The sequence below is a fragment of the Engystomops pustulosus genome, chromosome 3 (assembly GCF_040894005.1).
Source record: "Engystomops pustulosus chromosome 3, aEngPut4.maternal, whole genome shotgun sequence".
Classification (NCBI taxonomy): Eukaryota; Metazoa; Chordata; class Amphibia; order Anura; family Leptodactylidae; genus Engystomops; species Engystomops pustulosus.
In genome coordinates this window covers 162,637,614-162,925,971 of record NC_092413.1, presented here as the reverse complement: position 1 = coordinate 162,925,971, position 288,358 = coordinate 162,637,614, and the positions used below count along the sequence as shown (strand labels likewise).

Below are 288,358 nucleotides of genomic sequence, written 5' to 3'. Positions count from 1 at the left end.
AGGCAACTGCCTAGTCACACAGCAGATGCTAATGAAAGGTACCATATAACATATCTTTTTTTCTGTAAAACCTATTTTTTTTTTTTTATACAAAAACACTTTGGCAGTGTATGTACTATGCTCTGTGGGGACTGGGGGATTGCTAAAAATGTGTCTCCTGGTGACAGGTTCCCTTTAAGAAGTGTTTCTTATTGTGTAATTATGCAGCATATTATGTGTATGGATCTTACATAAAATTTGGATAGACTAAAGATCTTTTTTTTAAATTTATTTTTGTCTTTTTCAGTTACTATCTCTACATGTACGATAAAGTGGTGGCACCAAATGTGTCCCTTTCTGCTGCTTTATCGCAGTGTAAGGACTCCAAACCCATAAGAAGGGAAGCAGAAACCAATAAGCAGTCAGCAGCGGAGTCTGAAAACCAGGCCCGGAGCACAAAGCATAAATCTGCTACCTCATACCCTGACCTCTCCATGGAGGAGCAGGAGAGCGTAGATCTGAAAACCGATAAAGAGTCCAGTAATAAACAACGTAAGTACCAGAGCCTATGCTCCTCCAAGGAATATTGTGAGATGCCCTGATTAACAGCTTAGCTTTCTGGTGATACGTGGAATTATCTCCTTGATTGTTCTGCTGTCCCTGAGGATGTGACATAATATGATAAGACATGAAAACTGCCGCTCAGCTGTACTGGAGACACCGTAGCAGAGAGATGCTGAATGATGGATTTGTCATCTGTCAGTAAAGCTATAGCGAAGATGATTTATACTACTAAAATCCCTTTTTTTTATTTTTGAGTGCTAAAAATGCACTTACTGTAAGTTAATGTGCCAGATGCTATAAAATAAGGATTGAATGCTAAATAAATGGGCATTTCTATTATTTCTATAAACAAATGCTGCTCTATTATGAACACCTACATGTCTGATTTTATCTTTTTCAATTCTCATTTTTTGTTTCTAGCATATAAAGCTTAATTTTCTGATACAAAGGTGCAGATTTCCTCCATATTGTGTTGTTATTTATTTAAAGGGATTGTTTGTGATATTTTACTTTTATTTAATGGGCCCCAGGGGGCATAAAAGTAATGCCTAGTGCCATCTGTCACCGCCGGCCTCTCATCAACAGCGATACCTGTATGAATTTGTAGTGCTCTCCTCTAGCTGCGTTAAAGAAAATCTAACATCAAAATTGAGCAGGATAAACCAGGGACACTTCCTCATAGATCCGGGTACCATGACTTTGATAATCTCCTTACATTTTTATATCCATGGCCAAATTTTAAAAAAAATGCTAATGAGTCAGAATGGTGGGAGTTGCCAGAGCCCCTGCATGCCATAGCTTCACAGGCTGTTACACTGTGTAGGACCTCTTCCCCCTCCCAGCAAAGGGGTAAATCCCTAAAATAATTAACTGCAGAGAAATATCATTTCTCCACCTCTGTGCATGCATTACTGTAAGGGAACCTATTGCAATAGAGAAGAAGAAGGCGAGGAACCGACATCACATAAGCTATACTGAGTCCCTAAAGTAGGGACTAGGGGACAAATGTGCCTCTAGTCTATAACCTGCTGTTCTTAGATTGGAGTCTGGCAAACCAAAGTCATAATAATGCCAAATGTAGTCTGCATTAATGGGAACCTGTCACAAGATTTTACTTAATGAAACTGCTACCAGCCTCAGGTAGGATATCAAATGTTCTTTCTAGAATTCCCTCTTTTATATGATCTTGGCCGTTTACCGATAGAAAATTTCCTCCAAAGTCTAAAAAAAGCACAATCAGTCATCAGTCAAGTTAAGAGACTGCATGGGGTCGGGTGGGCAGTCAATTCAGACACCCCGATCTTTGGTTGTATAGTAGCTAGAACCATAGTTATGTCATATTAAAAATAAGTTCTTCAGAACTGGAGATACAGATGGTTAAAGAGGACCTGTCACCCTTAAACGCACTAGGAGCTGCTTACTAATGTAAGAGAAGCCAACCTTTTTTCTGAAGTTCTTATTTACCACTTATGTTTGGGATAGGACTAGTTACTTCCAAACTACTTAATATTTTTATACATGACGGATCCTAAAAACAGCATTTATACACTGCCCCTGTTGGGACAGCTTAAACTAGACAAACTTTGCCACCCCCCCCCCCCCTCCCTAATTTTGAATTCTGTTCCTAAAACCTAGGATAATCCTGTGGTTGGCGGTATGTTGGTTTATGACTTTTGAGGGCCATTAATATTATATCATTTTTGGAATGTAGAATGCAGCGTAAGAAATCACAGGACAAATGGATGATAAACACAATGAAGGATATTCTTTTCCTACATTAATCCTTGATGTCTGAGTAGTTTGCAGAGAAGACTTGAGATGGCTGCATAGAGGAGATCTATTTATAGGCTTGCCTTGTGAATCTCATGACACCACTCACATTATTTCTACCCTGTTGTATACCCAGCTATAGCAAAGGGTAAACCACATGAATCGAACTATTTGCTTCTTTACGCTTCTCTTTATGGACAGAGACATGTAGCTGAAAAGATTTATTAAACAATCACAGGCTATAAAAGATGCAGAGAATCTAATGCTCCCAATGTTCTCCCTTTACAGCCTTCCCAATATCTCTGTGCCGGACAGGACTGCCATTTAATTTTCCTTCACAAATGCTGCAAAATCAATAGACAATAGTATAAAAATATTGGTTTGCTTAGGGCTCAGTGCATGCTTATAAGATGGCAAGGAGATAGCAGAGAATCTGGCTAGCTGTATACTCATTGGGTGCTTTCACACTTTCAGTTTTTAAGATGCATTGTGACCGAGTGCCATAAATTTCTATGTGGCCGTGATATAATCGTATCAAATTGTGCCCGGTTCACCAGCCCACATACAGTTGTGTGAATGGGGCGATAATACATGTTATGTAAGGGGATATTCGGAAAGCTGTAAGGTGGCTCAGTACCTAGCACAGGGAGCCTGGATTGTAATGTGACTAAGGGCAATATATGCATATAATTTTTTTCATACTGTTAAACAATATATGTTTTGAAATTACAGCTAAAAGCTGGGATCGGCTATTAGTGGCATTAATTTGTATTTTTACATAATGCATACATCAAAAAAAGTCATAAAAACCCTTTAGGGGGCATTCTATTTGTTTCTTTTGGATATATCAAATTTGCAACGTGGTGAACAATAAATAACCCTTAATTTTTTAGTCATAAAATGACAAATGAGTGCCCAGAGATGTAACAACTTTTAATTCGGGTATGTGCACACAATGTTGAGCTAATCAATAAAGTAAATGGCATTCAATACAAAATTACATCATCATAGAAATTGCCATACAGAAGCCGGTGCACTAGAAAGTATCTCAAAGTAATACCCTTTTAACAGCAGGTTATTCCCTATCTCCCCACCCGATTGTGGGGTTTCAGCACCAATCAAGAGAAGGGGATCCTGCTGCACTCGCAAATGAATAGAGCAGCTGCCCTGCTGCCCCATTCATCTCTATGGTACTTGACTTTCCAATCTGTTTTTTTTAATTTGGTGAATGGAGCAGTGTGCATGCTCAACCTGTCATTTAGGGATACAATAACGCCCGTTCTCATATTCATTGTGACATTGTGAGACTACTGAACAATAAAGACTGCTGTTTGCAGCTAAGGTGCCAAGCATACATACATTCGTAAAGGGTATTCAATGTATATTTATCATCACAACCTATTCTATTGTAGACGCCAGCTCTGGGGATAGTGAAAAAGACAGTCCAGTCTGTAATAAGGACGACATATGTGAGGATGACAAGGGTCACATTATGGAAGAAGTTGTGAAGACATTCCTGAAACAGCAAGAAAAACTAAATTATATTCTACAGAAGAAGCACCAAATCCAGATGGTAATTACAAAACCAACATAGCACATGTAGACACTTGCAATTGCTCATGTTATTAATCTGTATATACATGTCTTTTTATTGGTGTATAGAAGGTTTCATCTTTTCATATGGTCTGGTGTTATACTTTTTGGAAAGTGTAGTTTTTATACCAGGCAGTATGCAGGCATGAGTGCTTGAAACAAGTTGGCGTTTACTGCATTCATACTGTCATTCTTAAACTTTTCCTGTTCCCAGAATAAATCATTTAATAATTAGTGTACAGTCATGTGGTATAGAAAACGGAGATTTTCTGCATTATGCAACTGTTCTATTAAGTGCCTGACAAAAATATTGTTGGCTTCTATTAGTTGTAAAACTATGTATCCAGTTCTGGGTAATAAGCCTGCTCAAAGCTGGCCAGTATAAGTCACATAATTTTATTTCAGTTCTGTGACTTGGACAATATATAAAAAGAAAGATTAGCAGGACTCAACCATACCACTACCTATTGTTTTATTGCAATATTGAAAATCTAGTGTTAAAGACAGATAGCAACGTTTGCGTGTTTATCCTCTTTCACTCTTGATTTCTCCTTTTAAAGGAGGTTGAAATGCTAAGCAGCTCGAAAGCCATGAAAGAACTGACGGTGGAGCAGCAGAACTTGCAGAAAGAGTTTGAATGTTTGCAAACAGAGCACATGCAGAAGATGGAGGAGTTGTATGATGAGCAACGAGACCTGGAGGAGAAGCTCAAACAAGTAAAGAAGCAGAAGTGTTCCTGTGATTCCAATACAGAGCGGGATAAGGAGACTCAGTATGCAAACCAGGTGAGAAGACTATGCATGTACTTTATAGGTTTTTTGGGAGGGCTTTGTAATTTTCGGCTCGATATAGTACAAATTATTCCTGTATAATTCACTTTAAATGGCTATTCCCTGCTTAGTCATGGATTATTTCTAGGATAGGATCACTATATGATTGGTTTGGTTATGGCTGTACTATCCTGACTTTGAAGACTCTGTGGATTTCCTATCACATTATTGCTGCACAAGGAATCCCACCCAACTTACTATCAGGGACAATGATCCAGAGGTTGGACCTGTATTAACCATAAAGATATGGCTTAGTGATACAACATGACTATATGATGAGAAGTTTCATCGAACATTTTAGTTTTATGTGTATAGTATGCCATTGGTAGTGTGCGCTAAAAGTAAGAACTCATACTTTTATTATGGGCTGTAAGCACAAACATAGAATACATTGTACATATCCCTTTACTGCTGATCCTGCTGCTCCATAAACCTGGCTTTACACTTCTTAAACAATTGACAATGTGTGAAAATGATATTTATGGGGGTGTTGATATATAGATTGACTTAATGGAACTACTAGATATGTAAATTTTTATAAAATTGCATTTCTAGTCATGAAAATATTTATTTCTGGTGATGTCTATAAAACAGACAGACAAAACATTACACTGCTTGTGTTGGTGGATGTATCTTAAGGCAGACTTTGTTTGGAAACATTCTACATTGAGGATAGGACTAGAAAGGGTTTTCCTCAAAAACCCTCTGTGTATGCCTAGAAATATCTACATGTGAACTTGTTTGCAGTGATACAGACACCTTGTGCACCTCATGACAGTCTGTCAGCAGAATATTGACATATTGCCTGTAATGACACCTCAGTGCTTTTGGTTATCCTGTACATAATACATAATTCCAGCATGTAAGAGAGTGACTCCAATTATACTGTATTAACTACATTTTTCCATATTTGCCCCTTTTCGAAAAATGTTTAGTCTTAAGATGCAGCCTTAGACATATAAAAATATATTATGCCCAATACTTCAGTAGTGCACAATTTTCCACTGGGGGAAGTAAAGAGGTCCACATATACAGTAAATCAATGAAAAATCCATATAAAACAGTCTGCTTGATTGACATTGATCTAATGTTTCTCATTTAACACGTGTGTCCAGCCTAAGTTATGTCTCGTGGAGACAAGTGCCTTCACACAAAGAAGGTGAAGAACAAGAAGTTCTTGCAAGTATACGTAATTGAAAAACCAAAACAAACAAAAATAAACCCTGCCCCCCCCCCCCCAGAAGTAGAAAAATAGGAATCTCTTACTCTTTATTGAATTTGAATTGTTGAGTGATTGCACAAAGAAACCAAAAGGTTTTTGTATATGTAATGTCCGGGATTTACTGCAGGTCCCACAGCCGTCCTATGGTAATGATCGCAGAATCCAGATGGTCAGATGGGGCTCAATAGCGCATGTCTGGCCAAAATGTGAGGTTGTCGTATCCGAGGAAGCTATCTCGTTTCTAAGGGACAACATGGCGACATTTATGAGAAATTATCTTCACACAGGAACATTTTTTTTTTTTTTTTAAAGACATCCAATTAAATGTTTACACATGGAAAATGAACTTAATTAAATGTGAATGGCTGGATGGTAATACCCCTTTAAGTGGTAGCAAAACTTCAATTAAAATATATTACATGGAAATGCAACAATTTAGTGAAACCAGTGATGTGGCCTTACATGATATATGCATATCCCAGGCTTGAACACTCACTTATAAGTGTAATCACTTTTTTCCTCCCTCAATAGATGTCATGGGAGAGAAAAAAGTATGATGCCTTGGTGCGCGAGAACTTTGTTATAGCTAATCAGTTATTTATTTGGTCAGTTTATTTATTCATGATAATGATAGAATGGTTCCATTTAATAGAAATGTTATATAATCGATGTGTTTTTTCTGCAGTTGACAGAACTGCGGCAGAGGCTGGACCAGGCGGAAGCAGACCGGAGAGAGCTGCAGGATGAGCTCAGGAGAGAGCGGGAAGCCAGGGAAAAATTGGAGCTGATGATAAAAGAGCTGAAGCTTCAGATACTGAAGTCCGCTAAGGGTGGTAATGACGACTAGAAGATGCAACTCACTGACAAGTCATGATACTTAACAGGGTTTATATGGTGGCTTGGACTTAATTGTGAGCAGAATATAATGCTACATATATGGGTTGGGTCTGGTTCTGCTGGGAAGTATGGAGGGCTGCATTGAATCACATCACTACTGGGATATCTGTCAGTACTTGTCCCACTAACTATGGAAGTTTCCCTATGGTTTTGACCTTTGCAGTACTGTAAACTTCACATCAACCTGTGTCCCTTCCTTGTTGCTATATGGCTCGTAAGACTCTAAAGAGCCCATATGTGTCCAAGGCTCTGAGAGATTTATGATCTCACTATACTCCAGCATTACATCATAACTGCACTTTCTGTCTCCATATGTGTGGCAGCTGCTGGACATTTACTTTGTCTACTACTAGATTAACCATACTACAATGCTGCTACTTGTTTTATCTTGGACTTTGTTACTGGGTGTTATCATAAATGTTCTCTGTTATTGAGCCCCTCATAACAATGATTCAGCTCTATGAGGGTCTAGTTAACGATAACCTGTGTTTTACCATTAGTAAAATTCTTCTATGCATTCATCAACATTGTGCAATCATCTTCCAGCATTCATACTGTTTGAATTTTCCATCTTTAATAGGCTACAAATGCAACCACTTGTGCACAGAGTTTATTTGAGATTTCAGCCTCCATGTAATAGACTAGAATTTCCTCATGTTGTACTTACACTTTAACAGTTTTTCTTTCCTTTTGACAAATATTATTTATAATAAGAAATTACATATTCTGTTTGAGGATTATTGACCGTCTGTGTGATGCTCTCAGAACGTTTCAGTTTTTACACCCAAGAAGTGTATAAGAAACGTACCCTTAGAATTTGCTCATTATTTTTGCTCCCTCGGAATAAGCAATATTATTTCTAACCCTTTCTCACTTTCCTTGACTCTTCTGGGTGCTTTTCAGAGACTCCTCAAATAATAAGGTGGAGAAGAAAATGCATTTCATGACATGAGTATTTCGCCATGGTAGTTGGCCTCATATATCAAAACCTGTACAGATGCATTTATAAATCATGTGAGCTATTGTGATAACATGGAAGGAAAAACCAAGTTCAGATCTATTTCTGTGTGTACTACTAGTTTTCTAGGGTATAACCCATGCGTGGCTTCCATTGGAGTGCAAGTTCTGACCAAACATTGATATTGGGGCTTCAGAAAAGTGCCCGGATATCTTTATTTGGCCATTTACACTCCTGTTTATCAGTGCTATGGACAGTGGTCACTTGTCTGATAGATTCTTGACATAAATTACTATTTTGCACAGCCAAGATTTACAGGCCACATAGTATAACATATATCAGTCTTATGAATGATGTAGAATGTGGGCACAATGAAATATCTTGGAATCCATCACTAAAAGTAAATACCTATATATGTAGCAACATCACCTACCATTGCAGCCATTATATAGCCAAAGCATTGTTATTAACTATTACAACTTGGGAGACAACAGTTGGGTCTGGTGATAAAGAAGTGTGAAACATCAAGGTGCCATGCCACTACTAAATATAGCTTTTTTGTATTAAGACTTCTTTATTAAAATTTGTTTCCTGGCATATTCTAATACAGGAATTGCATGTTGTGACGTCTGCTGGGCTGTGGTACCTCTCCTCTGCTTGTAGAATATTACCAACCAAAATCACGTGAAATGAAATGGTTTATATGTCTAATTCAGACAACCATGCCGTGGCCCCATTTTATAGCCACAAATGCAGCCCCTTTAATTCGACTATACAGGATTATATAAGACATTGCTCCCAGTTTGGGTGATAAGACCAGCAGCGGGGCCAAGGAGTGCGACAATACTACAGATGTTATAATTGCCTGAACTATTCCTCAGCACTCATGCATGTTACTATATTATGGTTCTGTCTTGTCCAGAGCTGTAATAATGCTGCAATACAACATACTATTCAATGATTTGAAATCTAAAAAGAAAAGAAAACCCTTCAAGATTTGATTTACAAAGACGTTAGTAGTCCATGCTTAATTCTTTTTGATATCCCAACGTCTCATTCTATTTATTGCTCTTCTGTAAAAAAAAAAATACATTATGTAGTCTATGTTGTTTTTTTCAAATAGGATTTTTATTTTGTGTTTTTCTATTTATTGCTGTTATGCCTGTTGTGTAAATATACAGCTATTTAAAGTGGAATATTTTTTTGGCATATAAAAAATAAATTATATAAATTCATGATCTTCTTTTCTACACATTATGATCCTGAATAATAGAGGTGCCATTTTATTTTGTGTTCAGTGATCTTTTTTTTTTTTTTTTCTTTTTTTTGTACATATTGTAAAGTTTTTGCTGAATCAACATCACCTTGCTCTGAAAGCTTCACTGAACATACATTGATTGCTTATGTATGTAGTCCTCTAAGCCACCTGTAAAGACGATATATTCTGTATTTTCACGTGGTGTATTTGATACAGCATGCTTTTTGTATATTTGTGTAAAGTGTTTTGCTTTTGATACTGATGCACAATTCTTAACACATTGACTTTTCTTTGAAAAAGACAAAATAATTGATAAAAAATTTTTGATTTGCCAAGCCCAGCTTATAAAGAGGCTTTAAATATCATTTTTTTTTTACTTTCAAGTAGGTGTCAGAGCTGGAAAAGGATACATCATTTACATTTTGATATTGGCAATTCATATGAGAATTTATATAGTTTTAACATACACTATAAATTCTGCTACGATGCCAAGTTTTGTGAATACTTGTGATTTGTTTTCTATAATTAGGTAGCAATCATCATTTTGTTAATCTTTCTTTTGGAGCACAGATCTCTGTGTCTCCATATTTTAGCTTTAATTTAAAGTCATAGCAATAGAGAAATACATATTTATAACACTGGCATAAATAATCCCCTTACCCAGGCCTCTATCGGAAGCCCTTACACAAAATATGATATTTACAGCCAGGGTATCTAGACAGTGCAATGAGTACAGTAAAAGACTGACTTATGACTCAGGGAAGCAGTAGCTAAACTTTTACGGCTTGAACTATTCTTATATTGCTTGCCTGCTGCACATTGAGACTTTTTTTTCCCCCTATAAGAAGATTTGATATGTATCTGTGTATGCATTTGGTTAACCTATATTCTAGCCATATTAGACTTTCTAGTAAAAAAAAAAAAATAGTAAAAAAAAAATACTACCCAAAAGAATAGGGCTACACATTTGAAGCATGTAAACTACACACATTGAAATTTATTTGCTATGATTATGATACAACACAAAATAGCTTCAGGTACCTAGGCTGAAATTTTAAGGGGTTATGAGAATGTCCTGCAGCTCCCCATCAAATACCTATAGACTGATTTATCTCCGTCTATAACCTACATCCCATATTTGTAAAATGTAACTAGAGTAATAAAATATTAAGGGATATACGCACACGCAGATTTACATATCTCCAATGTGGCCAATATTTGTGTATCCAGGTAAATCTACCTGTTTGTAAACAATATATTACCAGTGGGCAGGGTTGGCTCCAGGTTTCAGTAGGCCCCTGGGCGACAGAGCCTCAGAAGGCCCTTTTACAGTCAACTTACATGGCAACATCAGAAAAAAAATGGAACCTGTGCCACAAAATCTTCAGATTTGTACCGAATTCACAAATGGATTTGTTTCTTATAGTGGTGTATGGGGGAAAATTGTAGTGTCTGAGTGTATACTAGGAATTATGTGGTGTGAATGGGTTTAAGAAACAGATAGCTGCTGCTAATGGAAATAATGTCTGTTTGAAACTAGAACCTTACAGCATTGATAGAGCGCAAGTATCTTCGTATTTGTGCCCATTGAAGTAAAAATGTGGGGCATCCCTTGTCTTTCAGTTCTTGTGACACTTGTATTCCTTATACACAAGGACTTTTAGTATCAGGAGACTGAAGATCCACAAATTGCCTATGCCTACCTTGTGGAAATTCTAAAACTATTTCCATATTACAATTAAATGAATTTCGTAAAACAGGAAATAATGTGAATGTTTTATACAATGTCACTGCCTCAAATCAAACTTGCAGAGAAGCAGAATGGCTTCTACCCCCTGACATGAGAATCGTTTGGTAACAAATATTACAAGGTAGCATCTATGCACGCTTTAATGAATGGGGGCAATAGAACGAAATATTTTTGTATAGACCGTATTCCTCTTGTAAGGAAACAAGTTAGTTCAAAATGAAGTAAAGGCCACAGCTGTACTTCAATATATATATGAAAAGTCTTTGTGTTGTTTGTTTGAATATTCCATTTAACCGTGAGAGATCCCAATAGCAATTTAATTTATTTTATATGACCTTTTGTAATATATCATTATCAATATATCCCTATATTCAAATGTACATGATTTGGGCTCCTTCACATTCATACCATGTCGTCTTCTGGGTGTCTAAACTTAATGGGTTTGCTCCCACTGCTCCTGCCATGCTTCTGGGCTTTGTTATGAGACTGCTGCAGTCAGTCAGTAAATGAGTGGTGCTGCCCCGTAGCCACTGGATTGATGGTTTCCATTGCAGAGACGTCATCCCCGTGACCACCGAATGTGATCAAGCTGCCTATGATTTGCTTTAGAAGTCAGGTGGTCAATAACAAAAGACCAAAGCACTGCTGGATCGCTTGGGGAAAAAGCCAATAAGCTTTATTATTTTATCACAGATCAAAGCGATAGTCCAGCACTCAACAGTACAGATCACTGTTAAAACTTCACGTTTATTTTCAGCTTGTTAAAGTAGCATCTTGGTAATGGGTTATGTACAGCAGAGATGGACTGACATGCTCAAGTTTCCGCGTAATGCCTTCCTTACAGTACACTATAAGGAAGGCATAAAGCCGAAAGGTAAGTCCTATTTTAACATTCGGAATTCAAAGATCATGACTTCATCGATCCAGCTATATTACTGAGTCATCCAGACAGTAGTGGGACAATTAAAAAGACTTCTCAATTATCCCACTTATGTCTGGACAACTCCATGATATAGCTGGATCGAATCTTTGAATCGTATGTGTAGGATCCGTGCTCCGGTGGAATATACAGTCCACGTGGGTGAGCCGGCTATAACCATTTCTGTTGTACTATTTTAACAAACTGAAATAAACATCTTTAGTTTTAACAGTGATGTAATACTGTCAAGTGCTACCTCTACCACTTTCCTCTACACGCTGAGCGCTTGGCGTCTCCGTCTGGACTATACATAGCCGGTGAGCTGTATTGTCTCTTATTTAATTTTTTTGTTTTATTTTGGGACATTTTGGAACCCTTCGATATACATCAGAAACCCTGACAACTCCTTCAATGTTGTGCCAGTGTGGGTTCAACATGGCACTTTATAATCGCTACTATTCAGAATTAAAAAAAAGCAGTGGGATAGGAGAATGTAAGAAATGAATTGCACAGAAATCCACAGCTCATTTTGCACATCTAGATTATTTGCTTATATCAGTAAAGAGAACATCATAAGTATCACCTGCAAAATATTATTAACTAATTCATCACCTTGGGCTACATCGATATGTGTGTGGTTAAGTTATGACTTTCATGTGACTATTGTGTGACTGATATATGGATAAATTTAAACTATAGGAAAGTTGCATGAAAGTTTTTTATTTTTTTTTTATTGAAGCATTTAGTCCCCATCCTATGATCAAATCCTTTTAGTCTGAAGTTTTTTTTAGCTACTAGTCACCCCTAAAATGTGTTTTAAGCCATGTGTATATGCAGGGAGGCTGTCTTCATGCCTTTGCCCCATTCCTTTCCCTTTATACTATAATGATAGACTTTTTTCTGTTCTTGATTAGTTTAATGCTTTTTCCTGCACTGCCAAATAGTCCAAGTATAAGAAATATTGTGGGAATCCCTGACTTATGGATAAATTCATGCTGCTAAGAGAGTGTACAAGAGTATATGTAGCTTGCATAGATTTCTTTCCTTCCTTGTGTATTGTTAATACAAAGCTATTCTTGTGTATTGCTATATTAAGAAACTATTTAATTTGTTTGTGTTTTTTTTTGTTTTCTCTCCTTAAATTGCAATTTCCATCTAGTTATGCAATTTATACTTGGTGAAAGTAAATATTCAGTGCAATATAAGCCTTGGTCATTAGACCAGCTGCATCTAAATTATTCAGGCAATAATTGGCATTTTTATAGAGGCCATAAAGCTAATTCTAGTTCCTTAAGATTTCTTATAAGTTACAAGGCAATGAAAGGGGAATGTTTCCTGCATTAAAAAGGACTTGTCTGCTTTTCTCATATGTCAATTTTAATAGTACTTGTATTCTCAATAAAATTACAGAGAATTTTAAGTCTGCATGGCGCTATTCTTCCCAGAAATGTGACAGTGTGGCGGCTTTAGCATTGATTGGGCAGAGCATGGTGGGAACCAACCTAGTGTCGCACATTGCTTTTTTGTATAGAAGGAACCAGCAGAATACAGGTTTAGTTTTAATGGGTATTTTGTATCTTTTATGTATTCAAAAATTCATGGTTTAATATGAATCTGTAGCTATTAAATCCAAAGAAGGACTGCAGTTATCCCAGATTTTTTTTATTGTTTTATCAGATCTTTATCTTGTGAAGCAGAGTCATAGTGGGAGATGTAGCAGAGTTACTATGCCAGTTTTCGGACGTAGGAGCACTGAAACAATCACAATTTCTTGCGCACAGCAAGAAGTTATGATTATTCTGGTGACTACGCCACCTTCACACCATGGCCACCGGTGAGTGGGCCGGCATGGGGCTTTCCTGACCGTGCACTTTCTAACAATCTGCGAACATTCACTGCTGAATGATTGCAGATTTTTACTCAAATCTATGCCAGGTCCGACCCGGTGTAATTTTGTCTACCAGCTAGCACGGCCAGCAGATACATCATAAGGTCTACGCCTATTGATGTATCGCCATGGGGGGATGGCAGGTCTTTATCATATGCTAGAGCACTAAAAATCTCCCCCATAGAGTCCATTGCTGAGAGGCCAAATGTATAATTGCTTTGGCATCAGATATGCAAAGTTTGCTTGGAACTTTCCATGGTCCTTTTTATAGGGCCTTGTGGGTTGTTTCTGATATCAAGGCTGCCAATCTAATCTTGGGCTGCATTCACACGAACGATGGCCGTATATGCCGCCGTATATACAGATAACATATGATCACAGTCATTTCAATGGGCATTACGCCCTCCATTTACATGGCCATATTGTCCACAGTACCTTACCGTAAGCAAGCCATATAAAAATATCAGAATTACCTATTTTCTCATGTATTTCCGTTCTGTATGCCCCATGGAAGGATATGGGAACGTGTAAAATACAGGCTGCATACCTGCTGCATACAGTTGTGCACCGTATATACATGCAGTGTCCAGAACCAGTGGGAAGTGCATTCTGTCATCCATCCATCATTTTCCAGCCCACAGTATTTCATACGGATATATACGTGCACGTATGGAGGAAAATCGTCACCTATATATTTATGGATTCATACAGCACGGAAATACAGGACAAGAGAAATCACGCATTTGTGTGAGTGCAACCTTAGTGCAATTCTTCCTCTAAGTACCTGCAGTGTTCACTATTCAAAAGATTGGAGAGAATATTCACATTTTTTTATCTTTGTTTTATTGTAAATATTGAGGTGCAAAAAGTATCCTCGAGGTAAAGCCATAATACAAAATGCATCATCATTTTCCTTCTTTTTTCTAATAGATGACATGTTTTTGTGTTTAGCTCCTGCGCTAGACTTTGGTAAATTTCTCCTTTTTCCATAAAAAAAAAATTGAATAGAAGTATATAGATAGGGTTTCCTGTGCACCACCTGAAATATGCAATCTGCATAGAAATACATATTTTCTCCTCGCCCTGTCACTTTTAAGTAGAGATTCTTATTCTGCTGCTTCCTTACATTGAAGCTCCCACTGAACTTGCAATTTGATGCACATTTGCACAAGTCAGCACTCCTGCATTCGATAACGCACACACATGGGAACTCATCATGTATTATTTTAATGTGTATGCCTTTTAGGAAAAAGAGATCTATTTGAGGATGAAGAAAGATGTTATTTTTCAGTAAAGCTATATTATGTTCTCATGCATAATCTTCAGAAGCTGTTTATGTTGCATGATAACCTATGTAAAATGTGAATTATTGAATAAAGAGCATGTATAATACATTGCTTTGTTATAAGTGATACCTGTAAAATGCCTAAAGCGAAGAAAGTGGTTGTCAGACAGCACAAACCTCCGCTTTAGGATATTTGCCAATGATGTATATACAGATCATGCTTTAAGTAACTGTGATTGTGAATTACATGAATCAAAACTGTCCTCTACCTCACAAGAAACTAACAGGTGTTTTATATGGTTAGAAACAATACAAAATGCATTTATCTGGTCAATCAGTTTACAAAGTGTGGGAATATCTATATTGCAACATTGCATACTGTGCTTTCTGCTTATACCTCAAAATGTATTTTTGTGCTGTTCTCCATTGTCATTCCTTGTAAATATGAATTACCACTGGTGGATTCAGATCTTAATAAAACATGATGTGGTGACTTTCTATTGTTGTACTTGTTTCACTGCTAAATGCCATATTTCCATACTTATTAGCTTGGTATTCATGAAAATTGGGGGACACTCATTTTGCGCTGGTGTATAATGCAAGCCCTGCCCCTCCACCGGATACATCAGGACGCTCTGAGCCTCTTGATGCCTGCTAATCAACCTACCAGTATGTTTTGGGAGGAAACCAGAGGACCTGGAGGAAACCAAGGCATACACTGAGAGAACATGCAAACTCTCTTTACAGATGTTGACCTGGATGGGACTCGAACCCAGGACCCCAGCGCTGCAAGGCAGAAGTGTTACCCACTGAGCCACTGTGCCACCCAGTTGTAGAAATGTGTTATTGCCAGCAAACGCTCAGTGCCGATAGTTCACAGGCTACATTAAGTGCAAAGGCATGTGGTCCACTCTGCCACTGGACACGCCTCTCCATGCCTACCTAACATGGTGACATAAAGCTGTAAATAATAGCAATTCTGAATGGTTCGCAAAGAACTGCGATAATTTCAAGGCTTCTATGCCTGAAAACTGGTATAATTATTTATTTATATAGTGCACACAGATTACACAGCGCTGCACAGTTTGCCAAATCGGTCCCTGTCCACAATGGGGCTCACAATCTAATCAACCTAGCAGTATGTTTTTTGGAGTGTGGGAGGAAACCCACGCAAACAAATAGCGAACATACAAACGTTTTGCAGATTTTGACCCTGGGACCACTAAGCCACCGTGCTCCCCATGCCCTGACAAACCTCCCCCATTTTCTGCTTTACTAAAGCTGGTCTCACAGTGAGTCTGATTAGTCGGTCTCGTTGCGTGTGCTGCCTGGAATAATCAGCCCAGACGATGAGCATGTCAGTTCAGTTCCGGCCGCTCTCTCCGGGTAGCAGACACAGCGAGTTTGATCAGACTTGCTCTTGTGAAACCAACTTACGGCTAATAACATGCGGACATAGCTGATTTTCATCTTTACTGAGAATTGGCCACAGAATAATCTGTTTATCTCTTATCTTAGGCCCATTCACTTCAATGGGGGAATTCATCTACAACAGTAGGCCTGCATGTCCGATCCCAGTCATGGACTTAACTACAGTGGTAGCAGCCATAGAAATTGCTATGGGACCCACAATACCAGGCGGTCCCGTCATCCAACACTGACACTAAAGAATGGAGGATGTGTACCATTATATAAAGATTATACTGCACATTGTACAGCATAACTTGTATAAAACATATTTGATGTATATATGCTGTGTATGTATGTGTGTATATAAGATGTATGTCTATATATGGCATTGTATGTATATGTAAAGTGTATATGCTCTGTGTGCAAGAGTGTGTAAATGTGTGTATGAGTGAAGAACTGTATGTTTATGTATATATACGTATATTAATGTGTGTGTGTGTGTATATATTTTCACAACTGGATTTGGGGAATCTCTCCCATTCTCCCTTGCAGATCCTCTCCAGTTCCCTCTGGTTGCATACATTGGTGGAAAGCAGGGGCACGGCTACAATGGTAGTGGCTGCTACAGGGCCCGCTGGTCCAAGGTACCATGGCACACGGACGAATCATAATTCATCATGCACTGCGGACAGTGAAATCTCAATACAGGGGTCCACCGCCCGGTGGAGAGGTGGTGGCAGTGTTGTTTATTAAATTTATGATGCCCAGTTTGGGAAGGGAACAGCACGAAAAGACTAACAAACCTAAAACACAAAAGAGTAGTAAACTACCCGGAGTCACAACGAGAGGGTACGTAAAGAGCAAAATCAGGAAGCAAAAGGGGTCAACGCCAAAAACTAGATCACAACAATACAGAACACAGAGCGGGTTTTGAAGCAGAGAGCTAGTGATGAAGGGATTTCAAACACTGGCACAGGGGACTAGGGAAGCTGCAAATTATGCAGCCAGAACCCCACCTCCAGAACCTGATTGCAGCTGGACAACTGGGAATTAACCCCTCATGGTGCCGAACAACAAGCACAATTACAGACACCATGCAGAGTTACCATTTCTCCCAGCAGTGCAGAACACAACCTCTAAACAGCGCAAGGTCTTAGCAGCTGCTGTCCAGAGCACGCGCCAGAGACCGCTGGTAGCATATGAGAGGTGGAGTCTGCGTGGAGACGTGGAGTTCGGAGAACGCTGCTAGCACCATCAGAGGAAGGACCATAAGTCCCAGCGTTCTCCCCTGTGAACCTCCCATGTCTGACTCTGTCCTTAAAAAAACACTAACTGAATCTCTTAAAAAACAAGCAAGCTTTACTGTCAGGACTGGCTAGACATATACACAGGATTACGTTTTACAAACAACATCATTAATTTGTTTGTGATGTAGAGATGGATCTGTCCCTAAATGGACACCAAAAAAATAAAGTAAATCATACAGCAAAAGTTTTAAGTGGTACATAAAATTACACAATACTTTATTAGAAAAATATATTAAAACCTTAATTGATCCACACTAAGTGCACCAGGTGGTCTTAGTGTAATAAAAGGTACCCAGGCGGGGCAGTGTCCAAGTGTCCTGGCGCTACCTTAATCTACATACCGAATAAATATTATAATACAGTCACACAGAATGTTTAGGGTTAATGAATAGTGATCTTACCCGATGTTGAATGACTCAGGCTGTAAGCCTAGTGAGATCGAGAGTGTCTTACTCACCTAAGGACGCCAGAAAATTGGGCGTGTCTTAGATACTAGTGAAGGACTCTAACCTGCCCTTAATTTGTCCCCATGACTCCCCCCTTACAAGGGAAGTACAAGCTGTCCCTTTAATATGGTTCCCATCAACACTTCCCTTATGCATTTCGTCTATACAAAGACTCCTCGGAGGGATATAATGAAGGAGCAACACCCTCACAATGGTGACTGTGCATTTGGATGTGGAAATAAATAGAGATGAGCGAGCACTAAAATGCTCGGGTACTCGTTATTCGAGACAAACTTTTCCCGATGCTCGAGTGCTCGTCTCGAATAACGAGCCCCATTGAAGTCAATGGGAGACTCGAGCATTTTTCAAGGAGACCAAGGCTCTGCACAGGGAAGCTTGGCCAAACACCTGGGAACCTCAGAAAAGGATGGAAACACCACGGAAATGGACAGGAAACAGCAGGGGCAGCATGCATGGATGCCTCTGAGGCTGCTTAATCGCACCATTATGCCAAAATTATGGGCAACAGCATGGCCATGACAGAGTGACAGAATGAAGCTAGATAGCATCTAAAACATCCAATAATTGACCCTGACACTATAGGGGACTTCATGCAGAGGCAGCGGCAGCAGCGGCAGGCTAGAGAGTGGCATGGCGACATACCCTAAATGGACTCAGGCTTCAAACCAATGGGTGGCAGAGAGGAACCAAAGGAGGTGAGCAAGAAGCGCTCAAATAATATCGGTACATGATAAAAGTTTGCCAGTATATTTTGTGGATTACACAGCAGGGTGGCGACAAAGTTAACATGGAAGCCATGAAAACAACCCAAAATTCTGCCTGACACAGCTCGTTTGATAAGGGGACCATGTATGGAGGCAGTGAACTAGTAGTAGATTAAAGGTGCTGCAGTTAAAACTATGTTAGTTGGATCTTGGCATGGAGCTGGCGCTCCGCTGCCAGGCGAGCTTTCGCCAATCCAAGCCCCTGTCTCTAGGCTACTCCCCAAACAGCACTTCTAAGAACCTTTTGTATAAGATCAAGTGTAATAGCGTTCTTATAAGTTTAGGATATGGCGGGTGAGGGGAATGGAAACAGATGCGCAAGAAGCGCTGAAATAATATTGGTAAATGATAAAAGTTTGCCAGTATCTTTTCTGGATTACACAGCAGGGTGGCGAGAAAGTTAACAAGTTTGATGTGGAATGCCCTGTAATAGCTCTTGGGCGGTGTGCCTTTTATCGGCTAGGCTCAGCAGTTTGAGCACCGCCTGCTGTCGCTTAGCGACGGCACTGCTGCTGTGCTTAGAGCTACCGACTGATGGCGCCATGGCCACGGATGGTAATTCGGAGGAGGAGGAGGTGGAGGAGGGGTGGGAGGAGGAGGAGGTATAGTAGGCCTTTGAGACCTGGACCGAGGTAGGCCCCGCAATCCTCTGCGTCGGCAGTATATCACCAGCCCCAGGGTCAGACTCGGTCCCAGCGTGCACCAAGTTAAGTGTAGTAGCGTTCTTATAAGTTTGGGATATGGCGGGTGAGGGGAATGTAAACAGATGTGCAAGAAGCGCTGAAATAATATTGGTAAATGATAAAAGTTTGCCAGTATATTTTGTGGATAACACAGCAGGGTGGCGACAAAGTTAACAAGATTGTTGTGGAAGCCATGAAAACAACCCAAAATTCTGCCTGACAAAGCTCGTTTGATAAGGGGACCATGTATGGAGGCAGTGAACTAGTAGTAGATTAAAGGTGCTGCAGTTAAAACTATGTTAGTTGCATCTTGGCATGGAGCTGGCGCTCTGCTGCCAGGCGAGCTTTCGCCAATCCAAGCCCGTGTCTCTAGGCTACTCCCCAAACAGCACTTCTAAGAACCTTTTGTATAAGATCAAGTGTAGTAGCGTTCTTATAAGTTTAGGATATGGCGGGTGAGGGGAATGTAAACAGAAGCGCAAGAAGCGCTGAAATAATATTGGTAAATGATAAAAGTTTGCCAGTATATTTTGTGGATAACACAGCAGGGTGGCGACAAAGTTAACAACTTTGATGTGGAATCCATGAAAACAACCCAAATTTCTGCCTGACACACCTCGTTTGATAAAGGGACGATGTATGGAGGCAGCTATATGGACGACTTTTGGAGGAAGCAATGGAGACAACGTGTGGAGGCTGCTATGGAGACAATTCAATTTGGATAGTGCCTGTATGTGGCAGTCCAAAAAAGTTTTCAAACCAGAGGAGCAGGTAGGTGGCCCTCCAGAAAAATGGAATAGATTGAGTGCCTGTATGTGGCAGTCCAAAAAAGTTTTCAAACCAGAGGAGCAGGTAGGTGGCCCTCCAGAAAAATGGAATAGATTGAGTGCCTGTATGTGGCAGTCCAAAAAAGTTTTCAAACCAGAGGAGCAGGTAGGTGGCCCTCCAGAAAAATGGAATAGATTGAGTGCCTGTATGTGGCAGTCCAAAAAAGTTTTCAAACCAGAGGAGCAGGTAGGTGGCCCTCCAGAAAAATGGAATAGATTGAGTGCCTGTATGTGGCAGTCCAAAAAAGTTTTCAAACCAGAGGAGCAGGTAGGTGGCCCTCCAGAAAAATGGAATAGATTGAGTGCCTGTATGTGGCAGTCCAAAAAAGTTTTCAAACCAGAGGAGCAGGTAGGTGGCCCTCCAGAAAAATGGAATAGATTGAGTGCCTGTATGTGGCAGTCCAAAAAAGTTTTCAAACCAGAGGAGCAGGTAGGTGGCCCTCCAGAAAAATGGAATAGATTGAGTGCCTGTATGTGGCAGTGCAAAAAAGTTTTCAAACCAGAGGAGCAGGTAGGTGGCCCTCCAGAAAAATGGAATAGATTGAGTGCCTGTATGTGGCAGTCCAAAAAAGTTTTCAAACCAGAGGAGCAGGTAGGTGGCCCTCCAGAAAAATGGAATAGATTGAGTGCCTGTATGTGGCAGTCCAAAAAAGTTTTCAAACCAGAGGAGCAGGTAGGTGGCCCTCCAGAAAAATTGAATAGATTGAGTGCCTGTATGTGGCACTCCCAAAAATTGTTTAAAACAGAGGACCGGGTCGGTGGCCCTCCAGAAAAATTAAATGCATAAAGTACTATAGGTAGAGCCAGTGGGCCCTGTCAAAAAATAGCCAGTTTCCTCTGCTTTACTGTACAAAGAGCAGGAGAAGGAGGAAAATGAGGAGGAGGAGGAGGAGTGGATAAATTATTCAGGTTGAGCTTCCTTCACCTGCTGGAGATTGGAAATTAGGAGAAATCCATGCTTTATTCATCTTGATAAGCGTCAGCCTGTCAGCGCTGTCAGTCGACAGGCGTGTACGCTTATCGGTGATGATGCCACCAGCTGCACTGAAAACCCGCTCGGACAAGACGCTAGCGGCAGGGCAGGCAAGAACCTCCAAGGCGTACAGCGCCAGTTCGTGCCACATGTCCAGCTTTGAAACCCAGTAGTTGTAGGGAGCTGTGTGATCATTTAGGACGATGGTATGGTCAGCTACGTACTCCCTCACCATCTTTCTGTAAAGATCAGCCCTACTCTGCCGAGACTGGGGACAGGTGACAGTGTCTTGCTGGGGTGACATAAAGCTGGCAAAAGCCTTGTAAAGCGTACCCTTGCCAGTGCTGGACAAGCTGCCTGCTCGCCTACTCTCCCTCGCTACTTGTCCCGCAGAACTACGCACTCTGCCGCTAGCGCTGTCAGAAGGGAAATACTGTTTCAGCTTGTGCACCAGGGCCTGCTGGTATTCATGCATTCTCACACTCCTTTCCTCTCCAGGGATGAGAGTGGAAAGATTTTGCTTGTACCGTTGGTCCAGGAGAGTGAACACCCAGTAATCGGTGCTGGAATAAATTCTTTGAACGCGAGGGTCACGGGATAGGCAGCCTAGCATGAAATCTGCCATATGCGCCAGAGTACCAACGCGTAAGAATTCGCTCCCCTCACTGGCCTGACTGTCCATTTCCTCCTCCTCCAACTCCTCCAATTCCTCTTCTTCTGCCCATACACGCTCAACAGTGGAGGACTCAACAATGGTCCCCTCTTGTGTCTCGCCAACATTCTCCTCCTCTTCCTCCTCCACCTCCACCTCCTCCGATATGCGCTGAGAAACAGACCTAAGGGTGCTTTGGCTATCAACAAGGGAATCTTCTTCCCCTGTCTCTTGTGAGGAGCGCAAAGCTTCCGACTTCATGCTGACCAGAGAGTTTTTCAACAGGCCAAGCAGCGGGATGGTGAGGCTGATGATGGCGGCATCGCCACTGACCATCTGTGTTGACTCCTCAAAGTTACTCAGCACCTGACAGATATCAGACATCCACGTCCACTCCTCATTGTAGACTTGAGGAAGCTGACTGACCTGACTACCAGTTCTGGTGGAAGTTGACATCTGGCAGTCTACAATCGCTCGGCGCTGCTGGTAAACTCTGGATAACATGGTCAGTGTTGAATTCCACTTCGTGGGCACGTCGCACAACAGTCGGTGAGCGGGCAGTTGGAGGCGGCGCTGCGCTGCCCTGAGAGTGGCAGCATCTGTGCTGGACTTCCTGAAATGCGCACAGATGCGGCGCACCTTCGTGAGCAAATCAGACAGATTGGGGTATGTCTTGAGGAAACGCTGAACTATCAGATTTAACACATGGGCCAGGCATGGCACATGTGTCAGTCTGCCGAGTTGCAGAGCCGCCACCAGGTTACGGCCGTTGTCACACACAACCATGCCTGGCTTCAGGTTCAGCGGTGCCAGCCACAGATCAGTCTGCGCCGTGATGCCCTGTAATAGTTCTTGGGCGGTGTGCCTTTTATCGCCTAGGCTCAGCAGTTTGAGCACCGCCTGCTGTCGCTTAGCGACGGCACTGCTGCTGTGCCTAGAGCTACCGACTGATGGCGCCATGCCCACGGATGGTCGTTCGGAGGAGGAGGTGGAGGAGGGGTGGGAGGAGGAGGAGGCATAGTAGGCCTCAAACACCTGGACCGAGGTAGGCCCCGCAATCCTCGGCGTCGGCAGTATATGACCAGCCGCAGGGTCACACTCGGTCCCAGCCTCCACCAAGTTAACCCAATGTGCCGTCAGAGATATATAGTGGCCCTGCCCGGCAGCACTCGTCCACGTGTCCGTGGTCAGGTGGACCTTGTCAGAAACGGCGTTGGTCAGGGCACGGATTATGTTGTCTGACACGTGCTGGTGCAGGGCTGGGACGGCACATCGGGAAAAGTAGTGGCGGCTGGGGACCGAATACCGAGGGGCGGCCGCCGCCATGAGGCTGCGAAAGGCCTCGGTCTCTACTAGCCTATAGGGCAGCATCTCCAGGCTTAGCAATCTGGAGATATGCACATTAAGGGCTTGGGCGTGCGGGTGGGTTGCACTATATTTGCGTTTCCGCTCCAGCGTCTGGGGTATGGAGAGCTGAACTCTGGTGGATGCTGTGGAGGATCGTGGAGGCGACGATGGGGTTTTTGTGGCAGGGTCCTGGGCAGGGGGCTGACTATCAGCTGACACAGGGGAAGGAGCAGTGGTGTGCACGGCCGGAGGTGAACGCGCTTGTTGCCACTGAGTGGGGTGTTTAGCATTCATATGCCTGCGCATACTGGTGGTAGTTAAGCTAGTAGTGGTGGAACCCCTGCTGATCCTGGTTTGGCAAATGTGGCACACCACAGTCCGTCGGTCATCCGGTGTTTCCTTAAAGAACCTCCAGACTTCTGAAAATCTAGCCCTCGCCGCAGGAGCCCTCGCCACGGGAGCTTCACTAGTTGACACATTTGGCGCTGATGCACCAGCTCTGGCCCTGCCTCTCCGTCTGGCCCCACCACTGCCTCTTCCAACCTGTTCTGGTCGAGGACTCTCCTCCGTCTCAGAAGCACTGTGTTCACCCGGCCTCTCAACCCAGCTTGGGTATGTCACCTCATCATCCTCCGATCCCTCAGTCTGCTCCCCCCTCGGACTTCCTGCCCTGACAACAACTTCCCCACTGTCTGACAACCGTGTCTCCTCATCGTCGGACACCTCTTTACACACTTCTTCCAGTACGTCAACAAGGTCATCATCACCCACAGACTGCGACTGGTGGAAAACCTGGGCATCGGAAAATTGCTCATCAGCAACCGGACAAGTGGTTTGTGACTGTGGGAAGGGTCCAGAAAACAGTTCCTCAGAGTATGCCGGTTCAAATGGCAAATTTTGCTGGGAGGGGGCAGACTGGGGGGGAGGAGGCTGAGGTGCAGGAGCTGGAGGAGTGCCGATTTCGGTGACATGGGTGGACTGCGTGGAAGACTGACTGGTGGACAAATTGCTCGAAGCATTGTCGGCAATCCACGACATCACCTGTTCGCACTGTTCTGGCCTCAACAGTGCTCTACCACGAGTCCCAGTAACTTCAGACATGAACCTAGGGAGTGTAGCTCTGCGGCGTTCCCCTGCTCCCTCATAAGCAGGTGGTGTCTCACCCCGCCCAGGACCACGGCCTCTGACCCCTGCAGTAGTTGGACGCCCACGTCCCCGCCCTCGTCCTCTACCCCTAGCCCTCGGGTTAAACATTTTGAAAATGAGAGTTATAACTTGAATTTTTTTTTTAACTTTTTTTTTGTTTTTTTGTTTTTTTTTTGTGTTTTTTAGTTTTTAAAACCAAACGATGCTATCCTATTGCTATGGCTATTTTATAGCCAAGTATGAAAGCACACTGCTATGCCAGATGAGATGACGCTGAGTTATGAAAAAAATAAACGTAAAATAAAAAAGGAAATGGCAGACTGTGCCTAATTGAAATACAACCCCGGGCCCTAATAAATTTTCCCACTTCGGTCTTTGCGATGGATATGTGCGTCACTAAAACACAGTGGTCGCAAGTCTGACTCCAAATTGCTCACAATTTGCTAGTAGATGCACTGCAACAACTACAGCCACCAGCAGATCAACCAGAAATCAAATATATATAACGCTACTGTAGGCGTAATTAAGCCGTTTGTATTCTCCTATGGCTATTTTCTAGCCAAGTATTACAGCACACTACTATGCCAGATGAGATGACGCTGAGTTATGAAAAAAATAAACGTAAAATAAAAAAGGAAATGGCAGACTGTGCCTAATTGAAATACAACCCCGGGCCCTAATAAATTTTCCCACTTCGGTCTTTGCGATGGATATGTGCGTCACTAAAACACAGTGGTCGCAAGTCTGACTCCAAATTGCTCACAATTTGCTAGTAGATGCACTGCAACAACTACAGCCACCAGCAGATCAACCAGAAATCAAATATATATAACGCTACTGTAGGCGTAATTAAGCCGTTTGTATTCTCCTATGGCTATTTTCTAGCCAAGTATTACAGCACACTACTATGCCAGATGAGATGACGCTGAGTTATGAAAAAAATAAACGTAAAATAAAAAAGGAAATGGCAGACTGTGCCTAATTGAAATACAACCCCGGGCCCTAATAAATTTTCCCACTTCGGTCTTTGCGATGGATATGTGCGTCACTAAAACACAGTGGTCGCAAGTCTGACTCCAAATTGCTCACAATTTGCTAGTAGATGCACTGCAACAACTACAGCCACCAGCAGATCAACCAGAAATCAAATATATATAACGCTACTGTAGGCGTAATTAAGCCGTTTGTATTCTCCTATGGCTATTTTCTAGCCAAGTATTACAGCACACTACTATGCCAGATGAGATGACGCTGAGTTATAAAAAAAATAAACGTAAAATAAAAAAGGAAATGGCAGACTGTGCCTAATTGAAATACAACCCCGGGCCCTAATAAATTTTCCCACTTCGGTCTTTGCGATGGATATGTGCGTCACTAAAACACAGTGGTCGCAAGTCTGACTCCAAATTGCTCACAATTTGCTAGTAGATGCACTGCAACAACTACAGCCACCAGCAGATCAACCAGAAATCAAATATATATAACGCTACTGTAGGCGTAATTAAGCCGTTTGTATTCTCCTATGGCTATTTTCTAGCCAAGTATTACAGCACACTACTATGCCAGATGAGATGACGCTGAGTTATGAAAAAAATAAACGTAAAATAAAAAAGGAAATGGCAGACTGTGCCTAATTGAAATACAACCCCGGGCCCTAATAAATTTTCCCACTTCGGTCTTTGCGATGGATATGTGCGTCACTAAAACACAGTGGTCGCAAGTCTGACTCCAAATTGCTCACAATTTGCTAGTAGATGCACTGCAACAACTACAGCCACCAGCAGATCAACCAGAAATCAAATATATATAACGCTACTGTAGGCGTAATTAAGCCGTTTGTATTCTCCTATGGCTATTTTCTAGCCAAGTATTACAGCACACTACTATGCCAGATGAGATGACGCTGAGTTATGAAAAAAATAAACGTAAAATAAAAAAGGAAATGGCAGACTGTGCCTAATTGAAATACAACCCCGGGCCCTAATAAATTTTCCCACTTCGGTCTTTGCGATGGATATGTGCGTCACTAAAACACAGTGGTCGCAAGTCTGACTCCAAATTGCTCACAATTTGCTAGTAGATGCACTGCAACAACTACAGCCACCAGCAGATCAACCAGAAATCAAATATATATAACGCTACTGTAGGCGTAATTAAGCCGTTTGTATTCTCCTATGGCTATTTTCTAGCCAAGTATTACAGCACACTACTATGCCAGATGAGATGACGCTGAGTTATGAAAAAAATAAACGTAAAATAAAAAAGGAAATGGCAGACTGTGCCTAATTGAAATACAACCCCGGGCCCTAATAAATTTTCCCACTTCGGTCTTTGCGATGGATATGTGCGTCACTAAAACACAGTGGTCGCAAGTCTGACTCCAAATTGCTCACAATTTACTAGTAGATGCACTGCAACAACTACAGCCACCAGCAGATCAACCAGAAATCAAATATATATAACGCTACTGTAGGCGTAATTAAGCCGTTTGTATTCTCCTATGGCTATTTTCTAGCCAAGTATTACAGCACACTACTATGCCAGATGAGATGACACTGAGTTATTAAAACAATAAACGTAAAATAAAAAGAAACTGGCAGACTGTGCCTAATTCTACTCAAACCCCTAATAAATTTTCCCACTTTGGTGTTTGAGGTGGATATGTGTGTCACTAAGAGCTAAACACAACGGTAGCAAGTCCCCCTGCAAATTCCTCACAATATGGTACTAGCTGCAAATAAAAAAAAATAAAAATTATAACGTTATTGTAGCCCTAAGAAGGGCTGTTGGGTTCTTTTAGAATCACTCCTGCCTAACAGTAAGCTAATAGAACACCCTAACGCTTTCCCTGACCAGCAGCAGCTCTCTCCCTAGCGGCATCCAGACAGAGAATGATCCGAGCAGCGCGGGCAGCGGCTAGTCTATCCCAGGGTCACCTGATCTGGCCAGCCAACCACTGCTATCTACGTGTAAGGGTACCACGTCATGCTGGGTGGAGTGCAGAGTCTCCTGGCTTGTGATTGGCTCTGTTTCTGGCCGCCAAAAAGCAAAACGGCGGGAGCTGCCATTTTCTCGAGCGGGCGAAATACTCGTCCGAGCAACGAGCAGTTACGAGTACGCTAATGCTCGATCGAGCATCAAGCTCGGACGAGTATGTTCGCTCATCTCTAGAAATAAACTAAAATAATTCTCTACCCCCTTTAGCATTCCTTACTACCAAAAACACAAAGTGTTACAGAAATCATTTAATACTGCAGCCTAATCTTGTGCGTGTCTGGAAAAGTGGATTTTACAAACGCAACTAAATGTCTTGCTGCAGCAATGCCATGGTAATAAACATTTTATGTATTTATACTTTAAAGAAAAATTTAGAATACAGAGCACTGCTCTTTCTATGGGTAACCGTTGCTCACTTGTGCCCACAAAGTAGAGACTGCAACTTCAGGAACAGCGGTCTGACCACACCAGTGATCACCTGTAGCCACACTGAGCATGTGCGTCCACCTCAGCATATTTCATATTTACTGAAGTGGAAACAGTAAAGGTGGTTGTTCACAGAAAGAACAGATTAGTTTATTTTTACATTATTCCTGCCATATATATAAGCATTTTATAAAATATCATCCTAATGCATTTCCACATAGTGACAATATAACCCTATCATATTGTAATACCACCACATATATCTAGTACTCCAAGAATGAATAATATAACCATGCTGTTTTCACTACATGTTAGGAATGGACAAATTAATATGAATATACTTAAATGTAATTTGAGGAAATAACGTGAAAAAGTGAATGAGTTTACACCATGGAATGCAGCTCATAACACTATTGGTCTAAATGAAGGTGTGTCTAGGAAGAAAGATTTTGATTGGTGAGAGATTTATAATGACTTTTTACAATATGATTATCCTAGATTTGAGTTTGTTGAGATGATGTTTGTCGAGTTATCGATAAAATTAATGAGATTCCCCATAGGGAAGAGCTTATAATATGTTTAAGTGATGTGTATAAGGGAAGAAAAACTATGATAGTAAATTATCAATTATGTAATTTGCCTGACGCAATTTGATGTAGCACAATTTGATTAGTGGTTAAGAAATTTGAACTTAATATGGTGATGATTTTTACCAGGAAATTTCAAAATGTGTAAGAAAGAAGATGATAGGCCAAAAACGTGATTGTTTCATGAAATAACTGTGATTTGTTTGTATACTGGGAATATAAAAACTTTGCAATGAAAAGATATTATCAAGCATAAAAAACGTGATGCCTTTAATATTCAGTATTTTTATGAGAAAATTAACTTTGCTCTTAAAGATATAAAAAGGAACTGTGTTGTAGCCAGAGACATGCCCCTAAATAGTTTTCTTCATGTTTGTGATTATAATAAATACTTGTTAACCATGACTTTTAGACTCTTTGACTCTATTGATTCGCACTACAGATCTGTACCTTTCTATTTAGTAGTTGCAAGACACGTTTTTTCTACTGCGGTGTGAATGGCTCTCTAAAAATATGTAAAAAAAAAGTAAGGAAAATGGTTCAAAGCGCTTTTATTATCTACTTTCAGCACATAAAATTGCAGTGGACTACTTACGTTGACTGAAGAACTGGATCACTGTGACACTGTGGAGGTAGTAGCTTGACGATTTGTAAGGAATTTGGACTTGCACAGGAACCATAGCTCTCTCCAATGACCACATACAATAAGAAAGTGCACTCTACCTGGAGAGGGCCTTCTGTCTTCTTAGAGGACTTCATAAACTTTTTACATTGCTTAGGTGCTTTTATTTACATACACCTTCAGTTTGCCAACTCTGTTTGCCTTACACCACTTGGCATGGGTGTCTGTTTAGGTCCCACGGGCAAAGCAGCACTGTTTTGGCTCAGATTGTCACCCAAGTGGTCATCAACCACAGACCTGTCGTAGAGTGATCTGAATAAGACTCTTCATCCCAGCAGGGTCTAATTCAAATAGGGCAAATTTCCACTGTACTTCAATCCTGTAGTATTGCAGTGCATTGAATGTGCGGGGAGCTAAAGAATAAATAAAAGAGAAAGAAGTGAAAAAAACCCACAGAAAACATAAACGTACAAATAAGCCGAGTTTTTCAGCACAAAAAATGTGCTGAAAAACACAAACTTGGCTTTTACTCGAGTCAAACAAAAGTCGACACAAAAAAAAAAGAAAAAAAATCAAAACTCACCTTTTCGACGCCCCCCTTGGGTCTTCTACGTGATCCGGCAGTCAGCGGCAGGTCCGTGCAATGTCACAAGCACTGACAGCCGCCGCTGCTGCAATAGCATTGTGTGTGCCGGCTGACACACACAGCGGCTGACGTCAGCGCTGTGCATGGCACGGACCTGACGCTGACTGCCGGATCACAAAGAAGACCCGAGGGGGCCGCCGGAAAGGTGAGTTTTGATTATTTTTTTTTACATCAATGGGGCGGGGGTCCAGCTCCGTAACGGGGCACAGGGGCTGGCAGGCTATATTTCCCGGGGCACAGGGGCTGGCAGGCTATATTTCCCGGGGCACAGGGGCTGGCAGGCTGTATTTCCCGGGGCACAGGGGCTGGCAGGCTATATTTCCCGGGGCACAGGGGCTGGCAGGCTGTATCCCGGGGCACAGGGGCTGGCAGGCTATATTTCCCGGGGCACAGGGGCTGGCAGGCTATATTTCCCGGGGCACAGGGGCTGGCAGGCTGTATACTGGGGCACAGGGGCTGGCAGGCTGTATACTGGGGCACAGGGGCTGGCAGGGTATATACTGGGGGGCAGGGCAGGCTGGCTATATGCTGGGGGGCTGGCTATATACTGGTGGGCTGCTGGCTATATACTTCTGGGGGCTTGCTGGCTATATACTTGGGGGAAGGGGCTGTGACCAATGCATTTCCCACCCTCGGCTTATACTTGAGTCAATAGGTTTTACCAGGTTTTTGTGGTAAAATTAGGGGTCTCGGCTTATACTCGGGTCGGCTTATACTCGAGTGTATACGGTAAAATGTTTGTCATCTCATACTGTAAAAGATGGCACATTACCCAGCTCTGTACACTCAAGTATGAAAAAGTTGTTGGTATCAGTATAAAAAAAAAAATAATTTGGACAAAAGATTAAACATGTTTTAAGTGTACTGAAACCTATAGAAATACGGGGTTAGATTTATCATTAGGCAGGATTTTGAGCAGTTGTCTTAGACCGTGTTAGACCGGTGTATGTGCAGTGTTAAATGCCTTCTGATGTTACAATTAGCTCATTGCCAAGGAGGAGAGGACATGCTCATTGTCTAGGAGCACATAATCGTTATATAGGTAATGTTTGCGGCAGGTAAGGGGCACTGTTGTGCCTCAATGTGCCTCAATGTCTCCAGACTTGTCCTACACATCCCTACACATCCCCCATAACACACAGCCCTATCCAAATAAAAAATTTGCTGGTCTAGGACAGTCAGCCTGTGCACTGTAAGCTGCTTAGAGTAGGTGTATTTTAGCGCAAATTTAACCCCTTACCGACATGTGACGTAATACTACGTCACATGCCGGCTGGCGGTGCATGGAGAGGGCTCACGTGCTCAGCCCTCTCCATAGCCGCTAAGTCTTTGCTGCATATTGCCAGCACCGATCGCGGGTGTTTTCCCTGTTTTCTGATCGCCGCCGGCCTCAAAAAGGGGCGCCGCCATCATGCCACAAATCATCGCTCCCCGTGACTTCAAATGTCGAATACAGGGAAAAAACAACAGACGGGGAGATTGGATGCAGCGCAATGGCAGAAAAATTGCTCAATACAGTGTTTTGAGGTATCTGAGCATTTCCTGTGCAAAAACATCTCAAAAAGGCAGAAATTGAGCAGATGTTACACATTTGTGTGACTGAAGCAGTCTATTCCCACACAGCACACACAGCTGATACTCACATCAGAAGGCATTTAACAATACACTTGTAGACTCAGAGATGAGCGAAGAGTACAGGAAGAAGATTTCATGGAGGACGGGTGAGGGGACAGGAAGAAGATGACAGAGACAGGCGATGAAAAACACAGAAGCACTTTACAACAACATGGCCAGCCAGCCGCCCCAAGGTTCATGCAGGACGTGTGCCAGAAATCCTTAATCTGATGCCCCCTGCACTGTTCTTAGTAAATATGCCCCAATGTGTGCACAGGTCTCCAGATTTGTCCTACACATCCCCTGCAACACACATCATTATCCAAACAAAACAACGTGCAGGTAGCATTGCTGGCCTCAGACAGCCGGCCTGTGCTCTGCTTAGAGTAGGTGTATTTTCAGCACCAGCATAAAATATACAGAGGCAAGAGGTGCTAAGAAGCAACCTGGCCACACCGAGCCTCCAGGCTTTATGAGGTGTATGATGGCGCTTCAGGCAAGTGACCGGCGAAACAGGGAGCATTATGCTCGGGCTACCTATATACAGGGGTGGCGGCAGTGTTCTGGTGTTACCAATATACTGGGAGATGGCTGCTTTGTGCTGGGGCTACCTATATACTGGGGGAGGCTGCATTGGGCTATAGCTACCTAAATACTGTGGGGGGAGGCTGCATTGTTCTGGGGCTATCTATATACTCGGGGGTGGCTGCATTGTGCATTAGCAGGAGAGAAGCTGGGAGGATCTCATGTGTCAGTGATGGCAGGTAGGTACATACCGCAACTAAAGTTATTAACTCCTGCAAGACAAGAAAGCTGTACAGGCTCTTCCAGGACAAGCACTATCATGTGCAATGGTATACAGCCCAGGTAGGTGCTCGACCTTACACCTGCACCAAACAGGTCTCCAGATTTGTGCTACACATCTCCTGCAACAAACAGCATTATCCAATCAAAACAACGTGCAGGTATTTCTGGTCTCGGACAGCTGACCCATGCTCTGTAAACCTGCTTACAGTAGGTATATTTTAGTGCCAGCATAAGCGCAAGATTGAAAATAAAGAGTGTGAACAAAAGGGAAAATAACAACAGACGGGAAGATAAATGCAGTGCAAAGGAGAAAACCAAGCTTGCGGCGGAAAAACAACAGCACCAAAAAAAACCCCACAAAAATATGAGCAAGTAAAAAAATGTGCAAAAAAATATGCAACCCCCCCCCCCATGACAACCCACCTAAAATATATTAAGATAAATCTCCCCTCTGTAGTAGCAATGGACCCACATACACCACCTCCTATGTGGTGTAGATTTGTGATTAAATTTGCGTTCTTTTGAAAACTCTCAGTTGATAAATCTGGTGTTGCACACTCAAGTAAGTTGATATATGCCTCTGTGGTGTATATTTTACGCCATTGTGTGACTTTAGAGTTGTGTTTTTTTCTTGCTAAAAAAACAGCAAAAACGATGTTTACGCAAAAATTTGTGACAATTATACCCCAAGAAGCTACATAGGACTAATGATAAATCTCCCCCATAGTGTCTCTGTGATTGTACTGACCCAAAAAATAGAGGGGGTGTGTCATTTGTAGTGCACAATGAAGTCTGTAAAAACAATGCACACAAAAAAATGGAGTAAATGTGTTTTTTGTATGAATTTCACTGCATTTTGGATTTTTTTTTCCAGCTTCCCAATATATTGCATGGAATAGTAATACTGACACTAGGAAGTACGTAAATGTAAAGCGCAAGAAACAAAAAAGGACATTGGTGGCAATGGTTCAAAGGTTTCAAAGACATGTCGGCCACACATTTTTTGTATACTGTCCTGCAATCATAATTCATTTTTATTGGGGCTGTGCATTGATGACACTGCAGCTTCTTCTTTATATTAGTCCCATTAGGAAACTTCTAAACATGCTTTCAACTGTATCATCCTTATTATATCATAAGTCTGTATCACTGGACATGCATGTACAGGCCTCTATGTGATGCTACTGTCATTGATCATTTTTATATGATCTCTTGATTTGTCATTTTTTTAAAACCAGGTATCTTTTTCTTACTGAATAGAATCATTTTGTTTACTAGTCAACTTCATAGGAAACCAGAAGGGAAGGTGCTAATTTAAGTAGATAAAGTATTTAAGTGATGTAAATGGGAACAGAACTGATAACAAATAACACACTTCCTACTTTAATTCCTTCCTACTTAATTTTTCTTAAAAACCTACGCTTTATTCAACTGTTTGTGTCTAGGGGTGCATTACCAACAATGTCCACTAGTGGTCTCTACATGAACGTTCTTTGGGATGGAAGGAATCTATAGCCTCTGCTGAGGATTGTGTCAGTCCTGAGGAACCACAACTCGGCAGCAATGCAAGGAAAGTGTCTTTATGCTGATGTGAGAAATTAAGATAACATCATCTTCTGCTTAATGACTAGATATATTTGGTAAGTTTTTATTATTTCATAATTATGATGTACCAGTTTTTACAGTGTTTCCAGGATTAATATAGTAAATCTTTTTTCCCCAGAAAATAACAAATCAGTTTGAAGTAGAAGATTTTCTGTAACAATTTGTTATATATAGTTTGGGAGATTTTGCTCATGGCTGATGTAATGGGACCCCCACTATGCCATCCCACAGACTCCTTCCATGTCATTGGTGTGCCTATAACTCTCATCCCTAGCTGGCCCCATGCTCCTGTTGTCATTGGCTGGAAGTGCTTTTTGGTCCCTGGCTTATAATAGTGGGAGTGGGCAGAGGAGGTTACTGCAGCTGTCTGAGATAACTCTTCTATAGGACACATCCTCCTCCAGAGTCTCAGCACCAGGAGCACTCTACCTCTGCTCTAGGACAACATCTGGCATGGCTGGTCTACAATTTTTTGGGTTTATTTCAAGTTTCGTAGGATGGATTGGGGTCCTAGTTGCCACTGCCACCAACGACTGGGTGCTGACCTGCGACTACAGCATCAACACCTGCCGAAAACTGGATGAACTGGGCTCCAGGGGGCTATGGGCAGATTGTGTCATCTCTATAGGACTGTATCACTGCAAACCTCTGGCTGACATCCTCACACTGCCTGGTAAGTGCCTCCTGTCTCTACAGGGTCTTCAGAAACCTCTTACAAGTTGCTTTATATGTATGCTAAAACTTGGTTAGATTTTAGATATAAAAAGTACAAAAAAGTAATAATAAATGCATATATATATATATATATATATATATATATATATATATATATTATATGTCATTAAATATATATATATATACTTTATATTAAAAACTGATAAAAACTGATACATGGCAGATAGATGATAAAAATATAATTGGATTTAGACATAAAGTAATTTGCTAAACAAATAGGTATTGAGCATTTAGTGTCCTGGTACAGAGATCTTTCCATATACAAAGAAAAGAGTTACCAGGACTCAATATATGTATTTTGTTTGTTTATTTGGAGACAGTACAGGCGGTCCCCTACTTAAGGACACCCGACTTACAGACAACCCATAGTTACAGACAGACCCCTCTGACCTCTGCTGAAGTCTCTGAATGCTTTACTATAGTCCCAGATTGCAATAATCAGCTGTAAGGTGTCTGTAATGAAGCTTTATTGATAATCCTTGGTCCCATTACAGCAAAAATTTTGAAACTCCAATTGTCAATGGGGCCAAAATTTCTTTTGTCTGGATCTACAATTATAAAATATACAGTTTCGACTTACACACAAATTCAACTTAAGAACAAACCTCCGGACCCTATCTTGTACGTAACCTGGGGACTGCCTGTATGTCTCCCTTTTTAAATGGATTCAATAAAAGCTATCTTTTAGATGTTTCTATTTTTCTGTGACTCTCTAAATAAATAGCTAGACGTAGCTATTAAAGACATAGAAAAAGATTACCCTAGAGAGATACAGATGGATACATAGATAAGATAACCATATAAGATAGACACAGGTGGATACATAGATAACTCCTGTATATATGATGGATACAGATGGATACATAGATAACTATATATGATAGATACAAATAAATTGACATTGATGGATAAATATAAACTGTATGTTTTCTTTTCTACTATATTATGTGCTGCTTAGAAACATAATCTGCTCTTGCACAAAGGGCTTTGGATAAAGTGAAAGGTCACTAGATATATATATATATATATCACTTTGAAGTTGGCTCGCACTATTATTTTGCAAAATATAAAGGGGATAATGATGCATCCTATGAACTTATATATTGTGGATATATATTTGTCCATATACTATATTTATGCCAATAATATTATTCACAGTAAAAATATATTATAATAAAGAATTATATTATTAGCGGCTTAAATACAGCAAAAAAAAGCGCAAAGCTTCTATTTAGTAACATTTGGAGTTTTCCAGATCCAAGTGATAACAGTTGTAAACCCGATACAGTTTCACTAATGTATTCTTCAACTCAAATAATTGGTAAATCTAATAATTAGTGCATCCCTGTCTGAATATGGTGTAGACCCCTGATACTTCATTGGAGCAACATTGCAACTTGGTGTGAAGTTTGTTGTCACTGTGTATCATCTGATTTTCATTGTAGCATTTTGTAAAGACCTTCAGAAGTTTAGGTCGCAAATTACAACTGTAGTATCACCATAGACCTCAGTAGACGTTGCCAGCTACTACAGTTCATATCTGCAAAGTACAGCTCTAGGAAAGTCTTTGCAATCATTTTCTGTTGTTAGTTGCATGCAGTTGTACAGCCCTGGCCTTGAAATGTTTGTATACATTAGCTAAAAATCCTGCTGCCTTGTGCATAGGATGTTTTTTACACTGTTCCCCAAATGGCAGATATTAGAGAAATAAATGATCTGGCATGATGGATGCCTTCAGTGCTTTTGGTATTGGCTGGAGGTGAATTTCATTTTTAAAACTTTAATGAACTGCGATAGTCACAAATTTGGCAAATTTTAGAGTTCATTTTTTATTATGTGTGGTTTCAGCCAAAACCAGTTGTGAACTGAATAATAAATCTAGGTTATTCTTGTGCACCAAATTGAGTAGGGTTATTAGAGTATCAAAAAATCTCAATTTATATCCTTCTCAATATTATTATACTAAAACTCCACTAGTACAGAAATGATTGCAGTCAACACCTGTCCCCGTCGTCACAGCTTCCAACATTCTCCACATGGTCTAGTAATCAGTGTTTTTCTAAAACTACATCCAGTCTTACTGTGTGAAAGATGAGCCCCTTCAAAGAAAGGCACTATGAAAGAGGTTGCAAAGTCACCACCGGATTGATTAAAAAACACCAACAACCAAAATCTACACATATCGTTTTAAGTGGTTGTCTTTGCAAAAAAGTTATGAAAATACTCATGCCATCCTGCTAACAATCTCCACATTGACTCTGCTGATATGCAGTCTATGCTGGTTGCCATTTCTTTGTATATAGAAATAACTGGAGATTCCTGTCCAACCATAGGCATCCGCTCTACATGCTGTGAAAAAAATCCTGCAGCGGAGATTGATTTCTACTGCGGTCTTCCTCATAAATAAGCTCTTGCGATCCAAGCCCTCGTTCCTTTTGTTTCATCTGACTCTTGTATTACTGTGTAACGTAGTGTTTCTCTATGTACCCTATAACTTGGAATATGCACTTGTAATATCCATATAGAGCATATTCTAAGTATTGGCATTCTGGGTGTATATCTACCATAGGAGGGAGGACACTGGATATTGGCAACACATGCTGGAATCACTGGCATAATTGGACGATTGTTCAGTTAATTGTTTCAATGGGATTCAGTTGACTTGAATAAAACGAAAAGAAAGCAAAAAAGCTGTAAAAGGGATAAGAAGTAAAAAATAAAATAAAATAAATACACTAACTAGTTGTTGCCTGATAAATGAACAGTGGATGTACAGCAGGTCATCACTGCAGGAAAGTATTAGGGCAGTGGTGCCAGAGGTGGCACTCAGTGCCCTTTCTGTGGGCACCCAGGCCTTCACCCCAGCACAAAATTTGCTAGACATGACTCAAGGTTTCCTACTGTGGTCCAAAGCTATTTTAAAGAAACTCCTTCTTGGCTGCCAGGACTACACAAGAAGCAAGAAGGTATGGACAGAGATGGATTATGCTTGGAGCTCCTGCTCTGGGTCCCCTGATTCTTCCTCTTCAAGGGACCCTGGAAGGAAGCTACAATCCAAATTTTCTTTCTAATGTATTGGTGTCCACAGAACGCCAATACAATTAGGACTTATGATACAGTTGGGATCAATAGGTTATTGCTTAAATTGTCATCTTGGCAATTTGCGACATAAAAGTAGGTTTTGGTTGTAGTTTGGGCACTCTGTGTCATATTCCTTTTCCCTCTTTACAACACCCCTTAACCGTTTACTCCTTTCCTCTATGTAATCCCACAGTGCTTCATACCATTCTTCAGGTTTCTCTGCAGAGCTGTGCCACATAGATTCAGTAAATAAAGATAACAGCTGGCGGCGAATACAGCAATACATATTTTTTATGTATTTTATTGCTGAATGAAAAATGGCTCTGGCTGTTTACAAGCACTCTCACCGCCTGTGTTAATCCATAGATTGTAAGCTCTTGCGAGCAGGCCCTAACCTAACGCCTTTTGTTTTGGACTCTTTATTTTTCCATAAAGTCTTATATTGTTTGTGTATGTATCCAATGAGCTGTGAAGCGCTGCTGGCTATGTTGGTGATATATAAATAAAGATTTATTGGGGCAGATTTATAAAAAGTGTCCTAAGGTTAGACAGTGCAGAATTAGACTAGACAGTCTTATTCTGCACCAGATTTATATAAGAGTCTGGTCCTGGGTGATAAATCTGGTGCCGTATAAGACTGTCTACTTTTACTCTGCACCTCCTACTAGTTGGTTTACTTTACGCCAGAAACTATGACAAAATTCTGTTGGGTTGGCGGCATTTTGGGTATGCAGACCTTCTTGGCATGTGACCACGCCCCTTTTTCTTAGGGGGCTCGTTTTATCAAGCTTGTCGTAGGGGAGACAGAAAACGGTCTAAAACTCTTTATAAATGTGGTGCAGATACAAAGTATGGCACAATTCTGTCATGGACAAATCTCCCCCATTATATTTATAATTATTAAAAGAATTATACAATTTTGTTGCTGTATTATTGAGTGCTACACATAGATACTACTTAAAAAGTTTGGGATATTTGGCTTGTGGGCGAAATTTCAGGAAAAACCTAAAGTTCATTTTCAAAGTGAACTTTTGAATACACGTGTACAAATGTTTAGTGTTGCTTTTAGCACAACTTGCTGTGGGCAAAAATCACAAATAAATTTCATGGTTCAATTAAATTGGTATCTGAAACGTTCTCCTCATCTTGCTGACCACAACGAAACCTAAGAATTGATCAACAGTACCTCGCTATTGCGAGGCTTCAAGCTGGATGTACTCAGATGGAAGCGGTCACTTTGCTTAGAGTGTCATCAACTTGTTGTAGCAGAGATAGAGAGACTTGAATAATCTCATAAAGCCTTAGAAGTGGACTTTTTTTGGGACCAGATCCCATTCTGAAGACCTCTTTATTGTGAACAATGTCCTGCGTAATCACTTGATGAGTGCCACACACTCTTGGGAAATTTAAGTTAGGTGAGAGACACCCATTAGGCCATTCAAAATTGTTTATATCAAATTTCTCTACTTGCTAGACAACCTGCAGAGGAACCTGGCCACTACCATTGTCTTTCATGAGCCAGGGAGCATCTATGGTGGACAAGGGCCCAGTGGGAAAGGTGAGGAAAGTTGATTCATGTGGAGCAGAATTGTTGAGAAAAGCGGTATGCATCATATTGTCACCAAATGAGCCTTTAGTGTTGGTGGCATTACAGTGTAGGCAGGTAAGTATCGTATGTAAAAAAATGCCATAAACTTTGTGAACAGTACAGTGAAAAGCCCATACAATTGAATAACATCATTAATCCAGTCATTGTGCCCCTGCATAAAAAAATCCTCAGGCCAGCTCATCAAGGTTGCATCATTAAAGTTGCTGGAGTTCGTGGTACCTCAAATGGAGTGACCTGTATTTTCTTCAGACCTGAATCCCATTGAAAACCTATGGGATCAGCAGAGTTCCATTGCATAGGCTTTATCCCAGAACCTCATAGACCCGAGGGCCACTTTTAAAGAAGAGTGGGAGGTCAAGCTTTAGCAGATAATTAGTTGACTTTTGAACAACAGGAGATGTTGTTGTCAAGCTGCTCTTGAGGCTTAAGGCCACATGACAACTAATTGAGACATTTTATGTAGAATACATGTCACTCCTAGAGGTTAAGAGGTGCCCAAGTGGGATATCACTCTAGATAAACAATTTAACAAGCAGCTTGGCACTCAAGTGGAATTCAATGTGATGATCGGTTTATCGAAAAATGGTGAAATCTACAGTAAATGATGTGGTGTTTCTATCAACGCTGTGACCTTCTTCAGACACGGATTGCCGAGCCAAGTAGTTGAATGAGACTAGAGTATGGAAGTATAGAATCAGCTTAGTGCTGAGTGGCTCAATAACTTATTGAGACATTGGGGCAGATTTACTTACCCAGTCCAGTCGCAATCCCGGGGTGCATTGTCCGACAAGGATTCGAGTCGGAGTTCACCTTTTTCTTCCCGGTGTATGTGAGTGCTTGAACTTGCGACACAATTCCGTTTTTTAAATTCCGCGGTTTGTCCAAGGCTGACAGCCATGGTCCCCGATTTCTGTCGCATGCAAGCCAGCGCCGATGAGCCACATTCCGATCGCGTGCTGCAAAAACCCGGGGCAATTCGGCGCAAAACTGAAATAATCACGAAACCTGACGAAAATGCGGCATTTGGACCCTTAGTAAATGATCCCCATTGACTTTTTTGTCAGGTTATACCCACCAATGTTGTTGGCTTTTATTTCAATAAATTGAGGGACTCACCATTGCATGCTTCCAATTAAATGTCCTACTTTCATGATATAATTTCCCGGCACCATGAACTGTTTATGTTACCCATAAAGTTCAAATGAAAACATGTATCCCTATTTTTTGTGAGTAGTATTTAAGTACCTGTAGAATCATATTTATTTTTATACCAGAAATACTGAGAATTGTATGACTTGTGTAGTCATTAATCTACCTCTATTTAGTGTATGATTTAGTTCTACTACATGTATTAGACTCTTGCATCCCCAGAATCTTCTGGGAGATGTACCAGCGCAGCAGCTGGAGCACAGAACAGACATTAGTTCACGCTTGTATCATGTTTTCTTTTATTTCTGTTGGTTACAAACACTGTTTATCAGGGTTGAGTATTTTCTGAATATAACAATGGAGTCATTAGCTGAAGCCAGGGCTGACGTTATCAGCTTGCATCTCGCAGTGGCACTATTAATACTGAGATCCATCTTGGGAGCAGGAATACAAATGAAGACTTTCTTCTGTGTTTTTTTTTTGAGACAAGGTTTTTTCTCTTTAGTGAAACATTACTACCTGCCTGCTGTGTGTAGCGAATGAACAAGATTACAAAACCAATACGCCTTATGATTTGTGCAGAATGTTAAGCTTGTGTACTTAATTTACTGTATCATTACTGATATTGATAACATCAAAGAATCAGCTTATTCCTCTGTAGTAAACAAAATCTCATCCCGGCGGCGAAGAATAAACATTCTGTCATGTATAACAATTTCTATGTGCACAGAATATTAAAGAGCCTCTCCAGGCAAAATTATTACACTGAGGAAGAATAGTAAGGTTTACAGTGAAACTAGCACTAATTTTACAGCAACGTTTAGGCTGTTTACACATTTGTTATTGGATGAAAAGGGGGATACAACTGAGAACCACATTAATAACTAAATAATTTCCAAGAGCCACCATAGAAATTAAAGGGATATTGTTCACATGGGATACCAAGAGCTTAACTGCCTATATAACTTTTATAACTGTGGCTTGTTTGGCTATGAGCTATTCACCAGGAAATCCCTGTACATATACACACTTGGTTAAGTTGCGTATGTATGTATTTTAAGTCTGCTGCAGAGAATGTTTATATTGAGCTTGTCTGATCCTTCTTTCCCTGTCATCAGGAAAAGATGGGAGGCCTTAATACAGATCAGATATTGCAGTCAAAATCATCAGTTTTCCGACGCCCCCGATTTGCATCACATGAAAGTCACAGTGATTGCGCCAAAATCTGATCGTGTGCACCAAAAACCCCTGTTAAATGCGGCGCAACACGGAAATTGTCTGGAAACCCAACGGAAATGCAGTGTGCGAACCCTTAGTAAATGAGCCCCAATATGTATAACAAATTTTAAGGCTGTCCTACACATCAGATTTCAGTGGATTCTGCTGCAAATCTAATGTTTACAAGACCTCCCAACTTTACTCCAACTCTCCTCCAAAGGCTGCTATCAATAATCATTCCAAATTCTTTATATACAGGGGAATCTTCTACCAGAGATTCCCCATTCATTACCAGGGCAGTTTCTAGGTCTAGGTCATTTGAACAACAGTTAGGCTACATTAACATTGACGTGTGCCCGCCGTACTGTAGCATGGTGGGCACACGCCAGCTCCGGGGAGAGGAATACATATATATATGTGTTAACATCACTAGGGGATTGAAATTTGAGAATTTTCTTTCATGAGAAAACCCCTTTAAGAGAGCATGCATCCACTACAGAGGGGGAGGACACAGCAGAGGCAGGTACTCGCAGCTCTCTTCTCCCCTCCCGCTCTCTCCTACGGACAGCTCCATCACATGTTAGGAGACATAGGAGGTAACTGCCTAACAATAGTAAAGACAGGTAGTAAGAGATGCAACATCCCCCACCGGGGCCTAGCCTTTTCCTAGGGCCTGGAGGCAGCCGGGCCCAGAATACCGGAGTGGCTGGTGGTTGCGGCCTAGGCGTGCTGATGTCACGGTGCTTGGTATAGGGGACTTGAGGGCTGTCCTACACCCTGGTAGGTCTCCAGCAAGTGGGGTGTGCAAGAAATATGGAGGGAGAGGCTGATATACTAGTTCTCCCTGGGGCAACCCCTTAGTGTCTGTAATATATGTTCCTGGGTGATGGATGGGGAGCTTGTGGTCGTGACAGCCGTATCCAGGGACCAGACGGAGGCAACTTTGTGCAAAATAACTCATGGTTCTTTATTAGAACAACTGCAGGCAACAGGCCAGAACGATCTCGGTACAGATGCTGGATTACTAAAGATTCCGGATTACTGGAGTGGTCATGGAGAGTGGTCCTCAGGAATTTGTTCACCAGCCTGGTAGCAGATGCAGGCTGGGATGGAGCTGTGTCCAGTTGTGGATGCTGCAGCTCTTGAGCTGGGTTTAGCTGAGTGTTAGCCCTGATGGTGGACTAACACTGTTTCTCTCTTTACTCTGTCTGTGTGACAGGATATGCTCTCCAGTGAGAGCTGGGGTCTAAGAGCTGAGAACTGACCGACTTGGAAAGAGGACTGACCTAGCCCCTCCCTCTCCAGGTTTTTTTAATTAACCTGGTCAGGTGGTGGCTAACTCTCTAATCACACTCCAGTGTATATAGCGGAGTACAATTGGTTAGAATTCTCACACCATTAACCATTGCCTGTTCAGGCAGGATCTACAGCTGCTAATACCTAGTGTTGATTTTCTGGAACCTTCCTGGAGGGTTCGCGACTCCCTCTAACAGCTCCTATCCTGGAGAGGGCGCGGTTCGCAACTATTTCATTGACAATGTATTGGGAGGGGTGTTGCAAAGAGTTTCCCAATTAAGACTGCCTTGCGCTTCTTCAACACTGAGCAGTCCTCTGCCATTCCCTTAAGTGCCACGCGCCTGCACAGCAGCTATGTATGCCCTGCCATATTGCAAACTGTGTGTGCTGAAAGTCAGAGATTGACCGAAATGTCACACCATTGTTTTGTTTGCAAAATAAACTAATATTCACTTTAAAAACAATAAATCAGTGTGACTGGATTCCATATTTTACTTGCTAATGGGATTGGGACCCTATCCAGAGCACCTGAAAAGACAATCCATCGGTGTGCGGCACGACTCCTATACATAATTTGCAGGCATGTGAAGACTTATAGCCATTGATGCTCCACTAGGGGATTCTGGGAAATATATAAATAAGTTTTTCTAGATGGGACAAGGAAACCATGCCTCCTTTGCTACCTTGTCAGATACCCCCCTTAGCATCAGGCATGACTTTCAGGAAGCATAATGACGGGGATTAAATCCAAACCAGTATATCTATTCCAGAAGGAACTGATTCCCAACTGTAGACAGCACTGTTTTGACCTGGTTGCATCTCAGACTCGAGCTGTGATCCACACTCAGAGCTGTAGAGCCACAGACAGCCATATCTTTTTGTGGATCATTAGAGAAGAAACAGAAAAAGGCACAGGCGCTCCCTTGTGCAAAGTAAAAGTGGTTACAGACGTGATCGTATAGTGTGCATGAAATCTACTCACCTTGTGTGGTTGTGCGGTCAGGCACAACCCTGTTAGAATCGCATATGGAATACTGCCTTGTCCTTGCCGGTGAATTTATTTCCCGTTGTAGAGAATGTAGAAGAATGGACTCAGATGGAGGAGTGGCATTTCCGCAGTGGATGCCCAGGAAGAAACAAAAGGACTTACCACGGCGCAAACTGAAGGTCGAAAAAATGATCGCTTTAATATTATAACGAAAGGTAAAAAGATAAAAAAGGTCAAATAGAGCAACGCTTCGTCAGGTTCATACACAGAATTAGAATTGGCATTATCTTATAGTCAATACCCGGAAATGACATCGTGAAAAAAAATTTTTTTTTCCTTCCATAAATTGATTGATAAGATTGATTGTTTAATAGATATAATAGCCCCGACTTATTACGGATATGTATAGTGGACTAATAAATGTTTATATGGACCTTTGCTATGATGTTTTCACATTGGAGATGGCACGTAAATGGGACACAGATGGAACGCATCGTTGCTGCAACGCATTAGAAAACGGGAGTGTGACATGAAGAAACTACGGTGGCTGAGATGGTACAAACGGTAGTACTTGGTGAAGTGTCTGATTGAGTGACTACTCGCTGGACCACGATCGAAACTAAGGGATTACATCACTGGTTCCGAAGCTTCATTAAGACCTTCCGAGCTCAAGGTATGTAATTTATAGATCCAGTAAACCTCTCTCCTACAGAGGGTCTGTTATCTATTGGTGGTGGTTTCACTAATCCTATCTATTGGGCAGATTGTCATAAGTTTATCATTTTTCTGGTGTTTAAAAGAAAAATGTTTTGAAAGTCACCAGTAGGAACCTGACGAATCGCCTAGTAACGGGTGCGATGTTCTATTTTACCTTTTTTAAAATCTTTTTGCCTTTTATTATAATATTAAAAAAGATCATTTTTGAGCTATATAGCCTTTGGCTTCGGTTTGCGCTGTGGTATTCCACTCCATCTTGGTCCACCCTTCTACATTCTTTGTGGATCGTGACTGGTTTTGAAAGCGTATGGAGAGAGCAGCGCCCCTTATCATCCCAGCGTCCAGGGCAATAAAATAAAAGCTTTAGTTACTCATACTATGATTGCACTTGTATTTCTGTATGTGATAAAAACATCTGACAAACACACATAAAAACCAGAGGGCAACAGATCATGTGAAAATATAATATTTGTGTCATTCTCAAAACTTATGGCCATGACTGTAATTTTGGCCAAGTCAATCATCATATGCCTGAGTGAGTTGGAGAAGATATCATTCAGGTTGTTTGACTAACACCTATCTAGTGTAATAAGAGCCAATAGCAAGTTGAAATGTTTCTAATGTGAGAAAACAACATTGAATGCAAAAAGTATGAGCAGCCTATTTTCAGGTTATTTTTCATGTTCTATGTATGAGGGGCGGCACGGTGGAGTGAGTAACACTTCTGCCTTCCAGCGCTGGGGTCCTGGGTTCCAGTCCCACCCAGGTCAACATCTGCAAAGAGTTTGTATGTTCTCTCCGTGTTTGCGTGGGTTTCCTCCGGTTTCCTCCGACACTCCAAAAACATGCTGTTGTTTAGATTGTGAGCCCCATGGGGACAGGCACCAATTTGTCATGCCTTGTGCAGTGCTGCGTAATTTGTGTGCGCTATATAAATAAAGAATTATTATTATGAGTTGTTGCTTTTAATCCATTCATTATCACATTGCCTTTTGTTTTGACTAATCAGTGTTCTTGTGCCGGTTACTTTCCCTATACTTGTATAGATATCCGTTCACGTAATCACATGTTAATGCATCTAAGCTGCACTGATTTTCCTGTTCTGCAACCAGTTAATTACAATACCTCAAAGAACATTAATACTTTGTTTTCCTCCTTCCTTCAAGAATGATTTCCAAAGACACAAATGGTACAGGAAACAAACCCAAAGGGAAATATGGAAGTATCACTTAACAAAGGCTTTTCCGATACACCGATAAGTGAGGAGACAAGATGTTGATTCTGCAAAGAAAACAGGGTATCGCATTAAATAGACAATTTCTGAAGCCTAGGAAGCTCCTGAATTCTGTGGAACATTATCTTTGTTCCATGTACACAGACTATAAAGCAAAAATAATAGTCTTTGTTAAGATAAATATAAAAAGCACAAACAGGGGCACATTAACTTACCTGTCCCTGCCCGACCCCCAAAGTGCGATCCCCGACAAGAATGCACAGCTGCCGCGATTCACTTACAGAGTGCGCCCGATATCCTGCATGTGTTGCTTCCCCGATCAGGTCCGCCGGAGTTCACCATCTTCTTCCCAGTGTATGTAAGTACATTATATGCGACACAATTTTAAAGTTAAATCCCGCGGTTTGTCAGAATCTGTCTGATTGTGAGACGGCCCACCCCCCCAATTTGTGTTGCATGAAAGCCGGTCCGATTGCAACACAATCCGATCGCGTGCCACAAAAACCCCTGTTAAATGCGGCACAAAACGGAAATCGTCGGGAAACCCGACGGAAATGCGGTCCGCGGACCCTTAGTAAATGTGCCCCAATGTAGTGGAAAGATTTTCACTATTTCCGTTTGCAGCCCAACTAACACAGAAAGCAGAATTATTTAATGTCAAATGGGAATGGAGCTACAGTAACCTGACTGTTTTTATCAGTTTTTGTGTCAGATCCCTACCAGAGGCAACCAGAAGACGGCGATTAGAGATAGTGCTAATTGTTAGATCCCCAAAGATCTCTCCCAACAACCTATCAATATCAATAACCTGGCAAACACCTTAAAAAAAGGGCATGGAAAACAAAAAGCATGCATAAAATTGGTGCAAAATAACCAGTAATAAGAAAAAAAACCCTTTGGGTGCCCAGTTGTTGAATAGATGGGATATCATAGCATCCACGGTTAAAGATCGTCCAAGCATTCATCCAAGAAGGAATGTTTTATACAATGAACAATATCATCGGGCCTATATCCGATTCAGCATATTGAAGTCATCATTGTAATCTGTTAAATAGTCAAGGTCCTAATAGGGACCAGCGTGTCATATTTTCTTACATCAGTAAATTACATATGAGGAAACTAAATTTTAGTATTTGGTGTTTTAAATTGAGTTTTCCCTGAAAATTACATATAGATGTACAGACGGGAAGCAACAAACCAAATTTATCAAGCAATGCAGATCTTACAAAGACCACTATGGATTGGCACCAGAAAGGATTAACTATTCCTGAATATTCCTGTATTGATGTTTGCAGCAGTGACAGTAATGGTGATGTCATGTCGACAGTGTGCCACTGCTGCAGTCTAATACTGGCTACAGCCTAAGGCTACATTCACACTACTGTATGGAGGTTATATATATGGCAGACGTATATACGGCCGATATACGTCCTCCATAGACAGCAATGGGCGCACGGCGCCCTACGGGAGCGGTACAGTGCAGCACACGTACGGCACCGTACTGCTCCGTACCCGGGAAAAAGATAGGACCTGTCCTATCTTTTCCCGTAATACGGCGCCGTGCGCCATGCATCTCTATGGAGAGGGGCGGGGGTGAGCTGCGCTCACCTCCTCCTCCTCTCCCCGTGCACTGCCGTTGCCCGCTACAGTACGGGCGGGCAACGGCAGTGTGAATATAGCCTAACACTGACACCAGTAATAGGCTGAGGTGGCCATATGCCATTGACCTGAGCTTAACCTGTAATCTCTGTTTGCGAATAGAGCCTGGCAGCGATTGAAAATGCTGCCCTTGCTTGGAGGAGGCAGTTTTTTGTTTGTCTTCGTTACTTTATTCAGTCCATACTGCATGACCAGGAAAGAATAATCCTGGACAAGCCTTTTAACTACATGCGGTCCCCCGGTTAAGTAGAAGATAGGTTCTTTAGGTTTGTTTTTAAGTTGAATTTGTATGTACCGTATATACTTGAGTATAAGCTGACCCATGTATAAACCGAGACCTCTAATTTTACCACCAATAACTGGGAAAAACTATTGACTCGAGTATAAGCCGAGGGTGGGAAATGCATTGGTCGCAGCCCCCCCCCCCAGTATATAGCCAGCAAGCTCCCAGTAGTATATAGCCAGCCAGCTCCCAGTAGTATATAGCCAGCCTGGCCCCATGTAATATACAGACAGCCCTTAGTAGTATACAGCCAGCCAGCCCCTAGTAGTATACAGCCAGCCAGCCCCCAGTAGTATATAGCCAGCCAGCCCCTTGTAATATACAGCCAGCCAGCCCCTTGTAGTATACAGCCAGCCCCTAGTAGTATACAGCCAGCCCCCAGTAGTATACAGCCTGCCAGCCCCTAGTAGTATACAGCCAGCCTACCCCCAGTAGTATACAGCCTGCCCCCCCCCAGCACTTAAAAAAAATAAACGTATATACTCCGATGCTCGTTGCGGCTCCCCGATGTCGTCGCGGCTCCCCTTTGTTGGCTCGGCTCGTCTTCTTATGCGCGGCTACTCTTTCTTCTGTCTTCTTTAACTGCCAGCATAGACGCGGCCATGTTTTCTTCCAGAGGCGCATACTATGACGCAGCCGCTGCTGACGTCATAGTATGTGCCGGCCTGCCGGAAGATAACATGGCTGCGTCCATGCCGGCAGTTAAAGAAGACAGAAGAAAGAAGAGGAGTCGCAGGGCAGAGAGAAGAGGAGCTGTGCCGACAGCGGGGACATTGGGGAGCCTCGTGGAGCATCGGGATGCCGGAGGGTGAGTATATAAGTTTTTTTATAGATTCGTGTATAAGTCGAGGTGACGTTTTTCAGCACATTTTTTGTGCTGAAAAACTTGGCTTATACACAAGTATATACGGTAAGTCAGATCTGTATATTTAAGAATTGTAACCCCAGACACAATTTTTTTGGTCTCTGTGACAAATGAATTTAAAAACTTTTGAGCTGTCATAAGAAACAGGAATAACAACAAATCTTAATTGCAGACACCTCTGATAACTGTTACAGCTGTTTATTCTAGCCTAAGGTTAAAGTACAGTAAATTACCAACATCCAGAGGTCCGTTTGTAACTATGGGTCATCTGTAAGTCGGGTGTTCTTAAGTCAGGGACTGCCTGTATTGGGTTTGATAATGGGTTTAATTATGATTCATTTATTTGTTATAATGTGTACAATTTTGGAGGTATATACAGGCAGTCCCGGGTTTACTACAAGAAGTTTTGTAGGTTTGTTCTTAAGTTGAATTTGTATGTAAGTTGGAGCTGTATATTTTATGTAACTCCAGCCAGAACTTTTTTTGGTCTCTGCGACAATTGGATTTTAAAAATGTTGGATTGTCATAAGAACCAGGATTAACATAAAAGCTTACTGCAGACACATTTGATAAGTGTTATAGCTGATCATTGTAGCCTAGGGCTAAAGTACAGTAAATTACCAACATCCGGAGGTCCGTTTGTAACTAGGGGCCGTATGTAAGTCGAGTGTTCTTAAGTAGGGGACCGCCTGTACTGTTCTTTATGTGGGTTTCAATGGACTATAAGTGTCAATTGACAAATGAGTAAGCAACTGAGTGTGGTAGGTGCTAGACCCAATACCAGGCCCATCCATCAACATTTTAAAGGGCAAATTTTTACCTTGGCTATGGAACTTCTATAGACACCACAGATACTGTACAGCATATAGCCAGTTGTATACAGTAGATACATATAGGTATGGATTTACACGTAATGGCAATAGGACCCACTTGAGATGGCTGAATTGAGCTTATTTAATTATGGTGGTTTACTATGCTGTGAGTTTCAGCCGGCAGTGAGTGTAAAATCTTATAGTCATTTGAGTACAGGACAGGAGAAAACCATTAATGCTGAAACTCACAGCTGAATTGTTGTCAGATCATGATATACAATCGCAATGAATGTGCAATACAGAGCCTTCATGAACCTTCTATATTGGAAGTGAAAATTATATATATATATATCACCTTCAGGTATCCGGTGAACTTGATGACATTTATATTTGTATATAAATATAATGACTAAAAGTGTATTTCTTAAAACAAGAATCTCTCCTGCGCTGACTGTGCAGAACAACAAGTTGTAGATGTAGCTTGTGTCGTATTGATGGATATGACACAAGCTATGTTAACAAAGTCAAGGTTGGGCAAAATGTGAGAATAAATTTGAATTTGTTTTTGATTCTCTTTGTGTAGTTTATTTTCCGTCCTTATGTGACTATGATTTTAGCAGGTGAAATGTGTGCCTTATCTGTTAATAAAATGCATCCTGTTGCTGTTGACAGCTCACATCCAAGCTGCCCGTGCCCTGATGATAACTGCATCTTTCCTGGGACTTCCTGCTGTCTTCCTGCTTCTCTCTGCCATGCCCTGCATCCGAGTGGGCCACGACCCTGGAACAGAGAAATACAAACGCTTTACATTGGGTGGAGTGCTGATCGTCATTTTGGGTAAGACATAAAGGAAATGCTCTGGAGGGGATAATATATGATTGTTTTCCATTGAACAATACAGCAATAGTTACCACAACTGATTAAAATACTTGTGGATAAAAGTTTTAACAAAAACATTTAAATACCAACAATTTTAAAGTTGCCATGTATCACTACACATGACTTAATACTGATATATTAATATTTTTTCCTGATTTTGAACATTCTGAGTAATGAGGACAGTTGAAAGGGCTATAAAACAGAAGTACTATACATGAAGTACTAGTATGAAGTACTATACAGAAAATCTTCCACCAAGGTGGCTTTCTGGAATAATGAAAATGATCTAGAGGATATCCGCTAAGTTAAATAACTGAGAACTTCACCAAATAATTGATACCAGCAGCCTCCCGTGATGGACAAATAAAAGGAACAAGGAGCAGTACTCCATTACTGTACTGTGGTAGGGCTGGGAACTAGCTAATCTTCTGTTCAAGTAAAGAGGATACAGTGTTGGATACAAGGCAGTGTTGGACCTCCACCTATCTGATATTGATGACCTATCCTGTGTTAACAATTTGTAGTAAAAAAAATACAAAAAGGTGAACTGCTTTATTTGAAGCAAGATAAAAAAAAGTCAATTGTAGCGTAACAATATATATGTTTATTCATTAATTGTAATATTTTAAAATGGCCATGACGATCAGTAAGACAGTATCGTATAAACTATTGGAAAGAGAGAAATCATTATGTCTGTGTAAGGTCAGAAGATGAAAAAATGATGCAGTTCACATCAGATGGTAGCTGTCTGCCTCTCATAAAGCCATATGCTTATAGCAGCCCCATCTACATGTTTTATAATTTGAGGACAGTACCACTCAGATTTGGAATGTTTTGTTTCTTTTCTTAACTCCGAATGTAATTTAGCAAAAATTTTAATCTACTGGAACCACCGTTCTGCAACACTACAGAGATTATTATGGGTTAATAAAAAGCAAAGCATATTCTTAAACAATATATTCACATGGTGCATTTCCTTACCCAACATGTACATAAAAATGTCATTATCATAGTCCCTTTCATTTCCATGGGAGTCGATATACAAATTACAGTCTGCATCCAGGGAAGCTGCATCAAATGGGACTTCTTGTATGTAGGCAGCACTCCAAAGTACGTAGAAAAGGACGGAGACATGGGTGGGATTAGCAAGCTGATTTTTACAAGTGTATGTTTTACACTTTTTGTCACTTTATAGCATGTGCCTTATTTATTATAATATACTATGTACTTGTGCACTTACCTTGTTATATATGGATTATTGTAATATATGAATTATATCACTTTGTACATCAATTTTTGATTTTTGATCACTATGTATCTTGACCAATCAGAGAATTTGTTGGTCCTTAAATGCTTGGATATGCGTTATGTATGCACTTTATGCTTAAAAAGGTGTGACACCACACTGTTTCGCTGCACTGATGGAATAAAAGACTCACCCTTTTCCATGTACTTTGGAGTGCTGCCTACTTACTGGATGTATATTTGGGACCTCGACTAAGGGATCTACGGCTTCTTGCACCCACTGAGGTCTGTGCTGCTCTGGACTTTCCTTTTTATATCTGTCTGTCTCTCTATTTATCTCAATGTATCAGTCATCTTCTTCACTTCCAGAAGACGGAATATTTTGGATACATAGTTTTTAGGAGAGAAACAAGCATTTACTTAAAGGGGTATTCCAGGAATATGAACGTCTGGCGCAAAAAACCCATGATAATATAAATAAATAAATATAACAAAACTCAATGTCGTTAGTCACAGAATGGAGCTTTATTAGTTTGATTTTATGATTTACAAAATTTATGGCCTCTCTAAAGTATGCAAAGTTATCACCAAGATGTCCGCCACTGGAAACTACAAGTCCCATGATCCTTTAGTACTTAGTTCTCCTTCTCCCGCTTATGCTCTGCTCCCAGTGATGATCTAACAGACTGTTTTACTCTGTTACCAAAGTAATAATGTGTAACTGCAATCCATGCACAACACTGGTAATACTGGATGCACTGCAACCAACCGACTACAGCCAAACATAGTGATGATCACATGACCTGCCCAGGCAGGTGCAGGACATGTGATGTGGACATGTGACCAGTGGCCATCTTCTGTCCTGTGTCTGCTCCGCGTGGAGGAAATCAACGGACTGATTAAAGGGCCAGTAGCTTTTTATTTCTTCTTTACAGTTTATGTCAGCAGCTTTTTCTGCTAAGGAGAGCAAAATTTTAAATAACAACTAATTACATATTAGCTTATATTTTGAGTACCTATTTGTATATGAATTATGCTCATTTCTGGAACACCCCTTTAAGATATATTACAAAGTTTATAATGCTTGGCAATGATAACTCAATTGATAACCTTAAAGGAAACTTACCACTTGAAGTGGCAGGTTTCAGAAGAATACACCGAGCACCAGCTCAGGCTGGTGCTGGAGCTTATTTTTGTTAGTGTTTTAAACCTTGGTATCGCGGTTTAAAACACTTTTTAAACTGTATAGCCGGCGCAGGCAGGTACGCGCTCGGCGCTTACCATGCGCGCGGCTCTCCTTCACTTCCTATGTAGCCGCGCGAACGGTAAGCGCCGAGCGTGTACCTCCCTGCGCCGGCTATACAGTTTAAAAAGTGTTTTAAACCACGATACCGCAGTTTAAAACACTAACAAAAATAAGCACTGGCACCAGCTCAGCCTGAGCTGGTGCTCAGTGTTTTCTTCTGAAACCTGCCACTTCAAGTGGTAGGTTTCCTTTAACAAAAAGCCACTATCACTACTTTGGAATAAGGGAGTAGACTAGCAAAACTAATTATATAGTTACTGAAAGATCAAATTGTCAGGTTTGTAAGAGTGATAGCATATGCCACAAACACTGATTTAATGTTAAGACTTGCTTGTACATAGTGATTTCCAATCTAAACTACTTTTTTTCCAAATTCTTTTGAGCTGTGGTCAATTGGTCAATTTTAGTGATGAATGGGCATTTTATATAACTTGAGAAGTGGAAGAAGTAATTATTCATACTTTGTCACAGGGCATAACCCACATGTATCCATTACAAAAATCTACTTATAATAGGTACAAAGTAATAAAACTTTTTTAACACTTAGTGTTGCTGCACTTTGTGTTGCTGCAAGGATGTCGGCTGCTCATGATAAGAAACCTGTTACTTTCCTGTTCCTTAAATCACATCTGATGATAGGATGTAACAATCTGTCATGCAAAGGAAGGATCATGGATCTGGACCCACACCCTCTCACATATAAGTGTGGCTTTTCATATCCTATATCTGTAAGATAAGTTTCCATAGAAGCATACACAAAAGTAAAATGCAGATGTGGCAGATCTTATAGCAGCCATAACAGCCTATAAACCTGTTGAATTTATTTTTAAATAAAACCTTTGAAAATTGGCTCAAGTAGGAAGGGGTTAATACGTATGACAAAAACAGCTTTTTAGATTAATTGAATGAAACCTACCGGTAATTCTAATATGTATACCCTTCAATGGTACAAATAGAAAGAACATCATGTACTGTAAGTATTAGGTAGTTACTAAACACCAAACCTTTATATAATCCAGTAAGCAGGGAAGAAGAATTATATGCTTTTTCTCTCCGATTGCAAAAATGACTTGGAGATGGAAGTGATAAACAAGCCATTGTCACTATTATAAAAGCAAGAAAAAGTGTATAATGACAGAAGTTGTGAAGTTAAGGAAAAACTTTAAACTTTAGTTACCAATTTTTATTTCATTCTAGTTTACCTCATTCCTAAACTCTAGATCTTCATCTAGGCACTACATTTCAGCCTATTGAGCGCCATATGGTCCGATGTAATTTATAGTTCTTTCAGTATGAATCTCCAGAAGGAATCTCTGCAGAGGAAAGAGCTCACCCGTGGTGCGATCATTTTCCTGGCACTAGTATAGGTCACTTCTATTCTCTTATAGTTATAATGAACTGTATACCAAGTCAAGCTGAAAGAGGCTCCCGACAGTCTCTCGAACAAAGCAGCCAATACAGATGACAATATGGGCCACATAGTATAACTTCTAAATGGGCTAAATGAGAAGATATTTTGAAAGATATATGAGACAGTGCTATTAAATCGGTAGGGATTGGGTAATTACATTCTTTTTGATTGTAATGAGTCGATTTGATAAGAAATCTTTCCTTACATTGGGATACAACACCAGTCATTGTGAACACCCATCCTGCTTACAGTCATATAAATCTAGTGCAGTGCTGTAGGTAGTGCAATGTGCTGGTACTTTACAAGTAGTTTATAGTAGTTTATGGGGTATAGTAGTGACTGAGTAAAGGTTGACTGGATAATTCAATGAACATCCTATTCTTAGTATAGGTCATTATTTTATGATAGGCAAGGGTGTAGCTTGAGTAAGTGCAGAGGTGTAAGAGTGATGCCTCTGTCATTGTACAGGAGGCAGTAGGGTGGGGTTCAGTCATTGAAAGTACCCACGAATGCTCGCTCCGTATGGTACAAATTGTGGCACATTTGAGATTTTTACACACAGTATAGTGTGATTTTTAATGTTTTTAGAGCATACCCAATAAAGTTTTGTGACATGTTTTACTGGTGTAGGTTTGTTGATTATTAGCCATTTGTTACCAGCTTTAATGGTTAAGTTAAAGCCTTAGGGGGCCATAATATAACTCTTTCCTATATGAAGAGACCAGTACTCTAAACTAAGCACAATATGGGTGCCTGGTAAGGATTTAGCATTGTGGTGCAGTGAGGCCTTTGGTGATAGGTGGGGATAAAATAGAAGTTAATATTAGCTACTATCAACTAATTTCAGCTGGTGGTGCACGTCCTACTTGTCAGTCCCCATAGCTGAAATTTCATGTCCAAGGGGTAGGTCACTTCTGGATAAATCCTTAAAAAGTATCAACCACTTCTAAAATTCTAAAAGCATCAGCCACTTCCCTGTGTATATTCTTAAGGCAAGAGCATGAATTGATAAGGAATCATGATACTGAATACTAGGTACCTTAGGCCTTTTTCTTATTAATATGGTACACAGCCTGTCACATTCTGCACTGATTGAAGTGACTATGAAGCAACATTTCTATTTACACAGGGAATAACATTAAATTTCAATTGATTTATATATTACATGAGGTAATAACATTGGGATACAAAAAAGGACATATGCCCCAGAATTTCTGTGTTCTTCTTTTCACAGTCCAGAAGTAGGTTGCCCCTATAACACATTTACTATGTGAACCTGTGCTTCTAGCTAAACAATAGATTCATCTTCTTCTGCATGTGTCAGCTCTCTGCTTATGTAGCTATCTGTATATAATGATTTCATAAACCCATCCATTTTCATAACACCTGCCTACAACTCACTGAAGCACAGCAAGAAATGATGGAAAATCCCTAAAAAAAGAGTTTACAGAGATGCCTGTCATACTATTGAGTTAGGAATAATTACCTATCTCAATACATCAAAAGCTCCTATTTGGATGCTGATGTTGTGATGACTTATGTTTCTGTTTATGACGAGCTATCACCTCGATAAGCGGGGGTTATTCTCGTTGATAGGCTCGGAAAACAGATGAGTAATGTCCAAGGTAATATAATGAATGATTCATCTGTGAGTCACATCCAGTGCTGACGGAGAATTGATACTGTCTGAATAGGTGAATGTATCCCTGCTCCCTGTAGATTCACCTCTTGACTGCTGGTCTGCAAGAAAATTGTTACATTTGTGTCTTAGGTGAATGGATATCTAGAAAATATGTATGGCATTTATTTTTTCTACAAAAATTCAAACGTAGGAAATCAAGCCTGTCAACTCTACATGCAAAAATCAAAGTCTATGGGGGGATTCATCAAGAGCTGGTGCATTGTGTCTTGAAGTGGTGGATATACTAAGAGACTTGAGTCCAAATAAATTTCTATGTCTTTATATATTTCATGATTATCATTATAATTTTGGTTTTGGAAGGAATATATATCTCCTCAAGGAGGCTACCTTTGCAGGCCACCTTTGGCATTATATGGAGTCTTAAAGGGAACCTGTCATCTCATTAACCCCCTCCCCCTATCCTACAAAAATTACCTTGTCCTGCCATATGCAACTCCACCAGAGGTCTTTTTTTATAGCTTTTCTATGTTGCAGCATGTTTTAAAAAGCTAATTTTATTGCTGCCTAACATGCAGTCAAGGAGGTGGGGAGCTTGACCAAGCAGCCTTGGGGCCAATGTTTGCTTTGCCCACTCCACCTCCTGCTGGCATCTGGCACTACCACTCCTGCCTCCTATCGCCAATTTTACTCTCCGGCTATCTGGATATATCACACATGCGTAGGGTGCCTATGATCTCAGTGCCATCATTGTGCCTACTTGTCTGGCTTCACAGGTGCTCAGTGCATGTGCCACTGGCAGTGCACAACGCAACTTTTAGCTAGCCAGCCGTCAGTGGCATAACTAGAAGCTGATGGGCCCCGTTCAAAGTCTGTGCCAGGCCCCCAACTATAATGTATGGTTTATAGTAATAGTCTTCTCATATGGGAAAGTGACACTATAAGGGCCCCCCTAAACCTCTTGGGCCCAGGTGCAATCGCAACCTCTGCACCCCCTAAAGTTATGCCCCTGCCGGCCGTGCTCCCTGTGCACTTTATGGTAGAGCATCAGACTGGCTAGCATTACCTGCACACCTATAGAGGTGCCATGGCTTTCTAATAAATATAAGTCGTTGTGAAGCTGGCAGAGCATGTAGACTACACATCAGCCTTATCTCCAGGCAGGTGGAGAGTGATGTCAGCAATAGAGTTGGGGCAGAGGTGGGAAAGGGTTGGGAAGTGCCAGATGCGACAAGAGGTGGAGTGGGAAAACAGTGGTCAGGAGGTTGGGCAGATTGACTGCTTGGTCAGCAATAAAAGTTGATTTTTTTTAGATATGTTACAACATAGAAAAGTTATAAAAAGACCACCGGTGGACTTTTATATAGCAGGACAAGTTTATGTTTGTAGGATTATAGGGGTTAGTAAGATTTCAGGTTCCCTTTAGAGGCCAAGCATGCCTTCTTATCCCATCCAGGAACACTTCCTTTCAGAATTATTATCTGGTTTATTGTAAATATATGCATGAATAATTATCTTCCCAAAATTACTCAATCTGTTAATGTGCAATAGAATTTATGAACCCCAGCCCATTACATCCTTCGGCTAAATTGATTGGGGCTATACTTAATTCTTACTCTAAATACCAGTTCCCTTGTTAGACAAGAGCGAATACATTCAATATTTGTTTGCTGATTTTACCCAACATGTAATAGTCAGTTGAATACATTCTCCTCTGATGCATTAGTATTTAAATAATTCTCAGTTGTATCTATAATTTTTAAAGACAGAGAATTTCAATACCCCAAGGTTTATAGGAGAACATGTAAATTAGGTATTTAGCGCTTGAATTACAGTTTTCCTTCCTAAGATCAAAGTCAGTCTTCCAGTTTGATCCTTGTCTGTCTCTTGCCTGAAAAACAGAATATAGATGACCTATTTTTATCCTTTACAGAAACCAACTTTATAAAAAATGTCATTAGGCTTATTTGATTGTCTAACCTGAAACTGTGTGAATACACTTCTGCACATCTCTCAGCTGACCTTTTATATACTACACAAGTCATCAGTTGTAATTTTTTAGGATGTGAGTATCACTAATTGTATTGGTAACTGATCATTAAAGGAAATTTACCACCAGTTGGTAGTAAAATTAAACTACACATCCTTGCCTCCAGCCGTCTTCTCCACGATCCTGGCACTGGGTCTCTTTAATGCTGATATGTTGCAATTGCTGTAAATAAAAAAAAAATTATAAGAACTTAAGTTGCTAATAATTATTTTTCCTTTTTTAATTTGGAGAGAGTAAGAATCTACTGACATGTTGAAATCATGTTGAGACTTATTCCAAGTTACCTTAGGCAGAGGAGATGGGAGAGGACCCTGTACATATAATATCATGAACGTCTGATAGCACCAAAAAAATAATAATTCGTCATGAAGGGGCCCACTTATACAGTGCTCATTCAGCTTTAAGCCTGAGGTTCCAGGATTTCCAAAGGTCTCCAAGCTATTAGATTCTTGCTGACAATCCCTGATATTTGTACACGTGTACAAAGGACCAGGTGACATACATTGCAAAGAGAGAAAAGGCGTTTAGACATCATATAGAACAGTGTGAACAGTAGAGTAGATGAACTATGGCAGTAATAATAGTACAACTGGCAGCGGTTAAAAAAGTTATTAAAAGTTACTAAAAGTTATTAAAATATTAGTCCGGGGATTATTCCGATTGCAACATTTGGAATCATGGAGGTAATGCTTTCCATGATGTAGGATAATTGGTGTCAATCCTGTAGGGATTTTGGATAAACACTGTAGAATTTTAGATTATACTTGATGGACCTGTTTATTTTTTCAACATTAACTTTGTCACTTTGTAAAACAGTCAGTTTGGTTCAGATTTTACATTTCAGATATCGGTTACTCTTCCCTCTGACATACTGTATGTATCTTGAATGAATTTTTCAGCAAGTTAAAGGGATGTCCAAAATAATTGCAAATATTTTTCAGACGCCTGTAGATAGATAACTGTTGGGGATAGTGTTCATGTTTTTTCAATGTTAAATAGTTGTTTACAGACTACAACAAATTTCAGTCAAATGAAAAGGTACCTAAAGAGTTCAAAATGTCTCCCACACCAATAATATTGACATATAGTGACCTTTAATATGATTAAATACACATTAATACACATTTTAGGCTACAAACCAGTAAAACAATTGACAAAATTAAAAAATCTTTCCCCAAGTGTCTTTAAAAAAAGGCATTGAAAGTATTCATCTAAAGTAACCAACAGGTAATCTTAGAAAAATAATTGAATGCGTACAGCAAGATGCATCAAATCTATTACACAGAGTTAGCCCCCGTAATAAATCCAGCACATCTACTGCCAAGTCTAGATTTAAGTTGTTTCAGAAGGATGTAATAAATCTCCCTCACTTTATTTAGTAATAATCATTTGGTTTGTGATTTTTGTGATGTATTATGAATGGGCACATTCAGTTCATTTTTAATTTACTAAGTTTTGTCTTTCTTTTTTCTATAGCATTGGCTTCCATCATGGCCACCATATGGTTCCCAGTATCGACACACAAGGAAACAACCATTGTGACTTTTGGCTACTCTTTGTACGCTGGATGGATTGGGGCAGCATTTTGCTTGTTTGGTGGAATAGTTATTGTTTGCTGCTCAGGAGAATCTCATGCATTCATGGAGAACCGGTTTTATTATTCATCTCAGGGGTCCGGTTCCCCTACCCATGCTAAAAGTGCCAATGTGTAAAGATCAAAGGATCAGACAAGGCTGACTCTACAGCATTCTTGGACTTTAATAACTTATGTGCCTTTTACTTGTGTCTACATATGCTGTTCTACAAATGAAGTGCCATGTATATATGGACAAATATTGCGTACTGTTTTCTTACAGGTCTTCAATGTATTCTTGCCTACCTTATGTGATTTCTATTGGTGCTCAAGAAGGGATGACTAGAATAGAAAACATCATGATTTTGTAGCATTTTTACATTTATAAATGATGAACCTTTGTTTAAAATATTTTTAACACATAATTATAAATTATATTTGCCCATTGTCTTACATAATTACATAATTTACGTGAAATATTTAAAGGTTATTATTGTAGTTGGCAGACCCTTGGGTATTTGTACATTGACTTGCTTCATATTAACTGTGATGGGACTTCCCACTGCTTAACTACAGAAGTCATGGCTTCCATATCACTGATGTTACACTCTGTGTTGTAATCTCTGGGGTGATATTTTGTGTTGGCTCCCCCTAGAGGTGTTTATTCCGATTCTTTACATGTTCAACATTGCTCATGGCTAGACTGCTTATCCGCATCAATGAATGCGAAAACACATATATGTCTACAAGTAACATTCTCAAAAATATTTTAAGGCTGATTATGCTCCAATATTTTAAACAGCATGTACAAATAGCAATGAATATTGCATACATAAAATGTAACGAAAAAAAAGGTAATTCTTAAAGACAGGATAGGCTATCAGTATCTGATCAGTGCAGAATAGTCAGGTTTCGGCTCCCACACCATTGAGCTATTTAGGTTTAGTGCATCTGCTTCTGGCACCATGCCCTGTTTAGTGGCTATGCATTAAATTTGCCCTAGTATAAAATACTAGACAACCTAAAATCTTAAAAAGAAAATTTCTTTTTGTTGAAGATAAGTGCTTATCATTTCTAGGGGGATATATATGAGATCATATGTAATAGGGAAATACATAGGTTGTGTATAATCTTCAGTGTTATGTCAATGCATATAAACAGAGGAGACAAGAATGGATTTAGTGAAAGGTTTTGATGTTTGCTGCTCTTTGTGTCATTGAGACAATGCTTTGTGGTGAAAAGAAGATAAAGACTACTCAGTATGTGTGTATAAGACCCACAATATAAATGGTACCAGGCCCTGTGACTGAACAAATAACAAAGGATGGTATTCTGTGACTGAACTTTCCAAAAATACTCAAGTACTCAAGTGTCGTGGATGAGATGTCATCATCTTCACTGACTCCACAGAACGGTCTTTTATCTGTAGGTATAAGTCTATTTGCATATAATATATGACAATTTATTGATGCTTAGTGAACACCATACACACTTCTTCTGTGTTACTGTTATATTCTAAAGATCTTGTAATTTTTACTCTATAATAGAAAAAATTTTTGTGGTCGGGGAATAGAATAGATGAAGAGCCGAGGGTAACCAGGGAGCAAGTCAATCTTGATGAATAGATTTTGACTATTATCCAAAATGTGATAGGCCAGAAATAGTAATCTTAGATGTTTACGGGAATAGGAAATGACTGGGTTAGGCTGCATTCACATGACCGTATGAAAACGGCCGTATGCTACCCGTACCATATGGTTTTTTACGAGTTACATACGGCCACATTCAATGGTCCAACCATTTATATTGCCAGTATTAACACTGTACTGTATACTGGCTTTATAAAATATAGAGCATGTTCTATTTTCTCCCATATTTCAGTTCCGTATGCCCTAGAAATCGATGGGGATGTATGAATACAGGTGACATACGTGCTGCATACAAATGAAAAACATCACGTATATATACAGGCTCATACAGCACGGAAATACCGGACTGAAGAAATCACACGTTCATTTGAATGCAACCTTAAACGCACAATATTTTCTTAAGCTAGTTATCCTTTACAGGTGGAGAATGTGTATTGTAAGGTATGGATCAGGTTGTACAAGCCCCTGTGTGGGGACATCACCACTTAAGCTGAAGGAAGTACAGGGCAGTAGGGCAAAAGCAAGGTTGGGATTGGGACAGTGGGGATCCGTGAGGTGAGTATTGTTTTTTTATTAGCCATTTAAAATGTTATATTATTTCAATTTAAAACAAATGAGTAAGGGTTTTCTATTCATTTTCATTAGCAAATAGAAAGGGGTTCCTGATTGTGTTCTGGCTTGGGTTCCAGATTAAGAACTGGCAGCTGTTTTGTCTACATCATTTGGTACATATTCTTAGTTGATGTTCAGGTCAGCCAATAAGAAACTGTATTCCACATTCCGCTCTCTGAGTACCACATATATGTGTCAGCCCCCTCTATTGTTACCAAAAACTTTACTGATTGACTGTGGAAAACTGACAGCTCATGAAATTCCTTTTCAGATGCAATGTTCATATTCATAATGTCTATAAATGATAAAATAATCATATTTTATACTACTTTGTTATCTTTTTTTTTTATAAAACTGATTAACAGTTGCTTTCTAAAATATACAATTTTTGTAACAATCTTTCTATATACAATCTAATAAAATATCCTTGTAAGGACCATTTTTGGGTTTCTTTTTCTGTGTGAAGGTAGATTTCTAATTCCTACTGTCGGGGTCGTAATCGACAAATAACTGGTCCGATCAGTCACCTCAAATTAGACAGAGCAAGTGTGCACATTCTCAAGAAAGAATCTGAGACAAACTCTGCTCAGCACAACAAGACTAACTTTATTTCCGTGTTAGCAAATTTTATACAGCAGGGTAAAAAGGGAGTGGTTATGTGTCATGCAGCATCATAGTGGGCAAGGATTAAGCATATGTGTCTAGCATCCGGTGTGCTCCGATTGGTCAGTTCCAGTATCTGGGCAGATAATGTCCTAGGCGTTGACAAAACCTTAAGTCTCGATATGTGTGATGAAGCCTTCATGTTGATCTACTTCCAGGAATAGGGTGTTGGCTGTGTAGTATCAGTGGATGCCGGCGCCATCTTAAGTAACATATCTGAGCATATTGCTGAGGAGGAAAAACTTTAGTATTTGCCAGCTATATAAAATTATAAAAATATAAAACTATAAAGCTCATGTACAGATATTCCCCTTCACACTACAACCAAAGGGCCATTTATTGTAGTGTTTGATTTGAATCAAAACTCAGAAAGATGCATTAAAAACAAGAAATTGCATGAATGTTGCACTGTATTATCATTGTACATCTTTAAACTGGTGCTATTGTAGCATGACCATGGGTATGAATACTTATAGGATAGCAAACACAGTAGGCAACTCCAGGAAAGTCATTCTACACCATCTTCTCTAGAGGTATCTAGACATATTGACTAGAGAAAAATCCTGGTGAGAGTATTTAGGGGTCTACTGGTGACCTAAAGTGTTAACTTCTACATTTCCTAACACATATAAAAAGAACAGGTAATGAGCAGGTCTGAACCAGCTAAATTCAGTTCGTATTGAAATGAAAGCGGATTGGGCAACCACAATCTCCAAAGCCAAGCAGCCACCTCTGTTTGTGTTTTTGGGTTCACGTTTGGATAAAATGAGGCAAGCTGGTTGAACTTCTGATGAGCAGCAAACCAGATTAACCACAGCAATGTTGTCTGTGGGAATGACTGTAATTGGCCAGGCAGGACATGTGTCTTTGCTGGGTCACAAGTCCAGAGAACATTACAGACAATATATAGAGCTAGGGAGAAGTTGTTGCTCTTCATAGGGTCAGTCAGATAGACAGGGACTTCGCAAATACCAATGATTGGCTTTTTAAGGGCTCTTAGCTAGGAATAGGAGGCTGCTGTGATTAGGAATTGGTGGACATCTAAAATGACTCAGTCAATTTTGCATGTTTTATTTAGATGCCTTTATATGGACGCCGTGACCTGTTGATTTTCTGAATTGAATCTTTAATTTTTCTACTATATTCATCTGTACTTACCTTATACTAGTGTCTAATTATGCCATTTGATAAGAAGACCCCTTTTGATCTCATAATTAGAGCCATCCTCGTACTCAGGGCCGCATCTGCCATGAGGCGAGATGAAAATCTCGCTTCAGGCGGCAGAATGCGGGTCCCTGTAAAGGGCGGCAAAATTCGCCGCTCTAAAGTGGGCGATTCGGGCGTCCATTAACGCCCGAATCGCCCACCAGCTAAATAAATTGCGCCTGTCTCTTTAAGACACAGGCGCGATTTATATGCGGAGCGACGCAGCGCCTTTCCGGCAGCTGCGTCGCTCCGTTCTAAGCAGTGACACAGGCGCCATGACCTCACGCCGCCTGTGTCACTGTGCGGAGCCGCGTCTCACAGGAGAGCCGCGTGAACACCGTAGCCGCGCCGAGGGAGCAGCTGCCTGCAGGTGAGTAGGATTTTATTATTTTTCATGTATTTAATTAATTGTGGCTAATAATTAATACTGCGGGGGGGGGGGGGGGCTATATATATCATATGGGGCCAGAATTATTTTAAACTGGGCGGGGGGGATCATGGAATGCTATTTTATTTGGGGCTATAATTATTTCTTTATTACTGGGGGGGATGCAATATATATTTATATTATTTGGGGCCATAATTATTTCTTTATTACTGGGGGGGATGCAATATATATTTATATTATTTGGGGCTATACCGTAATTATTTTATACTGGGGGGAATGCTATATATATATATTATTTGGGGCTATGATTGTTTAATACTAGGGGGATGCTATAGATATTATATGGGGCCAGAATTATTTTATACCGGGGGGGGGGGGGGGTTCTGTATATTTTATTTGGGGATTTGGAGCTATAATTATTTTATACTGGGGGGGGATGCTATATATATTATTTGGGGCTATAATTATTTTATACTGGGGGGATGCTATAGATATTATTTGGGGCTATAATTATTTTATACTGGGGGGGGGATGCTATATATATATATATTATTTGGGGCTATAATTATTTTATACTGGGGGGATGCTATAGATATTATTTGGGGCTATAATTATTTTATACTGGGGGGGGGATGCTATAGATATTATTTGGGGCTATAATTATTTTATACTGGGGGGAATGCTATATATATATATTATTTGGGGCTATAATTATTTTATACTGGGGGGGGGATGCTATAGATATTATTTGGGGCTATAATTATTTTATACTGGGGGGGATGCTATAGATATTATTTGGGGCTATAATTATTTTATGATGGGGGGGGGATGCTATAGATATTATTTGGGGCTATAATTATTTTATGATGGGGGGGGATGCTATAGATATTATTTGGGGCTATAATTATTTTATACTGGGGGGGATGCTATAGATATTATTTGGGGCTATACTTATTTTATACTGGGGGGATGCTATAGATATTATTTGGGGCTATATATATTTTATACTGGGGGGATGCTATATATATTATTTGGGGCTATAATTATTTTATACTGGGGGGGATGCTATAGATATTATTTGGGGCTATAATTATTTTATACTGGGGGGGATTCAGTATATATTATATGGGGCCAGAATCATTTTATACTGGGGGGTGCTGTATATATTATATATCACTATATCACTAAGCTGGGGGGATGTATATGGGATACAGTATATTACTAAGCTGGGGGGATGTATATGGGATACAGTATATTACTAAGCTGGGGGGATGTATATGGGATACAGTATATTACTAAGCTGGGGGGATGTATATGGGATACAGTATATTACTAAGCTGGGGGGGTATATGGGATACAGTATATTACTAAGCTGGGGGGATGTATATGGGATACAGTATATTACTATGCTGGGGGGGGATGTATATCGGGTACAGTATATTACTTAGCTGCAGGGGCTGTATATGGGATACAGTATATTATATGTATATAGATTTTATCCCTATATAATGAAGGGATGTGTTATATGTGGGGTAGCGTGCGGTCATTTGTGTTATGAGGGGTATATATTATTTAGGAGCGCAGTGTTGTTTTCCAGGAGACTTTATACTGTAAGTGACTGTGGTATTTTTAGGGACGCCGGGTGGAGATGCTGCACGGAGCTGAAGATATCTGGCCGTGAATTCAGCAGTGATACGTCATGGATTGGAGAACCCGGAATAAAGTCCTCCTGATGGAAGAGATTGTCATCTATAAGGTACTAGATGCCACTAATGACTCCCAGATCCTGTAGTCAGTCACACAGTGTCAGGGAGCTGTCTGTAGGGTTGTTAATTGTTAGTAAAGTTTAAGGATTTACTTAACAGGGAGCGGGGGGGGGGGGCAGCATTTTAATATTCGCCTCAGGCAGCAAATATGCTAGAATCGGCCCTGCTCGTACTGATACTTGGTCATAAGGACCGCAATCGGGTCCCCGCATAAACTGTGCCGTTCAGGCATTTACATACCCCTAACAGGTGACGGTTCTCCTATTGGCTGCAGCATGGCGAGCCTCCAGTATACCTCATACCCGAGCGATGTGCGGGGATTGGTGGGGAGCCGGGCAGCACCGCCTTGATGGGGAGGGGCCTTACTTGTAAAAGAACCGGCAGTCTGCGTGCGGCGTTACCGGCCGCCACAGTGCCGATATGTTTGGGCATGGATGTATAAACAAAATAGATAGTCCATGCTGCGAAGCCTAAAATAGAATATCCAGGAGCCTCTGATGACGCATGAGCTGGAATTGGCCCATGTAGAAACGCGTCAGGCAGGGATTAGGCGCATAGGGGACTGAGACAGTCTGAATACTGCCCAGCCAAAAGCATCTGGCTAGGGGTGTGCATGTATGGTGTGCTGCTGTGATGAACCAGTCCAGCTGATATCTGCCGAATGTCTCAGCCATGTACTGACCCTATTTAGTCTCGTACAACCTCCATATAAGTAGAACAGTTTGATTATAAGTAGAGCCTGAATCTTTGATTTAAATGTGTTGTTTGGGTTACAATAGGCCCACTTTTTAACCGAATTAACAATAAAATTTATTTTAAGCGTTCTTTATTATTCAAGCAGAAATACTTTAATTGGAAGACGCAAACTTGATACCAGTTAAATATAATTTGTGGACATCTAAAATAATTATCTGATTTAGGGAACTGCATTAACCCCTTACGACGCGTGGTGTAATAGTACATCACGCATTGGCTGGCGGTGAATGGAGAGCGCTCACAGCTTATCCACAACCAATGTGGACATCCTCACACGTATTAAGATGAACCAGGCATGAATCCAACCCAACTTGTCTTTGCCAGAATTTGAATAAGTTGGTAGAGTGTGAAATACCGCATATCCTGAATTTTAACTTGCCATTGTCAAATTCTACATTGCAAGAATTTAAACTGGAACTTCTCAATACCTGAATTTAAACTTGAAATTGTCAAATTCAGCACTATCTGAATTTTAATTTGAAATTGTCAAATTCCATTTAAGTTGTCATATTCTGCATTACCAGAATTTAAACTTGCAAAATATATTGCAAATACTAGAAACTAGAAGAGCAGGAAAAGCATCGGGTTTCACAAGTTGCTCCCAAATTGAACTGCAAAAAATATTTAAAAAATGGCTTAAGTGTCGGAAAAGAAGCTAATTGGTGGCACGACACATAACAAACAAGGTGCACATTGTAAGGCAGCAAAAAAAGAAAAAATGATTGCCAAAATACTGTGAGAAATCCTAAAATAATAATTATTGTGGGGCACATTTACTTACCTGTCCGACAAAGTGCATTGTCCGACGATAATGCACTGTGCCGCAATTCGTGCGTCCGATATTCTGCATGTGTCGCTTCCCCACTCAGGTCCGACCGAGTTCACAATCTTCTTCGTGGTGTATGTAAGTGCATTGTCTTGCGACACAATTTGAAAGTTAAACCCTGCACTCAGTCCGAATCAGTCGACACAAAAATCACATGCAACACAATCCCAGCACAGACCCCTGTTAATAACCTTTCACAGCCGTACAAAACCCGAAAACTCTGTAAAGTCCAACGAAAGTGTGCACGGACCATTAGTAATTAAGCCCCTGTATATTTTTTGCCATTTCTTCATTAATCCTCTATGTAAGTACTTGGTTCTGAACACCCAGAGCATCTTTAACCGCTGTGAAATTTACAGCATTTTTTTTATGATTTTTCTTTACTTTTCTTTACTAATTTCTTTTCATGTTATGTTATTGTTTTAAGTACTTTAGCTACAGCAAAGCAATGAGATAAAACTTAGCTTTTATTACTAATAATAGTTAATAACCAATTCAAAGGTTGCATCAAATAAAAATCTTTTTTCTAACAACCTAGGCAATTTATATATTACCCATTAGATCGCATGGAATCAAATGATTAATAATGGTGTTACCACGTATCGCACTTCAGCTGACGGCTTCTTAGACGGAGTCCTTCTAATTAGTGAGTGTAAACTTTATGTTATTCACTATGGTGGCTTTCCTTGTAGGGGCTAATCTGTCTGCCAAAAGTTGTGACATCTATTTAGTGCTCCCTTTGTCTTGTTTTGCATTGCAGCCCACTGAAGAGTCTGTCAAACAAATGACAAAATGCGGCAGGGCATTCACAATAATTTAGGGCAGTTCGTTAGGGTGAGAACTGACGGTACTGCACTTATAAGGCCGGGAGTTTTCTGATCTTACCGGGGGATAGGGACATACTCCAGGGTCATCTAGAGTGAACTATTACACTTTTACTCACATTTCATCTGACTGACTTTGATACGCGGTAAGAATCATTTTATTCCTTGTGATCTAATAGGTAATGTATGAATTGTCTAGATTGTTAGAATTCACTCAGGTAAAAAAAGATTTTTATTTGATGCAACCTTTGAATTGGTTATTAACTAATATTAGTAATAAAAGTTAAGTTTTATCTCATGGCTTTGCTGTAGCTAGTATGCATCTAAATAATTAAATTATATTTAATTCCTGAGCTACTGTTTATTTTAAGTACTCTCCCTAGCCTCTTTTGTGCAGTTGAATTGCCTTGTCATTACCGCCATTTTTCAGCCTTCTAGCCCTTACTACCCCCACTTTACAGCATTTTTGAGTGTTAAAATTAGAGTTCAAGTTTGAAATGGTTGAACCCAAAACTCGTCCAACCTGCTTATTGATAAACAAAAGAAAATAATACAACATCAAGATGAGGAACACAAATTCTGGACTATATAATATTTCCAAACATATATGGGGTGGATCTTATAATATCTATCAGGGCTCCCTCGGCAGTTGGATAAATGTATAAAAATATCTACATTCTTTGACCACATGTCCTCCAATTTACACTTGTCAATGATGATCGGTACTGAAAATCCAATAGCATTACTGAAGATAGTTGAGTACAAGACAGCTATCTTCATTAATCTTATAGATATTGAATAGAGCACAAAAGAACAAACATCAGTTAAATTGGTAACACAATACTGAGTCCCAGCGGTTGCTAAAAACCTATAACCTATCCTCTAAATAACTGTTAATAATCAAAACACCCCTTTAAAAGTTATAGTCCATTACTCTAAAATGGGGGAGTAGAAGCTTCTCATCCTGGGGGGTTTGTATTTGACTGAGATGTCTGCATCACACTGGAAAGGGATGGGATTTAGAAGCATAAATGTAAAGTTACGTGACCAAGAATAATTTTAGCACTTTAGAGCCTTTGACAACTGTTCCATCAATACCTGTATCATGCTTCTGTTTTTTTCATAGCCTTTCGATATAGGGCGAATGTATATCTGAAAAATACTCTCAGCTTTTCCTGAAGTGTGTGTGTGTGGGGGACTTCCTGGTTGTGACATCAGCTATGGGCAGGGATGCCAATAGCACTCAGGGCATTCACATGAACATGTACACACAGATCATCCAATCAGGATACAGAATCAGTGTTACTGCTTGTACGTAGATCTAGTGCAAAGCAGGAGCTCTGCTCTACAGTAATCTACCACACCACAAAGAAAAAGATATATTAAAATATGTCCACCAACACTATAAAACACCTACATCGGAATAAAAAGAAACCACTCTCTAAAAGACAGTTTTTTTATTGAATCACTTATTTATTTTTTTGCCACTATAATCTATGGTAGCTGCCTCCTATCTACAGACCCTATCACTTTCTTGTGCAAAGAGATCTGCTCAAAGAGGTGGCACTATTTATACATTGTGCTGTGTGCAGGAACTGAGCCTGAGCTAAGTCTTTATGTCTTTAAAAAGTCTTTAAAAACTTTTGCCTAGCTCTGCACTAAGCCAAAATAGACATTTAGCTTTGTGCATTAAAACTTTCATTCATACATATTTCTACTGTAGTAAAACTTTCCAACACAAACTGCTACATACTATTCCTGGAATGTAATTGGATGACCTGAAGCATGTGCTCAGTCACATGCTTATGATATCACTCTAGGGTGCATGTGCTAGTAACTCCTTCCAACAACATTCACCCACCCTTACCTCCTCAATCTAGCTCTGGATTCCCATGGCAATCAACCAAAGACAGCCAGAGGAATGAGGTAACTGCTAGCTGCTAGTCTGCTAACTGACAAATGGACATAGCTAAATGTCTATTTTGGCTTAGTGCAGAGCTAAGCAAAAGTTTTTATACTTTACTGTTGACCTTTAATGACCATCCTATCAAGTTTTTACGGGTATTAAGGGTAAGAAGTTTGCGGGACACCGGGTCCTGCAAGTGCCTGCGTCGGGCTATGACATCACAGCCCAGACCCGGCAATAACACCTAGGATCAGAAAAACTCTACGGCGTGTAAGTTTGTCCCCTGTGGAGTAGACCCCTCACCCGGTGTGCTTACCGGGGGATTCAATTCATTCTGCATCAGCCCCAGGGTCCAGCGAGTACCCTGAGGCTGCTGGCTCCTCTTCACGCCGGGTTCCGCCTTCTGGCAGGGCCTGGCTGTAAGTAACTGAGCATGCGTACACGTGTATTGCAGTGTAACGGTTTGAACAAGCGATCGGATGAATGCTTGTTCAAGCCGAGGTGTGTAAAAGTAAAAAATTTAAAAAAAAACATTAAAAATCTTTTTAGAATAACAATTAAATAAATAAAATTAAAGTCCCATGATCACACCAGTTAAATATTAAATGCAAAAAAATGTATATAAAACACAAAAAAGCATACAAATTTGCTATCACTGTAACCACATTAATCTATACAATAAATCTAAATCAATATTGAAACCACTCGGTTAATGACGTAAAAAAACCACAAAAAACGTCTCGCAATATACTATTTTTCATCAAATACCATCACAAAAATGTTCTAAAAAGTGATTTAAAAAAGTTGTGCGTTTTAATATGATATTACTTAAAAGAACAAGTCTTTTTGCGAAAAATAAAAAATCAGCCCTCAACCAGATCTGTCAACAGAAAAAATAGTTAGAAGTTATGCCCCTGAATAGTTGTCGATAGTAAAAACAATGCGATTTTCTCCAATATTGGTTTTGCTCAGTAAAATTAAAACTATATAATAATATAATGAGGTATCAACACAATCGTAGTGAACCAGAGAATAAAGATAAAATATTATTTTTATGTTTACAGGAAGTGGAGGGGGGGGGAGGGGGAATGCTAAAAATCAAAAATAAAAATTAATGATTTTGTTTGTGTCCCCCTTGAAATAGTTAATAAAATCTCATGAATAAGCTATAGACCCCCAAAATGAATTATCTATACAAGTGTATCTTAACTTGCGAAAAATAAGCCCTAATATGTTCACATTACCAAAAAAACATTGTGACACTACAAGTCTGCTGTGAATGGCCCTGCTTTCATTCTATGCCCGGACGTCTGCCCATACAGCAGGTTACCACCACATATGGGGTGTTGCTACACACAGGAGAAATTGGACATCAAACTAAGCAGAGCATTTCATCATTTCATTCATTATGAAACTGTCAGTTTTGGCCTAAATTAATGAATTTTCCCCAAAAATTTAAAAGTTTCTAAATCGCAGGTCCATATTGTTTTAACCGATGTAAAACACTTAAAGGCTTAATAGACTTAATAGAAGTTGTTTTGCATACGTTGAGGGGTCTAGTTTCTAAAGTGGTAATTTATGGGGTTTTACTCGAAGTTACTTGAAAGCTGAGTTGTCCCTCTAAATGTAAGTTTTGGTGAATTTTCATGAAAAGGACGCATAAAATATTATCCCAACATAAAGCAGACATTCCGGAAATGTTAGTTATCTAGCTTTTTTGGTAGTTTTACTTCCTGTCTGGAAAGCAGAACATTTCAAACTTTGAAAATGAAGAATTTTTACAAACTTTTGCCACATTTTTCATTTTTCACTTAAAGGGGTATTCCAGGAATACAAACATCTGATACAAAAACCCATGATGCTATAAATAAATGAATATAACAAAAATCAATCTCATTAGTTACAAAATGGAGCTGACTGTATATACTCGTGTATAAGCCGAGTTTTTCAGCACAAAAAATGTGCTGAAAAAACTCACCTCAGCTTGTACATGAGTCAATGAAAAAAAATAAACTTATATACTCACCCTCCGGCGCCCCAATGCCCGTCGTGGCTCCCGATCCTCATCGCTGGCTCCAGGAGGCTCCTCTTCAATCTTCTCTCTGCTCCATTAGCTTTCTTGATAACGGCCAGCTGGCGCAACACGATGACATCATCAGCGGCGACCCCGTATACTACTGGGGGCTGGCTGGCTGGCTGTATACTACTGGGGGCTGGCTGGCTGGCTGTATACTACTGGGGGCTGGCTGTATACTACTGGGGGCTGGCTGTATACTACTGTGGGCTTGCTGGCTGTATAGTAATGGGGGCTGGCTGTATACTACTGGAGGCTGGCTGTATACTACTGGAGCTGGCTGGATACTACAGGGGGCTGTCTGGCTGTATACTACTGGGGGCTGTCTGTCTGTATACTACTGGGGGATGTCTGGCTATATACTACTGGGGGCTGTCTGGCTATATACTACAGGGGGCTGGCTCACTGGCTATATACTACAGGGGACTGGCTGGCTATATACCTGGAGACTGTGAACAATGCATTTCCCACCCTCGGCTTATACTCAAGTCAATAGGTTTTCCCAGTTTCTGGTGGTAAAATTAGGGGTTTTGGCTTATACTTGGGTTGGCTTATACTCAAGTATATACGGTACATTATTTGATTTTATGATTCACAAAATTTTATGGTCTCTCTAAACTAGGTGAAGTTATTACTAAGATGGCCGCAACTGGAAACTCAAGACCCTTTAGTTCTCAGTAATGCCTCCTCCGTCTTATTTTCTGCCCCCAGTGATGGTGTAACAGACTGTCCTGCTCTGTTACCATAGTAATGATGTGTAACTGCCATCACAAAAACACTGGCCATAATGGATGCACTGCAACCAACCGACTACAGCCAAACATAGTAAAGATCATATGACCTGCCCAGGCAGATGCAGGACATGTGATGTGGACATGTGACCAGTGGCCATCTTCTGTCCTCCACGCGGAGGAAATCAATGGACTGATTAAAGGGCCAGAAGCATTTTATTTCTTCATTACAATCTATGTCAACAGCATTTTTTGGCTTAGGGGAGCAAAATTTTAATTGACAACTAATTACATATTAGCTTATATTTTACTGACTCATTTGTAATTATGCTGATTCCTGTAATACCCCTTTAAATTTTACAACCAACATGAAGTACAATGTGTCACGAGAAATCTATCTCAAAATCACCTGGATATGTGAAAGCATTCCGAAGTTATAACCAATTATCGTGGGCCAGGCTTAGGCGTGCTGTAGCCGGGACACAGAGGGAGGGGCCCGGGAGCACGTCCCGGCCGGCACCCGGCCGTGCGTTGCCGGTCTGCTTATCATGGAGCTGTGTCTCAGAACTGCAGGGACACAGAGTGAGGGGCCGTGTGTCACCAGGCCCCTTAACTACACGGGCCCCATAGAAGCCTCTACAGCGGCTATGGCTGTAGTAAGCCACTGTATATGGGCTGGCTGGCTATATACTACTGGGTTCTGGCTGTATAACTACAGTGGGTTTGCTGGCTATATACTTGGGAGGCTGTCACCAATGCATTTCCCAACTTTGGCTTACACTAGGTTTTCCCAGTTTTTGGTGGTAAAATTAGGTGCCTCAGCTCATACTCGGGTCGGCTTATACTCGAGTAAATACGGTAATTAGCAACTATTTTAATTTGGAAGAATATGCTGTTATCATTGGGAGGTTTGTTTAATAAAATTTTATTTATACTCTAATGGGTGACAACTTTTTTTTTATACTGACTGCCATTTGCATTGGCCATTTCGGAAAAATCAGAGATAAATATCATTTGTATAATAATTTGTGTATGCTCCTAAATAATATAATATATACCCTGCACACTACAACTGACCACACTGTGCCCCTAGAATAAATGTTATATTATTTGTCTACTAAATGAATAATGTTATATATACAGCTCCCTTTATTTTACTATAATACATACAGCTGCCCACTACATTAGAATAACTACAATATACATGAATATATAATACTGCATGTATTGTGAATACAGAATTATATTCCACTCTCCCACAACTAAACACATTTTAAACAATGCCCCTCCAGATTATCAATATTATATACAATATACCCGAAACTTTATCTATAAAGTGCCCCACTTCTAATTGTATTTTATATAGAGAATTGCACCCAATACATTATGATATACAATCCCACAATTATAGGGGATCCCCTACTTAAGAACACCCGACTTACAGATGACCCCTAGTTACAAACGGCCCTCTGGATGTTGGTAATTTACTGTACTTGAGCCCTAGGCTGCAATAAACAGTTATTAAAGAAGTCTAAAATTAAGCTTTATTGTTAATCCTGGTTCTGATGACAATCCAACATTTTTAAAATCCAATTGTCACAGAGATGAAAAAAAATTGTCTGGAGTTAAAATGATAAAATATACAGTTCCAACTTACATACAAATTCAACTTAAGAACAAACCTAAAGAACCTATCTTGTATGCAATCCAGGGACTACCTGTACTTACTTCATGTTCAGCATCGACTGAATGAAATATATACATCTCTGCTACTTTTACATAGAAGGGTGATTAGATATGTATGGAATATACACTCACCGGCCACTTTATTAGGTACACCTGTCCAACTGCTCGTTAACACTTAATTTCTAATCAGCCAATCACATGGCGGCAACTCAGTGCATTTAGGCATGTAGACATGGTCAAGACAATCTCCTGCAGTTCAAACCGAGCATCAGTATGAGGAAGAAAGTTGATTTGAGTGCCTTTGAACGTGGCATGGTTGTTGGTGCCAGAAGGGCTGGTCTGAATATTTCAGAAACCGCTGATCTACTGGGATTTTCACGCACAACCATCTCTAGGGTTTACAGAGAATGGTCCGAAAAAGAAAAAACATCCAGTGAGCGGCAGTTCTGTGGGCGCAAATGCCTTGTTGATGCCAGAGGTCATAGGAGAATGGGCAGACTGGTTCGAGCTGAAAGGCAACAGTGACTCAAATTGCCACCCGTTACAATCAAGGTAGGCAGAAGAGCATCTCTGAACGCACAGTACGTCGAACTTTGAGGCAGATGGGCTACAGCAGCAGAAGACCACACCGGGTGCCTCTCCTTTCAGCTAAGAACAGGAAACTGAGGCTACAATTTGCACAAGCTCATCGAAATTGGACAGTAGAAGATTGGAAAAACGTTGCCTGGTCTGATGAGTCTCGATTTCTGCTGCAACATTCGGATGGTAGGGTCAGAATTTGGCGTCAACAACATGAAAGCATGGATCCATCCTGCCTTGTATCAACGGTTCAGGCTGGTGGTGGTGGTGTCATGGTGTGGGGAATATTTTCTTGGCACTCTTTGGGCCCCTTGGTGCCAATTGAGCATCGTTGCAACGCCACAGCCTACCTGAGTATTGTTGCTGACCATGTCCATCTCTTTATGACCACAATGTACCCAACATCTGATGGCTACTTTCAGCAGGATAATGCTCCATGTCATAAAGCTGGAATCATCTCAGACTGGTTTCTTGAACATGACAATGAGTTCACTGTACTCAAATGGCCTCCACAGTCACCAGATCGCAATCCAATAGAGCATCTTTGGGATGTGGTGGAACGGGAGATTCGCATCATGGATGCGCAGCCGACAAATCTGCGGCAACTGTGTGATGCCATCATGTCAATATGGACCAAAATCTCTGAGGAATGCTTCCAGCACCTTGTTGAATCTATGCCACGAAGAATTGAGGCAGTTCTGAAGGCAAAAGGGGGTCCAACCCGTTACTAGCATGGTGTACCTAATAAAGTGGCCGGTGAGTGTAATTCAGAGGATATATCCTCTGTAATTAAATCCTATGTAATTAAAGGGGTTGGCCACTAATAAGAAAGTTTACCAGGGTAAGAACGAGATCCTAAAAGGGTCTCCCATATTATACTTACCCAGGTAAACTTGGTCAGGGAAGTGACCATATTAGGAGATGGGAGACTTACCAAGCTAATGTTTGTTTACTTTACTTTAAAGTTTATTAGCTTATTAGTGACCAACTCCCTAAAGGCAGGGGTTTACTTATAATATATGTCATGAGGGGGGTGTTGATAGAAAAATATGTACATTACCCACTCCTATCATATGGATCACTTATTTAATAAATTAAAATATATCCAGAGCCCCTGACCCCTCTGCATTAATTATATAAACCTGTTATAATACATACTGTCTTTCCCCGTCAGTACAGGCGTGCCGCACTTGTCTCTACGGAGAGCCTTATATTGGCAGTATGTAGGCACTTCTACCAGGTGCACGACTCATAGAATTGGATCCAACATTGGATCTATTTTTTTGGCATGCATTGCTATGCATAATTGTAGTTGAATTATTGTAATTTACTATAATAGCAAATGCTACTTTTAGTTTTTATTACTTTTTCAAATCATCATTACAAATACTGATTTTCAAACAGGAGCCCTAATGTTGTTAAAAATGGAATGTTTGTGCTTGTGATATCCCATTGTTTCTAGCACAAATCTGCCAGCAATGTTCATCAGAACAACAGGGGTGCTCAGGTAATGAGATATTCCCAGTGGTGAACACATGCTGTTTCCATCACAAACAGAACAACAGGTAAAGCTCAAACTCCCATGAGAATGATCCCTTCATGGAAATTGTGCTCTTCAGGAAGTGGAAAACCTACTACATAAACCTGCATCATACATCATTCCAGTTACTTGCATTACAACAAAATGTGTCTGCAATAAAACTACTTATGATCATATGAACAACTTCTTCAAAGGGTTTTATCTAAGGCTGCGTCTATATCTTCAGTTTTTCATATGCAGTTTTTGATGTCCAAAGTAGGAGTGGAGTGAAATAATAGTAACATCTCTCAATGATATGTTCTCACCCATTGTGATCCACACCTGCTTTTGGCTTCAAAAACTAAATCTGAAAAACTGAATGTGGGGATGCACCTTAAGTGGCTTAAGTGGTTTTTCACCTTTTAACCCCTGACCTTTGCTGCAGTGAAAACACTAGTTTCCCCATGTTGGTGGCTGTTAAGTGTTGGGATCTAAACAAAACATATGGAAAGGGTGCGGTGACATATCTCGTACATTAAACAGAATAGGTAACACCAGTGTACAGTTATGTATCCAGACATGAGGCATATAGTACAAGTTCAGAGTAAGGCTCCATGCATATATCTGTGTGCTCACTCGAGCCGTAGCCTGGTCCAAAGCACATAGCCGGCTGATGAAGGGAGGTCCTGAGCTGCCTCACTGCTAATTGGGGCAGGAATAAGACATGCCCTATCTTTTGCGGTGAGGCTGCACGGCTCATTCATGCATTGAGTGGTTCAGCTGCCAAGTGTCCACCTGGCCAATCACAGCCATGCCCCTTTGCTAGGGGCATAAAACTGCCTGATGGGGTGCTCTACAGCCCATCAAGCCAGGGTTTCAAGGAGCTGCGGAATGGAGAATGGGGTCCGGGTCTGCTCCTCTCTAGTGCCCGTTTGAAATGCACCTCTATGGCGGCCAATTACTTGCTGATGTTTTTGCGGCTGGCTTAGAGCCACCATATATGGATATTTGCATGGAGCCTAAGACACAGGTAGTCAGGAGGAGAAGGCAAAACACAGCCTTGCTGGAACCAGCACAGATAGGAACCTTTGCATGACAGCCTTCTGCTTTATATAACCTACAGGTGCCAGACAATTGCTGGGAGAATAACTCAAGGTTTTCACAGTCCTAAAGGTCCAGAGCACCCATGTCAGAACTATCTCAATGGGTTCTTGCTACACTGTTTTGAGTTGTGCACACCCATGGGTGCTCTGCTTAGTTTCCAGAGCTTTTTGCCTGCTCTGCGGAAAGCTTGGTGATTGCATCTTGTTTCTGAGTTGGAAGTGTGTGTCACATGTGGTTTGAGTAAGCTGCTGGGGTGACTTCCAGGAACGCCACATATACTCCTTGCTTAACTCAGGTGATAGCTATACTGCTTTCTTGCCAGTCTTGTATTACTTAATACCCTATAGTGATGTTACAGTGTATTCTGACCCTTACTACATTTTTAACTACTCTTTTGTCTCATGATTCTGTTCCTTGCCGCCATTTTGGATTTTACCTAGTTATCCTGACTACAATTGTGTCTGTTTGTCTGACTCTTTTTGTTTGTTTGTCATCTGTTCTGAGGGCATACTCAGAGTAGTGAACATTGACTAGTTGCCACCTGTGGGTTAGGTCAGGGCCTGGCAAGTAGGCAAATAAAAAAGTACATTACACATAATAGAGTACAGAGCTCATAATGGAATACCAATATCGAATAATATGAGCAGAGACAGAATTATGGGAAACACAGCCAGGTGGCATAACAATATGCATGTAGATGTTGTTTCTCCTGACCCTGATTGATGACTCATCTCCTTTTAAAAGATCATCTCAACATATAAATGTTACTATATTAATTGCTTTTGGATTTGGAGCTCTAGGGGAAAGTGTGATCACTCTAATTTGTTACTAATTAGAAATGAGAACAATATAAAAAGATCATAATCCTGGACCGCTTGCATACATTGAGGCGATAGACAAGGCAGACGATCACCTCAAGATCAGCATGGAAGATGATATTTCTGAACTTGTTATTGACAATGGGTCTGGGATGTGCAAAGCTGGCTTTGATGGAGATGATGCACCCTGTGCTGTCTTTCCTACCATTGTGGGTCGCCCCAAACATCAGGGTGTCATGGTTGGAATGGGACAAAAGGACAGCTATGTGGGAAATGAAGCTCAGAGCAAGATGGGTATCTTGACCCTGAAGTACCCAATTGAGCATGGCATTGTCACAAACTGGGATGACATGGAGAAGATCTGGCTTCACGCTTTCTACAATGAATTGAGAGTTTCCCCTGAAGAGCACCTTGTTCTATTAACTGAAACACCACTTAACCCCAAGGCAAACAGGGAAAAATGTCTCAGATCATGTTTGAGATTTTCAACACCCCTGCAATGTTGCCATTCAGGCTGTACTGTCTTTGTACGCCTCTGGGTGTACTACTGGTATTGTGATGGACTCTGATAATGGTGTCACTCACACAGTGCCAATCTGTGAAGGCTATGCACTGCCTCATGCCATCCTACGTCTTGACTTGGCTGGATGTGATCTGACAGACTACGTCATGAAAATTCTTACTGAGAGAGGTTATAGCTTTACTACTACTGCAGAAAGAGAAATTGTGCGTGATATTAAAGAGAAGCTGTGTTACGTGGCCCTAGATTTTGAGCAAGAAATGGCTACAGCTGCATCCTCTTCTTCCCTGGAGAAAAGCTATGAACTACCTAATGGACAGGTCATAACAATTGGTAATAAAAGATTCAAATGTCTAGAAGTCCTCTTCCAGCCTTCCTTCCTTGTAATGAAGTCTTGTGGTATACATGAAACAACATACAACTCCATTATGAAATGTGATGTGGATATTCATAAGCATCTCTATGCCAATACAGTACTATCTGTACTGGAGGTACCACAATGTATCCAGGAATTGCAGACAGAATGCAGAAGGAAATCACTGCCCTAGCTCCAAGCACCATGAAAATTAAGATTACTGACCCACCAGAACACAAGTACTCTGTCTGGATGGGAGGATCTATATTGGCCTCTTTGTCAACTTTCCAGCAGATGTGGATCAGCAAGCAGCAGTATGATGAGTCTGGTCCCTCAATAGTCCATCGTTAATGCTTCTAAATGAACTGGTCCTTGTATGAGTGTACCATGCACAGAAAGATCACATTGGCATGGCTTGAAAATTGAATGAAAATAGCAGGAAAGTTCTACTTTTAGTAAATCTAAGGTTGTACTTGTTGGGTGTGTTGTTATATAAAAAAAATGTTCAATAAAAATATCTGATTCAAAAAAAAAATAAATCTAAGGACTAATTACAATAGAAACGCTCAAACCCTTTCCACCCCCAATTTAATGCATTGTTCTGAAAAAAAAAAATCATTCTGGATGCTGCTCAGTTGGAGCTCTCAAGATGGTTGTGCTGCTTTTATGTGCAGCTATATACCCAAACATTATGTTCTGCCTTGATTACTCTGTAACTCCTTAAGCTCATGAATGGGTTATGTTCATAACAGTTGAAAAGTTTACATTGTCAGTGATCCTGAAAAAAAATCTGAAACTTAATGAAAAGAAAAATGGTAAAGATCACAACCCAAATGTAACTTTATCTGTGGATAGCTCTAGTTTTATGACACTTAGAAATGCAATAAGTAACAAGAAGGGTTGTTCTCAACTTCAACCCTTACAGGACTCGGCCCTGTTTTTAGTTTTTTCTCTTCAAATTCTAAAAGCTGTCAATTTTTTATTTTTTTTGTATTTTTTGCTATCCATTTAGTATGTCTATAAGTTATTGAATTCTATTCTATAACTATGTAGAACTCTTAAGAGCAAAAGGTACAAGGAATCTCGGCACTCACATGAAGCCACCAGGTTTGGTTTAAATAAATTTCTTCCTCTTTATTCACATCTCTGGAACAACATGCAGTTACAGCTTAAAAGATCGACGCGTTTCAATGCTCGTGCGTCTTAGTCATGACTAAGACGCACAAGCATCAAAACGCGTCAATCTTTCATGTGAGTGCCGAGATTCCTTGTACCTTTTGCTGATTTGGGACCCGGCGGTGGTCTTTCCTTTTTCGTGCACCAAGGCTGATACCAGAGGACTGTGGACCATCACACTGTGGGGTGAGCTGAACACGCACCTGTGAGGATGCTATCTGCACATGTTTTATGTAGAACTCTTTCTACAGAGGATGAAAACATTCACTCATTTGGCATTTATGTTTTAATGAAAAATTTTAATTGCACCGTTTATCATATGGCACAAACCCCGTGTTATCTTTATTCTTCAGGTCAGTTCAATTTGGACAATAGCTAATTTATATAAATATGTTTTTATTTGCTATTGTTATACAATTTAAAAAAAACACTATTCTAAAAAAACTTTAGTTTTTGCATCACCATCTTTCTAAAGTTGTACCTTTTTTATGTGTGTTTGTGATGAGCTGTACTTTTTGTTGTGCATACCGTTTGTACTATTTTTTATGACCTTTCTTGGCATATTATTAAAGCGCGGTGACAAAAACACATTTTTATACAATTAGTTTTTTTACAGTGCTCGCTAAGTGGGTTAAATAATAGATCATATGTATGTACCTTATAAATACAGTCGCAACAAATATGGAGGGATTTTAAAAAATGTTTATTAAAATAAAATGGTTTGAATGGGGAATTTATTGTTTCATTTTTAATTTTTTAATTTTTTTAAACATTTATTTTTTTACTTTTTAAACTTTTTAATTTTGTCTCAGGAGGGCACTAGAAGCTGTAATACCTTGATCATACCTTTATGGCCCCTTCCACACTCTTTCACGTCAGAGTTTGATCAGGGTGCGATCAGGGTTTGGTCAGTGAAAAACGCGCATTTTGCATCAGAGTGCAATCAGTTTTCAGTCAGTGTTTGTTCAGTGTCTCAGTTTTTCACGCGTGTTTTTGATGCAATTTCAATGCGTTTTTCACGCGCAGAAAATGCGTGTGAAATGGACTCAGGACTCCATCTTTTCTATGGCAATTGATGCGTGAAAAACGCATTGCACTTGCATTGCACTTGCAAGTGTCTCAGAGTGCGATGCGTTTTTGATGCATCTCCATAGACTTGTATGGTGTGTTTTTCACGTGCGTGACTTGCAAAAGTAGAGCATGTCGAGATTTAAACGCGCGTTTAAAAATCGCGCGTGTGTGCATGAAAAAGAATGCAAGTCTGAAAAGACCCATTGGTTACAATGGGTCAGAGTGCAATGCAAGTACTGCGCGTCAAAAGCACGTGCAGAAAACTCGCGTGAAAAACGCGAGTGTGAAAGGGGCCTATTACCTTGCATGCACCTGACAGCCAGTATATTTGGGTTATAACGTAGGGGTAAAATCTGGCAGAAAAACATCCCTGTGTCATGACTACTTTACTGAAGAAGAGTTTGAAGAACAGTCTCACTGCTCTTACAGTAAAGAACCTCCTTCTATTTTGATGTAGACGCCTTCTTTCCTCAAAATGTAGAGAATGTCTCTTTAAATTTACAGTCCCGGGCAGGAATGGAACGAGGGGGTACTCCTGCTCCAGCTGGAAGAGACCCTGTCACCAGCACATCAGCTTATCTGGAGAAACAGCATGGAGAGCAACAGGAAGCAGGAAGTAAGTGACTTGTGTTTAGTCTTTGGGGAGTTGGGAGTGTGTTGTCAATGTGGGAAAGAGGAGGATGTGTCTGTTGTCACTGGGGGAGCTTAGATGTTTTCAGCGAGTGGGAGCTTGGATGTTTTAAGTGGGGGGAGGGTTGTGTGTTGTCAGTGGGGAAGGGTCTGTGTTATCAGTGGTGGATTAGTGGGGAATGTGTTACCTTAAATGGGATTTCTGGGATTAAATTTTCTTTATATATGGTATAAGGTGTTTTTGTGCACCTGCATTGCTGTCTGTCACTGCTGGTCACTGTTTGTATATAGAGACTGGCAGTGATGTGGTACCGATTGCATGCACCTACTACACAGCCAGTTTTCCGTTTGAAAGGCCATAATAAATACCCCCCAAGCTCCTCTCAGAAGCCAATTTTGCACAGTAGTTCATCTGAAAAATAACTACTTGTGCTGGAAAAGCAGCTTATCTGACTTTTGAGGTTTACCCAAAATTTACTTGAGTACAATCATAATATACAATTGTATATAAAAGGGTTTGTGAGCACTAGTAAACAAAATGTACAAATACAAGTGCTCAAAAACCCTTTTATATGTAATTATAATAATATGATTGTACCGACGTAGAGTCCCTTAGGCCCCTTCCACACTTACGTTGCAGGTCACGTCGGAGTCTGATCAGAGTGCGATCAGGGTTTGGTCAGTGAAAAACTGACGTTTTGCATCAGAGTGCAATCAGTTTTCAGTCAGAGTTTCTTCAGTGTCTCAGTTTTTCACACGCGTTTTCAATGCAATTTCGATGCAATTTCAATGCGTTTTTCACGCGCAGATAATACGCGTGAAATGGACTCAGGACTGAGCTCTATCTTTTCAATGCAATTGATGCGTGAAAAACACATTGCACTTGCATTGCACTTGCAAGTGTCTCAGAGTGCAATGCGTTTTTGATGCATCTCCATAGACTTGTATGGTGCGTTTTTCACGCGCGTGACTTGCAAAAGTAGAGCATGTCGAGATTTAAACGCGCGTTAAAAAAAAACGGGTTTGTGCGCGTGAAAATAAGTGCAAGTCTGAAAAAGCCCATTGATTACAATGGGTCAGAGTGCAATGCAAGTTCTGCACGTCAAAAGCATGCGCAGAAAACGCGTGTGAAAAACGCAAGTGTGAAAGGGGCCTTAGGATGAAGTATTTTATCTAATTTCTAACTATAATAATCTAGTGCCCCCATAATAAATTAAAACCCCTCCATTATCAGTTACAAAATTATAGCGCAACATATATACATATATCAATATATCTATATCTTTATATATCCACTTGTATCTCTTTCTAACTCCCTCTCTATGGGAGATATTTATCAGGACCTCTTCGCCAGTGGGGTGTGAAGGGGGGGCGCGGACAGCTGAGCAGAGGGCACGGCCGGGATTAGGGTGGCACGGGGCGTTACTGTCCCAGCACCAGCGCACTTGCTGCCTACCCGATACATAAAGAGGCGGCATATGCGAATATGCTGCAAATATGCAGTGGCGGCATACCATACGCTGGCACATGAGCGGCGGCATATGATAAATATTCCCCTATATTTATATCAAAATTATATTTTTCCGGGGGTTTAATTGCAGAGACACATCCATAATAAATGATATCAGAGGGCCCTATAATATGATAAAAAACACACACATATAAGCTTGATGCATTTATTAAAAGATTCAACACACAATAGATTGAAAATAAGTTACTCCATGTTATATATGCATATATTTTGTTTTTAGATTACACAATAACCCATTGTCCAGTGCACCAATGGGACTTTAAATCCACAAAAGTAACAAATTCAACAAATACAGCATTGTCAGTCAGCAAAATTACGCAACAAAGAGACAATGAGCAAAAGAAGACAATAACAAAAAGTCCAGATACAGAGCAGACTGAAGAGAATATAATAGACACAGTTAGCAAGCCGACACTCCAATATAAAACAGAACAGTTACAATAACGTTGCCAGATTGGAGAACAGATTTATACAACCTGCGCCTCCTCAAGTGTTGTACTCAATGCCAAAATCTTGGATATTACAATTTATAAAGAAAAAAGAATCGTACCCTTCTTTTCTGTGTGTTCTTGTTATGTTACAATAAATATAACAGACAGTGACAATACATAAACATATGTAAACTTTAGGTCCACCAGACGCCTTGGTCTGAGCAGCTTTACACTAATATCTGACAGTCAGAAGTTTTGTGTTTATCAACAACACATGCCATGCCACATTACCAGTGTCGTAACCAAAAGTGAAGAAATAAGCATAAACTGATGAATATCCTATTATTGTGTAATGCAAACCTCCCACTGTCATATATACATATATCTATATTCTTTATGGTTATTTTATCTTGAAGTTCCAGAATACAGTGAACTTGCTGCAGCCTTACGGAGTAGCTGAGCTATGACTGTGATTCCAGAATAATCTCCATGTTATAAATGTACATAGTTCTATTTTCAACAGATTAATTCAGTTCTATTCATTCAGTGTCTCTGAGCCGTGTCTTCTACCTGTAACGTCCATTGACATATATAGAGCTGTTTCTAGTTTCTTTTACAACCCCATTATACATAATACGATTCGGAAATCGAATGTTGTAAATATATGAATAGATATGGGATACATAATGATTATAGATATATAGATAACCCATGTATGTTGGCATCTATATACTGCCATGGTATCAATTTGAGGTAGCAATATCATATCATTTGGTATTCATTAGATAAGAAGATGCAACAAATATGAGGTTTTCTGGGATCACCAACATATGGACAAGTGATGGAATTGTCATAATGGATGGAGATGCTATGTCTCAGTACTGAGGGTAGTTAATGACTGAAATAGTCACAGTTATTATGTAAGTTCTGTAGGGCTTAGGACTATTAGGTAAGCAGGGCGCAGTGCAATATATGAGCAATACATATTTATTACCTTATGTCATTTCCCATCATTGATCTCTTTTTAGTTCATCCATCGGACCATTTAAAATTATCCCTATGAAAATGGATTGATTAATACTGATGCAAAGTGGGATTGATACGGCAGTCTCTCCCTCCATCATGAACAAGTCTGTTTGATAAAATATGCATGCGGCAAGAGAAATGTCAGGTCATCATTAACTGTTATCATTATCTGCCATTTTTCTAAGAGGCTAAAGATGTTAAAAACTAGTTTACTTTAGCAATATAATCCTTTATACAAAATGAAACAAATATACACAACGTCGCTCCCGTTCCCCTATCAGATCCTCCTGGTAATCCTGGTGTGGAATTGTGCCATAGCTTGTGCCTATCCACTGATGCATATACCCTAAACACTACTTTGTGGCCATTTGGCATAGAGGGGCCTTAGGGGGGGAAAAAGTGCAGTTCCTGTCCATATGTCTGGAATAGAGCCAATTTTAGGGCTCATACTTCAGAGTACGGGCACACTAACCCTGAAAAATGTGCCCGATTATACTATCATGAAATGAGAATTATGTGTCGTCAAATACAACGTTACATTGTTATGTCCCACTCTCAGAGATACATATAGAATCCCTTTACAAGGCTGATTTGCCCATTAACCAGAGACCAAAGTTCACTTGAATTCTTAGGGGTCCCATATTGTAATGTACACAGTAGTATAGATGGTAGTGTTACATAGCAAAAGTGCAAAAAGAGCAAACCCTAGTCTAGTAGTACTAGACTTTCTCACAAGAAAGTGGGCCATTTTAGCCTTTCGTCCCCCCCCCCCCCTAGCAGCTGTACAATATTTCAATATTTACTATCCATTTCAGTATATAAAAGAAAGTAACGTTCCCACAATGTTCACCCAGGAAACAGGAGAAATTAAGTTGGGGACTTTGTCCCACATAAGGTAGTTAACAGTAATCGATAGTCCCTGTCTGTGATATTAGGGGGCGTTTTCCACTGTAGCAGATTGTTATGTACATTAAGGGTTATTTATGCTAAAAATATTATGGAAAAATCTTCATTATGAATACAAGGTAATCACTTTGGCTTTGGAGAAATATTATTCGTATTCCTAGCAACATGTATTGTATTTATCTCTCTGAATTAGATTCCCCTTGGTAAGTGAACAGAGATATATTTTCTAGACAGGTTTTAATGTAGCCACAGATTCAACAAATTTACCCTTAGGCCGAGTTCACATGCTGCGCTTGAATTGTGCTTTGAAATGCATTTGAAGCGCAGTGGGAGGAGTCTCTCTCAATCACAGAAGGGTTTACACTGAAACACTTGTGATCAAGAAGAAGCACCGTACTTTTTGCATGCAGGCATTTTGATGAAAACTCATATGCGATCAGGCCCAGATTCTCCCTGCAGAATTTAGTTTCCAAAAGCAATACATAATCCAAAACTATGTGCGAACATGGACTTGTGGCTACTATTCCATTTTGGCGTGCATAATTAGTAGCCTGGAGCACCGGACATCTTGTCCCTGCACTCCATGCTGCTAATTATAATTTTCTTTTCTATATAATCCCGTCAAGTAAAGATTAGCAACAGACAGCTCCAGAATCAAGGTGAAGAGGAGTGGGGCAGAGGTTTTTACATGTTTTTGAGGTGGATGGTTTCCTTAATAATAATAGACAAGTTTCTGTTGCACTTTCTGTTTTGGAAGAGAAAGGCCAAATGAAAGTGTAAACTGGGCTTTAATTTGTTCCCTAAATGTGCCCTCTCTTCCTGAGTTATAAGAAAATGCAGATTGCAAGTCGCATAATGCCCAGAAAAGGTGCTAATCCTTGTGTACACACTTTGAACTTTTTTCAAGGTGTGGTCAAATTTTAAAATATTGCAACATGCTAACCTTAGGAAACTGCACTTCACAATACAATTCACTGTATAACCACACATATTAGACTTACAAAGCATATTACTCTGTGACACAGTATCACAAACAATACGTGCCCACATTTATCAAAACTATGCAGTCTGCACTCTCTACACCTCTGGAGTGTTCCTTAATCTGGTGCCCCCTGCACAGCCCTGGAAGTGTGCACCATTTTTTTTGGTGCACTTTGTTCATGCTGCAGAATTGTGGTGCACGTCATTAATAAATGGGACGCAGTTTCCAAATAAGCGCTAACACACTCCTTCAGATGTACATTATTTCTGTCTTGTTGGACACAGTGCAGCCCGACACAGAACCGGCGCCGACACTTTATAAATACATGTGCAAGGAGTTTGCACATTCTTTCTTGTGCAAAGTCAGACATAAATTTGGAGCAAAGGATTTAATAAATGTGGGACATGGTCTTGAAAAACCGATGATCTTCATGTGGTATTATCTGGATCGGTCCTGCCAAGAGTAGAGGTATGAAAGTACACATCTGGAAATTTAATAATACAACTTTAATCTTTAAACTTTAACCCTACCCCTTCTACTAAGTTGGAATATGATATTTTGTTTTTAAACTACTCTATTGCTCTCAGGCAAAACACAACTACAGACTAACTATTATTTGTTTCTCTCTTGGAACAAAAATAAATGATATATAATGCTTATATAATGATCAGCCATGTTTTTTCTTGACATCTTTAATTGTAGTAGACACAAGTGTCCCAGTACAGTGAAGACACAATTCCAGTGAAGTTGGCCAACGTTTATGTCTAATGTGTTTGATTACCAAAAGGTGGCCATATCCCTAATTCCTATCAACTTCCCTATTTACAAGAATGCCGGATTTGGTCAATTTTGTATGTGTTACAATGGGTATAGTTGAGTAATACCTTTGGTGCCCATATATGTCAATATTGGTATTAGATTCCATTCTTTTTTTGTGTGACTTTTTTGGCAAAAATTTCTCAAGCTTCTGCAAAATGTTGCCAAGCGGTTGCCAGAATGCAAGGGCAAAGAAAATTAAAACAAGAGTTAGATGTGAAAAATCAATCATCCTGCACACCTACATAAAATGACAATGCTACAAACCGTCCAGGCTCAATACACAAACCATGACAAAATGTCTAGGCCAAGGAAATTTTCAATAGGAAATGTTATCATACAAGAGATTCAGCAGGCAGGACTGCCACATGTTCCTGAATATACAGAGCCAAGCATAGAATCATCAGTGCTAGAGCCCAAGTACCAACTCGTAAAAAATCCTTTAGAAAAGCAAAATAAAAGACTTTTAGTATCCTATTAGTTACTGTTTTATTAACCTTTTAATTACAACCTAAGAACAACCCTGGAAGTGAGGTTTGCCATAAGAGACGTCGGTAATGAGTGTTCCTGCGTTTTTTTTCGACTTTCTAACGGATTTGCACCAAATTTGCAACAATTTCATACGTCAAACATTTGTAAACTAATGACAAATCAGGTGCAACACTGAAAAAAAACAAACAGTGAACTTTGAAAAAGAGCTGCAAAAGTCGCAAAAAAGTCGCAAAACGATAAATAAGCGCAAATGAGAAAGAAAAACAAAAACGTTTGATAAATGCCCCCCATTGTGTTTTTGTCTTCTTAAGGTTTACAAAACTTTTACAAAGTGCCTATGAGTCCCAGTATACAGGTGATGTAAGTATTAAGGTTAGTCAGAAAGTTTATATCTAGCTATTTAATAAGGCAACGACTATAACACAACTATAAAATACAGCATGGCTACAACATTTGATAAAAATTTTGTGTTTAGAATCAAAACTCTGCATTTGTTGATTGATATAGTTTTATATATAAATGTATCAAGAAACAAATATACATTACAGGCAAGATGTGCGTATGGTGAAGGCAGCATTATACACAAGGCAGTAGAAATACAATAAGAACCATATATTTGTGAGATTAGAATATATTTCTGGATTTTATATCTACTTAAAGATACTTAAAGTAAAAGCTTGGGCTTCAATATGCATAAGGATGTGGTGGAAAATAATTTTTGTTCCCCTATCCTCAATAATCTGTCCCTGCTGCCTTGGGGCACTAGCAGCTATAATGTGGTTATATACCTCACTTTATTCTTAGCTTAGGAGTCCATTGGGTGTGTGGGTTCTATTGAGTTATTGACAACCTTTCCCATATGATTTTATATAACAGATTACTGTAAAGCATTTATATGACTAAGATCAGAATGAGAAGAAATAAGTGAATAAATTAGAAATGATAATCAATCTGTTCAGAGAAGCTTTCTCTAGAAAAATCCTCCCACAGCCTTGATGCACTTAAAGAGAACCTGTCATCAGACACCCTTTTTTAGGCTCCCCCGTTTCCCCACAGACAGCAAACAGCATATCCCCAAACAGTATTTATAAAAAAATATTTTTAGTTCAATTTTAGTTCAAACAATAACTCTTAGCTGGCTCCCTCCCATCTTATGTCCTGGTTCCTCAGGGCATGTTCAGCTTGGAAAACATTTGTCATCTGGCACCTCCCTTCTCCAATTCACTCCTTATCCCCTAATCTTTTTCCACTTCTCAATGACTGCAGTCAGCACCTTCTTCTGCACATGCGCAGATAAAGTGGAGACAGCTGAACGTCTCCACCGCTCGTGTACCGCAGGTACACAAACTCTGTAGCAACATGCCTGCCCAGCTCACTGCCTAGCAGCCCTGAGCATGATACACCACATGCGCAGACAGCGGTGAGGTCATGCCGGCTGCCATACTGCAGTGGATGAGAAGAGGAAGTGCTGGGTGATGAACTTTCTCCAGAGCAGGTGGGGGGTGGGGGGGGCTCTGATTTGTACTGAATATGCCCTGGATACCCAGGACACAAGCTGGCAGGGAGCTAGGTTAACTTTAATATAAGTTATTGTTTGAACTAAAAATGCCAGAATTTTACAGAAAGTTTACAAGACCCAAATACAGTGACCCATATTATTGACCCATTGACAGCAGAACTCGGGACTCCCTGTTGAGTTGATTCTGAGATCAAATAGGTTGTGCAGTCATTACTGAATGCACTTCCTGTCCTTGACGACCACTCTCATATCAGTTATTGGAGGGGCAATTAGATGTATGGCTCCCATGTACTACAGGAAAGGTTTTCCTAGATAATGCAATACCGATTATCTTTTTAGGGTCTGGTACTTACCCTGTTAAACTTTCCTATTAATATACTTTTATAATTTTTTGTAATTTGCCAAAAAATAGAAAACCATGTAAAATGAAGATAAGTTAAAACTCAATTACTAAAGGTTACTATGTTCAAGCAATCCCGATTCTCGTCAGATTACAAGTGAAGATGTCATGTTTATGGTAACTTGTCTAGTCTTCCAATCACTGGTCAGAGCTATTACCTTGTAACTGTAGAGGCCAGTGAATGGATAAGTGAACCAGGGGACCTTACATTTCATTTTTACTTTCCGTCTGACAAGGCCTATAAACCCCAAAGGCTTGAACCTTTGGAATGGAGATTCCTTTAGCAGGTAAGTCATCTTTATTTTACAGGGTTCTCTCTGTTGTGTGGCATATTAAAACACATGTCATAAAATCCTTTCATGTATTACTATAATATTATTGGTTGCTCAAAGTAACCTCAGTTTTTTGTTTTAAAAAGAAATGCAATGTATTATCTTATCTGAGCAATCAAAAAAAGAGGCCCCCAATGTGTTCAATCTGAATGGAATGCAGATGGGCATGCTCCGACTTTGCCTCAATCAGCTGTAGGGTATAACTGTTCTGGAAGTCAATAAAAGTGAATGGAGCTAAGGCTGAGCATTATCACCTTTGTTCTATTCTCATAGAGGATTTTAGGGGACCCCGCCATTGACATAATGGTTGAGGGTTCCAGCAGCTAGAGCCCCTAGAATCAGTTTTTTGTGCTGTAGCCAGTTATTGTCCACACAGTTACAATTTTTTTTAAAATTTCATTTCAATTAAATAAATTTGGCATTTATGCTGCTTTTTAATAACGCAAAAGGCACAAATGGATTATCATTACGCACAAGGGGGTTGAGGTTCTCCTACATACAGGCAGTCCCCGGGCCCGGGTTATATACAAGATAGGGTCTGTAGGTTTGTTCTTAAGTTGAGTTTGTATGTAAGTCGGAACTATATATTTTATCATTGTAATCCCAGCCAGAACTTTTTTGGTCTCTGTGACAATTGGATTTTAAAAATGTTGGGTTGTCATAAGAATCAAGATTAACAATAAAGCTTCATTACAGACACCTTTGATAACTGTTACAGCTGATCATTGTAGGCTAGGACTAAAGTACAATAAATTACAAATATCCAGAGGTCCCTTTGTAACTAGGGGTCGTATTTAAGTCGAGTGTTCTTAAGTAGGGGACCGCCTGTACTTTATTATATTAAAATTTATAGTCAGTTAAAGGGGGTGGCCACTTTTCAATAAATCTCGTCTCTGCATATATATGTATTGTACTTTTGCCTCCTGTGAGAGCTTCAGTCTTTCCCTGTTCTCCCCAAGCTGCACTCCGAATCTCTACACAAATTCTCACTCTTCAGTCCATCCATAATAGCAGCCTCCAGCGTGTGTTTTTTCTCGGTCCGTCTCACTGACAGACCCCAGTGGGGAGGGGGCGAGCAGGATGAGCTGCTGCAGGTCCCTCCTATTTGTCAGTTTTCAGACATGTAAACAAACCTCCTACAGAGTGAACAGAGTGTCTGCACACAGTAATAAAGGAAGCATCATGAATTTGTGAACATTCAGGGAATACCATTAAGGCAGAAAAGGCACATAGGCAATTTATGTTAAAGAGTGACCAACCCCTTTAACATTGTAATTCATTATAGATAATAAAAAACATGGGTTTTTTATATTTTCTCAAACCATCTTAGTGGGGATGGTCTTTAGACAGTTTTAACACACAAAACCACATTTTTGTGATTTATGTAACATTTATGTAATTTATCAGTAAATTCTTCTATTATTCAAAAAAATTGGTAAGGAAGTCCCATGAGTCATACACTTCTATGTACATGGCAATACATTGTTTTGATTACTTGGCTACATTTTAAATCACACAAAATAACACGATTTATTTTTTTTTAAAAAAAGATAGAGAACAAAATTAGTGTGTAATTGGTGATGAAACAGCAACTTCCTGGAAAAATATTAAAGAATCAATACTCTATTTCTAGTAGCAGGAACATTTGAGACGTACTGATTCTTAATTTAGTGTTCAAAGGACAAATGGAATATCACATAACAGCACATTGAGCAGAAGCTCACCACTAATATATTATATTAAATTTGTGATTTTTCAACCATGATATTCACACATTTTTAAAGAGAATATATTTGTCACTTTCACTAAGTCTTTATATCCTTTAAAGGGATGATGTCACCAAAAATCACATATTTTATAATCAAGCCTATGGACATATTTTTTTAAGAATTTCTGATTAATTCTTTTTGAAATACATTTCACTATCTATATTGAGTAAGTAATAATAAAATACATAAGATGCCTAAAAAGGTTTAGCCAGTCAATTAGACTATGCAGGTATAATTCCATTTTGGAAAAATACTTGTGATTACTTGTGATTTGCTCCCTGTGAATATAAGGCACATGAAAGATACTTGTAGCTTCCAGGATACCAATTGTGCATCACTGCAACCCCTTTTTTTTATATCAGTCTAGTTGGTATCCAATAACCTCCTACAAAGTACCATATATTATAGTATTAGGTTTGTTCCTCTGTTCCAGGGTTAATAGATTCACTCTGCCTGCTCCATATTCTCTAGCAGCAGACTAAATTTGGCTAATAGCAGTTTTTGCAGTAACTTCCGATCTTTAGGTATGAATTTCACATTATGACCTGTTCCCAGTTTTGGCTTCCATTTTGAAGTTTTCACTTTTAACAAAGGGGATTGTAATTTAAACATTGTGGGGCTTATTTACTAAGGGTCAGCGGCCGCACTTTCATCTGTTTTTCGACATTATCGGGATTTGCACCGCTGGGACAGATATTTAACAGGGGATTGTGTCGCACGCAATCAGATTGTGATGCGGCTACGCTGGCTTTCATCCAACAGAAATCGGGGGCAGGCCGTCAGACGATCCGACTGATTCGGACTGAGTGCGGGATTTAACTTTAAAATTGTGTCGCAAGATCAAGCACTTATATGCAACGGGGAGAAGAAGGTGAACTCCGGCGGACCTGAGCGGGGAAGCGACTGATACAGGATATTGGGCGCACAATCTTAGAGAATCATCGCAGAGTGCATTCCGGTCAGACAATGCACTTTCGGGGAACTCCGCGGACGGGCAAGTAAATGTGCCCCATTATGACTGAACTGATACATTAATAGCAAAGTATCCATATTTTTAAAAAAAGCCTTTAAAAAAAATTGATACTTTGCTTTTCATTAGTGTCTGTTAGTTTCTGTTTGCCTTTATTTTATAGCCATCTGTTTTTTTTATCCCAACTTTTTGCTCAAATAATGGAAGGTCTAACAGAAGATGTAACACATACTAATAGACACCAATGAAAGTATATTAAAATTAATGGGGAAAAAAAACTGAGCCATCATTCATCTGAATGCAGATGGGGCCTTACAATTACATGAATATAACCTCATTGAAACAACTTTAATTCTATCCCTTCTTAAATTTGAATATATGTTTCTGTGTGGCCTGATAAGAGGGACCCATGCTTGTTTGGTTGTACCAAGTTTGCAAGATATCTCCTATCCACAGTGTAGGGGAGAACAAGCTAAACTGCCAAACTAGGCCAGTCTAGAGGTACTGCTAACATGGTGTATTCTGGATTCAAGAACTGTATACCTGTAAAGTACAATGGAATAGTCTGCATTTTAAAGGTTAAGGCATAGATATATAGAAAAAAAGTTCTCTCTCTTGTGGAAGGTGCTTGTACTCACTGAACTTCACTTTAAGTATAGTATTACTGAACATATAGAGTAGCTTAACTTTCAGAAAATCTCAGATACAAATGACAACACACAAATACACTATATCAAAGTATATCTGAAAATAAAACCCAAAAAGTAGTTATTAGAAATTAATACAAATATTAAGTGTCTATATCCATTCAATAGGTGTCAGCATAATTGATCATATGATCCTTTGAATTCACCCATACTCATGGACTCTTGGTTTGTCCAAATATGCTTGCCTGCACAAAAAGGGAAATAAGTTACCCCCTGGTAGTATCTCAACTCCAGTAGACTTGATAGAATACTGTACATTTCACTGTACAGGATGGGACTCATTTGTCCATGAGATGCACCCAAAATTCAAAGCATAAAATAGGAGAAATTTTGCAGAAATGCTATTGCAGAAATTAATAGTGCAAGTGACTTTGTTGAGTAAAGCAGTTTATAGTTTATGTGCGTTGCTTCTGCTCTTCTTTCGCCCGTAGTGAGCAATATATCTGAAGACCTCTACACAGAATAGAGATAAAGAATGGAGGCTGAAGATGAACACTTTCCATAGCTAAAGAACGTTTCCTTTGACAATTCCAGGGACCTTCTTTAAAGGGAACCGGTCATGAGAGAACTTTTTTTCACTGGTGGCAGATTCCAATAGACATTGTACAGTACATAGCAATCATGTTTTTAACTAATCTCTGCATTATTGGTTGTGGAAATAGGCTAAAGTAAATTTTACCTGGTTCCCTGCCAGAGCGCACAACCAAGTCCTCACTATCTAGTAACAAAGCCTAGCAAAGCGACTCATGCGCAGTGAGCAGCGGGGTGCCTTGTTGCTCACTGCATACGTCTGAGTTTCAAGGCTCAACATGAATGTGTGAGATTTGCTTGTGTGGTGAGCCGGCACCATGAGTGGTAGAGGGAAGCAAGGGAAGATGTTGGAGGCGGTTGGGGTGAATAATGATGAGCAGGGCACAAAGAGAAGCAATTATGGAAACAAGCAGGTGCCAGTTACAATTTGAAATGCGCCCCCCATCTCGGGACTTGGCTGTGAGTGCTGGCAGGGAAACATTTAAAGTTTACTATAGCATATTTCCACAACCAAGTAACACAGACATTAGATAAAAACATCATTTCTATGTACTGTACAATGTCAGAACATGTTACCAGTGAAAAAGATCCTCTGGTGACAGGTTCCCTTTAAAGAGTTAAGTCGTTACACACTTTATCAAGCTACTTTATCTCTCATCTGTCAGTGGCTATAGAACCGAAAGCTGATATTACACAAACTGCTTAAATAAGGAAGAAAGGCAGAGGAAAAAGAAGGACACATGAACAGATTTCTTTAATAAAGTATATTACAAAGTTTACTATTATCATCTGCACTATTAATTTATGCAAATTTGTTAAACTTGTAGTTACGCTTTAATAACTGTAAATTAATGTATTTTTTTTCCAGGAAGATACATAGCGGTATAAAAGATGAATGCACTCGTCACTTGTACACAAGGCAGTACAGCATATCCATAAGTTCTCATTATACCCAGTGGAAGAATACAATGTCCTCACAGTACACTGTCTTGCCTTCCACACTTTCAGTTTTTAATAGTGAATTGAGATATAAAGCACAAAAGACACACTGCATAACAATGACAGGGAAATAACACAACATCTAAAAACATTCTAAGCATAATAATAGCATCAAATAAGACTGGTTGGATTGGCTGCCAAGTTCAATGCTACAATAAATACATTTAAAGAATAGTGGAAGTAAAAGCAGAGGTAGAAAATCACCCAATTTAAGAATTCAAAGTGAAACATGCAACTAGATCTGAAAAATACTTTCAGTCATGTAAAAATATATCGGACGTGTCTTAATCTGCAGCAATAGTGTTCTTAGCGGGCCTTACATCTGTAACAGCATATATACAATCACAACCTTTTTCTTTTCAAAATCTCTTCCCATATAGACAAAAATATACTAGTTTCGGAAAGTCTTCAATATACAGGAAATAGCAACCATCGGATACTGCACCTCATCTGAAAAGTATTCAATAATATCATCAATAGATTTTATATTACAAACCTGAGGATAGCACTATGTGTATTCATACTAACTATTTTCTAATGAATTTTATATCAAATCTACATATGAAAACTCCTCGTAAGGAGGAATAAGTGCAGTCTAATCATATAATGTGTGGGCAAAGCCATTGATTCCACTATTCTACATTTTCAGTTACTGTATGTACAGGCATTTATAACAATATCCCTTGGATAGAATAAGGATTGGTGGTAAATAAAGTAACAAACCATAATATATTCATTTTTCTCCAATATTTGGCACACATGGCATTATTCGGACTCATCCGTGTTGTGTCATTCCTCTCAGCTATTTAGACAGGGGCCTATGCCCCCCTAGCATGTTACAGCACAGCTTATATCATGGCTATGGGATTTGGTAAGGGGACCATGACCTTTAGTGTTCAGGGGTTCAGATACCTTTTAATCCAATCCTGACTGTTTTCTCTCTATTTCAGATTTATAAATAAATATTTGTGTTTTAAGGAAGCTGAAATTAATTTTAATTCCCATTGCCACTATCAGGACATTTGACCATAACATCAGCTTGCAAAAACTTGTAATCCTCAAGGGAAAAGACATTTGGCCAAATCATGAGTTTTCTATTAGATCAAAGCAAATAGCTTACCATTCAATCCACATTTGTATTGCATAATATAATTGTTAGCTGTACTAGGATGATTTTACACATCATAGGTGTGTTTTTTATATGTACGTCCCATTTCAATAACTCATTTAATTACATATTAGTGTGCAATTTCCCTGAAAAGTGTAACTTTGCCAAAATCCTCTATATACTGAAAGCAACTTTTCCGTTTAGTTTCCCTATTCGCATAATTATCACAAACCTCATGCCCATAATATCCTATGCTAAGCAAGCACATCCTCTTACTTTGGTTTTAAAATATTTTAGAACCATTTGTCTTATAGATTTCTATCCATTATCTGAGTCGTCACTACTCTTTTCCAAGATCATAATGAAGGTGTTTTTTAATGTATAAATATATAAATTCTTTATAAATAGGAAATAAAATATGGAAGTAAACTCCATCATAACCATGTATTTGGACCCTAACTTCTACAGTGAGAATGAAAAGAAACATTTTACTCTGTACTGTATTAAACTATGTGCAGTGTGATTGAATAAAAGATATTTAGATAATTTAGGCCAAATATGTATGAGAAGAAAAATCTGCAAAACATTAAACACTTTTTTTTACAACTTAGTAAGCAGTACACTGTATGATAGAGAAGAAAATCCCCATACAAGGCCCTTGAAGCTGTTGCATTTTAGGCCACAGTTGAGGTGGATCACAAACACAATGTGTGACTGTTATTCTGGGTAGTCTAACTCCTCATTGGCAATCAATGCATCAAAGTCCTGTTTATGCTTTCCTTTACTTTTAGATCTGCTGTTTGTCCGGTTGCTGTCCTGTGCCTCCCCTGTCTGCTGATAGTGGTAGCCTTTTGTATCTGCACTTCCCCAGTCCTGGGATTTTTCTTCTTCAGGAGGATAAGAGTAGCCATCATCCACTGAAAAGGTGTCATCCACATCATATCTCTGGTATGTGCTCTGGTGGAGAACCTCCTCTCTTGCACTGATTTCCAAGGTGCTGTTCCACATACCGTAACCAAAATATATCAGCAAGCCTAAAGGAAGAAGACCATATGCTATTAGTAAAGATACTAGAGGTTTTATTAACAATCATAGTACAAGTTGTACCCTTTTACTCTCACGCATGAAGTTTCGTATTCTTTTCAGACTGTTCATCTTATTTAAAGGAGTTTTGCATAAAAAGAAAATGACAGGTTATGACAGGACAGGCCCGACACCAAGGATCATCATTAAAAAAGCCAAGTAACCAGTTTTGTGAAGATTCCACTATTACACTCATGGAATAGGCTGATTGGTGTTGGTTCTGTGGATCCCAATGGACCTGATATTGATAATCTATACTATGGTATGTTCCCTGCATAAATGAGCAATGACAGGGTAAGACCAGCACAGTGGTAACAGATCTTCTTCCGGGGCGGCTTTGCCGGCGAAACCCTGGGTTGGGCAGATAGGAAAGCTAGCGTCCCGTTATTTGAACTTGTGGTATGCACATTTTTAATTGACTCTTGTGAGTATGATGAACTGAAATAAATTTTAACTTTGTTGGAACGTACCACACCATCTGCCTGCATATTTTCTTCCAGCTACAATATAATTAAAGGAGGAGAATGAGAGTGCAATGGTGCTAGTCTGAATGGTGACATACTTTCAACAGGAGAAACTAAGGATTGGTGCTGTTCATCAGTGGTTTAAGATGGAATAACGAATAAGAAGAATAATATTGGGATTTCCGGTCATAGTGAAATTATTTTCTCTATTTCTGTGGACTCCAATGAAGTATTCACCAACAGTGAGAAACATACGTTGTGAATAAACCATTTATACTTCATTGGAGTGCTGTTTCCTTGGATTCTTCATTTATGTATGCTCCCCGGTGGAAATGTTCCTATGGGTAGGTCATCAACATGTCAGCATTTTATTTAAATCCTAATAAGTAGTTCACTTTTTTGTAGTCATTACATTTTATGCCATAAACTTTTTAAAACATACAAGTAAAAAGTACAGACCAAAACGGGTCATGACTTTTCCGGTTAAAGTCACTTTCTTTGTGAACACCATGTTCCACCGATTTTCATTAGATGTTATCACATGAAAATAAATTCCTTAGGTGTCCAGTTGCATCATGCATCTTAAATGAACAACCTATTGGAAGATATCCAAATTCTGAACTGTGAAATTACAAGGGCAGATTAACCCGAAGATCTTTTCCATGTCCCTTTTCCCCTCTCATGTTTCCTTACATTGTAATGAAGATGAGTTTGGTTGAGAGGCACATATGTTTGACAGTTGATGACCAACCCCTATCATGAAATTTGGCTACATCGGGAGGATAATATGTTGATTGAGATGCTAAATTATTTTATCGCTGACAGCTTCACAAATTAAATATGCATGATGAGTGTTAGAGCAATCTCTTGATGTGCACAGCAGCCTCAGGTCTAGCAGTGCCAGATGGTATATGAGCAAAGTTCTGTTCATAGAAATTTAATGAGGCTCTATCTTGTCCGAGTCATGGTGAGTGCTGTCCTGCGAAAGCCCAATTAAAACTGCAACTATCTGCTCTGATGGTCTCTGTTTGATGAGTCTTTATAACCAAACGATCTGACGTGAATATTAGTCGCTGAAAAAATAATGTATTAATTGCCTTTTATGTGCATTACTCTTTTATGTAACATTATATATGCAGAATTCATAATTCACAGCTGCATGCCAAAGACTTAAGGAGATGAAATGTTGGCAGCACTGTATATTTAATCGCTATGTACCCCTGTGCACATAGTCCAAGAGATGTACAGGAAATCTCTGCACCCTCTACTATGCACCCTGTACTCCATGGGGTACAAGGTAAAAAAATAGAATACAAACTTAAGCTTGTCAGTATGATTGTATGGTTCTCTATTCTCTAAATCAGTGAGAGTGCATGGTAAAGAAAAAAAACTAATATATTATCCATGTATATACAATTCCCTAGAAAAGCCATCTGCTCTTAGTGTCTGAAGAGGATACATCTGGAATTACATAAGCGCTATATGAAGTGCTTACAATTTGGAAACCTTCCTGTTCTCAACAAGCCATGGAGGTCCTCTATGACCCCTGTGTGTAGATTAAGCCATATATTAGCAGACTTAAGCAGTATCTATTCACACGCATATTTATGTATTGTGAGCCCCATTGGGGGCAGGGACTGATTTGGCAAGCTCTTTGCAGTGCTGCATAATCTGTATGCACTTTATAAGAATAAAGAAATTATTATTATAGTGATTCTCTTTATGCAATTTTATTAAATACTTTGGTGTGGCATTTGGGGAGAATCCCTGAAATATTCAGTGGTTATAATGAAAATATAAGGAGGGTTACATACAAGATAGGTTCCATAGGTTTGTTCTTAAGTTGAATTTGTATTTTGTATGAAAGTCGAAACTGTATATTTTATAGATCCAGACAAATTATTTTTTGCCCGTAGTTTTTTGCTGTAATTTGACCTAGGATTATCAATAAAGCTTCATTACAGACACTTTACGGCTGATCATTGCAGTCTGGGACTATAGTAAAGCATCCAGAGGTTACAGGGGCAGAGGGGTCCATCTTTAACTAGGGGTCGTCTGTAAGTCAGGTGTTCATATGTTGGGGACGGCCTGTATAATTAAATGACAGAAAGGGCAGCATAAAGGGATTGAAATATGGCATATCTGTTATTTTCAGAAACACAGTAAAGTACTGTATATTAAATATTAAAATTAAAAGTTATGCATTCAATAGGTTTACTTGTCCACACCTTACAACCTACACTTAAAGTGGTGGCTACTTTACTTCAGTCTTAGTACTGTGTGTGTAGGATACATATGTGATATTTTGTGGTGTCAGGATATAAGAAAAGTCAACAATATACATCTTTTAAAGGGGTATTCCTGCAAAAAAAGGTTACACGAGGCGGCTACTCCACGCCCCGGTAGCCACATTACCCCTCCTACTCACCATGTTCGGCGCGCAGCTGCTCGTAGCTGCGCGCCCTCGTCCGCCGATCCTGCCGTCTGCGCATGCGCAGAACAGCAGGCCCGCGCCTGCGCAGCCCCGGCTTCAGAGCAGTGACCGCGCAGGCGCGGGCCTGCTGTTCTGCGCATGCGGAGACGGCAGGATCGGCGGACGAGGGCGCGCAGCTACGAGCAGCTGCGCGCCGAACATGGTGAGTAGGAGGGGTAATGTGGCTACCGGGGCGTGGAGTAGCCGCCTCGTGTAACCTCAGATGCGGCTACTCCACGCCCCAGTAGCCGCATAAGTAAATTAACATATTTGGGTAATAAAAGTTTATAAAACAGTGCGGGGACGTGAGGATTAGCCCTTAAAAGGGCTCTCCTCACGTCCCATTGATTCACCTACCACCCGATCTACCTTTATAGGTAGATTTGTGGTGGTAGGTGCCCTTTAAATATATTCAGGATAAGAAAATAACACATTCTCTGTGTCTAGGGTCCGCAGACATTGTTCTTCTGTCTGCCGCTGCACTGAGCTCCTCTCTCCCTCTAGCCCATATCCTTGCATTCCAGGATGAGTTCACACACACAAACCCACACACACTGACTTCCTGCCACTGCGTGTAATGTGGGTGATTCGGGGCACATCTGAGCACATGATATTACAGCAGCCTGCATGGAGAGGATTAGAAGTCCATGTAGGCATGCTGTGATTTTATGTGCATGGTTTACAGTTTACTAATGTTAGGAGGATAAAGGACATGAGATGTCACCCTGGTCACTTGACATTAGGCTATACCCCCTGACTCGCTTTAGATACCCCTAGATAACAGGCAAGCTTCTAACTATGATTTTATGGAGATGGGAAGGAAACCATTTTTAGCTTAAAGAAGGGTGTCAGTTATTTAATAGGCCTCTATGGGAACCGGCCACTAGCTGTATTTGTGAAAAATGTAGTGATTGGTTCCCTTTCAGGCAGAGATGATTTGTGGTTCCCATTCTTCACACACCATTTTTTTGGTGCACCTTTAACATAGGACGTGCTACACATTACTGTAATACTGAGCACTGAAACGCCCATTTCAGTGCAAAGATTTGGGAAGCTCTGTGTAGCGCTGTGTAATCTGTGTGCGCTGTATAAATAAAGGAATTATTATTATTAATTTTAGAATTTTGTGTCATGTTGGCTATAGTGCAGCGTGTGCCACAATCTCGGACACTTCTTAAATACACGTGCAAGCAGTTTGCACATTAAAGAATTTGCAAAGTCTGACAGAAAACTAGCACAGGGGCTTTAGTAAATCTGGGCCAGTAATTCCATCTGTGTCTTCGCTTTGCACAAATAGTAGGTGGTACTGGATATTAATGCTAGTTCCTCATTGCTTCCTGCAAATTCCATTATGAAAAAGTAATAGCCCGTTTCAGAAAACATTCTGCTGATATATTTCTTTTCTTATGTTTTCATTATGCTCTGACAAATAAATAATAATAAATTATTCTTATAATATTTATAAAATAATGATATTGACAGAAATAAACACCAACTTTGTTGCAATGTTCATAACTTACCTACAAAGCACCAGACAGCAAATCGTATCCATGTAATGGATGACAGTTTCAGCATAAGATATATGTTGACCAGCATGGCAAATGCAGGAACAAATGGAACACAAGGTGCCATGTACGGCAATTTTTTGGGGTTCTCTGGTTGTTGCAGGATAACAAATACCAGTGCACAGATCAACAGTACCATCAAAACGACCAACAGGATAGCCCACCACACCTGGTCGTAAACATAATCAGAGCCAAATATTATAAAAGAGCAGAAGATGAATATCAAGATGAAAAGAAGCATGACGCAGATAGTCACTGTGCGGCCTGTGGCGAGTGTAGGCCGATCCATTTTTCCAGGTAAGCCAAGCCGTATTCTCAAGGTATAGTACCGTGGGCCTATGAATTTCTTCAACTTGAAAAGGTAAATATTTTCAGATCCATCTGCCTCTATACCAGATGTCATGTCAACTGTTCCATAGTTTGGATGGTTAACGTTGTAGTTGGATTTGTCAGATTTACCAATAAGCATTTCATTGTCTCCGAGAGATGGAAGATTCTTTGCCCCACAGGTGTTTGTGGCTGGACCACTGAAATCCTCTCCATCACTCATAGGAGAACAAATTTCTTTCTCACATTCAGCAATTATTCCTTCTTTTTTCTTTGTGTGCTCTTCAGAAAGAAACTTTACAAAACCATCAATGTCACTCTCAGGCTGGTAACGCAATAATAAGACGCACACAGATACAAGAGTATAGGCTAATAGGGTTCCGATGGACATCATTTCTATCAGATCACGCAGACTGACCAGTAGAGATAGTAGGGCAGCGAGGAATCCAGACACAATACAAGCAACAACTGGTGTCTCTGTGTAAGAGCTGACATGGGATAAAAACCTATAAAAGCAAGTAAGGAAATATATCATGAAATAGATTCTCTGTGAGCAAAAAAGCTGTGTTCTGTGTAATTTAGCAAGCAATACTAACCTGAACAACAAGCCATCACCAGACATTGCATAGATCACTCGGGGCATGGGGAACAGTGAACCAAACAAGCTGACAGTGAGTCCAGCTACAGATCCAATTGCCACAATAAATTTAGCTGCGTAGAATCCGTGTGCTACAAACATCTCCATCAGTGGGGATTCTGAATCAATCATATTGTATGGGACCATTAAAGTTAATATAACACTTACCTAAAAAAGACAATTAGCAACATTGTTAAAAGAAGAATTATGTACATGATCACTGAAATAGTATATCATGAGGTTGGAAAACATGGCTACTTTTTTCCAAAAACAACTCATCTCCTGACTATGGGTATTGCATAGTATAGCGCAGCGGTGGTGAACCTATGGCACAAGTGCCAGAAGTGGCACTCAGAGCCTTTTCTATGGGCACCCAGGCCATCACCCCTGCACAGAGTTTCCAGACCTGACTCAAAACCTCCTCCTTCCATCCCTGGCCACCCAGGATGTGCTGTGATCAGGGCTATTTTAAAGCTACACAAATTTAGCTGTCTGGGACTACAGGAGGAGCAATGAGGTGCAGACAAAGCTGTGTTATTATTGGAGCTCCTGCTCTGGGCCCCCAAATTCTTACTGTTCAGGGGGCGCTGGAAGGAAGTTACAATGATCATCTGAATTTCTCCTCTTTCTTTTAACTGTATTCGTGCCCTCAGGACACCAATACATTTAGCCGTTACAAAACAGGTAGCAACATGTTACTGCTTAAATTTCCATGTTGGCACTTTGCATTTAAGCAAGTGGGTTTGGTTGTAGTTTGGGCACTCGGTCTCTAAAAGGTTCGCCGTCACTGGTATAGCGGGTAAGCTTATTTATTCACAATAGATCTGAGCTGCAACACCAGCACAAACCATGGCCAGGTGTGCTACTGTTTTTGGAAAAAAAACAGCCATATTTTTCAACCTCCAGACAATCCCTTTAACGCTTATGTGGTCAAAATTAGAGAAATATCTGTAGACAGGAAAGTTTCCAGCTAATTTGTTGTATGGGCCAAATTTAAAAAGAATCCCCCCAGAGAGATTATTAAAATATATATATAGTTATTAAATAAAGCACCCCCATTTTTAGCATAAACAGTCCCCCACAAATTAAATATATTAAAGACAAGTGTTTATGTATGGAAATAGTATACGTTGCCCTATCCCACTAAGTTGGTTTAAACATTGCACCCACCAAAATTAATTCTAACCTATATAGTGTCCCCCCTTTAATTAAAATGTATAGTATTTTCCAAATTATAATATTGTTCCCGCCATGAATTATTATAATAGAGATTTAGATATATAGTTCACCAGAAAAAAGCTTAGTACATAAATACAGCACCAGTATGGTGTCCAATAAATAAGGAGAGTACAGAAACACAGCACCAGGACCAATTCCTAGGCCCCATAAGATATTACATATGTACAGAGCCCTCTATTTTACATGTATACAGTACCCCCATAATGAATGAATTTATGTAGCCCCCCCTTTAAATTCATTTTGTGCACCCTGTAATAAATATAGATAGATACTGTGCTCCCTGCATTAGCTATATACTAGTATTAGCTATAAACTGTGCCCCCTCTATTAAATACCATCCTCTCTTTATTAGACGGGCCTGTCTGTAGCAGAGTTCTGGCTGGACACAATGGCAGTTACTAAGACCAGTGGGGAGGGGCTGTGAGACGCTAAATGCAGAGAGCAAAAAAGTTCTTCATTGCATCATGGAAAAATGTCACTACAGGTTTTTTTTAGCCAAAGCCAGAAGTGTAAGGCTCTCCTTTTATTTTCCCATTCATACGACATCCACTTCACTAACTTCAATGGCTTTCAAATAACTAAAAAAAAAATCAAGGTTGGTAATCATTAACAAAATCAAGATTGGCAAAGACTTTTTTTAAAGAGGTTTTTCCACGGAGGCAAGTTAGGCCTTATCCATGAGAATTAGTAAATGTTCATCTCGCATTAAAAATCTGGTATTAAGTTAATATCAGTATATTAAGTTGAGGATATATCATTATTATATCATATTAAGTGCTGAGGCTGTACTGCAGACTGTAGCCGTGAAATTCTTTACAAGCAGACTGTTTATTGAGAATTTCTTGTTAATAGGACCATGGTTTAGCATGTTACCACATGGCCTTTAACTAAGAACACTCAATAAGCAGACAGTTGTAATGAACTAATGGCATACATCGCCGGCTGACATGGCCAATCTGATTTTGACTGCAATACAGCCTTGATGTGGCCATACCATGTAGTTAATTGTTTTCCGAGTTGACTGACAAAATATTGACTGTGATTTTGAATAATTTGTCCAGGAAACAAAAATTTGAGGTTGGCAATATAGCCACAGTGTAGAACATACATGCTTTGCATCTTCAAGCAATGAATAATAGATGGCATATGTGCCCCTTTTAGATACAACTGTACAGTACATGTGAGATTGACAAAACAGTCAAAAAGATTGATGTTTTTGTTGCTTTGGCTTTCAATTTTCAGTTGAAGAAATGATAGCTGTTTTGTACTTGAAATGATAGTTTTTCTAAGACTCTCTCTCGTTTGGCAAAGTCTTCTAAGGAAAGCTCTTACTTTTCTTTGGTTTTGTGAATCTTTTCCTTTCTGTATTGCCAGTAACATTAGCATTTTGTGTTATGGATTATACATCAGGATTACTTACAGATACATATGCTGTTAGACAGGTGATCAAGGAAGCGGTAATGGCATATGGAATGGAAGTATTGGGGCTCTTCGCTTCTTCTCCTGTAGTAGCAATGATGTCAAACCCAATGAAAGCATAGAAGCAGGTGGCTGCACCTTTCAGAACCTACATAAAACAGACATAACAAGCAAATTACCAAATACATAAATTTAGTTTCAGTAGAGTTTATTCTTCACGGCACAGATTTAAGGAGGTTTGGCAATATATAAATTGATCCCCTATCCACTAGAATGGAGAATGGAGCTCACCCATTACTGCATTTACTCCTATTACTCCTGCTATTATTAACTGCTATAATGAAATACCGTAATAGCAGCGCTGCTTGGCGAAATCCACCTTTCTTCTGAGGATACTGGATGACAGCAGTGGTTTATACAAAGAATAAAAAGTAAGCCTTTCTTAGCTGCTCCCTTTGCTCAAGACAGTGCCTAGTCAGTCTCTATATGCAAAGTATTATCTGTAAACATAGGTAGGATGTGAAATATCCTTTCTAGCATTCCCTCTTTTATGTGAAATCTTAATTTAAAAAATCACCTCAAAAGTCATATGCAAACGAGAAGCGTCACTTTTGCTCGAAGATGAGTCAATTTTAGCTTTTAGAGGCTGGAGGGGAGTGTCACTTCAGATTCTCATATGTTGGTCTCTATTGCACCTTCAACTATGTTTTGGTATGATATTATAGATAAGAAGCCCTTGGGATTGTGTTTAATATGGGACCTATGGTTTAATGTTCCATTGATTGATAGTGTGTGTCTAGGTGTGAGTGTGTGACTGAATGGGGTGGATTCAACAATGGGGCTTATTTACTAAGGTTCCGCAGATGGACTTTTGCCTGTCTTTCCGACGTTTTTGGGTTCTGCACTGAGGTGACAGCTATTTAACAGGGGATTGTGTCGCACACGATCGGATTTGGACTAAGCGCAGGATTTAACTTTCAAATTGTTTTGCAAGACCAAGCACTTACATTCGCCAGGAAGAAGAAGGTGAACTTTGTCGGACCTGAGCAGGGAAACAACACATGCAGGATATCGAGCGCACGATCTTAGTGAATCGCGGGACAGTGTATTATTGTCGGACAATGCACTTTCGGGGAGCTCCTCCAGATGGGTAAGTAAATGTGCCCCAATGTGTCTTAGATTCTCCCAGTTTCTATCTGAAAAACCCTTGTCTTTCCCTGTGCCAGATTCATCACTGTAATAAGGAATTCTGCTGCAGGATAAGACTGTTGGTTCCTACTGTAGACCTACTTTTAGTTGGTCTAAACTGTGTGATTTTCCACAAGCCACGCCCCTTTCTAGTGATATCACACCCATCTCACTGATGTCACGCCCCCTTAATCGGACAAGTCAGGTGCATGTGGTGCAAGGCATTTTAGACACTGTTTTTGCTGTAAAACCACCAGAATTGTGGCGCCAGTGCATTAATAAATCCCCCCCAATGTGTGTGTTTGGGCTATACGATTTGTTGTTGAAATGCACAGATTTGGATTAAGCTCTTGTATCCGTTTCCTGTTCCACTGCTCTTTGTGTTATGCTTTATATTTGGAGTGACCCTGCACAGCAGCCCCAGCTATCTCCTTGTAACTGCAGTGTATTTAGAACTCATGGTTCCTTTTTATTTCCTACTAAGAATCCTGCTGTTATATGTGCATTGCAGCACATATTGGGGGTCATTTATCTTGTTTCCCCCTAATGTGAGGTCTTTTTGGGGGTCATTTATGTTAGTCTGATGTGCCTTTTTGGTTGTATTTTGGTGACTTTTTGAGCGCATTGGGGTATTTTTTGCGACTTTTTCCAGCAGTTCGCCAGAGTTCACCGTGTAGTAGTGATCCTGAATTTGCACCCAATTTGTCTTGACCTCCTTTGCGCCTGTTATGAGTCTATTTTTTGTACCTAATTTTTCTTTGTCGTTTTAGCTCTTTGTCAAATGTCAGGGAATTTGTGTGTGTCTTCATATCCCATTAGGCATGTGATTCTATGAGCTACAGAACCAGAGATACAGACAGTTAAAGACATAGTTGGAAATTGAGAGCTGCAGATTTAAATCCAATCCCCGTCTTTTTTTTTTAAATTGCCTATATTTCCAGTTCTGTAGCCCACATAACCACAAATGAGAACTAAAAGATGAGATTCTTATCCTTATTACACCAAATCATGTTTCTAGGTGCCGTAAAACATAATACGGGGGCGTCTGAAGTAACACTCCCCCTTTATTGGATATACACAGACACATACACTTAGCTTTATATATTAGAAATATATATAGAAAACACATTTCATACAATACATGAGAGGGATAGTAATTTAATTAGGTAAATCTGGGTACAAGTTCCCTTTAATTACCTGTATCTATAACCTCTTGATGTTTTTGGCTGTGCCAGAGCAGCAGCGGGACTATCATACGCCGGCACACAAGAGCTGGCATAGGGTAAATAACACCCATTGCCTTTAGTAACCAATCAAAGCTCAGAGCTCATATTAATGACCTCTGGCTAAATTGAAATTGAGCTGTGACTGGTTGCTAGAAGCAGAGCTGTGATTGGTTGCTAAGCGCCACAGCGGCAGCAGCAGACAATCGCTCCTGTAGATGTTGGTTAATAATTGTATTTTGGTAAACCCAGAGTAAAAACTTTGACTCAAAACCTAATCTATCACATTCCCTTTGTCACAAAGAGCAGCTGTGCAAAATTTGGTGATTGTAAACGCAATGGTGCAGATTTCCTTTTTTTGGACATACATAGATGTATACACATACACTCAGCTTTATATCTTAGAAATATATCTAGAAAACACATTTCATACAATACCTGAGGGGAATAGTAATTTAATTAGGTAAAATTTGGTGACAGGTTTACTTTAATTACCTGTATCTACTGTTCTTTAGCTTACAGAACCACAAACCTGATGCAATTTGAATTTCAGATTCTTATCTTTAATATGATACCATGAAAACATGGATCTATATAAAATATAACCCAAGATATGGGGGTGTGAAGTGCCATATTGGTCAAAGTCATTTAGGAACATACTGGAGCTGGTCTAGGAGTGTTTCTGTATATATATATATATATATACATATATATATATACACACTCACCGGCCACTTTATTAGGTACACCATGCTAGTAACGGGTTGGACCCCCTTTTGCCTTCAGAACTGCCTCAATTCTTCGTGGCATAGATTCAACAAGGTGCTGGAAGCATTCCTCAGAGATTTTGGTCCATATTGACATGATGGCATCACACAGTTGCCGCAGATTTGTCGGCTGCACATCCATGATGCGAATCTCCCGATTGAGATCTGGTGACTGTGGAGGCCATTTGAGTACAGTGAACTCATTGTCATGTTCAAGAAACCAGTCTGAGATGATTCCAGCTTTATGACATGGCGCATTATCCTGCTGAAAGTAGCCATCAGATGTTGGGTACATTGTGGTCATAAAGGGATGGACATGGTCAGCAACAATACTCAGGTAGGCTGTGGCGTTGTAACGATGCTCAATTGGTACCTAGGGGCCCAAAGAGTGCCAAGAAAATATTCCCCACACCATGACACCACCACCACCAGCCTGAACCGTTGATACAAGGCAGGATGGATCCATGCTTTCATGTTGTTGACGCCAAATTCTAACCCTACCATCCGAATGTCGCAGCAGAAATCGAGACTCATCAGACCAGGCAACGTTTTTCCAATCTTCTACTGTCCAATTTCGATGAGCTTGTGCAAATTGTAGCCTCAGTTTCCTGTTCTTAGCTGAAAGGAGTGGCACCCGGTGTGGTCTTCTGCTGCTGTTGCCCATCTGCCTCAAAGTTCGACGTACTGTGCATTCAGAGATGCTCTTCTGCCTACCTTGGTTGTAACGGGTGGCGATTTGAGTCATTGTTGCCTTTCTATCAGCTCAAACCAGCCTGCCCATTCTCCTCTGACCTCTGGCATCAACAAGGCATTTCCGCCCACAGAACTGCTGCTCACTGGATGTTTTTCCTTTTTCGGACCATTCTCTGTAAACCCTAGAGATGGTTGTGCGTGAAAATCCCAGTAGATCAGCAGTTTCTGAAATACTCAGACCAGCCCTTCTGGCACCAACAACCATGCCACGTTCAAAGGCACTCAAATCACCTTTCTTCCCCATACTGATGCTCGGTTTGAACTGCAAGAGATTGTCTTGACCATGTCTACATGCCTAAATGCACTGAGTTGCTGCCATGTGATTGGCTGATTAGAAATTAAGTGTTAATGAGCAGTTGGACAGGTGTACCTAATAAAGTGGCCGGTGAGTGTATATATATATATATATATATATATATATATATATATATATATACAAGCAAAAAAAGGGGGTTGCAACAGCACTCCTATTTGAGAAATATGACTCAGGTGCACATCCCAGGACTTAGACCAAGGTCCATCAATAATACAATCCGAAAAAAATGGCAGCACTCCGAGATTCGACAAAAGAAAGTGAACTAGTTTATTCACACATGTGTCCAAAACACGACGTTTCGGCTCCTTAGACCACTTGAAAAAGGCTCCAGGTCTAAGGAGCCGAAACGTCGTGTTTTGGACACATGTGTGAATAAACTAGTTCACTTTCTTTTGTCGAATCTCGGAGTGCTGCCATTTTTTTCGGATTATATATATGTATATATATATATATACTGTATATATATATACTGTATATATACACTTCAGAGATCAGTAAATGCAAATATAAATGATAAAGCTAAAAAAGCTACAAATAAAGTCACCTACCCCTGACCATCCATAGGGTAGAAAATTCCCTTCTGACCAATTTTTTCCGCTAACGAAGAAAAGGCCAGCAATCATGATAAAAACCCACACCGCCAAGTTAATGACATTCAGTACATTATTAAATCCAACTGAGTTCTTTACTCCAAGGGCTACAATTATTGTGACAATAACTGCAATGACTAGGGCAAGAAGGTCTGGATAGGATTCTTCACCTTTTCCTAAAATAAAGAGTAATGAAAAAACAAATATTAGTATTGAAATATACCATCCGTACTATGTTATACTGTATGGCAATAGGGTAACAAAAGGAAGAAGAATATGTTGCACTGTAATATGATGATGTTTGCTCATTCGATCAGCTCGTGAAGAATGGCTATGCCAGAGGGGAATGTCTGATTATGAGTCACAAGAGTGAGTAATACGATGGTGATTCACGCCTTCAGCAGATAGCCAGCTATGTATCATCCTCAGTGCTATAATGTGCACATTTATACCCACAGAAACTGCTGTAGGATAAGACTTGCGTGCATTTTTCAGCTTCCACTAAAGATAGAGTAACTTATTACTTTCATCCACTATCATGTCACATGTAGCACCATTGACACAGGTAGCACCAGATCAAAAATATCTACATCTACATATGTAACTTATTTATTGGTAATGTTTTTGTTTGTATTTCAAAACCAGAAGTCTAAAAAGGACTCACTAGATATATGCTAATGAGCATCAGTGCCAAAAGGGCGCTCCAGTGATGTAGGATGAAGTGTGTCCTGCTAATTAGCATATTTTAGAAAGCCTTTTTTAGACTTCTGGTGCTTTTCCAGAAGTTAAGACTGAGGGTAGAAAATGCCACCAACAAGTACGTTAGGACAGTCTACCATCAAATATTCTGATGGTAGATGCTCTTTACAAAAATGGAAAAAATCCCCATTTTCCAGTATGAAGACTATCTATCTTTCTATTTTCTATCTACTATGAATAAAAGATGGCTAGATATGAGATTAATAAATTGAAAGATATGGGATAGATAGAAGATGGATAGTTATTAGGTAGATAGATAATGAATAGATAGATACATATGAGATTGATATGTATATAGATATTAGATAAATAGATAGGATATGGATAGATTATAGATATAAGATGGATATATATATATATATATATATATATATATATATATATATATATATATATATAGAGAGAGAGAGAGAGAGAGAGAGAGAGAGAGAGAGAGAGATAGATAGATAGATAAATATTATGTATAGATAGAAGATGGATAGACAGATTTAGGCCCCATGCACATGACCGTATAAAAAAGGGCATATATATAGCAGGAATACGGCCACATGCATTCCAATGGGCAATACAGCCATCCATGTGCAGTATCCGGAACCACTAGGAGGTGCACTCTGTCAGCCGGCCAGTAGTCAGCCATCCATCATCTGCCATTCCACCATATTTTATACAGATACGGTGCAGTACATTGCCATACTGTTGCAATACGTCTCGTATTTACGATCAGAATACAGCCGTAAAGACCATACGGTCGTGTGCATGAGGCCTTACTGTGTTCATGCTCTAGGTCAAAACAGGAAATGTACGACCAGTCTGCAGGAGCCTCCCTCCTGTGTGTTAAGGACAAATCTCTTTCAGATTTCCTCTGTACATTGTGCACAGTGCCCTGTGCCCCGGGGAAAGGAGGGGTTTTTCTGTGACTGCAGGCCCCTTCTCCTCCTTGGGCCTGTGAATAAAGTCACAGAAACACCCCCTGATGGCTGCCCTGATTGTAACTCATAGCGGCCTTTGTTCTCTTATGATAGCGGAAAATTCCCTATTACAGCCATTTCCTTAAATTGTACCCAGTCTTTATATGGCTCTTTGGGATACATTGCCATGTGTGGCTAAATTTTAGCAGGCTCTAATTCTAGTTCTAAGTTAATTCTTAGTTGTGTGAAAGCCCAAGGAAACAAATGATTCTACAGTATAGCTTCATCAATTAGTTGCAACTGCAGTCTATATAGGATAGTATAAGAGGCACTGGGCTGGATTTATTTACAAGTTAGTAACACCAAGATGTGCACTATGCATAGTGAAGCTGAGAATACCTCTCATTTCAGGAGTACTGATCGAGGCTTCGTTATGTGCAGTGCGCCTGTAGCAGGGTAGTGGACTCAAGTCACTGGGTCTAGTACAACTCTGTACACCTCTGTTCCTCATTCTATGTGTTTAAGACACCTTTTAATCACATTTACAACCCCCCCCCCCCAAAAAAAAAAAGGTGTGGGCTATAGGAAAGAAGTGTGAATGAAGTTATCATTTAGTATTAATGATAATTGGATATACACAATATCTAGACAATGGGGCAGATGTATCTTATTCTTGCAATTTGTGCCTGCTTTTTTTTTCTTTGAGTTATTTTTGGGCCAATTTCCTTTAGCTAAATCATGCACTTTTTGTACAGATTTGTGCACAATTTTCCTATGCCCGTTTTTCAAACCTTTAGGCTCAAATTTGTGATAAATTATGTCCCAATGTGCAGTTCAAAGAGGAATTTGGCACAAAACAGGCAAACTAGTTCCTCACATGCTTCATAGCAAAAAGTGTGTGCAAAAAATGTGCAAATGCAAAAACAAAGCTAATAATAAGATGCTTCTGCCCCAATAGATTTTATTTATATTGGATATTTAATCATCATCATTCTAATAATAATATGCTTATGTTTTTCATGATTTATAACAATATAAAATGTAAAACATACCATCCTCAATCAGGAATATTAAGCTCTCCTACATATGACCTGCAAAACTAAAGCAAATATGGCACACAGTTGTATGTGATGCTGGCAGAATGGTTCTTGGGAATAGTTAGGCTTTTATTATCATTTACAGTCAAATTCTTACCTAATCCGTTTAAGGTCCCCACACTCTCGATCATCCAGTGGCTGATAGTGTGATTGGCAAGAGAGTCAAACATGCTACTTAGGGCACTTGCTCCAGCTGCTGTACCAATGAGATATTCTAGGATCAGGTTCCATCCAATGAAGAATGCCACAAATTCACCAACAGTGACATAACTATATGTATAGGCAGATCCTGTTGTTTTGGGAACACGTACACCAAATTCAGCATAACACACCCCTGTAAACATAAAAAGGGAAAGATACAAATTACTGTAGAACAGATCATTGGTTGTGCCTGTACTGGTTACATGGTCCTCCAAGTTGTTGATGTGCAGATAGAGAATCATTAATGACAGAAGAGACAACATGCTGCATGGGGTATTACTAGGATGAGACTGGTAGAGCCCCAGATATAAATTCTGAGGAGCCCTGCACTAGAGTACTGAATACTCACTAAAATATCAATAATCCTGTTTGGGTGGTCAAGAAGACAGAATTGTAGGTACCCTTTATAATATTAAAGTGCCCATACACAATGCATCCTTTTGGAGCAGATTACCACTAGTTACTAGACTTCACCTTCACTTGCTTCCATTTTGCTAAAGGCTATGTCTTTCCTATATGACCTAAAAAGCATGACTTGGAGAGTATGTGTTCTTAGGCATTTTACAAGGCTGGCAATACTATGATAGGACATTTAAAAAAAAATTATATTAAAATAGACAGGGAGGAGATGAACTAAAACAGTCAAAAATTTGAGCAGTAAAAACTTTGTTCCAACTTTGGCAACATTGGCTCACATTATCAAAACTAGTCTGTACTATGTGCAGTTTGCCAGTGAAGTGTACAGAGTGCATCTATTAAACAAAATTAGCGCATGTTCTTCATAAATCTGGCGCCCCCTGCACTTCTCTGGAAGTGTGCGCCATTTTCATACTGCAGAATTGTGGCGCAAAAGAGTAATGAATGTGGCACAAACTCCAACTAAGCACTAACACACCCCTTTAGGTGCATGTTTTTTCTGTCTTGTCGGACACAGAGCAGCCCAACACAAAACTGGCACAAACACTTCATAAATACATGTACAAGCATTGTTGTTGGAACACTTCCAGGAGAGGACTACTCACTTTTAACAATTTATGCACAATCATGTATATACTGTATATATAAACTATGCAATTCTACAGCAATCATGTAGTGACAGCTAAAACACACATTTACTAAAAACAGTGCAGTCTGTACTATGTGCAGTTTGGCTGTGTAGTGCAGCGGGCGCCAGATTCAGGATTTCTGGAGCACGTTCTGCATGAATCTGGCGCCCTCTGCACTGCCCCAACAGAGTGCACCACTTTTGTTTAGGTGCACCTTTAACAATTCTGTCATAGGCCTCTTCCACACTAGCGTTGCGTTTCACGTCAGGGTGCAATGCGTGAAAAACTGACGTTTTTGGCTGCGTTTTTGTTCCATTTTTCCTTGGAGTAATTAGCGTTTTTGCGTTTTTCACGCGCGTGTTGTTAGCGTTTTTTTTGCGTTTTCGGCGCATTTTTCACGCGCGAGCCAATGGGAGAATCGAGCATTTTTCAAAGGGACCATGGTTTGGGATTAAAATGGGTTATTTAATTGAAAAATAATGTCTTCTGATAAGTTGCAAACATCTGCGATCTATTCTTCACTGTTCCCCGTGTATATTATCTCCCGACAAGTTAGCAGATGTGAAGAACAGTGAAGAATAGAATAAAAACAGTGAACACAGTGAACACAGGATCATTTAAGAGAAAAACACAGTGCAGAACACAGTGCAGAATAGATTACAGATGTTCGGCACATCTGCTTACTTGTCGGGAGATACGCGCGGAACGGTGCGAACAAAATAGCATGTGGAGAACAATATATATGTGTGTGAAGAACAAATTGCAGATGTTTAAATACATCTGCAATGTGTTCTTCACACATATATATTGTTCTTCACATGCTATTTTGTTCGCACCGTTCCGCGCGTATCTCCTGACAAGTAAGCAGATGTGCCGAACATCTGTAATCTATTCTGCACTGTGTTCTGCACTGTGTTTTTCTCTTAAATGATCCTGTGTTCACTGTGTTCACTGTTTTTATTCTATTCTTCACTGTTCTTCATTGTGTTTTTTTAATTAAATGATCGTTCGCGAGCAGGGGAAATACTGTTATTCTGGTCACCTAGCAACCCTTACGTTTAAAACGCATTGCACTCGCATTGCACTTGCAATGATTGCGAGTGCAATGCGTTCTTGATGCATCTCCATAGACTTGAATGGGGCGTGAAAAACGCGCGTGACACGCAAAAGTAGAGCATGCTGCGATTTTGACGCGCGTGCAAACGAACGCAAGCACGTGCGTGAAAACCAACGCTAATGAAGAAAGACCCATTGAATACAATGGGACAGAGTGCAATGCAAGTTCTGCGCGTCAAATGCACGCGCAGAACTCGCGCGTGAAAAACGCCAGTGTAGAAGGGGCTATACTTTGCATGTTACATCCGGCGCATGTTACATCCGGCGCATGGTCTGACTTAGCACAGGAACGCCCCCCTCAGTGCAGACATTTGAGAATAGAAGAGGATAGTGCAGCCTTGACACAAAAGGAAACACATATGTTTTCCGGACACTAAATACATTTGCAAGCAGCTTGCACTAGAATGAACGTGCAAAGTCTGACGGAAAACTGACGCAAGCATCTTAGTAAATGTCCCCTACAAACTTGCACAGTCTGTGAATCCCAGACTGTGTTTGCCAGATTTCCCATCCCTGTGTTCAGATAGGACTCAAAGCAGCATAAGAATATATGCTGCAAATGGGCACTGCAAAACATCTAGACAACAGCGCTGAATTACACTTCGGTGCTTTTGTTCAGCAGGGACTCCATGCATCACATATCACTATGATGCTTGGAGTCCAGTCTGTGGTACAATGTTAAGTCCCTGAAATCCAGGCACCACATGGTCCTTGATTCATGGATCGAGCTAGTATTCTGAGCACAAATTGTTATAGCCTTATAATTGTTACAAAACCTCTCTGCAAAAAATCTACCTAATGAGTTTAGTAATAAGAGGCCTCACCTGTACCTGCAATATAACAGAATAGCAAGTATACTGCATATAAAGCTCTACGAGTCCATGTCACCTAAAATTGAGCTACATCATCTGCAGGCACATGTCTTCACATCACAATTTCTGACGTATTCGCCAAACCCATCCATAAACTCATAGAGGCACATTTACTAAAAACAGTGCAAACTGGACTACGTTTAGTGCCAGTATAGTGTCCAGAGGTTGCAAGATTCATCAATTTTCATGAAAATGTGGCACACGATCCAACTGAGCATCGGAATGCCCCTTTCAGTGCAGAAATTTGTGTTGCGTGACGAATGGTGCAGCACGCGACATATATGTGGAGCAGGCACCAGAAAACTGGCACAATCAACTTAGTAAATGTGCCCCATACTGTCAGACAGAGGCATGCTTTTTGCCTATGCACAGTATACATTGCATACAGCAGAAAAGAATACAGTCGGATATATTTCTAGACATCTATTGTAAGAATACATCAGGAAGCTGTTGATGTAAAAATGTGACATGAATGTAGGCTATTATTGAGAGGAAGCATAGAAACCATTGACACAAATCAAAGGCCAAATACATTGTGCAGGTTACCATGAATGTATATTTTTAGGATAGCCCCACTAAGACATCTGCTGACAAAGTGAGAACATCAACCATGTTATTTACTAAAAGTTTAGCTCAGAAAAGAAAAGCTTATAGCGGCTAATGTGTAGTAACTACACAGTGTACAATTAGGATTTATTGTCCTATAGAAATGAATACAAGCCACAGCGCATCCATATGGAGTTACTCATCTTCATTTTCTAATTTGGATATTGGCAGCAGTGCCTAGAATAAAACTAATCTCTGCACAGAAGAAAAGTGAACTTGGCACAGAGTAAATGCTGTTGCTGCAGATTGGTGCAAGGCATACGCAATGCCTTTAATTCTCCTTGTACTGAATCCAAGGGTCATCTAGCAATCAACTAGATGAACAGTTCTTTTTTGTATCATGATGTATTCTGACCAACCATGGCTTAATTTAATCTCAAAGCTGCTTACAGTATGCAATACCTAATGCCACCATGATAAATAAGGAATATATCTAACACTTAAAAATTCCCTAAGTAGAAATGGCAGAAATGGTTTCGGTATTGGTAATTTGGTTAAATTAATGAGATGCTCAGACTTTACATTCACAGGATTCTTTCACATTGGCACTGTTTTTCACGTTCATGGTCCAGTGATCTCCACAGATGCCTCACATAGCCATTGATTTCTACGGGTGTTTTCACATTGCCTTGTATTTTCACTGATCCGTTGTTAGTGGAAAAATTATGACACATGTCCTAATTTTTTCACTGATGCGGATCACGGAAGGCAATAGAAGTCTATGGGTCTGCAATAGATGAGACTGAAATTCAAAGCAATGTTAAACCTTCAGCTTTTTTTGAGGACACAGAGACAAATGGATGCATCACGGAGACAAAACGGAGAAAAAAACAGAACGGACACGCAACTGAAGCTGAACATCAACACCAATGTAAAAGAGCCCTAAGGGTGGTTTCTCCTTTTTCCACATCAGTGATTTTTCAGTGAAACCACTTTGGCTTATGGACACGTACAGATTGGTTTTCTCTTCCTGACTTCAGTGATTTTTCATTGATGCCTTACTGAACCATTCTATTCAATGGGCTTTTTCACACTTCAGTTTTTTACACTGTTCAGTGGTCAATTTAGAACCTTTTTGAGTTCACTGACAACAACTGATCAGTTATTGCACCAGTGAAAAATCACTAAAGCCAAGAAAAAAAATCCAATCTGTATGTGTCCATAAGCCAAAATGGGTGCAGTGAAAAATCACTGATGTAAAAAAAAATGCCAATTTGAAAATAACAGTTAGTTGGGGCACCCAGGCGCCATTTTTGCTCCCAAAGCACTGAAAAGGACCATCTCACCCCTCCTCGGCATTGCCTAATCCTTCCCGTCTCTAATCCTACCCAATGCCATGAAGTCAGTATGAGATGCTGGTGAGTGAGCCAAGGCACATGTGCCTGGTTAAAGTACAACTTTGAATGTGCCTGCAGGCAAATTTTTGGGCGATAATGAACCACAACTATGGTTAATGAGAAAACTCTTTATATCCAGGATTTATGAGGGCCAGTGATGTCATGGCATTGGGTGGGATTGCATAGAGGAGAGCAGGGGGTAGCATAAGAGCGGGGATAGTGTGAGGCATTCTGGGAAGGAGCTCCAGGAGCAAAAGCACTGGGTGCAACAACATCTGATTCACATGAAACTTTAAAATACTTTGTCAATAAAACTAAACAAGGCGTTCTAGTATTGAAGCTCTGCTCTGGATCTGTGTGAGTAGCTTTTCAGTAATAATATAGCAGTGGGTGGTTGTGGTCGACTCCTGTTAAATATCCTAAAAATCATTATAAGTGACAGCTGCAAAAACTTGCCTTGTACACCTGCTTAACTTCTCCATTGCACCTACTTCAGGTAGATCAAACCAGGGTAAAGGGTGCAGCTACACCAGGACCTGTGGCAGCAAGGGGCTTCCTGAAAACCCCAGTTGCAGCTTAATTTGCATAATCAAGACACATATAAAGTTGAGTGATATCTGCATATATGTTCTCTGTGTGTGTATCTATATGTAATAAGGGGCATACAGTGGGGGGGGGGGACATTTAGTCAGCCGAAATAGTGAAGAATAGTGCAGCCACGACACAAAAGAGTCGCATGCAACACATATGTGGTGCGGGCACCTCTTAAATAAATGTGCACAAGTAGTTTTCAAACGTGCAAAGTCCTACAGAAAACTGGCTGCAGGTCCTAAGTAAATGTGTCCAGGGTGTGAACCTGGCCTTGGTGGGAATGGGGGAACGTCCTGTAACATTTGCTCTGGATTTGCCTTTTCCTGTGTTATGTAGCTGTATTTTCCATATCGTGCCTGATAATTGGTGTATGAAAATGCTGTGACTTACAGTTCTTCATGAGCAGGAAGCTAGAGGCTGCATAAGCCTGGTCTCTATCATTGAAGTCATAATCTAATTACTTTCATTCTCAGTGAGGTCAATAAAAGCAGTAATGCCGTCTATTGTAGTCATTACATCGGCTGTGCCAGACACAAATTGGGATTTTCCACATTTATATTGTACATGAGGTTGCCTAGAAACAGATGTGATGACACAGGTTGCAATATGACCACAAATATTTTAGTCTTTTGCTTCTACTCCATTCCCGCCATCATCAATGTAGTCTATGTCCTTGGAGGCTCAGCTTTCAGAGATAAATTGTGATTTAGAGAACCAGATCGTCTTCATTTTTTTCTAGTGAAAATGTTTCAGTATTTTTGACAATAAGGATCAGACCAAAACTAAATTCATATTGATTTATTCACAAAATGAATCACTGGAATCCTGTAATGTTATCTCTCATTGGAAATCATGCTGCCGTCAGTGTAACATTGTGTACCTGAGGGACAAAGCTCTGCTCATTTATATGTTCTAGCACACACAGGAGAAGCAGAAGAAGATCAACTTCAAATATTAAAATTTCTTATTCAGAACACAAGGCTAGAACATGTTCAATGAAGGACCTGTCACCAATACTGACAAGTCAGTTTAATAAGTACCGGTAGTTGTTCTCCTTGCGTCCCACCATTGTGTTTCCTCCTTCCTCCTCATTCCTCTCATTGAAGAGATTTCCTGAGGGAAGGACGAGCTGTTTTCTCAGCCAGTCACATAAAGTGAGCCCCTCTATCAACCCCCTCATTCGCCTCTCTCTCGGGAATTTTCTTCAGCAAGTCACACAGCCAATGTGTGAATGATGTAGCAGAGCCAAGTTTACTGAGCTGAAGAGAAATCGGGTAATTATACTTTGAAAAAAACTGTCAACATTTTGTAGCATTTAAGCCACGTAAAACTAAAAATGATAATTCTGAACATTTTGTATAAGATTGGTTTAACTAGTTGTGTCACAAAAAAGCCGCAAAACTCTCTAAATGCCTAGTTTTGGCATAACTCATAAGAATCATTTATGAGCTGCAAATAGAAAACTAATTGAATAAATGAACTTATTTTTTCCAGTTCATCTAGTTGTCTTTCAGACATATTTCAGAGTGCGGATCCAATTTCTGTTCTTGTAAGTAATACAGTACCACTGTCGACAGATGAAATTCCACCTCCACCATTAAATGTATTTTCTACTTTATTTTGTTCTGCTATGCCTCACAGTTTAACGTTTCAGCAGTAAAATGATCTAATTTTATGCATAAAAATATCATATTATTTAGTTTAATCACAATATTATATTTTACTGCGATTACTTTATTTATTGTGACATATCTTGGCCCCATGCTTTCATACTATGGTCTGTATCTACCATCTTTATTCCAAACTTTGCTTGATTTGTGTACTTCTCCTTAGTATGGTATTATCTGTTTACTTGTCACGGGTGCTCCTGCGATCCATCACCTGGATCGTAGGCACACCTGTGTCCCTCTCCGCTGATTCCGGCCCCCGGCGTTACACTCACCTTCCCAGGATCCAGCGATGACTCCGGCAGCGCAGCACGTGTGCCCCCGCCTCCTAGGGTGCGCACACGGCAGATTCAAGAAATTTAAAGGGCCAGAGCGCCAATAACACCGGCCAGCCATACTGCTTAAATTCCAGCCCCTTCCTGTGTCCCCTGCTGGATCTTTGTGCCTCACAGCCTTAGAGAAAGCTCCATAGCGATTATTCTGCATTCCTGTGTCTCCTGCATTCTTGTGTTACCAGAGTCCCTCTGTGTTCCTGTGTTACTAGATTCCCTCAGTGTTCCTGTGTTACCAATACAGAACAGTTACATATTGGCAGCAAACTGTACAATATAAAAGTTACATAAAAACGGCAGAACCCTGTATTCACTTGTACTAAAGACTCAGTTATGAAAGGTTAACAAGTTAAGCCATTCATGTTAACCAATGCAAAATATTATGTTTATTCCACTTCCTAAAAATATGGTCTCATGGCCCTGGACTGTTTGTATTTTTTTAAACCGGTCTGTCTTTTGGACATAAACTGTATATTATTTTTATTAATCCATCAGTAAAATGGCACAAACATGGCTTTAACCAGAAAGCACCTTCATTCCTTTCCCCAAATTGCTCTTAAAAACATAGAAAGCAGATGTCTGTAGGCGGAACATCTTTGTTAGAATAGATATGAATACCGCAAGACAAATGTTAGTAATTAGATTTTCAGTTACTTTAGCTAGAGATATGATTTGAGAGTGAAGATGTGATATGAGAAATGAAGTAATGAGATGCCTGAAAATATTAACATTTTCAATAAGAATCCTGTATGTCACTTATCCCAAAGCCAGTGATTTTTTTTTATAACTCTTTACTTTAATTTTCAAGAAATTTGAAGACATAAAAGAGCAACCATGCACTCTTGTCCCTGAAAGAGTTAGGGGGTAAATTAAGGAATAATACTGCTGGGTCCAAGGAAACCTGCACTTCAAACATAACTCTAATGCCAGTACTAACACTGAACCAGTGTAAAATTAGGGCATGGCATACCTGGAAACATTTGGAAAAATAGGGAACATAGTGTCACATCTCCAACACTGAAGGATAGAATCTATGAGGAAGATCTGGGTTGCAGTTTACCAGAATTTTCAGCTGAATTTTCAGCTGCAAATAGATGATTTAAGCACCTGTGCACTAATAAGTAACATTGTTCACAGGTGAACGTTTCTCTAACTAGGATTCCCAAAAGTCAAATTGTTTGGGTTTGGCATAGACTGGTATTAAGAATGGCATATAAAGTTCAAATCAGTCCTTTGTTAGTGGGACCTCCAGAATATGTGAATTCAAAAAGAGTGGGTCTAGCAGCAGGGTCAGTAGATATAACTTATGATGTCACACACATGACTCCTCATCTTTGTGCTTCTGTACAGCTCCTCCCTCCCTTACTAATGTCATGTCACCACACTGTGAGCTCTGTGAAGGAGCAGGAGGGAGGAGCTGTACAGGGGCACAAAGGTAGGGGCTGAGAGCTGAGGAGTTTGCAGCAGAGACAAGTCACGTGTTGTTTTTTTAAATGCATCCAAACCAAGGCCCAACCCCTGGGACTACACAGAGGATTCTGCATGGTACGTTAAAACACACAATTACATTGTAATGCAAATGCTTAGGGAAAGCAGAACGACATATTTGCAATGCAGCTGTAATTCAGTTCTACAACCTGTCTATAGTGGAAATGAGGTCCCCGGTGAAAGGTTCCCTTTAAATCTCTGGCACCTAGAATCTCCTCTTCCAAACAAATTTAAGGTTGTGTTTGTAGGGTCCCAGGCTTCTAGAGATATTCACATTTAAAGTGACAATTGTGGGTGTGATTTTTATATATATAAATCACTCCCGACTGTCACTTTTTGGCTGCATTCAAACTACAGTATGGGGGACGTATATATGGCCGACGTATATGCGGCTGATATACGTCCCCCATACACTTCTATGGGCTTGCGGCGCACTACGGGAGCAGTACGGTGCATTATATATTACATATTCGTTGCTTAAAAACTTGTCTGGGGCCTGAAAAGGGTGCTTTAGTCACCAGCACAGTAGAATTTATATTTCATGTAAGTAATTAAATAAAGACTTTGACGCATTCAGCTGCCACATGTAATTTAACATAAGCTCGCCATAGCCTTGACAACTTGTCTGGAAGAATTAGAAAAGAAAGGTTGTGCTCTGCTTTAGTGACTTCCTGACATTACCCATTGAGGGTCAGTTTTTATTAAAAAAATTTTGAATTGCTTGACATCTACAGCTTCATAGACAGCACCAATTATTATTCCTCAGATTACCTCCAAGCATTTAAGCCTTTAGAATTCAGCTTTTATATGCTCAAATAATCAGCTTTAAGGGTGAGGACACCTGTAATGACTGTCATGCATTTCTATAGTATTGTACTCAAGGGATTGAGAGAATTGAAGATCAAGACAGAGTTTGTTAAAAAAAAAAAAAAAAGCCTCAGAAGTGGAGAAAGAACATTTTCTGTGATTTATAATGGAGCTTTCTTTGTACTGTATTTTTTGGACTATAAGGCGCACTGGATTATAAGGCGCACCATCAATAAATGCCTGCTAAAATGTTAAGGTTCATATATAAGGTGCACCGGATTATAAGGCGCACCTGATTGTAAGGATGAATGACCAGCAGGTGGCAGACCTGTGCACAGTTCAAGGCAGCTGTTGTCTGTAAGTACGGTTCATATATAAGGCGCACTGGACTATAATGTGCACCTTTCATGTCTGAGAAAATCAAAGGATTTTTTTGTGCGCCTTATAGTCTGAAAAATACGGTAATATTGATTTATTCAGTTTGTTGAAAAGCTTACTTGTATATAAGATTTCTATTGGCTGACCATGTGTACTTTGGCGGGGCTGATGGCCACCTTATGTTGCTTTTTACGACTTTCCCTGCTTGAATATAGGGCACTTTCCTTTGGATGTGTGTGTCGGGGAGTTGAACAATGAAGTTTACCCTTCAAAATGTTATAGCATCTTACTGATGCCTCTGGTTTTCTTCAGTGACCCCTCTATAATAGCCACTACTTTGTAGAACTTGTCAAAATCACATCTGCCTCTATTGTATCCGGTTTAGGCTGTGTTTTAATATCACCCTATGACATGTAACAGTGAAAACAGTAAGAGCCTTGTGACATTAGGCCACAGAGTAGTATTCACTTCACTTGTGAAGCCTTCGACCTCAACTCTAGAATGTGGTTAAAATTTAATGAGACACTTGACACTAATACCCTTAGGTTACAATGTGAATGAATGACAGACAAGGTGGAAACAGAACATTCTGACAGTATGTACAGATAGCCCTTGGTTTACTTTGGGGGTAGAATTCCCAAAATAACCTTTACAAAAACTGTTACATTTACTTAATTATTTAATGTTCTCTCAGACCCTTTCAAAGTCCATCCAAATAATGTGATTTCCAATCATGAGAGTTTGGTATAAATGTAAAATAATACATAATGTCCGAAGAATAATTCAAGAAACTGAGCATACGCACGCTGCGTAACATGCCTTTTACTGACTGCACTGCTATATAACATTTTATGTTTCTCATTGGAGGGGTGGGCCAGGAATTACTATTGATCACGTGTTCATTAGATTCCAGTGACACTGAAATAGTATTGTAATTTTTCATTAATGCTGATGTTATGCAGTTCCAATGCCAGTTCCTTGCCAATGTTAAATCATTAGATTTATAAAAACAATGCCAGGAATTGTGAATGTTGAGCCCATTCATGATAAATTCCCTCCTCTATGCACCGCCATTTTCTAAATGGCAGAAATTCTGTACATTTTTATTGCTAGAGCAAGTTGAAGACTTTTTAATTGAAGGAAATCAACCACATGGATTTAGTGGTTCTAACCCAAGCATATTGGTACGCTGGCGTTTGCCCCCTGAAACAGGATCCATTCTTCGTTCACTGTTAATGACTTATTTTCTGTGAAAAAGGACTTTAAAAAATATGCACATGAGCCTCAAGGCCCACTGTGTACGTCACAGAATCCCCTTCTGGTTCCGTCAGATGCTAATTATTCAAACCTTCCTTCTGCACTTGTCCCTGCCTCATCCCTCCCCCTGCCAGAGGCCATTAACGGCCAAGGGAGCCAGAAGGGGATTTGTGACGTACACGGGAGTGTAATTTTGAGTGCTTTTTCAAGAAAAATGAGCCATTTACAGCTAAATGCAGAACAGATCCTGTTTCAAAGGGCACACAGTAGTGTGTCAGTATGCTTGGGTTAAATAAAACTAAATCCACATGGTTGATTTCCTTTAATATTTTTGGGATGCCCTTCTAACCCTCCCTCTTGCATCATTCTTTATATTACTGATAATACTGATTTATTGCAGTGTTTTTTATGCAGAAAGAGGGCAGGGTCGCAACTGCAATGAGGAAACAAATCCCTCCTCAGGCAGCAGGTGAGGGACCCCTTGGCTTTGGGGTGGGGTGGGGGGCAAACTGGCTGATGTACATATTTGCCAAAAGCTTGCAAGTCTCAACTATCAGAAAAATCATTTGGATCAGCGTCTTTTAGATACAGAGGCAAGTCATATGCAGAGCAGGACAGCACTGACACTTCAGTCTGCGCTACTAGCCAAGGAAGAGGAGATGGCGGCAGCATGTAGACCGATGTTAAGGTGTTACTTTTATTATTTTCTTATGGGTCGCAGTAAAGCTACACCTACTAAAATGTGGATGGGTTGTATAGTTATAAAATTCTGGGGGGGGGGGGGGCTGTATATCATTAAAATAAGGGAAGCTATATACAGCCTATATATATATATATATATATATATATATATATATATATATATATATATATATATATATGGTATATTTTAACTGCAAAAGGTTTTTATTAGCCAATAAAATACCATACAAGAGTGGTTGTACAGTATGACAGCTTGTATAATATGACATGTATAAAAAAAATTACAAATCCGTAATCTCTAGACATAGGGCTTATCCTAGATCATAATTATATCTCTCCAGTATGACAAAAATAATAGAGAAACAAACATACTTGCTATGGATGAATTCAAACACAGGAAACATCAAACACAGTGGAGGCCGGCATAGTAGGTGCTATCCAATCAAGACCTGTTGGAGTAATGAATCGTAGGTGTCAGGGGCAAACTGGCCATAAGACCAACCGGGGGAAATCCCGGTGGGCTGACTAGTAGGGGCCAGTCCGGAGGCGGTCTATGAATTCTGGGGATGGTGAAAAAGATACTCATCTTTATGACGCTCCCCCACAGCTCCACTGATACTGTCTGACGGGCAGCAATACCCCCGTGTGTGCCGGTGTCGCACAGACTATGATGTCCGCAAGCGGCTGACGTCATAGTCTGCGAGCCGGCAGAACGCATGACGGCTGGACTGCCAGTAACGTCGTAAAGGTGAGTACATAGATTATTATTTTTATGTGCTGGGCACATGTGCCGTACGTGGAGACATAAAGACATAGATGCCCCACTAAGGATTTCTGGGAAGTATGCAAATACATTTTCCAAGGTGTTAGATGGAAAACAATACCTCCTTTTGCTACCTTGAAAGGCATGTCATACTTTCAAGGTAGCAAAAGGAGGCATTGTTTTCCATTTACCACCTCGTATTTGCATACTTCCCTGAATTCCCTAGTAAGGCATCTATGGTTTTAGGTCTCCTCCACTTAATTGACAATCTCTCCATAAGGAGAACACCTATCTTCTGGCCCTTGTACATAGGTGGCGGTATTATAGTAGTTATAGTCTTGCATGTTTGGGGGCAATTTTTATTAGTATAAAACAAACAAAAATACAGAAATACTTTTCCATCAAATAAATCAAAATCAGATCAATCACAATCACATTGTTCAATGGTTTATCAGTCTAGAGGAATGTTCCTCCATAGTTGTACATTCTCCTCCTTTTTATTGACTTCTATTGAGCTGATCCACCTGAGCTCTGACATGATGAGGCTTTTGGCCTTATTATGATGGAAGGTCTAACTATGTATGGACACCCTAGTCCTGGTTTGCGATTGATAATACTTGATGACCTAGATTACTGTATACATGATCTCCCAACTAATGCTGCTTACATTAGATGTTATACCAGGTATTGTAGGGACTGCAATGCTGGACTCCTAAGCTTGGCAGATATGTCACACAATATATTCCGTTCCAGCCCAGCACTCAGAGATATAATGGAGCATAGCCTCCTCTGTCTGACACCCAAGGGGACATGTGTGGTCAGTCACACTCAGGAACTTTAGGTTCCCCCTAAAAAAGAGCTTCCCCTGCAATGACAGCCAGGCAATGTCACAAAACTTAGGGGGCAGCCTCCTACCATTCAGAAATCTCTGACTCTCTTTTACGGTGCTGGTTGGACAGTCTGGAAGTGCCAGCTGTAGACAATAGGGCTTACACATTCGGGAGTACACATCTTTCCTGGTCTTACTCTCAATAAAAGACTTGTTTATACCCCATTTCTTCAGACACCTTATTCCATACTACAGATACTGGGGAAGGTAGCCAGCAGTCCATCAACCCCTCTTGAGACTGCTGCCTCGCATCCAGGATTCTGCAAAAGGCAGTATCCAGTCCCTGACACTACTTATCCACACTCCATTATTTGAGCCCAGGCAACCAAAATTAACTTTCAGAAACACATCAAAGAAAACACTTGGATTTAACATATCCAGCCCAGTCTCTCTCTTCTGCAGGTAGGTGATCCCTCTTTTTACTGTGTTCAACCTGTTGCCCCATAAAAGTTGGAAGAAGAAGCTAAAGAGCCTAGTGGAGAAAGATTCTGACAAAGGAAAGACAACAGAGACATAGAGGAAGACAGGGACGAGGCAGAGTAACCCTTTCTCTATAGGTCAGCCCTATAGGTCAGTCTCCAGTACTTCCATTGCGGAACCTTTACATTTCCAGGTTTCAACTTCTCAACCCAATTTAGTATGGAATTATCTTTCATTCTGAATTTAACCCCAAGGATCTTAATATAGGTGGAGGCCTTTGCAAACTGTGGCAGATCAAAGTCAGGAGCAGTATCCAACGTCCAGAAAGCTTGCCTCTTCTCAAGGTTAACCAGAGAACCAGAGCCCTCAGAGTAACTTCTGATGGCTGCAGACAACATCCCCACCTCACAAGGCTCAGAAATCATAGTTACATCATCCGTGTAGGCAACAACATCCAGGGCCAAGCAGTGGGGGACCAGCACCCACTGAAAAATCACCCCGCTGCAGTGATCTCAGGAATGGGTCCATAGCAAACACATACAGCAGTGGACTCAAAGGACAATCTTGTTGCACCCCTGCCTCCACCCTGAAAGTTCCTCCCTGGCAACCATTAATCAGAGGAAAGCTCTCAGCCTCCCTATACAAAGTCCTGAGCCAATCCACAAATTCTCCCAGAATACCAGTTCTTGATGTCACTAGGCTGTTTACCTTTGAACAGCAAAATTTGCTACGAGACCCTCATGGATGGAGGCATCAGGTTTTTTTCTAGCCAATTTCCGTAAACATTCACAAGGATTGAAGCTAAGAGGTCTCTGAACTTCTTGTAAAATTCTGCTGTTATACCATCTGGAACTGGTGCCCTCCTCAGATTTAACTTATCAATTGCCTCTTTTATCTCCTCTAGTATCAGGACCTGGAGTTGCCTTCAAGAATGGGGTCACATTTTCCTTATTCATACCTTTTTTCTGAAACAAGTCAGTATAGTGAGATCTCACCACTCCCAGGACACCCTCCCGGACTCTTGTAAAACACCTTGGGAATCAGTGAGACCTGAAAACAGTTTTTTCTCCACATGCTCAAGGCAATTCTCAAATGGATCAGGTGTTCCTAGGGTCCCATAGTCCCTTTCAACTACCAGGGAGGTGTACCTACTGTACTGATACTGTCCTATCTCAGATTTGAGCCGCTCAATCCTATGTTGGTCATGCCCACCCGCTGAATAGAGTGACTCCAATTCTACTGGCTCTACTTACTTATCCCTTTCTTAATTGACAGTTTTTGTAAGAGAGAGTGGATGTTCTCCTTGACAGCCATGTTGTTATAAAAATCCACTCTGTCAAGTCGATTTTGGAAGAAAAAGTAAACGTATTCCAGGACGGCGTTATCATCTAGTAGACTAGAATTCAGTCTCCATAGCCCTCTACCAGCCTCAGTATACTTAGTGGCACCCAAACAGAAGTATAAGGCCAAATGATCTGAATATGGGACATTTCTTTCCATTGTCTCACTGATGGCTTCAGTAGGACTCACCAGAGCAAGGTCTATCCTACAGCTGCGCCCTGCACAGGTGTAAGTAAACTTAGGACTTCTGCCACCATGAGGGTGCGGTCACAGGTCGCGTTTAACACATACATTTAAAAACGCATTGCAACAGCTGAAGAGATGATTTGCCTAATTATACAGCTGTAAACATTGCATTAACAAATGCATGCGTTAACATGATGTTAACAGTTGTGTTTTGTAAACACAAGTGTTAACAGCTGTTTAATTAGGCAAATCATAAACAGGTCAGGTCAAGATACAGGAAACAGGTACAGGCGGGATATACACAGGAAAAACTAAAAGAATAACCAGCAAGGTATGATGGGAGTAGGCAGGTATATAAGGCCTTTCCCGGACACGCCTCCAGCAGAACACGGGGGGGGGGGAACTGTCCATCAGGTTAGTAACCCTTGCTGGGCAGGACAAAATGCAAGGAGCAGGGTGTGGCTCAGTTAATCCAAACACAAGCATTAAGCCACAGTTTACACACAAATAAATGCCATCTAGTCCGCAAAGTGCGAAGTTTAGGCACGGACATTACACCTTCACTTCATTAAAAAGCTGCATCCTTTCAGTGACTGTCTGTGGGCCATAGATGTTAATAAGCCAGAATATTCTACCTCTGATGGTGATCTCTAGCAGCAGGCATCGTCCCATTGATACCTCTGTGAGTCTATGGATAGTGACTTTATGAGTGTTAAAAAAGATAGAGACTCCGGCATTTCAGATGTTCATACACAATGGGGCAGATTTATCAAGCAGTCTGAAAGTCAGAATATTTCCAGTTGCCCATGGCAACCAATCACAGCTCCCCTTTAAAATATTCATGAGCAGTGGTGAAATGAAAGCTGAGCTGTGATTGGTTGTCATGGGCAACTGGAAATATTCTGACTTTCAGACTGCTTGATAAATCTGCCCCAATATGTCTGGCCCTTCTAGCTCCAATGCTATTCACATTACTGGTGACCACAGTAAGATGGAAGTCTGCCATCAGGAAAAGAAGAAGAAAGACCATCCCATCATCATAAGTAAGAGTTGTCTTGCTCACTACCAGTTTCCATATCCCATACAGACTCGGCATGAAGGGGTCTCTTATTTTGTGGGAGGATCTCCCCCTGAGTCCTCATCATATTCCTCCATCAAATGCTTTGGTTCTCTCTCCTCTCCATCTGACTCTGACAGTACAGTGTACCTGTTAGTCACAGGAACAACATTCCAACTATCTGCTCTTATTTTGGTGGGTTTTTGGACAGTGGTCCATGTACTCTCAGGTTTGCGGGTGCTCTTATCTTTCTTTCTCTTTCTCATGCTATGATTTTCCCCGATGGTGGGAGATGGTGGGGCTAGGGAAGGGACGGGCACTGGCTGCACTATAGGCTGCTCCACTACCTGCGTGTCTCTGGGTGGTCTGGGGCAGTACCACTTATACCTGGGGTTACCAGCAACATACACCCTTCTCTCTGCCGATAAAGAAAGAATTGGGGTGGTGATGGGTGATATTCTGGTTCTGATGTGATTTAACCAGGACCCTCCACCCCCCAGTCCAGATTCCATCCTCATCCCTGGTCTTGGTCATGTCTGACATGAGGGTGCAATGTCTTCTGAGCCAGATAATGATGTCCTGAGGGGGGGACAGACTCCTTTCAGGATATGATTGGAACATTTGCTGTATCTGTCTTGGAGATGGGAATGAACCTAAACTTATTCCACCCATTCTGTATCTCTGTACCAGGGGTATTGAGCACAGAACAGGTCCAGATTAGATATTACCTTGAAGCTTATATCATACCCCTGTCTATCTGGAAGGTTTGTGTGGTATTTAGTAACTCCACCAACATCACATGGCTATGGCTACTTGTTATGACCCTACCGACAGAATGATGCCACTTTTACAGTTTTTTTCCAGGGCCACTTTAAATTCCCAGTCTGCCCCTGCCAGGTGGCATGGTATAGGATCATCTTATCATTTAGAACTGTTGAGTTCTCATTAACCATTATCAAAGACAATTTAGCTTTAAAGGAATCAAAACTAATGTGATGATGATATCCAGTGCCAAGCTACCGAAATTTTAGCAGCCAAAAGAAATTACATAATAAGCCTTTTAACATATTTGGGGGCCTGGAAAGAGAAAATATATACCAAAGCTTGTTCTGGTGTCTTGCACACATTTTTGTGTGGTCAGGGAAAGGATAAATTGATGGACCCTAATCCCAATTCTCTTAACCTGAGAACAGATATGGATAAATTATGCTTCTGCAGGACACCCTCTAAAACAATTAGAGGAATTATGTGGGTACATTTTATGTATATGCTGGAGTACCAGATACCAGCATAGAAGAGTTTTATATCCCGCCTCTACCAAGGAAACATTAATAGAGACCTTGGCAAAATGAGCAAAAACCGAGTATAAGGCAGAGATTATGCAACGGGAAGCGCAATACTGGGCGCAAGTTAACTCAAGGCAATAAATCAGCAGAACCTGAAGAAAATGTTGTATCTGATTGTAGCGATACAACTCACCCGTTGGTGCATAATGAACTATTTTGAAGTAGTCCCACAATTTCAGGCAGGACTGATGCAAAATGTCCCCAATTCAGAAGGACCCTTTGTTAATACACCACAAGAAAGCCCTCTTTTCCATACCCGGGGGGAACCTGGGATTGTCAAATAAAGGAACCAAAAGGCAATGGGCCAAGATCAAAGAATGCCACTTACATATCCTATCCCAGAGGGTGATAGGACTGGAGACAATATTGTCGGGTGCTCATTAGCAGGTAGCAACAAAATCAAACATAGGGGAAATGCTGGGAAAGCCATATGTTCAATGCCAACTCACATGGGAGCCAAAAGACGCGCATGAAATAGGACTAAAAAAGCTATCTGAGCAGCCCTGTTATATTTTAACAAGCATGGAATTCCCAAAGCCCCTAAGTTCCTTGGAGTTAAAGATTACACATGGAGCTTAGTCAAGACATGATTAATCAACCTGAGCTGGATCACTCATACACAGCAGCTGGGGGAAAGTGCAGCAATTGATAATTCTGCCTTCTGGCACGACCCAGGGATTACATCATCCTGTGAGCAGTGAATGACTAATGTGCTAGAAGAAGCACTGAGCCAGCCACAGAAGCGAGACAGCTTCATTATCATAATTTTATAATTGTTTTATCGGCAAAACCACTCAGCACAGTGTAGCTACAGCAGTCTCAAGGTATGTTTGTTTCATAATGCATAAAATCAAATGGTAGATTTTCAAGTCAAAGTCCTGAAATTGCAGAGAATAGGTCTAAAAAGGACAGGAGCGGGTGCAGGGAAAAGCAACAAAGATTATCATTATAGGAACATGGGGGGACTAGAATACAAAGATTACTAAACTTGGGGTGATTCAGCTTAGAAAAAAAAAGGATAAGAGGAGATTACTTTGTATATGTTCAAGAGAGGCCTGGATGCCTTTCTTTAGAATAAAGTGTTATGGAAATGACTATGATACTATGATTCTATGATTTTTAAGCACTTGGGGCAAAAAAGAGGGCACTTAAGGGGGGATTAAATATTAGATTAGATGGATGAAACAATGAAGGGGGGAGTAACCCTAAAAGGGGAGCACTTAAATTAGGACACAACCTAATGCATACAAATGCCCACAGCTGTGGATTCTACTGTATCATAAGCCAAATGTCCAAGCCACAAAAGATAGAGCAGATCCTCACTCGCCAATGACAGACAGGCCAAAAAAAAAAGAATAACTTATATAGTATTCTATAAAATATAGCACTATAAAACACTAAAGTGGGGGGAAGGGTTAATAGGATTCAATGAAGAGAGGGGGCCTTATTAGGAATCTTGCCCTTGGGCCCAAAGAACTGTAGTTACACCACTGGCATTATCTATTAAAAAATGTTAAATAATTATACCATGCAGTGCTGTAACACAATTACTTATCCAAATCTCTGGATTGCCACTCCCAAAAATGTCATGCACTTCTCAAAATGTCATAAGTGAAAACATCATCAAAAGAACCTTAATCAGTTCAGGTCACCAACGTATAATAAAGTTATGTTGTCAGAATTTGGTAAAACATTTTTTAGATAATAGATATTTAAATATTAAATTATATGAAGTGAGGTTCCAGATAAAGGTGTTTATCATGTTTATGGGTGAATTCACATGCAGCAGGTTTCTTTAAAAAATTTCTACATCAGAATCCCATGTCTTGAGTCCCGTATGTCAATGCTGACATCCAGAGTCTGGCCCAGGAGACACCTTTGGGGTGATTTTGGTTGCCTCCACCAAATTTCTTGGTGAATACCTCTGAGTATAAAAAGGAAGCTGTGATTATAAAAGTTAACAATTCTACAATGGCCTAAAGTTAAGTCAATTTCATCCATTGTCCTCTTGCTACACTAAGCAAAATATTTTTAGCATGATTTTGCCAAATCATAAAATAAGACGCACAACTCACCAGATAATATTGAGGCCACTGCTGCAATTATGAATGACACAATGACTCCTGGTCCTGCCATTTCCTTAGCAACCAGTCCGGAGACAACATACATCCCAGTGCCAACACAACTGCCCACGCCAAGTGAAACCAGGTCCACTGTAGTCAATACTCGAGCCAGTTTGGTCCCATGAGATGAGGTTCCTGCAGTTCCTTCCAGCATGGACTCTACTGGTTTGGTGCGTAAGACTCTTGCGTTGATTGCATGCCATGTTGCCCCCCAAGGAATCCGTCTTGGATCAAGATAAGAAAGAAAACCACTCATGTTTTAAGGAATTTTTTACTAATAGTGTGCAGAATGCTCTAATACAGTTCACTTCCGTTTCTCCCAACATTCAGTTTTGGGTATTAATTGAGGTGCACGTTGCTTTTATCAAGACAGTGGCTCATGATAGAACGTAGGTCCGTCTTGTACTGATCTGGATGTTAAGAAGTCTGTAAAATAATGAATACAATAGTGTGGTTAGAAATAATTACTTTAACTAACAAGACAAAGCACCTCAAAATTATGTATTTTCTCCTCAGGCTGGAATGTTCTTGTAAAGGTAGCAATTACAGTAATGAACAATATTTATCATTTGGACAGATAAATAACTAATAAAATGAGCTGTATGGATATAATACAGCATTTTATGTCTTCTTAGGAATCTCTATCCTGAAAGCAGCTTTGCTGAAATGGATTATTGAGCCTCCCCCTGTTGTCTGGCTAAAGCTCAGTATCAGAAGCTTAGTGTCTCCTATATTATATGCTGTTATCTGTATTATCCTGCTTATGTAGATGCTCCTGACTGCTCTCACCTACTCCATCCCATGCACTCATGATATACTTCAATCACACTGGGCTTCTTAGACTTCTAACATCTACAATAAATCATAGTTCTACAAGTTCAATTTGCATATCTTTTGCAGTCTTAGCATGATATTAAGCATATTTATAGCTACTTTCTTCATTATAAGACTGGAAACAATGTAATTTCTTTGAGACATTGTCAGGTTTGGATACTGAAACAAAGATAAGTATAGAAATACATGCAAATAATGGAGCCTTCGTGCTTACAAGTCTGACATTGGTTTGCCAACAATCTGTGGTAGAAATCTGAGGCATACCCAGAGATATACATCATCATGTCCTGCGGATTCACATGTATTTTGGTTCCATTCCATTGTCATATTCCATATGTGGCTAGCCCCCCACAATTTCAAATCCATGAGAAAAAATCAGTGCTATACAATCTTACATGTTTATTTTAGCAAATATATAAATAATTGTTTGTTCTATAATATAACAATGTTTGGTCATTCTTTCTTAAGCTATGTCCTTCTTCTGCTATTACATCTAGGAATTTATGTGCAAATTAGTGCGTTGATAGTACCAGTCGAGGAATTTGTCCTTGCAATGTATTGTATTGTACACTGGCAGTAACGTGTGCATATAAGGGGCCTCAAACAACGGCCCGTGGTTCATAGTATCATCATAGTATCATCGTATATAAGGCTGGAAAAAGACGCAAGCCCATCAAGTCCAACCTATAAGAATTAAATAAATGTTTTATCCCCATAACCCGTGATATTTTTTCTCTCCAGAAAGGCATCCAGGCCTCTCTTGAACATGTACATAGAGTCCGCCATAACAACCTCCTGTGGCAGAGAGTTCCATAGTCATGTCATGTCTGAGGAAGGGGGCGTGTCCCTCGAAACGTCACAGCTAACATGGCGCTAACGAGACCGCTGCTCGGCGTCTAAAGAAGTTAGTGTCTCTGCCCTGGGATCCAACTAAAATCGTGAGTCTAAATTCTATTGAATATATTCAGATCGATGAAATTATGATGTATAAGATACCGTGAATATGGAATAGACTCATCGGATCCTAGTTATTATAGTGACAAGCTGAATTTGAGAAACTGTATCTACTATGATGTCTTCTACTATGGAACAGAAAAAACACTTTGAATTTATGTGTTGAAATGTTTGAAGTAAAGAAACTTATTTTTGCCTAACTATTTGTGTGGTCATTATATTGGACATTGTTCATGGAATGCGTTTGTATGGGAGAAAAGGAGGTTCCCCCGTCCTAGACCACTATATCTAAAGTTACTATAATACTCCACATACTATTTCGTATCTTTTTGAAGAGAGTTCCATAGTCTCACTGCTCTTACAGTAAAGAACCTTTGTCTATGGTGATGGTAGAATCGCCTCTCCTCTAGGCGTAGAGGATGCCCCCTTGTCCTGGTCACAGGCCGAGGTATAAAAAGATCTTTGGAGAGATCCTTGTACTGTCCGTTCAGGTATTTGTACATTGTAATGAGGTCTCCCCTCAGTCGTCTTTTTTTCTAAATTGAATAATCCCAAGTTTTGTTATCTGTCATTGTAATCTGTTCACCAATTATAGCCTGTGTGATTTCCGCTCATATGTCCATGAAAAGACTGAGTCAGCTCATACACAGGACCCTGGAAAGCACAGCCATGTGTAAATGGGACCTGTGCTACACACGGAATGAACAGCTAGCACACTTCCAATTATATGTTTAAGTCCATGGGGGTCTTAGTCTTAGGAGGGGCACACTCCTAACAGGTAATACAAACCTGGTAGAATCATTTTTTTTCATTTTTTTCATATGTGTGGCCTTTGGCACTAAATTCACATTCATGGCAAAACATTTCTAGATAGGGGTGTTTCTGTAGTATTATTAAAGGAAATCTACCATCCAAATCAAGCATGATAAACCAGGGACACTTACTCATAGATCCAAGTGACTGTCTAATAAGTGAGAAGTGCTCCTGCCAGTGTTACCAGAGCCCCTCCTGTTACAGTCTGTAAGGGGGCTGAAACTTCCTCTGCTGCAGTTATATTACAGAAGGAGGATATTACAGAATAGTGGGAGGGGCAAAATGCTGAGGGGGAGCAGAGGGGGAGAGGGAGAAAGTGTAACAGTCTGTGAAGCTAAAGCACCAAGGTGCTCTGGTAACTCCACAATATCCCCTCAGGCTCACTAGCATAAATTTAAAAGTTGATTCTAGATGAAGGAGGCCATAGATAACAAATATAAGAAGATTACCACAGTCATGGTACCTGCTTCAATGAGTAAGTGTCCCTGGTTTATCATGGTTGATTTTGATTTCCTTTAAATTAGCTGGCAGGTTTCAATAGCATATGCTGTACTGATTAACAATGCCTTTATCATTTTAGTAATTTATATAAGTTTAATTCACATTACCTGGCTCCCTGCCAGCAGCATGTGGTGAGTCCCTTGGGAGGGGCAACTGCAACGAGTGTATACCTCCTCATCATTCTTCATCTCCTCCTCCCCATCCCTCTGGATGAGTGTGGAGGAGAGGAGAATGACACAGGCAGCAGCTAGCCCTCCCAGGTAATGTAAATTAGTTATTTTTAAAATTACCATAGCATAGGATATTGGAGCCTGTCACTAACTAATAACAACATTCCTGATGGCAGGTTCACTTTAAGCAGATTCTTCAACATCTGTGGACACCTACAAATATGCAATAGGTGATTCCATGTTGTAAAGGTAGGACACCTTTTGCACTGCTTTTTGTTATACTGTACCTGTAAATGACACAGATTCAAGCTGCCAGTACAAGTGCAGCAAGACAACTAATGCTTAACCATTAGTGGTAGCTGTGGTTCATCCACAACATGTTCAGGCACCCTTACTTATAGTAGCTGCTTGTATTTAATATTTTACATAGCTTAATGTAATTGATGGGATGAAAGTACTTAAGTTGTCTGTGCTAAATAATTAACCAGAGTCAATTTTCTATCTAGAAGGTACCATGGGACTTCTGCATGTTCTCTTTGTGCCATGGGGGACCTGGATTACTTCTAACATGCCCAATCACTCATTAACTATTGTTTATTAAACACCATTTATCACTATTATTACTTACTGCCTTGAATTTAATGACCACTTTGTTCTAACCTCTGGAAAATATCTGTAATAAAACTCAATGACCAAGAGGAGAGGTATAAAGTTCACAAGAAGTAGCTCTAATTTAGACTTTACACATTTCTAGACACATGGAGGTACATTTGTCGTAGGATTGTTTTTCACTTTTTGATGAAAAAATTGGCTTTTGGCTTTTTTGTGACTTTTTAGATTAAAAAAAAATTGCTTTGCCCTTTTTACTTAATAGTAGCTTAAAGGGATTGTCCACTTTCAGCAAATAATTGATATGGTTTGTGTAAAGAAAAGTTATACAATTTTCCAATATACTTTATGTATCAATTCCTCACGGTTTTCTAGATCTCTGCTTGCTGTCCTTCTATAGAAAGCTTCTATTTTTACTTCCAGTGGACAGAAATCTGACCATGGTCACACAGGTGCACGTCTCGTTATATCACACAGCTCTGATTACTCTCTATGATACTAAGGAGCCCTGCACCTGTGTGACCATGGTAAGAAAATATAACACAAATACAGTAAAGATAAAATAGAAAATGATGTTGTTTTATTTGGTCTTTTGGCATTTGATTTTACCTGTTCCTTTACTTCATTAACAATATTTTAGAACAGTCTCGAACAGTCTAGCAAAGTGCAAATGAATGGGTAACAGGGGCTATTAAATAATGGATGTTACAGAACAATACAAAGGCCAAAAAAGGCAGACAAAGAAAAAAAGTGTTCCACCCATCCATGCTGAAAGTTTTAATTTTACAGAATATACAGAAATTCCCAAATAATCGTTTATTTTTGTGGTATAGTTTATGCCTAATATAATTGGGGGAATGCATTTTTGATTTTTTGATTTTTGGTGCAAATTACACAAGAAGTCTGGTGAAAGTGACTTCATTAATCCCCCCCCCCCCCCATAATTTGTCCTGAATCCCTAAAAGGTCCAAACATGAAGTTTATGCTTCGCTTCTCTGCAAGTACATATAGGAAGTTGATGCAGTAGTCATTGACTACTCCAAGATCAACAATGTCTTTCTTGAGTTAGTATATGTAGGGTTAAGTTCACATCATACTGAACCTTAGAGGTATACCTTCATAAAAAATAAACTGCCAATAAGGAAAGCAGCTGTATGCCAACTGTTAGCATTCTGATAAATGCTAATCAAAGATCAATTGATAAAGGATCTTTCATTAGCATTTATCAGAACAGGTATATAAAATATAGCAAACAATAGCAAAAAAGATTACAGGTTTCACGCTGGGGCGTGTTCAATGAGAATCTGAAGCACTTATTGGCATGTTGGAGACTTAAACACAATGGGGCTTATTTACCAAGGGTCCGCGGATGCACTTTAGTCGGATTTTCCAACGTTTTCGGTTTTTCACAGGTGACAGGTATTTAACAGGGGATTGTGTTGCACACGATCTAATCAGGTATTAGAAAGCATGTGAATGTGATTTGTATAAATGGTTAGAGGTTGACAGCCACCAGTTTCACAGGGGGTAATTTATCATTAGACCGGCTTCGTATATCAAAAATAATCGCAAATTCTAGTTCATTGTTAGCACTTGTGATTATTGACCCCAATCTGCCAACTTCACGCCAGTGGGGAGTGAAGGGAGGGCACGGTCAGCCAAGTGTAGGGTGCGGCCAGACGGAAGTGGGCCAGCACTGGGCGTCACTGTCCCCACGCCTGCACACTCGCTAAATGTCCCCCCATGTCTGTTTTTGAAATTCCGCTGCAGTCAGATTTACTAAAGTGGCTTTGGCCCTTGATAAATCTGCTGCCAGTGTTTTTTGCTGTGTGTTGTTTGAAACATTGGCATTAAAAGTTGCAATAAAACCATCAAAGCTCTCAACATAGACCAGGATGGGGACTTGCATAAATATGCGCCATATTGTGGAAATTATTCTAGGCAAATAATGAATTTGGCGCAAGCAGGGTTTATGTTAAAGTGACTTGAAACTGTCCTTTGTCTTTTGTTCATTTGGTGCAATATAAAGTCACAAAACAGCATTTGTACCACAACTGCGCTCAAGCAACGCCAAACATAGACAAAAATATCCAACAATAAATTACCCCCACAGTGTCTATCCTGCAATCATTAACTGTGTGTCCCATGACCTAAACAGCAGCAGATGCCATTTCCATATTTTGGCCATTCAGCAGAAGTTGAACACATGCTGCTAATTTTCATGTTCTTCCTTAGACTTACCCCCCCCCCCCCTCTGCACAAAAATGTGCTTGGCGCAGGGAAAAAGACTGGTATTAGATCAGACTGAGTACAGTGCAGTGGATGGAGATCTTGTATTGGTGTTGGCGCTGCCGTTCAGCCGGCAGATAGAGAGTCCATCATATTTCTGTATGATGTAAAGACTCCCATCCAGTCCATTTCTACAGGCTGAGCACGATTGTAGGGAGCCTTATGGTGTTGTTTATTGGAACTTTTTTGGTTTTTCAAATAAACATTCATATATATATTTATGCATTTTAAGGTATGATAAAAGTTAGTCAATGGAAAAGAAAACTATTGACCAAAATGTTATGTTTGCAGAGATTCTTATAATAGTAACAAGAATCAGCTTCCCATTGCATTTTTGACATTTATGGTTGGACAACTATAACCTAAATTATGTGTGAATACAACTGACTGATTCTTTTCTCAATGAAAATAATGAGGGAAAGCAGGAAGTTATTATTGTCTTCCAATGGAAAACAAACCTTATTCTTGAAGTATAGTGGCAGAATTTTACGACACTCCTTTTGTGACTCAGTTTTTGGCACACAATTAGAGCAGCTACAAGATGGTCTATGGAGATCTATTTCCCCTCCTTGAATGTGGAGTCAGTTCTTAACCTTTCGGTTTCTGCGCCAAATCACCAATCCCTTGCTGTTGTGCAACTTAGATCCGACTGAAAAATATAACACATTACCAGTGCTAGCCTCCTCCCATATTGATAAATGCCCCCCAATAAGTCTAAATCATAATTAACACAGTGAAAATCAATTAGACATCCAAATCATATCAATGTATTTTCTGTGCTACAAGTCAAATACAGTGGCTGTGATTATGTGGCAGTCACTTCTTTTTGCCAGTACCGAGCTTAATAACGGTAAAGAAGCTGTTAATTGCAGCTGCAGCCTTCTACAGATGCACGTAATTGAGGGACTAAAATAATGCCGAAACCAAAACGGATAATTAGAGTATAATAAGAGTAATTAGGTTTTGGCACATCAGAGCAGTGTAAATGAGAGTAACAGAAAAACATATAATACTGTACAATAGTTGTATTTACAATGGGCCATGCTGAGCATGCACACATGGTTGTTTTAATTAACTACTAGCTCTAATTCCTGATCTGCAATGCTTAAAGGTATCTTCTTTTTATAATTTGTTCCACAGAGTTGTGCCACAGTCATTCAACCTTTAGAATGGTCAAGAAATTGCTACCGTGTGGTTAAGATGACATTCTTATTCTCCTGAATAAGCCATAAGAACAGAATCTTACTTTTCCAAGATTTTTCTGCCTAAAGCAACAGTTGCTCTTACTAAATAAATGCTTATCTCTGTCAGTAGCAGAATTAAGCTTCATATCCTACGATTTATGCCAAGTTTGCCCCTATTCATTTAAAGTAAACTTTCACTCTTGGCCACAGTTTCTTAAAAATAGAATAGAATAGAAAGAGGTATTTTTCAGTGTAGTTAATGCATGAGCAGAGGTATCTACAGTGGTACAGTTGTACCAAGTTTCCAATGGACAGGCTATACCTTTCCAATATTTGAGGGTACTGTGTGGCAACACTTGATGTTTCCCCCACCTTTTTGGTCCCTACCGATGTATAAAGAGGCTAAGGCCTCTTTATAAATCTTGAGCCTCACCTTGTGACTGGACAATTCAACACCAAGTCCTGCCTGCTACAGAATGATGCTATAGCATGCACCAGGAATGGGAGCAGACTATAGCTAGGACGTAGGGGTAGTCATAATCCCTGGCCATGTGCCAAGAATTGCTACCTTATAAAAGCTTGTACGCCAGTACAAGCCTTGATAATCTGCCTATATCTGGCTTTAGACATTATCAGAAAGAAAAATCGAGCGGCAGATAGGATTCCCATCCTTGTGATCAGCAGGGGCCTTTTGGTCATACGGTCATACGATAACATGCCAAATTAGAACACAACCACTCTTCCAAAAATTACATTCCAACTTTATTCATACAATATTACGATATCCAAATCAATGGTTTGTGAATCATGTACCTATGAAATACCACCTTAGCCCTCATGTACTCAAGTACTTTACCAAGTAGAGGTAAACAATGATATTTTGCACTATAAATCCACTAAAATGACTTTAAATCTTTCAAAATGAAGTCAATGGTGGCCATATTTGTTTCCATTTGGATTCCCAGTCAACTTGAAAACCACCAAAGTTAATTAAAGTTCTATTTAATGTCTCTCTAGTGAGTTATTCCAATTCTCCTGTGCTTTGAATAAAAAGATACAGTTTTACAGGGAACAATCATATATTTCAAGTTTATAGCACTTCAAATGTTTAAAGAGAGCAGTGGGCCTGTGTGAAAAATGACAGCGGAATTACAACAAGCAGCTAAATGAAACTGTAATGGCAAAATAGATTTATAACCTAGCTTGTGTTAACGAAAAAACACATTTTCTAAGGGAGGCAAATGGGTTATTGATTTATTCTAGGAAAAAATATGTTGTCTGGCGTACCTCGCTATGCTGTGATGCCTGGCATGATTCCTACAGGTAGCAGAAGTGTATGTAAAATGCTAATTTTATACATTTGGTAAATTAAACCATAAAACAAAAATCTTTATATATCTACCAGAATATAGCGTTATGCAAATTGTATTTTGTATCATTATTCTTTCTTTAAAACCAGTATCTGATCATATAAATGGAAACTGGCTGGAGGCAGTCATCTTCTAACTCTACAATAGTGAAGTAAAACTACTTAACTTTGTAAACTCAGAGTACTTTGGCCATGTATCAATTTAAGGTTCCTATTTCTTTCTTTCTGATTTCTAACATGGTATTAAACAACCCTGGCTCTCAAAATGCCTGTATTTTAATGGTCTATAAAGAAGAAATTAATTAGACTATACTCCATTTTATGATATCACCTCTGTTCTGCAATTATTAGATGGAATTACTCCGACAAGTTTTTTGATCTGCCACAGTCCAAACCCACCATCCACTATGCACATTAATACAATTGATATCAAAAGCTCTCTTCTTTCTTGTTCAAAAAGAGGAGTAAGCAGTTACTATGGTACAAAGGGATTTCCAGTATAAGGGTGCATTCACACTGGCAAACTGGAGGCATATATACAGCCACAAGCTTGCGGTCATTTATAAGTCTCCGTAGACAGCTATAGGCACCCGTCGGCGGTACAAGTCGATGGAAGATGGAACATATTTTATTCTTCTCGGCTGTGCATTCCTGTGGAGAGGGGAGGGGTGAGCATCCCTCATCCCTCCTCCTCTCCAGCTTACCTCCCTTTTGCCCTTGCCCAGCTACGACCGGTTGAGCATACGCCAGTGTACTTATTTTGACCTCTCCGAATTAATATCGGATCTGTGGAAGTCCTACACATGAACAGCTGAATGGTATTTGAATCAACCAAGCTGAAACTTGTGTTATGTGGCAAATGTCATGGCAGTATAGATTCCTCTAATTACCACCAAAACTGTTTTGGACTTCTGCTGAGTAGAAATTAGAATAAATTATGAATTAATATAAGCATTTTCCAAATCTTGCATAATCAGAACCATGCCATACACTACATGCCATATAGCATGCTAAGACTAAGTTTACACTACCGTCAGCTTTTCTGTTTCTACCATCAGCTTAAAAAAGTAAAAAACTGAAGTTGGACATATCCGTTATAAATCCCATTGAAATTAAGGTAATTTTTTTTACAGCATCTGTTAGACAGTCATCTGATATTCCTCCATTTTTTGGATGGCAAAAGTTACGGAGCTTGAATACTTTTTGTACTATTTAAAAAAAAAAGAGTCATAATGGATGATGCCTTCCTGACCATAACAAGTGACATTAAGTTATCTTTTTTTTAGATGAAGAAATAGAGAGATTAAGATAGACAGAAATATTGAATATATAGATGATGAATAGAATATAGAAAATCATGAGGTATAGAGAGAAAGATAGGAGGGAAATAGAAATGAGAGATCAATAGGTAGATAGGTAGTTAGAAATAAGAAATCAATAGGTAGGTAGGTAGAAGACACATCATGCTAGCCAGAATGTACTGCATGAGGAATCAAACCAACATAATGCTAGCCAGAAGGTGCTGCATGAGGAATAGAAGAAACTTCATGCTAGCCAGAAGGTGCTGCATGAGGAATAGAAGAAACATCATGCTAGCCAGAAGGTGCTGCATGAGGAATAGAAGAAACATCATGCTAGCCAGAAGGTGCTGCATGAGGAATAGAAGAAACATCATGCTAGCCAGAAGGTGCTGCATGAGGAATAGAAGAAACATCATGCTAGCCAGAATGTACTACATGAGGAATAGAAGAAACATCATGCTAGCCAGAATGTACTGCATGAGGAATAGAAGAAACATCATGCTAGCCAGAAAGTACTGCATGAGGAATAGAAGAAACATCATGCTAGCCAGAATGTACTGCATGAGGAATAGAAGAAACATCATGCTAGCCAGAATGTACTGCATGAGGAATAGAAGAAACATCATGCTGGCCAGAATGTACTACATGAGGAATAGAAGAAACATCATGCTAGCCAGAATGTACTGCATGAGGAATAGAAGAAACATCATGCTAGCCAGAATGTACTGCATGAGGAATAGAAGAAACATCATGCTAGCCAGAAAGTACTGCATGAGGAATAGAAGAAACATCATGCTAGCCAGAATGTACTGCATGAGGAATAGAAGAAACATCATGCTAGCCAGAATGTACTGCATGAGGAATAGAAGAAACATCATGCTAGCCAGAAGGTGCTGCATGAGGAATAGAAGAAACATCATGCTAGCCAGAATGTACTGCATGAGGAATAGAAGAAACATCATGCTAGCCAGAAGGTGCTGCATGAGGGATAGAAGAAACATCATGCTAGCCAGAATGTACTGCATGAGGAATAGAAGAAACTTCATGCTAGCCAGAAGGTACTGCATGAGGAATAGAAGAAACATCATGCTAGCCAGAAGGTGCTGCATGAGGAATAGAAGAAACATCATGCTAGCCAGAATGTACTGCATGAGGAATAGAAGAAACATCATGCTAGCCAGAAGGTGCTGCATGAGGAATAGAAGAAACATCATGCTAGCCAGAATGTACTGCATGAGGAATAGAAGAAACATCATGCTAGCCAGAAGGTGCTGCATGAGGGATAGAAGAAACATCATGCTAGCCAGAATGTACTGCATGAGGAATAGAATAAACTTCATGCTAGCCAGAAGGTGCTGCATGAGGAATAGAAGAAACATCATGCTAGCCAGAATGTACTACATGAGGAATAGAAGAAACATCATGCTAGCCAGAAAGTACTGCATGAGGAATAGAAGAAACATCATGCTAGCCAGAATGTACTGCATGAGGAATAGAAGAAACTTTATGCTAGCCAGAAGGTGCTGCATGAGGAATAGAAGAAACATCATGCTAGCCAGAAGGTGCTGCATGAGGAACAGAAGAAACATCATGCTAGCCAGAAGGTGCTGCATGAGGAATAGAAGACACATCATGCTAGCCAGAAGGTGCTGCATGAGGAACAGAAGAAACATCATGCTAGCCAGAAGGTGCTGCATGAGGAATAGAAGAAACATCATGCTAGCCAGAAAGTACTGCATGAGGAATAGAAGAAACATCATGCTAGCCAGAATGTACTGCATGAGGAATAGAAGAAACATCATGCTAGCCAGAATGTACTGCATGAGGAATAGAAGAAACATCATGCTAGCCAGAAGGTACTGCATGAGGAATAGAAGAAACTTCATGCTAGCCAGAAGGTACTGCATGAGGAATAGAAGAAACATCATGCTAGCCAGAAGGTGCTGCATGAGGAATAGAAGAAACATCATGCTAGCCAGAATGTACTGCATGAGGAATAGAAGAAACATCATGCTAGCCAGAAGGTGCTGCATGAGGAATAGAAGAAACATCATGCTAGCCAGAATGTACTGCATGAGGAATAGAAGAAACATCATGCTAGCCAGAAGGTGCTGCATGAGGGATAGAAGAAACATCATGCTAGCCAGAATGTACTGCATGAGGAATAGAATAAACTTCATGCTAGCCAGAAGGTGCTGCATGAGGAATAGAAGAAACATCATGCTAGCCAGAATGTACTACATGAGGAATAGAAGAAACATCATGCTAGCCAGAAAGTACTGCATGAGGAATAGAAGAAACATCATGCTAGCCAGAATGTACTGCATGAGGAATAGAAGAAACTTTATGCTAGCCAGAAGGTGCTGCATGAGGAATAGAAGAAACATCATGCTAGCCAGAAGGTGCTGCATGAGGAACAGAAGAAACATCATGCTAGCCAGAAGGTGCTGCATGAGGAATAGAAGACACATCATGCTAGCCAGAAGGTGCTGCATGAGGAACAGAAGAAACATCATGCTAGCCAGAAGGTGCTGCATGAGGAATAGAAGAAACATCATGCTAGCCAGAAAGTACTGCATGAGGAATAGAAGAAACATCATGCTAGCCAGAATGTACTGCATGAGGAATAGAAGAAACATCATGCTAGCCAGAATGTACTGCATGAGGAATAGAAGAAACATCATGCTAGCCAGAAGGTGCTGCATGAGGAATAGAAGAAACATCATGCTAGACAGAAAGTACTGCATGAGGAATAGAAGAAACATCATGCTAGCCAGAAAGTACTGCATGAGGAATAGAAGAAACATCATGCTAGCCAGAAAGTACTGCATGAGGAATAGAAGAAACATCATGCTAGCCAGAATGTACTGCATGAGGAATAGAAGAAACTTCATGCTAGCCAGAAGGTGCTGCATGAGGAATAGAAGAAACATCATGCTAGCCAGAATGTACTGCATGAGGAATAGAAGAAACATCATGCTAGCCAGAAGGTACTGCATGAGGAATAGAAGAAACATCATGCTAGCCAGAAAGTACTGCATGAGGAATAGAAGAAACATCATGCTAGCCAGAAAGTACTGCATGAGGAATAGAAGAAACATCATGCTAGCCAGAAGGTGCTGCATGAGGAATAGAAGAAACATCATGCTAGCCAGAAGGTGCTGCATGAGGAATAGAAGAAACATCATGCTAGCCAGAATGTACTGCATGAGGAATAGAAGAAACATCATGCTAGCCAGAAGAAGCTGCATGAGGAATAGAAGAAACATCATGCTAGCCAGAAGGTACTGCATGAGGAATAGAAGAAACATCATGCTAGCCAGAAGAAGCTGCATGAGGAATAGAAGAAACATCATGCTAGCCAGAATGTACTGCATGAGGAATAGAAGAAACTTCATGCTAGCCAGAAGGTGCTACATGAGGAATAGAAGAAACATCATGCTAGCCAGAAGGTTCTGCATAAGGAATGAAGAAACATCATGCTAGCCAGAATGTACTGCATGAGGAATAGAAGAAACATCATGCTAGTCAGAATGTACTGCATGAGGAATAGAAGAAACATCATGCTAGCCAGAAAGTACTGCATGAGGAATAGAAGAAACATCATGCTAGCCAGAAGGTGCTGCATGAGGAATAGAAGAAACATCATGCTAGCCAGAATGTACTGCATGAGGAATAGAAGAAACATCATGCTAGCCAGAAGGTACTGCATGAGGAATAGAAGAAACATCATGCTAGCCAGAATGTACTGCATGAGGAATAGAAGAAACATCATGCTAGCCAGAAGGTGCTGCATGAGGAATAGAAGAAACATCATGCTAGCCAGAAGGTGCTGCATGAGGAATAGAAGAAACATCATGCTAGCCAGAAGGTGCTGCATGAGGAATAGAAGAAACATCATGCTAGCCAGTAGGTGCTGCATGAGGAATAGAAGAAACATCATGCTAGCCAGAAGGTGCTGCATGAGGAATAGAAGAAACATCATGCTAGCCAGAAGGTGCTGCATGAGGAATAGAAGAAACATCATGCTAGCCAGAATGTACTACATGAGGAATAGAAGAAACATCATGCTAGCCAGAAGGTGCTTCATGAGGAATAGAAGACACATCATGCTAGCCAGAAGGTGCTTCATGAGGAATAGAAGACACATCATGCTAGCCAGAAGGTGCTGCATGAGGAATAGAAGAAACATCATGCTAGCCAGAATGTACTGCATGAGGAATAGAAGAAACATCATGCTAGCCAGAATGTACTGCATGAGGAATAGAAGACACATCATGCTAGCCAGAATGTACTGCATGAGGAATAGAAGACACATCATGCTAGCCAGAATGTATTGGATTCAACAGCAGCAATAAGCATCAATGAAAAAGTAAAGGTGCTCAGCTTTCAGATTGTTTCATATTAAACAACTCCATGTAGGGAGATAGCACTCCCACACACCAGCTGGACTACGTGACTTTGCATGAGCTGATGTTCAAGGATAAATGTTCTCTCCGCATTATCCAGCTACTCAAAAGATGTACACAGACACTACAGTATTACATAACAACTAGGCAGCTATCAATAGCATATTTACTGAGAAATATGCAGAAAAATTTACGTTAAAATCTACAAATGTGCCAAATGTGTCTCGTTTCCTTATGTCACACAGATAATAAGACCTCATATACATTTATCCCCTCTGTAAGGTCAATGATGTCTCATGGGCATCCAAACAGGGGTTTAGGTAATCTGGATTCCTCCTCAGCTGTAATAATTTAATTATAGTGGTGGTTGAGCTGCTGCATAGATTATGTATAGAACATGGGGCAGGCTTCACCACAAACTTCTTGTAAATGCAGGTTTACTTGGATTTAAAACCAGAATCCCAGTTTACAAGGTTACACGGTTCTTTTCTTCTCCCTGTTTGGTGCCACTGTGGGAAATCATTATAAGTCAAGATATAAAGTCTTAGTCTGACAAAACTACTTGAAAACATTATTCATCAACCTGAAATACATCTGAAGAAAAAGAAAAATATATAAAAAAAAAGATGAATGCAATAAACTCAAGCATGATGGTGTCCTGTTTATTTATTAACCCCTTAACGCTCTGCGCCGTAGCTCTACGGCGCAGAGGTATGAGGGCATATTGCAGCAAACCCCCACCGCTAATAACCGCAGTCGGTGCTAGCACCGATCGCGGCTATTAACCCTTTCAATGCCGCCGGCAAAGTCGCCACCGGCGGTTAAAAGACGGCAGCGCGCAGGCGCCGCCATCTTTATTACGATCGCCGCGCCCCCGAACGTCATCGGTGGGTGGCGATCAGTTGCCATGGTAGCCTCGGGTCTTCGTTTGACCCGAGACTATCTGGCATCTGCAGATTCGTTACAATGAGCCAGTGGCTCATTGTAATGAATGTGCTGCAAAAATGCCATATATTGCAATACAGAAGTATTGCAGTATATGGTAGGAGCGATCTGACTATCTAGGGTTAATGTACCCTAGATGGTCTAAAAAATAGTGAAAAAAAAAATTAAAAAAAAAGTTTAAAAAATAAAAAAAATTAATAAAATATTAAAAGTTCAAATCACCCCCCCTTTCCCTAGAACGGATATAAAACATAATAAACAGTAATAATCACAAACATATTAGGGATCGCCGCGTCCCAAAATGCCCGATCTATCAAAATATAAAAACGCCCAAATGTCCGAAATGCGACTTTTACACCTTTTTACATAATATAAAAAATGAAATAAAAAATGATCAAAATGTCGCACAGACCTCAAAATGGTAGCAATGAAAACGTCGCCTCATTTCGCAAAAAATGACCCCTCACACATCTCCGTGCGCCAAAGTATGAAAAAGTTATTAGCGTCAGAAGATGGCAAAAAAATGTTTTTCTTTTTTGTACACATTCGTTTAATTTTTGAAAATGTATTAAAACACAATAAAACCTATATAAATTTGGTATCACCACAATCGCACCGAACCAAAGAATAAAGTAGGCGTGTTATTTGGAGCGAAGAGTGAAAGTCGTAAAAACTGAGCCCACAAGAACGTGCGTTTTTTTTTCAATTTTTCCACATTTGGAATTTTTTTTCAGCTTCGCAGTACATGGCATGTTAAAATAAATAACATTGTGGGAAAGTAAAATTTGTTACGCACAAAATAAGCCCTCACACAGGTCTGTACACGTAAAAATGAAAAAGTTATGGATTTTTGAAGTTGGAGAGCGAGAAATGAGTTGAAAAACCCTGCGTCCTTAAGGGGTTAATACATTAAACTTACTACTTGATAACTTGTATCCCTACTATTTGCTTAGGACGCTAATATCTCTGATAATAGATTGGGGGACGAATATTGATTTAGGAGCATGATGTAGACATATGATGATTTGTGTCCACACAATGTTACAGTATATGTACAGTATATATATTGTATATGTCAGACTGTTTGTACATAGATAACTGCATAATATTTAGAGGCATTTCAAGCCCTCACGGGGTAGAGCTGTAATACTTGACAATGCTAAATGACGAGGGGTAGCGGATAGCGACCTGTACAGAGAAGCGACCTGTGTTCATAATGAATCCAGCATACACAAATACACAGTAAGACCTCAATTAATGCTTTTTTTACATGCCCATCACATTTATTGGCTATGTAAAACCATTATGGGTGTGAATTGCTCTTCAGACTCAGAGTGAGTCCTCTCAATGTGTATGGCCAATAAATACAAAAATGATTATTCTTATTGTGAATTGCTACTTTATACTGTAATTTGCACTGTGTATTGAAATACTAAATACAGCATATTTCCTTTTGTTATTAGCAGTTGTATGTTATTATTGTATGTTTTGTGTACTAAGAGGCAAACTTGGGTAATCTCTCTACAGCATATGGGTTTACTATACATATGACATAATTATAGAATTATGTGAGATAAGAATATTAATGCACAGATGACTGAAACATGGTCTCCAAACCATACAAATCACAAATAAATGAAGGCCCTTTCACATTTGTGTTGTTTTTCATATTTACGTGGTTCAGTGATTTTCATTGAGCCATTGATTTCTTTTTTTTCACTGATGCGTTTTCCTTGGGGAAAAAAATTGTAGCCAGTCCATAGTCTTTCACCGATGTGGAACATGGAAGGCAATAGAAGTCTATGGGAGACATGTATCATTATTTCAGCTAGGCAAATTGTCTAATTTTAGCGAATTTTGACGTTTTTGCGCCATTTTTGCGACTTTTAACTCTGCCTTTTTTCCCAGATGTTCTGTGCGACATTTCACTTAGGTTTCACTTTTTTGCACCATTTTTGTAACTTTTTTGGCGCAAATCTGCACCTGGTCCAGGGCAGGTGCAAAGAATTTTTTTTTTTTCAAGGACCCTATTTTAACATTGGAATAATTTTACAAGCTTTAACTGTTTAAAATTTTGCACAGTAACCTCTTTTGTCAACTTTGCATTTACATTTTTTTAAAATGTATTGGTCATTTTGAAGGGTGAGGTCACACTTAGCAATTTATTTGCGTTTTTAATGCATTTTGAAACCAATTACAACAGCTGAGGAGAGGTGATTTGCCTTATTTCATAACGGTTAACATTTGCGTTTACAAAACGCAATATAAATGCCACGTTAACACATGTGTTAACATTGCGTTTACTATGCATTTTGTAAATTCAAATGTTAACAATGATGTATTTAGGAAAATCCACTCTCCACAGCTGTTGTAATTAGTTTCAAAATGCATTAAAAATACAAAATGTTAAATCCAAAATTAACAGTAGTGTCCACTCCTTTATATAACCCCCTCACATGGCTTGTGTCCTCTCCTGTATATAACCCCCTCACATGGCTTGTGTCCTCTCCTGTATATAACCCCCTCACGTGGCTTGTGTCCACTCCTGGATATAACCCCCTCATGTGGCTTGTGTCCACGTGGATTTGAAACATTTGCAACAAAAAGTCTCAAAAAGAAGCCAAAATTTGTGCCTGCCAGGATAGGAAAAACTGAACATGTATCAGAAGTAAAAAGACAGGATCATGCATAAGGTGCAAAAACTAGCCGCCAAATGGGGCAGATTTATCAGGACTGTTCCCGCGCCTGCGCACTCGCTGCCACCGGCGACTTTTCATATGTGAAAAGTCGCTGGATGTGGTTTTTTCTACACCAGGCCCTGCCCCGATACATCAAGAAGCGGAAGCCTCTTGATGTATCCCGCTGCGAACATGCAGCGGCGGGGCTATCATACTCTGGCGCACGAGTGCCAGCATATGATAAATATGCCCCAATGTCTCTAAAATTCACCTCAGAGAGACAAAACTATGATACTTGTGGCCCTATGTGTCCGCAAAAAAAACCCTGATGACAGGTTAGTCTTTTAAAACTGATAAGACCTTCCCCAGTATTCCTACATAACTAATGTCGGTTCCATCTCTCAGATCTGCTGTTAACTCTGGATTTTTGGGTTTCCGGCCGTAGTCTCACTTGGTAAAGTGGTTTCTGGCCTGTGCATGGAGGCAAGGAATGAATGGATCTAGAAAACTGTGATGAAATCATGCATAAGCTATACTGGAAAATTGCATAACTTTTCTTTACACTAAGAATATAAATAATTTTTTGAAAGTGGACAAACCACTTTGACAACCCCTTATTTCCTTAAATACATAAAAGAAAGACACAAAAATGTGCACTCAAGTCTGCATTCATTCTGCACTTCGGTTTGGTGCAGGGATCAGAAGATACAGTAGATGTGAATCCCTCATAAGCCATAACTGTGTTGTGATATTGATATATTCTCTTATATATTTTGTGTTAGAATATACAAACAGGTCAAATTTACTGTCTATTTCCTTATTCATTATTTTGGGATAATTGTTTCAAGTCACTAAATTAATTTATTTCTTCTTGGATTTTTTTAGACTCTGTATTGTCTTCATTTTGATGCAGGCTTCAGTCCACTGCTCCGGGAAGAACATATTGATGGAAACCTTATGGATATTTAAAGTACAAATAATACATTTCTAGTTCTTTATCATTTCATTAATTTATCTATCATGAATCTTACCAGGGTAACTGCTAAAATAATCCTTAACCTACGAAGTCAATGACGAATGTGCAAGTATTCAGAAACATATTAGATTTGTCATTTGGCTACCGGGAAACTATTTATCAGTTTGTCTTCCAATTACATTATAAAAACCTACATGATTGCCTACTTGTGTATGTTTTTAGTACATGGACCTGTCAGGGGCAGCAGACACTAAACAGTAGGATTTGTGCACGAAACCGTTAATGATGTATTGTAAACCAATAAAAATGTTCTTGGTCTCATTAGAAGATAGTTAGTTGGGATCAGTAACAAAGCCAAGCTAATTAAGAAGAATAAAAAATGACATCATCTGCTTATTTAATTTTACATTATATCTATAATACTGTTGCAGTATATAGTCTCAGTTATATTGTAATGCAGCCCATATACTTCCTGTTTGCAAAACTAACAAAGCCTTGTGTTATCTGTATAGAAGCGATGCCAGAGATTGCAAAGAAAACATTATTAAAAACGGAAACGGTTTGATGTCACTGCAATAAATTATATTACATTTCTGGAAATTGCAGCTTTAGTCAATTATTCCTGCTACGTAATAAGAACCTGTCACAAAGTACAAATTATTAAATAATTTATAATTTTGGGGTCTGTCACTGAGGCTTTGCTCTGGCTCATAGTAGCCAAATGGGCAGGAACCTTTTATATGTTGTTGTGTTGTTTGGAAATAAGAGGTTGCGGTAGTACATGTATCTGGAAGCCATTCAAACAAATGATAATCAGTGTAAGACAAGGGAAAGCATGGTCTACTGTTCTGGTTCAGCTATACTAGAATATTGTGAATACCTGTCCAGCAAACCGTGCAACCACAACCATGCTTGGCGCTAGCTGTCAGACTAGGTAGGTGGTGGTGAACTCACCCTGTGATGTCCCTGCGGGCTAAGGCCCTGCCTAAAGCAGATAGACCGCCCTGACAAGGGCGAACCCACTATCAGGAACCTATCTGACGGTCCCTGAGTGACCCTACAAGAAGACAGGAAAACTTACTTCGTCTGGCAGCTGCTGGATGGTGGAGCGGACAGGTAACCGGGATACAGATATAGGTCAGTGTTCACACTGGTAACAGAAACCGACACAAGACAGACAGGAAGGTCGGGTAACACTAGGAGGTAAACGATACTGAGGGACAAACAACAGATACAGACAGACAAGCGAAGTCAAACAAACCGGTCAAAACGAAGATGGCGGCAAAGGTACAGATTCGTATAGCAAATAGAATGGTCAGTAGGCAAAGCAGAAGTCAATACACAGAATAACCAGAAACACAATAGCAAGAGCACTAGATACACAGATAGACTGCAATAACCAGCCCAAATGAAGGGGCTGAGCAGAATATAAGGCAGTAATGGACACTGCCTCCAGCTCTGACTGGCTCAGCCGTCCATCACTCAAACCGCAGCTGCAGGAAAAACGAGTTCAGAGGCACACCCAGCTTTCCCAGGATCAGAAATGGAGCTGTCAATCACAGGCAGCTCTGGGTGTGGTTTTCCAGCAAGAAGCCTGAAACCTGATCCCATCAGTACAATTTGCGAGTTCTGACAAATATATGGACTAGTTGTTAATCTCCCACAAATGTATGAATATTTATAAGCGCTGCAGATACTGTTCTGTTTTGTGGTAAGACTTTCATTATAATTCTTTCTCATTTGCCTCTTATATAGGAAGCTGTAACATTTATCAATGTCTTAAAGAAGTTCTCTTTCTCTTTCTTGTTCACTTTATACACATTACAGCAAATAATATTGTTTGTGTTACAAAAGTTATTCAATTTTCCAATATACTTTCTGTATCAATTTTTCATGGGTTTCTAGATCTCCTCTTGCTGTCATGCAACAGGAAGCTGCATTGTTCACGTCTTGTATATAAACACCGGTCACAGGTGCACGGCTTATTAGCATCACACAGTTTACACTGTTTGTTATAACAAGCTGTGCAGCTGTGTGACATAACACGACCATAGACCAGTGTACCAGTGTTAATCTTCAGGAAGTAAACAATGAAGCTTCCTATTGCATGACAGGAAGAGGTTTGGCCATGAAAGAAAGTTCTCAAATTTTAATCCCCTAGTAATGTGCTTAGATTATAAGGGTACAGGGTTTATCTACACTTTTATTAAGATGTCATGAGATGGATATAAGACACAATGACACACTCAGCACTACTATCTCATCTATAACACTCTCAATCAGCTCTGCTATAAAGACCTTATATTGTCAGTAGCTAGTAGTCTCTTAGAATCTGCAATGTCGCATTTACAATGACCAAATTTTGCACAGTTTTTGCCTGTGACTCTGGTAACTTCTTAGACCGTTTTGAGCTTAAATTTTCACCCCACGTTTTCCAAAATCCACTTATTACCCACCATATACTGGAGCCATTTTCTGCTTCTGCTGCTGTGGCAGTGGAAGCTGAGCCTTGATTGGCTGCTGTTCTGCCACCAGTCATTAATATGAGCTCTGAGCTTTTATTGGTTACTACAGGCAATGAGGCAAGACACTTATGTGTGTGGTAAGCTGGATAGGGATACAGAGATTAGGCAGATTTATCAGAAATGTCTGAGGTAGAAATTTTCCAGTTGCCAGTGAAAACCAATCAGAGATAAGCCATAATTTTATAATTTAATGTAATTTTAAATGCTGTACAACAATGAAACTTGAGCTCTGATTGGTTGATATGGGCAACTAGAGCAGTTCTGCTCTCAGACGCTCCATAGACAAAGTGACAGAGACACAGACAGTCACGGGAATGAAAGTGCAAAAGACCAATAGTCGCTGGAATGAGAGTGCCCAAGACCAACAGTCTCTAGAATGAGAGTGCCTGAGAGAGACAGTCATTAGAATGAGAGTGTCCGAGACAGGCAGTCGCTGCAATGAGAGTGCCCAAGACACACAGTCACTGGAATGAGAGTGCCTCAGACAGACAGTCACTGGAATGAGAGTGTCCGAGACAGACAGTCACTGGAATGAGAATGCCCGAGACAGACAGTCACTGAAATGAGAGTGCCCGAGACACACAGTCACTGAAAGAGATGGTCAGTGATAGAGACAGTCAAGGGCAGTCTGAGACAGTCTATATAGATACATAGAAAATATTTTTGTTAACCCATTCTATTTTGTTACAGCTAAGAGCAGATATTTACTATCCCGGGCAATGCTGGGAGCTACAGCTAGTAGCATTATAAAATCACATAAAATGATTGTTCTGATGTTTAGATAATATTACATTGAAGTTTTTAATTGGAATTTTTTTTTATGAATGAATGAGCCTGACTAATTTATCCTGTCACTAATGAAGTTTAAGGCAAATGTTTAGTGTTATGACCAATCATATTACTGTTGCACAAAGGTAAATGTCAGGTCACTTGACAGGATAATCATCTGTCAACTAGTAGAAGTGTGTAAATGATGGCAGTGGAACCCCTGACAAAATTTCCTAAGCATATGCTTCCATTAAAATAGGTGAAGAACAGTAACATAAAAGCTATGATTTTAATATGCATACTTCACAACATTTTAAAAACATGTTGAGGGATTTTAAGGAGGCGCCACTAAACACCTCTGTTGGGGGCAAGGGCACGAAATATGTCAGACATGCATTTACAGACATAAAAATCCACAAATCCACAAAAAACTTAGGAGAGCGGAAAGTGTGCTATTAACACCTTAACTTTCTGATAAGGGGAAATATATTTCTAATCTGATCATTGTGAAAACATAAAAAATGAGCTACTAATCACAAAACAGCATTGTATAGGGGACTCAATAAGCTTTATATACTGTATATACCTTTCCAGTTTCCCAGAGATTTCTAATTGTATTGAATATTCAGTTTTGTCTTCTTTATTTGAACAAGCTTCCTAGTATACCAAAGGTGTGGCCATTTCTACCCCTTAACCAGAAATCAGATGCAAAGGAGGTAAACCACACCCCTTACATCCATACATTGCATTTCTACATTACATTTCTATATCTAAAAAGCTTAGAAAGTATATAATGTTAACTTTATTTTTATCATGATTTGGTAACTTGTAGACTCCATTTAAAGGAAATCTGTCTGGTCACAAAGGCCTCCAAAGCCAAACAATACTTTTTGATCACAAACCGACAAGGAGCGAGATGTATGGGTCCAAATGTCCCTGTTTGGCTTACAGACAGCCACAAATACTTCTAGGATCTTCACCGCTTTAATTGTGATTGACATTTGGAATAACAGACTCCATTTAAGACTTATTTTCTGTGCCATATTATCAGACAAAACAATCAGCTAACCACCACCACTTGTTTTGGTGGCTGATCGCATCTCTTATGCAGCATAAAAGATGTTCAATTGTCAACTGCACATTTCTCTATGTAAAGAGGGGTATCCTGTCAAGTCTATCAGTATCCATTGCAGTATGTTTCACGCCCTGTGTAAAGCGACTTCTGTAAAGATGAAATGTCAAAAGTACTAAAATAATAACATAGACAAAACAGACTATATATTTAGACAGCATATTACAAAAAAATCTCACTGAACATGTGGTTTGTCTAGGCTAAAACCACTAAAGATGGAATTTCTTTTATGGAAATTGCCTATGGAAACATCCCCTGTTCTCCTTCTAAAGACAGCTTAAGAAAATGCTTTCCATTGGAATACATGAGTTCAACTTTGATGCAATAGAAACCCTTAGATCATGTTGCATACATATACCTAATGACTACAAAAATCACATTGTATGCGCATGAATGTGGATATGTAGGACACTAGCTTCGTTTCTTAGGGACTCTAATAATGCTGGATTACACCTTTACTGACTATCCAATATTAGAAGACGACACACCATGTTAAGTCTTCATAAGCACTTTGTTTCTGGTACTCTTACATGGGCTACACAATGTCTGTTTCACAAGTCAGTGACACTTTACTCCGAACCGGCAAGACCATTAGTTACACAGTAACAGCTTCTTTAAAATGTGTGAAAAAAGTAAGAGAGCGTAAAAGAAAAATAGTGGATAATTTGTAAAAAAACCAAGTGAATAGAAAAAAGCTGCAATATCCAGCTACTTACTATACTGCTTGTGCTATTAGCATGTAGAAGGCCACACTGTGATTTTATGAATATTAAATTGTATTCATTACAACAATCAATATAGTCATCTAAAAACATTGTAATAAATGGCACGTTCCTAATAAAACATGCACCACATTCTCTAATAAAAGGTCAAGCTTCTGACTACAAACACCATAATAATTGATCCCATTGTGTCAGCATGGCTATTATTCAGATGCTGAATAGAAGGAGTCCTATTTCATTTGCAGTCAACGTGTATACATTAGCCATATGATGACAAGGGAATCATCTGAATTTATTCAATCTGCCTTTTGGTGTTTAGTACAGTGTACAATACAGAACTGTTTTGCATAATGTAATGCAGGTAAGACAGTTTCAAATTGAGTGACTGGAGAGAGTGGGGGGAATTTATTAAGCCTGACGATTTACCCAAACGTCTTAACCCTCGATCCCCCCCTCCGGCCTTTTTGTACATCCAGAAGGTTGTATTTTAGTTATAGTATCCAGTGGTTATGCGTTAAATGCCCCGGCCCTCCTCTTGCCCAGCAGAATGGCCTAAATATTGAAGGAGATGGGGCTTATCATTAGCCCTCTCGGCCAAAAAGGCTTCGTAAATGTCCCCAAGTGCTTCTATATTGAGAACAACCTGGTCTGAAACATGGCACTTAGCGGAGCAATACCTAGCTGCAGAACATAATTTACCTGTCTTTCCTTTGCTTAAGACTTTCTTTTGGTATCTATCTAAAACCTTTGTTACTTTAGCATAATTTAAAAGTTGATTTTAGAAGGAAGCCATGATTAACAAACATGGGAAGATTACCTCAGTCACGGTGCCTGGATCTAAGTGTCCCTGGTTTACCCATGCTTAATTTTGATGGTAAAAAAGAGAACCTGCCACCAGGAATTACCTAACTAAACTACTAGCCACACCAGGTACGGTGTGAAATGTCTTTTTTCAGAATTTACCCTTTTATGTGAAATGTCACCTGTTTATACCAAAAGTCAGGCAAATATCACTTTTTCTCACCGCAGGGTAAGCCCTATATTATGTTCTATATTATATTCTGTTTTGTCCTGGAAATATTTTTTTGTGTTATATTAAGGATACATATCAGCTGTATAAGCAGTTAAAACATTGTTGGAAATTGGAGCTACAGATAAAGATCCAGTCTATTTTTTTACTTCCTGTATTTCCAGTTTACAGAGCAGTAAGTCTTATGTGATCTGAATCTGATGAGATTTTTATTTTTAATACCAAAATCATGTTTCCATGTACTATAGAACAGAAGATAGTACATTGTATCCTCTACCTGAGGGGGCTAGTACATTGATGGGGTTTAATCCTGGTAAGAGGTTCCGTTTAAGTAAATACAATCCCCTTCTTGATTTTAGGCTTATGGCTTAATTGATATGCAGAAATATGCTCTTGTAATGCACTACAGTGTTTTGCTGAGCTAAGAATTTTTTATACATTTTCCAGCCTAATGCTACCCACACATTGATGTTATTAATTAAGAGCTGATATAAGGAATACATTTGGCCATATTAACAAAGGAAAGGAATTGGGTTACCTTTTCTTCACTCCGACCATCTGTCATCAGTCACTTTGTGATTGCATCATTGTATTCCGTGGTAAAGTGCTCAATGGTAACAGAGCATCAGTCACTACTGCACTAGTGTCCCCCAAACATAAGGACATCACATCCATATTTCTATCACACAGATGATAAAATCACAGGTGCAAAGTATTTACCTTCCTACGTCAACTGACATAAAAGACATTTCCATGTTTACCTAGGCAGACAATATCTGTGTAATAACACATTGCTTCAGCCATGTTTAGCAAGGAAACACAATAGGGTGAAAGGGGAGTAATACAATTAGGTCTATATGTAATTGAGTTCTAATGAAGCAACGTCACTGTAGTTACGGGTCATGCTAATGTCCCTGTTTGTTCTGTAAGCATCTGTTATCTGCACTGTAGCACAACAGTAATAAAGGCAAGACTCCAATTTGCATCGCATAATCATTATTAAAAAACTACAAGATAGTTTCCCTCTGTTTCTCCCTTCCAGGAATTTGATTACATGGCTACTTTTGGTAGGTATCCATATACACACGTCCTCGCTGTAACTTATCATAGATGCCAGCGGTTGATTTGTGCTTGGTTTGAGGATGGATTTAAACATGTATGAGGGTGCGCATACACATTGTTGGGGCTGGCCTACCATCTGATGTATATGGACGTTTCCTAACTAACGGCTAGAAATTTATATCAAGGAGAATGAATGATGAGGCTTTTGGAACATTGTATGCTGGGTTACTTTGTTGTTAGGGAAGATAAGACACTTTACATAGCTTTAAATAGCTGGTGGGTAAATTCTGCCTTGGATGACAGCTACCTCAACCAACTTTCTTATTTGTATAGACATTTGACTAGTCTGTGCAATATGTATTATTTGGCAACATTCTGCCCCCCCCCCCCATACTCTCGTGTTACCTTTCCAAGGGCAGAAGGAATGCTGTGCTTTGGTAGTCTGAGACACTCCCCACTTCTCTCATACAGAAAGAAGTATATCTGACTGCCTAATTACAGTTTGCACACAGTAGTGAACATTGAGCAGAAATAAAGAGCGTTTAGAAATACCAATTTTTTATGAATGAGAGGGTAAATTACACAGGTCTGAGTGAAGTTGTTCAAAAATGGACAACCCATTTTAAGTAAAAAGCTGGCTACGACTCGGGTTTTTATAGCAGTGCAAACATTAATAAATCTCACTGTATAGTTAAAACCTCTAGCTATCAATCTCATGAGGTTATATTATATTAAAGACAAAGTAAAGGTCATAGCTAGAGGCCTTGTGTAATCGACTAATGCTGGCAAGTGAACCGACAGGAAAAATGGCATGGTGACTATAGGAAACTCTAAATTCTACAGCTTAAGATCAGAAGATCTAATAAACTGATGCTCATAAGCATAAGGATTTTGCAGGATCTAGATAATAACGAGCTATCCTTAGGGTTGTTTTTCTCAATCAAAAGGTAGGTCCAACACCAGGCACCTCCACTGATCAGCAGATTTCAGCTGCCCCAGCACCTTTTGCTAGTCAGTCGACAGCCAGAATCAGTGGGGCATATTTACTTACCCGTCCAGAGGAGTTCCCCGAAAGTGCGTTGTCCGACAATCATGCACTCTGCCACAATTCACTAAGATCGTGCGCCCAATATCCTGGATGTGTCACTTCCCCACTCAGGTCCGACAGAGTTCACCTTCTTCTTCCTGGTGCATGTAAGTGTTTGATCTTGCGAAGCAATTTTAAAGTTAAATCCTGTGCTCAGTCCAAATCAGTTGGATCGTCCGACGGCCCGCTACGATTCGTGTCGCATGAAAACTAACGCAGCTGTGACAAAATTTGATTGCGTGCGACACAATCCCCTGTTACATACCTGTCACAATGACGGAAAGTCAAAAATTACGGAAAGTCAAACGAAAGTGCGGCTGCGGATCCTTAGTAAATAAGCCCCAGTGTCTTCTATCCACAGTGTAGCACTGTACCACTGTGGTGCCTGATTTCTGCAGCACACCTTCTAAACATAGAGTAGATGGAACTGTTGGCTTCCAGTATAATCCATATGGTAGTTATGGAACCGCAGCTCCTGATGGCATCCCACCATATTGATGTTGATGACTAGAGATGAGCGAACACTAAAATGCTCGGGTACTCGTTATTCGAGACGAACTTTTCCCGATGCTCGAGTGCTCGTCTCGAATAACGAACCCCATTGAAGTCAATGGGAGACTCGAGCATTTTTCAAGGGGACCAAGGCTCTGCACAGGGAAGCTTGGCCAAACACCTGGGAACCTCAGAAAAGGATGGAAACACCACGGAAATGGACAGGAAACAGCAGGGGCAGCATGCATGGATGCCTCTGAGGCTGCATAATCGCACCATTATGCCAAAATTATGGGCAACAGCATGGCCATGACAGAGTGACAGAATGAAGCTAGATAGCATCTAAAACATCCAATAATTGACCCTGACACTATAGGGGACGGCATGCAGAGGCAGCGGCAGCAGGCTAGAGAGTGGCATGGCGACATACCCTAAATGGACTCAGGCTTCAAACCAATGGGTGGCAGAGAGGAACCAAAGGAGGTGAGCAAGAAGCGCTCAAATAATATCGGTACATGATAAAAGTTTGCCAGTATATTTTGTGGATTACACAGCAGGGTGGCGACAAAGTTAACATGGAAGCCATGAAAACAACCCAAAATTCTGCCTGACACAGCTCGTTTGATAAGGGGACCATGTATGGAGGCAGTGAACTAGTAGTAGATTAAAGGTGCTGCAGTTAAAACTATGTTAGTTGGATCTTGGCATGGAGCTGGCGCTCCGCTGCCAGGCGAGCTTTCGCCAATCCAAGCCCCTGTCTCTAGGCTACTCCCCAAACAGCACTTCTAAGAACCTTTTGTATAAGATCAAGTGTAGTAGCGTTCTTATAAGTTTAGGATATGCCGGGTGAGGGGAATGTAAACAGATGCGCAAGAAGCGCTGAAATAATATCCCTAAATGGTAAAAGTTTGCAAGTATATTTTGGGGATTACACAGCAGGGTGGCGACAAAGTTAACAACTTTGATGTGGAATGCCCTGTAATAGCTCTTGGGCGGTGTGCCTTTTATCGCCTAGGCTCAGCAGTTTCAGCACCGCCTGCTGTCGCTTAGCGACGGCACTGCTGCTGTGCCTAGAGCTACCGACTGATGGCGCCATGCCCACGGATGGTAATTCGGAGGAGGAGGAGGTGGAGGAGGGGTGGGAGGAGGTATAGTAGGCCTTTGAGACCTGGACCGAGGTAGGCCCCGCAATTCTCTGCGTCGGCAGTATATGACCAGCCCCAGGGTCAGACTCGGTCCCAGCCTGCACCAAGTTAAGTGTAGTAGCGTTCTTATAAGTTTGGGATATGGCGGGTGAGGGGAATGTAAACAGATGCGCAAGAAGCGCATGATGCGCATGGAGCTGGCGTTCCGCTGCCAGGCGAGCTTTCGCCAATCCAAGCCCCTGTCTCTAGGCTACTCCCCAAACAGCACTTCTAAGAACCTTTTGTATAAGATCAAGTGTAGTAGCGTTCTTATAAGTTTAGGATATGGCGGGTGAGGGGAATGTAAACAGATGCGCAAGAAGCGCTGAAATAATATCCCTAAATGGTAAAAGTTTGCCAGTATATTTTGGGGATTACACAGCAGGGTGGTGACAAAGTTAACAACTTTGATGTGGAATCCATGAAAACAACCCAAATTTCTGCCTGACACACCTCGTTTGATAAAGGGACGATGTATGGAGGCAGCTATATGGACGACTTTTGGAGGTAGCAATGGAGACAACGTGTGGAGGCTGCTATGGAGACAATTTAATTTGGATAGTGCCTGTATGTGGCAGTCCAAAACATTTTTCAAACCAGAGGAGCAGGTAGGTGGCCCTCCAGTAAAATGGGATAGATTGAGTGCCTGTATGTGGCAGTCCCAAAAATGTTTCAAACCAGAGGAGCAGGTAGGTGGCCCTCCAGTAAAATGGAATAGATTGAGTGCCTGTATGTGGCAGTCCCAAAAATTGTTCAAACCAGAGGAGCAGGTAGGTGGCCCTGCAGTAAAATGGAATAGATTGAGTGCCTGTATGTGGCAGTCCCAAAAATTGTTCAAACCAGAGGAGCAGGTAGGTGGCCCTGCAGTAAAATGGAATAGATTGAGTGCCTGTATGTGGCAGTCCCAAAAATTGTTCAAACCAGAGGAGCAGGTAGGTGGCCCTGCAGTAAAATGGAATAGATTGAGTGCCTGTATGTGGCAGTCCCAAAAATTGTTCAAACCAGAGGAGCAGGTAGGTGGCCCTGCAGTAAAATGGAATAGATTGAGTGCCTGTATGTGGCAGTCCCAAAAATGTTTCAAACCAGAGGAGCAGGTAGGTGGCCCTCCAGTAAAATGGAATAGATTGAGTGCCTGTATGTGGCAGTCCCAAAAATTGTTCAAACCAGAGGAGCAGGTAGGTGGCCCTGCAGTAAAATGGAATAGATTGAGTGCCTGTATGTGGCAGTCCCAAAAATGTTTCAAACCAGAGGAGCAGGTAGGTGGCCCTGCAGTAAAATGGAATAGATTGAGTGCCTGTATGTGGCAGTCCCAAAAATTGTTCAAACCAGAGGAGCAGGTAGGTGGCCCTGCAGTAAAATGGAATAGATTGAGTGCCTGTATGTGGCAGTCCCAAAAATTGTTCAAACCAGAGGAGCAGGTAGGTGGCCCTGCAGTAAAATGGAATAGATTGAGTGCCTGTATGTGGCAGTCCCAAAAATTGTTCAAACCAGAGGAGCAGGTAGGTGGCCCTGCAGTAAAATGGAATAGATTGAGTGCCTGTATGTGGCAGTCCCAAAAATTGTTCAAACCAGAGGAGCAGGTAGGTGGCCCTGCAGTAAAATGGAATAGATTGAGTGCCTGTATGTGGCAGTCCCAAAAATGTTTCAAACCAGAGGAGCAGGTAGGTGGCCCTCCAGTAAAATGGAATAGATTGAGTGCCTGTATGTGGCAGTCCCAAAAATTGTTCAAACCAGAGGAGCAGGTAGGTGGCCCTGCAGTAAAATGGAATAGATTGAGTGCCTGTATGTGGCAGTCCCAAAAATGTTTCAAACCAGAGGAGCAGGTAGGTGGCCCTGCAGTAAAATGGAATAGATTGAGTGCCTGTATGTGGCAGTCCCAAAAATTGTTCAAACCAGAGGAGCAGGTAGGTGGCCCTGCAGTAAAATGGAATAGATTGAGTGCCTGTATGTGGCAGTCCCAAAAATTGTTCAAACCAGAGGAGCAGGTAGGTGGCCCTGCAGTAAAATGGAATAGATTGAGTGCCTGTATGTGGCAGTCCCAAAAATGTTTCAAACCAGAGGAGCAGGTAGGTGGCCCTCCAGTAAAATGGAATAGATTGAGTGCCTGTATGTGGCAGTCCCAAAAATTGTTCAAACCAGAGGAGCAGGTAGGTGGCCCTGCAGTAAAATGGAATAGATTGAGTGCCTGTATGTGGCACTCACAAAAATTGTTTCAAACAGAGGACCGGGTAGGTGGCCCTCCAGAAAAATTAAATGCATGAAGTAGTATAGCAAGAGCCAGTGGGCCCTGTCAAAAAATAGCCATTTTCCTCTGCTTTACTGTACAAAGAGGAGGAGAAGGAGGAAAATGAGGAGGAGGAGGAGGAGTGGATCAATTATTCAGGTTGAGCTTCCTTCACCTGGTGGAGATTGGAAATTCTGAGAAATCCAGCCTTTATTCATTTTAATAAGCGTCAGCCTGTCAGCGCTGTCAGTCGACAGGCGTGTACGCTTATCGGTGATGATGCCACCAGCTGCACTGAAAACCCGCTCGGACAAGACGCTAGCGGCAGGGCAGGCAAGAACCTCCAAGGCGTACAGCGCCAGTTCGTGCCACATGTCCAGCTTTGAAACCCAGTAGTTGTAGGGAGCTGTGTGATCATTTAGGACGATGGTATGGTCAGCTACGTACTCCCTCACCATCTTTCGGTAAAGATCAGCCCTACTCTGCCGAGACTGGGGACAGGTGACAGTGTCTTGCTGGGGTGACATAAAGCTGGCAAAAGCCTTGTAAAGCGTACCCTTGCCAGTGCTGGACAAGCTGCCTGCTCGCCTACTCTCCCTCGCTACTTGTCCCGCAGAACTACGCACTCTGCCGCTAGCGCTGTCAGAAGGGAAATACTGTTTCAGCTTGTGCACCAGGGCCTGCTGGTATTCATGCATTCTCACACTCCTTTCCTCTCCAGGGATGAGAGTGGGAAGATTTTGCTTGTACCGTGGGTCCAGGAGAGTGAACACCCAGTAATCGGTGCTGGAATAAATTCTTTGAACGCGAGGGTCACGGGATAGGCAGCCTAGCATGAAATCTGCCATATGCGCCAGAGTACCAACGCGTAAGAATTCACTCCCCTCACTGGCCTGACTGTCCATTTCCTCCTCCTCCAACTCCTCCAACTCCTCTTCTTCTGCCCATACACGCTGAACAGTGAAGGACTCAACAATGGTCCCCTCTTGTGTCTCGCCAACATTCTCCTCCTCTTCCTCCTCATCCTCCTCCACCACCACCTCCTCCAATATGCGCTTAGAAACAGACCTCAGGGTGCTTTGGCTATCAACAAGGGAATATTCTTCCCCCGTCTCTTGTGACGAGCGCAAAGCTTCCGACTTCATGCTGACCAGAGAGTTTTTCAACAGGCCAAGCAGCGGGATGGTGAGGCTGATGATGGCGGCATCGCCACTGACCATCTGTGTTGACTCCTCAAAGTTACTCAGCACCTGACAGATATCAGACATCCACGTCCACTCCTCATTGTAGACTTGAGGAAGCTGACTGACCTGACTACCAGTTCTGGTGGAAGTTGACATCTGGCAGTCTACAATCGCTCTGCGCTGCTGGTAAACTCTGGATAACATGGTCAGTGTTGAATTCCACCTCGTGGGCACGTCGCACAACAGTCGGTGAGCGGGCAGTTGGAGGCGGCGCTGCGCTGCCCTGAGAGTGGCAGCATCTGGGCTGGACTTCCTGAAATGCGCACAGATGCGGCGCACCTTCGTGAGCAAATCAGACAGATTGGGGTATGTCTTGAGGAAACGCTGCACTATCAGATTTAACACATGGGCCAGGCATGGCACATGTGTCAGTCTGCCGAGTTGCAGAGCCGCCACCAGGTTACGGCCGTTGTCACACACAACCATTCCCGGCTTGAGGTTCAGCGGTGCCAGCCACAGATCAGTCTGCGCCGTGATGCCCTGTAATAGCTCTTGGGCGGTGTGCCTTTTGTCGCCTAGGCTCAGCAGTTTGAGCACCGCCTGCTGTCGCTTAGCGACGGCACTGCTGCTGTGCCTAGAGCTACCGACTGATGGCGCCGTGCCCACGGATGGTAGTTCGGAGGAGGAGGTGGAGGAGGGGTGGGAGGAGGAGGAGGCATAGTAGGCCTGAAACACCTGGACCGAGGTAGGCCCCGCAATCCTCGGCGTCGGCAGTATATGAGCAGCCCCAGGGTCAGACTCGGTCCCAGCCTCCACCAAGTTAACCCAATGTGCCGTCAGCGATATATAGTGGCCCTGCCCGGCAGCACTCGTCCACGTGTCCGTGGTCAGGTGGACCTTGTCAGAAACGGCGTTGGTCAGGGCACGGATGATGTTGTCTGACACGTGCTGGTGCAGGGCTGGGACGGCACATCGGGAAAAGTAGTGGCGGCTGGGGACCGAATACCGAGGGGCGGCCGCCGCCATGAGGTTGCGAAAGGCCTCGGTCTCTACTAGCCTATAGGGCAGCATCTCCAGGCTAAGCAATCTGGAGATGTGCACATTAAGGGCTTGGGCGTGCGGGTGGGTTGCACTATATTTGCGTTTCCGCTCCAGCGTCTGGGGTATGGAGAGCTGAACGCTGGTGGATGCTGTGGAGGATCGTGGAGGCGACGATGGGGTTTTTGTGCCAGGGTCCTGGGCAGGGGGCTGACTAGCAGCTGACACAGGGGAAGGAGCAGTGGTGTGCACGGCCGGAGGTGAACGGGCTTGTTGCCACTGAGTGGGGTGCTTAGCATTCATATGCCTGCGCATACTGGTGGTAGTTAAGCTAGTAGTGGTGGAACCCCTGCTGAGCCTGGTTTGGCAAATGTTGCACACCACAGTCCGTCGGTCATCCGGTGTTTCCTTAAAGAACCTCCACACTTCTGAAGATCTAGCCCTCGCCGCAAGAGCCCTCACCACGGGAGCTTCACTAGTTGACAGTGGCGCTGATGCACCAGCTCTGGCCCTGCCTCTCCGTCTGGCCCCACCACTGCCTCTTCCAACCTGTTCAGGTCGAGGACTCTCCTCCGTCTCAGAAGCACTGTGTTCACCCGGCCTCTCAACCCAGCTTGGGTCTGTCACCTCATCATCCTCCGATCCCTCAGTCTGCTCCCCCCTCGGACTTCCTGCCCTGACAACAACTTCCCCACTGTCTGACAACCGTGTCTCCTCATCGTCGGACACCTCTTTACACACTTCCACTACGTCAAGAAGGTCATCATCACCCACAGACTGTGACTGGTGGAAAACCTGGGCATCGGAAAATTGCTCAGCAGCAACCGGACAAGTGGTTTGTGACTGTGGGAAGGGTCCAGAAAACAGTTCCTCAGAGTATGCCGGTTCAAATGCCAAATTTTCCTGGGAGGGGGCAGACTGGGGGGGAGGAGGCTGAGGTGCAGGAGCTGGAGGAGTGGCGATTTCGGTGACATGGGTGGACTGCGTGGAAGACTGACTGGTGGTGGACAAATTGCTCGAAGCATTGTCAGCAATCCACGACATCACCTGTTCGCACTGTTCTGGCCTCAACAGTGCTCTACCACGAGTCCCAGTAACTTCAGACATGAACCTAGGGAGTGTAGCTCTGCGGCGTTCCCCTGCTCCCTCATCAGCAGGTGGTGTCTCACCCCGCCCAGGACCACGGCCTCTGACCCCTGCAGTAGTTGGACGCCCACGTCCCCGCCCTCGTCCTCTACCCCTAGCCCTCGGGTTAAACATTTTTAAAATGAGAGTTATAACTTTATTTTTTTTTTTACTTTTTTTTTTTTTTTTTGTGTTTTTTGTTTTTTTTTGAGTTTTTAAAACCAAACAATGCTATCCTATTGCTATGGCTATTTTCTAGCCAAGTATCAAAGGAAGCACAGTACTATGCCAGATGAGATGACACTGAGTTATTGCCTAATAGAAATCCAACCCCTACTGAATTTTGCCACTTCGGCCTTTGCTATGGATATGTGCGCCACTAAGCGCAGAACACAGCGGTCGCAAGTCCCACTACAAATTGCTCAGAATTGGCAAGTACATGCACTGCAGAAACTACAGCCACCAGCAGATCAACCAGAAATCAAATATATAGAACGCTACTGTAGGCTTCAAGAAGCTGTTTGTATTCTCCTATGGCTATTTTCTAGCCAAGTATCAAAGGAAGCACAGTACTATGCCGGATGAGATGACACTGAGTTATTGCCTAATAGAAATCCAACCCCTACTGAATTTTGCCACTTCGGCCTTTGCTATGGATATGTGCGCCACTAAGCGCAGAACACAGCGGTCGCAAGTCCCACTACAAATTGCTCAGAATTGGCAAGTACATGCACTGCAGAAACTACAGCCACCAGCAGATCAACCAGAAATCAAATATATAGAACGCTACTGTAGGCTTCAAGAAGCTGTTTGTATTCTCCTATGGCTATTTTCTAGCCAAGTATCAAAGGAAGCACAGTACTATGCCGGATGAGATGACACTGAGTTATTGCCTAATAGAAATCCAACCCCTACTGAATTTTGCCACTTCGGCCTTTGCTATGGATATGTGCGCCACTAAGTGCAGAACACAGCGGTCGCAAGTCTCACTACAAATTGCTCAGAATTGGCAAGTACATGCACTGCAGAAACTACAGCCACCAGCAGATCAACCAGAAATCAAATATATAGAACGCTACTGTAGGCTTCAAGAAGCTGTTTGTATTCTCCTATGGCTATTTTCTAGCCAAGTATCAAAGGAAGCACAGTACTATGCCGGATGAGATGACACTGAGTTATTGCCTAATAGAAATCCAACCCCTACTGAATTTTGCCACTTCGGCCTTTGCTATGGATATGTGCGCCACTAAGCGCAGAACACAGCGGTCGCAAGTCCCACTACAAATTGCTCAGAATTGGCAAGTACATGCACTGCAGAAACTACAGCCACCAGCAGATCAACCAGAAATCAAATATATAGAACGCTACTGTAGGCTTCAAGAAGCTGTTTGTATTCTCCTATGGCTATTTTCTAGCCAAGTATCAAAGGAAGCACAGTACTATGCCGGATGAGATGACACTGAGTTATTGCCTAATAGAAATCCAACCCCTACTGAATTTTGCCACTTCGGCCTTTGCTATGGATATGTGCGCCACTAAGCGCAGAACACAGCGGTCGCAAGTCTCACTACAAATTGCTCAGAATTGGCAAGTACATGCACTGCAGAAACTACAGCCACCAGCAGATCAACCAGAAATCAAATATATAGAACGCTACTGTAGGCTTCAAGAAGCTGTTTGTATTCTCATATGGCTATTTTCTAGCCAAGTATCAAAGGAAGCACAGTACTATGCCGGATGAGATGACACTGAGTTATTGCCTAATAGAAATCCAACCCCTACTGAATTTTGCCACTTCGGCCTTTGCTATGGATATGTGCGCCACTAAGCGCAGAACACAGCGGTCGCAAGTCCCACTACAAATTGCTCAGAATTGGCAAGTACATGCACTGCAGAAACTACAGCCACCAGCAGATCAACCAGAAATCAAATATATAGAACGCTACTGTAGGCTTCAAGAAGCTGTTTGTATTCTCCTATGGCTATTTTCTAGCCAAGTATCAAAGGAAGCACAGTACTATGCCGGATGAGATGACACTGAGTTATTGCCTAATAGAAATCCAACCCCTACTGAATTTTGCCACTTCAGCCTTTGCTATGGATATGTGCGCCACTAAGCGCAGAACACAGCGGTCGCAAGTCTCACTACAAATTGCTCAGAATTGGCAAGTACATGCACTGCAGAAACTACAGCCACCAGCAGATCAACCAGAAATCAAATATATAGAACGCTACTGTAGGCTTCAAGAAGCTGTTTGTATTCTCCTATGGCTATTTTCTAGCCAAGTATCAAAGGAAGCACAGTACTATGCCGGATGAGATGACACTGAGTTATTGCCTAATAGAAATCCAACCCCTACTGAATTTTGCCACTTCGGCCTTTGCTATGGATATGTGCGCCACTAAGCGCAGAACACAGCGGTCGCAAGTCCCACTACAAATTGCTCAGAATTGGCAAGTACATGCACTGCAGAAACTACAGCCACCAGCAGATCAACCAGAAATCAAATATATAGAACGCTACTGTAGGCTTCAAGAAGCTGTTTGTATTCTCCTATGGCTATTTTCTAGCCAAGTATCAAAGGAAGCACAGTACTATGCCGGATGAGATGACACTGAGTTATTGCCTAATAGAAATCCAACCCCTACTGAATTTTGCCACTTCAGCCTTTGCTATGGATATGTGCGCCACTAAGCGCAGAACACAGCGGTCGCAAGTCTCACTACAAATTGCTCAGAATTGGCAAGTACATGCACTGCAGAAACTACAGCCACCAGCAGATCAACCAGAAATCAAATATATAGAACGCTACTGTAGGCTTCAAGAAGCTGTTTGTATTCTCCTATGGCTATTTTCTAGCCAAGTATCAAAGGAAGCACAGTACTATGCCAGATGAGATGACACTGAGTTATTGCCTAATAGAAATCCAACCCCTACTGAATTTTGCCACTTCAGCCTTTGCTATGGATATGTGCGCCACTAAGCGCAGAACACAGCGGTCGCAAGTCTCACTACAAATTGCTCAGAATTGGCAAGTACATGCACTGCAGAAACTACAGCCACCAGCAGATCAACCAGAAATCAAATATATAGAACGCTACTGTAGGCTTCAAGAAGCTGTTTGTATTCTCCTATGGCTATTTTCTAGCCAAGTATCAAAGGAAGCACAGTACTATGCCAGATGAGATGACACTGAGTTATTGCCTAATAGAAATCCAACCCCTACTGAATTTTGCCACTTCAGCCTTTGCTATGGATATGTGCGCCACTAAGCGCAGAACACAGCGGTCGCAAGTCTCACTACAAATTGCTCAGAATTGGCAAGTACATGCACTGCAGAAACTACAGCCACCAGCAGATCAACCAGAAATCAAATATATAGAACGCTACTGTAGGCTTCAAGAAGCTGTTTGTATTCTCCTATGGCTATTTTCTAGCCAAGTATCAAAGGAAGCACAGTACTATGCCAGATGAGATGACACTGAGTTATTGCCTAATAGAAATCCAACCCCTACTGAATTTTCCCACTTCGGTCTTTGCTATGGATATGTGTGCCACTAAGAGCTAAACACAACGGTAGCAAGTCCCCCTGCTAATTCCTCACAAAATGGTAAAATATGCAAATTAAAATAAAAAAAGTAGAACGTTATTGTAGCCCTAAGAAGGGCTGTTGGGTTCTTTGAGAATCACTCCTGCCTAACAGTAAGCTAATAGAACACCCTAACGCTTTCCCTGAGCAGCAGCAGCTCTCTCCCTAGCGGCATCCAGAGACAGAATGATCCGAGCAGCGCGGCCAGCGGCTAGTCTATCCCAGGGTCACCTGATCTGGCCAGCCAACCACTGCTATCGACGTGTAAGGGTACCACGTCATGCTGGGTGGAGTGCAGAGTCTCCTGGCTTGTGATTGGCTCTGTTTCTGGCCGCCAAAAAGCAAAACGGCGGGAGCTGCCATTTTCTCGAGCGGGCGAAGTATTCGTCCGAGTAACGAGCAGTTTCGAGTACCCTAATGCTCGACCGAGCATCAAGCTCGGACGAGCATGTTCGCTCATCTCTATTGATGACCTTTTATAATAATTCTCCTGGACTCCATCATTACAGAAACAGCATAACTATCCATGCTACGATGTCTCGGTAGCATCCACTCATTTCCACTGAAGCTATGAAAACTGCATAACACAGCCCACTCCGCTGTTTCTGTAACTGCTGGTATGGAATCGATAAGTAGTCCCATATTTCAATCTCCATCGTGACTGCCAAGGTATCCTTACACACCTCAATAACGGAAAGTATTCTAATTTCATGCATAAATGCCTTACTTTTCAAATTTTAGAAAATTGGAGAACCTTAGGTAGGGTAAAAAAATGTTTGACTAAGTCCATAAATCATTGTTTAAAAATACCATTAATCCGTAGTCTGGCAATTTTACACCAACGTTCTCCAAACCAAGTTCATCAGCACCCTCATCATGAAAAACAGTTTATAGGAGATAGACATTGGTTCGTAGGAGATAGACATTGGTTCGTAGTTTGTGTACTTATCTGGCATTTTTCAGACACCAATCTGAATCTTTTCTACATCACTTTGGACAAATCTTGTAAAATGTTATGAAATTAGATAGGAGCTTTTAATGAAAAATCAGTGTTTTACAGGAGATTATATGCCAAATACCAGGACTATTGTAGCAGAATTGGGTGAGATTCATTAAGCAAGAAAACTGGAGGATAAAGCATATAAATCTTCCCCTCCCCACCAGTTTCTTGGCTTATGCTCCAACTCACATGCCACTTTGGGCATGTCAGGGAGCGGGGCTGGCAGGGGAGGACAGGGGTGAGAAAACCGGCCGCAGAATTGACCTTAGTGTCCACTTGAAAAAGACGTAGTCTATAGAAAAAATTCTGTCAGATCAGACCTGGTCTTAGGTCTTAACTGGTAAAGTAAACCGGTAATCTTTACATCGCTTAATTTACAGTTCTACTTGAGTCCCTAACACAAGCAAAAACTGTATTTGCTATCAAACAAGGAATTACTATCAACTAAGGTCATTATTTAAGTGTACCATTAGAAATAACAAGGAATTACTATAAACTATAGTCACTGTTGAAGTGTACCATTAGAAATAATATCCCTCCTGTTTCTATGGAGTCAAGGCTGCGAGGAAATGTGCCTTATGTGATCTTATTTAATTCCACTCAGTTATTAGGTATGGCTGAATGAGGAATGGCAGGAAGGAATGGGTGTTATGTATTTTCTTTTGTTCTTCAATCTGAATGACATTTAGGAAATATTGCAGCAGATCTTTCACTTGTAGCAATATTTGGGATGCATTAAAGGGGTATTCCAGGAATCAGCATAATTCATATACATGTGGGCACTCAAAATATAAGCTAATGTGTAATTAGTTGTTATTTAAAATTTTGCTCCCCTTAGCAGAAAATGCTGGTGACATAGACTGTAATTGAAGAATTAAAATGCTACCGGCCCTTTAATCAGTCCGTTAATTTCCTCCGTGCGGTCCGTCGCAGAAAAGAAGATGGCCGCTGGTCACATGTCCACATCACATGTCCTGTACCTGCCTGGGCAGGTCATGTGATCACCACTACGTTTGGCTGTAGTCGGTTGGTTGCAGTGCATGCAGTATGGTCAGTGTTGTGGTGATGGCAGTTACACATCATTACTATGGTAATAGAGCAAGAAAACCTGTTACATCATCACTGTTAGCAGAGCATAAGTGGTAGGAGGAGTTACTGAGAACTAAAGGATCATGGAACTTGTAGTTTACAGTGGCGGCCATCTTAGTGGTAACTCCACCTACTTTAGAGAGGCCATAAACTTTGTAAATCATAAAATCAAATTATTTAAGCTCCGTTTTGTGACTAATGACATTGAGTATTGTTGTATTCATTTAGTTATATCATCATGGGTTTTTGTGTCAGACGTTCATATTCCCGGAATACCCCTTTAAAGAAAATCTACCATCAAAATAAAGAATGATAAACCAGGGACACTGTGGGGCTTAGCTACTAAGGGTCCACGGATAGCATTTCCGTCAGACTTCCCGACATTTTTAGGATTTGCGCCGCTGTGACAGGTATTTAGCAGGGGATTGTGTTTTGGCACTGACTTTCATGCAACAGAAATGGGGGGGGTGGGACGTCAGACGATGCGACTAATTCGAACTGAGCGTGGGATTTAACTTTCAATTTGTGTCGCAAGCCAATGCACTTACATGCACCAGGAAGAAGAAGGTGAACTTCGGTGGACCTGAGCGGGGAAGCGACACATGCAGGATATTGGGCGCAGCTGCCGTGAATCGCGGCAGATGTGCATTCCGGACGGACAATGCACTTTCGGGGATCGCACAGGACGGGTAAGTAAATGTGCCCCTGTGACTGTAGTAATCTTTTTATATTTGTTATACATGGCCTCCTTCTTTCTAAAATCAACTTTTAAAATCATGCTAATGAGTCTGAAGGGCCTCTGGGGTGTTATCATAGCCACCTCAGTGATACAGCTTTACAAGCTGTTACAATGAGCATAACATGTCTCACTCAACTACCTGCTCTCTCCCACCTACCTTCTGCCTGTGTAATCTAGCAGCAGCAGGAAGCGCCGGAGGAGGGGAGAACTCTGCTCATTGTAATAGCCTGTGAAGCCACAGCACCAAGGGCTCTGGAAACACCCACCAGAGCCCTTCAGACTTATTAACATAATTATATAAGTTGCTTATAGAAGGATTAAAAATATAAAAAGATTACCACAGTCATGGTATCTGGATCTATGAGTACGTGTCTCTGGTTTATTATGCTTGATTTAGATGCTAAATTTCTATTAGTACACAAATAGTGTACAATTATAAAGAAAGCTTCACATGCATTAGAGTGCATAGCCAAGCTGTGTTCACACCTACAATATATATCTTTGTAGGGGCTTTTGTTGTGGAATAAGAATAGCCCGGTGTGAAGCAATATTCTTGCTATCAAGAATACTGATGAAGACTGATTTGAGGTACAATATTTCAGTTATGTGATCTGAACCAAAGGAAAGTTTTGTAATATGTTTTCCTCTACATTATAACCATAGACAGACTGTCATCATAGTGCCACTGCCTCTCCCTGCGTGGTGAGTCATGCTGCAGCCTTTCTCATTCATTCAGAAACCCATTAAGCGATAGAATTAAGAACTTCCTGATACAAAAGTCTGAGCAAAACAACATGTCTACATGTAAGATAGAAGCAGATAAGATTACATATAAGAACTATGGAAAATAAAACATTCATTGGAGACTAAGGCCACCTGGCCCAACTAGTCCTTCAATATTTCCATAGAATTATTATCTCAGTAAAGACACATATATCCCAATTTGTCAATCTTACTATGCGTTTTCTAACCCCATCTACTGGAAGTCGGATCCAAGAACCCGCCACACCTGCCAGTAAAATTAAGAGAATAGTTAGGGTTGTTCTTTAATGTAAATATTTTGATGATCTTCATAGATGTTATATGTGTTATATTAGAGATAAATGTGAGTACACATTGATTGAGGATTTCCAGAATGATGTTTGTACTTAGACATTTCTGTAAATCTGTAAAATAAGGAATTCTAATGCAACATACCATAGAAGAAATCTGTTCATGTCATGGGTTATTCGTCTTAGATTTCCAGTAACAGAAATCTTTTGGTATTGTATATACAGCACCAAAACTAATCGTAGCAATATGCTCTTTTAGTCTTTTGGATAACTCTGTTAATAAACCAATTCTTTCCTGACCTTAATTCCAATGCTTGTGCCGTGCCCTAGTCCTTCCGGCTAGGATTTGTTTACATTTTGGCTGAGCTATAGCCAATTACAGGCCTCAGCGGTGTTGTGCCATATACATTGGAATCAGTGATTGGCTGTAGTGGTTCCTTACATATAAAGACTCATCTCCACACCAGTGACTTCTTTAACAAGTGTTGCTCCATTCATTTTCACACAGTCTAAATATTTTCTGGAGTTTGCACCATTCCATTGTTGAGGTTACTGTTAAAATCCACTTGTCTGACCTTGAGTAAGCAAGTAATTGAAAGTCACTGACCCTTGCTTCTTGACCAAACAGGCTTTTAATAATTACTATAATAATTTCTATAAGAATTAATACATGTCTGAATTACTTGGGTATTTTCTCATACTGATGTTATGGTGATTTACAAAACAACTTAAATCATAAAGAATAAAAAAGTAATACATGTTTAATCACAGCTACAATTAAATAAGCATCAAAAAATCAGAGACAAAGCAACGGCCAAATGCAAAAGTTTACATCAAGTCAAGTGATACTGTATGTTTCTGTTACTCAGATAAACTAATCCCGTCAATCAGAGATAATTTCAGTCATATGACAAGGCAGGAAGTATTTTATAAAAAAGATTACGGATAGAAATGGGCATTGGTCCAGCCGCAGATACAGACATACTGAACAAAACATCTGGCTCTATAACCAGGAAGTGCTGGAAATTCAGGACCTTGGAGAGCTCCAGTAAACGCCCATAGACTGAGAGACTAGAAGCACCTCCAGGCTGATAAAATAGCAAGTCTTCCTAGAAATAAGTGTGTGTAGCAATCATAGTATCAGACAAATTGTTCTCATGTCAAATAAAATTAACCCCCTCTGGCAGAAAGCACTTTGCCTTGTCATTTAAGTATAAAGCTTAATAACAACTCCTTCACCACATGGGGAAAGCTCTTTTCAGTAAAAATGACTCTGGAGTCTAGAAAACACCACTTGATACTGATTCGGATTCAGAGGCCAATTGTTTAATTAACCCTGAAGCTGCCGAATTTCTTATATGAATAATTAAAGGGTGTATTTCATATCAGTGAACAGACCGTCATCAACCATTGGCACCTGTTACTTGTATATGATCTAATTTTACACAACAGAAAGCAGGAAAGCAGAAAGCATCATAAGTAAACCCAGGCTGAAATTAAGTCTTTATACGATTTTCACATTAAAATATACAAAATATGTTATAATCATATATCTATATATGCATATATTTATATTGCAAGCATGGCAAGCATCATATGACACAATGGGTACATTTGTATCTATCTGTAAAACATCTATGTATAGTCATCAGTGCTCTCCATTTCAAGAATATAGGTCACTCTGATTACAGTCTTTAGATTTACATCTTGGCATGTCACAGAATAACATTTCATTTTCTCATATTAAACCCTGTCTCTTCAGCTCCTCATATCGTATGTGTATCACAAGTGCAGATGCATTTGTTCCAGCTTACACTAAGAAACTGATCCCCCAGTGTAGGTTTCTGCTGGTGACCAGATGACCCCAGGTAGGTTACACTTTCCTTCTACATGCTCAAGATCTAGTGGTGGGGGAGGGGGTAGGAGCTTAGGACTTGCAGAACTGTAAGTAGACAGTATATATTGTAAGTAACAATCCTTCCAGACCGTATTATAATATCAAGCCTGCATACACAGACATGCAAAGAGCCAGATCTACAGCACCATGTACAGTAGTAGTAGTATCTGATAGCATTGCCAGGCAGAGGGGAAAAGGAGAAATAACAGGCTCATAGCACTGGGGGATGAGTACTGGCATTGCCCAAACACTCACCAGTACCTAGGCATCAGCAGGCAGCGCTGGGCTCCATCTCGCCTCCAGTCTGTGGATGAGACAGCCGAGGAGGGGCGGGAGCCTGCAGTACACGTACAGGCAGCTCCTGAATCATTCACACTCAACCTGCGTCACGTGACCCCCTGCCACATGCATAATGCATCAGCACACTGCCCCGGCGAGGGCGGGCATGTCTGCAGTAGGGAGCAAAGAGTTAAAGATCCATCATCTATTTCCTGCAGGAAATAATCTTTATTTATATAGCGCCATCATATTCCATTGCGCCTTACAAATCATAGGGGACATATTTAAATAAAATAAGACATTACAGAGTACAAACAGTCATATGAAACAATAGGAGTCAGGTCTAACAGTCTATGAGGCTACTGTACCTGTACTCCCTTATTAAATGGACAGATGTACATACAATAGTTTATGTGGATATCAGGGCTGTATATATCAGGAGGACTGCATGGATGTACTTTATAGAATTTACACAAGGCAAGACATCTGCAACATCAAGTAACATAAAGCAGCAGCAAAAACAAAAGATGGTAAAAAGGGGGGTGAGAGGAAGGGTGTAGCCTTTGTCTGACAGCTGGAAAGGCTGTCCCAACCCCTCCTCAGCCCTCTTATTTAACCCTTTGCTTACCAACCCTTCTCTTAACTGCTCTAGCTAAACCATGCTGCTGCTTTTTTAAAAAGCAGGGCTACCAAATTCACTAAGAAACTTTTGAGCTCTGCAATTCCCTGCTACCTCTTACTAGAGCCTGTAGACTGAGGTACTAGAGGTACCTTGTTGAATTAAAACAGGAGAGCAAAGGTGTCACTAAGTCAAAAGATCCAACAATGTGTATCCCTCTCCCCCTACTTATACAGGCCACAGGCTCTAGAAAGACACTATTCTTATACACTACCTGAATCCCATGGCAGTATACCAGTTCTGAGCTAACATAAGCTTAACCCATGGCACCAATGAAACTCTTTATTATAGTGCCATTAGGCTGTGCCGCTGTGTAACTTGTATTAATTAGAGTTCCCAAGTACACAAACAGCTCAGCACCCTTTGCCAGAGAACACCGACAAATCACATTGCAAAACATTTTTGCTACCTTCAATTTTTTTACCACAACTCTGCTCAAATCTCTGCTCCTTGCTGAGTGTGGCATGATCAACAGAGGCCAAGGATCAGATAACAAATTTTTGCTTCTATATCCATTTCTTGGTCTTTTTGGACAGCTCAATTCACAAAGAAATGGGAAACATTGCAGCATTGATTCTGTATGGAAGAGTCCCTAAAACCCTGCTTCTGTACCCTGCCCTAACATTCTCCCAAACACTAAAACCACTTAAGATATAGAAACATTATCTTTGACAAACAAGCAATGAGACGATGTAACAGACCTACGTTAGGTGTCCCTTGTATGACCTTTAGTGCTTCAATCTGTGTAAATGCTGATGGGGTCACCACTCTTCCTGCAATGTAGAATTCAGGCATTGGTACCATCGATGAAGAGACCTTTTCGGTTAGAGCCCTACCTCTGACTTCCCAAGTTGCCTGATGTAGATGTAGAATCCTTTGGGAAGATCTCAAAAGAACTGGATGATCTGACACGTAAGTGATGGGGCCTTCTTTGGCGGCATCAGGACCCTTGACGTCCCTTGCAGCAAGTCATGACAATGCTTCTTGTAGCCAGGGCATTGTAACAGTAAAGGTAGCAATAGAAGCCGAACCAGAATTCTAACCACTGAACTGCTCCTACTGGATCTCATCATGCTTGGATAATAATTCTGAGGTAGAACTGCTGTCCATATCATGCACAATGCACTGTCTCTTTTCAAAACCCAAATCAATTACTGACATGTTCTGTCAAATGCCTCTGAATCAAATAGTGAGAAAAGGACCCCTGATCTCATATCAGTATATGGACAACATATTACGAAAATTAAATTTGGTGGGACTGGTGGGAATCTCATGTCTTGAACACTCACAGTTCTGATATTAGGGTCAGTTTTATGCAACAGTATTGTTTAAGGTTAGTCTTAGCCTTTAATCATAAAATTCTCAAAAAATTAACTAATTGGGGGTCATTTACTAAGGGCCCAATTCGCGTTTTCCCGACGTGTTACCCGAATATTTCCGATTTGCGCCGATTTCCCCTGAATTGCCCTGGGATTTTGGCGCACGCGATCGGATTATGGCGCATCGGCGCTGGCATGCACACGACGGAAATCGGGGGGCGTGGTTAAACGAAAACCCGACGGATTCGGAAAAACCGCCACATTTAAAACAAAAAATCTGTCGCAGAGCTTGCACTTACCTTCACTCAGCCCGAGCCGGTGAACTCCAGTGCGTTCCGATGCTTTTCAGCGCAGCAGCGCCACCTGGTGGACGGCGGAGGAACTACCTTAATAAATCCCGGCCGGACCCGAATCCAGGGCAGAGAACGCGCCGCTGGATCGCGAATGGACCAGGTAAGTAAATCTGCCCCATTATGTTCAATGAATTTGACAAAAAGACTGATTGTGTGTGCTATGGCTGCAGTCAACTTTGATTGATACTATCCCTTTTGCTTTTTAGGCAACAATAATCTTTGTAAGACCATTAAATTCATATGATGCATGCAACCCATTAGCTGAATGTTGGCAGTTCAAGATCAATGGAGCCTCCCAACTGCCCAAAAATTAAAAGTGCTTTCCCGCACCCTATTGTTATATGTTTGTTATTTTAAAAACAAAATATTTATTTAAAAACATTTTTCAGACCTTTACAAGGAACTGCAGTGGAATACACATATTCTGTTAAATTATTTTTATATATAATCAACATTTATTAGAAAAAAACAAAACAAAATGGAACAATACAGGTAGGTGATGGCAGTACATGACTGATCACGCAGGATCAGGAACATCATAGATCACATGTTCGTTGGAACATGAGGAGAAGAGTCATAACATAAGATGTCACGTATAGAACCCCCACATGCCATCCCAATCAAAAAGATTATTATTGTATGACAAATTAACAAAAGAATAGACAAAACAAGGAAACAAACATTTAGAAAGGGATATGAGGGGGGAGGAAGGGGTAAAGGGAATAGGGAGCCCGTAAGACTGCGCATTTATGGTCGGGAACGACAGAGGAGCACTCTATCTATGACAGGAGCAAGTCCTGAAAATTCGGGGTGTTTATGAATATTTCCCAAGTGTTCGTCTTCCCTGGATCTGGGGAGTCTCTGGCTACCAACTCCTAAATTCTCTGTATATACCCAAGTTCCTGAATCCACTTGACTGTCATGGGAGATTGCGGGTTCTTCCAATGTCTTGGAATAACTGTACGAGCTGCTGTCAGGAAATGACAAAGGAGGCCTTTCTTAACAGTAGAGATAGTTCCAGTAGAGCAATTTGGGGGGATGGGGTGGCTCTCTTGCTAGTGACCCGTGATAGGTATCAAATACCTTGTTCCAGAGAGGTTGGAGAGCTGAGCAGCCCCACCAAATATGAAGCAGAGTACCCACCTCCGCACCACAACCCCAGCACACATCTGAAACTTTGGGGAAAATTCTGTGAAGCCGAGAGGGGCATCTATACCACCTAGATAAGAGTTTATAGTTCTTTTCCTGAGCGTTACAGGGTAGCGGCATCTTATGTGAAAACAAATAGGCCTTATCCAACTCTTCATCCATTAATTCAACGGCGAGAGCTTCTTCCCATGCCCCAATAAAGTTCGGCCTACCAGAGGTGGTGTCCCTGTTAAATTATTTTTAACATAATAATCCCACCAAATAAATAAGATGGGGATGGGATGTGTCCTTTACAACAATAATAAAGACTTCAATCATTTTAATGTGGAAAAATTAATTATTGACAAAAAGACATCAAATGTATACAGGCGGTCCCCTACTTAAGGACACCCGACTTACAGACAACCCATAGTTACAGACGGACCCCTCTGCCCACTGTGACCTCTGGTGAAGCTCTCTGGATGCTTTACTACAGTCCCAGACTGCAATGATCAGCTGTAAGGTGTCTGTAATTCTTGTAATTCTTGGTCCAATTACACCAAAAATTTTGAAACTCCAATTGTCACTGGGGCAAAAGGAAAAAAATTGTCTAGAACTTCCATTATAAAATATACAGTTTCGACTTACATACAAATTCAACTTAAGAACAAACCTCCAGACCCTATCTTGTATGTAACCCGGGGACTGCCTGTACTTGTATAGTTAGAGAAGCAATGGTGCTTGAAATGTTAGACAGCACAGCCAAGATATTGCTGTAAAGTGTTCTATTTGAAAGTATAAGACAATGGAAAAGTACCATCCTCCTCTCACAAACAAGAATATCGATAGATCAGCAGGGAATGTAGGCAGAGGGAAGACAGCTGTTATGTAGCACAGGTAGTCACAGGTCAGCAAATGTTTGGTATCCACTTTCCTTAACAAATTTTGAACATTTCTTGCCAGCTTTCCTCAAAATAAAGATTAAAGTCAAGCATACAGACCAGATGTACTGTACTGTTGTATGAAACATAACGTAAAGGTTGAGAAGAGTCTTGTTACAATGATGAATGGGTCAGATATAGAAGCAGTCATGATGAGTTTTATACTCCAGATGATTTGTAATATTTTATGAGGACTCATGTCTACAGACTCATGTGAAAAATATGATCCACCCAGCAGAGTCGATAAATCTCTCAGTTTTTGTGACTCGAACGTTTGTTAAAAGAAAATACTAGGACAAATGGGTTTCTTCAAATGATTACTTATAATTCTTAGACATGTATCAGGTAAAAATTTGGGGCACAAATAAAGTATGATAAAACCACAATAAGCACATAGCAGCAGCCCATTTCTGTGGCTCAAGGGACCTTTCAATACATTTTATTCATCCAATCAGCACCTTTGTGTAAGATGATAATGAGTAACATAGGAGTACAGAGTTTGTGAGAATTTGCGCAACTTCTGCTGTGCGGCCAGCTGGTGTGATGATGCCTGGAGGGTATTAAGCAGTGTAAGGGCTACAGGAATGGGCTATTATGCAGTGTGCGTACCACTAAGCATAGTATTATACAGTGTGGAGGCCATTAAGGAGGGTGAGGGGAAGGCTTAGTGCACTTTCGGAAAGTTAGGTGGTGTGAACGTGCGGTTATGAGATGTGAGGTTGGGAGGGGGCAAGTGGAGGGAGAAGGAGGTGAAGCGTTATGGAAATGCAGGCAGTGTAAAAAGGGGGATGTTTTTGAACCCCTAAATATATGGTAGATGATCCTCTTCCTGCTATGATCCTCTTAGCAGGAAGAGTTCATATTGGAAAAATGAAGTGCCACGGGCAGCATGAGGTAGGTGCATGCAAGTGTAGTGTGTGCTTATGAGCTCCCACACATTATAGAAAAGAATCTATGTTTGTGTGCCTGTAACTGCTTGCACATCCTTTGTCTACTCCATGTCACAGGTGACCCCGCAATCCATGTCCCGGAACGCGGGGGCACCCGTGCTCCGCTCCACGGTGCCCCTGCTCCCCCACACCTGTACTTATCTCTCCGCTCGGGTCCCGGTGTGTAAGCCGACTCATCTGGTCCTGCTAATTGAAGCTGGCTAATCCGGTTTGCCTTTATAATCCGGCACCTCCTTCCACTCTCTGCCAGATCTTCAAGTCATTCCCTGAAGTGAAAGCCCTCCTGTGTTTCCTAGTGTTCCCAGGTTTCCTTTGTGTGTCAATTCTCCAGTGTTCTTCCTAGTTCCTGTGGCGTTCCCGTGTTCCTGTGGCATTCCTGTGTTCCTGTGGTGTTCCTGTGTCATTCCTGTGTTCTGGTGGCATTCCTGTGGTGGTCGTGTGTTCCTGTGGTGGTCCTGGGTTCCTGTGGCGGTTTTGCGTTCCTGTGAAGGTCCTGTGTTCCTGTGGCGGTCCTGTGTTTCTGTGGTGGTCCTGTACTCCGGTGGTGGTCCTGTACACCTGTGGCCGGTCCTGAGGTAATGCCACCCTGAGGTCCTGCCTTCAAAAGGTTCTGTCATCCCGAGGTCCTACCATCCCAAGGTCCTGCCAACCCGAGGTCCTGCCAACCCGAGGTCCTGCCTACCCGAGGTCCTTCCTACCCGAGGTCCTGCCTACCCGAGGTCCTGCCACCCTGCTTCCCTACCTTGGCTGCCACTGGGGACCTAGTCACACCCGTGGTACGACCTGGTGGCTTCCCGCCGCAGCAAGACCATCCTGTTTTGCAGCAGGCTCTGGCGAAGACCAGGGGCCACTTAGATTCCGGTCCCAGGTTGCGGCTAGTACCACCATCTCCCGAGGTGGTCCAGGGAGTCCACAGACTTTAGCCTCAAGAGACTCTCTCACACCCCAGTGTGTGATACTCCAGACCATCCCCTGACTGCTCAATACGCAATAAAGTTGTATTGTATTGTATGGTATAACAGGAAGGTGGGAGGGTAAAGGTTCTGCATGGGTGTAGAGAGTGTAGAGGAGAATCACAAAATGGAGCTGGTAGGGAGCCAGGTAATATAAATTAAATTATTATAAACTATTGAAATAATTCAGAATGCTGACAAGGGCAAATTTTAAATCAGCATAGGATAGGCTTTTGGAACCTCTCACCAGCTAAAAGTGACATTCCTACTGAGCATGACATACTGTCACAACTGGATATTAAAAATGTTGGATTGTCATAAGAACTAGGATTAACAATAAAGCTTCATTGCATACACCTTGAATAACTATTATAGCTCTTTATTTTAGTCTAAGGCTAAAGTACAGTAAATTACCAACATCCAGGGGTCTGTTTGTAACTAGGGGTCGTCTGTAAGTCGGGTGTTCTTAAGTAGGGGACTGCATATACATTCATAATGAACCACCTATTAAAACATAAAGAAAAATGTCCCATATAGTGACTGCCAAAACCAAAAAAGTCCAAAATGCCAGAATAGCAACTTTTAGGTGTGTTGCTACCCGTAACATTTTTTGTAAAAACTGATCACATCGGGCCATGGATTTCCCAAATCAATTTTCATAAAAATTACACCTCATGCTATTACCCCTTACACAGCTCTGTTCATAGCAGTATAAAAAAGTTATTAAAAGTATTAAAAAGACAGAACAATTATGTGAATTTGTTATCTCCTTGATACTACTGTCCCAAAAAAAATAAAAGGGAGTTATATGGACTACATAGAGAACTCCATAAAAGCAAAGCAGCTCTGTAAATTGAAAAAATAAGACATTATGGCTTTGAGTAAGTGGGAGTGAAAAATGAACAACAGTTAAGGTGAGAAATGGTTAAAACATTGTCACAGACAAGAATCTTTCGGTAGTGCAATAAATGCACTAAGAATTTGACAGATGTTGACCTCCACAGAGAATAAAAAACCACATGGCTACCAACGTGGAATTGGATTCACCAAGTGCTAAATATTGATAGTAAATAGAAGGTGCTTGATGAAGTGTTTACCAAAAATGCATAATGAAGAAATCAAACATTTCAGAGATGCTGATATGTAAATAAATGAAAACATCAATTACATGAGCCAAATTATTCCTGGATGACAAATCATCTTCATTTAAAGTAAAATTAGTTTTTCTGTAATCTTTGCAGAACTATTTGTTTCTTTATTTGGCACAAGAGAATGCAAATTGCGAGCATCTCCCATATGTAGCAGCTGTAACAATCTGGTGGTGGGGGGTCTCTCGGCATCACATTCCCGTGGTTCCACTCAAGAATCCGATATCCATGTCTTACGTGGATGGCCAGGCCCTGTCTGAACCGGTGCGATACCGCACTGAGCCAATTTCTCTCCTGGTTGGAGCTCATCACAAAGAGACTCTGGTTTTCTATGTTCTGCCATGATCCACATAGTCTCTTCTTCTAGGTCTTCCATGGCTGCAACTCCATGCTCCGGTCCTCAACTGGAAGAACGGTGAGGTCCTGAGTTGGGGACCAGATTGTCACTCTCGCTGCATGGCCTCACCACCTCCGGTCCTGATGAATTTCCAGCTTCCATTTCCCCTCCAGAAATGTCTTGGAACTGAAGAGAAGAAGAGGAGGTCGAAGAAGAAGAGGGGCCCTAAAGGGGGGGGTACTGTCACAGATGCACCCGCGATCCTTGTCGCGGATCACGGGCACACCTGTGCCCCTCTATGTGCCGTGGTCCCCGCAGCCGCTGTACCACTCCCCACCCTGGACTCACCTCTCCACGCTCCTGGCTGTACATATAAGTGCCTGGCTCTTCCTTTGACCCTTGCCAGATCTTCAGCATCATTTCCTGCTAAGAGAAAACCCTCCTGTGTTCCCTGTGTTTCCAGTGTTCCTCTGTGTTCCCCTGTGACCTGCTGTGCCTTCCAGGGTTCCTGTCCTGCTGTGCCTTCCAGGGTTCCTGTGCAGTGGAATCTACTAATCCGTGCCAGCATCACCAGTGTTCCTCTGTGTGCCAACGTTACCAGTATTCCTCCGTGTTTCCTGGTATCATCTCTGGTGTGGACTGTTTCCTGCATTTCCTGCTGTACTACCTTGGCTGTTACCGCCGGCCTCATACCATCTCCCGTGGTGGTCCAGAGGGTCCACAGACTCTTCCAAGAGACTTTTACACACTTTCTCCCCTCAAGTGTGACAAGAAGTAGCTGCTTACTAAAGTAAGCAGTTCCTAGTGCTACAGCAGATATAAGCAATTGGGCGTATTCATGAGGGGGTGGTCCGAAGTGCTGCTTCGCCCCTGGACCACCCCTCCTACTCCATAGGCCGACAGTCACTTCCCCTAACCGTGCCCCCTCATTAATGCAGCACGGTCTGGCGTTTGCTATTGTACAGCTTGGCAGTGTTTGCTAGTGTTATCGGAGGTTTCCGATAACGCTAGCAGTGTAACACTGCTACATCTGTTGTAGCACTAGTGGCGTATTTTCAGGTGACAGGTCCTCTTTAAACCTACTGTAACAGTCTGGTGGTATCACATAGTGAAAGAGGGATGTGCAATATATATAGTAAATTAAATGCAGCTTTCGAGCATCATACTGTAAAACATCTTAAATTTATTATTAGAATAGGTTTTCTACATATATAACAATACTTATATTCACTAGTGTGTGTAAACACTAGTTGGTGTTTACACCAATGAACGCAAAAAATGTTACAAATTCACAGTATTAGGGAACGTGTGCATTTTATTTCTTAATATAGAAAGTCATAATATTTCCATGCAAAGGTCAAGGCTTTTGACATGGTTTTAAAGGAAATCTATCATCGGCGCTTCCCCAATCCCAAGGACATCATCTATCTCCAAAAAATTGCGGCCACATATTTCATCATAAAGTATTGATGTCATCAGGAAAGAAAGGCAGCAAAGAAGCATGTTGGCATATAGAAATGCTGCTAGGGGCGTGAATTAGCCATAGAAGCCGCAGCTTGGTAGCACCCCACGAATCGCTTCTGATTATTTACAGATTATATTAGATGATAGATTTCCTTTAACCCCTTAAGGACGCAGCCATTTTACAGCTTAAGGCTCAGTCCCATTTTTTGGATTCTGACCTGCGTCTCTTTATACGGTTATAACTTTTGAACACTTTTACTTATCAAAGCGATTCTGAGATTGTTTTTTCCCCACATGTTGTACTTCATTTTAGTGGTAAATTTTGGCTGATAAGTTTTGCGTTTATTTACAAAAAAGGAAAAAAATGATGAATTTTTAGAAAAATTTGCCATTTTCGAAATTCAAAATCACCGCGTTTTCAGGCATATCGATTTACCACCTAAATAACTTGCCGAATAACATTTCCCATTTGTCTACTTTACATTTTCATAATTTTTGAAATGTCTGGATAATTTATTTTGACGTCACCCGGCCTACAAATCGAATAGCGATTTTCCGTGTTTGAAATTAAATTTTACATATTTAGCATCAAAAAACCCCTATATAACCAACCCATTTTCAAATCTGCACCCCACAAACTATCAGAAACAGCATTTACAAAGATTGTTAACCCCTTGAGATCTTCATAGTAATTGAATCAAATGGCGGTGAAATTTAGAATGGTCAAATTTTGTCGGTTATACGTTCATTTAGCCCTAAAATTTACACATTTCCAAAAGATAAAAAGAGAAAACCCACCATAAAATTTGTTCTACAATTTCTCCTGAGTGCAGCGACCCCCCACATGTGGACATTACTTGTGTTATGGGGGCACTGCGAGGCGCAGAAGGGAAGGAGCACCCTGCAGCTGCCAGGATTTTAGTTTTCTCGTTGCCCACTTTTGAAGGCTATAAAATTTTTGCTTTTCCGTTATTTGGGCCATGTGACGGCATTTTTTTTGCGTGATGAGATGCTTTTTCCAGTGTTACCACTTTGGGGTTGGTATCACCTATTGTTGAAAATTTAGGAACTGTTTTTGAGGTCATGAGTAGAAAAGCATCAATTCTGTACTGGATTTTTTACTTTTTTTTTTCGTGTTCACCGTATAGCCTAATAATCCTGTTATCTTTATTCTATGGGTCGATACGATTACGGGGATACCAGACATGAATATTTTTTCTTATGTTTTACTAAATTTGCCAAATAAAACCCTAATGTGGGGAAAAATCTATAATTTTTGCATCGGCGTCTTCCAAGTGGCATAGCATTGTTACGTTTTTGGCTACAGAGCTGGTTGATGGCTTGTTTGTTGCGGGATATGTTGTTCTTTGCAACAGTATCATTCTGGAGTACATATGTTTTGTTGATCACTTTTTATTGCATTTTTAGTGGGATATAATAGGTAAAAATCATAATTTTGGGCGGGTTTTTAACTTTTTTTTTTTACGGCGTTCATCATATGGGTTCAATAGTTATTTAGTTTTATTCTATGGATTGTTACAGACTCGGTGATACTATACATGTGGGGTTTGTGTTATGATTTAGACTTTTTTGAGCGTTATATGTCTCTTTATATGTTTTGGGGCTTATGGGCAGTTTTAGTGATTTATAAAGTAATTTTTTATTGAAAAACATTTTTTTTTACATTTTTTACTTGATCCACCATGGGATATGAACAAGCAATCATCTGATTGCTTGTTCTTGATAATACTCTGCAATACTCATGTATTGCAGGGTATTAGCAGTGCAAGCCTATGCAGGCTGACACTTTGCCTTTAAGATGACGTCACAGACGCCATCTTAAAGGCACCGCCTTCAGGCTTCTCTGCTAAAACGGCGCGGGGGGGCGATCGTTAAATGCCGCGGTCGCGTTGACCGTGGTATTTAACGTGTTAGCTGGGGATGTCAACGGTAGATTACCGTTGAAATCCCGCGGCTAACGATGCCAGTTCGGCTGCTATGCAGCGCTGAATCGGCATCGTCTCTGCGCAGTAGCTGTACTGCGCTGAGCGCTATTCGCAGGACTCAGTGCAGTACAGCTACGGCGCAGAGCGCTAAGGGGTTAAAGTGCCTTAATCTTATTGTATTAGACACACGATTGTTCACATTGGACTGAAATCTAAAAAAAGAGAGGTCCATACTCATATCACATTGATAATTTAAATACAGACAGTCCCAGACTTAAAGGAAACCTACCATTTGATTTGATGCATTATGAAGCAAACATACCTTGAGACTGCTGTAGCTACACTGATGCAGAATCATAGCTTGGTTAATTCCTGAGTTGAATTGTTTTGCTGAAAAAACAATTATAACATGCAGGACCTTGGGAAAGCTGGGCCAGGCTGGCTGCCTACATAAACACATTACACACAGAGCTTGTTATTACACATGGAGCTTAGTCAAGACATGACTAATCAACCTGAGCTGGATCACATTAATACACAGCATCTAGGGGATGGTACAGCAATTGATTATTCTGCCTTCATGCACAACCCAGGAATTACATCATCCTATGAAGCAGTGAATAACTAATGTGCTAGGAGAAGTGCTGAGCCAGACACAGAAGCAAGACAACTTCATTACCATAATTTTATCATTGTTTAATCAGAAAAACCACTTAGCACAGGGATTAACCAAGATATGAGCCTGCATCAGTGTAGCTACAGGATTCTCAAGGTATGTTTGGTTCATAATGCATCAAATTAATTGGTAGGTTTCCTTTAAGAACACCCAACTTACAGACGACCCCTAGCTACAAAGAGACTTTTCTGGCCACTGTGACCTCTGGTAAAGTCTCTGGATGCTGGTAATTTACCAAACCTTAGCCCAGGCTGCAATGACCAACTGTAAGATGTCTACACTGAAGCTTTATTGTTCATTATTGTTCCCTTGACAACCTAAAATGTTTAAAATCCAATTGTCACGGGGACCAAAAAGTAATTTGTCTAGAATTAAACTTACTAAATGTAAGTAAACCAAGGACTGCCTGAACATAGAAAGGAAATTAGCCATTAGTATTGGTTTGATGCTGCTTATAAAGAAAGAAAATTCCAATGAAGTTTTATTTTATAAAATGATCTATGTGCAATTTCCTACAATATGAATTGTTGTCATTTACCGTATATACTCGTGTTTAAGCTGAGTTTTTCAGCACAAAAAATGTGCTGAAAAATATCCCCTCGGCTTATACACAAGTCTATTACAAAACAAATTACCCACTTAAAAAAAAAACTTATATACTCACCCTCCGATGTCAGCGGAGCTCCCCGATGTCGGCACGTCCTGTCTTCTTTCTTCTCCGCGGCTCTTCTTCTTTCTTCTTTCTTCTGTCATGGACGTGGCCAGGTTTTCTTCCTGGCCATGCATACTATGACGTCAGCAGCAGACGCGTCTTAGTATGTGCCTGCTGGAAGAAAACATGGCCGGGTCCATGACAGAAGCAAGAAGAAAGAAGAGGAGCCACGGAGAAGAAAGAAGACGGAACGTGCTGACATTGGGGAGCCGCGCTGACATCAGAGGGTGAGTATATAAGTTTATTTTTTTAAGTGCTGTGGGGGCTGACTGTATACTACTAGGGGCTGGCTGTATACTACATGGGGGCTGGCAGGCTGTGTACTACTGGGGGCTGGCTGGGCTGTCTGTATACTACTAGGGGCTGGCAGGCTGTATACTACTGGGGGCTGGCAGGCTGTATACTACTGGAAGCTAGCTAGCTGTATACTACTGGGGGGCTGGCAGGCTGTATACTACTAGGGGCTAGCTAGCTGTATACTACTGGGGGCTGGCAGGCAGTATACTACTAGGGGCTGGCTGTATACTACTGGGGGCTGGCAGGCTGTATACTACAAGGGGCTGGCAGGCTGTATACTACTAGGGGCTGGTGGGCTGTATACTACTGGGGGCTGGAAGGCTGTATACTACTGGGGGCTGGCAGGCTGTATACTACTGGGGGCTGGCAGGCTGTATACTACTAGGGGCTGGCTGTATACTACTAGGGGCTGGCAGGCTGTATACTACTGGGGGCTGGCTGGCTGTATACTACATAGGGGCTGGCAGGCTGTATACTACTAGGGGCTGGCAGGCTGTATACTACAGGGTGCTGGTGGCTGTATACTACTAGGGGCTGGCAGGCTGTATACTACTGGGAGCTGGCTGACTATATACTACTGGGGACTTGCTGGCAATATACTGGGGGGGTTGACCAATGCATTTCCCACCCTCGGCTTATACTCAATAGTCAATAGTTTTTCCCAGTTTTGGTGGTAAAATTACGGGTCTCGGCTTATATTTGGGTTGGCTTATACTCAAGTATATACAGTAACTTTGTTTTTATATACAGTACTTATATATGGCAACTGCTTTTATTTTGCAGGCAGCATGGAGAATATTTCATGTACAAAATGTATTTTCTTTTTTTCCATTTTAAATATTAACAAATGTGAAAGCCTGGGGCAGTTTACAGAGGGAATGAGGTAAGCACCATTGTACATGCTAATCCAGGGTTCTCAGAAACTTTGCAGACTTGACTCTGAGGTTATTAAAATTTTAAAGAAGGAAATATTCACTGTGATATGTACTAGATATATAATATGTTCAAATCACTTATCGGTTTAATACCCATAACATAGACTGTTTTATTTATGATACCCAAGTTTTTTATTTACTCAAGTAGATTTATTGTCCTGTGCTTAATTCCTTGGAAAAAAGCTCTATGAGTGTCCTACTGTCTAATATCCCCATGTCTAACATCCAATGTGTCACTTGTGTCCCCAGTACACCAATACTTGCCCTATCTTCATAGAACGTTTTTCTCAACAGCCTGTATTGTCAGATAATGTCAGTACCCATTATTCATCCACCCCTTGTTACATACCAGTAGCCATTGTTTCACCCACCCACCCCCTCTGTGACAAATGGATTTTAAAAATGTTGGATTGTCAAGAAGATTGTTAAGAACCAGGATTAACAATAAATGTTAATTACAGACACCTGTGATAACTGTTATAGCTGTTTATTGTAACCTAAGGCTAAAGTACAGCAAATTACCAACATCCAGAGGTCCGTTTGTAACTAGGGGTCGTCTGTAAGTTGGTGTTCTTAAGTAGGGGACCGCCTGTATATTAAATACTGGGGGGGCTGTATATATTACGGGGGCTGTACATATTAGTTACTGGGGGGCTGAATATATTATGGGAGGCTGCATATCAATTACCGGGGGCTGTATATATATTTATTACTGGGAGACTATATATATTAATTACTGGGGGGCTGTAAATATTACAGGGTGCTGCATTTTAATTACTGGGGTTCTAAGCCAAATTTATCGGCTTGGATTTTTAGAAGCTGAAAAGATTTCAGAGTATATATAACATTATAACTTAGGCCACATTTTTTGTGTTTCATTTTCTTGTAAGAGCTTTATTTTTAAGTTTTCATATACATGTTACACAGCTACGTATGTCAGGATAACTTTGGATGAATATTATTTTTACATCGGGAGACACTTAGTGTATTCTTTTACATAGGTGTGATAAAACCCTTGGGAATTATGCTCCAATTCACAAGAGTTACTTACTGTAAATATCTCAGTAGACGATTCTAAATCTCCTGACAGTCACTTCATTTTCATTGCTTATACTGCTGCAGGCATATGGCGCAACGTATAGAAAATCCTGCTGCTAGCTGGCTGCTTGAAACACTCGGCACCAAGTTTATTTTTAGCTTTGGACTTCTGGAGCTCTGCCATAGAGGAATAAAAGCTCTGCAATGCTCAGTGTGAGGTTAAGAGGTATCCACAGACCTTACTGTTTTCTTTCAGTAATTCTAAGCCGTGTGGGAATGTTTAGCCAACCAGTCATTGGAAACATGGAATGGTAAGTATCGTCTGAGTTTCACTTTTATTTATATTCATTTCACCTACCACTGGTGTAGGTTATTATTTGCTGTCAACTGGAAATGGAAAACTGCTAGTTGTAATCCCTCTGTAATTATAAGCGTCAGTAACAGTGTCATTATATGTTAACACACTTTTCATGTTTCTCTCTCCAGCCTTCACATAAATCATTCCGTTTTCTACAAATACTTGTGAGAAATGTATCTGAATTTTATTGTGTTGAGTTGAGGTTGGGGGATGAATTAGTCAAGAGAAAACAATTACATATTCTCAGCAGGTAGCTTTTAGAGTTTACAAGGACCCTGCATTTTCTTCTGCAATCCATAATTTTATTTGTAAATGTACAGTAACCATGGAAACAAACATTACATTGAATGGAAGTTACTTTATCTTTGTTATAAATTAAAAAAAACATACTGTACAATTTATGAGACATTTATGTAAATATAGAACTCTAACATAATTTATGGAACATTAAATTATTATTTTCAACATGGAGACAGTAACAGTCTAGAACAGGCTGTCAACCTCATTTTCGCTAGGGGCACATTAGCCTCATAGTTGACTTAAAAGGGCCAATTGTCATTTTATTTCTGTATAAATATATCCACTAAAGCCAATTAGAAACATTTAAAGCATAACCATTATTGTTGAATAACCAGAGACAATGGCATGGCCAGCAAATAGTCACAGTTCCCCCACATAGTAGCAAATAGTCACAGTGCCTCCACATAGTAGCAAATAGTCACAGTGCCCCCACATAGTAGCAAATAGTCACAGTGCCTCCACATAGTAGCAAATAGTCACAGTGCCTCCACATAGTAGCAAATAGTCACAGTGCCTCCACATAGTAGCAAATAGTCACAGTGCCTCCACATAGTGGCAAATAGTCACACTGCCTCCACACAGTAGCAAATAGTCACAGTGCCTCCACAGTAGCCAATAGTCACAGTTGAAATGGATTTTACATAAATTGCACATGCAACTTTTTATGCTTCAATAATAATCCCTGAATGTTCATCAATTGATTCCTCATCCCTCATGCTTACTTTATTGTTGTCTGTACACTATCTGTGGCTCTTTGTATACATATATTTGCACTGATAAATAAGAAAGACCTGCAGCAGGAGATTTTGACTAATCCTGCTCTCCATCCCACCCTCCTGTGTCTATCAGCGAGACGGATTATGAGAATAAAAAGACACAGTGGAGTTTGCCATTAGGATAGAATGAAGGAGTGAGAAACAGGAAGTTGTGTATATATGCAGAGGGCATTATGGTGAGGACAGGGAAAGGCTAAAGCTCTCAAAGGAGGCAAAGTACAGGTACATATACATGCAGAGACATGTCTAATGGAACAGATTTATTGAAAAGTGGCCAACCTCATTAAATTTATCTGTGGGTTTTGGAGTTTGTTCCCTTTCATCTTTTGTCGGGTACTGTGTTGCATCTTGGGCATCCCATTTATAATGTTGAGGCAATTGTTGGATCTATATCGTTTTCCCAATACTTCCCACATTCACTAAATCAGAGAATTTGGAGACTGAGATCTTGGCACAGTCAAGTCAACCTCCTGTAACATTTCAGGATACTATTGTGTCTATCTTGTGGAGAATTATCAAAAACCCTTTTAACAGATGATTGCACATATGAGATAGTTTACAAATAGAAGGACATGTAACAGATGTTGAGAGACCAAATCTGCTTCTCCTAAGTGCTTGGATTGGGTGTGGGGAGAGACAGGGCTATGCATTAAGGTGCTACCTGGGAACTGATCATGTTTCTTGGTGGATGAAATGCTCCACTGTACTAGTAGTCTGTATGGATGGTCTATAGCAGTGGTTTTCAACCTTTCTAATGCTGTGACCCCTTCCTTATGTTGCGGTGACCCCAAACCATGTACAAGACTATAACGACTATAATACTGCCCCCTATGTACAAGTATATAACGACTATAATACTGCCCCCTATGTACAAGACTATAACTACTATAATACTGCCCCCTATGAACAGGAATATAACTACTATAATACTGCCCCCTATGTACAAAAATATAACTACTATAATACTGCCCCTATGTACAACACTATAACTACTATAATACTGCCTCCGATGTACAAGAATATAACTACTATAATACTGTCCCCTATGTACAAGAATATAACTACTATAATAATGCCCCCTATGTACAAGAATATAACTACTATAATACTGTCCCCTATGTACAAGAATATAACTACTATAATACTGGTCCCTATGTACAAGAATATAACTACTATAATACTGCCCCCTATGTACAAGAATATAACTACTATAATACTGCCCCCTATGTACAAGACTATAAATACTATAATACTGCCTCCTATGTACAAGAATATAACTACTATAATACTGCCTCCTATGTAAAAGACTATAAGTACTATAATACTGCCCCTATGTACAGGAATATAACTACTATAATACTGCCCCCTATGTACGAGACTATAACTACTATAATACTGTCCCCCCTCCCCCAGTTTTGGTTCCTCCATTTGCTACCCCAATTCTAGCCCCACCCCCCTCCTGTCTCCAGTTTTGCCCCTTCTCCTGCCCCCAGTTCTAATGCTTCCCCTCCTGCCCCCAGTTTTGGTGCCCCCCCCCCCCTGCTGCCTCCAGTTTTGCCCCTTCTCCTGCCCCCAGTTCTAGTGCTTCCCCTCCTGCCCCCAGTTTTGGTGTTTCCCCCCTTCTGTCTCCAGTTTTGCCCCTTCTCCTGCCCCCAGTTCTAGTGCTTCCCCTCCTGCTGCTTCAGGTTCTACTCATTGTGAGCAGAGAAGTCTGTTCCGCGGGAGTCTGTATAGAGGAGGAGCCAGAGGGTCATGTGATGATGACATCACCACAGGTCCTCAAGCTTCCCCTGTATACAGCAGGAAGGTCCTGAAGCAGTGAGTTATCACACGTTATACTCCGTTTTTGCCGCGAATCGTGGCAAAAACGTAATAGGATCGCGACCCCTGTGTTTTGGTGTTCGACCCCCTCTGGGGTCGCGACCCACAGGTTGAGAAATGCTGGTCTATAGCCTGTTTGCTGCATGTGCATGGTCTCAAATAACAATTAGTTACAAACCTTAGAAAAGCTAATGGTCTGATGGTGGAAAATATGTTGAAAAGACCAACCTGCTTCTCTTTAGCCATTTATATGCTCATCCTCTCGAAGTTGGTCACCTGGTTACAATGCACTTTAAAAGCATGTCTTGCAGTCAACAAAGTCACACCAAGAGGTATATTACCCAAAAGTAACTTCTGAAAACCTCTTTTAGGGCAGTAGCGGAAGATGTTTTTGGCCTCTTGGGGCAAGACTGGAGTAATTTGTACCTGAAGTTTCTGACTTGTCCGAAAATGGGGCATGTCCTCGGTAACAGAAAAATGCGCCAGAAAATTCAATATTATGGTGCAGCAAACTAGACCAACTAATAGGAGGTGCAAAATACAACTCCCCAGTCTTATACTGCACCAGAGTAATCATCCAGCATCAAACACAGGGATTAATCTGGCGCAGCAGAGAACTGTCTATGTCTAGTTCTACCCTGCACTGGTGTAAAGACCCGCACATTAATACATCTCCCCCAATGTCTAATCAGACCACACCTGTAATCATTTCCATTGCCATAGCTGAGATATTACTGCATGCCGAGTTTTAAAGCAAATTGATATTTCGATCTGGGTGTTTTTTCTTTTTCATAAGACAATGATGCAAACATTATCATAATTTTCTTCAAACATTAGTTGCCATTATTCTAATAAATATGAATAAATCTTCTATATTCTGTGTTCATTTATTCTGGTGTATTTACATGTGTGACTCTGTAGTTTTATATGATGAAAAAGTTGTTCATGTTGCTGCATATTTAGCAGCAGAAATGATAAAACATTAAAAAAAGCTTAACATATTTTTTTTCTTAAATTTCTTAATGATGTTGATGGTTTTTTATTAGGAAATTACTCTAATAGTTACTCATAATTATTATAATTGGACTGATAATTGATTTTAGCTATATTTTCAAATCTATGATCCCAGCTGCAGATTTTATTAATCAGCACTGATGTCATCCTACAGCAGGTATAGAATACTGAAAGTGAATAACATCAATTAACCCCTTAACACTGCTGCCCTTTATCGATGTTCGGTTTCCATGTTTTACCCCGCACCCTAAAAAATCCATAAATTTTTTATCTTTCCTTGGTGGATCACAATGCACTTTAGAAGCATGTCATTCAGTCAACAAACTCACACCAAGAGGTATATTACCCAAAAGTAACTTCTGAAAACCTCTTTTAGGGCAGTAGCGGAAGATTTTTTTGGCCTCTTGGGGCAAGACTGGAGTAATTTGTACCTGAAGCTTCCGACTTGTCTGAAAATGGAGCATGTCCTCGGTAACAGAAAAATGTGCCAGAAAATTCATTATTATGGTGCAGCAAACTAGACCAAGTAATAAGAGGTGCAAAGTACAACTCCCCAGTCTTATACTGCACCAGATTAATCATCCAGCATCAAGCACAAAAGTAGTGGTGACCATTCATTCCTCAACACTTCCACTACCTACCACATTGATTATGGCATTACGTTATAACATAACATGACGCCTCTGGAGTCCCGTTTGAGGCCAGAAATTGGTCAGGATGTCATCATCAACAGTTATAAGATAGGACTCACTGGGGACTGGAATATCACAGCAGGAGCTAAGGATGTCCTATGTATCACAGGGCTTTTGTTTCCTAAACTGCTATAAAGGTGCACCACTCCAAAAAAAAATATATGAGGGCATATCGCCGCTGTCATTCAAAAACTCTTTCAACTCTGTGTTGGTACTATTTTCAAATGAACATAGGCCAACTACAGAAGGTTGTTAAATAAGGTAGCACTTTTATAGCAGTAGCACTTTTATTAGTATCTTATGTACAAGGTGGTAGGTTGGATAAATAACTAAATTGTCAATAATAGTCAAAGTAAAAACAGTAAACTTGTAGCAATCTGATAACTTCTCTAATGGTGGAGCATGGAGTATTTATTTAAGGCATCTAAATTTTCTTATCGGCCCTAATATGATTTGAGACATTGGGGGATATTAATCATACACCGACGCTCGTGATACTCCCAACGCAGCTCTTTCCCAGCCCACTACCAGGCTCTGGGGTTAATAATCTACACCACTGATGTGGCGCAGAGGCCCTGATAAGTATCCCCCATTGACTTTATTCCCATGGGAAATGTCAATCAGGTCAATATTTACAATTACACCAGAAAACCTTTCCATTTTTTGATAAGCCATGAACTATATATATATATATATATATATATATATATATATATATACAAACACACACATAAAAATGGGGAAGAATTGGGGAAATTAAATCTAAGCTCAGATTGGTTTTCATGTGCAACTAGAACAGTTTTATGGCAGATTTATCTCCCCCATTGATATCTGTATGAAACCCTGAAGATTGAGGATGCAAGTATTATTTGAAATGCAAAGAAATGTTTATGTAGAAGTGTCATGGGAACATATCCAAGAATTTATGGATATTTCATAAGCTTAATTTACATAAGCTTGTTAAAAGAATGGATTATTTTTAGTATTGTGAAATGTCGCCTGATGTTCTGTCTATTGGCTCATTCCGAGGTGATAGCCATAATTAAGATGTTTTGTATAGAAAGAAGTATTCTATTAACTATTTTTAAGTACACTGCAGTCACAAAAAATAGTGATTTCTTGGCTTTGTTTTCTTCGCTGATTTCCATCACAATATTTCAAATTGAAACTTCCAGCAGAACCATGAAGGAAAATATGAAGTCAGCAGAAATAAAATCGGGCCAGGAAACACAGTTCCAGACACATGCAAGTCATTTTCTAAAGGACAGGATTTCTAGCATAATAAATAATATTGAACATTCTGTTGAAATCAGCAATTTCCACCTCCCCTTAGTTATTCTGCATACAATTTACCTCAATTTCTTATGATATAGTATAAATTCCTTCCAATCTAAAGTGATGAGACTGGAATCCTGATCTTATTACTAAATCATTATCCTTGGATCTATAAGTTAGGTTGTCTCTTATTTTATTTTTCCCCTGGGTTTTCACTTGGAATTTTTTTCTCTTTTGGGTAAGCTTAGTTGGTTATATTTACATATATTTGGGAGCTATAATATTAAAACCTTAAGAGAAATCTTACTTTAAAATCAAGAATGATAAACCAGGGACACTTACAACTACAACTGCAGTACTAGTTTTTGTTATCCATGGCGCTCTTTCTTCTAACATAAACTTTTAAAACTTAACTTTTAAAACATAACTATTAGAGGCTGGGCCCCATAGAAAACTTTTGAACGGGCCCAAGCTTCCCCTTACACATATCATGCAATACAGAGGATAGGACTGTGTCCATCATAGTGATAGGGTATATGTTGAGAGAGATCCCTGCAGAAAAATAACAGTTACAATGAGTGACAGAGCCTCATTATCATAATTTTATAATTGTTTTTGAGCAAAACCACTCAGTTCAGTGATTAAACAAGATATGTTTCTGCATCAGTGCCACTACAGCATTCTCAAGGTATGTTTGGGTCACAATGCATAAAAGCAAATGGTAGATTTCCTTTAATTGAATTCCATCAAGCCGATTAATGGTTCTTCCTTCCATTTTAACTAAAATCTAATACAAAGATGGAAAGACTGTCATAAGAAATGTAATCATAAAAAAATGTTGTATGTACCCTGAGAAAGAAGAAACATTTTTTAATTTAATAATTTAAGAGCATACCCTAAGCACAACAAACTAATCAGATTCATGGAAAACAAAGTGATGGATTATTACTTTATTTATAAGTCTGTAAAGGGCATAAACCTGTACAATGATTAGGATTAAATAATGATACGCACCTCCATAGAACTCAATGGATCCGCAAAAAAACAGATAGTATGCAGTACGTTTTTTCTCAGGGCAGGGCAAAAGAAACCCATCTGAATTTTATTTTGTAGATGTGAAAAAATCAGATACGGATACAATACGGACTGAACACGGAGATCACATCTCCAAATTTTTTGCAGATGAGCAGCACACACACCATCTGAATAAGCAGTTGTAAACCTGTTAAGATGTTAACAAGAAACACTAGAAAATGAGAACTCAACAATATATGAAAGCAACCGTGTAGTGATGAAAAAACATATCTTGATGACAGTCACGTAATAGAGCAGAAAGACAATGGTCAACAATAAACAACAAGCAGTTACAAACAAACTGTTTCTGAAACTATCCCCAGATATATTCCTCATACCAAACACCACTTCACCTCACTGTCCCTAACAGGATCCTTAATAGAAACTCTAATCTGAGTTCACTCTAACAAGATGTCAGGATTCAGGATCAGTGGATCCTCTGGACCACCCTGGGAGGTGGTACTAGCCGACACCTGAGACTGGAGCTTAAGTGGCACCTGGTCTTCACCTGAGCCCGCTGCAAAGTGGGATGGACTTGCTGCGGCAGGGTACCACCAGGTCGTTCCACTGATGCGACTAGGCCATGGTGGAAGCTGAGGTCGAGATACCTTAGCAGGAGACAGTCTCGTAGTCAGGTCAGGCACAGGGTCAGAGCAGGCAGCAGAGATGCAAGGTCAAGTCCAATCCAGGGTCAGCAATGGGAGGTCCAGGCAGATGGGAATGGGAACACAGAAATACGGAATGCAGGAACGCTGGGACACAGGAACGCTGGGACACAGGAACGCTAGGTCACAGGAACGCTGGGACACAGGAATGCAGGAATATCACAGGGGAGCTTTCACAAAGGCGTAGGCACAAAGATCTGGCGGGGAAGGAAGGGAGGTGCTGATTAAAAAGGTGGAGGTGTTCAGCCAGTACACCAATCAGTGGTGCGCTGGCCCTTTAAATTTTCCACAGCCGACGTGCGTGTGCCCTAGTAGGCGGGGATGCGCGCACACGGCAGTCCGCTGGGGAGCAGGAGCTGGGACAGGTGAGTCCAAAGCTGTGGCCAGAGTGGGGGCAAACGGAGGGACACGGGTGTGCCTGTGATCAGAGACAGGGATCGCGGGAGCACTGACACAAGAGTTCACTTTACAAGAGATTAAAGTTTAAGGTGGTTGTCCTATTTCTGCAAATAAATGTTATTGTATATATGTTTATGTGATACAAAGTTTTCAGTTTTCAGTTTTCCAATATACTTTCTGTATCAATACCTCACGGTTTTCTAAATCTCTGGTTGTTGTTGTTATTATGTAGAAAGCTTCTATGTTTACTTCCAGTGGACAGAAATCTGATCATGGTCACAAAGTGTAACATGGTGCACATGTGTGACATCACATGACAATGGACCTGTTTTTATCCACTGGAAGTAACCAATGAAGCTCCCTGAATATAATGACAGCAAGCAGCAATCTAGAAAACTATGTGGAACTGATATGGAAAGTATATTGGAAAACTATAAAAATAATATTTGTTGAAATGGGAACAACCCTTGAAAAACACAGGTAATGTAAAACAGAGAAAAATGGAAGAAAGGAAACAAGGATTGCAAGGCACAGAAACTAACACTATTGGCTAATTATTAAGGTAACTACAGAAAAATCACTAAATAATCTAGAGCAAAGGTAGTGCACTGAAAGGGTTAATTGTTCAGCATCATAAGACCCAGTATTCTCTCATACCGAATGACACATATCCCAGTAACAGATGAGCCCACACAGTGCATTGATTTCCCGTTTGTTCATGAACCTCTGTTACAATCTCACTATAGGTTATCGCTTCCATAGCAACGCTCTTCTGTGCCGTCTTACAGGGATTCATTGGCTTAAGGACAGCGATGCCTTTGCACTCTTCTTAATTACAATAAACACCAAATCACTTATGATGTTTGCCCATTAATCATAAATAAACTAAAGCTGCTGATTTGACCACATATATCGGTTTACGTGGTGTACAGAGAAAGCAGAAGAGGATATTGTAATACATCCTTCAATGGTTGTCAGGGATACTGATGAACTGTTGTACCTTGGGCCCAATAAAGAAAATTAAACTGATGATCTGTCTCTAGCTATACAAAAATGGTCACATCCTCTTTTATTATAATGTTATAGGGAACCTGTCATCAGGAAGGTAACTTTTACATGATGACAGGTTCAGATAGCCTATGGCAGGTCAATTTAAAAATGACTTGTTGTGCATCAGAATAATTCCACTGCATTTTAACAGTTTCTTTAATATTACTAGGCTCCCTGCCTGCAGCATGTAGTGAGTCCCAGGGGGTGGAGATTGGCAGTTCAAATGAGAATTTCTTCTGGCGGGGAGCTAACATATGCAGGGGGAGAGAGCAGGGGAGAGGCTGAGGGAGGAGAAGGGCAATAAGTGAGGATGAGGGAGCAGGGACTGAGGAGAAGATGACTTGTGCTGCTTGAACTGTTACACCAAGGACTCACCACACACTGCTAGCAGGGAGCCAGGTAATGTCAAAGAAACAGTTAAAGACTAGTGTGATTATTCAGACAGATGACAAAGGCACTTTTTAAATCAACATGCCAGAGGCTATTGAAACCTGTCAGCGTGTAAAAGTGACATCCTGATGAAAGGTTCCCTTTAGCTGTACAATCTGTGTATAACAATACAGCTGAATAGTCCAATGACTATAAGTATATTCGGGAGATCTATCAACATGTGTATGCCACAATTCGGGAGTGACTTGCTCCCGAAACATTTGTGAAGACCATTTTTTCCCGACTTGTACAAAAAGGGGTGTGGTATTGAGCAAAGGACGTGGAAAAGTCTGTGCGCCAGACTCCACAGTTCCAAACTACTCCAGATAAATAGTAGTCTAAATCTGTACTGGTCTATCTACCTAAACTTTCAGAAATTTCCCACATTTTGCAGTTGCTGTGTTTTGATGTAATAACAGCTTTGCTGTAAGGCAGTAAATCACAGCTAATATGAATACCAAAGCATTAGAAAAATGTACGTATTATGTATGAAGAGCACTTGTTGGCTGTTTCTACTTCAAGTCTAGTTCACCCTAAACTATCTTAGGACACTGCTGTGACTATGGTATTCAGGTCACTCACTCTCCCTTTTGTATTAATTACAAGCAATTGATCCAAATGAGAATATAGATTATAAGGTAATGGCTAAATATGTCAGCTGAACTAAGAGAGCTTCAGCAGGATCTTTGAGTTCTGCCTTAATTATACCTGATAAATTATTTATCCTTATAGAGCAGATCAGCATATTGAACATGTTATTTAGCTAACTGGATGATAGACACCTCTTTATGGGCGCTGTCCTTGCTACAGAATCTAAGTTCCAGATTTTACAATCAAATGTCATCTTATTTAATGAAGAGACTTCTCTTCTGATCCTAGGCTAGTACGGTACAGTGGCTTATGTCTAGCCAAAAGATAGTTTTAAAAATTACACTGCATTATTACAAATATTAGCTATTTATCAACAAATAATACAAGGGTTGTAGTGATAGCAGTCACACCTGGGTCTTGGTTGACCTTACAATGTCCTGTTACCAGGGGCATCGCTGGGTCAAAAGATTCTGGGGCCCGTGCCCCGGATCTTTTGGCATGTGCCCCGGATGTCAGTGGATCACCAGGAAACTTCTGCTGTCCGGCAGCTTTCTACATTCTCACCTCTATCTGTGCACTCTGGATACAGACAGAGGTGAGTAGTCAGGGCCAGCGTTAGGGACTAGGCTGATAACAGGGTCAGGGAGTGAATTTTTGCATCTTAGCAGCATGTCAGAGCCAGTGACAGCTTACTGCTTCCAGCACACAAGTATTTCCCGAGCCAGTCTTGAAAGTTTTACTGCCTGTATCCAGTAGCGTAACTAGAAGCTGGTGGGCCCCAGTGCAAAGTCTGTGCCAGGCCCCCGACTATAATGTATGGTTTATAGCAGGGGTCAGGAACCTTTTTTGCTGAGAGAACCATGAACACCTCATAATTTAAAATGCAATTCTGTGCCCCCCAGTAGATAGGTAGCCACGGCACATGTCCCGCATTAGATGGGTAGTCCCGGTACATGGCCCCCAGTAAATAGGTAGCCACAGAACATGCCGCCAGTAGATAGGTAGCCACATCACAAGGCCCCCTGTAACTAGGTAGCCACCACACATACCCCCCGGGAGATAGGTAGCCCCAGTACATACCCCCAGTAGATAGGTAGCCACATCACATGACCCCCAGTAAATAGGTAGCCACAGCACATGCCCCGCAGTAGATAGGTAGCCCCAGTACATGCCCCCCCCCAGTAGATAGGTAACCCCAGCACATGCCTCCGAGTACATATGTAGCCACAGCACACGCACCCAGATAGACAGCTAGCCCCAGCACATGCCCCCAAGTATAATGGTAATCACAGCACATGCCCCCCAGTAGATAGGTAGCACCATCACATGCCCCCAGTAAATAGGTAGCCACAGAAAAATAAAATACTCACCTACTTGCTTTCCCTTCAGCGGCTTCTCATCACTCCTGTGCTCTTCTCTATGACCCCGGCGTGGCTGCCATCATTGCTTAGGCAATTGTGCCTGGGTCATAGAGAGGAGTGGACGCTGCTCTACTCTATGACACAGGTGCTGTCACCTAAGCAATGGGTATTAGTCTGAGAGTCCGGGGAAGGGCAGTCCAGAGAATTGGAGCAACTCGGGAAAAGTCCTCAAGACGTGCATGAGAGGTTCAAATTAAGGTAGCGATTAATCTAATGTCACTGGCAGATCAAAGAGCACGGGAAGGGCGATAGACTTAGATGAGATAAGAGAGATAGGGAGGTGCAGCATTATTCAGAGCTTTGTGGATGAGGGTTATTATTTTAAAGTGAATACGGAAGGAGACAGGCAACCAGTGCAGTGATTGGCACAAACTGGAGGCATCCGTGTAGCGTTTGGTCTGAAAGACAAGCCTGGCCGCTGCATTAAGAATTGATTGAAGAGGAGAAACTTTAGCGAGTGGAAGACCGATTAGTAGGGAGTTACAGTAGTCTAGTGGATAGTGAATAAGTGCAACAATTAGCATTTTATAAGTTTCAAAAGTCAGAAACGGTCGGATTCTGGAGCGAGCAAGAGATTGAATATATGGTGAAAAGGAGAGGTCAGAGTCCAGCACAACCCTGCTGCCTTGGTGCTATAGTGATCCCACAGACCGAGAAGGAGAGGTCAGGGTTGGTTTGGTTAGTAGATGGTGGAAAGACAAGAAGTTCAGTCTTAGAAAGATTAAGTTTCAAGAAGAGAGAGGACACGATGTTAGAGACAGCAGAGAGACAGTCACTAGTGTTCTGGATTAAGGCAGGGGTGATGTTACATGCAGAAGTATATAGCTGGGTGTCATCAGCATAAAGATGATACTGGAAACCAAATCTGCTGATGGTTTGTCCAATGGGGGCAGTATAGAGGGAGAAGAGAAGAGGACCTAGGACTGAGCCCGGAGGAACCCTAACACAGAGAGGAAGATGAGAAGAGAAAGATCCAGAAAAGGAGACACTGAAAGTGCGGTCAGAGAGATAGGAAGAAAACCAAGAGAGTGCAGTGTCCTTTAGGCCAATGGAGTGAAGCATCCTAAGGAGGAGCTGGTGGTCCACAGATTTGAACGCTGCCAATAGATCCAGGAGAATGAGGAGAGTATAGTCACCTTTGGATTTTGAAGTGAGGAGATCATTGGAGACTTTAGAAAGGGCAGTTTCAGTGGAATACATAGAGCGGAAACCAGATTGCAGGGGGTCAAGGAGGGAGTTAGCTGAGAGATAGCGGGTTAGTCGAGAATAGACAAGGCATTTCAGAAGTTTGGAGATGGAAGGGAGGTTAGAAGCTGGTCTGTAGTTAGTAGCATTGGATGGGTCCAGTGAAGGTTTCTTTAGTAAAGGGGTAACAACAGCATGCTTGAATGAAGAGGGAACAACACCAGAAGAGAGAGAGGTGAGAAGTGACTGCTGGGGAGAGAGACTGTACCAGATGTGAGGGGATAGGGTTCACTGATGCAGGGAGTGGTGTGAGCAGAGGAGAGGAGCCTGGACACTTCTTCCTCTGTGGCTGGCTCAAAGGAAGAGAGTGAACAAGATAAGGTATCAGGGGGAAGAGGAATGGAGGGGTGAGTGGATTGAGCAATTATTTCCTGGCGAATGCAATCAATTTGGGTTTGCAGCCAGATCTTGTTGCAGTGAGCTCAGCAGAGTTTTGTGGCACATAACCTTTAAAAAAGCATCAGAAAAGCGAGTGTGTGAGCTTGGTGGCGAGTGTGCATTGATCCGAAGTGTGTGCAGTGTCCTAAGTGGGACTTACATTTAAGGGACTTAAGTTTGAGGGACTTTAGCAGGTAACCGCTGTATTTTGTGTTACTTTGACTGTAAATTCTTCTTTCCGTGCATATTTCTATTGTAATCCCCATTAGAACAATGGACTCCATAAGTGGCATTGCTACACAGTATACATCCTGTGCCATGAATGCTTTCCTTGAACAGCCATTCGAGGGGGAATACTGCTGTGTGGGATGTGTGAAAATTGCTTATCTGGAAGCCCAGATTCTGGATCTAAATGAGCAAGTTTCAAGGCTGCGGGCAATTGACAATATGGAGCGAAGTTTGCTGCTCCTGGAGCGCAAACTCTCTGGGGAAGATGGGTGTGGGGAGGGAAGTATGGAGGTGCAGAGTGAGGGGGCAGCTAGTTGGGTAACATGTAGAAGGCGGGGTAGAGGGAAGAGTAGTAGGGAGTCTAGTCCTGATCTGGTGCACCCCAATAAGTTTGCCAGGCTGGCGGATGAGGGGGATATCAGCTCTGGGGTAGCAATGCTGCAGAAAGACGTGGCCGCTAGCAACCAGGGGAATGTCTGCTCCAGTAAGAAGGGTAATGGGAGCACAGGCAAGGTCAGACAGGTGCTGGTAGTGAGAGATTCGACTATCAGGGGAACACACAGGGCAATCTGTCACAAAGACCGTGCATACCGGACAGTGTGTTGTTTGCCAGGTGCTCGTGTTTAGCATGTTGCGGATCGGGTTGACCGAATACTGGGAGGGGCTGGTGAGGAACCAGCGGTCATGGTCCACATTGGCACTAATGACAAAGTAAGAGGTAGGTGGAAGGTCCTTAAAAATGATTTCAGGGATTTAGGCCATAAGCTCAGGGCAAGGACCTCAAAGGTAGTTTTCTCCAAAATACAGTAGGGATGGGCTGCACCTCAATGGGGAGGGTGCAGCTGTTTCGGGGGAAAAAATGGCTAGAAGGTTGGAGGAGTGTTTAAACTAGAGACCTGGGGGGAGGGCAACTACACTACACTTGTGCAGGGCAAATAGACAGTGTAGATAGAGAGCTGGGAAGAGTCATAGTCCATGGGGGAGGAAGGGGGGCTGGAATGAGATTGGGGAATAAGAACAAGGAATACGGACAGGGAAAACCATATAAAGTGTATGTACACAAATGCCAGAAGCCTCACAAACAAAATGGAGGAACTGGAACTCTTGATGTTGGAACGGAAATATGATATAGTGGGAATCAGCGAGACATGGCTGGACAGTAGCTATGACTGGGCAGTTACTGTAGATGGTTATAGTCCTTTTAGAAAAGATCGTATAAATAAAAAAGGGTGAGGGGTTTGGTTATATGTTAATTCTTGCCTCAAGCCTGTCTTGTGAGATGACATCAGTAACGCAAATGCAAGTGTGGAGTCTCTATGGGTGGAGATAAGAAGAGAGAAAAAGAATAATAAAATATTACTAGGGGTTTGTTATAAGGCTCCAAATATATTGGAGGCAGCAGAGGAAATGCTGATAAGTGAAATGGATGCGGCTTCAAAGCAAGGTGAAGTACTTATCATGGGGGACTTCAATTACCCAGATATTGACTGGGGGGCAGAAACATGCAGGTCCTTCAAAGGCAGCAGGTTCTTGTCAACAACAAAAGACAATTACCTGTCGCAAATAGTCCTGGAGCCAACAAGAGGGGGGGCACTGCTGGACCTTATCCTATCCAACAGACCTGATGGGGTATCAAAACTACAGGTTGGGGGGAACCTGGGGAATAGTGATCATAACATCATTGATTTTGTACTAAAAATGTTAGGGAAGGGGCAACCAACACTCTAAACTTCAGGAGGGTAAATTTTCAGCAACTAAGGGAAGACCTTAAAGGCATAGACTGGGATAATGTTCTCAAAGACAAAAGCACCCCCCCCCCCCAAAATGGGACTTTTTCTCATATATTCTGAAAAAGTCCTGTGAGAAACACATACCTTATGGGAAAAAGCATAAGAGGAACAAGAAAAAAACCAATGGGGATAACTAGTCTTGTAAGGAAAGCAATAAGCGAGAAAGATAAGGCGTTTAAGGTGCTAAAATGTGAAGGTAGCGATGAGGCATTACAGGATTATAGAGATAAAAATAAATTCTGTAAAAAGCAGATAAAGGCTGCAAAAATAGAGACTGAGAGAAAAATTGCTAGGGAGAGCAAAAATAATCCCAAATTATTTTTCAAGTATATAAATGATAAGAAACTAAAAACAGAGAGTGTGGGTCCCCCTAGAAATAACATGGGGATCATGGTGGAAGGAGATGAGGAAAGGGCCAATCTACTGAATGTCGCCTTCTCAACTGTCTTTACCCAGGAAAATCTCCTGGTGGAAGACACAACGAGGAATAATGTAAATTCTTTTTGGAATGTCAACAGTTTAACCCAGGAAGTGGTACGGCGCCGCCTCGCAACCACTAAGACAGATAAATCACCAGGGCCAGATGGAATACACCCCCAGGTTCTGCATGAACTATGTACCGTGATAGACAGACCGTTATTTTTAATATTTGAAGATTCACTGAGGACTGGTTATGTTCCACAGGACTGGCACATAGCAAATGTGGTACCAATATACCAAAAAGATCCAGGAAACTACAGACCCGTGAGTCTAACTGCTGTGGTGGGGAAAATATTTGAGGGGTTTGTTAGAGATGCTGTCCTCGAGTATCTCACTGTGCACAACCTTATAACCCAGCGTCAGCATGGGTTTATGAGAGATCGGTCCTGTCAGAGTAATCTGATTGGTTTCTATGAGGAGGTAAGTTCAAGACTGGATCTGGGGGACGCTGTGGATGTTGTATATCTGGACTTTTCCAAGGCATTTGACACCGTGCCACATAAAAGGTTGGTATATAAAATGAGACTGCTGGGAATAGGAGAAAATCTGTGTATTTGGGTAAGTAATTGGCTTAGTGATAGAAAACAGAGGGTCATCATTAATGGCACATTCTCAGATTGGGTTGACGTTACCAGTGGAGTGCCACAGGGGTCAGTATTGGGGCCACTTCTTTTTAATATTTTTATTAATGACCTTGTAGTGGGTTTACACAGTCAAGTTTCAATATTTGCAGATGATACTAAGCTGTTATACACCTACAGGAACAAAGAAAAAACCAATAACGGATATAGACAACCTTGTGGTTAAAAAATCTATTTCATTTTATTATTATATAAATATTAAATGACAAACAAAAAGTAGGGCAACACACAGAAATAATTGCACAATACCCGATGTAAACTTTAACATATAGCAGCAATGGTTCCCTATAGTATTACACTAATGCCATAAAAGGTATACACAAGGTAGAGTTAGTAAGCAGCCCAAGGTAAGGCAGTTAATGATACTACAAAAATACATTGTTGAAGCAGAAGTTAACAAAGAGTACTATAGTAAGTAGAGGGAAAACCACATATTATGCCTATAAATAAATAGAACACATACAGACCGTCGGTAATGTGCAATGACCCCGACACGTGTTTCGCCAGGAAACGGCTTCGTCTGGGGGACTACTAAGCAAGGGGAGGATACAGCTTAAAAACACAGGCCGTCCTATCAGAAATCGCCACAAGATTACTTTAATAATGATCACCTGGGCTGCAGGAAACCGAGTGAGGAGAGACTCGGCTTACTCGGGTAGATATGGATGGAAGAGGATGTTCAATGTCCCAGATCGAGGCAACAGGGCTAATGGCGTGGATGGAAAGGTATACAAGGATGGAAACACCGGAAAATCCAGATGGGCGGCCAACTAGAAAAATACATTAAAAAAAAGAAGAACAATAAAAAACAGGAAAACATGATAAAAACAAGTAATTATGGATGAATACTAATACTATCTCCAATTACTCAGCAACCGATCCAAACCTCTGAAACTAGGAATAAGAGAAGGAAAAGAAAACCAGAAAAACAAACAAAAAAACAAAAAACCTGAAACTTATAAGAATGACGCAAAACTAAGGTTTTCATTCAATCCTTTGGGGGAAATGGTGTTCAGTATAAAAATCCATCTAGCCTCTTTCTGTGCTAAAATGCGTTTCCAATTCCCCCCTCTGCCATCCAAGAGGACCCTATCAATCCCCCTTACCTTCAGGAGAGAGCCATCACAGTCATGATGTTGCTTGAAATGTCGTGGAAGGGTTTTCAGATTGCTATCAAGTTCTGCATCTTTAGCTGATTCAATGCCGAGGACGTGTTCTCTAACCCTTCTTCGCAATTCTCTTGATGTTAGGCCAACGTACGATAGACCACACGGACAGGTTGCCAGGTATATGACCCCTACAGTAGTACAGGTAATGGAGTGAGTGATCTTAAACTTTTTTTGCTGAGATGCATCCCAAAAGTCAGTAGCGTTTTCAACATTCGGACAGGCTACACATGATCCACAAGGACGACATCCCCATTTGGGTCCCCGGGATCCACAAGCTCTATTGGGTACCTGTCCCCTATGGCAGCTTTTGACTAGTTGATCTCTCAAGTTCCTAGATCTTCTAAATGTGATAGAGGGTTTTTTAGGGAGATACTTATCCAAAGTGGGATCCGCCCTTAAGATCGGCCAGTACTTGGTGAGAATAGATCTAACCTTTTGATTTTGAAAATCATAAGTGGTAATGAATCTCACCAGATTTTTTTCATCCTGTTGTTTAGGCTTCACTGTCAAGAGGTCCGCCCGTTTTGCTTGTTTAGCTTTGATACTAAGATGTGTAAAGTAATAAATACTGAAGTTGATAGTTTAGCATTACAGAGGGATTTGTGGAAGCTTGAGGAGTGGGCAGAGAAGTGGTTGATGAAGTTTAATGTAGATAAATGTAAAGTTATGCACTTGGGCCATGGAAACAAAAAGTATAATTATGTTCTAAACGGTCAATTACTTGGTAAAACTGGAGCTGTAAAGGACTTGGGGGTATTGGTGGATGGTAAACTTAATTTTAGTGACCCGAGCCAGGCGGCTGCTGCTAAAGCCCGAGCCAGGCGGCTGCTGCTAAAGCAAATAAAATTATGGGATGTATCAAGAGAGGAATAGATTCTCATGATAAAGACATAGTTTTGCCCTTATACAAATCCCTGGTCAGACGACACATGGAATATTGTGTACAGTTTTGGGCACCAGTGTATAAAAAGGATATAGTAGAGCTGGATTATAGTAGACCAGGATTATTAGGGGAATGGGGGGATTAGAATACAATGACAGATTACAAAATTTGGGATTATTCAGTTTAGAAAAAAGACGACTGAGGGGAGACCTCATTACAATGTATAAATACCTGAACGGACAGTACAAGGATCTCTCCAAAGATCTTTTTATACCTAAGCCTGTGACCAGGACAAGGGGACATCCTCTACGCCTAGAGGAGAGGCGATTCTACCATCAACATAGACAAAGGTTCTTTACTGTACGAGCAGTGAGACTGTGGAACTCTCTGCCGCAGGAGGTTGTTATGGCGGACTCTATGTACATATTCAAGAGAGGCCTGGATGCCTTTCTGGAGAGAAAAAATATCACGGGTTATTGGGATAAAACATTTATTTAATTCTTAAAGGTTGGACTTGATGGACTTGCCTCTTTTTCCAGCCTTATATACTATGATACCATGAATTTTATCCTTAAAATAGGCAGCCAGATCTTCAGCCCCAAGGTCTGTGACAGGTGGCTGCACCTTTGGTGTTAGTAAGGAGTGAAGAGTATCAAAGAGCCTTTTGGGGTTGTTAGAGAGAGGATATGAGATTAGTAAAAATAGACCTGTTTAGCAAGGACTGAGATTGATATCTTGCCAGGTTCTAAATATCCTATGGGTAGGATCTGTATTCTCCACAGCATGAGACTTTTTTCTAGGTAAAAAAGATGGTAACCTTAGTTAAAAAACAATATCCTCTCCCATTAATCCTCGATTTATTCAATCAGATAGTTGGTGCCTGTTGGTTCTCCAGGATTGATCTCCACAGGTACTACAATCTAATTCAGATCAGCAAAGGAAATGAATGGAAGATACGCTTCAATATTCTTTCAGAACCCTGCCCCTCTCACCTGGAGCATATGTAATACCCTGTTAAAAACTATGAGTGCTATCCTCCATTGCTGGTTTAAAGAGGACCTGTCAGGTGAATAAAGTAAGCAGCTCCCTAGCCGTCCCCCCAGTTATAGCACGGCTAAATCTGTAGCTTTATCGGAACATACCGAAAAGCTGGGAAACACTCCAGTACCTGGAGGTCCGATCGACGGGACCTAACTTACAGCAGTCCGGCATATTCATGAGGGGGCGGCCCGAAACACTCCCCTCTCTTCAGCTTCTCTCCGGAGGGCGCCACTCCCACAACATATGCTGGTGGTGACTGCCAGGCTAGATGCTGCAGTCACCGCCTCCTCAGCCCGCCCCTCATGAATAAGCTGGAACACTGTAAACTAGGTCTGCTGATCGGCCCGCTACGTACTGGAGTGTTTCCTAGCTTTTCGGTATGTTCCAATAAAGTTACAGACTTAACAGTGCTATAATTGGGGGGCTGGGGGGAGGATAGGAAGTGGCTTCCTTTAGTATGAGCAGCTAAAGTGTTTTATTGATTTGACTGGTCCTCTTTGAAGCTTGTCTTGCTAGCTTCTTGTCTGTAGTCGCTTGCTATTTGTTTGTACTTTTATTTTTTCAATATTTGGCTTATGTTCTTGCCTGCAGTCCTGTGTATTTGATACTGTACTTTATATGCCATCTTGGGGCTCATTCACACAAACACAATGGGGACCGATATGCTGCCACACCATTTGCGGGCGCATATCGGTCCCCCATGTCTATGGCGCCCAGTCACTGTGCAGTAAGCACAATACAATGCGACCGTGTTACGGCACTAGCCCGCTTTTTCCTTTTTAAATTTTATACTTTTTATATCAACTAAAAGGTTTTTTTTATTACTAATGATTGCATGTCCAGTAATATCTGTGAAATATGCAATACAACCAAAGTCTATTTAAATATGCAGACATTTTATTCCACATCATCTTTATTCAAGCTTTGAGCACTGCTTGTAGGAAATTTTGTCAAAAACATTTGAAAGACTTGTGGGGGGAATGTCTGCTGCAGAACTTGTAGCAACTTGCAGAGGTTGTCCACAGACAGTGATGGTGATGGTAAGTGATCTACGATATAATCATAGGGAGAGGAACGGCACAGCATGTTAATAAATCTGTATGTAGGGGCCAAATGCATCCAAAAACATATTCAAGGAATGCACAAGGAAAAAGTGATGCAAACATATGGCCCAAGGCAGTAAGTATTAGATTAAGCAATTTTATTCATAAATTCAAAGACCTATCCCAGGGACCACCCACACCCCATCCTCAACAGCCCTTTCTTTAGCAGGAAATGTCAATGAAATGCTTGGTTAGGGGCGTATAAATTCACAATAATATAATCAATAATATAATTATTGATGGTGCACACAATAATAATATAGTGCCTTTGAGGGTCTAATGTAGGGGTTATGCACAGAGAGCACCAGTGTCCTTGAAAGCAATTAGGACTTGGTTGAGGACAGGAACGTGTCACAAATTATTCTAGGTTTTCTCTGTGTATTGCAGTGTTTCTGGGGTAGTAGTGCAGCATCATTTAGAAGGCTTTTGTTTCGATCTCCAGGACGGGGTTGCTGGACAAGTACCGTATATACTCCGAGTTTTATACCGTATATACCGAGTTTTTCAGCACAAAAAATGTGCTGAAAAACTTCCCCTCGGCTTATACACGAGTCAATATGTGTCGAAAATACTTAAAAAATAATAAACTTATATACTCACCCTCTGGTAGCCCCAATGTGCAGCGCTGCTCCCCCGATGTCCGCGCGGGTCCTCTTCTGGCTTCCGCGCCCGTCTTCTGTCTTCTGTAAGGGCGCTGGGTGCTGCCATTGCTCTCTCCCGGGCCTAGTATGACGTCAGCAGCGGCGCGTCATACTAGGCGCCTGCCGGCCGGGAGAGAGCGGTGGCGGCGCACACCACAATCTTAGAGAAGACAGAAGATGGGCGTGGAAGCCAGAAGAGGACCCGCGCGGACATCGGGGGAGCAGCGCTGCACATGGGGGCCACTGGAGGGTGAGTATATAAGTTTATTTATTTTTTTAAATGCTGGGCAGGTGGTATATTACTGGGGGCAGGCTGGACTGAGCTGTATATTACTGGGGGCAGGCTGGGCTGTGCTGGTAACTACTGGGGGCAGGCTGGGGTGGCTGTATACTACTGGGGGCAGGCTGCGGTGGCTGTATACTACTGAGGGCAGGCTGGGGTGGCTGTATACTACTGGGGGCAGGCTGTATACTACTGGGGGCAGGCTGGGCTTGCTGTATACTACTGGGGGCAGGCTGGGCTGGCTGTATACTACTGGGGGCAGGCTGGGCTGGCTGTATACTACTGGCGGCAAGCTGGGCTGGCTGTATACTACTGGGGGCAGGCTGTATACTACTGGGGGCAGGCTGGGCTGGCTGTATACTACTGGAGGCAAGCTGGGCTGGCTGTATACTACTGGGGGCAAGCTGGGCAGGCTGTATACTACAGGGGGCAGGCTGTATACTACAGGGGGCAGGCTGTATACTATAGGGGCTGGCTGGCTATATACTGGGGGGAAGGTCTGTGACCAATGCATTTCCCACCCTCGCTTATACTCGAGTCAATAGGTTTTCCCAGTTTTTGGTGGTAAAATTGGGGGTCTCGGCTTATACTTGGGTCGGCTTATACTCCAGTATATACGGTAAATGTATGCTGTTTGAAAGTGTTTAAAGGGTGGAAATGGGAAAATATTTTTTGATTATTTTATAAAGTGCCATTTGATGTGTGGTTTGGGGTTGACAAGGTACCTGCTTACCTTCTTATGACTATTCCACAGTCTTTGGGCCACAACAGCAGAGGAATCTGAGGAACCTGCAGGAGACAAGACCAGGGGAAATTATGGTTAAATCAGAGACTGGTTCTGATGTATAGACCCCCTACCATCATCTATACTTGGTCTCATAGGGTAGGAGTAAGGAATATTTTACCTTGAAGGTTTTTGTCCTTCTCTGCTGCTTCTGCTGCTGAATGATAGAAAATAATACAGTTAATAATGTTTCTGCTGCAAAAAGATATTGGGGGTCATTTACTAAGGGCCCGATTCGCGTTTTCCCGACGTGTTACCCGAATATTTCCGATTTGCGCCGATTGTACCTGAATTGCCCCGGGATTTTGGCGCACGCGATCGGATTGTGGCGCATCGGCGCTGGCATGCGCGCGACGGAAATCGGGGGGCGTGGCCGAACGAAAACCCGACGTATTCGGAAAAACCGCCGCATTTAAGAACCGAAAATGTGTCGCTCGGGACCCGCTTACCTTCACTCAGACGGCCTCGGTGAATTCCGGCGCGTTAAAATGCTTTTCAGCGCAGCAGCGCCACCTGGTGGACGGCGGAGGAGCTACCTTATTAAATCCCGGCCGGACCCGAATCCAGTGCAGAGAACGCGCCGCTGGATCGCGACTGGACCGGGTAAGTAAATGTGCCCCATTGTCACAGCATGAGAATAAATAGGGAATACCTGGAGCCCAGAACATTCACCTCTCCCCTCCTTCCCATATACTGCATTTAACACAATGGGGGGATTCATTAAAGGGGTATTCTCGTCTGGGCATTCACATTCAGTTTGATAAATCTGCCATATATAAACATTTCTTCAATTAGATGTTATTAAAAAAAATGTTCCTGTGTGAAGATAATTTCTCATAAATGTCCCTTAGAAACGAGATAGCTTCCTCGGATACTGCCACCTCTGCCCGAGAGATTGCACAAATAAACAAAAAGGTTTTGTATATGAAATGTCTGGGAGTTACTGCATGTCCCACAGCCGTCCTGTGGTAATGATTGCAGAATCCAGTTCAGGCAGGACTCTATAGCCCAAGTCTGGCCACCGCTGCCAGAGTGTTACGTGGTCGTAACCGAGGAAGCCATCTGGTTTCTAAGGGACAACATGACTACATTTATGAGAAATTATCTTCACACAGGAACATTTTTTTTAATAACATCCAATTGAAGAAATGTTTATATATGGAGGATTAGTGAAACTGAATGTGAGTGCCCAGACGAGAATACCCCTTTAATGTGTTGTAGGCTCTGACAGTGCAGAGCTGGAGAACACTTGTCTAGTGGTGTGGATGAATCTGTCTGAGTTTTAGGCCTCATAAACGTAATGGAGAGTGTGATCCTAGACATCTATGGCTTCCAGTCATGGTGCAGTGAGTAAAAGCTCTCATTTGTTTGTGTGCATGAGACCTAAGAGTGTAGGGTTCTACTTTTAGACCTGCTTTTAGTTGGTCTAAACTGTGTTCCACAATGTGGCTCACCCTAATTTTTGGTGCACAGAAAATTTTATTCCCCTTTTGCAGAGACCATGTCCCCTTTGTTGGGCAAGTCAGAAGTGGAGGAATAGTTTTTAACCTTTCATAAATGTGGTAGAAGGCTCTTTTAGCGTAGATAATGCCAGAAGTCTGGCCAAAGTGCTCTCTGCATATACATTTACTCCACTGTTTGATAGGGGTGGAATACATCCCAATGAACGACCCATAGTGACCTCTTCAAGTGGACACAATATAAACCAGTGGTCCCCAAACTACAGCCCGTGGACCGTTTTCATCCGGCCCCCGCCACATCCAGCTCTCGGAGCGCCCCCAGCGGGTTGTGGCAGTCGGGCAGGAGCCTCCGTCCGGACAGGAAGCTCCTGCCCGTCACTGAATAGTGCTCGATATTATTGCAGGTGGAGCGATGTGCCCGGAAGACAACACATCGCTCCTTGAACCTGGATGCGCGGCCGCGTGATTACATCATCACGCGCCCGCGCACCCCTTCCTGTCCGGCAGCAGCCAGAAGAATGAAGACGTGGGAGCCGCTGCCAGAGGTGAGTATAGGGTTTTTTTTGTTTTTTTTTTACCAGCAGCAAATACATAAATACATGGGGGCATCATACAAAATAATGGTGAAGGGGGCATAAGAAAATAATTAATGATGGAGGGGGCATCAGAAAATAATTAATGATGGAGGGGGCATCAGAAAATAATTAATGGTGGAGGGGCAGCGTATGAAATAATTAATGGTGGGGGGCAGCATAGGAAATAATTATGAGGGGCAGTCTAGTAATTAATGGGGAGGGGGAGGCAGTATTATTCAATAATTAATGGAGAGGGGTCCCCGTATATTTCAAAATTAATTGACCCAATTAATTAATTGATTGGGCCAATATATAAAATAGTTCACGAGGGGTGCAGTATATTAAATAATTAATTGAAGGGGGCCCAGTGTATTACGGATGCGGTCACATGTACTGCTATTTATTTTTAAAATTTAGTCCGGCCCTCCGATGGGCTGAGAGGGACAGTGAACGGCCCCCTATGTAAAAAGTTTAGGGAACCCCTGATATAAACTATAACTCACCTCTTACTGTTCTTTAGACATTTCAGTCTCCACCACTTTTGTCTTGGCCTAATAAATAAAGCAGAAATTTCAATGTATGGGCTACAGCAATGTAACTTCTATATTCTATATACTTACTGGGGAGACTCCATGCTGGGGCAGGTCACTTCCAACTCCGGTTTTACAGGTCTATAATAGAAAACATAGGGATCAAGGTTCAATGTATGGACCCAATCAATATAATGTATAATTTATATACTTACTGGGGAGACTCCATGCTGGGGGAGGCTACTTCCACCTCTGCTTCTACCGGTCTATAATAAAAACATAAGGATCATTGTACAGACTCCAGTAATACAAATTCAAAAATTCATTCCTATATATTCTATATACTTACTGGGGAGAGTCCATGCTGGGGGAGGCTACTTCCACCTCTGCTTCTACCGGTCTATAATAAAAACATAAGGATCATTGTACAGACTCCAGTAATACAAATTCAAAAATTCATTCCTATATATTCTATATACTTACTGGGGAGAGTCCATGCTGGGGGAGGCTACTTCCACCTCAGATTCTACAGGTCTGTAATAGAAATATAAGGATTGTATGGACTCCAGGTATGTAATTTAATAAATTCATTCCTATATATGCTATATACTCAGGGCCGATTCTAGCATATTTGCTGCCTGAGGCGAATATTAAAATGCTGCCCCCCCCCCCCGCTCCCTGTTAAGTAAATGCTGAAAACTTTACTAACAATTAACAACCCTACATACAGCTCCCTGACACTGTGTGACTGACTACAGGATCTGAGAGGCATTAGTGGAATCTAGTACCTTATAGATGACAATCTCTACCATCAGGAGGACTTTATTCCGTGTTCTCCAATCCATGACGTATCACTGCTGAATTCACGGCCGGATATCTTCAGCTCCGTGCAGCATCTCCACCCGGCGTCCCTAAAAATACCACAGTCACTTACAGTATAAAGTCTCCTGGAAAACAACACTGCGCTCCTAAATAATATATACCCCTCACAACACAACTGACCGCACGCTACCCCACATATAACACATCCCTTCATTATATAGGGATAAAATCTATATACATATAATATACTGTATCCCATATACAGCCCCTGCAGCTAAGTAATATACTGTACCCGATATACAGCCCCCCCAGCATAGTAATATACTGTATCCCATATACATCCCCCCCAGCTTAGTAATATACTGTACCCCATATACAGCCCCCCCCAGCTTAGTAATATACTGTATCCCATATACATCCCCCCGCTTAGTAATATACTGTACCCCATATACAGCCCCCCCAGCTTAGTAATATACTGTATCCTATATACATCCCCCAGCTTAGTAATATACTGTATCCCATATACAGCCCCCAGCTTAGTAATATACTGTATCCCATATACAGCCCCCCAGCTTAGTAATATACTGTACCCCATATACAGCCCCCCAGCTTAGTAATATACTGTACCCCATATACATCCCTCCAGCTTAGTAATATACTGTATCCCATATACATCCCCCCAGCTTAGTAATATACTGTATCCCATATACAGCCCCCAGCTTAGTAATATACTGTATCCCATATACAGCCCCCAGCTTAGTAATATACTGTATCCCATATACAGCCCCCAGCTTAGTAATATACTGTATCCCATATACAGCCCCCCAGCTTAGTAATATACTGTATCCCATATACAGCCCCCCAGCTTAGTAATATACTGTACCCCATATACAGCCCCCCAGCTTAGTAATATACTGTATCCCATATACATCCCCCCAGCTTAGTAATATACTGTATCCCATATACAGCCCCCAGCTTAGTAATATACTGTATCCCATATACAGCCCCCCAGCTTAGTAATATACTGTATCCCATATACAGCCCCCCAGCTTAGTAATGTACTGTATCCCATATACAGCCCCCCCAGCTTAGTAATATACTGTATCCCATATACAATCCCTCCAGCTTAGTAATATACTGTATCCCATATACAGCCTCCCTGCTTAGTAATATACTGTACCCCATATACAGCCCTCCCAGCTTAGTGATATAGTGATATATAATATATACAGCACCCCCCAGTATAAAATGATTCTGGCCCCATATAATATATACTGAATCCCCCCCAGTATAAAATAATTATAGCCCCAAATAATATCTATAGCATCCCCCCAGTATAAAATAATTATAGCCCCAAATAATAGATATATAGCATCCCCCCCCAGTATAAAATAATTATAGCCCCAAATAATATCTATAGCATCCCCCCCAGTATAAAATAATTATAGCCCCAAATAATATCTATAGCATCCCCCCCCATCATAAAATAATTATAGCCCCAAATAATATCTATAGCATCCCCCCCAGTATAAAATAAGTATAGCCCCAAATAATATATATATAGCATCCCCCCCCCCCAGTATAAAATAATTATAGCCCCAAATAATATATATATAGCATCCCCCCCAGTATAAAATAATTCTAGCTCCAAATCCCCAAATAAAATATACAGAACCCCCCCGCCCCTAGTATAAAATAATTCTGGCCCCATATAATATCTATAGCATCCCCCTAGTATTAAACAATCATAGCCCCAAATAATATATATATAGCATTCCCCCCAGTATAAAATAATTATAGCCCCAAATAATATCTATAGCATCCCCCCAGTATAAAATAATTATAGCCCCAAATAATAGATATATAGCATCCCCCCCCAGTATAAAATAATTATAGCCCCAAATAATATCTATAGCATCCCCCCCAGTATAAAATAATTATAGCCCCAAATAATATCTATAGCATCCCCCCCATCATAAAATAATTATAGCCCCAAATAATATCTATAGCATCCCCCCCAGTATAAAATAAGTATAGCCCCAAATAATATATATGTAGCATCCCCCCCCAGTATAAAATAATTATAGCCCCAAATAATATATATATAGCATCCCCCCCAGTATAAAATAATTCTAGCTCCAAATCCCCAAATAAAATATACAGAACCCCCCCACCCCTAGTATAAAATAATTCTGGCCCCATATAATATCTATAGCATCCCCCTAGTATTAAACAATCATAGCCCCAAATAATATATATATAGCATTCCCCCCAGTATAAAATAATTATAGCCCCAAATAATATAAATATATATTGCATCCCCCCCAGTAATAAAGAAATAATTATAGCCCCAAATAAAATAGCATTCCATGATCCCCCCCCCCCCGTTTAAAATAATTCTGGCCCCATATGATATATATATACCCCCCCCCCCCCCCCCGCAGTATTAATTATTAGCCCCAATTAATTAAATACATGAAAAATAATAAAAATCATACTCACCTGCAGGCAGCTGCTCCCTCGCCGCGGCTCCGGTGTTCACGCGGCTCTCTTGTGAGACGCGGCTCCGCACAGTGACACAGGCGCCGCGCCATGACGTCATGGCGCCTGTGTCACTGCTTAGAACGGAGCGACGCAGCTGCCGGAAAGGCGCTGCGTCGCTCCGCATATAAATCGCGCCTGTGTCTTAAAGAGACAGGCGCGATTTATTTAGCTGGTGGGCGATTCGGGCGTTAATGGACGCCCGAATCGCCCACTTTAGAGCGGCGAATTTCGCCGCCCTTTACAGGGACCCGCATTCTGCCGCCTGAAGCGAGATTTTCATCTCGCCTCATGGCAGATGCGGCCCTGTATATACTTACTGGAAAGACTCCACACTGGTCCAGGACACAATCTCTTGTTCTAACAGTCTATAATAGAAAACACAGGGATCAATCTATGGACCCAATGCAATGTAAATTAAGCCCTATATAATCTATATACTTACTGGAGAGAGTCCATGCTGGGCTGGGCCACCTTCACCTTTTCTCCTAAAGGACTATAGTAAAAACATAGGAATGAATATATGGACCCAATTAATGTAATCTAAACCCTATATATTTTATATACTTACTGGAATGACTCCACACTGGTCAGGATGTATTCCAGTTCTGTCCTAAAGGTCTATAATAGAAAACACAGGGATCAATGTATGAACGACAGATATATACACTGTATATATAGCCCTATATACTTATTGGGGAGACTCGGTGCTTGGCCAGGTCACTTTCACCTTGTGTCCTAAAGGTCTTTAATAGAAAACATTAGGTTCAATCAATGGAGTTTGATGACAACACGAATATCCATGATGTCAGTGCATAGTCACTTCTAATATCTGGACCCTCACCCACTCACCTTCCTTGTTCCCCTATTTCCTCCTCCACCACTTTCCTGTCCTGTTTGTTCTCCTTGTGATGCTCTATTTTCTTCTCCTCCACCACGTCCTGATGTTTTCTCTCCTCATCGTACTCCTTGCTATATGACATAGAACATAAATGACATCTTTATTAAAAATGTGGTATTTTATACTGACCACTATTGGGGAAGGTAGTGTGAAATAAAATATCTGACACCTGGTGTAGTTCTGCCACTTTATATACTTACCTGGTATTAGGCATAAAGTTCATAATTTCCTTTGAAATTCTCATCCTAATATAGAAAACACATCGCTGGTTACTGGAACTTCTAAACATGTGTTCCACATAAACCCTTTATATACCCAATATACCCCTTATACACCTCATGTAAATATCATGGTCCCATATACACCTGATTATCATAATCTCATCAAATTCATGTTCCCATCATAACCTCACCTCCCCATATTTCATGTCATGTCACGTCCCCTATATGTCCCCTATATGTCCCCTATATGTCCCCTATATGTCCCACTCATACCCCTCATGTCACTATTCCCTTTAACCCCTTCCCCACGCCGGGTCTCGGTGCATGGAGAGGGCTCGGCCCGCGAGGCTTACCGGTAACACCCGCGATCTGTGCTAGCACCGATCGCGGGTGTTCTCACCTTGATCGCTGCCAGCAACGCATGGGCGTCGCCGTCTTGCCGCGGGTCGTCGCTCCCCGATGACGTCACGGGGAGCGGCGATCCGTCGCCATGGTAGCCTCGGGTGTTCCGAATACCCGAGGCTACTTTGTTTCATAAACACATTAGGTATCGCCGCATCTGAAAATGCCTGATCTATCAAAATATAATAACGGTTTTTCACTGCGTTTAACCCCGTAACGGAAAATAGCATCCAAAGTTGAAAATGGCATTTTTTTGCCATTTTGAAAAATCTAAAAAATTTTATAAAAAGTGATCAAAAGGTCGCACAGTCCTAAAATTATAGCAATGAAACCGCCATCAAAATTCACAAAAACTGACACTACCCTCAGCTCCATACACCAAAGTATGAAAAAGTTATAGGGGCCAGAAGATGGCAAAATCAAAATAAAAAAATTTTGTACAGGAGGTTTTAATTTTTTAAAATTTATAAAAGCTACACAAATGTGGTATCCACGCGATCGCAACGACCCAAAGAATAAAGTAGACATGTCATTTGGGGCGCACAGTGAAAGCTGTAAAATCCAAGCCCACAAGAAAACATTGCAAATGTGATTTTTTTTACCATTTTCACTGCATTTGGAATTTTTTTCCCGCTTCCTACTACACGGCATGGAATATTAAATACCGTCACTATGAAGTGTAATTTGTTACGCATAAAATAAGCCATCACAGAGCTCTTTATGTGGAAAAATAAAAAAGTTATAGTTATTTTGAAGGTGGTGAGTGAAAAATGGAAGTGAAAAAACTAAAAAAGGCCAAGTCGTTAAGGGGTTAATATTGTTATTGTTATAAAATACATACAGAATTAACCCCTAGTATTTTGGTCATATACAGAATAGAATTATCATATACAGGCAGTCCCCGGGTTACATACAAGATAGGGTCTGGAGGTTTGTTCCTAAGTTGAATTTGTATGTAAGTCGAAACTGTATATTTTATAATGGAAGTTCTAGACAATTTTTTTTCTTTTGCTCCAGTGACAATTGGATTTTCAAAATTTTTGGTGTAATTGGACCAAGAATTATCAATAAAGCTTCATTACAGACACCTTACAGCTGATCATTGCAGTCTGGGACTATAGTAAAGCATCCAGAGAGCTTCACCAGAGGTCACAGGGGGCAGAGGGGTCCGTCTGTAACTATGGGTTGTCTGTAAGTCGGGTGTCCTTAAGTAGGGGACGCCTGTAATTACCATTTTTCGGGGTCTGATCCATATATACGCCACCACCAACTGTTGGGGAATATGAAGAGATACATGATATACACATCAGAATATTCTCATTCATAGATATACTATAAGGTGACGTCACTGTATAGTCCGATAGAGACAATCTATCACATTGCCCATGTACCAGACAATTGGTCCTCTGTGAGCTGTGATATTATTTCCGCTATAAGTGCCTTATGTACTACATGGAAGCTGGAGATCATGAAGATTTGGGGCAATGTTCAGAAGATAACATGTTACCCATTGGTCATTGACCTGCACAATGGGGGAGATTGATCAAAAGTAGAGAAATGTAAAAGTGGAGTCATTGCCTATAACAACTTCTCTTACTAAAATAATGGAAAAAGTGAATGGGCAAGTTTTTTTTATCATCCTTTTCTCGATAATTTGCTAAGAAATCAGAAAATATGTCTTATAACAAACTATGATTCAAGTCACTTTCATTGACAGATAGCACTTTAATTGCCGAAAATCTAAATGGGTAAAAAAATGTGCAAAAAGTATATCTTGAGATATACACAAAAATGTGACAAATACGTCTTAAATATCAATCCAATGCTATTAAATTTCACCCTCTATCTCACCCCCCACCCCTGGGGTCAGGTGGGGGGAATTGTATTTTCTTTGTAAAAATTACATTTAGCGTAACCATAGAATAACAATGTGGGTGTAGTCATTTTCTGTTCCCTTGCTTACAAACTTTTCAAATATCAAATGCTCTACATTAAGTGCTCGAATTTAGTAGCATTGGATAGCTTTTAGAAAAATATTGTACATGTTTATTTTAAGATTTTGGATCTGATGTGTATTGATCGAACTATCACCTTTGTCAATTTTTTGCACACATTTAAAATTTCGGGCGATTACAGGACCATATGTCACCAAAATTGAAAAAGACTTAGGTCGAATCAATGTAATTATTAAAAATTTGGGGTTACTATTTAAGATTTTTAAGTTGCCGCCCTGGGGATAGGGGGTTGAGTTTGGTATCATTGGATAGATTTTTGAGAAAGATATAACACCATCCCGGGCTTTTGTTACACCTTCTGTGTATATATAATATATATATAATAGATTACAGTATATCTTCTATGTCTATGACATAAAGTGCAATATGTACATGATATTATGATGAAGGTGTAAAAATACATATCCATACACATAGAAATAGATTTAAACATCATCATTATTTTACTTCTGTATATACTACATAAGTAAAAAACACAATTAAATAATTTTACACATGAAATATAAATGCAGCACCTGGTGTGTGGATTATGTCTATGCAGAAATGAGACCTGTCATAGTGAGTATGTAGTGAGTGTGAAAACTTCTATATTGAGCAGATGTGATAAAAGTCTGTAACATGTTATCTGTATGATCTGTACAATCTCTCACATCAGAAGGGTTTTACCAAAGACAGCTCCCTATATACAGCTGGTAGTGACCACTAGGGGGCGCTCACTATATACAGGCTCATACAGCTACTATTATACACAAAGGCCACTGTATACAGTGGGCTCCCTCTAGTGGTGGCTGCAGGAAAACATTGTACATTAAAGGGTTTTCCCATTTCAACAAATAAATGTTATTGTTTTTATAATGAAAAGTTATGCAATTTAAATATACTTTCTGTATCAGTTCCTAACAGTTTTCTAGATCTCTGCTTGTTGTCATTTTATAGAAAGCTTCTATGTTTACTTCCAATGGAGAGAAATCTGACCATGGTCACACAGGTGCACGGCTCGTTATATCACACAGCTCTGATTACTCTGGGATACTAATGAGCCGTGCACCTGTGTGACCATGGTCAGATTTCTGTCCACTAGAAGTAAACATAGAAGCTTTCTATAGAAGGACAGCAAGCAGAGATCCAGAAAACTGTGAGGAATTGATACAGAAAGTATATTTGAAAATTGTATTACTTTTCATTATACAAACAATAACCGGTAACAACGGGTGTTAACCCTGCAATTGACTCTGGCAAAGCTGCCAATGGCATTAAAAAGCTGGCAGGGCGTGGGCAACGCCATATTGGATGAGATCGATGGTTCTCATGACATCATTGGGGAGTGCCGTTCTGTTGCTATGACAGTTACAAAAAGACACAAAAATTTAAATCACCCCCTTTGGAAAATATAAATTGATTAAAAGGCCATACAGTCCTCAAATTGATAGCATTGAAAATGACACCACCATCAGCTCCATTCACTGAAGTATGACAATGTTATTAGCGCAAGAAGATGGCAAAATGAAGATTTTTTTTTTTTGTGCAGGAGATTTTAATTCTTCTAAATGTATGAAACCAATATAAAACCTATACAAATTTGGTATCCGCATGATAATACCGACCCAAAGAATAAAGTAGACATGTAAGCCAAAGCTCTTTACATGGAAAAATAAAAAAGTTATAGATTTTTAAAGGTGGGGAGTGAAAAATGGAAATGCATAAACAAAAAGGGTCTGGTCATTAACCCCTTCACGCTCCGTGGCGGATATATCCGCCACGGAGCGCAGTGACTTAGCGTTCAGTGGCGGATATATCCGCCACAGCGCTTATGCCGGCTCGGCTCTGGATCAGAGCCGAACCGGCATCGGGAAACACGGGGTGCGGCTGTAACTAATAGCCGGCACCCCAGCGTAACACCCGCGATCGGAGTTGTCTCCGATCGCGTGTGCTTAACCCGTTAAATGCCGCGGTCAGCGCGACCGCGGCATCTAACATGCATCTGGGGGGTCTTTCCCCCACGATCGCCCCCCCCCGAACCGTTTTCGGGGGGCGCCGATCGTTGCTATAGCAACTCTGGGGTCCGATCTGGACCCCAGAGTTACTTGCAAGAATTGCCGGTAAGATGGCGTCTGTGAGTAAGTGTCCCTGTTTGATCATGTTTGATTTTGATGGTAGACCTAATTTAAAGGAGTTGTCCACTTAAAGCACAATAAAGCAAAATATTAACTCCTTAACGACCAGGCCCTTTTTTGTTTTTGCATTTACATTTTTCACTCCCCACCTTCAAAAATCTTTTTTATTTTTCCATGTAAAGAGCTGTGTCCTGGCAAGACATTTGGTTAGAGATCACATGACCCTCCATCTGCAGCCATTTTATGGACATGGATGTCCGGCTGATGAAGTAAAAGACAAGATGCTTCACATGTCAAGAAAATGGTGCAATAAATGTTAATAGATGTATATTGGTAAATTACCTAATATCCTACCCCCTACACTTACACACACATTACAGAAACATGAGGTAAAGTGGCCAAGACATACAAGTTATGTCTTTCAAACAGACACTCCTTATGCAAACAACTATTCACTGTTCTGTGCTCCTCAGGATAGGGGATGATGTGCAAACTTAGTTCAACCCCTTTAATGATAGGTATGTTACATTGGTATGTTATTATAACTGAAATTCAATAAAGAGTATTGCTCTTTTACACAGAAGGAATCAGAACTATGAATTAACATGTGGTATTATATACTAAACAAAAAAGTGTGAAACAACTGAAAATATGTCTTATATTCTAGGTTCTTCAGAGTAGCCACCTTTTGCTTTGATTACTGCTATGCACACTCTTGGCATTCTCTTGATGAGCTTCAAGTGGTAGTCACCTGATATAATTCCACATAGATTAATTCATAGTTTTAATGCCTTAAGTGTGAATCTACAATTTTTATAGTCATAAAAATACAGAAAACTCTTTGAAAGAGAAGGTGTGTCCGATGATTTGTAAAGCAGCTGAAGTTTTTCCCTTGCTTTAATCCACATGTAGTGATCTTCCCCTAGTGGTTGTTGAATGCAGCTACAATTCTATAATCTAGTGTGAAGGATAACAGAAAAAGTTGAAGATGAAAGCTTGTGTTCACAGCTTCTATGTCTAAGAACATATATTTATATATTAGATTTATATATTAGTGAATGAAAAAGGAGAGATTTTGTAGTAGGTCTAACCTTTGGTTTTACTATGAGACAATGATTTCTGTGTACAAGCAAGTCCACTGCATATATGTATTACTCACAGATTTTCTTGCAAAACTTCTGCTGCACAATACAGCAGATCATACATACAATACCTATAAATCATGTGTTTTTTGCAAACAATGCTTTATGCAGAAAAATAAAACAAGCAACGTGTTATACACATGAAATCTTCTTGTATCAATTGTTTATGTGTCTTAAAAACACATATACTGTGGTTTAGCGTTACAGGTCCATTGAGTACTATTAAGTGTACTGGGAGGACTCCTTGTGGGATGGGACCTTGGCCAGATTAGAAGGGGCCAAAGGCCCAATGAGGACGTTAGCCTCTATAGCTACATGGAGGGCCAAAGACAAGGTGTGAATGTTGCCTAACAATGCAAAATCCATTACAACTAACCAAGAACCCTTTGAGTGCTTGTAACTTTTTAACAGTTTGTGCCAAACTCACCCTTGTCTCAAAATTTGGATGAATTGGGCAGATGAAGATGGCAGGAGCTGGACAAATTTACTATAACTTGTGCCAAAAAATGGGGCAGGCTGCCTCAGAAATATGTGCTAACCCCTGGCTGGTGTAGATTTAAATTAGGGTACACAAGATGTTTCAGAATTATTAAGAGATAGAAGCCTCTTCGTAATTCTGCTTCTTCTTGTGCCAACATGCCACATGATTAAAATGGTTATGCAAATTGCCAGTCTTAATACATCAGCTGCAATGATACTATTTATTTGTTATGTGCTATATGTTTTATTGTCACAGATTTGTGGAGTGGATTCTGCTGAACATACCCTATGCAGCATTTTTGTTTCACTTCAGTGTCAAATTTAAGAGTTCCATGAAATATTACATTGAGTAGACTGAGGGCATCCCCTTCAGTAAAACAAGAAAGTATTGTCTACCAGCATTGTGCACATTGTGAATTATGATGTTATATTTCAGACCATTAACAAAGGAGCATAGCACAGTATTGTACTGAACAAACTCAAAACAACTGAATTATCAAATGAAGAACGCCGGGAACAAAGGATACATAACAGACACTGCTACAATTGTCCTTGAGAAAACAGAGAAAATGTGTGTAAGTCTTCTTGGCATCTCACATCACCCCAGTATGAAACAAATGGTGATACGTAACGTACAAGCATCCCATATAAACAAAGTTGTCGAGAACAAGGGTAAACAATCGTTACAATTTATATCTATAAACACATTCTTATTATTTCTTCATTTAGTTATTGTAAACTTCCAACCAAGATATAGCTAGGAGTACGGTAAGTGGCCTACAATACAAAGTTTTAACACCTATATCCAGTGTTGGTTTATTTAAATGTTTTATAATGTTATTTTCCATCAATATGAAATATGATGGCGCTTTATAAATAAGCATATGTTATTATTATTATCTTTAGCAGTGTGCAGTTATTTCTTTATTTGTTGAACTGTTCTCCCACAACTTTCAATCATACCTGCCTCCTGCGGACACTGATATAATTAAAAGCAGGAGGGCAAATTAGTACTATCACTGTAGTTTCTCTCCAGGGTCACGCGGTACAGGAAGAGTCATTGGGTCAGCATGAGGACCTTCAAAGATAATCCGGTCCTCTCCGCACCTTCTCCCTTTTCCTTCAGTCCCAAGATGGCAAAAAATTTTAGGTGCCAGGGATCGACAGATATGGCTCCTAAAATCAAGGACGGATCTCATACATGCATTTTTTAAAGCTTTCCAGTACAGAGTATGAAATATTACTTTAGTACAATTTGTTGACAGATAACAGTCCTCATACATCTCTGTAAACAGAAAGATACAAAAGTGAAAGAAATATGACTTAGAAATGTGTCCATTGCTCAATAGCGTCTTCTCTTTCAGGACAACCCTATCAGCATCTAACAACTGAGCATATGGGGCTTTTAGGGCAATAGGAAGGAATAGTAGACTTACTAGTAGGCAGGGTTATAACAGTGAGCTGACCCATACATGCCTGACCTTTAAAACCTCACTACATGGATAGGCAGAGAACCATTGAAAGGTAACAGCAGGGGACACCAGACAGAGCCTTTACTTGCTATATATGGTGATCTCATTTTTTTTTTTAATTTTCAATAAGAAAATAGTTTTCCCAGAGTATAGTATACAAGATATATCAGTTCTCCATAAGGATTCAGGGTACAGGATTCAGTGTACATTGGCACATGATTTAGGCACCTACAATCTGAATAGAGCATCTTACTATGTCCTTCTGTTATATCGTATTATATATTTGGGAAGTTACATTGGAGCTCTTTCTGGTGGAATTACAAACAGCTAGGAATGCCAAAAATCAACATTTCAGCATTTCAACATTTGCTGTTTTTCTGATACTTGTGGCTTAAAAACATGAATGTGTTGTCAGAGCCTTCATCATGTGATTGACTCTGTGGCTGCATCATAATAACCATGTGCATCACATAGAGTGCAACTCTATTATCACAATAAACCCTTCAGAATCTCAAGAGCATTGAATTTATAAAATGGGTATATGATTTTCCATGCATTTGACACTTTGAATAGCATTTCTACTCAGATGTTCGGTCAGGCTAAGAAATCAAAGGACTTCAAGGAACAATTTTATACTTATCAGTAACCACAAGATTATTGTAATCACAGGGCATGAAAGTATGGATGTAAATCTGTCAGCTAGCATTTGAGGATCAGCACAACAGATTTTGGCTAAATAGAGTACCTTCCTCATATTACACTGTGTTCTTCGATATGTAGATGAATATGCTAAGCCAAGCAAGGAAGTTCAATGCCTCATGATACCCCTAGTTCATGGGAATTCAAGGAAACGATGACTACCCCCACTTCAATTAAAGAAAGGGGTTTATCTCAAGTGAAATGGTATGGCTAAGTTCAGGGAAAGATTAAAACTCACATGGGCCCTGGGCTACATGATTATTATATCACCTGCAATTCTTGAATTCGCTTTCTACAGATGGTAGGTAGCATCTTGGGGAATGGAGGACGCACCCTTCTGACTGCTATTTAATATGTGGTTTTAGGACCTTTGGAGGAACTTCAAGGATCCTGAAATGGCTTTAGTGGACATTATGGCCATGAACAGATATACAAGGATTAATGGGTGAAGGCCCTTCTCAGTAAAAAATTTGGTAGGCGGTTTGGGTGGCTATGGCTTGGGCCCTGCCAATATTATAATTCAGCATTGGCTAAATGGAGAATGGTCTGGAGTGAGCTGGGAGTACTTAGGACCAGTCAGTGTATTGATGTGCAATTGTGTTGGGCACCTGTGTAGGAGGGGAGCATTGGTCAGATCATTACTGGTTGTGGTGACCAAAAATTCTCTTTTCACCTCTACTTGCTGGATGGACCGGGGGAAGAGGGTTCATGGGGTTCAATGAGTTGGGAGGAAAAAGGGTAGTGGGGATTTTATTTTTCTTATTTTGTAAAACTGAAAATTCTTTAATAGATATTTACTTGAGTCAATATGTATATGTAGATTTGGATGAGACCATTACAAAGACTAGTCCTTATCCCGGGTATCTAATAATAATAATTAATGTTCAGCTACGCTCCATAATATAGGTTTCTGGCACCGGTAGTAGTCTTGGCAGGCAATCGCTACATCACCTCATTGCACTGAGATCAAGCATTTCACTACAATACTACTGCATTGCAGATGAATGGCAGATTGGTATATACTGGTTCCAGAAATCATTCTTTAAAATTCTATTTAGTATAAGCAAAACTAGACCTTCACTACTGTTACCTTTCAAGAAAAGTTTACAGCTGTGTAACTATGCCATGGAAGAAACCAATCAGGTGAAACTCGGGCTGCAGCCGAGTGTGCAATTTTAACCAGAATCTTTTGTGAGTATATGAAATTAAAGAAGTTTTTTGGTTTCAAAAAACTTTATTGCACTACTGTTTTTCTATTTCTTTCGGGAGTAACTAATGTGACCAAAAGGGGGATAAAACCCCGAGGTAAGGGGCATGATTGCCGAGTCGGAAGATCTTCTTACCTACACCTGTATACCATGTAAGTTGGACGAACATGGTCAACGAGTAAGACATCATCCCGATACATTGGGATGATGTCTTTTCTTGGTTTATGTGCCGAAAATCCTGAGGAACGCAGAAGTGGAGGAAAGCATTTTATTTTCTGGACTTCGTGAAGTTTTGGACTTTTGCTTCATTTTTTTCCTTCGGCGCCGTTGTCCTCTCCTGTTTAATGGTGGTTTGAAGTGGATTGTTTACTTGTTGTTAGTTTTTATTAATGCCAGGAATTGTCCTCCATTTGGTGTGAGGGGGTGTGAAGAGGACGTGTCTATCGGTGGAGTGGACCAGCCTGTTTAGGCAGAGGTTGAAGCACACCAGAGGTTGGGGGGAACATCATACACTGGTGCACTATATATCAACGCGTGATAAATAACCGCCTGTTTGTGTGGATAAGCTATAAAAGAAGAACCTGCAAGCTACTGTTCACTATTATTGCTAGAGAGCTGAAACCTGTGTACATTGGTCTACTAGTTTGTGCATGCACAAAGAATAGACAACATAAAACAGAAATTCATTTTTATATAACATAAGATATATTGAAACCACAAGAACAATATCTGAAAATAACAATTGGAAGAACAAAGTTTTTCCCCAGAAATCATATTCTATTAAGCCACAATTACCAGGCTGCAAAAAAACAGCCTGTGTTCCTTTGCTGGAAGCCCATGGGATATCAACCAATCTCCATGGAAAATGACGGCGGGCAGGAATAGGAGCTGCTCTATAATTTTCAGCACAATGGGGCATATTTATCAGGACCTCTGCGTACCGCCAGTGGCGCAGAGGCCCTGAAATAATCGCAAATGCTAGCTTATTGCTAGCTTTTGCGTTTATTTTCCCCAATCCGCCACCTTCACGCCAGTGGGGCGCGGCTGGATGAGCGGGGGTGCGGCCGGACAGGAGTGGGCCGGCGCGGGGCGTTACTGTCCCCGCGCCTGCGCACTCGCTGCTGCCGGTGACTTTTCATACGTGAAAAGTCGCCGGCTGCATTTTTTTCTATGCCAGGCCCTGCCTGGCGTAGGTTAAACGCTGCGCTGCTGGCAGCCCGATACATCAAGAGGCAGGAGCCTCTTGATGTATTGGGCTGAGAATTTGCAGCGGCGGGGCGATCAAACGCTGGCGCACGAGCACGAGCGTATGATAAATATCCCCCAATGTCTCGGTGCATTCCCAGGGTGGTGAGACATGGGGGCACATTTACTTAGAAAGTCAGAAACTGCACTAAAAGTGCTATTTCCGTGTATAATGCTGGGTGTGGCAATTCACTAAGATTGTGCACCAGAAATCATGAATCTGTCACTTTCCCGCACTGGCCCGACAGAGGTAACCATCTTTTTTGTGGTGCACCTTTAACATAGGGCGTGCAACACAATTTGCATGTTAAATACGGCACTCAGCCCGAATCAGTCGGACGACTAACGGCACGCCCCCTAAATTGTGCGCAGACACTTCTTAAATATCTGTGCAAGCCGTTTTAGCCATTTAGAATGTGAACAGTCCGACAAAAGTGCAGCGCAAAGCCCTTAGTAAATGTGCCCCATGGTTTCAGCAATGCATGGTGACTCTGGGGAGCATTTATCAATTGTGGCGTCGGGTCCATGTTTTTGGTGCAAATTGTTCTATAACTTATACTGGGATGTTAGATTAATGAATTAGTGCAGGACCAAAAAGGTTTAGAACTGTCTCCAAATTCACGACGGTGAAATAAACCTTACAGCTTTTTGCAGCTCTAAGTGTGCACCAAGAAATGTGCCAAAAAAAGTGTTGGGAAACTAGAAGTGCAGGAAAAGTGTTGGGACTTCATAGTTGTACCCAAATTGTTTGACCCCCATCTTTCCCCTTGAGCGTCAGAAAAAGACAGCATGGCAGAGAAAAAAAACACAGACAAAACACTGTCTGGAAGTCAATAATAAATGCCCCACAATGTGTGCCATGAGGCCTAAAACCAATCCTGCCTCTCCTGGCCAGTCACATAGGTATGTATTATAAGCAGTATTTTCTAGTGGTAGACATGAACAGTTTGAGATAGCTATTTAATTTTGCTTTATTTTCTTGAGCTATTCCGCCTTCCCAGCAGTTCTTGGCTGCTCGTAGTGAATGAAGAGATTATTTCTAGAGTTACATCAAAATCACTATTATCACAACTGTGAAAGGATTTAGTATGTCAGCAAAGTGAAATATAACTTTTTAGTCTCCGAACTCCTGGTGCATGGATTTTGGGCTATTTCATAGGATTGTGTAACTAATATGATTGTATATGCTTCATGTCTGCTTTCACAGTATGGGTCAATTCTTAATGAGAAGAACAGGCTACTTATAAAGGAACAAGAAGAGGTGGTTTTTTGTTTCAAATGAGAAACCAAAAACACCTGTATAAACACAAAAGACATTCTGCATATTATTTTCCAGAATTCAGTTGAGGCCCTCATTTGTTTGCAAAGCTGCTTGCCCCTAGATTTAGAGGATAACCTCCTGACAAAGTTTCAATAACTATACAATCCTATTATATTTTCCGTCATATGTTCTAGCTAAGTTAGCCTAACTCAAACCATGTTCAGAACTTCATTGTGTGGGGCCCTGTGGAAAGAACACTGAAGATTTCCCTCTTGTTTTTGCCCTTTAAAAAAGAAAACATTCTCAGGATTCTCAGCGGTCACTTCAAAGAAAACCTGGACATACCATAGTTGGAGGAATATCCTGTGATGAGCATTCTTGTCTAAGGTGAATCCAGAAGACAAAATTGGATTCTTCTCTGTTTCATATGTCGCTATTTTATAGAATAACAAATAACTGGGTGAAAGTGAAATATATAATTTTATTTTGACTATTCAATACACTGGGGTTAGATCTATTAGGTCTATTCTCTTGATGATTTTAATTATACTGCTTATAAAATATACAGTAGCATAATAAAATAATTACAGTATGTTGTTATTTGTTATAGCTAACCATGTGTATAAAAAAGGCTGAGGAATCTGAGGATTAAATAATAATAATCTTTATTTATATAGCGCCATCATATTCCGTAGCGCTTTACAAATCATAGGCAAAATATACAAATATAATATTACATTACAGAGTACAAACAGTGATATTAAACAATAGGACTGAGGGCCCTGCTCACAAGAGCTTACATTCTAAGGCTATATTCACACTGCCGTTGCCCGCCCGTACCGTAGCGGGCAACGGCAGTGAACGGGGAGAGGAGGAGGAGGTGAGCGCAGCTCACCCCCGCCCCTCTCCATAGCAACCTATGGCGCACGGCGCCGTATTACGGGAAAAGATAGGACAGGTCCTATCTTTTTCCCGGGTACGGAACGGTACGGTGCCGCACGTAGGGTGCCGTGCGCCCATTGCTGCCTATGGGGGACGTATATCGGCCGTATATACGTCCCCCATACGTTAGTGTGAATGTAACCTAAGAGATCATTCTGAGATCATGTGTCCACTGTAAAACATTTTATAACTATGGCTGGGTTTACATCTGCATTTTCTTTAAAAAAAAATCACAGATACTAACATCCTTTAGTAAATGGCAGCCAGTAGCTTCTAAGAGCAACAGCCCCCATATAGTGAACGTTTATGCCCTGTTGATGACCATCACAGATACGTTCTGGTTGAGTAACCCTCTAATCATTAATAATCTGATACTGATTCTGAGTTACAACATATTTTAAAATGGTGTTTTTATTATATCTCTATTGACTACTATTGGTCACATCCATATAACCGAACATGTCTTTACAGCTGAGCTCCTAAAATGCAGTAGAATAACCTTTCTTAACCCCTTAATGACCTGGCCCTTTTTTGTTTTTTCATTTCCATTTTTCATTCCCCACCAACTTTTTTATTTTTACACATTTGATGGCTTGTTTTATGCGTAACAAATTACACTTCATAGTGATGGCATTGAATATTCTATGTGTGTACTGGGAAGCGGGAAAAAAATCCAAATGTAGTGATATTGGTGAAAAAACACATTTGCGTCGTTTTCCTGTAGGCTTGGATTTTACGGCTTTCACTTTGCGCCCGAAATGACATTTCTACTTTATTCTTTGGGTCGGTATGATCACGGGGATACCCAATTTGTATGGGTTTTATAATGTTTTCATACATTTACAAAAATTAAAATTTCCTGTACAAAATAAATATTTTGATTTTGCCATCTTCTGGCACTAATAACTTTTTCATACTTCGGTAAACGGAGCTGTGTTAGGTGTCATTTTGTGCGACTTTTGATGACGTTTTTTATCCTACCATTTTTAGGACAGTATGACCTTTTGATCACTTTTTATAGAATTTTTATATTTTTCAAAATGTCAAAAAAGCGGCATTTTCAACTTTGGGAGCTATTTTTCATTACGGGGTTAAACACATTAAAAAACGGTTATTATATTTTGATAGAACAGGATTTTCGGACGCGGCGATACCGAATGTGTTTATGATTTTTACTGTTTGTTTATATTTTTATCAGTTCTAGGGAAAGGGGGGTGATTTGAATTTTTATGTTTTCTTATTATAATTTTTTTTTACTTTTTTTACTTTTAATTTTTACTATTTTTAAGACTCCCTAGGGTACTGTAACCTTAGGTTGTCTGATCGATACTACCAAATACTGCTATACTACAGTATGGCAGTTAATTGAGATTTTCCACCTCATTCATTGAAATGTGCAAATCGCACATTGTAATGAATGGGTTAAAACGAGACAGCCTCAGGTCTTCGGAAGACGTCACGGAGAGCGACGATCATTACCAAGATGGCAGCGCCCGTGCGCCGCCTTTTTTTTTTTAAGCCGCCATCAACGCTAGCACCGATGGCGGGTGTTATCGGTAAGTCTTTGCAATATGCAGCAAAGACTTACTGGCTATGGAGAGGGCTCAGCCCGTGAGCCATCTCCATGTGCCCACACCCGACATGCGTCATACTATTATGGCGCACATCGGTAAGGGGTTAAATCAGATTATTGTACATACGGTGGTATGAGGACTACAGTATACATCTTGAGTACAAAATCGGCAATATCTGTGCAGTCAATCATTTGATAAGGAATGCACAGATTTTATCTATTAAGCCTTCAGTATTATGAATTTATATATGGCAAATAACTCAGGATCAGTGCACACTGAGTAATGGAATGTATGAGAAAATTATTTGTTCTTTCATATACTATAGATTTGTCCTATATGTGAATTGTAAAATTGTGTTGCACTTTATATTAATCTTTTGAAATTGAAAAGGGTGTCTCGTAAAGGTCATAAAAGATATATTATGCATCAAAGACCCAAATATATTATGGAGCCTGTGCCGGTTATTTGTCTAAGTTTGCACTTGAAAAAGTGTCTTTGGAGCTTGCACACGTATTTATGAAGTGTTTGTGCCATAATTGTATTGTAGCTGTACTTTGTGCGACACTTTAGAAAGCTGTGCACCATAAGGGCGTGTTGGTGTGTTTCTAGTTTGCACCAAGGTTATTACTGCGCCTCGACACAATTAAGTCACAACAGCATGGAGCGAAAAAAAAAAAAACTGTGTGCATATCCTGAAAACAGACCGGATACACTACTAAATAATGGGGCACAACACGCTCATGAGTAAGGCTAACTGCCCAAATGCAGTTTACAACAGTTTTCATATTTGGGCTGTTGAGCCAACACACAATGGGGAAAATTTCTAAATGTATGTATGTCCTTCATACCCCCTGGGACTCACCACACACTGATGGCAGGGAGAAAGGCAATGTGAAATAAAGTTTTATAAAGTACTGAAATTATTCAGAATCCCGACAAAGTTATTTTTAAAATCAGCATAGCATAGGCTATTATATCCTGTCACTAGCTAAACATGACATTCCTGGTGACAGATTGGGAGTCATTTACTAAGGGCCCGATTCGCGGTTTCCCGGCGTGTTACCCGAATATTTCCAATTTGCGCCGATTTTCCCGGATTTTGGCGCATCGGCGCTGGCATGCACGCAACGGAAATGGGGGGCGTGGCCAAACGAAAACCCGACGGATTAGGAAAAACCGCCGCATTTAAAAAACAAAAAGTGTTGCGGAGCTTGAACTTACCTTCACCTGGAATAGGCCGGTGTACTTGAGTGCATTTCAGCAGACTTCAGCGCAGCAGCGCCACCTGGTGGACGTCGGATTAACTACCTTAGTGAATCCCGGCCGGACCCAAATCCACCGCAGAGAACGCGCCGCTGGATCGCGAATGGAACGGGTAAGTAAATCTGCCCTATTAAATTTAAGTATACCCTCTGTATATATACTGTCTTTTACATGGCTCTTAAATTTGAATAGAGGGTCTACATTTCCCCTTTTCATAACTACCACATGAGAAACAGCCTGTCCCCGGTTTGTTCCTGGTGTAGGGCAGACGTGGCTGACATTTATCATTGTCTTTGCCCCTGTTTTACAGTAGCTAGTATTTTTGCTTTGGGTGAGCTGTTCTAATGCTCTGCTTCAGAAGGAGTGTAAGCCCAGCAGTTCTACGAAACTTGGTACCCTATTACTGATGTCCTGCCCTCTCATGTGCACACTAGAATATATTACTGCTTCAGCTTACCCACATAGAATCTGGAACAGTCTCTGTTGTGTCTCTTATGTCTGGTCAGTTAGGTCTTCTCTGCTTGTCTTAAACGCCTTTCCTCCCTTCTACCCCCTTCACCTAGATCTCTAACCCATAGGTAGTGGGCACTTGGGTTGTATGGAGACACATCTACAACTGCTCCTTTTGTGCTTACTCTGACTCTTGTTATTTGTTTATGGCCTATAATGCTGCCTTGTTCTTTAGCCTTCCCCCATTCCATTTGTCCCCTTTCTCTTTCCCAATATTGGCCATATTTAATTCCTTCAAGACCAAGTTCTTTCGTTCTTCTTTCCGTTTGTTCATTCCTCTCCATCCCCAAATCATAACTTTTTGATTGTTTTGTTTACAAAACTATAGGTAGGCTTGTTATATGCGAGACAGTTATATGCGAGACAAATTTTCTTTTCTACTGGCACCATTTAGTATACTGTGCCATGTACTGGGAAGCTGGACAAAAAATTCCAAAGGTGGTGGAATTGGCAAACAAACACAGTTGTGCGATATTTTGATGGGCTTTATTTGTACAGGTTTCAATGTGTAGTTGAGATGACACCTCTCTGTCATTTTTTGGATCAGTGCAATCACAGTGATACTAAATTTATATATTATAAATCAAAAACACGAAAAAGGGGGAATGCAATGAAGACTAAAATCACATTGAGTAAAGGTGAAAATGTAAACTTTATTGGTTACAATGTGGATAGTAAAAACATGTATGATGAATAAAAAGGAATGGCTACAGGAGAGACAGAAGTTCATATAGACCAGGACCTATGATGTACAGTATATAAGTAATGAAGGGTAAAAGGCATGCTGGTAACAAACTCAGTAATGAGTTACAGCAGTGTGTGTGCCCAGGTGGTTGACAGCGGTGAAATCACATTTACATTTACATAGGCAGGTGACTAGTATAGTCGTTAAACCTGTACATTTTACACAGCTGTGAACACAGAACCTGTACTCATAATTACCTGGTCGCTGGAATTACCCCAACGCGCGTTTCAACCCGCCGGTCTTTCTCAAGGGGTGATGTTTAGTAATGTCTAAATACTTTTAAGAAATTCAAAAACCTTGCATTAACAAAAAAAAAAAAATGCCTTGCGCCATATTCTGCCACCCGTAACTTTTTCATACTTCAGTGTACAGAGCTGTGAAAGGTGTCATTGTTTGCTGGATGGGATGATGTCTTTATTTCTAACATTTTGAAACGACCTTTCAATCTATATGACCTTCCGATCACTTTTTATTCAAATTTTTATTTGAGGCAAAATGGCGCTCCAATGAGGTGCTTTTTCCATTTCCATGACAGGGTTCATCGCCGGGAATAATTGTTTTTATATTTATATATATCTGTTCTAGGGAAAGGTGGGTTATTTGAATTTTTATTTATTTTTATATTTTTTAAAACTTAAACATTTTTTTACTATTATTCCTTAGGGTAACCCTGGGGGTGTTGATCACTTATACAATATACTGCAATACAACTGTATTGCAATGTATTGTAGATTAACTGCTTCCATATTACAGTCTCTCTCTCAGACATACTGTAATATAGAATTACTAATGACAGCTATGGAAGCCTTTAATAGAACGGTGTTGACTGCAATTTCCCTTTAGTATGCCTGTTAGGCGCCGTGGTTAACTTTCACCTCAGCAGCTTATAGGTTAACTGCCTTGGTTGGTGCCAGAACCGACCGCAGCAGTTCCCAGCAGGTGTCAGCTGTGTAATACAGCTAACACCCGCTGTGTATGGAGAGGGCTCCGTCCATGAGGTCTCTCCATACTCCCCTTCACGACTGCCCAAAGTATATTTACAATGGTCGGTTGTGAATGGGTTAAAGGCTGGTTTCTATTGCTAAAAATTAGTTTTTTTAAAAAAGCACATCAAATAAAGAAAATAAACAAGAAAAATGTGCAGGCAAGCTTCAATAAATAGCAATTTATTTTATTTCAATATTTTAAAAATGGGTCATTTTTTTATTGAACACAATACTGGTCACACAGCTGGTTAACCAACAAACCCCCACAATAAATATACAATATTATAAACAATGGCAAGTTGCATCAAAATATACATTATCAAAGTTTTAAGAGTAAATAGGAGTAGGTAAAAAGCCCCACATGTATTTCTACACACCCAGCAGCTTCCTCAGAGGTATGCTATGATATCAGGTTCCTGGCATTAAATCAGGTTGCTGGGTGGAAGTCCCACCCTCCAGTATGCATCCGATAGCACCAATAGTTGTCAAGCGACAGGAGTCTGGGAATGGGTCTGTGGACCCGCTGGACCAATGTGGAAGATGGTACTAGCCGACACCTGGGACCGGAGTCTAACTGGCACCTGGTCTTCACCAGAGCCCACCACAAAGAGGACTGGTCTTGCTGCGGCAGGGTACCACCAGGTCGTTCCACAGGTGCAACTAGCCCGCGGTGGCAGTGAAGGTAGTAATGAAGAATACAGTCTGTGCCTGGATGACAGCGGGAGTACAACGCTGGGAGGAAACTTGGAACTCACAGCAGGAACACGGGAGCAGACACACGGAACAGGAACGCTGAAGCAGGAACACAGGAACGGGAACATAGAGGAATATTGGTAACAAAAGAACACAGAGGAACACTGGAGACGCAGGAACACTGGAGGGCTTTCACTTCACAGGAAATGGCTGTTAGGAAATGGTTATATAGCAGAGCCGGATTGACCAGAGCCAATCACCAGCATGCTGGCCCTTTATAACCAGAAAAGACGACACCCTAGGGGGCGTGGGCGAGCACGAGGCCTAGTCGGGTCCAAAGCAGGAACGGTAAGTCCTGGCCTGGGGACGGAGCAGCAAAGACAGAGCCACGGATCCGTGACATGGATCGCGGGGGGCATCCGTGGCAATAGTCAGTACAACCAAAGATAACTACTAATGTATCAAAGGACTTTATACAGATGGCCGTCATTCATATCTATGCACCTGCACACGCATGTGCACAGCCCACTATTAATGCCATATTGGATGTGTTCCTATTGCAAATTCATGTTATTTAAAGCAAGTGTAGGCAAAACTTAATATATTTGATTAGTGGTTCTGGCCTTTTGTATTTGTGTGTTATTTTATTGTAAATTATGCCATCTATGAGATAAAATAAGATACTTAAAGTTGTGCCAACCTCATTATCCATTGCATAAATTGCACACCATTTATAATTGATTTAGCAGGAGATTTAGCTTTAGACATGGCAGAATAGGCAAACCAAATGGAATTTACATTAATATAATGCAAAATGTAAAGAATATGTCGCTAAATTATAGACCAATTACCACTTAATCTTTCAGTATTATGATTCCTTACAGATGCGTTGAAGATTATTTGCTGCTCCAGTATTAAAATACATATAAAAGGAATTGCTGACACTCGGTGACATTGGAGAACATGTGTTGCAGACAGCCTTGCTATTAATGAGACCCAGCTGGGATGACCTCACATATCATTTAGCTAAGGAAAAGCATTATTAAAAATCTTCTGTTGTCTTGTGTAGGGCTAACACTTGGCCTATTGTGGATACATCTGAAAGCCAAACATTCAGCATTGCAAATGTCTGTATCTGCTGGAGTTGTTCATCTCCAAGAGTGATTGTATTCAAGAATTTACAGTGGATATGGAAAGTATTCCATTTTTTATTCTTTGTTTCACTGCAGCCAATTAGTAAGATCAAAAAAGTATTTTTTTTGCTCATTAATGAACACTCTGCACCCCATCTTGACAGAAAAAAATTGAAATGTAGATACCATATATACTCGAAAGTATATAGCCAGCCATCCCTATAGCCAGCCCCCTTTCGTATATAGCCATCCAGCCTCCTGTAGTATATAGCCAACCCCCTTTAGTATATAGCCAACCCCCTTTAGTATATAGCCAGCCCCCTGTAGTATATTGGTAGCCCCCTTTAGTATATAGCCAGCCCAATGTAGTATATAGCCAGCCCCCTTTATTGTATAGCCATGTGGTATAATGCCAGCCAGCCCTTGTGTAGTATATAGCTAGCCAGCCCCCAATTTGCCCAGCACAAAAAATTCTCAGGAAAGTCCTCTTCTTGCTTCAGCTCCAGTTCAGTGACGGGCCCGCTAGCATGGACCTGTCGCTGCTGACGGAAGAAGAGAAAACCTGCTGGGGGGGGGCGCAGGTATAAGCCAACTTTGAGCTTTTCAGCACATTTTTTGTGCTCAAAAACTCCTCTTATACTCGAGTATACACAGTATTTATTAAACAAGAAAAACTGAAATATCACATGGTAATAAGTATTCATGTGTATAGAAGCCCCTTTTGAGAAAGTGCAGCCATGAGTCTTCTTGGACATGATGCAAGAGGTTTTTCACACATGAATCAGTTAGCTTGCCCACATATCCCATGATGCCTTGTGTTCTCTCTCAAACTAATTTAGCATTAAATCCGTATAGTTCCCCACAAGTAAATCCAGTGAACACTGCACAGTGCACATACAGGATGTATATGGTGACTGCCTGACAGCTTCAATCACATGGAGGAGCAGGGGACATGTACAGTACATACAGAATGTAACAAACGAGAAAAGAGATGTGTATAGATGATAAATAAACTTTATTGGTACAATATTTTTAAAACATACTTAAAAACCCAAAAAGGAATTGGGTACATATCACAAATTCTCCCCAGAGAAACTAGCCACATAAATAAAGGAACAGTAAACCACAATAAATAAAGTCAAAGCCAATGGAGAGCTAAGACAATGCACAAAAATAACTAGGACCAAAAGTGAAGGAAATGCCTCATACATTCGTTCCCCTGACGAAGCCCGCGAGTCGGGCGATACGCGTGGGGCACTTCCTCCTCCCCAGACTGGACCCATTCATTCGGTAATGTAGTCTTTTTGCACTTTATCTTCTTACAGCCTACGATTTTTGGACCTTGCATTTATCATATATATTTTCTGTATGAGGCATATCCTTCACTTTTGGTCCTAGTTATTTTTGTGCATTGTCTTAGCTCTCCATTGGCTTTGACTTTATTTATTGTGGTTTACTGTTCCTTTATTTATGTGGCTAGTTTTTCTGGGGAGAATTTGTGATATGTACCCAATTCCTTTTTGGGTTTTTAAGTATGTTTTAAAAATATTGTACCAATAAAGTTTATTTATCATCTATACACATCTCTTTTCTCGTTTGTTACATTTTAGTATGCTTTAGATGTGTGATGAAGGAAGCAATATTTTGTTTTTCCTATATTGTTACCCCACCCTTCTATGAGACATTGTACATACAGAATGTATATGGTGACAGCCTGACAGCTTCCTTCACATGGAGGAGCAGGGAACATGTCATAAGTAAAAGAAATCAAAAGTAAACCAGTTACATGCAGCGTGATCACTAAGGGTTAATAGCTTATGTGCAGAGCTGCAGATGACAAGGTGGGGGAAAGGAGCAGCATGAGAAGAGGAGAGAGACATAAAAACTTCTGTAGAATCACAGACTGGGATGGAGGGACTGATAGGGAATAGGGGAGACTTGTAACTCACTATTCTGTGCAGGAGACATCAACATTCAGCTCTGCTGCATTCACATGATCTCTTCCCTTGTGATCAGGGAGCAGAAGCTCCTCCCCTCACAGGAATCTGACCAGAAACAAACATACAACATACAGATTCATATGGCTTATCAGCACATGGAGAGGAGGCAGCCATTACAGCAATGAGGTGATGTGAGGGATATAACAAAGAAACTACTGAATATAGGTAACAAAGATAATAGGCAAAGTTATTTTCCATCCCAAGAGCTATTTATTTGTGAAAAATAAAAAACCTTTACAGTTACTCTTTAAGCTACACATACTATTGAATTCTGTCAATGAAACACGTGTCTGTATTTACTGTTAATTCTTGATAGAAATGAATGTCATTGTAAAAGAACAATTGTTGGCAGTATATTAAACCTACTATCCAAAGAAGCTATTATCTTCCCAGCAGAGAGCTTGTGTGATTTTCTGAGGAGGAGGAGGAAGAAAAAATGAGAAACGTTGAAGGTCATTTGCCATCATTTTCTTAAGCGTGTCAATTCTGGTCTTGAAAATGACATCTATCTTTTTGATTTACGTTATGTCTTTTGATGGGACATTTACACCAGCAGAAGCTTGGACATGGTTGGCACAGAAACATGAAGAGACTGAAAAGTATGAAGGTTGTAAAGTGCCCTGACTGTCATAGAAATCAATATAACTATACATAGCTATTACAGAATACAGAACATTAGAGCGTCATGAACTGTACTTAGCTATCCATCATTTGTAACCTTCTTCTCAATATGACCCACTTTACAGACTACCAGTGTGATGGATTGATTATTTCTCAAAAGTTTTTAACCAGAACAGAATAGACATACACATTAAACACATCGTTATCAAACAGACTATGTACTAACAATATGAAAATTCCTGTAGTCTAAATTTCCTAGAAGAAACCGCTGTGTCCTTATGCCAGCTGATGGCAGTCCCAGTATCTTTGAATGCCAGAACTATAATTGACATGTAATTGTGTGGGAATTACTAAACAATCCAGATTACATGGTGACAGACTAATTCATCCATTAAGTATTTATTGGTGGGAAGTGAAGTTTGCAAATTTATATTGAATCTTCAACATAGTTATTACTTGGCTGACATTCTTGTACTTTATAGTGGAAAATACAAACTGTAACTTGAAAAAGATTTTTCAGCACAATTTTTGTGATGAAAAAGCCCCATTCAGCTTATACTTGAGTATTTTATTAATGAGAGGAGGATGATGAACATTGTATTAAATTGTAACAGCAGCATTTCAAACCCCAAGCCTTATACTCAAGTCAATAGGTTTTCTCAGGTTTTCTGGTAAAATTATGGGCCTCAGCTTATATAAAGGTAGGCTTATCCCTGAGTTTATACAGCAGTCTCATTTAGAAAAATATTAAGAAATATTTCATTATGGCCAGCAATAGTTTTACAACTTTTTATTTTTATGACATCAATACAGTCCAAAGGGCATCGACTGACATATTAAAAAAACTGCTCCCCCTTTTTTTTTTTTAATTATGGAGCAAGAGCATGAGATAAATATAACAGGCAACAACATGGTCCTAAAGAAAAACTTGGTATGATCTCTTCAATTAGACCCATTGTTGGCATATGATACCAATATTTCAAATATGGGAGTGAGAAACAGAACGTCTTTAAGCATAATCCAGATCCATGTAAATATATGCATGCTTCTACAGCTATACTTATATGTACACTGTGTCTTGGGAATGTGTGCAGATGAAATAGACAATGCAATTCATAGTTCTAAGCAGGGGTGTAACTGCAGTGGTAAAAGCCATAACAGCTGCTATGGGGCCAGCAGCATTGGGGCCCCGGCATACGACCTAAAAAATGTGCACCATTATATACATAGTATGCTGCACATTGTACAGAATAATATGTATACACATCTTCCACAGTATACAGATAAGTCGGCAATTCAGATAAGAAATATCATGGGAGGGAACACTGGAAGACTGAAATCTTTTATCTCTACTTCCTGCTGTCTTTTTCCCCCATGTGGTCAGTAGATAATAGAAACTGTGGCCTTTGTCACCTCATTGGGATAGGAAGACTGCCTGAGAGTGAGTATAAAGACATGTGTGTATAAGTATATAAATGTATGGATGTAAATATGTGATGTGTATATGTTGTAATGTATGTGTATATGTTATGTATATTTGCTGTATATGTCTATATCTGTGATGTGTATATGCTCTACATGGGTGTTTATATATGTGACGTGTATATGGTTTATGGTGTGTATATGCAGTATATGGAACTGTATGGGCTACATTTACTCAAGTCCCTGTGCTAGTTTTGTTTCAGACTTTGCACATTCTTAAATGTGCAGACTGTTTGCACAGGTATTTAAGAGGTGTCCGCGCCACACGTTTCTTACAGAACACTTTTGTGTTGCGGCTGCACTATTCCTCGCAAGACATAAATTACTGCACTGAAAGGGGTGCTCTGGTCCGGTGCGCAGTTGGACTGTGCACCACATTTATCATGCAATGTCATACAGAATTGGGTAGCACGCCCTGTGTTGAAGCAGTGCATGGAGCACCAGATTCATGAAGAATGTTCACCACAAATCATGAATCCGGAGCACCCTGTGAGTGTGTATAATATGTACAGTATATATACTGTATGTATAAGTGCATAAATGTGTGCACATGAGTGTATAAATGTATATGAGTGATGAACTGAGTGTGTATTTATAAAAGTATATAAATGTGTGTGATTGTAACTTACATGTGTGAGTATAGGGTCAGGAAGTAGGAGTTCTCCTTACAGAGAGTTGGCCAATTAAGGCCGCCTCGTAGGTGTGTAGAGATATTGACGCTCTGGGAAAATAAAGGATGCCTCTTTTAGCTACCTTATGAGGAAGCTCCCTTGACATAAAGCATGACCCTCAGGAAGCATAATAACATTATGCGGAATTAAGACCAAACCAGTATATAGGTAGCTAAAAGAGGCATGGTTTTCCTTATCCCATCCTGCAAAATCTAGTTGCACATTTTTCATATGTGAGTATACAAATATGTATATTTTTTAGGGGGAAAGGGAAGCCTCGTGAAGAATTTTTCTGTAAATAAAAGCTACAACCTCCATTTGTTACTTACATTATTCCAGAATCTAACCATAAATCTGAGGAAGGTCTGTAGGGTTCCTAAGAAGCATAGTTATTTAGCATGCAAAATAGTTTTATACTCAGCCAGGGGGAATCTACTTGTGAAATATTTCATCTATAAGGCTCTGAAGGTTTTAATGATCAGTGTGTTGGAATTACAACAAACAATCAATGATGGCCTGTATTTATCACATTCTGCAGTGAAGCCCTCAAACTATTTTAGAAGATTAACTCTATAAAAGCAATATCTCCTGAAAATAATATGTGTCACACATAAAACCACTATTGTCGTATAGCAATAACAATGAGATTACTCTGAAGTTCACTGAAACTTCTGTAAAATCCACCATTCATTTAATAAATGTCATTTTAGCTGGCGGCAGCATTTATATAGGACAATCAGATCAACAATGGTAATTTCACTCTGTATGCACGGTCGTGTCATACTATACACATAATCATTGGAATTGAAGGAAAGGATGAAGATACATTTGGAAGTAAAATGTTATTCCTCATGGGCTCTGGACTGAGCTATGAAAGGATATGTCACATATATATTTATTTTGTTTTATTAGTTTAAAGTATATAGATGATCATAAACATGCATGACCATTTTTTATGTTGTAGATATTTACATTCACAGAACCTTTCGAGGAGTGGATGCATTGGAGAAACACACTTCAGTATAGTCAGCTGGTTTCAGAAGCTGTGGGTGTCAGCTTGGAGATTCAGCCGATTGTGGGTGCTAACCCCTTACACACCGCAGCATGTAAGGGGCTACCAATGTGCCACTTGCCGAGGAGGTGTGGGTCCGATTCTCTGATGGCAGCCCCAGGGTCTGAAGACTACCCTGTGAGTCTGATCCTCCAATGGCAGCCCACAGGTGCCCTGGGGCTGCACAATCTAAAAGTAAAAGTCCCTTTAGCACCCCCATTCACCACCACACCACAAAATCACCAAAAAATCCTCATATTTGGTATCACCGCATCCATAACAATATGTACAATAAATCAGAAACATTATTGGAGCAAGAAATTACTTCACTAAAATATTCCAAAAAATGATCAAAAAGTTACGTGTCCCAAAATGGTACCACTGAAATAACAATTTATCACCTAAAAATAAGTCCTAACCAGCCTTGTGAACTAAAACATACCATATGTACTCGAGTATAAGCCAAGTTTTTCAGCACAAAAATGTGCTTAAAAACCTACTCACCTTGTGATGCCCCCCCAGCAAGTCCTCTTTTATAAAGCAATGCTCCGGCAACGGCTCTGTGTCCTACTATGTGATGCCCGAGCCGCAATGTAAAGAAGAGGACCTGCCATGGGGGGGCGTCGGAATGTGAGTGCACTGTTTGTTTTTTTCTTACAGGCATTATATTGGGGGCAGAGGCTGCAGGCTATATACTAGGGGGCTGGCAGGCTATATACTACAGGGGGCTGGCAAGCTATATACTACAGGAGGGTGGCAGTATATATACTACAAGGGCTGGTAGGCTATAAACTACCAGGGCTGGCAGTCTATATACTAAAGGGGTTGGCAGGCTATATACTACAGGGGGCTGGCAGGCTATATATTACAGAGGGCTGGCAGGCTATATACTACAGGGGGCTGGCAGGCTATATACTACAGGGGGCTGGCAGGCTATATACTACAGGGGGCTGGCAGGCTATCTACTACAGGGGGCTGGCAGGCTATATACTGTGGAGGCTGTGAGCACATGGCCAAATTTGTTCCCATGGCGGTCTTGGTTTTCACAGCCCTGTGTGTGTGTGCGGCCAAATTCAGAGCAGGTCCTATTCCTTCATGTGTTTGCTGCTTGGACAGTCTTTATTGTGTTCAGCGCCATGTGAGTGAGCTTCACACACTGATGACCCACAGGCTTTAAATAACTTGGTTAGTTGTTTGCTGCCTGGGAACAACAAACATCTGTGTGCATGAGGTCTTGGATCTAGCATCTATACAAGAGGTCATGTCTGACTTCCAAATAGCACACAGTACATACAGCAGCTATTTTGTGACATGCAAACTTCAGACAACGGCAACAGGGTTAGAGGTATTGTCACGGGTGTCAGTTTCTAATAAATTCTCAGCTTTTCCTGTCTTCCCTGACAGATCTTTCTGCCTTGTTGACCTTGAGAAAGCGTTTCCTATCTCTTCTGCGTTTATAGTGATTTCCCGTTGTGACCCCGATTCTGCTCCTAATTTCGATCCCGTGCTGCCTGTCCTGACCTTCTGCTACGTCCCTGACTCTGATTCCGTGCTGCCTGTCTCGACCTCCTGCCTGTCCCCGACCACGAGTTGCCTTCCGATTCTGTACTTCGCCTTGGTCGCCATCACAGACAAAGTTGCTCCTGTGGGCCGACCTGGTGGTACCACCCTGCAGCAAGTCCCACCCACTTTGCGGCGGGCTCTGGTGAAAACCGGGTACCACTTAGACTCCAGGTGTCGGCTAGTGTCATCGTCCGCGGTGGTCCAGAGGATCCACTACCACTTATCCTGACAGGTATATTTGCTATAGACTGAATACATTTAACCAAATTTTCTCTTTAGACTGCAGTGATGCTTTGATTCAAAGGTGAAGCAAATGGTGAATATATAATTTTTCTAATCCTTGTTAAATATGAGAAATTGAGAACAACATGAAAATTTAAACCAGAGAACGGTCAAAATCCATCCAAACAATGCCCTGAGAGATTCAAACCCACAGTCCCAGTGCTGTCAAATGTCCACACTAAACTTACCAGCACTGTGTGAAACATCACCTACACTTAATTGGAAAAATGCTATGTGTAGAAAGGATATGCTTCCAAATGATTTGTTATATAACCCGTGTTATACATAAATATTCATGTAGAAATGAATGATATGCTCAGGATGTAGGACTGAGCCTCCCTGGCTGCAGCCTGATACCACAGCACTCCTATTCTTTCCCGGTACCCCACGCTGTGTGCGTCTCTGGAGGATCAGTCTGAGTGGTGCAGACAGGACAAAGCTTGTGTTTGGAGATTAAATAGTCCTGCTTGGCGGCTGCAGTCAATGTAGATTCTTTCTTCACTTTCTGTAGAAATAAGCATTGTAGTAATAGAGAACTACTGAAATCCAAACACAAGAATAAAGTCCCTTCAGTAAATAAACACAGATGGTAGAAACACATAACATATGGATCTGAATGGAGAGGATATTCTCATCATGATCATACAGTGTACAACGTTCTATAGCATCACTGGGATTATAAACTGTATAATGATAGGGTTGCATTCTTCAGGAACCAGATTAGTACCAGGACTAAAGTATCCTCTGCGACGATAATTCAGAATACAGAATAAGGCTTCATACGTCCCCCATAGGCGCACAGAGGGATAAAGTGCAGCACACGTGCGCTACCGTACCGCTCCATACACGGGGAAAAGATAAGATAAGTCTCCACTCCTCCCATCCATAGCGTTGCGAACACATGCCTGCCCTGCTATGGCCCAGCGGATATACATACGCGTGAATGTAGCCTAAGGGTTCCAATTATTTATAGCATTCCAAAGATTTATAGCCCTTCATTCACAATATTTGGTTTTCAAACCTATTTTTCTATCCTTTTTGTGGCTTTAAAAGATGTTGTAATAGTTATTCTTTAATCAAACTTGTTTTTATTGATTTTTAAGAACTTTTTACAATGACACACAACAATTATTCATTGCAGTCGGTCAAATGTACATTATGAGGAGATATATATAGAGTCGGCCAAGCATGGCCTATATTATCAGGGTTATTTTTATCTCAGAAATGATGTTACTAGAGGTTGTAGGGAGTCACAGAAAAAAGCCAGCTGTACTATATAATTTTGGTAACACCCAAGTCACCAGTCATAAGTCTTGAAAAGGAGATTCTTACTCCCTGTAGCTTTAGATTTGTGAATGACAACAGCATATTTCTTACTAAAAACTGAACTTCTTCAAATACAAGAATGGATTGTAGTGTACCAATTCAATAATAGTCACCATCATTTTCAGTTCAGCAATATGGTTATGTAAGATACTCAGCCTGAACATCTCTAAAATCCCGTAGCATTTAACAAATGGTTTTAATACATAGATGTCCCACAGTTCTACTGGATATGGCATATAGTATAAATCCAATTGCACAAAAAAACATTTACATCTACAACATTTTGTAGCAAAAGAATAATCACAGCGCCATCTATTGGCAGAAAACTATAAGCGACTAAATCTACGTACAGTATGTGACCTTATTAGTCATATGCTTGGCTTGCATTAACATAATGTATAACCTGTCACATAAGCAGTTTTACGCCTCTTCATAATGGCAGAAATAAACGCTTACTCATAGAGGTTCTAGATGCTATAAAAGAAAGAAATGTAGCTATACCCTCTAAATAGTCTGCAATATACTTTAGATTAGCTTCATCTAAGCTGATTTCCTATCTCCTGTACAGCAACTATATCTAGATGGATCTATAGGTCTGGGTAAAATAGTGAATGGGAAACTGATATTTTCATAGGAAAGGTTTCCCTTTATGTATATTCATTTATAAAAAGATGTAGGTTGTTTACAGATTCCCAAGTCATGATTTTTGTGGGATGAGATACAAGTTTCATTGGTCCTATTTAAAGGCCATTTTTTTTTCTTTTAGCAGTTTGCATACATAATTACATTACTGTTACCGTTAACATTTATGTTTACAAAACACAACACTAAAGCGGTGTTACCATGTCAGTTAACATTATGTTAACAAAACACAAGTGGTTTTCAGTAAGCCGTCGTCATATAGACATGAGGTTGGCTGCATTATGCAGCTAACACCTAGCGTTAATACCCGTGATTGGTGCTGGAACCGATTGCAGATGTTTAAATGCCGCAAGCAAAGCCAATACTGGAATATAAATCACTGTCGGCGTGTAGGCGCCGCCATCTTGGGAGAATCATTGCTCCTGTGACGCCATCGGGGAGTGGCGAACCGTTTCTATGACGGCCTGGAGTCTTCAGAAGACTCCAGCATCTGTCAAAGAGATCTGTATTACAGGCAGTAGCAGATCACCTGCAATACTGCCATCTACTGCAATACAGTAGCATTGCATTAGATGGTAGTAATAATCGGACTTCATAGGGATTAAAGGAAACCTACCATTTGATTTCATGCATTAGGAGAATGCTGTAGCTACACTGATGCATTCTCTAGGTATGTTTGGTTCATAATGCATGAAATCAAATGGTAGATTTTCCTTACATACCCTTTGATGTCTAAAAGTACAGTAAAAAAAAATTAAAAAAAAAATGTAATAAAAAGTGATCAAATGGTCGTACAGTTCTCAAAATGGTAGCAATGAAAAAATCAGCTCATCTTGCAAAAAATTACGCCTTACACAGCTCCATACACTAAATCGTTAAAATGGTATAAGCACCACAAGATGGCGAAACAATAAACACATTTTTTGGTTATGTACACAGGGTTTTAATTTTTAACATGTATTAAAACTCCTTAAAACCTAAATAAATGTGGTATCTATGTGATTGTATGAGCAATAGAATAAAGGAGACATATAATTTGGAGCAAATAGTGAAAACCGCAAAAAATGAGCCCACAAGAAAATGGTACAAATGTGGGTTTTTTTTACCTTATTTCACTGCATTTTGGAGTTTTTTCCCACTTCCCAGTACACAGCATGGAATAATAGATACATTCAATAAGAAGTACAATTTGGTACACAGAAAATAAGCCCTCACGCAGCTCTGTACATTATGTACAAATTATGTACATGGGCAGCGAAAAATAAACAAAAAAAAGTCTGCAATGTGAAGGGGATAGAGATAACCTGTCATCTCTTCTTGCAATTAGAATTTTCTTTAAATTTCCACAGTTGTTTTTGAGTACAGTTCTCACTGATAAAAAAAAAACATCCAGGGTCATCACCGGAAGGAATCATTCAACTTTAAAACTGATTCTTGTCATGGTAATAAAATCTGACACACCAAAGAGTGGAGAGATATTTCTTTAAGGCTACATTCACACTGTTGTATGGGGGACGTATATAAGGCGAGATATGACCTCTATAGACGGCAATGGGCGCACAGCGCCCAAACGGGAGCGGTATGGTGCTGCACACGTTCATGTCCTATCTTTCTCCGGAATACGATGCAGCGTGCCGTATATTCTTATGGAGAGGGGCGGGGGTGAGCGGCACTCTCTCCCCTTCCTCCTCTCCCTGGCATTAATCTAACCCAGTGTGGGAATCCAGAGAGGAGCGGCAACTGCCAAAGAACCAGTGTACTTGACAATTCACAAGAATTTACAGATAAAAAAGCCTAGGATTATGTTTATCAGTGACCCAGGGAATGACAGATCCTCATCAACTGTAATCGCATTAGTTGAAGCAGTGTGGCTGCAGTTATGCTTTAGCAAAAGTAAAGTTCACACCTGGTTTCAGCAGGTTCCATTACAGTTTCCATTATAGCTGAAAAATGGCACAGCAGACCACATATATTTTCAGCTATTAATAAGGGAAGGGTGATAGAAGATACATTTAAGCCTATAGGTGACAGAAGGACCTTCAGTCTTTATGCTTAAAGGAAACCTCCCACTTAGAATGGCAGGGGTAAGCTGTAAGTACCGAGCACCAGCTCAGGGTGAGCTGGTGCCGGTACTTACTTTCGTTAGTGTTATAAACCGCGGTATCGCGGTTTTAACACTTTTTAAACTTTAGAGCAGGAGAGGCTTCGGCGCTACGCGCGACCGTGCGAGCGCAGCATCTCCGCTATTTCCTATGTAGGCGCGCGCACGCAGCGCCGAAGCCTGTTCTGGTCTAGAGTTTAAAAAGTGTTAATACCGCGATACCGCGGTTTATAACACTAACGAAAGTAAGTACCGGCACCCAGGGTCGGACTGGAGTACCTGGGGCCCACCAGAGGAAATTATTTTTAGGGCCCACCCTATCTTTTTGCTAGTAAAACTACCAGACTACTAATGGAAGTATAAAAAAACAGCAGATAAAGGTGTACAGTTTTAGGCTACATTCACACGACGATATGATCTCCGTACTGTAGCATGGCGGGCGAACGGCAGCGCCCAGGAGAGGAGGAGGGGGTGAGCGCTTCACAACCCCGCCCCTCTCCATAGCACCCATTGCTGTCTATGGGGGACGTTTATACGGCATATAAACATCAGACGTATATACGTCCCCCATATGGCTGTGTGAATGTAGCCTTAAACACAATGGGGTAGTTTTATCTGAGAGCAGAACTGTTCTAGTTGCTCAAGGCAACCAATCAGAGTTCAGCATTTATTTTCCCATAGCAGTTTATGAAACGAAATCTGAGCTCTGATTGGCTGCCATGAGTCACATTAAAAGACAAAGCACATGTTACTACTTGCAGAGCAATGCATTTGATGCATTTTGCCCAAATAATTTCAATGGCAAACATATCATCAGAAAGCGGCCTCTAACTGCGTTCACACTCTGCACTTGAATTACATTTAGGAAGGCAATTCCAGTGCAGTGCGGTGTTCCTAAATGCAATGTGTGAACTCAACCATCAGGAACCTAAATGTGGCCACTAACCCTAAGCCAACTATACCCAGCCCGACTAATTGTGCCCCCCATTACCAGCGGGTTGTATGTATACAGAGGCGCAGCAGTGACATCACAACCAGCAGCCGCGGCAGGTCCTGGCTGTGGTCAGTGTAACACTTACAGGCTGCAGGCAGAGGCTGCACAGGGGGCGCTGTGGTGGTGATGTCACTGCTGTATATCTGTATACATACAGACCGGGGCGGTTGGGGGGTACAATCAGTTGGGGGAGACACTGTGTAACACCAGCAATTACTGTAAATCCAACAACTCACACACATGACGTCTATTGTTGAAGGAATTCTCTTTAATTTCTCTATCCTTCTATCTGGAGGATACATCGGCTTCTAGCAGCCAGATCTCTGCTCTAAAGGTTAAGAAACACAAAAAGTTAAGTTCCTCCTTTTCTCATCATTGCCCCCACCTTCTTATGACAAATGTAATAGTGTTATGTTCTTCCCCTAGAGATCACAATTATTCTCCTATAGTGGATATAGTCTTGACCCCACATACCCACAATTCTTGCAGAGCAATGCCCCCCCCCCCCAAGTAGTGAAGGTGCATGTCACCCTGCACCCCCACATTACATCCATGTCACCCTGCACCCCCACATTACATCCATGTCACCCTGCACCCCCACATTACATCCATGTCACCCTGAACCCCACATTACATCCATGTCAGCATGCACCCCACATTACATCCATGTCACCCTGCACCCCCACTTTACATCCATGTCACCCTGAACCCCACATTACATCCATGTCACCCTGAACCCCATATTACATCCATGTCACCCTGAACCCCATATTACATCCATGTCACCCTGCACCCCCACATTACATCCATGTCACCCTGCACCCCCACATTACACCCATGTCACCCTGCACCCCCACATTACATCCATGTCACCCTGCACCCCCACATTACATCCATGTCACCCTGAACCCCACATTATATCCATGTCACCCTGAACCCCACATTACATCCATGTCACCCTGCACCCCCACATTACACCCATGTCACCCTGCACCCCCACATTACACCCATGTCACCCTGCACCCCCACATTACATCCATGTCACCCTGCACCCCCACATTACATCCATGTCACCCTGAACCCCCACATTACATCCATGTCACCCTGAACCCCCACATTACATCCATGTCACCCTGAACCCCCACATTACATCCATGTCACCCTGAACCCCACATTACATCCATGTCAGCCTGCACCCCACATTACATCCATGTCACCCTGAACCCCACATTACATCCATGTCACCCTGAACCCCACATTACATCCATGTCACCCTGAACCCCACATTACATCCATGTCACCCTGCACCCCCACATTACATCCATGTCAGCCTGCACCCCACATTACATCCATGTCAGCCTGCACCCCACATTACATCCATGTCACCCTGAACCCCACATTACATCCATGTCACCCTGAACCCCACATTACATCCATGTCACCCTGAACCCCATATTACATCCATGTCACCCTGAACCCCATATTACATCCATGTCACCCTGAACCCCACATTACATCCATGTCACCCTGCACCCCCACATTACATCCATGTCACCCTGCACACCACATTACATCCATGTCACTCTCCACCCCCACATTACATCCATGTCACCCTGCACCCCACATTACATCCATGTCACCCTGAACCCCACATTACATCCATGTCACCCTGCACCCCACATTACATCCATGTCACCCTGCACCCCACATTACATCCATGTCACCCTGAACCCCATATTACATCCATGTCACCCTGCAACCCCACATTACATCCATGTCACCCTGCACCCCCACATTACATCCATGTCACCCTGAACCCCCACATTACATCCATGTCACCCTGCAACCACACATACATGTCACACTGTACCCCCACATTACATACATCCACATTTCCCCCTTGCACCCCTACATTACACGCAGATTACACTGCACCCCCACATTCCCTCTTGCACCCCTACATTACATGCTGATGACACCCTGCACCCCCACATTCCCCCTTTCACCCCTACATTACATGCAGGTTACACTGCACCCCCACATTACATGCAGATTACACTGCACCCCCACATCCCCCCTTGCATGTAACGTAGGGGGGCAAGGGCGGATGTGGGGGTGCAGTGTAATATGCATGTAATGTAGGGGTGCAAGGGGGGATGTGGGGGTGCAGTGTAATATGCATGTAATGTAGGGGTGCAAGGGGAAATGTGGGGGTGCAGTGTAATATGCATGTAATGAAGGGGTGCAAGGGGGAATGTGGGGGTGCAGTGTAATATGCATGTAATGTAGGGGTGCATTACACTGTCCCCTTTCACCCCTACATTACATGTATATTACACTGCACCCCAACATCCCCCCTTGCACCCCTATATTACATGCAGGTGCAGCATAACTTCACATACCCCAGGGCAGCTCTAGCCGAGGACATGCTGAGTAGCTCCTCCCTGTCACATGGTAATGACCTCATCAAAGGTCCTTTACCATTGTACATTGTACAGTGTGCAGGAGCCTGCGGGGAAAGTGAAGATGCGCCCTGTGCTTGGTCCCCGCAGCCCACCCCTATCACCCGACCACCCCCCGGAACCCCGCCCCCCCATCCCGCGGGGGGGGAGGGGGGGGAGGCCTTCGGTGCCGATTTTTTAAAAATTTTTTTTTTTATATCTTTTAATGAAAAAAAGTTTCTCTCCCAGGGGGGCCCACCGGAGGATTCTCCGGTCCTCCGCTGGGCCAGTCCGACACTGCCGGCACCAGCTCATCCTGAGCTGATGCTCGGTACTTACAGCTTACCCCTACCATTATAAATGGTAGGTTTCCTTTAAGAGAAGGTCCAAAATACACCGGTTCTGAGCCCAGGTCTCACTAGGACCCAATGTGCTTCAATAAATATGTGCTCATTGCAACAGCTCAAAGAAATTGATTTGCTAAAAAAAAGGTGTGATTGGGGGCTGTAGGGTGTGGGTATGATAATGTTATTGTGCCTTTATTAAGCCTGCTCTCCATTTAAGGGAATCTCACATTTTTCAGCTGTGTAAATTGTACCGTCTGTAAAAGTGGAATATCCAAGTTGAAGATCACAATAAAATGTGGATTAACAAGCTACTGCCCAATGTCATTGTTATTGTGGAGCAGACCATCTTTATGCCAGACATCAATTGGCCTGTGTAGGTTTGAGTTAAAAGCTTTATACAATTAATCAAGGGGTCTACTACAAAGTGCATCAAGGTGCAACAGCATTTAAATGGCTGCAGGGAGATTCCCTGCTCTATCTGTGCCTCCCGCAGCGTTTTTGGGGGTTGCGGATTGTTGCTATGGCAACCCCAGGGTCTGAGCTAAGACCTCAGGGCTGTCCATTGTAAAAGTCCTGTTACACATGGGACCTTACTGGCACCGTGTCAGCCTATGTTGTTGCTAAACATCAGTATTGCAGGGTATTATAATGAGCAAGCAATCCAAAGATCGCTTGTTCATGTACCACAGTGGAACAAGTCAAAAAGTAAAAAAAAGAAAGAAAAAGAAAGTTTTAAATAAAATCACCATAAAAACCCCACATGTAGTATCACCAAAAATTATGATTTTTACCTGTGTTATACCACTGTATCAATACAAAAATGGTACTGTTGTAAAGCACAACAAGCTCTCATTCAGCTATAGACAAAAAATGTAAAAAATTATGCCAGTTGGAAAATAGCGATGCACACATGATATATTTTCTCCCCACATGAGGTTTTGTTGTGCAAAATTAGTAAAACGTAAGCAAAAATATAGAAATTTGGTATTGCAATAATCCCACTGACCCGTTGAATAAATTTCACACATTACTTAGGGTATAATATGGTGAACACCAAAAAAAATAATAATCGAAAATCAATGACAACATTGATGTTGTTTCTTCAGACTCCCCACAAAAAAGTTAATACCTTTTGTTAATACATAGTCTGACAGAGCGATGAGGGGTCCGACAGAGGTACATGGGACCCCATCGGACCCGTCGTTTTCATGATCTGTGACCCCCACTGCTTAGCAAGTTAGGATCGAGCCTAATTTTTTTTTTGTGGGAAAACCACTTTAAGCAACCACAGCAATAGCAGACACGCCACATATTCGAAACCTAATGGGGGTATGTTTTTTTCACAAAATGTACTGTTACTGATAAAAACTACAGCAGTTTACAGCATAAAAGACCCAGTTAATTGTACTACTGACTACATCAGTTTCTACACAATCTGTAGAGTAATGCCCTGGTAACACCAAAGCTCACAGCTTATGATACAGCGACATGTAGAACATCCAAGGATCTAATGAAACATGGCAAATAGTATGGTACTTTTGTTTTGCTTTTAAATTCTCTTTATTGATTTTGCATTTTATAGTGCATGAAACAGAACTGCCTTCAGAACTGCCTCAATTATTCGTGGCATAGATTCAACAAGGTGCTGGAAGCATTCCTCAGAGATTTTGGTCCATATTGACATGATGGCATCACACAGTTGCCGCAGATTTGTCGGCTGCACATTCATGATGCGAATCTCCCGTTCCACCACATCCCAAAGATGCTCTATTGGATTGAGATCTGGTGACTGTGGAGGCCATTTGAGTACAGTGACCTCATTGTCATGTTCAAGAAACCAGTCTGAGATGATTCCAGCTTTATGACATGGCGCATTATCCTGCTGAAAGTAGCCATCAGATGTTGGGTACATTGTGGTCATAAAGGGATGGACATGGTCAGCAACAATACTCAGGTAGGCTGTGGCGTTGCAACGATGCTCAATTGGTACCAAGGGGCCCAAAGAGTGCCAAGAAAATATTCCCCACACCATGACACCACCACCACCAGCCTGAACCGTTGATACAAGGCAGGATGGATCCATGCTTTCATGTTGTTGACGCCAAATTCTGACCCTACCACCTGAATGTCGCAGCAGAAATCGAGACTCATCAGACCAGGCAACGTTTTTCCAATCTTCTACTGTCCAATTTCGATGAGCTTGTGCAAATTGTAGCCTCAGTTTCCTGTTCTTAGCTGAAAGGAGTGGCACCCGGTGTGGTCTTCTGCTGCTGTAGCCCATCTGCCTCAAAGCTCGACGTACTGTGCGTTCAGAGATGCTCTTCTGCCTACCTTGGTTGTAACAGGTGGCGATTTGAGTCACTGTTGCCTTTCTATCAGCTCGAACCAGTCTGCCCATTCTCCTCTGACCTCTGGCATCAACAAGGCATTTCCGCCCACAGAACTGCCGCTCACTTTTTCGGACCAATCTCTGATTGGGGAGGGGGGTGCAGGTTGTTAAACGTGGGGTGGTAATGAGGCCGGGGTGAGTTAAAGGTTCCCCAAATGTTGCCTATCATCACTGGATAACCTTGAGCTTGAGGCGCAGGTTGGATGTGGGATTAAAAGTGGCGGGTAGAGTAAGGGAACAGGGAGCATCTAATCATCTACTCCTGATTCCTCTCTCAAGGGTGATTTACATAGATCAGGGTCAAAAAAATTAGAACTAGGGGTCCCAAACCTTCTTGTATCCACTATGCCATCATAAGGGATGTGGCCATTAATACAAGGAGGTGGAAAAGTTTGTCTGGATGATATTTGGGGTGTGAGTTCGTACTGATATTTAGAAAGAGGAGTTTAGGAGTAATGCGAGGGGCATCTGGGCAGATTCTGTGGATTATGTTGTCCACTTTGTACCAAAAAGGTTTTATTCATTCACAATATCACCATATGTAAGAGTACTATCCGGTCCCCGATTCACATCTCAAGCAGGTGTCTTGGATATCGTTGTTGAATTTGTGTAGGGTGCAGGGTGTCTTATACCATCTCAACGTGAGTTTAAAGTTTGTTTCCTGCATGGTGATGCATTTTGAGGGGCCACAGCTGCTTTAAACAATATTTTCGATTTCTTCTGGTCTGATATGTGTCTGTAGCTCTTTTTCCCATGCCACGATGTATTGTGGATTAGTCAAGCTGTCTAGGTCTGTTAGTTTTTTGTAAATAATGGATACAAGTTTGGGGATCTGAGATGTAAGGAGTTTCTCGTACCACGTTAAATTCCTGTCGAAGGGGCCTGATTTTAGTAATTTTTTAATGGTAGCCTTGATTTGGAGATACCAAATGAAGTTGGTCCTGGGGAATTGCTATTGAAAATCGGTGAAGATGCCCCCAATTGCATGGCAAATCGCTTAACAAAAAAAAAGACCCTTTAGGTCCTTATAAAAAAAAGGAAGAAAATTATAGCCTGTACAATGTGATGATGCAAATCTGCTCTGGATGGTGCTCCTTCCATTATATGCCCGGCTGTGTGGCAAGACAGCAGTTTACCACCACATACGGGGTGTACTCAAGAGTAATTGAGTATCAAACTTTGTGGAGCCTTTTTCCATTTAATTCTTTACGAATGTTTTATTTTCCACCTAAAATGAATGTATTATCAATTTATACACCGTACCTCTATTAACCCCTATAAAACACCAAGACGGTTAACAAATTTCTTAAAAGTGCTTTTTCAAACACTGGGGTGTGTAGATTCCATAATAGGGGTAATTTACTAGTCTCGGAATTATTAAGGCCTCTCACAGTCAATTAAAAGTTGAACAGGTGCCATGTGAAAAATGGCACCCAAATTCTGAGCCTCATATCATTTTAGTGAAATATGTGGAATCTTAAAAAACCATGGCAACATAAAGCAGACATGTATGGTATATACAGCCGAGTATAAGCCAAGTTTTTCAGCACAAAATTGTGCCGAAAAAAACCTAACTCGGCTCGATAAAAAAATTGAACACTGTACTCACCTTTCCGACGCCCCCTCTGGTCCTCGTCTTGCTTCTGATGCTTTCTCTTCGGGTCCCTTGAGTTGCCGGCGGGTCACAATGAAGTCAGCAAGCGACTGACGTCATTCCGTGTGCCGGCCAAGCGCGAAGACCCAAAGCGAGCTGAAGGACCGGAAGAGGCACCAAAGCAAGAAGAGTACCTGTGAGGGAGTCGGAAAGGTGAGTACAGTGTTCATTTATTAAATTAAAGTCTTGGCAAACTCATCCAAATTTTTAAACTAATGTAAAGTACAATGTCTCAAAACAATCTCAAAATACCCTGGATATCTTATAGCATTAGTGTTTGTAGTGTAAGCCGCACCCCTAATCACATCCTGGCCACGACCAAAATTTTTATTACTAATAATCATCTCCATAATAATAACTACATTTGTGCCCAGCCCGGGACTTGAATTCACAACCTCCACACTCCAGATAGAGAGACAGAGCCTAAGCTATAGGCTAAAAGGGTAACAATGGGTGGATTTTATGTACCTAAGAATTTCACTGTGACACAGGCGCCATGAACTAAAAATGGAGATACATCTTCTGAGAGATTATTATTCTAATTATTGTTAATTATTATTATTTTTATAATAATAATCCTCTCCCTAATAATAACAAAATAATAATAGTTGTCACAATAATTACAATAATAATCTCTGAGCAAATGTATCTCTATATACCAGTGCATGGAGCCTGTGTCAGTGTATAACCGAGTGGATAGAGGCTCTTTCTATCTTTTGCAGGTGGAATGTGTGGGTTCAATTCCTGGGTAAAAAAAATATTTAATTAAATTAAATAGAGACCTTGTGTCTAAGGAATCCCTGGGAAGTGTAGACACCATATATGGACACATGATGATATGACCCTGATGATGTGTTTCCTGCTCTGCGCTAACCCAACATATCTCTCAAAAGGATTCCCTGCCTGATGTCTGTAGAAGTCATTCAGTACCACAAGTTCTGGCTTTGAAAGTATACTAGGTGGGACAACCTCAGCCAGTGCAGAACCTGGAGGGAATATCTGAGACAATCTCCCAGATGCTGTGATGGCAGGACAGGGGTGAAAAACCGTGACTGTCCCACCTAATCTGGAACGGTTGGGAGCTATGTCTCCTCTGCTCCTTCTAGGTACGAAAGGAGGTGAGGTCCTGCTATATTCCAGCATGTAAGGGTGCAATTATTTGTCTCAAACCATTATCCTTCACACCTTAGTAATGGGAATTGTGGCCCCCTATTAAATATATACTAGGGAGCTGCAGGCCAGTCAATCACCCCACGCCACTCCACTTTTAACCCGATTGTATCTGGTTAAAGGGGGCGTGGTGAGCCGGTTAGGCGTAGAGTTAAGTGAGTCATTTGAGAACAACACATCACTACCACACCGGCTTTTGGCTTCATAAACTGCAAAAACTGAATGTGATTTTGAGAATGTTTTCTCGTGATACATTGTACTTCATGTTAGTTGTAAAATTTAAGTGACAAGTTTTGCATTTGGTTCTGAAAAAAAGTGAAAATTTGGCAAAGTTTGTAAAATTCTTCATTTTCCAAGTTTGAAATGTTCTGCTTTCCAGACAGGAAGTAAAACTACCCAAAAAGCTTGATAATTAACATTTACAGAATGTCTGCTTTATGTTGGGATGATATTTTATGCATCCTGTCATTTTTCTAGGATGTTATGAGGCGCAGAACTTTAGGTTTGATTTTTCTAATTTTCATGAAAATTGCCAAAACTCACATTTTGTGGGACAACTCAGCTTCCAAGTGACTTTGAGAGGCTTAAATGATATGAAAACCCCACAAATTACCCCACTATAGAAACTTCACCCCTCAACGTATGTAAAACAACTTCTATTGAGTCTATTAACCCTTTAAGTGTTTCAAATGGGTTAAAACAACATGGACCTGCAATTTAGAGTTTTGAATTTTTTTGGAAAATACATTAATTTAGGCCAAAACTGACAGTATAATAAATGAAATTATGAAACGCTCTGCGCCGTTTGATGCCCAATTTCTCCCAAGTGTACCCCATATTTGGTGGTAAACTGCTGCCGAGCATAGGATCAAAGCAGAACTATTCACAGCAGATTTGTATTGTCACATTGTACAAGCTATACATTTTATTTTATAATTTTTTATTTATGTGAATATATGAGGCTTATTATTTACGGGATGAGATACAATGTGTAGATAATTCATGAGATTTTATTAACTATTTCAAGGGGGACACAAACAAAAGCATCAATTTTTATTTTGGATTTTTAGCCCTTTTTTCCCCCGCTCAACGTAACGTAAAACTAATATTATATCTTTATTCTCTGGTTCACTACGATTGCAGTGATACCTCATTTATATAGTTTTTATCTTTGCTTAATTTTACTGAGAAAAACCAATATTGGAGAAAATCGCATTGTTTTTACTGTCAACAACTTTTCAGGGCCATAACTTCTGTATTTTTCTGATCTGGTTGAGGGCTTATTTTTTGCGAAAAGAGTTATTCTATTCAGTCGTATCATATTAGGGAACACAGCTTTTTAAATCACTTTTTAGAACATTTTTTGTGAAGGTGTTTGATTAAAGATTGTATATTACGGGAAGTTTTTTGTGGGTTTTTTTTTTATGTCGTTCACCGAGCGGGTTCAATATTGATTTAGATTTATTGTACAGATTAATACGGACGCGGTGTACATTTTTTTGTGTTTTATACACTTTATTTGCATTATATGTGTTACAGGGGAGATTATGGGACTTTTATTTTATTATAAAATGATTTAATCTTTTTTTTTTTTACATTTTCCATCCTTTGGCTTGAACAAGTGGTCATCCGATCGCTTGTTCAAGCCTTTACACTGCAATATACTTGTATTGCAGTGTATAGTGAAAGTAACTGAGCATGCTCAATTACTTAGAACCCGGCGACAAGAGGAGCCGGAAGCCTCCGGTCACTTCTGGTCTGATCCACGTAGGACACGTCGCAGTCATGCTTGACTGCAGCGTGTAAGGGGTTAAACACCCGGGATCGGAGGTTTTCTGATCCCGGTTGTTAGTGCCGTTGAATCCCAATATGGCGGTCATTAAGGGGTTAAAAATCTGCCCTGTGTGACTAGAAGTGGTTATAACTTTGAAACTCTAACATATCCAGATGATTTGAAAATGGTTCTCTTAACACATTGTACTATGTCAGTATGAAAAATTTGGGTGATATGTTTGGCATTTATTTATGGAAAAAAAAAAATTGGCGAAAATTTTGAAAAAAAAAAATTCAAAATTTTCTTTTTCCAGTCAAAACAGCAAAATAACTTGATAACTAACAGTTACCAAATGTCTGCTTTATGTTTACGTTTTTTTTTTTTAATACAGCCTCTCATTTTTGTAGGATGTAAAAAAAAATGTAAAATCATACGCTGACCTGCTCAGCTTACTATAAGAGGCCTAAATAATAGTAAAACCCCTTAAATGAACCCATTATAGAAACTACACCCCTCAACATATGTAAAAACTTTTATGAAGTTTGTTAACGCTTTAATCATTTTACAGGGGTAAAATCTGGTGGCATTTTAAACTTAAATTCTTTTGCCTAAATGAATGTACCGTATACACTCGTGTAAAAACCCCACATCGGCTTATACACGAGGCTATAAAAACGTACATGCTATCCTCTCCTCTTTCTTTTCTCTGCATGTAACAGCAGGCAGAGGTGCAGCCATGCTCTCTGCTGGACGGTGCACATGGATACGGCTCTGTCCGCTTTTACACACAGAGAGAAGGGGAGACACAGAGCGCATAGGGAGGTATGCAAGTTTAATTATTTATACACCGAGGGGCTGCAGTCTATATACTACAGGGGCTGGCAGGCTATATACTGGCTAGAGGCTGTGACCAATGCATTTCCCACCCTAGGCTTATATTCAAGACACCAAGTATTTCCAGTTATTTGTGGCAAAATTAGGGACCTCCGCTTATACTCAGGTAATCTTAGTTTTCCAAAACTGTACACATTCTCAGTGGATAAATTACCAGAATGTGCCACAAAGTTCGATACCCAATGTCTGAGTCTACCAATAGCTATGATTAAAACTTTTAAAGTTCTAACTTTAAAACCCCAACCCTTTTTTCTCCTCACGGTACCATTGCGATGTTAACGGTGTGAAATTTAATTTTTTTTCTTATCTTCTCAAGGCTGCTGGACTCAACTTCCATGTATACCAATACCCCATATGAAGTGGTAAATTGCTGTATGGGCACACACCATGGCATTGAATGGAATGTGTGCCATGTACTTTACTAGATGTATATAGGAGATGTTGGTGTTTAAGAGACTTTTCCCCAATAAAAGTAAATTAAAAAAAAAAAAGTTAAACTATTTTCAACCTTTCAGGTTGGCTTGAACAAGAATTCCTCTGATCGCTTGCTCAAGCTGTAATTCACCTAAAGAAAGTGTCATGCGGATGGGAATATTCATTTGAAAAGCCCCTTACATGCTGCAGTGCTGCATGACCATAGCATGAAAGGGGTGAACACCCGATATCAAGGGAATCTCTGGCAGGCTTTAGCAGTGCTATACAGATGACACCCGGAGCTGCTGCCACAGTCGCTGTTCAGGAGTCGCTGTCAGAAGCTGGACGTAGAAGTATGTCGCGTGTCGGCAAGGCAGTGCTGACCATGACGTACTACTACCTTAATTGTTGGAAAGGGGGCAAGACCATTTGTTTTACATATAAAATATATTACTGAAAATATCCTTTAGTTACCCTTCTGTTACTTCCACAGAAAAAACTACTTTGAATTTTGCGGTCAACTATCCACCTAAATATTGGGACACCATGTCCATTGAAACCACTTGGGGAAAAAAAATGTTCATTAACCAGGTAAACTACAAAACTGAAACCTGACAATAGTGTATTCTGCAGTACAACTGAGCAATTTAGATTAAGTATTTACAGGATAATTTACAAAACAAAATATTTTTTATAAATCTCTTTATTGGTTAAAGACATTTATTCTTCTGATTCAGACTCGTCATCTTGGCTGATCTGGAAGTAGCGAAGTTCATAGGTCTCCTTGTCAGAAGCAACCACACGTAACCAGTCACGCAAGTTGTTCTTTTTCAGGTATTTTTTGGTAAGGTATTTAAGGTACCTAAAATTAATAGACGAAGTTACTTAAATGCCATAATTGTCAAATATTTACAAATAAGCTAGAAATCTTTCTTAGAGCTGCAAGTGTGACGACTACTTTTAACAGAAGTACTCATATTAGTTCCATCTTAGGTCATCTCATCAATAGGTCTTCCTTTTAACATAGATACATAAAGTGGATCTAACAACAAGATAGATTAGAAACTAATCAAATATTTAGTATTTGAATGAAGCGTGCATACCTTTTAGAAAACTGCTTCTCAGATGCCACATTTATCTTGTTCTTTGTCCGTTCAATGTGAACAATGTTTCCGAGGTTTCCAGTTTTACCATTTACTTTCACCTTCTCCTTCAGAAACTTCTCCTGTTTTACAAAAACAAACATGTAGACACTAGGGAAGGAAACCCTAGGTACAAACTAGGGAAGAGAACCCTAGTTACAGAACACGTTAAGAACAATGTTCAGCTGTGATCTGATGCAAGAACAAATAAGCCTGTTCTGCAGATTATTGCAACAGCTAATTTAAGCTTAAGACTCAAATTTTTCCAGTTAGGCCAAGTTCACACCACTCTTTCCTTAATATTGGTTATCAGACTAATTTAAACAAAAGCTTATCCTTTGATTTTAATGGACTTCATAACCATTACTTGTGGTTGGACTAAAACCACCAATTGTTTTAGTGATGGTTCATAAGGCCCAAATGCAAGTGTGCATTGAGCCTCAGAGGCAAGTTATCCTCGCCCATAGCTAGATGTACCTGACAAACGCCAGTGGTGTGAACTTAACCTTGTAGTGTTGTCACTTCTACTTATTCCTCTGGATCGAACTTTTATGTTTATGCGCGTTAAATACTAAAAAAAAAAACCTACTTCATTGATGAGCGCTCCAACACCCTTTATAGCGGTATGCACACAAGACTACAATATTATAAGTACTTACAAAGTTGACTGAATCAAAGATTCCATCTTCCACAGGATGGGTGAGATCCAGGGTGAACCTCCAGGCTTTCTTTGATTTTCTTTCCTTCTGCACCTTTTTAACTTTCTGTATAAAGAAATAGTTCAACACGCAATTTATAACTAAAATCACCATCTCCTCACCACCTCCCAAACATGTATAAGCAGGGGCCAGTAGACTGGGATTTCTGGAATTTATAGCAAATCATAGAATTAAGTCTACAGGGAAGGCGAGCGTTACACTTTACAAAAAGGTATGCATTTTAAATGTACCTTTGGTTACTTAAGGGAAAAAGATGCAGCTTCTGTGCCATTTTTACCCTTCCAAACTTGCTAACAGAAGGCCTTTCAAAGGTGACAACTCAAGTTAAAGGGACTTTCCCACAAAGGAAAGTTTGGATAGGGCCTAACGTGCTGATCAGTGGGTTCCCCATGCCAAGACCCCCAAAGATTGCTAGAAGGAGGGGGTCCGTCTGACCCCTCGTCGCTCTGACAGACTAATGAGCAGGCAGCTGCATATATCCGTTGTGCTCCAATAATCTCTATGCAGTTGGCGGAGATCGGCGAGCCTTCCCCTGCTGCTCCAAATATGTGACTGGCCGCTGATAACCCCACTAATCAGCAAGTTAGGCCTTAATTCTCATTTGTGGGGAACCCCCTTACAGTTTCACATGATTCACCACAGCAGATGTAGTCTGTAAAACACGCAGACTTCTGGACATGATCCCAACAGGATCTTATTACAAGTCCACATATGAGCCCAGTGCCCTAGGGAGGCCATGGAGTGACACAAGGAGAGGCCCGGGCAGACAGTCACACATCACTATTCCACTTCCCCGCTGTTATTATAGACAAGTCCCCCGATATAACACTCTGACACACACGGCCTCTACTATTAGTCACACATGCCGGTACCGGACACTAAGCGCCGCGCAGGACACTCACCGGCGCCATCTTCTCAGTGAGTAGCCGTGCGTAAAGAGGGCGTGCCAGGCGACTGCCGGGACCTATATACAGGCGCTGACGTCACCGCGCAGACTGAAGACGCACGTGTGTACGTCACTTCCACTGTGCCCGGCCGCATGGTGCTGACTCAGACAGTGTGATGATTAATCCGGGGGAGGGTGGGGCTCAAGTAACGGGCTCATGTCTGCCTGCCAGCAGTGCGCGCGGCTGTGCCCGGAGTCCATGTAATGGAGGCTGCACCTTGTGGTGCTCAGACACGTGGCTCCATTACATGTGCGTGTTCTCAGCCTGTACCGCTCATGTATACAGACGTATGTGACGTCATACACGTGGCTGTATTACATGCGTGTATGATCCTATACTGTACCTATCAGCTATAGGGGCTGTGGCTATATTACATGTATGTACATTCATACGTTTCCATACATGTTTATACAGAACTGCACCTGCATACATGTATGTACAGTGATAACTCCCCATACATGTGTATGAACAGTTATGTGACGTAGCAGGGGCTCCTAGCATAGCAGAGAAGTCTATTAGATATTAGTTATCCTTTCTGAAGATCCGGGATACTTTCAGGTCTCAGTCCTCTCTTTCCTGTTATGGACAGCTTTTGCTATTGTAGGAAGGTTTCTTTGACACATGAGAATCACTTAACATATAACATTTTTGTAACATTGGATAAAAAGCATAATCACAAGCTTTAAAAATGGTCTCCTAGAGGGGTGATCTCCTTAAAGATTGTGGATAAAATGCATCATTTCTAATATATATGGAACTGCAATGTGTCACAGGATACCTTGTCTGCAGCAGGGCGCATTCACAGGATCCGTTGCGTCGTGTATTTTTGCTGTGTTTTTTTTTTACGCATTCCAAAGGCTTCCACCTGGAGCGCATGCTATGGTTACATTGTGTATCCACTGCATTTGTTAAAACGTAATGTAACCTCAGCATGTGAACACGATTCAAGCCTTTGGAATGCTTAAAAACACTATGCATTGTGTGAACGCGGCCACGGGGGCTGCTGTGTAGAAGAGGTCTCGCTTATATTTATAAAATAACCTTTTAATTCTAAAGCATGAAAGAGTCCGAAGCAATAACCTATCAGTGCAGCTTAGTTCAAACAGGTAAAGCAGTCCACATCAAATTCTGTGTTATACTCATGCTACATATGTATTGTTAAAGAGTTCTGACCCTGACCCATTTGAAAGTCAACGCCGTGAACTCTTTGTCATGTTCATTCCTGAAATACTTTTGCTGTGTGACATGCATTATCTTACTTAAATAGGACTGATCCATTAGGGAATAACACTGTCCCACATTTATCAAAACTAGTGCATTGGGTACTACATGCAATTTGCCTGTGGAGTGTGCAGAGTGCACCAACTTCATCAAAACTGGTGCAGGGTCTTCATAAATGTGGCGCCCCTGACACCGCTTGGGAAATGGGCACCATTTATCATAAACATTGGCAAAACACATGTGTTAAAAAAAAGCAAGTGTAAAGGGGGCCTTAGCCTCCACCTACATTTTTCTTTGTGGTACATTTGGGTAACATTTCATCCCCACATAAGTGAAGCATGCACACACTCCATATGAAAACTTGATTCATCAGAAAATTGCCTTGTTTCATAATCCAATTTTGCCTACTGTAGGAGCTTTTAGCAGTGTGTCTGTGTCTATTATTATTATCATTAATAGTGGCCCACTAAGGTCCTTGCACCAGTTTTCTGCTGGACTTTGCACTTTCTTTTCAGTGTAAACTGCTTCCACAGGTATTTAAGAGGTGTCTGCACCACATTTGTGTTGCACGCGACCGCTTTGTGGCGCGGCTGCACTATTCTTCATGCGACACAAATTTCTGCACTGAAGGGGGTGCAGTGCTCAGTCAGACCCATGTGCCAGATTTAACATGCAAAGTCCAACAGAAATGTGTCACACATTGGGGGACATTTACTATGGCGTTTCCACCAGTTTTGTGGCGCTCTCACCACATGTTCTGCTCTCAGACCTATTTATTAGCTGGCGGCGCCAGAAAAAATGACTTTTTCCACCTGCTCCGACTCTTCTCTGAAAAGGGGCGTGGCTTTGGCGGAGTGGAAACTCAGACACAATTAATGTGTCGCAGCCCTTTTTGGGCGCTGAAAACTGGCGGAAAGTAGACCAAAAGAAAACTGGTCTAGCAGGGACTGTTGGACACATTTCTGGTGCTCGGAACAGATTTTGGTCCCAGGGACAGAAAATGGTCTCGGCGCCAGAAATGTCTCTGCACAGCTCCACAATATTAAATGTGTGTCTTCTTTCCCAGAGCAGGTCGGTAACAAAGCCAATGCAGACACCGACACTTTATGTAAATGTCCCCCAATGTGTTGACGAGTCCTGGTTTTGGCTCGCAACAACTGAAGCAAATGACTTACATGAATTGGGCCTTGGACTACATGCACATCTCGTTCCGACCAACATATTTTTAACCCAAAAGACAAGAATATATATTAATGTCTATGGACAAGACAGATGCACATATAGGGAGAAATTTATCATGGCTTGTACACCATGTCTTTGGTTTATAAACCCTGAAATAATTGCGATTACTAGTGAACCACCAGTAATTGTGATTATTTCCCCATTCACGTCATCTCCATGCCAAGTGGACATTGGGTGTTTTAAGGGGCACAGCTGGCAGCTGAGTGGGCATTCCTGCTGCACGCCTGCGCATTAGCTATAGTGTGCGAGCATTCAGGTCTGAAAGTTTGCAGGCTATAGTGCAATTCTACACCAATAAGATATATAACCCCCTTAGTGTACTTTGTGCATCCTTTCTTATTCTGTGAGTTTGGACCCATATAGCCTGGTACGTTTTTCTGTATATTGTAAAATCAAATATCCGTTTTTTATTAACATGGCAGTTTAAAGACAACATATGCATCACATAAGCGTCTGTCCATCTTATTTGGATTTCCTTCAATAAAAGAAAACATTGACATAGATATGTTTTTAGTACAATTAATGAATAGTAGGGCTACAATTTTTTGTTGGTTTTTGTTGTTCTGTGACAGATGCATCACAGCATGCGTTTGAAGAATGATAAAAATTAAATCTATAATGTACCCTGAGGCGCGTTTACAAGTGCGTTTTGAGATGCACAACATACAAAGGCTTCCCCCGTGATCACATGTAACATTATGTTTCAAAGGCTTTTATCATGGTTGAAGCCTATAAATGTTTCTTAGTTGTGCAGACATAGATTTTTTTTTTTTTTCATAAAATAACAATAAAAAACAGACAGATGGATGTTTCCCCACGCACCCTGATAATGCCAGACTTTTTAGGGAAGGGCCCTTTTGATAAGAGGCAACCTCCAAGTGTAAATTAATTCAGGAATAACAGAGGAATAGCACAAAACAAAGTTATGTGAAAAATGCTCCAGAATTGTTATGGGGAAAGCAAGTGTTTACTAAAACAGACGTGTCAGAAGAGGTGACAGGTATCTTTAAGTCAACAAAGGTTTCTTTATAGATTTGGTTTATCCTTTTTATGTTTTTGGTCAAAACACACCTGATACTTCTGTGAAAGATAAAGAGCAATAGATACAATATATTATACATGAGCAGTATGTTTACAGAGACACGGAAGCTCAGCTCTGACAGCTTCCGGGCAACCTGGCACGAACACCCGTCCCTTTGTCCCAGCGCTGGAACAGGAGATGGAAGGGGCATGCCAGGGTTCCCAGAAGTTGTCGGAACTGAGCTTCCGTGTCCCTGTAAACACGGGACACCAGTAGTGGTGTGAACAGGTTTTTTTTTTTTCTTAAATTCCTCCCCAGTCCAGCTCCTAAATTTTTATAACACGTGGACAAAATCTGCCAGCAGTTGAGTGTAGTAATTTCCAACAGTAGCATCCAGTAAAAAAAAACCTGTTCACACCATCAAAAATTCATCCAAAAAGCGTAACGTATCGAGTGAATGCACCCTCAAGCATACAGCATTAGAAAGCTGGAATAAAAATCCAAATTATTTCAGCAAAATAACATTGATGCTTATGTTATAATATAGAATTATGTTCTCTTACATCCCTTCCCTTCCTTGGTTGAACTTGATGAACATGTCTTTTTTCAACTGTACGAACTATAGAAAATACTGTGTTAATGACAAGAAAAACTTTTGCCATTTTATTGCAGGCCTTGTTTTTATGGCTTTCCCTTTGCCATGCAAATGACTAATTACCTATGTTTTTCTGGTGAGTACAATCTTGAAGATACCAAATTTGTATGTGTAATTCTTGTTATTCTTTAACCTCTTGGCGCTCTGCATCCGAGCGCAGTGACTTAGCGTCCGCTATAGCTCAAGATCTTAGCCGAACCGGCATCAGGACACACGGGGTGCCGGCTATAACTAATAGCCGACACCCCAGTGTAACACCCGCGGTCTGAGTGGGCTCCGATCAGGGGTGTTTAATCCGTTAAATCTTCCTAAAAGCTCTTTCTGATAGTTTGAGGGGTGCAAAATGGGTTGGTTATATAGGGGGTTTTGATGTTAAATATGTAAAATTTCATTCAAAACAGTATTTATCCCCAAAATAGTAAATTCTGAAAATACGGAAAATCCATATTCAATTTGTAAGCCGCATCACATCAAAATAAATTATCCAGACATTTCAGAAATGATGAAAATGTAAAGTAGACAAATGGGAAATGTTATTCAGCAACTTATTTAGGTGGTAAAAACGCAAAGATTTTTAATTTCGAAAATGGCAAATTTTTCAAAAAATTCATCAAAATTTATTTTTGTAAATAAACGTAAAACAGCCAACATTTACCACTAAAATGAAGTACAACATGAGGAAAAAACAATCTCAGAATTGCTTTGATGAGTAACAGAATTCAAAAGTTCTAACCATATTAAGCGACGCAGGTCAGAATCCAGAAGATGGGACTGAGCCTTAATCTATAAACTGGCTTTAAAAAAAGTTTAAAAAAGTTTTCATCTATGCCTTTTGGGAATTTTTTCATGATACCATTTGGGAATCTTTCAAAAATTCTTTTTGAATAGCTAAAACGCTTATTTTGGATGTTTTTTTCACCATATTTGCGGATGGTTTCTGCTGTTGTCAGTTGTTGTGTGATTTGTTTATATTATTCAATACCAGCTAAAATACATCCTCCATACAATTTAAATACAAGGCAGTCCCCGGGTTACATACAAGATAGGGTCTGTAGGTTTGTTCTTAAGTTGAGTTTGTATGTAAGTCGGAACTGTATATTTTATCATTGTAATCCCAGCCAGAACTTTTTTGGTCTCTGTGACAATTGGATTTTAAAAATGTTGGGTTGTCTAAGAATCAAGATTAACAATAAAGCTTCATTACAGACACATTTGATAACTGTTTCAGCTGATCATTGTAGCCTAGGACTAAAGTAAAATAAATTATTAATATCCAGAGGTCCGTTTGTAACTAGGGGTCGTATGTAAGTCGAGTGTTCTTAAGTAGGGGACCGCCTGTAATCAAATGCAAATTATTACTTACCCACAAAAGTTACATCTCTTGTTCCAGATCAATCATCTCTGTCTATACTTTCTACTGTCCACTGCATCTTAATGGATGTTATAAGTAACACCACTGCACTATTTCCCCTAATATGGGCTGCCCACATTTAGACAAGCACATTCAGTGTGTGAAATACTGTGGACCTTATTACGGTATTCTAGATCATGGTGCTATGCACTATGCCATTTGTAAACTGACCAGTGTTTTGTTTTAGGGCAAAACTCCATCCCTATCATGAGAATATATGCCTCTCTTAATACATCCCATAATTTTATTTGCCTTATTAGCAGTTGTCTGGCTCTGGTCACTAAAATAAAATGTAACATACAGATACCCCCAAGGCTTTTTCTGCTTATCAAGTAATTCACCGTTTAAAACATAATTGTACTTATAATTTTTTTTTACAGAAGTGCATAAACTTACATTTAAATGCATTAAACTTCATGAGCCATTTCTCCCCCAATCTTCCAGTTTCCATACATCCCTATGTAATATTATTCTATCCTTCTCTGTAATAACATTACAGATCTTTGTATCATCTGCATATATTGAAACTCTACTGCGTAAAAAACAAGTAGGATCACCCAATATTGACACCTGTGACCTGTGGCACCCCACTGGTAACTTCAACCTAATCTGAGAAAGTGCCATTAATGAAGACCCTCTGTTTTTTAATTAGTCAATTGCTAATCCAATAGACAGAATTTCCCCTAGTCCCAGCAGTCTCATTTTAGGAAGCAACCTTCATCAAATTAGTGATAAAGTCTAGATACAAAACATCCACAGCCTCTCTCTCAGGTTCAGTCTAGAACTCCCCGCCTTCATTACAGGAAGCCCAACAGCCCAACAGCATTTTGAATTCATGTTGGAGTTTTCTAGATATGTTGTGACATGTACCGAAATTATTGTGGAGGGAGATAAACTGTGACCTTCATCTATATATAAAGCTAAGTGTATGTATGTCCGGTAAAGGATTATGCACCATGGCATTTATAATCACCAAATTTTGCACAGCCGCACTCTGTGACCCCCCCCCCCCTCCCGCCCCGCGTTTTCCAAGACTTATTTACCACTATACACTGGTGCCATTGTCTGCTGTGGCAGTTAGAAGCCAATCACAGCTCAACTTCTATTTTGCAGCAGATCATTACTCGCTTAACTCATCTAGGACCACCTGCAGACTTTAGATAGCAACGGGCGCAGGTCCCGAGAGATGTCGCTGTAGTTTTCTACTGCTCCCACAGGACCAGGACCAGGTCTCCAGGTGTCATTACTGCTGCTCCCCCTTCGACGCTCCTCACAGCATCGCGGTTCTAAAGGGGTTAAACAGAGCTACTGGGTTTACTTAGACCCAGTCCAGCTCTGATCAGAATCCCCAGTCACAGGTCTTCATTTCCCCTGTAACTGAGGCTCTTATAGATGCCTCAGTTATAGGGTGGAAAACTTGTGAAAGGAAAAAAAAAAAAAAAATAGTGAAAATGTCTCCGAGGGGAACAAAGTTTAAAAAAAAACCCACACACAAAATATTAATATTCATAAAAACACATTGACATTTCCCCATATAATTAAAAAAAAAAAAATACCCAGCTACACTACAAAAAGCATCGCCATTTACCCGAGACTATACCCATTATATGTCAAAACGACCAACACGAAATAGGGAATTCAGTAATAATGTTTTTTTTTTTTAATATTGATTTGATTTTAAAATTTGGGAAAATGGGTTATTGCCAAGACAGCCGGAGGTCAAAGCACCTCCCAGACTCCAAGACTGGCTCTAATATGCAAATTATAAAATCATGGCGTCTCCTTAATTGTATTAACCCCATAGCGCAATAAGACGTACCCTTACGTCTTATTGCGCATGGGGGAGTATGAAGAGGGCTCACGGGCTGAGCCCTCTTCATACTCACCAGGCATTTGCTTCATAATGAAGCAAACGCCCGTTGCTAACACCCGCGATCGGTGCTTGCACCGATCGCGGGTGTTAACCCTTTGATCGCCGCCGGCAAAGCTGCCGGCGGCATTAAAGAGCCAGCGGCGCGTGGGCGCCGCCATCTTGGCTCCGATCGTCACTCCCCGTGACGTCACCGGGGAGCGGCGATCCGTTGCCATGACAGCCTGGGATCACACAAAGATCCCAGGCTGTCATGATCGAGGCTATCTATTACAATGTGCGATCTGCACATTGTAATAGATGGTATGCAAAATCCCCATATACTGCCATACTGTAGTATGGCAGTATATAGTAGGATCAATCAGACAACCTAGGGTTAAAGTACCCTAGGGAGTCTGAAAAATAGTAAAAAAAATAAATAAAAAAAAGTAAAAAAAAAAAAAATTATATTAAAAAAACATAAAAATTCAAATCACCCCCCTTTCCCTAGAACTGATATAAATATAAATAAACCGTAAAAATCATAAACACATTAGGTATCGCCGCGTCCGAAAATGCCCGATCTATCAAAATATAATAACCGTTTTTCACTGCGTTTAACCCCGTAGCGGAAAATTGCGCCTGAAGTCGCAAATGGCATTTTTTTGCCATTTTGAAAAATAGAAAAAATTCTATAAAAAGTGATCAAAAGGTCGCACAGTCCTAAAAATAAAAGCATTGAAAACGTCATCAGAAGTTGCAAAAAATGACACCACTCACAGCTCCATACACCAAAGTATGAAAAAGTTATTAGCACAAGAACACGGCAAAATGAAGAATTTTTTTTTTGTACAGGTGGTTTTAATTTTTGTAAATGTATGAAAACATTATAAAACCTATCCAAATTTGGTATCCTCGTGATCGTATTGACCCAATGAATGAAATAGACCTGTCATTTGGGGCGCACAGTGAAAGCTGTAAAAACCAAGCCCACAAGAAATGGCGCAAATGTGTTTTTTCATCATTTTCACTGCATTTAGAATTTTTTTCCCGCTTCCCAGTACACGGCATGGAATATTTAATACCATCACTACGAAGTGCAATTTGTTACGCAGAAAATAAGCCATCATATAGCTCTGTACACGGAAAAATAAAAAAGTTATAGATTTTTGAATGTGGGGAGTGAAAAATAAAAACGCAAAAACGAAAAAGGGCCTGGTCCTTAAGGGGTTAACCTACAGAATAGTTTATTATACTGCAGTGACCGTATTCATTTTAAAAAGTGGAAAGATAGCCATTTTATTCTGTTTAACTGTAGGACAGGGTTAATAAATGTGAATCATGCTATTTTTACCATAAAAATTAACCCATTGGAAAATACAAATCTTACTGCAACAAACAAGCTCTCTATCGTGGGCAACAAATGGTACTGATCATGGTCTTGTCACTGATGAGGTAACGGCTATTCCCACTTCAGCAAAGTAATATTGTTTATCTGATGAAGTTATACAAATCTCCAATATACTTTCTGTATCAATTCCCCATTGTTTTCTACATCTCTGCTTGCTGTCCTTCTATAGAAAGCTTCCAGTGGACAGAAATCTGACCATGGTCACACAGGAGCAGCTTGTTATGTCACATAGCGTAATCAGAGCTGTGTGATAACGAGCCGTGCAACCATGGTCAGATTTATCATACAAACAAAATGAATTTGCCCAAGTGGGAACACCCCTCAACTTTATTACTGCCCAGATCTGTGATCTGCCTACTAAAAATGCACCATTTTGGGCACTGAAGTGTTAACACCCCTCCACTTATCAATATAAGAATAGCTGTAGAGGTTTGGTCAGTGACATGACAGATGCTCTTTTTCACACAAGTCTACAGTGTGAAGTTGCCAGACTTCATTTGTATAGTATACAAGCACACCAATAAAAAGGACTAGATATCGACATCAGAAATCACCTAAGTTTTATTGATCTTGTTAATTTTGTTCAATCCACAATTTATAACCTAGTAACACAATCTTTAAACTTAACATGTTTTGATTTAACCAATTAGGGTTTAACTTTACAGTGAAATGCAAAATATACAAGGCTGCTAGACTTCTGTACAATGTGAAAATGTCAAAACTAATACAATACATAAGACCTACAATAGGTTTACCAGACATTTGCAATTCCCTCATTTATAGAATTGTCTATGTACGGTTTGATGTATAAATAGTAAATTGACCTTCAGGGGAGAGGAGAAAAAAAAAAAAGGGTAAAAAGTTTGTTTACAGGAGTCCTCCCCCCACCCCCCCAAATTGTGATCTGCAATGTCATTGTTACAGCATGCAGGGCAAACATACAACATTAAAGACTAGAAAACATTTTCTCAAAGTACAAACTTCGTGTCACCACCCTTCTATCTCCTACCAAACTTTTATCTATTCGCACCAACTTAAAAACAAAACTGATGCAAAGCATGATGCAGCCATCTACAACATATGCAGTGAAGAAACTGGAAGGCTGATAAACATTAGACAAGTTATAGCGATGGGCGTTTGAATAGGAACTAGACGACTACCATCGCATATGTATGCTGCACATAGTAAGGGTGGTAAACTAGAAGACTTTTCTGCAACGTGAAATGGTGATTATTGCTTGGAGTCTAGTTACGCAACTTTTTGTGTTGCCATAACCATTGTTAATTTAGGACCAGCATCAGGTTCAAACTACACAATGTAGCTGCAGGCAATGCAGCCTCATCTATGAAATGTCTTGCAAAGCATCAGGTCCTTCCCAGAATCCCCCCCCATCCAAAAAAAAAAGTTCTAAAATTCCTCATCCCCAGTATTCACATCTATAAGTTACTAGATCAGCTTCAAAACAAACCACAGGCCGTGAATGCTACAAATCCACATACAGGTTAGTGTTACTTGTTTAGCAGCATACAGCAAAATCACAAAAGCATATACTGTTTGTTGAATATGTGGTGCAAGAACAAGGCTCCAGTACTGTAAAGACAATGAATGGCAGTGTGAAGTAATGAAGCCATTACACCCCCCAATACAGAGAAAATTCATGCCAATTCCCACATTTGTTTCCAATTCCTGAAGTGGAGGCCCAGCTATTACCGGCCAATTTGAAATGTACAGTAGTGCAGTTGTTTGCAAGTGATAAGTTGTCAGGACAGTGTACTTACCTCATGCACTGTCATCCAGTGCCAAACTCAATTTCTGCAACATCCCCATAACTATACTATTCAATAAACTTACAATTCATGCAGATGATACAGGCCGGAACTTATTCAGCTGGACACTTTCAGGTATTGGGAACAAACTTATACAAAATGCATGCAAGGCATGTTTGCTTTAAGAGCTGAACTATGTTCCAACAAGATAGAAAAATCAGTTTCTTCAGGATCCACATGGGGCAACTCACAATAACCCCCTTTACCACCAATTTTTTCAGATTTATAGCTCTGGATGTACAGGTAAATGGCTTTGTATTAGGTCATGCAAAACTTTTGCATTAAATAGACAAGGAGGCACCATACATCAAGTTGTATTGATGTCACTTTAAGATGTGTGTACCTAAAAGCTTCTGGTCATAATATACACAGTAAACCAATTTAAAAGGACTTAAATTAGAAATTATATATCAATATACCAGACTGCCAAAAGACTAGTTTGCACCGCCATAAGAAATATTTCCTGCTTCATTACACCTACTTTGAGAATATCCAGAAGTCATACTATGTGACCACTAATGCAGCAAACACCCTGGACACCGATTTGAAGTCTAACATTTCAACAGTTCTTCATGCCAGAAGTGAGTAGTGTATGATATTGTAAACTTTGCAAAGAAGTTCTGTCCCACTCTTTGCACCTTTCACATTGTGGCTTGAAGCTGATGATTAACTCCCAGTTTACTTAGTGTATTTCACTTGATTATTCAGCATTTAAAGTGGTAACTCCTTACAGTTACTTGATTGCTTCAAGTCATTAGAAATCTCAGATGTCAGATTACATGAGATTTAGACTCAATATCATCTGCTTGAAGTGATACATAGGACAGACCTCACAATGTATATCAAAGTTTCCCTGTTTAAGATAGAATTTGGCTCAAGTTCTGCATTAACGACTCCACTTTGGTATTCTCATAAATTGTGGATATGGTCTTTAATCTCTAAATTGTGCTATTTCTCCATTATTCCAACTAGAAATATGGAATTGAAGACTGGCATTTGTTGGGACAGAGGTTTAGAGCTACAAGGACACAGTCAGCACTAATGAGGGTGTAAGACACCTAAAATAGTGGTATCACAGCTGTCAATTTGATAGATTCCTAACTTCAATGTCATTACTTAACAGACCACAAAAGCAGCATCAGGACACATTCTCTAACAAGGTTTTAGGAGTTTTGGGTTGATGCCAAATCCATTTTCCTGTTCATATTTGTATCAAAAAAAGTAAAAGAAATCACACTGGAAGCACCGCAAAATCAATTCCTGGGAAGGTCTTTACTAGGTTTAATATTTCAAGATAAATACAATAAAAGAAAAAAAAGCAACTGAACTGCATTTTTCTATTTTTATTTTTTTAAGTTTGATGACAAAGGCCTCGAGTGAAAATCTGTAGCATTAACAACTCTTATCCTCATTTTGTGCCATGTATGATCACCCAATATACCAAGTGCCTGTCTAGGCTGTAAGCAGGCTTTGACACCATTTTTTGATAAGGTTACAATATGCAAACCAACATGTTGGCTGAGGAGAATACAGAGGTAATACAATTTACTTGCACATGGCCACCAGTATTTATTTATTTCTGTAAGGGGCAGGAGAAGGAGCATCAACTGGCATTTCTAAATCACTCACTTTAACTTCCAAGTATATCACTTGGACACTGAACAGCCTAACATGCAATAGATTTAACCTTGTTTAATATTCTAAGACTTCTCATTCTACATATTAGTAAGGAGTAGACAATTTGCATCATAACATTTGCTTCATTAAATTACCTTTTTAATCCCAGGTGCCTTCACCAATTTAACTATAAGCCTGATTTCAACTACACATTGTGGGCAGACTGATGTGGAATACCTCATTTTAAAGAGTCACTAGTTTGGACCCTTAAATGAACGCCTCAGGAATGTGAAAGGTAACTCAAGAAGTATCTGCAGTGCAGCGATTTGGAAATTACCAGTTAACCTGCAGAACCAAAATTTAGAATCCAGCAGTATTTGCAAACAAGTCAAAAAGAAATGAGGTTTTTGTGAAGGCCATAGCTTTGGTGACAATCAGAACCAAATTGAAGATCTATTTATCTTGACCTGAGCAGAAAGCTCGAGCCGGGGATCCCTGTTTATTTGGTCATGGCCTTGATGGCTACTGCACATTCTTCATCCATAGCACACAAGACTGAGATCTGTTAAAGAGATTAAAATAAAAGATTAGAATACGAATGACCAGTAATCTGAGAAGTTAGCAAATTTTACTGCCCAATGTGTACACAGAAGTCAGTACAATTTTTTGAATTTCCATACAAATCATCCCCCCTAGTTCACCATTTGGTCTATTTCAACAGCCCAAAAGGTATACATGAAACAAAAGATGCAAGTGGCTTTCCAATGTATAAAGGCCAAGCTCTTTTTATTCATCTTGGAACAACCAAATTGTATTAATGTTAAAGCAAAACCTACCATCAGGGATCTACCTGATCCCATGGTAGGTTTCTGCTGTAACATCAATCATTTTTTTAAATTCATTTAATATAGCATTACCCCTTACAATTGTAATTTTTATGTTCCCGTCAGGCCACTGGCGCATAGAGTAGCTGCACTGTAGGCAGGGAGTACAGGCTACTCCACACCCCAGTAGCTTGTATCAAGTGAGCTACAGCAACGTGGCTTTGTGAAGCTGGAGCTACTGCACTGATTTGATGAGCATGCAGCTGCATTCTTAAGAGGAGCTGGTAGTCAGCATCAATACAGGCTACTGGGGGTGTGGAGTAGCCTAATTTACATAAACATTACAAGACTAAAGTGTTATGCTCCATTAAATGATTCATAAAAATATTGTAGGCATTAATGTTATGGTGAAAACATACAAAACCTGATTAGGTTTCCTTTAACTTTTGCACCACTTGTGATAAAGCATTAAAATGCTGCAGGTCAGTAGGTTTTCATCAATAACCAAATTATATCAACTTTCTACAGAAGTAAAAATAACTCTCCCCCTCCCCCCCCCCACCAACAACTGAGCAAGTTGAAGGCTTTGTTTTGTTGGTCAAGCAGTACTTAATTGGCACACATGACCAGTAGCGTTAAGTTTTCTGGAGGCAAGGCACACTCCTTGAGCAGCATGTTATATTTAAGGGTCACTTCCATAATGAACCATGTTATAAAGTATGTTTGGGCCACTGCTGATTCTTGCGTTGACAGCTCATTAAGCTGGACTGCAGATGCCACACTAGATACTTATGACTTTCTGTGGTAAGGCAAGCCATATTATACCAAAACCTCTAATCTTTAGTTGCCATCACTTCTGTATAGCACACAATTCAGTAGAAAGTATGTAGCAGAATAGACAGTGGGCAAGTTGTACCAACAATCCAGTTACACCGAATGCTTGTCCAGGTAACAAGCATTCTAGAATCTATAGAAAACCTGACTTACCATGATCTCATCTCCTGCTTCATATCTAGCTTCTATTTCCTTTCCCAGGTCTCCTTCTGGCAGCTTAAGGTCATCACGGACATCACCACCGTCAGTCAGCAGGGACAGGTATTTGTCATTAATACCGATCAGCTAGGAGAAAAAAAATATTCAGCAAATGTAATCTTAACAGGAACTGGAATAATGCATTGCTGAAGGTTCTCTATTTTTATTATTAACAGGTCTATGTTGTGAAGGTTACATCTCTAACTGTTCAATCAATGTAGCCAGGCGTGGCTTTCATGAGATGACATGAAATGACTTGATCTTTGTGCAAAAGTTCTAATATTGGGCACACGATGAATTAGTTATGAAGTTTATATATTATGACAAAAGTATACCAAAACTGACATTTTAAGACCCACAAGTTCAGAACTTTGTACATAAGGTGTTGTGCAAAACAATCCAACTAAAGCTTTTTCCACCAACATGTGAATCAATTTTTTAAAGGCTGCCTTCTAAAGAGTTTTGCATCCAAAATTCAATTCTTAAGCCCCAGGGCAGATGCAGATAGCTACAAGACTGTTGTAAGTTACACTACATGATAGAGTCTACACCATAGAGAAGCTGTTCTCTGTTCAGGCAAACTAGTGCACCCCTCAATTATGCTTACTGATAGAAATCCCTCCTGTTACAGTATGGACAGGATATCCAGATGCTGCCATAATAATTCAGGAGATGTATTACAGTGCTATAAAACCTCACAACCCAGGACAAGTCCGAGGACTGGACATATCATTGCTGGCCTAAGCCATGGAGACTTCTGACTTGCAATATAGATTAGATTATCGATGTGATGTCAAGGTAGAAGCTGGGAATTCTGTAACAGTGCATCTACATGGATCTGCTGCACCCATCAATTGTATGTTCAGACTCACTGTAGCTGTGTGCCAAGAACTACACATCAATGCTCTAGTCATGATGTATCAAAACTTCTTTAAAAGGATTAACTTCATATCTGCCACTTATACTCAGGGAAGGGGGAGAATAAGACTGCAACAAAAAGCAGCCAGTCGTCACAAGTGCCCAACCGCCCTCTGCATAGTGTATTAAGCATGTCAAGGTTTGTGGGAACCTGTCTGATGTTCTTGGATACACTGGAGCACATTTATCACACACTGGTGCAAAGTGTGACAGTGTATGACAATGAAATTGGCATCTGTCAGATAAAAAGCTCCAGCCTCCTGATAATCCTGGCAGGTCTGGTTTGACTTCAGACCTTGCGTACAATTTTGGCCAAGCATGCGCCTCGATGGACAGGCTGTAGGCATGGCAGGCCAGGAATGCCTGTACTAGCCCACTGCAGCACTGGTGTAGAAGGCAGAGTAGTTGCAATTCCCAGCTTTGCAACAGGAATTGCAACTAAACCACCACCACTGTCAAGTCCTTACATACAAGTGGCTTAGTGTTCATCATAATCTACGGGTGCAAACCCTCACCCTAGGTTAATAGAGCCAGGGTGACACCATGTCCAACATGTGAAGCAACATTTCATTTAGAGCTGAGCCTCAAAATATTGGAACACAGCCACCAGATCATAAGGTTGTTTGCTGCCAATTCAAAGTTGGTGTAAAACTTGGGTAGAAGGAAACTCCAAGTTTATAACAAGCCCTCATTTGCATCATCCATTTGGAGCAGGTCTATATACACTGCCAAATGTCACAAAGCATTGCCCCAATGTCAGGACTTGCTGTAACATGACATACTAGCTTAACATGTCAAAAGTTCACCTTGTCCCTCATGTGACTTGGACTCCATGGAGACCATTCATCTTTAATGGCTGCAACATTTTGGCCCATTTATGGAAAAAAAAAAATTTACTTTTCCCACTCCCAGCAAAGGTCACAACAGTTTGTGTTCTGCCCATGCATCTTTAGAATCCAGATGTGGATGTATATAACAGGAATTTTGCTGCAAATAAATTACTCCTGAGAAGATTTAGGAAAAGTTTAAGGGGTTAATGAAAAATTTGGAACTACAGTAAAGTTGCATGGCCGATTCCACCCTCCAATATAAACCATGAACAAGAAAACTGCCAAAAGTCTAGACCAAATATAATGACCCCCCCTTCCCCAGTACATTTCACATAAGCAAAAGGCTTTGCATGAGCAACGTGTGTCATTTGTAGCAGTATGCCAGTTACCCAAAATCCCCAGACTCCAATAGCAATAGTATATTTCCCCCCCATTCACAATAGCTTAACATATTTGTGCTATTGATTTAAATTCTGCTGTTAGATCAACTGGAAAGCAGAAACTTGTCCGGACAACGAGTCATATAACTGTCTGCATAGAGAAGGGCAGTCGTCTGCTGATAGGTTTACAGTAAGACGAAAGCATCCTAATACAAACTTAGCTCTGAATCATGCAAATCTAGGTTAATATTTCCCAGTGAGTGCTCCTGTGTAACGCTTTTAGTCACGGCAGAAATGCTAAAAGGCAATATACAATAGTGAAAGTCTCCTGGCATATGCCTGTGCAAGTGCCCCTTTTTCTCTATAGAATTAATGAAGTACCATAAGCATCTACCTCTAATGCAAGGCTCAACATGCAAAGTAAGGGATATAATGAATAGAAACTGGTATTGGAGATTCGTTAGATTGGATGATCCTGACATCCAGCTATAGGTTCTCTCTGGAGACAATGGCTACTAGGAGATGTCTGGCAACCACTTCTCTAGGAACACATGATGCATGCACAGATTTTTAGAGGAGTAACTGACTAAGCACAAATACCCCCCAGCGCCTCCAAACACTAAAGGGAAAGCAGGGAATGGTCAAGGAGCTCTAAAAACAAATATCAAACCCTACAGAAACTGATTTCCACCAAAGCATCTCTGAAAGCCAAAACACTCAAGTAGACACTAGAACAAGTTTCCTGATATATTATAAGCATCCATCATGAGAGATATTACAAGTTTCCCTGCTCCCCTTTCCAGAACTGAGGTCCTTTGTGTGCTACGCCTAGACTGGCCCAGTGCTACGGCAGATCACCACTAAGCCCTGCAGAATAATTACCTGGTAGTCACATCTCTTGATATTTGGGACATCCATGTTGTGGGTGGAGGGGCAGATATCTTCATATTTCTTACCAGTGAAGATATCAATACCAACAAGGTGAACCTACAAGGAAAAAACACAGCAAAGTAACATGATTATCATACAAGGCAACTATCAGTTTGTAAGGGCACTTAATATAGAACATCTTATCTTTACCTTGGCATGACCGTGTTTGCCAGTCTTGGAAGTCGACATTTCCACAATCTTGCAGGGACGAGCTTTCAGAACCACAAATCCGTTCTTGCGCAGAGCAGAGCATTGCATGGGGAAAGTGGCGGAAGCCCCAGCATCTCCAGTGGTGAAATCTATATCATCTGCCATATTGATGGGTGTCTACGGGTACTGGAGAGATGGTGAACAGCAGGTTAGGAGATCTGCAATGATACTGGACACATCCATCAGCAATGTTACCTGAGCCACTAGTGACCCCCTCCCCACCAGCCCTTTGCTATGGGGTGCTGCAGTGGTACATGGGACACCCATCCTGATCACACCAGGGCCCACTTCCCCGTGATCACCGAGGCCCCCGCCATAGATGACACATGGCGCCAGCAGCCCCCACCCCCACACACGCCGGGGGCCTCCTATCCACGTGTGAGCACCGAGCGCCCGAGGAGACGGAAACCGCCCGCCCGGTGTCATGGCTGAGCCCCAGCCAGCATCGCCCAGCAGTGGCGCCATGGAGCTTCCCCTCCACACGGCGGCGGCATGGCAGCGCTCTCCCCGGAGGCCTAGCGGTACACGCCGGCAGCTGTGCAGGAGGACGCTGCATCTGACCGGGCCCAGCGCCTCACCCAGGGCCGCATGGCCGCCGCACCACCTCCTCCTCCGCCCCGCGGAGCTGCACGGCGCGCTCAGCACTCAATGTCCCGCCACATCGTGGCGCCCAGTCCCCGCCCGAGCCGGCCTCGTCCACTCCCCGAGACCACGCTCGACGCCAGCCGTTACCCCGCTACTCGCCGTGCCACAGAGCGGCTTCCGCACTCACGGCGTGTCATCCCGCCGCCCTACTGCACGAGAACTCGGGCGCCATGCTATCCCTTCCTTACCTTCCAACAAAAAAAGGAACGTCACTGCGCAAACGCGCCCAATTTCACTGCGGCAGCCCGGGAGAGGAGGGGCTAACAGAGGCTTCACCCAGAGCGGCCCCTCCACTTCCGCTTTTATGGGAGGAGGGACTTGACTTTCTCTTGGACACGCTGAGAGGGTGGGCGGAGACTAGGCATGAAGATCCAGCGCGGATGAACACGCGGGCAGCGCACAGCCCAGTGTTCGGGGTCGATGTGTCACCGCTGCGGCGGCGGCCTGTGTGCTGAGACCAGTGCGCAGGAGAGGGCAGAGCTTAGCTGGCACTGGAGGGGCGGAAGACGCATGCGTGAATGGGAGGCGGCGCGCGATGCCAGCAGGTTACGTAAAGCGCCTCTCCCTGTGCAGAACAAGATGATAGAGGGAACATATAGAAGGTCTCAACACTAAAGAGACCATATAGGAGACCTCTAGACTAGATGATAGAGGGAACATATAGAAGGCCTCTAGACTAGGTGATAGAGAGAACATATAGAAGGCCTCTAGACTAGAGGATAGAGGGAACATATAGAAGGCCTCAACACTAGAGAATAGAGAGAACATATAGGAGACCTCTAGACTAGATGATAGAGGGAACATATAGAAGGCCTCAACACTAGAGAATAGAGAGAACATATAGGAGACCTCTAGACTAGATGATAG

At 40.8% G+C, this 288,358-nt stretch overlaps 6 protein-coding genes and 3 long non-coding RNA genes across 18 annotated transcripts in view; 5 read left to right on the top strand and 4 right to left on the bottom strand.

Annotated features, from left to right (window-relative positions):
• Positions 1-15,411, top strand: part of SKIL (SKI like proto-oncogene) — a 36,141-nt gene extending 20,730 nt beyond the window's left edge. For both annotated transcript variants that reach the window (XM_072142829.1, XM_072142830.1), the window contains exons 4-7: positions 287-531; positions 3,726-3,886; positions 4,467-4,691; positions 6,644-15,411. In XM_072142829.1, the coding sequence (XP_071998930.1) occupies positions 287-531; positions 3,726-3,886; positions 4,467-4,691; positions 6,644-6,805 (793 nt within the window). In that variant the 3' untranslated portion in view covers positions 6,806-15,411. The remainder of the gene's footprint in view (positions 1-286; positions 532-3,725; positions 3,887-4,466; positions 4,692-6,643) is intronic.
• An 18,710-nt stretch (positions 15,412-34,121) lies between these two features.
• On the top strand, positions 34,122-62,240 carry CLDN11 (claudin 11). Its single transcript, XM_072142828.1, has 3 exons — positions 34,122-34,466; positions 50,112-50,276; positions 59,446-62,240. The coding sequence occupies exons 1-3, from the start codon at positions 34,247-34,249 to the stop codon at positions 59,679-59,681; spliced, it is 621 nt and encodes a 206-aa protein (XP_071998929.1). The 5' UTR covers positions 34,122-34,246; the 3' UTR covers positions 59,682-62,240.
• Positions 62,241-78,756: 16,516 nt separating this feature from the next.
• Positions 78,757-79,884, top strand: ACTRT3 (actin related protein T3). The gene is given in 4 exon segments (XM_072139574.1): positions 78,757-79,102; positions 79,105-79,149; positions 79,152-79,654; positions 79,657-79,884. Coding segments are annotated over 4 exon segments (1,122 nt in total).
• Positions 79,885-88,970: 9,086 nt separating this feature from the next.
• Positions 88,971-201,987, bottom strand: SLC7A14 (solute carrier family 7 member 14). Of its 6 annotated transcripts, XM_072142824.1 has the most exons (9): positions 201,944-201,987; positions 179,885-179,956; positions 134,206-134,679; positions 113,826-114,062; positions 110,923-111,140; positions 106,129-106,275; positions 103,429-103,637; positions 102,461-103,338; positions 88,971-97,954 (listed from the first exon to the last, which is right to left on the bottom strand). In XM_072142824.1, exons 3-9 carry the CDS (start codon positions 134,507-134,509, stop codon positions 97,638-97,640), a joined length of 2,310 nt encoding a protein of 769 aa, XP_071998925.1. In that variant the 5' UTR covers positions 134,510-134,679; positions 179,885-179,956; positions 201,944-201,987; the 3' UTR covers positions 88,971-97,637. The 6 variants fall into 6 exon arrangements, with proteins under 6 accessions (XP_071998925.1, XP_071998928.1, XP_071998922.1 ...); XM_072142827.1 differs by lacking the exon at positions 179,885-179,956 and having other exon boundaries at positions 201,944-201,967; XM_072142821.1 differs by lacking the exons at positions 179,885-179,956; positions 201,944-201,987 and adding an exon at positions 178,481-178,616.
• Positions 175,789-192,285, top strand: LOC140122213 (uncharacterized). Of its 3 annotated transcripts, none has more exons than XR_011854292.1 (3): positions 175,789-175,864; positions 178,091-178,196; positions 192,191-192,285. It is a non-coding gene; the product is annotated as an uncharacterized lncRNA (long non-coding RNA). The 3 variants fall into 3 exon arrangements; XR_011854293.1 differs by lacking the exon at positions 192,191-192,285 and adding an exon at positions 184,171-184,272; XR_011854291.1 differs by lacking the exon at positions 192,191-192,285 and adding an exon at positions 181,062-181,154.
• Positions 201,988-202,103: 116 nt separating the features above from the next.
• LOC140120602 (uncharacterized) lies at positions 202,104-242,722 on the top strand. Its single transcript, XR_011853903.1, has 3 exons — positions 202,104-202,316; positions 229,551-229,689; positions 242,597-242,722. It is a non-coding gene; the product is annotated as an uncharacterized lncRNA (long non-coding RNA).
• Positions 214,038-222,207, bottom strand: LOC140120601 (uncharacterized). Its single transcript, XR_011853902.1, has 7 exons — positions 222,160-222,207; positions 218,960-219,010; positions 218,692-218,742; positions 218,567-218,617; positions 218,450-218,497; positions 215,861-215,916; positions 214,038-214,149 (listed from the first exon to the last, which is right to left on the bottom strand). It is a non-coding gene; the product is annotated as an uncharacterized lncRNA (long non-coding RNA).
• A 24,637-nt stretch (positions 242,723-267,359) lies between the features above and the next one.
• On the bottom strand, positions 267,360-269,564 carry RPL22L1 (ribosomal protein L22 like 1). Its single transcript, XM_072142820.1, has 4 exons — positions 269,425-269,564; positions 268,463-268,567; positions 267,765-267,886; positions 267,360-267,523 (listed from the first exon to the last, which is right to left on the bottom strand). The coding sequence occupies exons 1-4, from the start codon at positions 269,431-269,433 to the stop codon at positions 267,382-267,384; spliced, it is 378 nt and encodes a 125-aa protein (XP_071998921.1). The 5' UTR covers positions 269,434-269,564; the 3' UTR covers positions 267,360-267,381.
• An 11,794-nt stretch (positions 269,565-281,358) lies between these two features.
• EIF5A2 (eukaryotic translation initiation factor 5A2) lies at positions 281,359-287,837 on the bottom strand. 2 transcript variants are annotated; one of them, XM_072142818.1, is made up of 5 exons: positions 287,680-287,837; positions 286,787-286,972; positions 286,589-286,693; positions 283,534-283,665; positions 281,359-282,284 (listed from the first exon to the last, which is right to left on the bottom strand). In XM_072142818.1, the coding sequence occupies exons 2-5, from the start codon at positions 286,949-286,951 to the stop codon at positions 282,222-282,224; spliced, it is 465 nt and encodes a 154-aa protein (XP_071998919.1). In that variant the 5' UTR covers positions 286,952-286,972; positions 287,680-287,837; the 3' UTR covers positions 281,359-282,221. The 2 variants fall into 2 exon arrangements, with proteins under 2 accessions (XP_071998919.1, XP_071998920.1); XM_072142819.1 differs by lacking the exon at positions 287,680-287,837 and adding an exon at positions 287,425-287,446.
• Between the last annotated feature and the right edge of the window lie 521 nt (positions 287,838-288,358).

What these genes read in the sequence shown, in the direction of transcription:
- EIF5A2 (XM_072142818.1), bottom strand. Translation starts at nt 286,951, where the DNA reads ATGGCAGATGATATAGATTTCACCACTGGAGATGCTGGGGCTTCCGCC. An exon ending in TCAAGAGATGTGACTACCAG is followed by an intron (nt 283,666 to 286,588) that starts GTAATTATTCTG and finishes TTTTTCTCCTAG; the next exon opens with CTGATCGGTATTAATGACAA. An exon ending in AAGCAGGAGATGAGATCATG is followed by an intron (nt 282,285 to 283,533) that starts GTAAGTCAGGTT and finishes TCTCTTTAACAG; the next exon opens with ATCTCAGTCTTGTGTGCTAT.
- CLDN11 (XM_072142828.1), top strand. Translation starts at nt 34,247, where the DNA reads ATGGCTGGTCTACAATTTTTTGGGTTTATTTCAAGTTTCGTAGGATGG. An exon ending in TGACATCCTCACACTGCCTG is followed by an intron (nt 34,467 to 50,111) that starts GTAAGTGCCTCC and finishes TGCTGTTGACAG; the next exon opens with CTCACATCCAAGCTGCCCGT. An exon ending in AGTGCTGATCGTCATTTTGG is followed by an intron (nt 50,277 to 59,445) that starts GTAAGACATAAA and finishes TTTTTTCTATAG; the next exon opens with CATTGGCTTCCATCATGGCC.
- RPL22L1 (XM_072142820.1), bottom strand. An exon ending in TCTTTGATTCAGTCAACTTT is followed by an intron (nt 267,887 to 268,462) that starts GTAAGTACTTAT and finishes TTTGTAAAACAG; the next exon opens with GAGAAGTTTCTGAAGGAGAA. An exon ending in GAGAAGCAGTTTTCTAAAAG is followed by an intron (nt 267,524 to 267,764) that starts GTATGCACGCTT and finishes TATTAATTTTAG; the next exon opens with GTACCTTAAATACCTTACCA.
- SLC7A14 (XM_072142824.1), bottom strand. Translation starts at nt 134,509, where the DNA reads ATGAGTGGTTTTCTTTCTTATCTTGATCCAAGACGGATTCCTTGGGGG. An exon ending in GGGGACCTTAAACGGATTAG is followed by an intron (nt 111,141 to 113,825) that starts GTAAGAATTTGA and finishes TCTTTATTTTAG; the next exon opens with GAAAAGGTGAAGAATCCTAT. An exon ending in GGTGATGGCTTGTTGTTCAG is followed by an intron (nt 103,339 to 103,428) that starts GTTAGTATTGCT and finishes TTGCTTTTATAG; the next exon opens with GTTTTTATCCCATGTCAGCT.